This window comes from Solea senegalensis, linkage group LG7, assembly GCF_019176455.1.
Source record: "Solea senegalensis isolate Sse05_10M linkage group LG7, IFAPA_SoseM_1, whole genome shotgun sequence".
Taxonomy (NCBI): domain Eukaryota; kingdom Metazoa; phylum Chordata; class Actinopteri; order Pleuronectiformes; family Soleidae; genus Solea; species Solea senegalensis.
In genome coordinates this window covers 5820797-6109154 of record NC_058027.1, presented here as the reverse complement: position 1 = coordinate 6109154, position 288358 = coordinate 5820797, and the positions used below count along the sequence as shown (strand labels likewise).

The following is a 288358-nucleotide window of genomic DNA, read 5'->3' as shown; positions in this document are numbered from 1 at the left end:
TGGATGTGATTACGTTTAACAACATAAAGCAAGTAAGAACATGTTGGTTTCCATAGCACTTAGTGACCAGTGGTATTGGTCACTAAGTATTTTGTACTCTTATGTGGCTGTAATGCTTTAGTCCATCCTCCCCTTCATATCCTCTTAGGTGGTACCATTTTTACCACCTTCCGTAGGATGCAGCCCAAGTTTGAACCGCCAGCCTCCTACTCAGGGGGCAACCACTCTAACCACTTTGCCAGGTGGGTGGTTAAAATATATATATTTTTTGCAGTTACCTGATTCCTAAATGTCATCTGTGCTGAATCTGATTCTATTGTACTCACATCTTCTATCCATATGCCAACTTTCCCACCTCCCTAAAAAAGTGTATTATTATTATTATTATTATTGTTATTATTATTATTATTATTATTATTATTATTATTATTATTATCATTGTCATCATTATTATTTTTTTTATTATTATGTTTTATGTCCATATCAATACAAGCTGATGGAAACCAACCTAGTGTCATATTTATTTGTTTTACCTGTTTATTTTGGGTTAGACACATGACATACCGACAAAGCAAATGTTCAGTATCTTCACCATAACAAAGTGTTGTGTCTCTAAAATGACTATACACATCATTAGTGTCCTCTAGGTTATATTACAACATACTTGGGCGGAAAAAAAACCCAAAAATAATTCAGAATGTTTCAGACTTCATATATCCCCCTTAGATTATACTTCAGTATCTATTTGGAAGAATTTTTTATTCAGAATATTGGTTAGTATCATCACCAAAATATGGCGTAGGGTTCCATATCACTACAGACTTTACTGGTGTCCTAAGACTATACTACATAAAAAAAAACAAAAAAAAAACATACTTTTTCACTTTTTCATAATTTCAGAGCATTTGATTTCACAATATTAGATCAAATCATCACCATGATAGTGTAGTGCCTATAAAATCACTATAGATTTCACTTATCTCCTATGACTACCACGCCATCTATTTGGAATAAATAAAATAAAAATTATTTCATGAATACATTTTTTTTTGAAGTTGAAGTATAATCTAAAGTGTGTTTCTATTATAGAGACACAGAAATTGAACATTTGCTTTATAGGGAGGCGGACACTCTCTCTGTATTTAAAGTTAGAGCTGGCTCAGGGAAACCTGGACCATCTCTTAGTTATGCTGCTATAGACCTAGACTGCTGGGGGATTTTCCTGTGGTGCACTCACACTCACTCTCTCACACTCAGGGTATGAATATGACTTGTTATTTGTCATTAACCTTGTTCTTTCTCTCCCTAGTTTGTGTATTTCCATCCTTCTCTCTCTCTCTCTCTCTCTTTCTCTCTCTCTCGCTGTCTGTATCCTCATCTTGCAGGTCCAGATCCAGTTTTCGAGGCTATTACTATCATACATATCATCACCATTATTATTATGTTATAATTAAAAGTCGATATCAGTATAATTTCTATCAACACTCCCTGCTGCTGCTTATATAAATTACGTTGTATTGCTATAAAGATGTCATCATTGACTGTATAAACTTGTAACTTGATACAGTTGTGTATTTGCTGGTCCAAGTCTCTCTCTCTCTCTCTTTCGCGCTCTCTTGTCTTTACCTCATCTCCCTCTGGTTCCTTTCACCCCAACCGTTCGAGGCAGATGACCGCACATCTCTGAGCCTGGTTCTGTCAGAGATTTCTTCCTCTTAAGAGGGAGTTTTTTTTCTCTCCACTGATGCCTAGTGCTTGCTCATTGTGTGAACTGTTGGGTTTCTCTGCTCTCCATGATGTTGTCTATGTTGAATTGAATAGGTGTTCTGTTTTGTAGACAGTCCCTGCATGCTCATATCATGCAAGGTTGTGAGTGAATACGTGTGAACGGTTGAATAGCAAAACTGGCTTTGAGTGGTCATCAAGACGTGAAAAGCACTAGATGGATAGTGTGGATATGCAGCACTAGCGGATGCCACACAAATTCAGCAGAATTAAGCACTAGCGGGAGAGTAATTAGGAAAATAAAACATCCGGTATACTTTTCAGAATAAAACATCCCATGTTGACACCACATTGTATTTCACTTAAATACACCACAGAAAGAATCCTTGCAATTCTGTTTCTTTGGTCGGTAGAAATACTGCTCCGTTTCTTGTGTTTACAACACACAGTGCAGTTCTGTGCGAGAAGTACCGCAAGAAAGTCTCACAACTCAGGCTGTCCAGCCATGCGGAAGCAGGTGAATGTGAGACACAAGCAGTTTAAATTGGCGGAGCCATGTGCAGCGCATCTGTTCTGCCACCAGTGGAGTTTGGGGGTAACATGTTTACATGTACTATAAAGTCTACTTTTAGTTGGACAAACATAAAAATAAAACATTTTTTCTTACATCATGTATTCTAACTTAGTGTTTGACTGCCCTTTTCTTGACATGGTCTCACTCAAAAGTATAGCTCATTCCCAGAAATGGCTGGCTAACTGGCTAACTGGCTGCTTGGTTTCCTAAAAGACCTGGGTCTGTCTGATGTAGTTGTTTAATAATCTAAGCTATTATACAAGTGAATAATGTGAAGGAGATAAAGCACCTGCATTGCCATCAATACAAGACAGGAAATCACTTCACCAAGAGACTAGCAATGAAGCTGGAGCAGTGAACGCTCCATTCATCTTCGTATCTGGTGAAACCCAGACTTTATTCATGTCAAGACTGTGAAAAGGCTGCCTCATTCTCCTTTGACTGAGCTGTGATTAGTTTTTTTTTAATGTGTTTAGAAATTAATTTCAATCCACACTTTAAATTATAAAACATTAGTTTAACTTGAGTTGACTTAATAATAATACACTCGATAGCTTTTCAATTATAAAGATGTTATTTGTCTTTACAGAAAGAAACCATTAAAAATATCATAAACTGTGATGTTTTTTTTGTTTTTTTTTTGGGTTCATTTTAAGGTGTTGCTGCAGATCATTGTAACTGATAACAGGTGTGCATGTATGATCACTCCCTGCAATTGACGCTTCCCAAATGGCTTGGAGGATATAAATGTTCTGCTGCTAATTTGTGTGCCAGTGTGTTCACAACAATTTAAGATGTGTGCAAAAGCTAAGCAGTTTAAATTTTGGCTTTTTTTAGCACAGTATTTTTGGAATGATTACACCTGTTTCCTTTCACGCATGCATTCATACACAAACGCCCCATGCTTACTTACTAGCACAGATGGTAGGTTCCAGGTCAGGCGAGGCAGAGAAAATGAAATAGCAGTCATGTGAGAAGTGTAATGGAGAAGATGTTAGCAGTTAGCAATAAAAAAAAATCATGAGTGTTATTTGGTTGTTTAATGTAGGCATTAAGTTATTTGCGTCAAACTGGGTTTACTTTTTTACTACCACCAATATGAGGTTCTGGCACTGCAACAAGAAAGAATTCTTGTAAATTGGTGGATAGTTGTGAGGCTTGTTTTTGTGAATATGGTGGATCAGTGGCCCCGTTCACATGTACAGTAGGTGAGTATTTTAGGAATTGTAGATTTTTTTCTGTCTTTCATACTCTTAAATGGACATTTTCAGTGTAGATTTTCACAATCTCCTCCTTCACATTTGTTTACATGTGGCAGGTTGTGTTATACTGTAGCACAAAAAGTCAACCTGTCCTTCTACGTCTTCCTCTGGCTTACCCCTTTAGGGGTCCCCACCATGAATCAACTACTGCAACCTGTCTTCTCCCTTTAGTCCTCTTCTGTCACACTTCCTCCTGTATATTCCTCCAATATAATCACTATCCCTCTGCACGTGACCAAACCGTCTCAACCATGCCTCACTAACTTTATCTCTAAACCGTTCAACCTGAGCTGTCCCTAGAATATGCTCATTTCTAATCCTGTCCAATCAAAATCCCAGCATCTTCAGCGCTGCCACTTTTAGACAGTGCCACTGTCTTCAAGCCATACATCATAGCAGGTCTCACCTTCCCTTTCACTTTTGCTGCTGCTCCCTCTGTCACACATCACCCCTGACACTCGTCTCCACCCATTCCACTCTGCGTGCAATCTCTTCTTCACCTCTCTTTTGCACTGTCCATTGCTTTGGAAAGTTCACCTAAGGTATTGGGTACTGTTGGCCTATTTGCACGGGATTCGTATTTCCTGGGATAAAATTTCCGGACCTTTTTACTCAAGGTAAAAGTGGCTGTAACCTTTTGTAGTGATTACTGACATGGCACATTCATATCTGGTGATGATGATGAAGAAGATGGACTGATGCTGCATTAGGCACATTAGATTCAAAGACATGTTCTGGAGGCAGATAATGACCTATTCAGACACATCAGGTAAGCAGCTTGGTTTTATATAGCCCAATAGTGTAAATGGTAAATGGTTTATATTTATAGAGCGCTTTTCAAGTCTTGATGACCACTCAAAGCTGCAAAAAGCACTACAGCTTTTGCCATTCACTCCAATTCCTTCCCTCTTTTGCACAGCGCATCTTTCGTGCCCATTCAGACTTGCCCAAGGACACATTGGCATGTAGACTAGCAGAGCTGGGAAACAAACCCTCAACCTTTGAGTTGAAAGAAGGCTTGCTCTAGGGGGGACAGTAGCTCAGTGGTTCTGTTGCAACAGCGCTGTTGGTCGTACCAGTTTTTGGTTAACATGAATGGACTTTGTTAAAAATATCAATTTAGTTAAAAAAAAAAAATGAAACAGGCACTATCAAGTCAACATATCATAAATTGCACATCATGTGACTACAATGGAATAATGGACAAAGGAAATAAAAAGAAAGACATACCAAGAGGGGCACCTCTAAAAGATTGTTTCAGGAAATATTTTCGTCAGACTTTAGTTACTTTTTATTGGCAGTAGTTGGTAACACTGACAATCTCCAAGCACAAGACAATGAATGACAGTGCAAGAGAGAGCTGGTAATATGACGTCATCGTTTTTTAAAGTAGTGTATTCGCTGTCTATGCGAAAATGTGAGGCCAGAGTTTTGAGATTTTCCCACTCTGGTAGGTGTGAAAAAAATAATACCTTTCAGGTCCCCTAAAATGCCGTCTCTGTGTGGACGGAACGCCTCTTAGACAAAAAAAAGTATGCACTTCTACCTGTGTCCATGTGGATGGGACACACTAGGGACACACTAGATCAGGGGTGTCAAACTAATTTTTAGTTCCAGGGCCCGTTAAAATAAATTTTTTTTACAAAACATATTATGAACAACCTGAAATTGTCTGAGAAAATTAAGTGCAATGTTAACAATATTATGCCTAAGTTTACCATGTACTCACATGCATTACAAATTTACAGATCACAGTGGATCTACAAAGCATAAAATATTTAGTCACAGTTATGTGGAACTGAAAACTATAGCATTTCACAAATTCATCCTGCAGGCCGGATTGGACCATCTGGTGGACCGGTTCTAGCCCACAGGCCTTCTGTTTGACACCCCGCCACTAGATGGTCATTCATGGCATCTTAATTATGCTACACTAGGACACATTTTCATTTTCTTCACCATGTTTTCACATTTCTAATTGTTGTTTTGACAGTTAAACCTTGACCCTGAAGACCTCATATAATCCACCCAACTGGCTTAACTACGTAGTCCTGTTTACAGCTGAAAATAAACCCACTGCCCTCTTGTTCCATCTTCTCTGTACAGCACAGTGCCGTTAGTAGGCTTGACAACACATTATATCATCATGCTTTCGCTCTCTTTCTCCTTTGCACTCACACAGTTATGAAGGTTTCGCTCAGTGTTATCAACTACCAGAGTCTCTCACTGAAAAATTAAAATGCATGCGACAGTGCAAGGAGCGTTTTAACAAAAAAATTACTTTTTACAGAAAATGCCAGACCTGGTGGGAAATAAATACATGCAGCATGTTATTAAAAATGAAAGTCTTTCTTCCTCTCAATCAGATTGTTCCCTTTGACTTGGAATAGGAAACACTGAACAAAATGGAACATCTTTCATCATCCTTATGCAACATGTTCCCTGGTCTTTTCGCCTTTTGCTTTTCACTTCCACCACATACAATCATACAAGTGTAATTCCTACATCAAATGATTCTGAAAGGAGTTGAGAGTCTCTTTCCCCACTTCGCTTGTGCGCGAAAAGGGTCATTTCCTGCCTGGCGTTAACTTGGTTGCATGACATCTACTGGAGCTCTATCGGAGGAAACTGCCACAATTGCTGGAGCAACACAGAAACTGAGTGAATCATTTAATTTGCACAATATGAAACCCCTAAAATAAACACTTCTTCAAAGAGTTGCATTCCTTTCAATTTTCGACGAGATTACAGGTGCTTTTAGAAATCACCTTGGCTTGAAGAGCTCCCTGTAGGGAAGGGATCAACTTTTTTATGTTGGCAGTAAAAAAAAAAAGAGCAGTGTCTAATAATACCATATTAACCTCTCCATCTCGTCAAAAGGCAAACAGTCACAATAATCTGACTGTTGTTACAGACAGCAACTAAATGTGCAAGAATAACACACATTAAGGGCAGTTATCTCATGGGGAGTCTAAATGAAAACGAAAGTAAATAAAAACATGTAATTTTGAGCAGGTAGTGGTTTATGTTTTTAAGATAATTTAACGGCAGTGTGTACTGCATGTTGTTACTAAATATCCCTCATGTCTCCCTTACTTTGTGTATGTTGCGTTCACCTAGCATCAAAACTCAGAGGATACTAGTTTGTCCATTGTGGGCGACTGTAAAACCATTGTGATCCAAAATAGCGGCCTCCATAGAGCTGGACCAGCTCCTAATTAACAACAAGTGATACAATCAGGTAATTGTATGGTTTTTATAAAATGAAATATAATTATTTGAATCAATTTCTGCCAAATAAAAATAATTTCAACAAAATGTTACACACCGGATCACAGGAAGGGCAAAAAAACCCTGACGTTATGTGTATACCTGCAAGCAGATTGTCGCACATCCAGCTACAGAGCCACAGGAGGATTCATGTGGAGCTGTGGTACATCAGTCATCCACACACACACTTTCCACAACCTTGTCTCTCAAAAATGATGCTCCCACACAATTGCATTATTAATTGTGTTTTGTGGGGAACCCATTTTCTCCTTGATTAGATACATTTTTCTAAATATCACCTAAATAATCATGGATCAAAAGACTTTTTCAATTTAAAGTGAATTCCAGTGTCTTTTTACAGAGGATGATGATGCTATGTAGCCTTGGTGAATCCAGTAGTAAGGTGCTCTAAAAGCCAATTCTTTGTAATGAATGAAAAGAGCCAACTCCATTTTGATGGACACATGACAGCCAATGACAGACTAGGACAGACTAGGATCACACCATTATGTAAAATAAGGAAAGGTGGCAGATGCTCTGAAGACAGCCAGAGTAATGGTACAGGCCAAGTACACACAGAGCGACAGAGAGACGGGGGATCCCGATTTAAATACAAGCTTGTTGGGAAAAAAGATAAACATTTGAAATGTTCAGTCTATTTTGTTTTCTACGAAAAGAAAATATTCTATTCAGACATGATTCCTCAGAAATACTTCAACCAGTTTTCAAGAGCAAAATAAATTCAGCCTGTAGTGTCATTACATGTAATTTAAAAAGTCACATTGTCTATGATGTCATACCAGAGAAATGTTCGACTTTCCAAGCATCAGCCAATCAAATCATGTTTATCATTTAGTACAAACTTGACACAGCCCAGAACGGAGCTGTCAGACATGATCAATACAATGGTCTGCACTGTCACTGAATTTTAATCTTTTATATTTTACTAATTAAGTAATTTAATAGTCAATGTAGAGTTGGTGAGCACTGCAGCTCTTTCCCTGCAGTGAATGAGTTTCTTATCCTGCCTGAGCATAATGAAATAAACAACGCTTCCAAATAACATGCAGAGCTAAACCTTTCACATTGTGACCATAGCCTTCCAAGAACCATTCCTGAGCCACACTGCAGATGTGAGAGCAGGGAGCAGGTGACCTCCGTGATCTCTGTGTAATCACCGACTCTGCATACACAGCATTTCATCTGATCCCAGTCAACGAAAGAGCTTTTCCACTTTGACCCCTGTCAAAATGTTCCACTTCCACAGTTCTCTGTTTTGCACTGTTTGTTCTATAAAGTGTTTTAAAGTCACTTGCAGTACATAAAGAAGTTTAATAGCTCTCTGTAGATCAGTCACAGTGCAGTTTGGGTGCCTCAGCCTCAGCATCATTATTTAAATCTCTGATTTCATTTGTATACATAAACCCCTAAACAAAACACACCTTTTTAAAACTGCCTTTCCAGATACATCATCATTTCTAACCAAATGGTGACTCACAATTCAAAATGTACCATTCTTCCATGTCCGTTTTTACTTTTGATTGAATTCATTGTAAATGCATATTTTGCCAGTGTCACTGGGTGCTGCATGGAATGCACGTGGTCACAAGAAGTTAAATTAGGCCCTATCCACATGGAAACGAAACGTAAACAATCTTTTTTTTTAATTAAAAAACTATACATTACAATGTATACAATCGCAAAAACAGAGACAGATTGAAGAAAGGATAAATTTTATCATACAGCGAAAAGACCAAACAATCTCCAAGAAGAGCAAGACAACGACGAGAAGAGAAGCAACAGCGAATGTAAGCGCAAGAGATCAGAAGCAATTGCTCTGAGACAGCAAAGGAAGCTCAACAACTCCCAAAGAGGGAGATGTCGCAGAACTCCTCCTCTTCTGTTGAGAGATGGTTTCTCATTTCTGTCATCCTTCACCCCTCTTTCAAACCTTGAGTCTTCTCTGTCCAAAATGTGGACATTCCTGTCCTTAAAAGACCCCTTTCCTATGCCTTGTTTTAATGGCTGTTTTGTTTCTCCAATGTACAGGTCGGTGCATTCGTCCCTGCACTGCACTGTATGCTGTTCTCGGTGCTCTCACTCTAATGACCATTGTTAACAACCTGGAGTTCTCCAACGACTGTAATTGACTCTCAGTGGCAGTTTCTATCACACCGTGGAGCAGCCTTATGACTGTCGTTACAGCACAATGGAGTTAACGGTGAGCACTGCCCACTTTTTACAGAGGTTAAATTTCTTGGGTTTCACCACAAACCTGAACTGACTAAAGACTCTCAGATGAGAGGTGAATAAACTCAATTCCAGTTGCTGCTGAGTCTTTGTGTATTGGTTAACTATGACTTGGATGAATGAGACTCTACAGAGACATAGCTCTGCTGCTGTTGCTGCTGCTGCTAAATTAAGCGCAGCCTTCATCAATTGAATGAAGCATGGAGCAATACAATAATTGTTGATTCTTATCACACGTTTTCACGTCATGTCTTCATATTCTGCACGGAATCTTAGAGTTAAAAATCTATGGGCCTCATCCACAAACTCAATCTGGGCTTAAACTATGTGTCCAGAACTTTTGACACACAAATGTGGGTCAATATGTTCTTGAATTTGTTATGAACAATGCACAATGAAGGCTAGACAACAATCATTTTAAACTGATGCCCATTCATTGACTTAGTTTGCTTAGTTTACAATAAGTAGTAGGACAACACTAACATTGCCCCTGCATCATTTTGGCCTACAAATTATATATGTTTTTGCCTAATTAATTAATGTTAACAAGCAGCAAGCACCACTGCTATTTTAATTGTATTTGTTCTGAGGGAATTACTCTCTCATCATTACAAAATACACGAGTATTTGCAGATATCATCTTGACAATTTTGAAATAAATGCCTTCTGGGTGATGTTTCTTGTGGATGTCACCACTTTCCTCCTAATTCATTGAACAAATTTCACTTCATGATGACGGTCCGCTAACAGCTCCACCTTCTCATCCTGAGCTGTCAGATGTGCTGTTTCTTGTCCTCCTCCTGGTTTGTGATTGGTTTTTGGCATCAACTTTAATGTCAAATGATTGTTTTTTTCTGCTTGTGCAAAGCACTGGGGGCACAACGCAATCCCTCTGTCAGACACCCGTCCTGTCCAGCAACTCAGGCATGCAGTGTGTTTGACTAGATGCCTTGTGGTGTCAGACAGATGTGCTGTGCTCAGGAAGATTCTGTCATACTTGACCTGTTATTTACTTGCTTAATTTTTTTTTTTTTATCTGGCTGTGTGATGTGAGGCCCCCAGCCCGGGGGTTACACGGCGAAATGGAAAACAGAATTGAGAAGAGAAAGTGACAAAAAGAAAGCAAGCACCAAAGATATTGATGTTGTTACTGTCATACAGTGACAGTAACAACATCAATATTAATATAAACAGAAAAGACAACTTACACTTTAGAAACACCAATAATAACAGCAGGCATTTAAAATAGTCAGGCCTACATCAGCTATATCACTTTAAAGTAATTTTGTGTATGATCGCACACGTGTGTAGGCGTTGTCACTGGAGTGTGGGGATTGTGTCAGTGTCTGTCAGGACCAGGGGGCCCTAATAGAGTGTGGAAAAAAATAATTTTAATATATTGAAGAAATGTTGATATCTTTAAATATATTTATATAATAAATTGGTCCTTTCCAAAGTATTTGGCTTTATTTAGTAGTTGAATCTTACACATACTCCACAACTGCTTTACTTGTAGCGAATGCTGTTGTATTTAGTTAGTGTTCAGTTCAAGTTCAGCATCACCACACGTTGTGCTTCACCTAAAATATAGAGGAGCAAATTAATACTAGGCCACTTTTGTGATTTTACTGCCGTCCACCCATCCATCTTCTACCACTTTATCCTCCACAGGAGGGTCGAGGGGGGTGTTGTGCCAATCTCAGCAGACAAAGGGCAATTGCATACCCTCGACAGTTCGCCACTCCATCGCAGGGCCACATAGAGACAAACAACCACTGTTCCCTCTCACACCTATGGTCAATTTAAAGTGTTTCATGTTTTTCGACTGTGGGAGGAAGCCGGAGAACACCCACGCACACACAGGGAGAACATGCAAACTCCATGCAAACTCCATGCAGAAAGGCCCTTGTTCCAACTAGGCCTCAAACCCAGGTCTTCTTACTGCAAAGGCAAGAGTCACCTTAAAACAAAACAAAGAAAAAAAACACACAAGTATAATTTATGCAATTTATTACAATTTATAGGAGGGTTTGCCCAATTCAGATTCTCCTCAGGGTCCCATTAAGGCTTGGGCCAGCACTTTTTCAAACTATAGTAAAGACTCACATTCTGTAAGGCTCCTTTACTTCCCAGAGGCTAAATCTGTCATGTTGGCTGGATGTAGCTCACAAGCTTATAAAGTTGTGGTGGTGAGCTACTCATATAACTCAAAGAATCAAAGCCAACAATGCCGAACTGTAGATCAGTTAAAAAGACTTAAAAATCCTGAAAACGTGCATTAATCTCCAGCATATAGTAAGGAAATGTCTAAAATCTCAATATTTAACAGGTGAGTCTGGTGTATTTCGCAACAGCACTGCTGAAAGCCGGCAATCGTGAGCTGAATCACAACCCCTTCCATCGTATCTCAGTTCAGTGACCGTGTGTCTTTGCTCCAGTTATGCGGGACGTACTGAACAATTCTGTGAATAAAACTGGTCCTAATGACGCAGTACACCAAAAACAACTGCTTTACAAGTCATTAGTTTGTGTGTGACGCATATAAAATGGCGTCACGGCAGTTTGACGGCACCCACTTTATGGACTTGTACCGTAAAACGATACCAAACCTATCAAAACCAAACCACTATCTGACAGATGGAATTAGCTAGTTGTAAACAAGTGAAAAACAAACTGCTTGGCTTTTACATAACAATAACATGATGTCGACTACAACAACATGCACATTATTGATGCAACTGCACACACTTATACTGCATGAGTCACTGCATTAAATTGGACCGGACTAATTAGTGTCGAATAAAAAGGAAAGTTTGAGTGTGTGTGATGGTCAGGACTTTGTCTGAGTTTTCCCTTTCAGAGTGAGAATAATGGTGAAGTCTCTTTGAGACCATGCCATGCAACCTGCAGCTCTTACTCATCCTACACTACACTGAATTTGAAACAAAGCCTGGAGCTGCTCCTGAGGGCTTGGCTCAAAGCCAGTGCACACCATCATGCAACGGAATGACTGCAGTCTTTCTTTATTAAGGAAAGTGAAGACTTTATTTATTTATTCATCTTTTTTCCATCGCATACTTGTTTTTCGCTCGGCGGCGTGCAGAGAGTCACTGTGGCAGAAACTGACAGATCAGTCCGTAAATATAAGATGTTAAACAAGAATAATTTGACTTTTTAAAAACAGTATTTGAATTAATTTGTTAAATATTAGAGTTTGACTTAACTGCACTAAACTAGTCAAAACTTTTTTAGGGAGTTCTGTCCCTGTTAAAATAGTCGAGCCATTTGGAGATGAAAGGATGGATTAGCTTCTACTGGTCTGTGTGGGACATAAAACCTTTGATTGAACAAACCGTATTGACCCAACATCTACCTTACTATACAGTGTGTCCCCAGGTTTTAATGTTAAACTGAACAGAGCCTCCCACAGAGGTGACCCAGATGTTCCTGCTTTTAAAATTTCAAAAGCTATTGTCAAGACGTCTATGAGTGGGTGGGCCAGAGGGATGCAGATGGATGTAGAAAGATACAAGGAACGCTGCAGACCAGCTTTGTGCAGCCCGTGATGTCCTCACAGGAAAACATAAATCAATATAAAAGCCAGTATTATGAACCTAAAGTGTTTTATGTTGCCTTTAGCACACATCAGCTATACCAGGTAATGATTACACCAGACACAAGATAAGATGATGCTTACTGTTTGTAGAGCGCTACGTTAAAGCTGCAGGGGGTGACTTTTTTAAGTTTTTATTCTACTTTTGTTTGTTCTTCTTGAAAACGTTATTTGTGCTGCTTCCTTCATCTGAAAACAGGATCTACCAAGGAATACTATCACCAGAGTCACTTTCACATATGTTTTTCATCTATGACGAGCTAATAATCTGTATAGTCAGTGTTTGAAACAAACTGACAACGAAAAGTCTGTTTTCCTTTCCGTTTTTCACCTAACTATAAAAACAGAGCTGGTCCAGCAGCTTCCTCCCTCCTGCCCCTCCCTTGTACAAAAACTGTTCATATCAGCATTGCTTGGTTCAGAGTACAGTAGATTTCAGTTAGATAAGAGCCTGTGAACATATCTGAATCCCCTCGTGTTATTTCCTCTTGACACTTGTTATCTGACACTGCCTGGCAGTCCAGCAACTGTAACTCCCGCAGCGTGTGTCTTGTGTGACAGATGAGACAGAAATATGTGCAGTGGTCATTCAAACAAAGAGAACAGTAGAGATTACATTACAGTTTCTTTTCTCACAGCTGCACTGTGCTTAGGCTGAGCATTTTATATGCACTGATGTATTCATCATTGCTGATGCATTGTTGATATTTTGATACATATATTCTGGAAACTGTCTATAATGTACATACATTTTTAACTTTTTATAGTCTTATTGTTAAATATTTATATATTGCACTACTTGGAAATGCATGTTTATTATGTATTATCTCTGTCTTTACTGTCTTTGCTGCTGTGACAATGTAAATGTCCCCACTGCGGGACTAATAAAGGACTGTCTTATCTTATCTTATATTTTACTGTATAAAAAATACATTTAAAGTATAACTAAACTCGTGAGCTATTTTTTTCAGGGGAAAATCAGTGTATATGTGTATCTAGTAATGTTGTTAGGAGCAAATCTTCACACGACATCATATCTACTACCAATCTGGTCAAACAACATTCAAATGTTGACATTGGCTTTCTTGTGGCCTGTCAACAGTAAAAGGAAACTGTTTTAGGAGCCATGAAAAGCTATTTTTTGAAAACAGGTCCCAGAGTGGGAAAATCTCAAAATGCCCCCTTGTGTTTGCATGTAAAGATCCAGCATGACTGATGACAAAGTCCCACCTCTCTTGTGCGCTTGCATTTGCTGTTGCTTATCTTTGTTTTCGTTGTGTTTGGAGATTGTTTGTTCTCTTTATGATAACTTTTATTTTCTTTCCTTAGTGGCACTGGCTTTCTTCATTCCGTCTGTGTGATTGTATACATTGAAATGTAAACTTATTTGAATAAAGTTATATATATATATTTTTTTTTTAAGTTTTGACACGGCACACATGTATGTGCGTGCTCAACGCCTTCTAGTGTAGCAGCGCTACATTTAGAGCCGGGGTGTCAAACTCCAAAGACCGGGGGACCAATGTGCGTCTAGTTTGGTCCTGGTACAGAGAAAACAATAGAGAAAAACAACTGTTCAGTCGTGGGCGGACTAGTATAGATATTCATGATGATCAATAGATTTCAAAATAAAAGTGTTTGTTTTGAAATTGAAAGATGTGTACACAATAATAACATATTTATGATTACAAAAAAAAGACCACACTTGCTTCATAGGTTCACCCTCTTCTCCAATCAGCACCAGGCTCCTTGTCCCAGACTCCTCCCCTTTTATACAACCTGGAGCTGTCACTTTGTCATCTTTCTCGCTCCACCTCTTGAAGTGCAGTGTGAGCTATTGAGAGGCTCAGTGCTCCCCACCCTCTTTCCCTCCTCCTCTACCTCACTCAGCTCTCACCCCACTTCTTGGCATTTTTCACAATCAGTCATTGGGCATACTGAGCCTCAGAAGAGGGGCTTTAGTTGCCCTTGAAGATAAATAGAGTTTTAAAGATACTGGCATGAACAGAAGCGAAACAGATGAATATTTTATTAGGACATGTTTCATTGGGCATATGTGGTCTATGGAAGTGACTTCATTTCTTTGATTCATTAATTTTCATGCTAAATGGTGCCCGGCTTAAATTTCTTTAATAAAAGGAAAGTTATGTTATGGACAGTTATGTGGAGAAAATGGGCATTTTTAAAAGCTTTCCTGCAGAGGAAAGGATCGTTCATGTGATTTGAGTGACACTGAAGATAAAGTGCTTTCATTGTTTTATTGGTAATAATTTAGTAAAACGTCCTTAAGTTTAAAGATGTTATTCAGGTTTGTTGGTCAAACCTGCTTTCCCCTTATTCTCTGTTATTTAAAACAGTACAGAGACAAAGGCTTTTTCAAGGTCACCATTCAATAAACATACATATAAAAATACAAAAAATGATACATAATAAAACAAAACGGATAATATAAAACAGCATCTACAATCAGACTGCTCCATGATTTTCAGTTGAGAAAAGATGGTCAGCTTGTTTGAATTTTGCCTATTGCATTGTTGCAGATCATAATATTTAAAAGCAAGTTTTCCGTCATTGCTGATCCGTTTTGCGTTTCTATAATCCAGGCAAATCAATATATTTATTTATTTATTTATTCTTTATTTGCAAGATAACGTGATATTGTAAGGTAAACAAAAATCCCAGTACACATAACATATGATGTAACAGTCATGACAAAAGCTGAAAATTGTATCATGATATTCAAGGGCAATCTGTGGTGATTCTACTCATAATATTTCAAATAAATTTGAGCAAAATGAATATTTAGGAAAAACTGTGCTTTGATATGATTCAAAAGGGTCATGAGGAAAACAGGTTTGGTACATGGTAATCAGTCCAAACAAGGCAAGTAATCAAAGGAGGGCAGGAGGTGAAGACATGACAAGATGTGAGTTTCCAAATAAAATGGGAAATGCAAAACTAAATGTGTAAAATAAAAAAGAGAACTTAAATAAACAGGGATGTGGCAGATATGCAGTTCATAGTAATTAAAAAAAAGTAATCATTTAAGATGCAAAGTGAATCTATAAATAAAACAGAAACGCTGTGGTTCGGTGGAACATTTACATAGTTTCTGGGATTGTCCGGCATTACAGTGATATTGGTACGATATAAGACTCCAGATTGAAAAGGTAAACAGTGATGTTATTCCAATGGATCCTTTCGTATTTGTAGTTTAACTTGAGAGTGTTTCAGGACAATTGAGATATATACTGTACTTCAGATAATCTTACTGACTGCAAGAAAGCTTATAACTGTGAACTGGAGGAGGGCACCTCCACCAACACAGGAGCAGTAGATCAACAGACTTAACCAAGTTACACAATTGAAAATATGAAAGCAAATTACAACTGAATCTGGAGACTTTTCTTGTAAAATGAATTCCAGTTCAGCTCATACTAACTTATGACTTTTTTGTCACATTTTGGACGACATACTAAGGTATGACTTTGTAGTCACATTTTGGACAACATAATAAAATATGACTGTTTTGTTGTCACATTTTGGACGAAATACTAAAGTATGACTTTTTAGTCACATTTTGGACGAAATACTAACCTATGACTTTTTTGTCCCATTTTGGACGAAATACTAAAGTATGACTTTTTAGTCACATTTTGGACCACATACGAACCAATTACTTTTTAGTAACATTTTGGACGACATACTAAAGTATGACTTTTTTGTCACATTTTGTATGAAATACTAACCTATGACTTTTTTGTCACATTTTGTACGACACAGTAACCTATGACTTTTTAGTCACGTTTTGGACGACATACTAAAGTATGACTTTCTTTTCAAATGTTGGAGGGCATACTAACCTATGACTTTTTATTCACATTTTGGACGACATACTAACCTATGACTTTTTATTCACATTTTGCACGACATACTAACTATACTTTTTGTCTGTGACTTTTTATTCACATTTTGCGACATACTAACCCTATGATTTTTAGTCACAATTTGTGGGCATATACAACCTATGGCTTTAAACTTTTGGACCACATACTAACCCATGGCTTTTTTGTCACATTTTGGACCACTTACTAAGCTATGACTTTTTAGTAACATTTTGGACAACATACTAAAGTATGACTTTTTTTTTCAAATGTTGGAGGGCATACTAACCTATGACTTTTTATTCACATTTTGGACGACATACTAAACTATGATTTTTTGACACATTTTGGACGACATACTAAAATATGACTTTTTTGTCACATTTTGCACGACATGCTAACCTATGACTTTTTGTCACATTTTGGACGACATACTAGCTATTTTTTAGTAACATTTTGGGCATCTAAAGTGGACTTCTTTGTCAGGACGACATACTCACCTATGACTTTTTTGTCACATTTTGGAAAACGTATTACCCTATGTCTCTTATGTCACATTTTGAGACTATGACATTTTGGACATGCATAAAGTATGACTTTTACAATTTTGGGCGACATACTCACATACTTTTTGTCACATTTTAGATGACATACTACTACTATTTTTTGTCACATTTTGGATACTTAAGTATGGCTTTTGTATATTTTGGACATACTAACCTATGACTTTTATCACATTTGGGCGACATACTAACTATGACTTTTTGGTAAATTTTGGGCGATACTAACCTATGACTTTTAGTTTTGTATACTATGACTTTTGTCACATTTTGGACGGCATACTAAAGTAGACATTTTGTACTACATAACTATTTTACTACTACCTATGACTTTTTGTCACATTTTGGACGACATACTATACTATGACTTTTTGTCACATTTTGGACGACATACTATCCCTATGACTTTTTGTCACATTTTGGACGACATACTATATTTTACGATTTTTGGGCTACATTTTGACGACATACTACCTATGACTTTTTGTCACATTTTGGACTACTTACTAACCTATGACTTTTTTGTCACATTTTGGATGACATACTAACCTATGACTTTTGTCACATTTTGGACACATACCTATGACTATGACTTTTTGACTGTTTTGGACGGACACATACAAACCTATGACTTTTTGTCACATTTTGGACAACTAAACTATGACTTTTTGTCACATTTTGGGCGACATACTAACTGCTTTTTGTCAAATTTGGACGACACTAACGACTTTTTGTCACATTTTGGACATACTAACCTTTTCAAATTTTGGACATACTATGACTTTTGTCACATTTTGGACGACATACTAACTATGACTTTAGTCACGTTTTGGACTTACATTTTCTTTTTTCAAATGTTGGAGTGGCAACCTATGACTTTTTATTCACATTTCGACTGACATACTAACCTATGACTTTTTGTCACTTTTGCATTACATACCTATCTTTTTGCCATTTTGCGACATACTAACCTGTGACTTTTGTCTGAATTTGACGACATACTAACCTATGGCTTTTTAACATTTGGACCACATATGTGGCTTTTTTTTTTGTTACACATTTTGTAACATTTGGACATACTAACCTATGACTTTTTTTTCAAATTTTACTAACCTATGGAGCATGTACTGTAACCTATGGCTTTTTTATTCACTTTTGGGCGACATACTAAACTATGATTTTTGACACATTTTGGGCCACATACTAAAATATGACTTTTATCCAATTTTTACCGCGACACATACTAAAGTATGACTTTTTGTCACATTTTGGAACCTATGACTTTAACATTTGGTGACATCTAAGTATTTTTGGATCTTATACTCACCTATGACTTTTGTCACATTTTTGGACAAATTTTGCGTACTAAAATATACCACTATTACACTTTCTCTTATGTCACATTTTTGGGCGACATACAAACCTATGACTTTTTTTGTAACATTTTGGGCGACATACTAAAGTATGACTTCTTTGTCAAATTTTTGGGCGACTACTCACCTATGACTTTTTAGTCACATTTTGACACATACTATAGTATGACTTTTTGTCACATTTTGAATACTTAAGTATGGCTTTTTAGTATATTTTGACTGACATACTAACCTACTTGACTTTTTATCACATTTTGGGCGACATACTAACCTATGGCTTTTGGCAAATTTTGGACATACTAACCTATGACTTTTTAGTCACATTTTGGATAACATACTAGATGACTTTTGTTGATTTTTGGACGACATACTAAGTATGACTTTTTGTCAAATTTTGACATACTAAGACTTTTTGTCAAATTTTGGGCATTACTTGACTTTTTGTCACATTTTGGGGACATACTATAGACTTTTTTTGTCACATTTTGGACTACATACTATCCTATGACTTTTTGTCACATTTTACTACATACTAACCATGACTTTTTGTCACCTTTTAACTACTAAAGTATGGCTTTTTCTCACATTTTGGACTGGACCACCTATGACTTTTTGTCACATTTTGGAGTGACTTTTTGTCACATTTTGGACGACATACTAACCTATGACTTTTTTGTCATGTTTTGGACTACATACTAAGTTGATTTTTTCAAATGTTGGAGACATACTAACCAATGACTTTTTAGTCACATTTTTGGGCGACAATACAAACCTAAACTTTTTGTCACATTTTGGACGACAAACCACCTTGACTTTTTGTCAGAATTTTGGCTTAACTCCAATGACTTTTTGTCACATTTTGAATGACTAACCTATGGCTTTTGGTTTTGGACATACTTACCTATACATTTGTCACATTTATGACATACTAACCTATGACTTTTTGGTCACATTTTGGACGACATACTAAAGCATGACTTTTTTTTCAAATGTTGGAGGATATACTAACCTATGACTTTTTATTCACATTTTGGACATATACTAAGTATGACATTTTTTGTCATATTTTGGACGACATACTAACCAATGACTTTTTGTCACATTTTGGGCGTACATACTATCCTATGACTTTTTTGTAACATTTTGGATGACATACTAACCTATGACTTTTTCGTCACTTTTTGGACGACATGCTAAAGTATTGCTTTTTACTCACATTTTGGACGACATACTAATCCTATGGTTTTGTCAAATTTAGGGAGCTGACATACTAACCTATGATTTTTATCCTTTTGGATAGCTATGACTTTTTGTCACATTTTTGACGACATACTAACCTATGACTTTTTTTGTCACATTTTGGATGACATAATAACCTATGGCTTTTTGGTAAATTTTGGACGACATACTAAAGTATGGCTTTTTAGTCACATTTTGGACGACATACTCACCTATGACTTTTGGCAAATTTTTGAATGACATACTAAAGTATGGCTTTTTAGTCACATTTTGAAGACTGACCTCACCTATGACTTTTCCATGACTTTTGGATTATTATACCTATTTTGGACGACACAACTAACCTATGACATTTTGGATAGTCACATTATGGACAGCGATATTAAATGTTTGGATTTTTATATACTCACATATTTGGGCCAGCATGCACCTAAATTATGACTTTTTGTCAAATTTTGACGACATACTAACCCTATGACTTTTCACATTTTGGGTGACATACTATCCTATGACTTTTTGTCACATTTTGGACGACATTACTTTTCAAGTATGGCTTTTTACTCCTTTACATTTGGGCCCGACATCACCTATGACTTTTTGTCACATTTTGGATGACATACTCACCTATGACTTTTGTCATTTTGGACTTTTTTTCATTACAACCATACATGACTTTTTGTCATGACTTTGGATGACATACTTTTTGGAACCTGACTTTTTTTTTTTCGTCACATTTTGGACGACATACTAAAGTATGACTTTTCAAATGTTGGAGGACATGTAACCTATGACTTTTTAGTCACATTTTGGATTACCGTATGACATTTTGTCATATTTTGACTTACATAAACCAATGACTTTTGTCACATTTTGAACGACATAACTATCCTATGACTTTTTAATGTCAAATTGCATTTTTTAAAATCACATTTACCAGGCCGACACTAACCGAGCTTTTGCACATACTAACCTATGGCTTTTACATTTGGTGACATATACTCACCTATGACTTTTTTGATGCATTTTGGACCACTTACAACATGACTTTTTTCAAATGTTGGAGGACATACTGCAACCTGTGACTTTTTATTCACATTTTGGACGACATACTAAGGTATGACGGCACATCATATTTTGGACATACTAACCAATGACTTTGTTGTCACATTTTGAGCGACCATGCTATCCCCATGACTTTTTGTACCTATGACTTTTGGCAATTTTTACTCACCTACTGGAAATTTTTTGGGCTACTAAAGTACATACTACATACTCACCTATGACTTTTTAGCAGAATTTTGGGCATACTAAAATGTAGCTTTTTTAGTCACATTTTTTTGGACATACTCACCTATGACTTTTTGTCATATTTTGGGCTGACATACTTATATACTCTGACTTTCTTGACATATTTTGGACGACATACTAACCTATGACTTTTTTGTCATGTTTTGGACAACATACTAAAGTATGACTTTTTTTCAATTGTTGGAGGACATACTAACCTATGACTTTTTATTCACATTTTGGACGACATACTAAAGTTTGACATTTTAGTCATATTTTGGACGCATATAACCTATGACTTTTTGTCACATTTTGGACAACGCTGATTATTTTTGGACCCTATGATCTGGCTAGTCTATTTAGTCACATTTTGGACGACATACAAACCTATGACTTTTTTGTAACATTTTGGACGACATACTAAAAGTGACTTTTTGCGTCGTCATATTTTGGACTGCCTACTCAAAGTATGAAGTCACATTTTTAGACGACATACTAAAGCATGACTTTTATGTCACATTTTGGAAAACATACTCACCTATGACTTTTTTGTCATATTTTGGACGACTTATTAAAGTATGGCTTTTTAGTCACATTTTGGACGACATAATAACCTATGACTTTTTGTTCACATTTTGGACGACATACTAACCTATGACTTTTTTGTCACATTTTGGACGACATACTAACCTATGACTTTTTTACTAATCATCAACCTTTTTTTCACATTTTGGACCACATACTAACCTATGACTTTTTTGTCACATTTTTGACCACATAATAACGTATGACTTTTTGGTCAAATCTTAGACCACATACTTACCTATGACTTTTTTGTCACATTTTTGACCACATGACTTTTTGGTAAAATTTTAGACCACATACTAGCCTATGACTTTTTTGTCACATTTTTGACGACATACTAACCTATGACTTTTTGGTCATATTTTGGATGACATACTAAGCTATGACTTTTTTGTCAAATTTTGGACGACATACTGACCTATGACTTTTTGTCACATTTTTTGAACAACATGCTAACCTATAACTTTTTTTTGCTACATATTTTAAACATAGGAAAAGTAAAAAAAAAAAAAAAATGAAACAAGCTCGTGAATATTATACTCTGTTTAATGTACTTTAGTTTTTTTATAAACATTACTATATAGCACTAAGAAAATCTTCAACTGCACAAATGTCAAAGCTTCGAATTCCATTTTCCTATAAATACAAATGTCAGTATAGTGAATGTAATGTACGTATATATATAATGTACTCTTACAGTGTATTAAAGACCGTAACAGTAAATGACACCAGAGATTTAATGCAGGCAAACAGAATTCTTAAGATCCCTGTTGGGGAAAAAGGGATTGAGGTCTTCATGAAGACATGTGACCTACTTGGCGAACCTGCCTTTGTTCAACTTTGGTCCCAGAGCCAGCTGTGACACGTCTGCTGCTGTCAGCCAGAATCATGGGACGTAGGCAGACGGATGGAGAAGAGACAGTCTGCATATATGTGTCTGCTTCTCTAGCACCGTCCGCGTGGGCGATGATGGCAGCTTTAAGTGCTGCATGTCTACTCTCAGCCTGGCCGTGTGGGAACAGACCAACCATATGCACAGTAATGTTGGCAGACAAGCGGTGTTGACGGCAGGAGAAAGGCCACACAGGTCTGCTGTCTTGGCCTGGCTCGGCTCCTGCAGCACTTGGAGACAATAAGTACATATTGTACACATCATATATGCAGAGTGCAGCAAGGAAAATACATGGAGTTGAAAGAATTCTCATTTCACTCACGGAATACATTTTCCTCACAGGGGAATTAGTTATACAGGCTATGTGTAAGAAATCTGTTATGATGTGTCATCAGAGACTAATTAGACATTTTGAATTGAAATAGTAACTGATAACAATTTAAAGTTGACATATTATGCTTTTTCAGTATTTTGCTTTCATCTTCTGCATTAATATAGTTTTTTTTGTACATGTAAAATGTTTACAATGGGGATGAGCTGATAACACTTGATTTTTTTTTAAATGCTCCTGGTCTCGATTTCTCTCCTGTATCTTCTTTCCATTCTTCTTCACCCACCTCTCCTTCTCTAACTTTCTTTCCTTCCCCCTCTTCTCCTCTCTCCTACCGAACCGGTCGAGGTAGATATTTGCAGACTGTGTATGGTTCTGTTAGAGATTTCTTCCTGTTTTTTTTCTTCTCTCTCCAATGGTGCAGTGAAGTGCATGCTCGTTCCTCTTGGGTTTCTCTATAATAAGTGTAAGGTCTTGAGATAGTATATGTTATGAATTGGTGCTACAAATAAAATTGAATTGATTTGAAAGTAGCTGCAGATGTACAAGTGAGTTTTAGGTATTTTAGCCAAGTATTATTTGCTTACCCTTTTGGCAGATTATTCTTCTTTAAATCAATTAAAGTGAGTATTCGGCTTAATTCTACTAGGGCTGTTTTTGCAGTGTAACAGTTTGTATATATTCACGAACACAGTGTAATTGCAAGTGGGATGTTTGTAAGTGCAATATATATAAAATATCAGTTTTAAATTTGGATTACAGTAACCGTTTTAAGTACAGGTGACTGTTGTCCATGTTTTACATTTATCACCTTAAAAGTTGATCTTGTGTATATTTTGTTGTTCACTTGTGTCCATTAAAACACCATTGACACGGCTCCCTCTTGCGCAGTTTTAATATCAGACCTACAGACGTATTTGCTCATACTTCTCCGCTTCATCACTCCGAGTACACAAACACTTATGTCCCACATGACTAAGAAAACAGAGGCTTCAGCGGCCTGCATGGAAAAGCGGTGTAAGCTTAGAGCATTATGTTACTTGAGTCCTCTGTAAATTGCCTTTGTGCATTGAAAATATTAATCAGCTCTATTTCAGGAATTGTTTGTGCTGCCCCCCGAGTCTCTATCACTGGGTGGGTGTTAACGCTATGTTCTTTGTCTGTCTTTTTCCTTGATACTGGAAGTGCTACTCCAAATGAGCCTGGTTTCTTTTCTCTGGCAAGACAGAGCTCCCTGCTTTAATTAGAGCTCCTTGAACGGAGTAACGGCCAGTCAGTATGCCTTTATATTCATTATAGGCAACGTATGTGGGTTTTATTTAACAAAGAGCCTAATTTCCCCTCTCCTGGCCGTCAGCTCTAAATATTTAAGTAGGAGCTGCGGTAAAGCCACATGACAGAATGGCTGGCTTTAAAAAGCGACTGCAAACAAGAGCAATGGATCAGGCAAGTTTGCAAAGACTGAGGGAGCTTAGTTTAATTACTTTAAAAACATCACTTTTTCTACAGTCACACTAACAATATCGGAGTGTAAACCAAAATATAGATAAACAGAGCACATTATCTGGGAGAGAGTTAATGTCTTTCTGATTCTAATGAAATATGATGAAGGTCATTAGACAGATGATTATCCTAAAGACTGATCTTCATGCTTGTTTTGATGTTACCCCTGTTCTCCTTGGCCGAGTATATTCAAATAAAGTCCTTCAACTTCTCTCATCATAAACTCCAGGACCTTCTTCACTGGATTTGCTGTCAGGTTCCCTTCACAGTTAGCAAATGTCCAGGTAACATGTGCATTTCAAGCAGGACCTCAATACACAAAACCATGTCTACAAACCACATACAGTAGCCTATGTATACATATATATATATATATATATATATATATATAGCCTTTTATTCAAATATGATGACACTTTTTTATTTTTCAATATATTAAAAACAAAAAAAAACTACAAAAAAAATGTGTATACACATTGATTGAATCACTTGATTTATGAACGAGATGACTGCAAGAACACGCCCTGACACACAGTGAGCTCAAATGCTCTAAATATAGATGACAAGCAAACAATTTACACTTACTAGTCCAAAAGTAACAGGACTAGGTAATGGAGTTTTTATTTGAAGTTTGAAATCCTACAATTTGTCGCTGTAACGTCCTCCTCATACTTTCCGTGTCTCGTATGTTCTTTTTGATCACATATATGCTGGCGGTTGCATTTATACTAAAATGAGGGTCCATATTTGTTTGACGTTTCCGTGCATGTGTATCTGATTGCACATTTTATTACATTGTCCTTCCTGGAGCGTGCACAGTTGATGCGTGCAGTACAATCAGTTCAAATGAGACGGTTCAATCTCATGCTTGGTCAGAGAAAATAAATCACTGGTCACTTTTCACCATTGCAGTTTCTAACCTTGTTCATTATTGTTTTCCGGAACTACACAGCGGACACTTTGCTTGCTGTTTGCATTAGCAATAAGGTTCCAAATGTTTCCTAAACCGATAGTTGAACAGTCTAATAAACAATAGTCATGGTTTGAATTTCATACATTGTACATGAGCAGCACTTTAGTGAATCACAAACAAAAATAATAGCTTTATAAAACAAACAAGGAGGTTATTGTTTAAACATGCAGCCCATGTGATCGTGTTGTTGAGTCAGGCAGCAGAAAAAATCTCTCTCTCTCTCTGATGACACTGATGTTCTTGCATTACAACCTGGAAGAGTGTGGTACATTAGCTTTACACCAGTCAACATGGCTGAGAAAGTTTGTCCTTGAGGCTGTTTACTTTTGTTTCATTGTTGTTTCATTGCATGCACAGTGTGATTACTTCCTGTACAACAACAGCTGTGGATTGACAACTTAAACAGAAAATAACATTTATAAAAAGCTGTATTTTTATTTCATAGTTAACTATTAGAATGAAAGATATCAAAAAAACATTTATTTTATTTTATTTTATTTTATGAGAATAACAATTGTGAGCTATTTCTGTTACCAAGCATTATGACAAAAACGTTTACACAGGATGTAGTAAAAAGTTAGGGGCTCTTACTTTGAAAGCCAGGTTGAAAGGAAGTGGTGCCATATAAGAATTTTATCTGAACAAACCAAGTTTCGGACACAGTCTCTTCAGCGTCCTAATACTTATCACCACACCGTGTTTATGAGAGAATTTCCTTATTATTATAGCCGATTCTGAAGTACCACTTAATCGACGCGTCTGGAGAGGCAGCCATGGCCATCGACTATAGTACTTTGATATTTTCAATTTTTTTTGTTTTTTTGCCTGCTTTTTTCCCTTGTGCTGTTTTTTTTTTTTGGCTGGCCCTACTACTCCTTTATACAGATGAGAGGCTGCTACAACTGGCCACATATTTTAATTTTTTGTTGCTGTTCTTTGTCTGTGCCCCCTGCTGTTATAAGTCTTTAAACACTATACATGAGGTCCAAAGAAATGGCACACGAACAAAAATACACGTTGTGGGCTTATTGATGAATAAATTCTTTAAAAGCTTAACTGCATTTTTACTAACTGACACATATGGTCAACTTAAAGAACCTGGAGAAAACCTACACACAGTTTGCCGGTTTGCAAACCCGGGTCTTTTTGCTTCAAGGCAACAGCACTAACCACATACCACTGTTGTGTCTCCTATACTGTAGCACCTTCAATTCACTGAAATAATCCTTTTCCATTATGTTTGGCTGCAGGATCTACTACTTCACTGCAGGCCTTTCACCAGCCTATACCTAAGTGTGTTCCTGCCTTACTATAGCAAAATACTCCATGTGCAACATAATAATATATGTACATGACATCGACAGAGAGAGGCTTCTTTAATGACTTGGAATTTATAAATTTTTTGGAAACTGGTTGTATATATGTGACTTTTTTTTTAAATGCTGCTGAGTGAAAATTGATCACATTGATGGCGTTTGAGATATGAAATGAAATGCTCCAGTTGCGCTCTCGTATCTGAGTGCTGCAGATAAGGTCTCAGCCATCACTGCGCTGGAAGACGCCTGTGGTTGTTTGATTCTTCAGCCGGACTGTTCAGTTGCTGTGATTTCAAACGAGTGGGAGACTGGCTGCTCCCAGAGCAAAGCTGGAGCTGACTCAGACACTCTAACCCCTGCGCCCCAAATCACACAGCAGTGTTATCTGCCTGAGGATACAATCAAGGAAACATATCAAAGTTCAGTCTCTGGAGCTGCTCTGCTCACATGCATCCCTACAATTTAGTCACAAACACACACACACGCAAACATAATGGAATCTCTCACTAATTGCACCTGAATACTCTATAGCATGATTCAAGACAATTAGGTTTCGCCGTCACGGACTAGCCAGAGCCTTGGATTTTATGCAGTGATGCTGCCTTCAGCATCTGCAGTCTAACCACGTGTAGCTCTGGCTGACCTGACGGTCGGACCTCAGGGAGGATGAGTGGGCTTCCTGCCCACACCAATGTCAGTACCTTCTCCACGTTCTTTTTTGTCCAACCAGCCATTCATCTCCTCATTTACACCACAACCTTCCTGCACCTATTAGTTGTGTAGTCATGTGTAACATTGTTTTGGGTACATTCCCATGCCTGGGCCTGAGTCCAGAAGTGTATGTTTGTGTGCCTGTGTGTGTCTGGGGGGGGGTTAAATATTCCCTTCTCTCCTAAAACTGAAACTGCATTATCTTATATTTTCACAGGGAATGTGTTTTCTGAACCAGAATTACCTTTTTACTATTATTATTATTATTGTTATTATCAGTACTATTATTATTATTATTATCATTATTATTATTAATAATAATAATAATAATACTAATAATAATAGAAATGATAATAATAACAATAATAATAATAACAATAACAATAACAATAACAATAATAATAATTGCTGCTGTAGTGAATCACATTAAATTGTCACACTCTACACCATGATACAGAGCCGGCTGAAAATAAAAACTGAGAAGTTGCCGCACACAGCAGTGCTAATGAGAAGGAGGAGGAAGACACAATGTCCTTTAGCGCAGATGTACTTGAGTACATGAGATCAGGCTCAGAGTTAGAAGTCCTCAACCGTTTCCCCCCAAGTGCAAGCTGTGTTCATGAAATTCAACACTGCCACAGCATCCGGTGCACCGGTGGAGAGACTGTTCAGCCTGGGAGGTCTTGTGCTTACCCCCAGAAGAAACTGAAAGAAAACTCCCGTTGAGGTATAATCACACATTTTGTTATGTGGGCTTACAAATTCGAGCAACATAAAAGTAACATATAAGTAACAAGTCATGTACAAAGTTACTTTCCATAGAGGGTAACTAAGTAAAGTACTTTTTTTAAGAAGTAACGAGCAAACACTACTTTTTAAAAGTAACTTCCCCAACACTGGTCAATGGTCAAAACCACCGTAGTACCCTTAGGCCAAATCCACATGTGAACATCACAAAACGTTTTTCTATTTCATTTTGAAAAGTTTCCCTGTAAAACATTGCATTGATTCATGAAATGTCTCTGTTCACACAGAACCCCCCAAAACGACTCAAAACACTGTCGCACATAAGCCATTACAGATATTATAGAAACAGACACGGAATGAACCGAGCCAGGGGAAAGAAAGGGAAATAGAGAGAGAAAATAAAAGTTATCATAAAGCAAGCAGACCAAACAACAGTGAGTTTCTGGCATAAAACCAACTACTTTCTGAGAAGGAAATCATCAGTTCTGACGCACGAATAAGCTTCATCTCACTGTATTTACTTTGGGCAGAGAGTCAGCCTGACTATAGAAACACACAGAGAGAGAAACACTGTGACCACACAGTCACTGGCAATAACGAGCTGTGGATGTGCAGTGCAGCTGACCATGTGTGGAACAATTACTCATCTTTTCCTTCAAGGAAAAATAGTGTCTGTGAAAACAGGTTTTGCTTTCTCCTCCCTTTATTTTACACTGTTTCACTGTTAATCTTCAACATTTATTTTTTTCTTCACTACCGTGTCTAAAGTCACTGAGAACAAGGACGCATTCTACTGATATCTAGAGTCTTTTCAAGCTGACTTTGGTTACTTTCCATTATAGTAGTTTGTTACACTGACAAACAATCTCCAAGATTGTGTATGTATTATGTATGAGACACAAGAGGATGATGATGACAACCGTGACAAAGATAGAGACAGTTAATGTTGCTGTGAGGCACCAATGCTAGCCACTGATTCACTGTGTAGACATTTAGGGGGGTTCATAGGCATGAATTAAATATAAGTTTGTGTTTTATAACTGTATATTAAAAAAAGTTTTTGGAGCCAAATAATGAGCCTTTTCAGATACTATTTTAAAAGTTTAAAAATAGATGATCTCCTGGTAATGACAGGTGGAACTTGTATGGCATTACAAATTACATACAAAAAGCAAAACCCAGAGTTAAACTTAAGAGTTAAACAGGCTGTTAATTGCATAAAGAAGAAAAGCACTTCTTGTGCGAACTCACATTCATATTATTATGGGGCTGCTCCTCTGTTTCACTCACAGTTTGTGCAAACGACTGCAGTTTCCAGTCTTTAACAGTAATTGTCATTACTCACAGTAGTCTGGTAGTCTGCTGCAGGAGCAACGACTTGTGCTTGCTCAAGCATCTTTGTCTGCCGTGTGCTCGCTTCTTCACACAATAGTTCCTCTTAGTTCCTCTAGTTCTGAAATTTGCATGATTTCTCTCAGTGCATCTTCCCCTCCAATGATGATTTAGCCATGTTATTAGCAGTTAGCCCGGATATTAGCTTCTTGCTTACATCATTTCCATATTCCCCACACGACTAATGTACTCTTGTATACTAGGTTTGTCAGACAACTGTTCTGCCATGTTCTTGAACCAGGGTGGTTGTGGAGGTGCATAGTGTCTTTTTATTCTTAGAAGGTTGGGATGGCATCATGGAGCTACCACAGGAAGGATCAATTCCAATCAATCAATTACAAAAAAAAAAAAAAAGAGTATTTCGACAGCACTACTTGTCTACATGCATATCAACTAGAGATGGACATTTCTATTGAAAATACCATGCAGATATTCAACGTCTGTACTAGTTTCACAGCATCTTCAGATAATGGGAGCAGCTAATGAGATGCATTCAAAGACCCTAGTAAATTTAATCACCCCTGTGGAATCTATATTGTTGAGCTTATGGGCTTTTCCATGATGCAGCTGTAGCACTACTTGGCTCTATGCGCTTTTTCCATTAGGGATAATACCTGGTACCTGGTGCTTTTTTTTAGTTGCTGTTCTGGCAAGGTTCCAAGTGAGCTGAGCCGATACTAAAAAGTCTCGTCAACAGACCACAAATGCAGGACACCGAGCAAAGTGGGGATGAAAGAAACATCTTTAATCACTCCAAAAGATCTCAAGAGCTGAAGATGTTGCACTGTGTGAATTTCTTTTTCTAAGGGGTAAGTACAACAATTTCTCTACTTTCACATAAGAAAACAAACAGGTAAAGGGTATGTTTTTTAACCAAATTAAAAAAACATGACACGCTGGTATAAAATCAGCAAGAACTTTTAAATAACTCGAATGATATATTCCATGGTGCTCCAAATACAAGGTCCAAAAAAACATAAGCAGGTCATACACTAGGACAGGAGTCTGCAAGAAAATATGACCTAGGGCAAAAAGAATTCTAAGCAACTGAATACGGGGAAATAATTTTCCTTTCAATCAAAACTAGTCAATAGTGTACAAGAATCACTAATATAAAAAAGTTTAAAATATAAAATAATAATAATAATATCTTGCATTTGCCACAGACCTTTACTAGTATCTACAACTGAAGCAAATCATTTAAAAAGAATGTTTTCAAAATCTACCAGGCTTGATATTAATCCAGAGTAGTGGACCACTGCATTAGAAAGTAATCAGACACAGAATGCTGGCAAGTTTACTGACAACAGACAGGACAAACTGGACAAAATTGAAAGGTGAGCAGTGGCTAAATAGTGAGGAGAGCAATTGAACCCAGCTACTAAAAGGGGAGGAGCATGTTATCAAGGTGGTGGGAAAAATCTGTAATCATCTGAAATGAGAGAGAGTGTAAGTTAGTTAAATAAAACAGGAAATAGTAACAAAAACATGGTCTTACTGAAAGATGTTACACAAACTTTGTGTGGGAGTTGTGTTGCATTTAATCCGTGGTTATAATGTTGCATCCAAAAAAATATGTGAGATCAGTTCCTCCAAATCTTGGTGACATCGAACTGCAGGCGAGCTCGACACATGCATACATATTAATGGAGCCATGAAGTCATTTATCCCTCAGCTGATTTACATTGCAGAGCAGGGGGGCTCCTAAATCAAAGGGATTTCAAAACACTTTACACGATTTGAAAATTAGAGCTGACAAGCTGTTTATTTCTTGAGGATGTTGTAGCTTTTGGCCTGAAACTTTCACTTTAATCTTAATTCCTCCATTAGGCAAATATATACGACATGGATCTGAACTAATGTGATGTGCTGAACATGTCCATTAAAATGTTTGCATGTGAGTGCATGCATTATTTATAGCCTGAAACACACCAGCACTGTCATAAGCATATACGCACATAAACAATGCTGGATGTTGCTCCACAATATTAATCTGTCTCTTGGCTGTGACTCACTAAAATGTTATCTACTTGTCTGATTGTCTCAAGGGAGGAATATGCATGTGGCAGAGGCTGGTGGAGTAGAGTAGGTGGGACAGACTGAAGATTTGTATGCAACAGGAGGCACCTTTTTAGGAGGAGAGTCTGGTCTGTCTGACGCTCAGTGATTCTCGGGCGGGTATCGGGAGCAGCGGCTTGCTCAGTCGGAGGAAAAGACTTATGAGCTTTATTGATCACAGGCTTGTCTGGATGGTGGGATGGGGGGAGTGGGGGGTCTCCCTCTGCATAAAACAGAGCTTTTATTGACAGCAAGATGGCAACAGGTCAGGAAAGTGAAGAATTCATCAGCGTGAGAGAGTGAATTAAGAGGATATGGTCTGTGAGTGTTTTGTTAATGTTTTAAAAAGCTGTTTATACTCGTGTTGCTTAAGCACCGTTGCACACATTTGTCGTTGACGTCACCAAGAAAAAAAGAAACACATACATACTGTAGTCTGCCTTAAATGACATCTCCACTTTCACAGGTCACTTTGTTATTGGCTGAGTTCCATGTCACACTGTCCTGAATTTTTGATGTGAACAGTAATACGTTTTCCTAAAGTTATTTTAAAATGGTTGCTGTGTAAAGGGTCCGTTATTACAATTCATTTAGGGTTAGTGTGTAACTAAACCACTGTTTCCAGGTGTAAATATTTCAGTTTAGTGTAAAGCATTAAAATTAAACATGTTTAAAAGAATATTTATATATATATATATGTATATATATATATATATATATATATATATATATATATATATATACATAAATACATAAAATAACAATAATACTAATAATAATAATAATTAAAGCTGCAAGCAGCGTTGTACGGGACCTCACAGCTGCCGCCCTCTACCGGCATGCCATGTATAACGTGGGCTCTGGTCGGGTCACTTATCTTGCATGTGAAGTTTAGTGCAGATTGGTCAACGTATGGCAATGTTACGGGTCACTTCCTGTTTCAGAGGATCTACTTCCTGTGTGCAGATGATGTCTTGCAGATGTGTTCAGGGCGGGCCCATGGTCTCACATATCAAGTTTGGAGCCAATAGGTCAATAATGTGGGCAAGTTACAGGGCACTTCATGTTTAACGGCGAAACGCGCATTTCAAAATGGCCGACATCGTGTTGGGGTCAAGTTCGCATTCGTAGACGTGTTCAGGGGCGGGATCTTGTGTCACGTATGAAGTTTCGTGCAGATAGGCCAAAGTATGGCAGTTATAGCGCACTTCCTGTTTCATGGTGAGCCGTCGAAATTCGCCAAAATTCCGATGGCTGCCATGGCCACACCCTTTTGAATCTGCGAAAGTTTCCAATAACTTTTGATCTTGGATGGGTCTGGAACAATTTGACTCGTTTTCCGTGTTGCTACGATGAACACCCTCAGACAAGTTCGTTCAGTTACGAAACTTGTAAAACGCCATGGTGGACGCCAAATCCAAGATGGCCGACTTCCTGTTGAGTCGAGGTCATGGTATCAAGAGGATTTTTTCCTCGCCCCACCAAGTTTTGGGAAATTCGGTAAAACCGAATTTTTGCCTGTTCCATAGGCACGTGACCTGTGGGGGTGCTACTGAGCTATTTTGCATTGGTTTTTCGCAATTCCACATCTTATTGAATTTTTCGGCAGTTCTGATGTGCGTGCCAATTTTCGTCTGTTTTCACGCAGGTTCAGGGGGTCAAATTCAAGATCCCGTGGAGAGAAAGAAAATAATAATAATTCCTGGAATTACAATAGGTCCTCGCACACTGTGTGAGTGCTCGGTCCCTAATAACAATAAATCTTTGCACTGGTACAAGCTTTTGTCACCCTCTTGTTTAGCCAGAGGAAGGCTTGTTGTCCCAGACTGCCCCTTGTATAAACACTGGCGGTGTCACTTTGACGTGTTTCTCTCACACATTCCCCGCAACATTTTTGCTTTAGCGATACAAATAACCTCAATATGCTTTGTGAGAAAGCAATTTTCAAATAAATATATGAAATGTGCAATTATAACTATAATAGCTTCATTTTTTAAACAATAAACACATTTGGATAACAAAGAATACTTTACAAGTATCAATTATTTGCTGTGCAATAAATTTTTTTGTTTTAACAATACAAATACTGTCCCCTGCCAATGTTTTGAGACACAACATACACAGAGGTCTTTGGTGGCATTTTCTGGTCTTGGGTTTTGGTCGTCGTGAATCATTGTTCCGTTCGGGTGACGTTGGCTTGTTGTTAGTTGCACAGTTTTCTTTTTGCCCCTCAGAAACTTCTCTATTATCCAAACCTTGTCACCAGTGTAGGTTATGTTGCGGTACGTCACTTAAATGAGTCCAGCTTACAGCGAGACCAAAAGTTCTGCCTGCTAAACTTTAGTTAGGACTTAAAAAAAAAAACAGAACTTGCGCCCCCCCAGTTTGAAAAAGGCTGCATTATGTGGACAAAAGTATTTGGCCACACCTGTTAAATATTGAATTCAGGTTTTTCAATCAAGCTTTGGTGTAGGCCTCTTATCTCCAATGAAGGACAATCTTATCCCTTCAGCATATCAACATATTTTGGAACTTTCTGGCAACAGTTTGTGGAAGGCCTTTTTCTGTTCGAACACAACTGTCCCCCACTGCACAAAGCAAGGACTATAAAGAACTTGACTGCCCCACACAGAGACCGGACCTCAAACCCATCAAGCTCCTTGGGATTAACTGGAACAGAGATTGTTATCCAGGTCTTCTCGTCCAACATCAGTGCCTGACCTCTTACATGCTCTATGAATGAATGGGCACACATTGAAAACACTTCAACAATTTTGTCATGCTTATGTAAGAGGGTAATAGCAATAAGCAGCTAATGTTGTATACATATCCAGAAAGACTTCTGGATTCAGCGGATCTAAATGCAAGCATTGCAGTTGCCGGAATGTATAACATAGGCGACTAAATGTCCATTTATATTTTCGTCTGCTTTACGTCCATGGAATTTTCAATAATGTCCGCCATGACTTTTGACAACTTGCTTCGCACTAATTAAACATGCCATGTCAGCCAGTGACCTCTTACTGGCTGCAGGGATAAGTCAGTAAGCTCTAGCAGCCAGTTTTTAATAACCATATAGACTCTTCTTCGTCGTTTTCCTGACGGATTTGACTATTGATTCTATACTGCAGCCGCGATTTCCTGCGGTATTGCTGAGTTTCGTCCGTCATTGTAAGCTCTCCTGCGACGTGCAACGTCCCCGTCTTTCAATGTCGAGTATAAAAGGGCCGTATTAAGCGTTAACAGAGGTCTGTGCTCGCTACTGTTTCCCTTTGTTTTGTTTTTCTGTGAGCGGGTAGACAGGACATGGGAGTTAAGATTGTCTGTAGTGGCTTTTTAGCCTGAGCAGCTGCTCCACAGAAGCACTGTGTTCCCATCTCTTTGCCAACATCCTGTGCAAGGGTGCTCCAGGTGATTTGTACAGCCTGTGGCTTGCCTGGCTTGCATGCTCATCAACTCTGTGACAAAGTTCAATAAACCAGCCTCCCCCACACTGTTTCCCATGTCTTCCCGAGCTTCACCAGACAACAGTTACATCTCCTGCTGTCCACTGTTCCTATTAAAAAGAGACTTGACACAGAGCAGGTGCATGAGTGAGCACACAAGTAAATGCCAGCGCCTTAATTTGAAGCTACTTAGTTGTCTTATCTTCTTTGGGAGTCTGCTGCGGTGAGTAAATTGGGACTGAATGCTTGTTGTTAGACCAGTCCACATTTGTTGGCAGTTCACCACAGCGTTCGCTCTGGCTGTGGTCTGCACATGACGTCCAACCCCTTTGTTGTAGACACACGGATTGAGAAGTGCTTGTTTTGTAAAGCTGCAAAGATATGTCAGCACAAATGTATGTGAGTGGGGGAATTAATCCTCAGCAATTGGTCATTTATTATTACCAAGTGCCTCAGCTCATAGAAAAATAAAATACTGTGCATGATTGATGTACTTGGACACGAAGCCCTGACTGAGATGTAGTTTCAAGGCTGTGGTAGAAAAAAAAAAAAAGAAGAAAAAAAAGTTGTTCCATACAAGAAAAATGAGGATGTCAAGTAACAAGGACATCATTCAGCACAAAAAAGATTTGGTCTGTTATTTTTTTATTTCTAAAATCTGTTTTAGAGAGTAGGACCAACAGCTGCTTGAAAGCAGATCAGTATCTTTTTGAGACTCTTTTTGAGACTTTTGAAAATATGGATTCTCTACAGAATGATATATTTCGAGTGTATGTTCCCATGTTTGCTGTGGGCTGAACTAAATTAAGAAAGTTGCCAGCATATAACTTGGTGAATTTAGTTTGAATGAACTTATTCCTTTTGGGTGACAGTCATTCTTTTAAAGTCTTTCAAACATTTTCTTTTTACAGTGTAATTTAATACTGATTAATTCGCCTAATTGGCTACCCATGGTGTGCCCTCTAGAGGTAACCATAAGCAACACAGCGGGCTGTGAACAACAGGCAAGGATGGTACAGTTGAAATATGTGTGTGTGTTTTAAAAATGAGGGCATGTTGATTCGTTCATAACAAATATTTATGAATGTGCATATTCACGTGTCCTTAGGCAAGACACATGTGAGCGGGTATAATGACGTGTGATAGAAAAAGTGGTGCACATAGTTTGCTGTGTGAATGGGTGAAAGGTAGAGTAAAGCAGCTTTGAGTGATTCATCAAGATTCGACTTTAATTTACAATAAATATTGTGTTATTATTATTATTATTCGTTGTTAGTATTATTATTAAAATGGAATGAAGACTTGGAACAATTAAAAGTAAGAAGAACATGTTCTTTCCAAAGTGTCTTTTCTCTGGCACCAAGTGATCAAACTGAAGTGAATGATCACCATAGCTACTGTTTGCTTCAGTTATAAAATGACTGCAAATATTTACCCCCTAACTCTGTCAAATGAATACTAAACATCTTCCGGTGGTCTCACCATCAACAGGACGAGTCCATTGCAAAGTGGATTGGACAGCAGACAGGATCCTGATCCCCGGTTTCTTGTTCATAGATTGACAGGTGTCTGAGTCAAAGGCAAAGCTCTCAGCTCAATATGTTCCAATCCTCACCTATGGTCACAAACAGTGAGCAGTGACAGAAAAAAAAACCCGATCAAGGATACAAGTGGCTGAAATCAGTTTTCCCCGGAGAGTGTCAGGGCTCACCCTAAGAGACAGAGTGAAGAGCTTGGACATTCAGGAGCGGCTTGAAGTAGAGCCGCTGCTCCTCTTCATCGAGAGGAGGCAGCTGAGGTGGTTCGGGCATCTAGTGAGGATGCCTCCTGGATGTCTCCCCGTGGGAGGTGTTTAGGGCATATCCAACCAGAAGGAGACCCCAGGGCAGTAGTGATGAGTCGTTCATGAACGATTCGTTCAAAATGAACTAATCTTTTGTATGACTCGGGAGTAATGAGTCGTCTCAGTGAGTGATTCATTCATTTTCATGCAGTACCTTGGCAGGCAGGTGCATAAGCTCAGTCAGCAGGACAGGAAACAGAAACGATTAGTTCAGGATTCACTCAACTGAGCATCCGTCCTCAGGTCATGTGACAGCTACCTAGTCACCGTCGTACTGTTAAACAACAATGGCACTTTATTATGGTGTGTATTTGCTTTCCTAGGGTTTCATATGGGTTGAATAGCTTGTGGCATTTTGTTTATTATACTTTGTCAGCTGAAGCAAACCATGTTGCCTTCAGTGTTAAGTGCTTGAGAACCAAGGTCTTTTTTACAACGCCCACAAGAGGGCTGTTAAATGAACAAAATGAACGAAATGACTCAAAAAAAAATTAGTTCAATTTACTGTCCGAGCGTAAAAGATCCGAGTCAGTAAGAAGAGTCGAACTTCCCATCACTATGGCAGACCCGGGACACGCTGGACAGATTATCTTTCACGGCTGGTATGGGAACACCTCTGTGTCCCAATAGTCATGTGTCATTCATGAACGATTAGTTCAAAATGAACTAATCTTTTGTATGACTCGGGAGTAATGAGTCGTCTCAGTGAGTGATTCGTTCATTTTCATGCAGTACCTTCCTTCGCCACGTGATGGCAGGCAGCTGCATAAGCTCAGCAGGATAGGAAACAGAAATGATTAGTTCAGGAGTCACTAAACTGAGCGTCCGCCCTCAGGTCACATGACAGCTGTTAAACAACAATGGCAGGGAGGATAAAGGACACAAGTCACTTTATTGTGGTGTGTATTTGCTTTCCTAGGGTTTCATATGGGTTGAATAGCTTGTGGCATTTTGTTTATTATACTTTGTCAGCTGAAGCAAACCATGTTGCCTTCAGTGTTAAGTGCTTGAGAACCTCGGTCTTTTTTACAACGCCCACAAGAGGGCTACAGCGCCACCCGCTGTAAAAATGAAAGAAATGAACGAAAGGACTCAAAAAAAGATTAGTTCAATTTACTGTCCGAGAGTAAAAGATCCGAGTCAGTAAGAAGAGTCGAACTTCCCATCACTATGTCCCACCGGGGGAGCTGGTTGAGGTGGCTAGGTAGTGTTTGGGCCTCGCAGCTGAGACTGCCACCTCCAAAAACCCAGACCGAGAACGTTCTTGGCTGAGTCTTCCTAGACAAACGGAAAAATCAATACATCTTCCGAAACTGAGACATCAGCCATGTGGTGTTACCAGATCCCCCCCGTTCACTGCAGCATAATGAGACTGTGACAGCAACGTTGACTTCTCTCCCTGAAGCCGTCGCTGTTCTTTGGCTCACATGAAATGGGAGCAACTGAGCCAAGATGCCTTGGTGTTTGTGCGGCACAGCAGCCAAGCTGACACAGAGATCAGCAGTAAAATGCAAGAGGAGGTCACTCTCTCCTCGAGCCTTCCTGACCCGTTATTCAATTACGCTTGTGGGTGGCCACATTTCGCGAGGTTTAATTTTTCATCTAGTGAAGATTATTATTATGACTCACTCAGAGTTTGTACTTCGTCTTCTGTGGGCTGCTGTTTCAATTTAGAGGGCAGTATATACACACATGGGATTGCGTTACCATTGATTTGTATTTAAATCAACCATAAATTAGAACTGAAATGAGGAAGTTGTAGTAATGCTTTACTATTTATACTTATTTGCATCTCTTTTGTACTTTTACATTTTTAGACCTACATAATCACTGAGTGTAGGGCTGGGCAAATATGTCGATATTATATCATATCTATATTATAACATGTGAAGGCTGTTGCATTAAGAATCATCATATTCAATTTGATGAATTAAAATTGATATTTGAAAAAGTCACTTAATAACACAAAGCCTAATTATTTGTGTTATAGCAGAATTTGACCATTTCATTGTGTCTAACAAACATAAATATTCTTTAAAGTAATAATAATATTTTTAAGTCATGTAATACAGATCATAAACAGGAGATATTTTATTTAGTTTGCGGATTTATATCCACATATATCATGTATATAGCAGGATATTTGACATCAGCCTCAACAGAGGGTTGACCACAGGTTTCTGTTCTGTTCATCAAGGCCAGAGAACAGACAACACACTTGTCATTTGTGCTTAAAATATGAATAATTCCGTCAGTGCTGCGATCATTAATTACTTTCTTTTGAAGAAAACTCAAGGGCGGTAGATCCAGTATTTGACTCTTGTCACCGTTTCCTCAGTTTTCAGTGAAAAACAAGAAAACACGTATACAAGCATTTATTGTAACACGTGAGTTACAATAAATGCTAATTAAATGTTAATTAAGTTAATTTGTTTATGGGATGCTGCGGCACTGTAATTATGGATGAATTTGGAAATAATTATTCAATGTGGGGTTTATTTGCATCTGTGAAACACACCGTATCTGTTTTTACTCCCATCTTGCATAAGCTGCAGCATATAAGTGTGTGTGTGTGTGTGTGTGTCTGTGTGTACCTGTGCTGAGGTGCAACACCTTTTCTCTCATTAGTTTTACTAAACAGGATAATGATTCCCTTGGGAATACGTCTCCTTCGCTCCGCTCGCCCCGTCACTCTCCACGCCACCATCACCATGGTGATCAAACCCAGATGTGCTCGCCTCACACAATTGTACTGTTTATACAGTTGTCACTCTGCTCAGTGCCACAGCCCGCAGGGAATCTCCACATGTACTGCTCCAACACCAGACAAACTCAATTCTTCACAGACCGTCTCACGCGTTCTTCGATGGAAAATGGGAATTTTATAAGTGAAACTCGGCTATAATTGTTTCGCTTTGAGGCATTTCAAGCGAAGATTGTATTTTAAATAAAGGTAAAATAGTTTTTAGTCCCCCAGTCTTTCGTCATTGGAGAAAACTCTCAAATGACTTTCGAGTTCTGTGTTACACAGGATGCTTCAGCAGCTGAAGAGCACTTTGCCGGTTTCTCCGTCTAATCTCACTGAGAGAAAACCACTACACCACACACGCACCAGCACCTGTAATCAGTCTAGTATAAAGTACCTAGAAAGGATACTTGAGTAAAAATACAAGTATCTTAACATAAAATGACTTTGGTAGAAGTTGAACGACACCTTTTACGATATTACTTACGTAAAAGTCTTAAAGTAAATGACATTTACTGTTCTTCAGTCTCAAAATCAATTTCAACTTGAAGGTTGTGGGTTCGATTCCCAGCTCCGCTAGTCTACATGACAATGTGTCCTGAACTAAGAAACCTTTTTTCATTAAAACAACTGAACAGACGTGTCCCTTCGTGGTGTCTGCAGCTGGGTTCACTCGTTTTTGAGCACCTTAACATTTCTGGATATGTTCAGAACTTTTCATGTGTATTGCTATTACCGTCTTACATAAGAATAAAAAGAATTCCTCCTGATCTGTTAAGATATCGCAGAGATATGTTAAAATGTTAAATATGTTAAATTTAAATTGCTGCCAAATTTGGATCTGGTAATGAAACTTAGAGTTTGTTCCAGCATATACGCAACACATTTCATTAAAATCTGAGTTTTATATATAAAAATCTATAATTTTTACAGTTTTGCCCATTATAAGAGACTTCATCAGTGGGTAGATTCTTACCAAAATTTAATGGGAACATATTTGCCCTTCACAAAAAATTCAGATTGACAGGAAGTTGCTAACGGAAGGACAAACTTACAGATAAACCCACACTGATGAAAAACACAACCTTTGGCTGAGTGTTTTCTTTTTTTCTCATCAACTCTCTCTCTTTGTTTAAAATGCTATTTAGTTCATAATAAATATGATATTTCGGGCTCATGACTGGCTGAAGTTTGTGTTCACTCCTACCTAGAACTACCAAGAAACAAATCATTAAAGATCAGCCTCAGTAGACGACGACCGCAGTGAACCAGACCTCAGAAATCTGTTGCAACCACAGATGAATGAGCACCACAGGAAACCAAACAGCTGTTTGTAGAGAACAAAAAAAAAACAAATCAGTGCATAGCGACAGATAGAGAGACTCGACGGATGTGCGATGAGTTATTTTGCATGATTGCCAAATATGTTCTATTAGCTTGAAAAGTACAGAGGGATGAATTGTCCCTCTTTCATTCCTTTCAACAACAAAAACATAAACACACGTCTCTGCAAGACAGCACAACAAAGACAAAGAACTGAGAGAGGGCAAACATTTACACTGGTGTAATACAGCCGTGATCAAAGGAGAAAAGAGAAGACACAAAAACACACCTGCACTAGCAGATGGAGGACGCTCCAGCAAAGAAGAGAGAGGGCAACACAGTGCTGTCAGAGATGCAGGTAGACAGGAATCAAGGGGGGAATATTAAAGAGGAATCCACTGTTCATTTAGCTAAGTGTCCAACCGCAAACACTGCATGAGCAATTTTTCTCAGGCATGAATATGTTTTTTTTTGCACGATCCAGTCTGGCTTGATTTACAAAACAGGAAAGAACAGCGAGAGCCCGACACGTCCTTGGGTGATGCTATTAGCGTGTTGGTTTACCACCATAAGTGTCACCTCCTGGATCTGAGCCCAATAACAAGGTGACTCAGATTGAGCTGTACACTGATTACACAGTCTGTGCCACACAGTGAAGCTCTGTGATGCAGGCTCACAGTGAGCAGGAGAAAAGACGACAAAAAAAAAAAAAAAAAAATACAAGCTCTTTGGTTGTGAGAAATTTAAACGAGTATGAAAAAGGGTGTAAAAGAGAAAGTAGCAGCAAAAAAGGTGTTTGCATTGAGGAGGCGATTGTCAGGGATATGGAAAATTAAATGATGTTTTCCTTTGACTTCCTAGGGTGCAATCATACCTGTGAGACCACGCCGTTGGTTAGTAGCTCATGCAATTTAGAAACGTGCTTTTGTTTTTCAGCTTGGTTTGGTTCATGTTCACAAAAGCAAACCTCAACCGTTCAGAAATGTCTCTCATTTGTCTACTTTGGTGACGCGACAAATCAGCGCCGAGATTCTCCAGATGACTCAGAATGGAGCAACAATGATGATTTCCGTGTGTGGACACTAAAGGGCTCTACGATACAAGTTGCTTTATGTACCGGGACCGAAATGCAAATTTGCATTTGGTGTGAAATACAGTATTACAGACACACAAGGTATCCTTCTGTGTCTGAAAGAGAGCATAAAGATGCTCAGATCAGAATGTGAGCCAACAGTTGATATTTATTTTCAACAGATATTTATCCTCACCCTAACCTTAACCTAAGTCCTATCCTGGTCCCTAAACCTAACCTCAATCTCTGACTTAAATGTTCTCCCTTCTCCGCTCGGCGCCTCTAAATGCGACACCAGTGGCGTCAAACTTGGTGCGTCCCTTCCAGACGCGGTTGGACACCTTGTGTGTCTGTAAGGCAAATCTTTGACAGAGCGCGGCTGTATAAGGCGATTAGAACACGGTGGCTACACACGCTAGTGCTCCCCTCGTTCCTGCAGAAGGGAAGATTGGACCGCACCATTTCTTCAGCTCAGTTGACTCATTGGTTTCCCTTGCAATGATGCCAAGGATCAGCCACTGTTATCCAGCCAGCAGAGCACGTAACAGCCCGGTCACCGCCCGAGCTTAAACAGCCCAAGCCTGACCCAAAAGATGGACAAAACACATCCATCTCACTTCCTGAAGCAACCCAAGTACATGGGTTGGTTGCGTCTGGGCAGAGATGTTTTCTTTTTAGTTTATTTTATTGCTAATTTTAGTACCATGAAGCCGCATGTCACTATTGTTTGCTATGTTTGTGCTGGTCGTGCTACTGGCTTGCACCAGCTGTCGATCGCATGTAAAGCCGACTGATTGTCTTAAATCCGTGCAGAAACAGCCGACCGAGCATCCTGCCGCCTGCCTTGGGATCCAAGGGCAATCGGCACATCTTGCAGAGACTGCTATCTTGCCTTTGTGTTGGTGCTTTTCACTTTTTCTTTCCACTCACTCACCCACACGCACACATGACTCTCTCTCTCTCTCCCCCTCTCACACCGCCCAGTGAGTGAACAAGGGAAACTGAGACCTTGTAAGAATGCCAGAATTGCGCAGACAAATGGTTACCAGGCAGCCGCCATTACACACACTCTCCTGATCATTTCCGGCAACCATAACTTGTGCGTGACGTAGCCCTGCCTGTGCGTTATGTCCACCATCTTGCTCCTGTTCCTCTCTCAGTCTTGCACACACACACAACACATGTTCTCTATTATACTGCTTGCCTTGTGTAAGTGGTTGTAGATTAAATGATAAAGTCTTATTTGAAGAGGCGTCTGTTATTTGTTGATATTAGTTGTTTGATATTAGTTTCATCTCGTGACAAAAGCTGGTTGAGGGAGTCACTACTTGGAATCCCTCCTTCACTATTGTTTATTTGTGGTTACCGCTGGTATCAGTACCAGATTAAACACCCTTTTTGAGACTAATTGGGCAATTTGATTGTTTCCCCCCTCCCTCTGGGGTGGTGTCCCGGCTTGGCAAGTTAATTAACAATTAGCTTCCTTTTTTTCCTACAATTAAAAATGATTTTTAATAATTTATTAATCATTAATAACAATCAAATTACTCCGAAAATGTTGCTTCTCAACAGTAGGACATGAAATGATGCATTGGAGGCACACAATTTGTATCAAGCAGCTTGTATTCATTTCTTTATTCTTTTAAAACAGATTAGAGTAGAAAGTGAGTGCTAGATTTAGCTACGTAAGTGATTAAAAATGAATGTGCAGGCCCACAATGAAACATTTATATATAATCTCCATAAACTTGTCACAAATGCAAATTCTAGCTCTTCCTAAAACGTGATGAATGTTTTTTATGCTTCATGCAGGTTAGATTATTTGCTTAAGGTCAGGGAACGATTAGGATCTTAAACACTGGAAAAAGTCAACACCGACTTAAAGTGTGAGACAGGAAGCGCTGACCTTTTCGAATCTTACCAAAGCCATGATATTTTCCTGACCTTAGCCATGTGCGGCTTAAACAGAAATCACATGTGTGATAAGACGGAGGAAGGGAACATGCACCTTCTTCTTCTCTGACTCTTAATGTCTATCGACCCAGCAACATTTCCCAGCTATCAGTCTCACTTATGTTTGAAGATAATTAATAAATCATGTAGTAAATAACGCTCACTTATCCACAACCTGAAGTGTCTTTCTAGGATTTAAGTCCTTTTTTTTTTTCTGTCTTACACATCCTGCATTACTGCAGTGACAGTGTACCGGTGGGTGGCACAGTCATCACTGAAGTACCAAGCCTTTGCAGTGAGCGCAACAAAGCTGATGACTTGCTCATTTCATGGCAGGGCCTGTGTCAACACAGCGTAAAATCATCACACACAAAAAGAGGAAGCTCAGTGAAAACAGTTTTCAACTGAGTTTTGAAGTTTTCAGCTGTCACTGACACAATTACCTGAGCAAGGTACCCAAATCCCCATTGCCTGGGTAAATGGGAGGGTTGCATCAGGAAGGGCATCCGGCATAGTAATCTCTGCCAAATCAAATATGTGCAGCATTTGCTGTGGCGACCCCTAGAGAGGGAGAAGTAAATAGAGAAAAAATGGTGAAAATACTGGTGGTTTAGCCTGGCTAATGCATGCAGTCTGGAGAGGGTGTAATCACCTCCTAGTGGACGTAGAAGAATCGCTATGAAATTGGATAGACCTGCAACCAATCAGACCAATGATCCGGATCACGTGTGCAGAGTGTTCGAGAATGTGTCAACAACAAATGTGCTCGTTGTCGTTTCCTCGGATGGTGCCTAACGACTCTTGCCCGGGGGAACTCTGTGGAGCAGGTGGCTTAAAATGGAAGCAACAACCGAACCAAAAGACAGCTGCTCCTCAGTGGCCGCCATGTTGGATGTATACGAAAGCCGCTAGGTGTTGCGTCTCTGTCATCATCACATTAAACCCGCCTCTAATGCACCTGGGGTAAAAAAATTTTGATCAGTTCCCTTTTTTAGGAGACGGCAAAGGTGGCCAGAGTGAAATTAAATCACTGGCAGACTCGGCCGGGTTCATCCAGGATACTGGTGGCTATAAATACAGCAGCGCTCACTGTTTGACTCTTTGAAAGAGTGACAAATCTGTTGTGCTTTGTACCTCCCCCCTCCTCCACTGTACAAATCCTCAGACACATTTTTAACTTCATCTCCAATCGAAGAAGCCCAGATTGCAATCTGTTACACAATATGTTTTGCTCCACTTTATTAGGCCCATAGATAAACCTCATGGCTGGAACAGAGGACTGTGAGTAATGAAGGCTCCCTCAACATAACAAGATCCTGCCATCCTTATGCTCTCGTCCTCTCATTTTGTAGTGTCGATGAGTTTAGCTGGTCATTTTCCTGCTTTCCTTTCAAGGGAACAAGCATACACAGATGCTGCAACAAAATGTAATCATTTTCTTACATCCTGCGAGCATGCAAGCAATTACAGTGAACGCGTCGTCAATATGTCCGTACATCTTATGTGGAGAACGTGTATTCCAGCTAATGGTGTTATATAAACAATTAGAGTGTGCTCACCACACACACATAGGCTCCGTCTCAATTCAGACTCCACTTCATTTGAAGGTCAGAATGTTCCACAGTGCAGTGAAAAGGCCTGTCCCACTTTGAGGACCCTGCCTCCAAATGCAGCCTATTTTTACCCTGCTACAAACAGATGGAACCTCCACAGCCTCACATATCTGTTCGCTAACCATGTGATACGATCATGTGAGTAATAATAAAGGACAACGAGCCTCGTATTGGTTGGACAAAGGAGTGGACTAAGAAAGCCAATGGCAAAATTTGACTGCAGTAGCTAGTGTTTAACCAGGAAGGCAGTAGATACGAGACAGGAGGCAGAGCTGGGAGTGTCAGAGCTGAAGATGCTGAGATTTTCATTGGGAGTGACCAGGATGGACAGGATTAGAAATGAGCATATCCAAACGGTTTAGAGATAAAGGAGTCAAGGTTGAGATGGTTTGGTCATATGCATAGGAGGGATAGTGATTATATTGGACAAAGGATGTTGAAGATGGAGCTGCCGGGCAGGAGAAGAAGAGGAAGAGCACAGAGAAGGTTCATGGAAGGAGGACAGTTGGTGTAACGGAAGAGGACACAAGGGAGAGGACAAGATGAATTCATCAATAAAGAATGCTTTTCTTTTGGACTCCCAGTACTTTTGGACTACTTTCTAGACTCTCCCTTATTGTGAATTATGAATAGAATATCCCAAAATTCATTGCATTCCTGAATATCCATAGACACCATGGCACAGACTGTCCCATTTAACAATGTTGTGACTTCCACTCAGCTGCAGCCAAAGCCTATAATTGGGGGCAGGGATTTCTTAGATGACTTTTCCAAGGGTTTCTTTCTCCCTTGTAATCCTAACATAAATGATGTCAGCAGGCATTCAGTATGCTGCTGTTTGTACTCCCGAACATAAAAACAGACAAATCAAACAAAAGAAAACATCTCTGTTATGGTTTTTCTTGTCATTATCTCGGTTTAGCTCCCACACTCGACTGCAGAACTTTACAAGTGAACCTAATCACGTGTAAAACATTGTGGATGCAAGCTGCAAACTGGTCATTAGGTCACCCACAAGAATCTGGATGTCCAATTTGAAGCCTCCAGAACTGTGGTTTGGCCGGTGCAAAGACGACGTTAAGTGAAGTTCAGAGGTGTCTCCTACTGGACAAAACCAACTGTCAGTCGCTAATATGTGCTGCACTTAATTGTCTTTTTTCCTCAAAATGGGAACATCATTTTCAAAATTGACGACCTAAAACTACTGAAAAAGACATTAACTCCTTGTTAAGTGACGTTATTAAGCGAGTAGAAGCTCATTGTGTAATGGCAAGACTGTAAAACTAATTTCTTTTTGCAACAAGTCCTTTTTCCCCCTGGTGGCTACTCGATATATTTTTACTTCCACATTGGCATCATCAGGAGACCTTTACTTTTTCAAAAAGAGTCTTTGGTGAGTGCCTACAAATGCAGCATGCAGTGCATAGTAATTATCTTCAGGGTGTCATATGACGGGGATTTGAATGTACAGTAATGCACTATAGTTTTTATGACAATAATAACGTGAAGATTTACAAGCTGCGTGTCTTATTACAAGAGAGTTCCTGTATGCACATATACAGTATAAAGAAGTATGGTTCCATGGGTTTGTTCCTTCACATTCCACTCACATGTTCCTTCCTTCTTCTTCTTCCCATTCGCGAAAAGACTTCTCCTAATTGATTACGAGAAAATGAAATGCGAATACACTCTGGAATCCATTTATTCACACTTTCATAAATTCTTAATCCTTGCACTGTCCTGAATCATCACTTACTTGGGCCTGACTACCGACCACAGTATGTGCTCACACTCTACTCTCCTTCTCTCACACACGTCTGAGAATAAACGAACACAAAACCTTTTTACTATGACGTGCACAGACCAACATAAACCCAACAAACAGACCCAATATTAGCATCTATTTCACTTTCATCGCTCCTCATGGCTCTTAACAAACATCCGTATTAGTACCAAACCCTAAACCCTAACAAATCATACACCAGGACTTGAGGTTTGGTGGCCACAGGTGATGAGCTGTGGCTTTTTGAATTTTAAGAGAATCGTTAAAAACTCACAGATTTACCATCAATGATTGAAGTTTGATCACCTCCCTATTACTTACTTCTACAGCTCTTTTCTAGCCTGTCCTCCAACTCAAACAGCACTACTGGTTGTTTGCAGTGGCGGCAGCGGATTACAACCCTTAGTTATGTTTTTGAAATAGGCGCCCCGAGCCGTCGCATGAATAAAACCAGTGTTGTTATACGACCACAGATGGGACAACGGTGGATTGCTGGTCGGCTGTGCGTCATCTAGCTCCGCTAGGCTACGTGCTGACCATACTGTGCTGGCAGTGTGCAAATGAAAGATGTGTGCACATAGATGCACTGTGTGATAGTGATGGGAAGTTCGACTCTTCTTACTGACTCGGATCTTTTACTCTCGGACAGTAAATTGAACTAATCTTTTTTTGAGTCATTTCGTTCATTTTTACAGTGGATGGCACAGCTGTCACGTGACCTGAGGGCGGACGCTCAGTTTAGTGACTCCTGAACTAATCATTTCTGTTTCCTATCCTGCTGAGCTTATGCAGCTGCCTGCCATGTGGCGAAGGAAGGTACTGCATGAAAATGAACGAATCCCTCACTGAGACGACTCATTACTCCCGAGTCATACAAAAGATTAGTTCATTTTGAACTAATCATTCATGAATGACACATCACTACTGTGTGAATGTGAGTGTATGGGTGAATGGCAAAACTAGTAAATAACAATATTTACTATAATAATAGGGCCACACGGTGTGGTAGTGGTTAGCACTCTCGCCTTGCAGCGAGAAGACCCGGGTTCGAGCCCCGGTTGGAACAAGGGCCTTTCTGCATGGAGTTTATATGTTCTCCCCATGTGTGCGTGGGTTCTCTCCGGGTTCTCCGGCTTCCTCCCACAGTCCAAAAACATGCAATGTGGGGATTAGGTAAATTGGACACTCTAAATTGACCGTAGGAGTGAGTGTGAGTGTGAATGGTTGTTTGTCTCTAGTTGTGTGTGTGGCCCTGCGATGGACTGGCAAACTGTCCAGGGTGTACCCCGCCTATCGCCCGATGTAGCTGAGATTGGCACAGCACCCCCCGCGACCCTCTGGTGGAGGATAAAGCGGTTAGATGATGACTGACTGACTATAATAATACAATGAAATAAAACATATGTAGTGTAACATATAACGAATATAACGTAACTAACCCTGACAAAAGTAGAACATAATAGAAGATATTAGTGGTGCACAGAGAGAAATGTGAAGTTAGGACTGCCACATCTCTGTTGGGTGGAAGAACGGTTGATTTGTTCCACATAAAAGGAAGGATTTTGTAGGTAAAGGAGTACGTCATCGGCATAGAGGCTAATCTTGTGGGCGGTGTTTTGTTTGGATTCCTTTGAAGTTTATGTCCTTGCCCAGTGCCATTGTGCAAAGTGAAGCATTGTGATACTAGATCCATTACAGCTCAAATTTGTACAAAATAAAAGACATCTAATTAATCCAACCATATACAAATCTATTCTGCATTTAAAGAGACTATGGTTGTTGTTGTTGAGTTTGTAAAAGGTGTGCGAAGGATTAAATTGAGTTATCTTTGTAGGTTGTTAGGTGAGTGTCATTCTTTAATAAAACTATTTTGGTGATTCATTGCGCTAATGCTTTGCTAATGATTTTAGCGTCAGTGTTGATAATAGATAATGGATCGTAGCTTGATGGAGAGTCAGGTCTTTGTCAGGTTAAGTTGCTTTGCTACATCCACTGTCTACCGCTTTATCCTCACTGCTGTGAAAACTTAATGCTGAACCCAACAGCCGGTGTTCGCCGCTATAAATGTTACATGCTTTCTTAGCCAAATATGTATCTTGATGATGAAATATGAAACATAAACCATGAGTCCATGTGCATGCTGCCAATTGAATAGTGAATAAGCTACTTCTTTGGGTTCATATTCATGAATCTGTGTCTCACCAGCCATGAACCTCACCACACGTCACTGCCCTTCCCCTCTCACGGCCAATAGCAGCTGTGGAGCCATGTCCATGCCGGTCAGCATCTGTTTTGCACTTTGCATATTTTGTCCGATGTTTACTTGTTTGGCCCTCACTCAACCAGACAGCCATTCCCTCTTCCTCGCTTCCTCCGACAATGGTTTTTGCCTTGATCTTATCGCCGGTACCTGACTATAGATTCATATTTCTCAAGAGACCCTAGACTTTGCAAGACCACCTGATTCTGAGTAATCCAGGTCGACAGCCCTGATCTTGCAAGGCTGGTTTTCTGCTAACAGACAGCAGGGGGCAGTGGAGACAGCCACCAATCTCCCAACAACAGATTTAACCATCACGATGACTGTTACATTAGGGTAGGGTTTCTTTTACTTTGATTGGCAAGATGTATTCAAAATAATAGTTTTTTTTTTGTTCTTGCTAGCATTCCTCTTCATTTTCTTATGTATGGAGCATTTATTCATTCATCGCCTACCACTTTATCCAACCTGTCCTCCAACTGAAACGTACATATAGGTTGTTTTTTCCAACCCCGAAACGTAACTATGGGTCGTTTTCTGAAATGTAACTATGGGTCGTTTTTTTTCCAACCCCTTAATACGACGTAAAGGTACATTTTTACTAGTATTTTTCAACTCGAATAAGCACAGATGTTACTGAGGTTAGGGTTAGGGCAAAAAAGACAGGGTTAGGCAGTAAAAATTTAAAAAAAGATATTAAAAAGGTGGTATAGTTAGGAGTCGAACCCTTGTTGACCACATTTGGGCGCAGTGGACTGTCGGTGGCAAAATCAGCGAAGCTACTAGATACCACTTCCAAGTTGGCGCTAGTTTTGAAAACGTAGGTCGGAATTCCTGCATATGACCTGCATATGTACGTATTCATTGGAGGACAGTCTCACTTTATCCTCCACATGAGGGTCGCTGGGCTGCTGGTGCCAATCCCAGCTGACATAGGGCGAAAGGCGGGGTACACCCTGGACTGGTCACCAGTCCGTTGCAGGGCAAACACACAGTGACGAACAATTATTCACTTACTGTCATTTTTAGTGTACTCACTTAACCTCTGCATGTGCATGTGGGAGGAAACCTGAGCGAACACAAGGAGAACATGCAAACTCCAAACAGAAAGGAGCCGGACCGGGACACGAACCAGCAACCTTCCTGCTGTGAGGCACCGATGTAATTAGTGATGGTGAATAATTTATTTTTAGGAAGGAGGGCCACGCTCTCTCTCTTCATATAATTATGGAGTCAGGGTCATTGAGCAATGATGTATTAAATCACCATCTGTCGTGAGGCTTGCAGTTTTAGTTGCTCTGCAAGGTGAAAGAGACAGGATCGCTTATGGTGGTGTTTTGGTATGACTAAGGTGTCATAGGAGTAACCAAGTTACTAGTTAAAAATATGCTAATACCAGAGTTAGAGAGATGGATGACCAACATCCAAATCATCACTAATGAACTGTTTGTCTCTGGTGATTGGATGTTACAAGGATTTTAACTTGTGACTTAATTCATGTTTCAAAATGTCCCCCAGTGATTATTTTGGTGTTGGATACATTAGAGAGTGCAGAGCAGAATGTGTTAAAGAAAGATGAATCATCATGATTTGGATTGTAGATAAATGCAATAGAGACCGGACTGTCACGTACTATAATAATGATGATGATAAATCATCTCTCAAGGTCTGCGATGGCGTTATGACTAAATGAAATATTTGTATGTATTAAAATGGCGGCGCTCCTATTCGTCCATAATTAGAATGGGCCGAGAAGAGCTGATTGAACTGAGGTGATTTGAGTTTGTGATTCAGATGTGAGAGTATCCTGCAAAGGTTATGATGAATGAATGAATTTAGAACATTAAATTAAAAAGTAGGAGAAAAAAGAAAACAGAACAGTGTCTGAAAAGGAGTAAAACTTATATCAAATCAATCAGGTTTTTTTTAGTGTCAAATCACAATGTACATACTTTACAATACTTTACAGGAAAGGAAACACATCATACATCAATAATGATGAGACTACTACTAATAAAATCCTCTCAACTGGATTCATAGAAGTCACAGGACATGGCAGGGACTTGAACCAGTATCCTTTCAGGTAAGTCCAATTCTCCTCCGCTAAGCCACATGTGGCATCAGTACAAAAATTGACACGGAGAATGAATATAAGAGTTGCTTAGCTCTAATTTATAAACAATAATCCCAGATTTATTCGCAACCCAAAAATCCACCGTCTGTTACAATAAAAATAACAGTGAAGGCACAAAAGAGGATAAAAAAGCAACCCTTGTAAGCCCATCACCTAAGTCATGCCATAGTTTCACACCACAAAGTGAGATACACACTTCACATTGATTTTTGTTTGTTTTTTATATGTTTAAAGTGTGATTCTTTTTTACCTGAGCACCAGTTCCATAGAACTGTCCACACTACTCGCTACTACCATAGGCGTTGTGGCCATTTGACCTTAAATCCATTCTATTTGGTCGTTAGCAGAATACCCATACCCCTAAAAATCTACTCCAGGTTTTCTTTGTTACCTACCTACAAGTCACAGCACACATGCATAATGTATCACTGAAGTTACATCAGCCCCAGTGCCATCTCAAAATGTTCAGCTTTTGCTAAATCCTTATTCTTTTGTTACGCAGCCTCTATATTAGCCTTAGGTCACGCTAGATTAACGTTAAATTCAACTATACAATGAAAAAGGTATCCTGAAGGAGGCCCATTTTTGGAGGCTAATCTGAGCTCTAGTGCAGGAATAAGTAGTTTTGTCTCTTCTTGGCCCTAAAACAGTTCAGCTGAAGGTGTCGTAGGGAGTACAGTGAGGGAGAAATATGATTATATGGACAAAGAACGCACGTAACACAAGTTTTCTGGAAAGTAAAATGGGGGAAATTAACAGCGTATGGGGAGGGAGAATAGAAGAGAGGAAAACAGTGGAGGGAGATGGATGTTAGAAGTATGACGGGAAAGGAAGCCTTCAGCAAATCGAGCGGAAAGAAGACAAACACTAACGTAAAGAGGAAAGTAATGACGAATGAGATTAGGAGAACGAGATGGAAAGAAATAGATTATGAAGGAAAGGGGGATAACAGTTATGAAATGGTGAAAATGATGGCGTACCAAGGGAGGGAGTTGTTTGTTATAATAATCTGTAAATTGCACTCGCTCATGGAGTAAAGGTTATTTTCTTATGTCACCATCGCTTCACACAGTGTCATTTTGTGTTATGAAGGCTTTTTCATACAATGTCACTAAAGCCAAATAAAAATGAATAATAAATAATAAAAGTTAATTTCACTATTGGCCATGACAGTGGGTTTGAAAAAGACAGGCCGATGCGTATGGACGAGCTGAATGAGGACGACTTATCAAATCTGTCTCTGAATTAGTTCATGGATCAATTGTATTTAATTCTGTAGGTAAAAGTATGTGAAAAATACACCACAATGGCATCTGATTCATTAAACATTAACAGGCGTCGATGAACATGCCAATTGAATAGACCTACAACTAATTAGACCAATGACCCAGGTGACTATGAAGAGGGACGACAAACATGTCAACAAATGTGTGCTTGTTGTAATTTTCAAGGAACGATGCTAACTTGTAATGGAGTCTAACATCTTTCCACCTGGGGAACTCCGTGGAGCAAGTTGCTAAAAATGGAGTTAACAGCCGAATGAAAAGCTATGTTGGATGTATTCAAAAGCTGCTAGATGTCACTTCTCTGTCTCCGTCTCTAGTGCACCAGGGGTTTGTGGTTGGTTCCCCTTTTTTGGAGATTTTAAATTTGGCCCAAATGGCATCACAATGTCTGCAGACTGAAATCAAATCGATGTCAGACTCCACTGGGTTCACCCAGGCTGCAGTTTATCGGTTTACAGGTTTAAGGTGGGCGCCCAGGCTGCCAGTACACCTCCTTGCCATGAGCTCCTCACAACATCATCATCATCATGTCACATTCGTAACCATCGCACTAACCTACATGCCCGGAAAATTTCATCGAAATATGTCACTTTTTCAGTCCCGCTGCTCACAGTCAGACAAACATGACCTTACCTTGGAGAAGATGACAAACTCTTCTGAGGGAGAGGTTTTACAGCAAGCCTGACACGCTGCTCCCGACACCTTTGCAGAGAAGTATGAAAAAACCTAAAAGAAAATGGATTTGAATAGATTAAAATGAATTTAAATGGTTTGAATAGATTGTATTCTGCTCGGCAAAAGATGCCCTGCTAACAGCTAAAGCAAAATCAAGGCCACTGGAAGAACTTGGTTAACAACTCCTTTGCTCTCTCACATCATTTGGTGTGCATCACGAGGGAGATGTCGGTCTCCGGCTCTGCTCCACATGAACAAAGCCTTTCACCTGCTGACAGGATACAGACAGTAGAGCAGACCATGTCAGACAGCCGGTTAACTGGCAGATCATTCTTTTCCCTGCAGTTCTCTAATATGTCCACGTTCAGATCATAATTATACTTTTTCTAAATTCTAAATTCTTAAGTTATGCTTCAAAGGAGGCGTTTGTCCATTACAGAGACTTTTATTGTTTAGATTCATTTATAGTAGGCTCATAAAAGTATTGGTCTCAAAAGGATAGTCATGATAATAATGCACATGAAAGGACAGGGTTTCAAAAAAACCCAAAAACAATGTTCAATGTTTATAATAGTACATTTTTCTTTGTAACTCATAAGAAAGTCAAGCTCATCATGTACTGAACAACATCCAAGGACACTGCAGCCTCTTTACACAATTGTTCTTGTGTTAAGAGGGCAGTACATATTACAAAAGACTAGCAATCATATTAAAAGTAAAAAATAAAAGGTGGACAAGAAAAAAAAACCATTAAAGGTCATTCACAGGCAGGAAATTAAAAAAGTTTTCAGTGATTCCAGTGAAAATGTGTCTTAATCAGTCTTAACACAGCAACCATTTTTTATTCTCTTTTTTGGGGCCAATAACCTGCAAAGCGAGTCATTGCGCCACCTACTGGCAAAAGCAAGTACACTTTCAGTAACAAACATTGTTTCCTTTAAATCAGGCATGGTCAAAGTCCAGCCTTTGGTTTTATAATGTATTATTTATGGCCAGAAACTCACTGAAAATCATGTTATCGCCCACATTAGCTCAGCTGGTAATGAATTGTGCTATGAAACCAGATTCCTGGGTTTACATATGCATTCACCGATGACTTTATTACGATATCGGACTGCAGATGTGAAACAAAGGGGAATCTTCACATGATCAAATCTGGCCCTCCAAATTTTGCACACCCCTGCTTTAAATGAAGTGTTTTAGGGAGTGGTCTACATTTGCTATACTTTGAGTAGTGTACATACAGTTCATTACACTCCTTAAATTTATAGAAATCTGTATTGAAGGTAATAGACTAGTCATTGTCTATTAATGACATCATCCAATGTGTGGAGCTGCTGTAATGTCTCAAAGTGTTTGTCCTTGATAATTGCCATAAATAATTGGCTTTTAAACACTCTAAATGCTCCTCTGTAAACAATCAAATGCCAGCACACTTCAGCACAGAGCAGTTCCTGCAAGTATTTTACAATAAAAGCTCAGAATGGAAACAGAAACACTAGAATCCTCTTGTTCTCAAAGGCACTGAGAGTCGATGCAGCAGCAGTGGTCACAGGTGAAGTGGGGTGTATATACATTAGGGCTGTCAATAGATTTAAAAAACAAAACAAAACAACAACTAATTAATCTCACACCTGAGAGTGTCCTTAGAAACAGAAAAAAATGTGTTATCCATCCAGACAGATAAGTCAAACTGTTGTATTGCAGACACCATTGTTTACTGTCTTCTTTAACACTGAACGACACTTAGAACTATGTTCCATAGTGACAGTATACAGTATACCAGGTGGCCTATTATATAGCTTAAACAGACATGACATTAACATAAATAGGAAAACATTAACAGCAAAATCTCTGCTACTCTCTTCACTAAATTGGGCCTAATCATCCTTGACTTTCCACCAGTTGCTGAGACAGACAAGTCTATTCACATTTTCCCGAGCCAGTGCTGCTGACAGGTATTTCTGTGCTATTCTTGCAAGCTTATCGCGTGTGTGTGTGTGTGTGTTCCTTCCTGGCCACCAATTTAATGGACAGTCCCCCATCTGCATTTTTGGCTCTGCTCTGTAGCGGTCCAGAGCTTTGTCTATGGATTCCTCCTCTTCTTCATCTGAATCTGTATCAGAGGAGCCCAACCAGAAGAAAGACGTCCTTTGCTTCTTTGGGTCCTGTGTCTCTCTTCCCTCAGGTGCAGAACGCCTCCCACTTTGATAGGATCAAGTTGCGCAGTGAAGCCCACACCTCACCTCTTTCCTCTTTGTGGAGGCACTTCAGGTGCTTAAACCTGGGGTCACACAGTGTTGCAGTCTTCAGCCACGGGAGATTAGTGTTCTCTTTACGACTGCCAAGGTCTGCAGTAAAGGTGTCTTTGAATTCCACAAATGTAGATGGGATCATCACCGGACGACTCCATCAGTCTGGACAAGTGGCACGAGGCTGGTAAGACCACTGAACAGGAACCACACTGCTCTCCTCCCAGTAGTTCACTCACACATCTGCAATGAAAGGTACAGGTATAAATCAATCACTCACTCACACACACACACATAGTACAGGGGGAAACAGTAGACTAAAGAAAATATTAGCAGAGTGGAAGCACAATCACAGAGAGATGAGCGATGACACACACGCACAGGTAGAGAGAGAGAGAGAGGAGGGGTCACACATTTAGAAAACCCTGGAAAACGTCTGGGGAAAACCCCTACACAGCTAACACACATAAGAGTGGACTTGCCTGCATGGTTGAAGTAGCTTCTCCAGTTTAGCAAGCTCCGGTGCAGTCAACAAGGAGATGTCGGTATTGTGTTGAGCCAGGGTGGCAGTGAGCGGATCTGTTTGATCATCCCCAGAATTCCACCGGGTAGCAACATCCTGAACCAGCGCTTCTTCGTGTTGTCCGTGTGCAGTTTGCTGTGCTCTTAACTCTCGAGCATTTGATGGGCTGTGCATGAAGTGGCTGACAATCCTCCGACACCTTGCCAGGGGGGTTTTCAAAGCCACTGTCTTTTAGGGCAACAGTGATTGTGGCAGCATATTACGGGCACTGTCGGTGCCTAGAGTGGTTGGTTTGCCACTTACTTTGCACTTGTTGGCAATGTCGAGGCCATTAGGTCTTCGTCATCAGGTGATAACTCAGAGAGGATCAGTCACTTCATGAGGAACGGAGCTGAAGCTCATGATCCCACGAGCAGCAGAAATGACATAATTGTGTAAGATGGCCATAAGCGGTTAAAATTATATTAATACTGGTAAAGCTGAGATGCAGAGAGTATTGTTTAGAATTAAATCATAACAAACACAATTTCAAAAATGATGAAGTAATAATGAATGTTATCAATGTTGTCATCATCAGCAAGTCATGTGTATGCTAGAAGCTGTATTCATGAATTGAGAATAAAACAATAATCCCAATAATTTGTTTTGCTTTCTTGTTTGTTTCTTTTCTTCTTCTTTCTTTATCCTCATCACTGCTGTTTTTTACTGTTGTCTTTTGTCTCATACAGTTTGTTCTGTGTTTTGTATAAAAATGCCACTGTATATGTGTACACTAATTATAGTAATAATAATAATATCATTATTATTATCAATAATTATAATGCTTTGATTTTTTTTTTTTATTAACAAATCAATTAGCTTAGCATAAAGGAAAAAAAATAATAATAAGTGAATAAAATGTGAGCCAGTATTACAGAACTAGTCACACCTTTTTTAAAGGCCTAACTATAGCTATAATCTCTATGCATCAGCTGGAGTTCCTATCAAATAAAACATAAATAAACCAGCCAGAGAAAAATAAATGGTCATTCATATGAGCCAATTATTTTAAGGGTTAAAAAACAGACAACAACAATTTTATTTTATTTTTTATTATTATTGTAAATGTGGATAAAGAACAATTACCGAGTCGAAAAGAATGTAGAAGAAGAAAACACAGCATCACGTCTGTTTTGACTGTGACTGAATTCACGGTTTCCTTTGTGCCACATTTTGGACAATGATATGAAAAAAACAACATTTCTGTTCCTTTTCGCAGACTTTGTTCTTACTGTGTAGACATGTTATCACCAGCAGTGACACAGTGATAAAACAGTCCGACACAAGCAACTCATCTCTTTTTGCATATTTATTCAGTTTTATAGAATGCGGATAAAAATACAATTAGATCGATACGTTGAATATAAAAGACTCAAAGAATTAAATGTAGAAAAACAATTAAATTACTAAAAGTAATAAATGCAGACCACATACAGTCTTTTTGTTCATTATACATGACAAACTTCAGGAAAATAACACATCTATAACGACAAACTAAAAGGTAGAATCAGAAATGGGGATCAACAATAATCATATGAGTAACTACAGGACAAAATAAAGACATCATTTTAATTAAGACTATATATTTTTGGATTACAAAGAAAGTGCTGAGCAACATCCCGTGTCTTAGTTGCAGAAACAGATATAAAAGATTTGAGAATTGATCGCTAAACATGGCAGAGAACTAACTAATTGAGCAGCTTTCTGCGTATATCAGAATATCCCTTTATAAAATATCAGTTTTTAACACCCTAAAAAATCCTTTCTTGTTTCCCTAGATAATTGATTGTCCTGTTATTGATGCCTGTTAACGATCGTGTCCTCATAATCATAAATAGAACTTTCAAGGACAGCTCAAAGTCAAACGTTAAATTCCTGTTGGAGTTGAACATGAACAGCTCAGAAGTACAGCAGACTGTCTGAGGTAATTACAGCCCTCTGCTGTAATTACTTAGAAAAATGAGACGGGTTCGCTTTTGTTGTTTCGCTGTGAAAACAGAGGACCCGAGCTAATCTGTCCTCCTGTGTGGATAATCATGAAAATAAAGCATGTGAAAAGTGGTGTGCGGAAGTCGTTAGCTCCGCCCGAGTGAGATGACGGAGGAGTATTGTGAGTAATAATAAATAATGTCACGTCTGTGTGTGTGGGCGAAAATCTTCAAAGAAAAAGTGTGTCACGTAATATCTGTTTGAAAGGTTTGGCACCCCTTAAAACTACACCTTTTCTCATTTATTGCTAAAATACATTCAGTTACATTGAAAACATGTTTTAATATATGTATATATATATATATATATATATGTGTGTGTATACAAACTATACGCTGTAGATGGAACCTCATAAGGCCCTGAGTTTGGCCAGAAGAGCCTCTACGTCTGTGTCTCCATTGGTGCTGCAGCTGTTGACTGGAGCACCAGTGGAGGACGACTGAAAGACTGGACGCTCTGCCTCAACATCCCGCTGTTTCTCAGTCACTTTAACCGTCTCTCTCTCCACCACCCTCTCTCTTTCCACCCCATAGGTGTGACCCGGCATGTTCTTGTACCTGCGGCCGGGCTCTGTACTCGCCGCAGGCTTAGCTCTGGCTGCAGAAGGATGGCCCGCAGACTCGTCACGGACCTCCTTTGCAGGTGGAGCTTCCACCGCGGCCGAATTTGTATTCTGCTGAGCGCGAGACCTTTGCAAAGGCGCCTTGTTGTTCTCTGTGAGAGGAAGAAAAGGAGACAAAGAAATGAGCACAACTGTAGGAATGATAAGTGTGTGAGAGGTTGATGTGCTGCTCACTCTTAACAAATGAAGTTAATCAGATTACAGATTAAATTACATGCAATGCAGAAAGTAGGAGGAAGGGTAAAAAGCGAGGGAATAAATAGATGGATCAGTCATTTGGTGGCAAACATAATACAATGGAAAGTAAAAACAATACTTATTTTATTTACATTGCTCTTTAAACCTAAATTTTACAGCTTTTTTTTTATTTGTCCCTTTATTCAGATTTCATGACAGAACAACTCCTTCGACCCTCAAATTAGCAGCTCAATGTAATGAATCCATTTTGAATCGAAAATCGATTTTTTTAATCAAATCACATTTAAGGAAAGTACACAAAACCTGCCACCCTACCATGTACACGCACAAACAAATACACACTGCGTGACAAGGACATCATTTCTGCAGCTGAATGTGGCGTACGGCCTGCTCAATATGATGAAATGGATATGGCTGATCAAATATGTCGCCCTTTTCCAATCTCGCAGTCCTTTTCTCCCCCCAGTTCTCCTCTTAAATGACACCCTCCCCCACCCACCCCAACTCCGCCATCATCATCATCCATCCTCCTTCCCTCATCTCAGCTCTGTGTTCGTACAGAAGTCCTCTTCATCGTTCTCATGCCTCCTCCCCGCTCTCTTCAGACTCCCCGCCTTTCCCTGACTAAAAACGCACGTCCAGACCGACAGCAGAACAGAGCGACGGCCCCCCGATCAGACCCGCGTTCTGAATTATAATCCCTCTGAGTAGATCTTAGACTTCATCATCAGTATGTGTGCGCTGGAAGGAGAGGGTGAATCCATATTCATGTGACCTTGAGTGTGAGGCGGGGAGGAGTGGCGCGAGGAGAGAGACGCCGCCGCATTTAAAGTTTCCTGGGCCTGAAATGTCTGGCAAACAGGAGTCAAACACAGCGGAGCAGAACCGAGCGACCCGCTCTGTCAGCCAATCGGTAATGAGTTTGGAGCGTGGCCAGTCAGTCATGACAGTGTGTTTTATGGGCCACGCTGACGAATGACAAGGAACGTCCCTGAACACAACCTCTGACAAATAAATAGGGATAAAGGGTGGAAAGAGAGCAGACAGGACAGAAGCCACTTCACAATTAAGCACAGAAATCACACGCGCTCAAATTAGAGGCGGTGGGGAAAATTTTTAAAGGTTGAAATGAGGAGTGTGTTTCTTTGCTGCTGTGACTGAACACTTTCCACCGCTGAAAATCCAAGTCTCCTCTAATTATCTCACCCTTTCAGCTCTCGCTTCCTGTTGTTGCCGTCTCAATTGTTAAAGATGACAATTATTCCCCACTGTCGATCCGCCTGCTTCACACTCCCTTAACACGTCCTGTTCCTCACTCCTCCCCTTACAAACCTGTCACCCCCCCCCCACCCCCCCGCCTGCTTCTCTCAGCTCCATAGGGGCGATGGCTCCACATGAGCACACATCTGCAAATAACACACATTTGCAGATTCAGAGCTTAATGCTGGGAGGAATCATCAATCGCGGTGTCATCAATTTGCATTTTCAATATCATGTTTACACGTCTGCAGAAGTTTTAAACTGACGCCACTTCTATGAATGTCATCCACGGCAGATGAAAAGAGGGAGAGAGAGAGAGACGACAAGCTGGTGCCAGTTTTGACAAACACGTGCGACTGATAATAAAGGTTGGTGATAGTCATTTTAATGCATATCATTTGAACATAGTTTGTTGTGAATTGAACCGATTTTACTCTCACCGCAGAAAGAAATTAAAAGCACTGTGTCAATTCACACTTCAAAAAGATAAAAAAAAAAAAAACACTCTTCAAAAAGATCTCTTATCCAAAAACACATTCCTTTTTTTTTTCCCTTCCTAACATGGCTCTGCCCTTTAGTGGTGAGCATGATCAAAGTGTTGGCAGGTTCAGTTTCTTCTCTCTCTGCCCGCCCGTGACACCGAGCTGCCCCTTCCTTTGAAGCCTCGCTAGATTCCCAATGCACGCCTTAATCGGAGTTGTACAACACATCTTAGAGATGTAAGACACGTCTCCGACTCAACGGTGGGTCCTTTTCAACCAAACAACTGACACTGGTTTTCACCAGAGAACGAGTCAAGTGGAATTTCAATCAAAATGGCCTCTCTGGATTAAGATCAGGTGTTTGAAGGCGGCGCTGTTGTCCTTGGTTGAATACATGCCGTCACGGTGGAAGTGTGCATTTGCACCTATCGGGCGACCTGACACTGATGCAAATGTGTGAGAAAACAGTAGGTTGCAATTCAGCTTTGACTTTTTATAGTGTAAACTATAAATACACAGTAAACCAGTGTACATGTGTATCGAGTGATGTTATTTACGTATTGAAATGATAGAAACGGTCAAACACCAGCTACTGCGTTCACAATTTGCCGTTGGCTATTTTAGCCCACGCGTCTGTCACTAATTCACCCGCTCATTACTCTTGTCTAATCAGTGCGAGGCTCGTTGTCCGAGCCTTGACCTGGCTGACACCCCACAACTCCCCTGCCCGACGGACCTTTCAGCTGATGAGCCGGTCCGAGGTCGTTGTCGAATTCTAGGGTCAATGCGGTGCCCATTGCCTGATCTCAGGGCCAGGCAAATATCGCTCGGAGCTAATATCGATACTATCTGTGAGGAAAGATAATGAAATGGTAAATGTTCTGTATTTATACAGCACTTTTCTAGTGTTGATGATGAACCAAAGCTGCTTTACACTACAGTTTTACATTCATCCATTCACTCACACATTCATACAACACATCTATACCCATTCACATGGCTGTCGGCGGTTACGGAGCCGGTAATCAAACTCACAACCTTCCAGTTCAAAGACAATTCGCTCTACCCCAGACCACTGTGTCACACCGTCATTAACTATTCTAAAAAAAACCTATTTTGTATAATTTAATATATATTTTGTTAATGTTTTTATTAATTAAAGCTATGTTTTAATTTATTACATGGCCATTTCTTTCTTTTAACCCCCTTCACCTCACATTAAGACTTTAATTCCCCTTTCAAAAATCTTTTTGATTTATGAATTGTGTATTGTTTTTCTTTCAGTTCCTTTGTGTTTCAGTTTCCTTTGTTTTAAAATGCCTCTGTGCAGCACCTGAATGTTAAGTGCTTTATATATATAAACGCTAGCCTTGCTTTGAAAGAGTGTGTTACATTTTTGTGACAAATATTTATAAGGAATTCTTGAATAAAAAGGACATTTATTCATTCCATTTGCAAACAGCAGCAGGGAAGCTGTTCACATTTCCTCATGTGAAATCATTTGCTCCGTTTATATTCACTGCTTCAATGTAGATGAGCTTTTCCTTCCTGTCTCCTCCTCTCCTCTCCTCTGCTCTCTTGAAGTTGGGAGATGTTAGTAGGCAGGCAGCCTGGAGCACAGAGCCTCCACACACAGACACACACACACACTGAAGTCTAGACTACAGCAGTGCTTTGCTGTCGGTTTCCTGACTGTTCCACGTGCACCGCCTGCCACTGTTGTGGTGACAATGGACTCATCTACATGAAGAGCCGTTAAAGAGATTGCAGCAAAACAGTTGGCACATGAGAAAGCCCAGAGACTGGTGTTTCCCCCGAAGTCTGTAAAACATGAGCACAATGCGATTTTGCTAAACTAGCAGTCTATCACAGTTCTTGGTAAGCCGCTGTCCTTTACTTTGCTGGAAGGCAAAAGCAGAAAAGAAAAGAAAGGCACTTGAAAAACAACAATAAAAGAGCTGGCAGACTGAGTTGTATGTCTCCTCTTGCTCCGAGCTTTGCTGTGAAATTTGTCTCTAAACTGAAAATCACGCAGCCCACCAGCTACTGACTCAGGTTCTATTGAAGCAGAAAACACGTAGTAAAATCTCACATATAACTGCTCTGAATAGTGTGAGAATTAGAATTTTCCAAATGGGACCATGTCATGTTTAATAAATTTCTCCGCGGATGGCTTTAGTTTTTTTTGTTTTTTTTCCACATTTTTTTTAAAGCCTTGTCTAATACAGAAAACAGATCATGTACTTTTTTTTCTCCTGCTGCAAATAGCTGCAGAAAGGAATTCACATTTTCCTCTCGTCAGATCATTTGGCACTTTTCCATTTGCCACTTCAAATACAGATGCAGACGAGTCTTTCCTCTCATCTCTCACTCCCCCCCACTTCCTCTTTACTCTTGTGAAGTTTGCTCTATTTGATCACTTTAAGAAGAAGAGTCGTCATGCCGACTCGCAAAAATACTGACAGTGAAGTGACTTATTCTCTCCGTGCAGTGACTGACACAACAAGTTGGAAGTTAGATCAAAAACGCACTTTCTACAACCACATACATCACAACACAGCTACAGTAGCTGTGGGTTGGCACTTCACTGCATGTTCAGTCTAACGACGACTATTTGCCCTGTGCTTTGTATCAAGTGGAACAACAGTGACTAAACTATCTGTAGGGAATAACATGCTTTTTGTGCAAAATGTTGAATTTTAAACCATTGATTTATTAAAAATATGGATGAAACCATCAATTATCCTTATTAGACTATACTGGAAACAGACCTCTCCTCTTGGTCTTCAAACAGACAATGAAATGAAAAAAATACTGAGCTGTGTGTTTATTAGTTTATTAGGTTGTGTTATAAGGTAATGATGACAATTACGGCTTTTCTGTTAAAAAACGTTTCATTTCATTTCATAGATTTGTCAAATTGTCAAATTAATAGTTGATCATTGCAGCAATTAGACACATAAATGTAAGGCCTAATAAATGAATGATTGCGAATATAAAGTGAAGTCTCTCTGACACACCGATGGTCATAATTTGTAAAAAAAAAAAACACAACTTCCGAGACGAAGAGTTTCAGCCGTAAGAGTTTCAGTCAAATCATCTCAAGTTGAGAAGTAAGTTTACAAGACAGAAAGACAACGATTAGACATTGGCCAGGCACACATGGGCATGTTGAGTACAACTACAAGAACTCCAGGAAATAACAGTAACAGGGACTTCATTAAATTGATTAATAAGACAGTTCAGTGTGTCTTTTCATGGATTCAGTGGATCTGTGTGTCGTTTGAGGGGACTCAAATTATCCAGGCATATGAATTGTAAATATTACTGCCACAATATTGCATTAAATATCATCCCATGGACTTGGCTACCATGATATTATGTCACTGTAAGACACCGTTACCTCCCAATGCTATGCTAATTTCAAAATATTATCATATTGCAACTGTATGTCCTTTTAGCCACAACGACCCTGTCATGAAAATCTAACACACACATGCATTTATGCATTTGTGCATACATAAACAAGAAGAGGCAAAAGCCTCGTGGGAGTTGGAAAATGTATGGTGTCATAAATGTTAGTGATGTGTCAGTGTCCCAGAGTGAGTCTTTTAAAAAGATAAAAGCTAGCAGACAGCTTGTTAGTTTGCCTGGGTGCATTAAGCTGGCTGTAATTAAATATCATTACTTGGCAACACACCAGTCATTGAAGGTTTGTCCCTTGCTTGCTCATCATAGTTATCTGTCTGTGTGTGTGTGTGTGTGTGTGTATGTGTGCATGTGTAAAGCAGCACTGTCTGAAGACTGAACTGAAAACAGAGGCAAGATCAAGCAATGAAAGGAAGGAGGAGACCTGCATATTGAGGGAGACGATAACAAGATAGGAACAATAAACATCTTGAGATGATGTCAGGACTTTAAGGCAGTGATTAAGATTTGGTTTGGACTAAAACAGAGCACAGAAAGCAGTGTTTACACTGAAGCAGTGGTGGATCACTGCAAGATTTTTGCTGCAGATGCAATGTCATGAAGTTGCACATATGTGACGATGAAGGCAAGAGGGTGAGAGAGAGGACAGGGTAAAAATACGTGAGAACAAAGCCCATGCCCATGGCCATGGGTTAGAGTGAGAGTTAGAAATTGGGCTTATAACCAGAGGGTTGCTGATGAAAAGATAAAATATTTCCTTATTTGTGAAGAACTTATCTAAAGCATAACTTCACAAGATGCTCCACGTTCATCATCTGAAACCTGCAACAAGATGATAATCATCTGAGAATTCCTTTGAAAGTAAAATTACAACTTTATTCTCATGATATTGCAACTTTATTTTTGTAATATTCTGACTTTATTCTCATAATATTATGACTTAATATTGTAATTTTACAAAAAAATTTTTTCTTCAGTATGGCCCTCGTACTCTACTGTTTAAAGTGCACTAAACAATCACTGTCACTGTTACAGGGAATTACAGTCTATGTCTTTTTTTAAACTATGATTTTTATTTCTCCTCTTTTATTTAACAAATATTAACAAACCCCAAATAAACGCTTTGTTAATCAGAATTAGTGGAAAAACTATTTAATTTGTAAACTGCCTCAAAGCTACCTTGTTTCAAATGCCATTATTTTTTTTTTTTTTGTTTTTTTTTTTTATTTTCTGAGATTAATGACTATTATTTAAATAATCAAGTAATTTAATGAAAATATTTATTGTAGTAATTGGCAGCTATCCGGAGCGAGCGTTCAAACTTGTCAAGCATTTTTTTCATTATCTTAAAAAGAAAGAAGTAAACAGCCATATTCTGTGACAAACCATTAAGGGTGAAGGACAATACAAAAACAAGTCATTAATAAAAAGAGGTGTGCAGGTCATACAATTGGAGATACAATTTTGGCTAAAAAGGGAGGATGCTATTTCAAGTGTAAAAACTATGGGTTGAAAATAGGGCAAATATAAAGGTGACAAAAACATCCTAAGAGTTCATCCACTGACACGGTAAGTGAAGCCTAGACAATAACTCCACTATTTCAAAAGAAAAATGAGGGCAGTTCCTTGACATTTATAAGACTCCCTCTTTGACTCACCCACAAGGAAAACTATAGTAAACACTCTTGTAAATAATTGGACATGGCAGTGATCTTTGCACAAATGTGCACAGAGTGGACACTTTTATCAAGACATGTCGGCATATTTCATCCACAATTCATAAGCAGATGTGATTGAGTCATATTAACATCAAGTTAACATGAGAAGATGAGCAGGCGTGTTGTGGCGGTTTGTTGCTTAAAACCAAAAAAAGAACGACATAGAAAGAGCTGAGCTGGATGTCCCTCAAGTCTTCTGCCCCTCAGTGTGAACCCCAGCCACTGTGAGCTGCAGCCAAGCGTGACATTGCGTTAACACGCCTTGGTGAGTCGAACAATGCCTCAAAAGTGAGCCTGCTTCCCTGCCACAAGTACTGCTTCCCTGCATATACACACACTACGGACTCCCACGGCACAGGAAGACGCTATTGAGAATCAAATTTAAATAAACAAAGCTTATTTTTGGGGTGCACACCATTCACCAGTCCAGTATAACGTGCAACAGATGTGACATTTTCCAAAGCATCCCACAAAAACATCATTATTTTTGTGAGAAAATCGCTATAGTTCAAGGTTGACTGATATCACACTTTGTTTGCCAATTATTTTAACATTTATAGTTCATTTATGTTATAATGATGGGTTGATGATTCAACTAGTCCAAAACATATCCTAACCATAACAAATTGAAAAAGTATCTACCATCTTGTGTCAGTATATAGCAGACATGATTACACCACCAGACTGTGCTTTAAAAGAAAATGCACTAGAGGTAAATTAATATTGGTTGTGGACTTAGAAGTAGCCCCTTCCAGGAATAATGACCTTCTGTGCTTTTATTCACATTACAACAGGATAAAATAATAGGATACATTTTTTTAAATATAAATTATAAGTGGTATAAGTTAAAGCCTGCAAACTTTAAGGTAAATACATGAATCTCCTAAAAAACTGTCAAAAACATTTCTTTTGATTCGACTGTTTTAAGCGACTTGCTATTCGGAGCTCCCCCAAAGCAGAAGTTGTCAGACACCATTACTACCTAGTCATCACTCCTAGAAAACTACAAGTTTGTTGACACATTTCCCGTCGTTCTGCATATGTCATCTGGTCACGCCTCTTGAAAGGTGGAGGTGCATACACCCTTTCCAGACTCGTGTGACTAATGGAGGTTAAAATAGCAGCGTCTGACATGGGCAACTCAGTAGCAAGTGTTGTTAACGTTGCTGAAGTGAATGTGATTTGATGTCTGCCAGTGTTGACTGCTGATTAAAAAAAAAAACACAGCAACAGGGAGAACAATTGAGCTAAACACATAAATGTGATGTGATTGGCTAGCACTTTTGCTGGAATGTGTCTCCATTTAAAGTGAATGAGAAGCGCTGCGACTGTGCGAGTCAGCCATTTGTGCTCTGCCTTACACCTCCAAAGGAAAGCGGGTTGATGTGTGTACAATCTCCAATCGCAGAATACTTGTTTTGTAAATTACCCATTTCAAGCTTTTTACTTTTACTTGACTGCAGGTTTTTAAAATGCACTCACACACATAAGATTAACTTCAGACCACAGTCAACAAAATCATGAATATGCAAATGTAACATAGTGGGGGGCTAATTGTTCATGATACACACAGACCAGTGTGCCTGTATAACACAAAGGAAATACAGCAGGCAGATGGTTGTAGCAAACCGTGCTCTTACTCCTGCTTTATTCTCATTATAGCTACATGCAGGGTAATGGACTGAGAAAGTTTCCTCATACAGGGACAGCATCACTGCCTGCCGTCTCTCTCTCTCTCTCTCCCTCACTCACACACACACAAAAGCATACAGCAGACACAAACACTGCATGACAACCTGACAGACACACATCACTGAATCGAAGCAAACACAAACACAGACATCCATACAGTCCATTTTTAATAAGCAGCGGCTCGTTCACTGATACACGTGTACAACCAACATACTCTGCTGCATCCACCATGAATTAAACATGTCTTGGTTTCAGGCTCTGCTACCTGTTGTTTTTTGTGTGGTTACTTCTGGTAAATATCCCCAGCAGTCTTAGCCTAATGCATATGTATTTTCCCCTCAGTGGCTCCACACTAACTAAGGCTTTCTATCACTGCGCTCTCAAGTGGTGTACACCTGTCACACAGGCAGTGGAAAATATTGATCCCTCAGACGCCTCCAGACGCTAAGTTGAAATCGACTTGCAAATGTATGCACAGACAGATGGACGGACAAAAGCACACACTTTTTCTGTTTACTTCCAATCAGTCAGTCACGTGGATTAATGAACCGCTGGACCACAGAGAAGTTAATATGACAACAAAAAGAACTGACAGACTCCTGTGTGTTGTAGTGACTCTGTGGGATCAGAGAGAACAGATGTAATCCATATGTACTGTATGCATGAGACATTTTCAGTCCACAAGCATCTGATGAATTATTTCCCCACATCAAAACAGATTGTGCTCGACAGCAAACACATTTTGCAGAAAAAAAAGCAGAGCCAATAAAGGAAAAAAGGATAAGAACATTAACATAAATAGAATGCTGGTGGCTTTCCTTTGATGATGCCATAATCAACTGGTAATAGTAGGTAAAAGTACCTTTTTTCAATAATTGAATATGTACAAACAAATGATAGATTTAGGCGAATTGTGGAAAATAAGTGCAAATTAAAATGGACTGCAATTAAATTAAGGTTAATAAGAATGATCAGATTTGGATATTGTTTTCACGACTTCTGTGGTCATTGATATTTTGACTGGAATGATGTCACTGAAAGTAGGTTTTATATATAATATCAAATTGTCAACTCATACAACATGTTGGTGAGGTGTCGATACCAATGCCAGTATTGATGCTGCCCTCGCGTAGTCATATTTGTATTCATAAAACGGCTCCGATACTGGCGCGGCAATAAGCGAATGTGTCGCAATGTCAGCAGTTTGGAAATACTTTAAGATAAGCAGTGATGACAAAAGTAGAGCAGACTGTAACCTGTGCTATGCTGGACTGTCAAGAAGAGGAGGAGAAAAGTAGCTCCTTCAACCCAAGTCATTTGATAAAAAACATCGAGAGGACCAACATCACACAGAGCAGATTTGACACTAAATATTAGGTATTATTCATTTCAATGTAATTCAAGTCTATCTGTTCCTATGCTTTTGCTCTACTAAAAATATGGTGTCTACTCTATCTCCTCCAGTTGTTTAACATGTCTGGATTTACCTGGAAATAAAATCCCTAATATACATGTAATGCCCAAGCATGTGTTGAATAAACCTGGAGTAGTAGACCTTTCTCAGAGCAGATATCCCTTGACATGAAATAGTAGAGCAAACACAGGATTTACAAATAACATTAATTACGGTTACACTCCAGAGTCAGGGTCAAGTGTAAGAGAAGGTCACACTAAATACTTGACACTTTAACCTGTGGAAGCTGTTCTGTTTTCTGAAAAATGTGTTATTTCAAAACCGACTTTGTGTTTCCCATATTTGTTCCAATAAAACGACTGAGAAACAATTGCTAAAACAACTAAATCTATTGATGGAGTTTTGCACCATGTTGGTTTTCTGAATTCCACATGGCAGAAATGAGAACGACAACTGCCAGTCCGAGTCTGCCTTCACCGCTTGCATGCAGTGGAACGCCCACTTGAGCACAGTTGTCCTGAGTTGCTGGAAAACAATGTCAAGTTGGAAAAGAGAGAATAGAGAATGAGTAAGAGTGGAGCTGAGAGCAATTAAACTGGTGCTGAACATGAAAGTGAACTTGCATTATCCTCCCAAGCGAAGGTCATTGTTGATTAAAAAGAAAAAAATAAATAATGGAAAAGTGTTGAATGTAATTTAATATTCATGCCCATCCCTAATGCAGATATTGTTCCAAGTTTGGCACCCAGGCCTAGTCACCACATGATTTCTTACTGATTCATTAGAATTAATACCCATATCAGAGTATCTGATGTGACTTAAATATTCCATGTGATGCACTAAAGTAACACTAGTTATTGGCTCAAACACTATAAGTCACATTTCCTACATATATAAAGTCAGTAAGCTTAATTTACTGGTAAGATATCAAAGATAACAAAAGTTCATTAGGAAATTGCCATCACAGACATGAAACTAGGCATGAATATGTGTCTGTTGTTGTTGTTGTTGTTTTTTTATCTTATTGCCTATCATGAAGTTAATAATTAACAACTGAAACAATGAATCACCTGGCAGTTTCTTACAGGAATTTACAGCACCAGGTAAACATGAAAGGCTGCAGTCAAATATCTTCTACACGGTACTTCAATCACAGGCATCTGAATTTGTACAGTTAGGCACATATACTGAATATTTGGACAAAGACTTCTGTATACCATCACAATGAATTTGAAATGAAACAATCAGATGTGATTAAGTGTGGACCCATGGCTTTAATTTCAGGGATTGAACAAAAGAATTACATTAACTGTTGAGGAATTATAAGCATTGCTATACATTAATATCTATTTTCATGGGCTCCAAAATAATTTCAAATTTATAGTAGTGGCATACAAAGGCAACATGTGTGTCTTTGTCCAAATATATATGTACCTAACTATAAACAACTCACATATAGTTCAGGAACATTTTAATTAATACTAAAGCCCAGCCTTAGTATTCTGGAAATATGAGGCAAAATATGAGGCAAAATGCTAGAAATATGCTAATGCTATTTGTCAAAAAAAAAAAAAAAACAACCTTCAGTGCATGAGAGCAAAGTAATGCAGGGTTCACAAACGTGTTGAATGGGAGCAGCTAATGAGATGCATTCAATAAATCTTGCCAATTTCATCAAACCAAAATTTCAAGCAAACACACACAAATTAGAATAAATAAATGCTTGGTACCACTTCCACCAGTGATAATAGATGCAGCATTTTATAAAATGGTGCTCCTTTATATAAATCAACAAATAATCAAATACTCATGTCCATCCCTAGTAGACACTGGCAATACCCATTGTCATAAACTGTTGGAATATTTTGCAGCAGCATTTGGCATGCATTACCACACACACAAATAAAGAAATCAAAAGCAAATACAATCTCTTTATATTAGAGGATAATTAAAAAGCTGAATTTCAGACAGACCTATATTTATCTCCTGTACTCACTCTGTGGTGTTTCTTTCTGGCTATTGTTTCTACCACCAGCTGAGAGGCTGTGTTTAACACTCAGGCCGACTCTGACAGCTCTCAATATGCAGGGCCACTCCTGCCAAACAGACTTATGAATTCCAAACAGCCCGGAGTCATGCTCCATATTTCATTGAAGTTGAATATTTAAAAAGATCAACCCACTCAAAACCCTATAAAACCTATCGTTCTGGGGCCCTGTGTCCTAAAAATAAAATCGCATCTGCCATATTGCATTACAGACAGCCACATCAGCCTCCATCTCTTAACAACCCCATGTCCCCCCTCTCTCTGACAAAACCCATCTGGTAACCAGCCCGTCTCCATCAACATGAGGTTTTCTTTCTCTTTCTCAAACAACCACATTCTCCTTGCTGCCTCCTTTATCTCATCCACTTCCCTTTTCACTCTTACTGTCTAAAACTCACTATGACTCTCCTCCTTCTTCTTCACACCAACCACAAGGGATAAGGGTTAATTTTCCTTCTGAATGCAAAAAGGAACTGGTTCCATACTTCTCACTTCAGAAATTGAAGTTAAAAAAAGAACATTAGAATTGACAAAGAGCAGCACAATTAGTGTAGAAAGACTGCAATGCACCCTGCCTCTGACAGCTCAGACTCAGTCACATCAAAGTGCTCCAGACCCTCTAATTTAAAAAAAAAAAGTCAACATGGACCCATCAAAAGTGTAAGAAACAGACAGAGCAGAGAGTGTGTGTGTGTGTGTGTGTGTGAGTGAGATAATGAGCTTTACCCTCACAACACCATCAGCAGCCCTGGAGGCTTCACCGTACTATAAAATAAAAGTGACCTAATAAAGCATTAAACATCAATTTCTCTGCATATCTTTTTGAAGATATTCACAGCATATATTTGCCAATGAGTCAATCGTTCTATCTGACCATTTATCTACACTGTCATTGTATCTATTGACTTACTGTAACTAATTAAACCTCAACATAAACTTATGACCCTTTTCCACTATGTTCCACGGAACGACACGGCACAGGTTGGTTTCCCACTACAAAAACTGTACCTACTCAACGTGGGCGTAGTCATCACTGCACCGCTACATTAAACTTCGTTTTACATGCGACACACAAACGAGTGACTAGCGACTTGTAAACCAGTTGTTTTCAGTGTAACTGAATCATTAGAATCACTTCCTCCATGACCGGAGCACAGACTCCGTCTGACACAGTCACTGAACTGAAGCGACAGGGTTTGTGATGCCGCTTGCGATCAGCAGTGCTGTCACTAAATACACCAGACTCCTCTGTTAAATATTGATATTTTAGACATTTCCCTGGTCATTGTTAACCCACATTTTTTTGTATTGTTAAGTCGTTTTAACTGATCTACAGTTTGGCATTGTTTGGCTTGATTCTTGTGTAGTACTCAGCTCGCTCGGAACCTCGCCAGCGCAGGTACTAAAAAAAAGTACCTGGTACCAGGTACAATGCTAGTGGAAATGCAACTTAACCGTGCCGGGGCGAATTGAGCCGGTGGAAACACGGCAGTAGATTACCAGCTGTGGAGAGTTTCAATGAGACACTGAAGCAAAAATAAGGATTTCTAGTCACAAAATGTCATCCATCCACTTGATTTCAGATATTATGTTTGATGAATAAACTTAACACACATACTCAAAATCCTGTGGGCCAGAGAGTCTGTACTCATCAGTTGGCGGTGGGGAAAAAAATCAAATCAAATCACAGCATACTTGAATTATGACTAACAGAATGTGTTGAAATGCAGAGCAAAGGTGGCATTAAAAATTAAATATCCTTAAGCTAAGTTTTGTAGATTTCTGCCTTTTGCATAGGGTTATTAGTGGTAAGAGGCTGTTTATACAACCATAACATTTTAAACCTTTTAATTTCAAATCAGTCTGGGTCAAATTAGAGAAAAATAATCTAATATTTACAGAGGGAATAAAAATCTCTGGAAGCCAACTGAGGGCTTTCATTTTTTTTTAAATAATACCTAAAAACGCCCCATCAAGACAGTGGATATGCAGCTTCAGGAAATCAATGACGTCATTGTCTTATGTTACATTAAAAAACTACGGTCAAGGAAAATTAACTAAAGTCAGCCTGAGAAGATGCTAGATATCACTAGAACATGTATCGATTTCACAGACACGGGTGAAAAAAAATGCTGAATCGTGAAATAAAGAGAGGAGAAAACAGAACCAATTTTAACTTGAATAAAGAAAACAGATCAATGATTGTTCCACACACAGTCTGCTGCACTGAACATCCACAGCTTGTTTAGTCTGTGACTGTTTATGTGCACTGTGTGCGTGTCCACCGACATGGTCCGAAACATAAACAAAAAGACATAATTTCCCTTTCTTTCCCCTGGCTTGGTTCATTCTGTCTCCATTTCCATTATATCTGTAATGTGTAAAACGTCTTCTTCTGTTTTTGGTGTTATGTTACAGCGCAACTTGCAGTCTTGGCATATGTACTACAGTGTTTTGAGTTATTTCAGGGGGTTCCATGTGGACGGAGACATTTCCTGAATACTAGGTAATAATAGGACATCGTCTTTAAAGGGAACTTTTTTGAAAAGGCAAAGAAAAAGATTGTTGTTTCCATCTGGATTTGGCATGAGTAGCAGGAAACAGCTTCTGCAGCTGCCTCAAACTTAAGCACAGATGCTATGCCTGGTTCACACTGGATATGTGGGTCACTTCTAGCTTCTGCTATGATTCCCTCTCTCTCTACATCTCACTCATCTCTCCACACCACAAATATGATTATGACTTCAAGAGCTTTGTTTGGTTGGTGTAGTGCTTGATCATAAACATGACTGGTAGCACCTGTCCTGGAATATTTGCATATCATGATTGGATTTGACAGATTTGTTTTCCATAAAAACAGCATTAACAGCATAAAACGCTGTTTCCGTGTGGATAAAATGCCAGTTTGATAAAAACTTTAGCTGATTCAACTAGACTCAGATTCATTCTGAATAGGAAATCTGATGTAGCAGTGAGTAACAGGTGCTGTGCTTACACGCTAAGCTAAAGCAGTACCAATGCTATGTTAGCTTATCTTGTCAGTGGTAAAAATAAGCACTTTAACTGAACTGGTGACATGGATGAGTGATGCGAAGCACACAGCTTACACTTGAGCAACAAATTTTACTTAACTTCCCATAATTCCTCCTCCTATCATATTTCTGTCACTTGGAGCATGTCAACAAATATCGATACTATCTGTGATAAAAAATGATCATTAAATGGTAATGGACTGTATTTATATAGCACTTTGTCTGTCTTGACAACCCAAAGCTGCTTTACACTACAGTTTTGCCATTCACCCATTCACTCACATTTTCATACAGTGCATCTATGTGAAGGACATTCTCTATCACACATCTCTCATATCCATTCATACACCGCCGACACAGCTGTCAGGAGGACTGTTTATTGAGGAAAAAGTCAATAAACAGTCAAATAACCCTTACAAATAATAAAAAAGATACAAAATAATAATTTGGGAGGGTCCGACTTGGTAACTTTAGTCTGAATGAGTCATTTGGATTTAAGTTTACAACATTTTTTTCTAAATGTGCAGCATTTCAGTTGAAGTAGCTTCATGTGTGTGAGGCCATTAAGCAGCGGCACATTTGGATTTTCTGGCTTCACTAATAAGCGACGACAGTGGCAAGTGGTGAGTCCAAATTGAGACTTCTATAAAAGCCATTAGAAAATGATGGGTCACGTCACAGACACTTCATGCTTTTCTGCAGTTCATTGGCTGAACTTTGAGAGGTCACTCACGCACACACACTAGGTACCACTTAAGTATCATGCTGCCCAAGAGAAAATACAAAATTGGCAAAGTGTTTGGTGTGTCTTTCTTGTATTTCATCTCAGCTGCTTCACTCTATGAGTCATCAGTGAGAAGAACGCTAAATTGACATGGTACAAAAAGAGGGCTTTGGGGTAATGTTGCTATGCGCTCCTGCAACCACTGGAGCTCCCTGACACATCAGTGCAATTAGAATCATAGCTGTGTCCCAGTGAAGGTCAGCTAGCACCACTCAGACTAACACAGAGAAACACAGACACAGTAAGAGCGTAAAAGAGCAAGGCATGCAGTCAGAGAGGAAACAAATTAAATGACAGGGCACCAAGGCTGAGTTTAGCTCAGCCTCTGTTCAGATAACTCTCATACTGGCCTAGCAATTATAAATACACGCATCAGTGATCTCCGCGACTCTGTGAGGAACACATAAGAAAGCATTTACACAAGCTCCATGCAGCTAATCGACACAGTGTGAGCAGCCACATGCATCTATTTCATCTCTTATGCTCTTAGATGTGACATCTGGCCAGCCTTGTTCCAATTCACTGAACATCTAATCAATGCGGCGGACAAATGATGTGGCAAAAACAGAGGTTATAGACGTCATGGCCCAGGGGAAAACATTAACCCAATCACCTGGAAAAGGTATGGATCTGCTCAAAGAAAGCTGTAAGTTGATGCCATTCCCTGATTCCTCTGCAAGAGGGACGTCAGTTGGCCAAGGACAGTGGTGTTGATGAGATTGGACTATATTGATTCTAATCAATAGAGGGCTAAACACAAGAGTGTGCCCTCTCCAGATGAGGAAACACATTGAAATTATGAAACTGCATTGTGTAGCCGGTTATTAGCGAACGCCTACCAAGGGGATAACTTCCAAGCTGACTGGGACCTGTAACAGTGACCTCAGTGTGTGTATGTCTGTTGGGTGTAGGAAATAAATGATTCTTTTAAATTCCCAGTGTGAGCCCAGCACTGGTATAGCATACATGTGTGTAATAACTGTGTGCATGTATTGATGCTTTAGCACAAAGGCATCTTTAACAGATCTTGCCTGAGGGAGGGTGCAGTGCTTTACTGTAAGTGTGTCATCCATCTCATTCCTTTTGAGAGCTCCCATGGGGGCCATAGCAATCCATGCTCTCCTCAGACGTACCACTGTATGTCTCGACAATCCAGAGTTATCAGCGGTGTGTGGACAGTAGAATGGGTTCGGCTGGCAGAGGAACATACGTACTACCAAATAGGCTCCAACACGATTAAAGCATAGACTATGACAAATAGCAGCTTGAAATAAAATGCATGCATATCCGTATATAACTGCATCAGTTGTAACAATGACAAAGTGCACTTACATGAAGGTTTTGCTCATTCAGTGGTCATGTTAGCTTTGATGGACAGACATTAATTCAGAGCAGGTGTGGAACAGGAGTCATTTTCTCCTTTGTACATGGTCATGCTCAAAATCCACATTTACAGCCCTCTCGCAGGTGAAAACCTTGACCACAATCAAAGTAAACAACACTCACACGCACACAGAGTGACACAATTCACCAACTGGAATCAATGTACCAGGCTTAAAGTCTAAGATACAGCTGCATCGATTCAAACTGCATAAAACCGAGGCAAAGTTCAATCGATGCAGACATTTCTGCATCAGAAAAGCTTATGACAGGCATAGTTTTCTTTTTAAGCAGCTAATAATGGGAATTTTTAGCTAATGCTTACCATCTTTTGATGAGGAATATAAGATAGGACTGTCACTTGTTCCAAAAAATCAATTTCCAACAAATTAATCATGGCCCCTTATACAATTGAATACATTCAAAGAAACTCCCCTGTGCATGCACTGCTGTCACTGTTCCCCTGATACACCATAAAACAGTTTTCATTACTTTATTAACAATTTAAAAAGTGACTTCATGATATAGTAATAATTTACTTTATTAAGAGTGCTGCTAGTGTTAGAGTATTCATAACATACAGCACTCAGTAGAGTGGAGTAAAAATCACTGACAACAGGAGGAGGGTCCAACAGCTTTATCAGCTAAAATATAATTACGTTACGTAGTCAAGGCAAACCACATAATTTAATTTCTGATTTTATTTTCCAGAAACACAGCCTGTGGTATCAAGAGCATCGCTCTTTTTATTGACAATATTGCCCGTGGGATGAGAACACACATTGAAGAGTGCACAAATGTCCCTGGAATACACACAAATGTATGAGCTAGCTTATAGAGAGTATTAGGTAAGATTATTAAATATGTGGTTCACAACATAGCTGGGGGTACTGTTTGCAGAGAATGGAGAGCGCGCCCTGCTGGATTCTAATGAGTACTTACTTAAATAGTGCTGAGGAGATGCAGCCTGCATTTTAAGCACCTAATTACAGTTCGAACATGAACTTAACATCCCACGTTTGAAATAAGTGGTTTTAATTCAAATGTAAATCAGTGTATTTAGTCTGTCACAACATGCACGATAACTTTCCAGGTAATGTTACAAGCAGCACTAACATAAGCCATTTTAAGAGATGTCAACTCTACTACTACTATTGTTTTCCTTCAATTTTTAAATATCACTCCATCAATCAACTATGACATAGCTATGAGTGACTGAAACTGATGAATGCAGAAAAAAAGTAACATTAATTATAATTTAAGATAATTAAGATTAAAATCTCAAATTTAGGATTCATTGCACACCATACCTTTACGTGCTATAATAAGTGGATTAAATGAAAAGGCTTTTTCTTTTACCTGGAGCGAATCAAAGAGGACCTGAATCACTGCTAAAATAAATACAATTAAGTTAAATTACTTCTTTAAATTATACTTTGATCTGAACATTTATTGAATCACTGTGGGAACAAAAGATGTGCACAGAAGTGGCTTCCATTTAGCACAGTCAGATGTGCAAAACGAAATCTACATGTGTGTTTGTTTTCTTTAATCACCCAATGAAAGGAACAATGGCTCAGTGTGAGACATCAGAGTATACGGGAGCGCCTGCAGCACAATCCGACTTGTAATTATCACGACACCAATCAGGAAACACACACAAGACAAACACAGGAACAAAGATGAAATCTGAGTGGGGAAACAAACAAGTAAATAACTTCAGAATAAAATAGTGATAAAAACAAAACAAAACACCATGACAACGTATCAGCCTCCTCTGCCGGGGAAAAATCAGGGGATCTTTGGTGGTGTTGGTTGCATTGATAAGACGGGAGATTTTAAAACATGGTTCCTTGCTGCTCATTATAATTTAGCAGAGACATATAGCCTGGGCAGAAAATGTACTTAAATGTTCATTTAGGAGGTGTTATAGACAGAAACTGAATATAATACCATCATCCATCTATCCATCTATCCATTTTCTATCTCAGCTGACATAGGGCGACCATCCACTCTCTCACTCACACCTACGGTCAATTTAGAATGAACAATTAACCTAATCCCCATATTGCATGTTTTTTGGACTGTGGGAGGAAGCTGTGGGAGAACCTGGAGAAAACCACACACACAGGGAGAACACGCAAAGTCCATGCAGAAAGGCCCTTGTTCCAACTGTAAAAAACGTTTGTAGCCTTAGATAGAGTCTGTCCTTCAGACATATTTTGCTTATTACGGTTATAATAAATTAAATGACGTAATGTTTTCTTTCATATTTGCATTTTTTATAGTTACTCAGAAAATCTACTTTAAAGCAGTACTATGCAGGATTTTTGCCTGAATTTAACAGCTTCGGAGTCATTGTGATGGGCTGTCTCCACTCCCCCTACTGTCTTTTAGTGGAAAACCAGCCTTGCAAGATCAGGGCTGCCGACCCATAATCCTCAGACTCAGGAGGTCTCCTGAGAAACATAAATTGCTTCAAGGAACTACACACACATACATCCCCGTGCCACGTACCGGCTATAAGATCAAGACCTTGAAAATCTTTTTTGAGTAGCAACTTACCGGGGATTTATTGTCAATGTTATTGTTCTTACATATGGAGGTGATGAAGTGCATCAATTTGGCTGTTCACACATAATTAATATGTATCTCTCACATGCTTAGTATTCACTTCTACGGTATATCAGATATTCAACATACATTTAGACAATGAAAAGAACTCCATTGATGAAAAGGATTATTATGTAACATTCGATTTAAACCCATACAGTTGTCTATATTACTCTGATTCACTTGTAGCTCTTAATATATTTGACATAAGCTAAGTGAAAATCGCAGGCATGTTATGCCCCTCCAACAGGACTTTAACATGACAGAAATTGCTGAAAAATGTCTCTTAAACAGACATTTTACATTACTTCTGAAGGGCACATATTCTCTTCTGTTTAGGTTTGCAACCCTCTCTCTCCCTGTCAGAATCTTATCAGACCTCATGTTTATTAACTGCAGGCATGCACGCACGCACACCATAATCAACATCATCTCCATATTTTTTTATATAGGATTATTTTTGTGCTACATGCACTTGCGTGAAACTGCTCTTGATCTGTTCCTATAAAAAAAATCCTAGGTTACACTTTGGAGACTCTTAATAATCAGAGATGCAGTCTCCCATGTGGCACCCTGTTGCAGCAGGCCTTGCTGCTTTCTAGCATAACTGTACATTTCCTCACATAAACAGTAACTGAAAGTCATTATTCTCTTTTCGCATAGTCTGAAGTGACACGTCGAAGCACCATAGTTTAATGTCAAAATGTGTATCTGCTACGCAAAATGCATAGAGGTTGGCAGGTCTGCCTGAGTTTAGACGTTCATCATGGCAGAGCCGGCGAAAAAGAAGCAAAGAAAACGGTTGTCGGAGGAGGCAAGGACGAGGACACGACTGTCTGACAGATTGAGGGGCCACACACGAGTAAACAATGGACCGTTTTTTTTTCAAATGGCAAGAACAATGCTAATCGGATGACAACCAGCATGGACATGGCTTCACGGCTAGTGTTTGCCGGTTCCATTGAAAGCAAATGCACATGGCCAGGAGAAGGAAAGAATGGGGGGAGCAGTGAGTTTTTATGACAGTGAGGACAAAGCGGTACACATTGGATGTATGGGTGTTTACGGTGGTGATGTTTAAGTATGTACTCCGAAACTGTAGGGGGAGCTTTGCAGAGAAAAAAACAAAAAATGAGCAGACATGCAAAGTTCCGCTTTAATCCTCCATATCTGTTACCTTTTAGTTTGTATATTTTTATATCCACAGTATTTTTCATGTAATTAAAACTCTTTTAAAAACTGCATTCATTTCTTTTGTTATTTTATTGTTTTTTTTTCATTTTATATTTCTCTCTTTTAAGTATTGTTTTTTGTAAAATCCATTGTGGTCTTTAATATTCAAAGCAGTGATCTAATTGTTTGTTGTTTCTCTTTTATGATGTTCACCCACCAACAGAGGTGGTGAAAGTCATGTGCTTGGGGCAGTGAGAATGTTTTGCCTGCAAATTAATAGGGACAAATAATGAGGAGTGCAACTGTTATATGAGGATACTGGGCTGACAACGTGTTTATTACTGAAACACAAACCAAGTCTGAGAGTTTTGCCTTGGTTAAAAACAACAAATCACATGAATAAATGTAAAAAAAAGACCCTAGCAGGAGCAATTATGCAAAACTGCAAGGGAATTGGTTACCCTTCTACTTTCCGATGGAGGGAGAGAGTGCAAGAAAATGCGACAGGTGTTTGTATAAGAAAAGGGTCCAGTGTGAGTAAGGTCGTTTTCACACCTAATAGTCCGCAAGACTTGGTATGATTTGGGACTCGGTTCAATTGGGGGTTGCAACATTCAGCCGGTCCGAGTTTGCTTTCAAAAAGCACTTTAGTGAAACAAACCAAACTTCTTGAACAACATATTCCCCTCCTTGCCTGAGGCAGCGCTACATCAAGAATTACTGAAGGAGAAGACGAGACAACAATGAATAAGAAAACTTACTCATCTGTTGGTTAATGCAGGACAACTTCTGTTTACTCCACGTAAGAGCAACATGGGGTTGCATCAAATCCTATTGTTGATGAGAACATACAACACATCTATGCTGCAACATGGACTCAGTCATTTCTCCTGGCGATCATTCTACATGCGCGTATGTTTTGATTGTGTTTACCCACAATGCCCTGCGTTGTAGTCCGCTTCCTGTATTTGGTTCACTTGAAGCAAACCGATACCTACATTTTTAGGCGGACCAGAGTTTGTTTCTTTGGTGTGGATCAGAGTTCGGGCATTCCGAGCCAACAAACTAGGATTCGATTTAGAAGGGCTGGTGTGAATGCACCCTAAATGTGATCAGTCAAACATACTTACACTGTGGTTGTAATAACTACACAAAACCTAAATGCAGATTGTAAAAGGTGGAATTTAAATGCTTGCCAAGCTCAACAACAGACTGAATTTTTTTTTTCCCAATGCCATGACAAAAGCCGCAAGCCATGCAACTGGGGCATGAATAATATGTTTGTTCACCTGAAATAATGACTTAATTAAGACATTGTCAGTCAGTGTGTTTCACCACACAGTAAGTAGCTAGTCTTCACCATTTAAATTATCATGTGTCCCAATTTACAAAAGAAGTACTATATGTCTACCTCCACTACACTAGGTGGCGATATGCCCCCTTTCAGCTTGTTATTATTTGGTGTTTCCCAGTTGACCTATTACCTATTACAGTTAAAAAAGAACCTGTGTTCCATTTACATCAGAAGAACCTGGGAGTGAGTGAACCCACGAGTTCACTGCATTCCAGTTGAAAATTCGGAAATGCAAACGTATCTCAGGCTAGCCATTCTTTTCAGTACCGGCTAATAACAACGCTCTACATGGTACTTTGTGCACAAAAACAGCAAAGCAACATGCCTATGGACAAAGATTAAACAGTATTATGTGCACAACCGATTTACTGTGAAGCAAATACAACAGTGCTACGTAAAATATGCAGTGATTGCAGCCCTCCAGGAATCCTACCTCAGGGTACATGAGGTTGCTCCAAGTGTCTGAGTTGGAAATCCAAGGTGATTGTGTTTTCCTATGTAAGGATTGCCCCGATGACATTGGAAAATCCAAGTTCTGACTACAAAAGGAATACACCACTCACTGGCGGGTTATTGTTAGCATGTCGAGTACCATTCTGTGTCTTTTCACTGTACATCAAGTTCAAAATATAAGCTGACAAAGCATGAATCCAGTCTCCTCGCCAGCTCAAAAATGCAGTGGTCTGTATTTCTCATGTTTGTCTTGCTGTTGTCTTCTTTTGTGTATCATCTTCAATTATCAAGTCTCAGGGGCAAGAACTGTGGAGCGTGTACAAAGCACCTCGGCCAGCTCGAGTCTGATTGAACAATATGCAATAGTAATTTGAGTCCAGGACCCATCACCTCTGTGGGTTAGTCTGAATTTAAAATTCACTTTAGTAGGTTTTCAGACATGTGCGATGAAAATTCATAACCCTTGGTCAGTCTTTAGCTTTAGTTATTGAATAGTTGAAAGTTATTTTACTGACTGAGCTAGTTTTGAGGTTGATTCTAAGAGAAAGCTATTGTGGCAGAGCTCAGTGGTAGAATGAGTGTGGGAATGGGTATGAAAGATGTGTGATAGAAAATCACTAAACTGCTCATAGAAGCTCATAAATGTGCGCGTGAATGGGTGTGAAAGGGTGAATGGGAAAACTGCTGCGTCAAGCAGCTTTGAGTGGTCATCAAAACTAGAAAAGTGCTAAATAAATACGGAACATTTATTGTGTTCATTCCTTGCCAGTAAGAAGCCAATCGGATCCTGATGCAAAAGAAACACAGATAAGGTTGGAAGCGAGAACACATTATTCCAAAAAGAGTGGCATAGTGCCAGGCCGTATACATGTTGCCTCTGTTCTCATTGGCCAAGAGTATTCAAATAAGCTTCCTTCAACTTAACTCATTACAGACTCCAGGGCCATCTTCACTGTTCTCCAAAACCTTGACAGCAAAAAATTCCCCAACAACATCTACCTACCTTCCTTGCTAAAATTAGCCAGAGAAGCTATAATGCAAACCTACGAGAATAGTCTTCCTTCTAAGGATTTTTTTTTTATCTTCAGTATCAGTACATTCTCCTGACACCAGCAGACACCACTCATCACAGTCAAGAAATGGCAAGGGATCTTGCCCCTGGTGCCAGGATCCTTGCAATCAGCACTGTCTCCCACACATGCAAATGCAGTAAACAGAAAGTATGATGTGCAAAAGTTTAAGTGACAGAGATAAGATGTGGGGGAGAGAAAAACACAGAGAGAATCCGACCAAAGTATAGGTAAAATGTGGGCCCAAAACCTGGTCCATAATACATCCGCGTCTGCAGTTACAGTAGTCACTTCAGTGATGCTTGGCTGTAGCTCTGGGCATGCACAAAACAGATTTTCTTTGCACTGATTTCATATCTGCCAAACCACTTGGCGAGGAGGCCAAGCTTACATTGTTACTGGAATTGCTTGAGTCTGGACATAATCAGACATCTCTAAACTGAGAGAGAAGATAACAGGAGAAAAACAGCTCACATAGCCGGTTCAAATCCCAGTGTATTATCTTGGTGCGTAGTGTACACACATTAACTGCTAGACTGCAACAAAAATCCTGCTCAGCTTCTGTAGATGGATGAGGATGGAAGAGAGAGAAATCTTAATCACCCTTGTAATAACGCCAAATTTAACTGAATGGCAAAGTGGTTGAAACAAAAGTCTTAATTTTCAGAGGTGCAATTTTTTTTTTTGCTGCCAAGAAGCAATTTAACTATAGAGGAAAAAAAAATTACAGGCTACACAATGTTTTTTTTTCAAGCACACTGTCTTTAAAAGTGTGCCAGAAAGGCTGAGTATAGTGGAAGGTGCAGGATTAATTACCGTTTTAATGTAGTAACTTGTTAATACAATTAAGACATTGTGCATTGGGCCACAGAATGTTTCAATTAAGGGAAACATTTTGGGAGGTGGCTAATGATCTGAGGAAGATAGTTTGGCAAAGAGTGAAAAGTTAAATCCTGACTCATATATTGGTAGATTTCTTACATATACATGGAGTATATGTGTGTGAATACAGACACAAAACATACTATATACTGTATAACAAATATCATATGACAACTATATATAATTGTCGGGAATGTTCCTTTTTTTTTTATACATGTCATTGGCTAAAAATATCATGGTCTTGACCATCTTTCGAGGCTTGTACATGTTTGCCTCTCAGTGGAAATGAGATCCACTCACACGTGGTGACAGGAGATGCACCGAGGATGCATTTTACTGCCAGGTGTGAACAGTTGTACTTAGCACTGTGCACTTGTTGCAGATCTTGTGGGACAGATGTTCACACCAAAAACTCCCCTTCAGATTTCTTTCAGGCAAATAAAAGAAACCTGCATAGAAATGCAGGAAATTTGAAGGTAGAGTGGTGGTGAAAAGGTAAAAAAGTACATGAAAATGAAAACAGATTCAGCTGAAGATTAACATGCATGACATTTAGAAATCACATGACTGTCACTGCAGCAAAAGTGTGTGAGTGTGGGGAGATGAGCACCGTGTGGGTGGGATCATTGTCGTTGTGGTCTCAAACAATATACTCACTACAGTATTCATTATTCAGGCCCTCAGCGATATTTTATGTTTCTCATGTGGCCACTTGGGGGAAATAATTGCAAGCCCAGGCTCACACAAATCAATCAGTAGTATGTATACGACTGTATTACTGTGAAACAAATATGACTGAAGTGTTATTGATTGAAAAAGAAGCAGTTTTCTTACAGTGGCAGCCATCATGGAATCCTAATTTGGGGACATGAGGTTTCTTCGAGTTTGAAAATCGAGTTCAGGCAGTCCAAAAGGAACACACCATTAGCCGTTGGCTTATTGTTAGCATGCGGAGCACCATTCTGTATCTTTCTACTACATTAACTTCAAAAATATGCAATTCTATAAGCTGACAAAGCATACATTTTCCTCGCCAGCTCAAAAATGCACCAGTGTGTATTTCTGCATGTTTGTCTTGCTGTTTTATTATGTGTATCAAATTCAATTATCAACGTCCAGGGGCGAGAAACACACTTTCTGCTTATCCATTTGCTTTAAAGCAGTGGATAGAAACACAATTATGAGCACTTGTTTGAAAAATTGGCAAAAATGTCCCCTACATTTTCGTGAAAACCAGGTATATAAAATGATATACAGTAAGCACTGACACTATATAATACAGACATTTCTTACTTTCTTCTCTCTCTCATCATAGGACAAGCTAGAAATATCTACTATCTAAACTGAACCACCTACATTCACCAAGGTCTCACTTATATACTCAGCTCAGGTATACACATACATATAGGCAACACACAGCTTTACAGACAGATACACCTTGAATCAGAACCAGTGCAATCAGCACAAACTCCTACTGCAACGGTAGTGCTCCATGGTGACTACAAAAGCTTTATTGCCATAGGTGGGTTGAATGAGAGCGATGACCTTTGGAGATCTTATGGTTTCCACTCAGCATGTACACAGACACTGCTGTGAATGAAACAGAGAAAAACAAAGCCAAAGAAAACTTCTGTAGAGCCACTGTAAAAAAAATTTTTTCCTCCATGACCATCACAGACAATAGAGGAGGAGGAGGGAATGTGGCCAAGACTAATGCCAACTGAATGCACACGTAAATGTAAAGATGTGTTGATTTTCCATGGGTTCAAACACGTACCTTCTACTCCAGTAATCAGACTTTTCCGCTCACCATAGCAACAAGAACATGACCACTACTGCCGAGTACACAACAATAGCTTACTACTTATCCTTCTTACACAACTACCTGGATACTATAGTAATCAGATAAGTGGTTGAAAATAGCAGTACATGTGCAGTATGAGTTAAAAAGAAAAAGGCCCCAAGGCACATAGGCAGGCAAATACACAGGCACATGCGTCATGCTAATGTCTCCTCCTCTGTGGCTCTGATTTTAAAATGCTGGTGGCATTTTATACAGGGAGGACTGTGACGAATCCTGACAACATGTCCCCTGTTACTCCTCCTCCCCCCTCCCTTCTCTCCTCACCCCCCTCTCTGTCATAAAGAAAGCTTTTCTGTGGCAAACGGACAAAACACCTCTGTGGCAGGAGCCTTGGCATTTGTGTGCACTGGGAACAAGGAGCAGAACATTAATTTCTCATCCTCTGCCTAGTGGACCTCAAATGGGTGGATGGGAAGTACAAACGTGGTTTAAAGGCTCTACAATTGATCGGTAGATATCAAAATTGGGATCTGAGTTTTTATTTTCAAATCATGGGAGCCATGATTTTGATTATCGCCTACTTTATCTACAGAGCTTTACGGTGTGATTTCTGTCTACTTTAATCAGTCATACTGCTTAAAAGGTCCAGTGTGTAACATTTAGAGCATTTATGGGCAGAAATTGAATATATTACCTATAATTATGTTTGTATATGGGTATAATTGCTTTAAAATAAAAGTGTTTTGGTTAAGTAATTTAGAAAAGGGTTTTCTTTTAGGGAGACCACTAATCTGATTAGATTAGATGTCCCTAATTCTTATATAGTTGACCTTTAAATTGTGATAGTGGGGAGTGTATCTATGAGATATGAAAACATATAGCGAGGAATACATGTAAGAAGAAAAAAAACAAACTAAATAGATAAATAGAAAACAGTTTGCATAGATGATGGAGAGGGAAAAAAAGAAGTAAAAACCAGAAGAGGCACAGAAAAGGAGAGTGGGATTTATTTTCACCTGTCAGCAGCACTTAAGGCCATAAACGCATACAAAGCCTCTGCCTCCAGGGCATTGGGACAATATTGGTTTGTGAGGGTGTGTGTTTGTGTGTGATGGATGATTCTTCACATTTATGTAGTTTGTCATTGGGTTGTTGACATAACAGGAGCCGGGCTGAATCTAATTCTCATTGGGAAATCACAAACTCGTGGAAACCAGTATAGTGCCTGTCACTGTGGAACTGGTACAGCAGTAATAGGTTTTGGTGGAAGTGTGAGCAAAGCTCCCCATGAGCTGTGTCAGAGCACTGACATTTTTTAGCTGCTCTTTGAACAACCCGTTATCTATCAAACTTATCCTCCTGCGGGCCACATCTGCTATGCAATACAATTGTTTTCAGCCCAAAAGACAATATTGTTTGTCTTTCCTGCTTCCGCATTGACACACTTATTAGTGCCACATATCAAGTTACCTCGCCTGCAAAAGAAATAAACAAATTAAATATGAACTTTGAAAACACAGAGCCAGAACCAGCGGGGTGGCGTTACCTGGGGGCTAAGCCCCTTAATTGTATTTTGCGTCCTCTCTTTTAGCTTTATATATCTAGTAAAATTGATTGAGTACAGCAAATTATGAAACATGTGACTACAGCCCTGTACGTGCCATTCTACTGAAGTACAGCAGAGAAAATCAGGTAAGATTACTGCATAATGTTTACCACTCTTCTACAATTATGTTCTTTTGTGAGCACTCCAATTGAACTCTGAAATAGCCCAATGTTGATATTTAGCCCTTCAGAGGCTATTCCATGGGGAAATCTATTTATTTTAACTTGTAAAATAGTATCCATTGTGTTCTCTAATATACCGCAATATGACACAATTTCAAATTTGATCTCTGATTTGATTGTTTATTTAATTGTTACGTTTGCATTGGTCTGGATTTTATATTATTTGACCTCATCTGGCCCTCAAATTTGTATTTCTCAACATCTGGCACAGTTTTTCATTTTGGCCCCCCTCTGTAATTGAGTTTGACACCCACTCCCAACTGGGTGAGAGGCAGGGCCACAGGGCCAAACACAACCTATGCATATAACATCCATCTATGCACAGTATATGCAAGGAACATCTATCTGTCTGTTGATCACATATCATTTCGCTTGACAGGCGACTTACTAAAGGTCCCAGTGTGTGCAGTGACATCGTTTGGATAAGAAATATAAGAGATATCCATAGAAATGTGACAGATATATCACTGAAAAAGCTGCTTCCACTCCTATCTAACCCTCCCAAGCCATCTGTTTCATTTGTTTGTCTTTGTTTTGTATTTTATTTTTCAAATCCATGTTTTTAATTTGCTTTATATTTTATAAATAAATAAACATGTACATTTATATTTTCCAACAAATCCAACAATTTATAAAACCTTCAGACTAAAATTGAGCGTTGTTGTTGTTGAACTCCTAATGTTGACATCATAAGAAATAACATTACTTTATCACATTGTTGCAACACCTTTAATGGGAGAATAATGCAATTCTGACAGTGAATTAATGTGAAAGAGAACTGCAGGGATAAAAATGAACCTTTTTGATGAAAGCATTATACCTCTCAGTGTACTGCCTCCTGGAAATTATTATAATTTCTATTAGAAGAAGACAATGATGGCAACAAAGAAGAATGGGCACTGGATGTCACAATGGAGCAGGATCCAGCCCAAAGAACAAAAAAACAGTGTCTACTCGGGTTTGGCCATTGTCATAAAAGACAAAAAGTAAGAAAGAGAAAGAGTATGACAGAGTAACGTAGGAGTTTCCCTGGCTCCGGCATGGCAGTGGTGAAACATCATGGATGCAAGCTGCCATTGAGCTCCATAGAAGAAGAAAGGGTGAGAATGAGGAGAGTTCGGGATGAGAAGAGGATAAGAATTAGGAGACAGGAGGATGAGAATTAGGAGAGAAGAGGATGAGTCTCAGGAGAGGAGAGGATGAGAATGAGGGGAATAAATGATGAGAAGAGGATAGGGATTATGAGAGGAGAGGATGATAATTAGGAGAGTAGGGTACCAGGAGAGGATATGAATGAGGAGAGAAAATTACAAGAAGAGAACAGTATCACATATATATATGTATATATGAATGTATATATATATATATACATATATATACATATATATATACATATATACATATATATATATATAAACTCTGGGTCCTCCATTATTCTCTTGTACTTTATGTCCTGCATAAAAGCAGCATTACACACCTGTAATATAACCGATTACGGTTAGCACACACATACATACACAACCACAGGTAAAGTACATTTCTCATTACAGCTTTAAGCAGACCCTGCACTTGTGTTATGTCATGTATGCTAATCCATATTCAGTCTGCAGTTACTCTCCCTGACTAAACTGAAACCTGTTTTTAAAAAGTAGTTGGACAAAAAGGTTAAGAATAAATTAAGACTCTTAATCTACCACAGAAAATATTTTTTTCTTCCTCAAATAGCTACTTCAAAGGTAAAATATGTGTGGAGAAATTTACATGTGTGAATTGCTTTTTTATTAATTTGAAAAGACATTTTAATGCGTATCAAAAAGGAGAAGAAATAAAGCTTCCCCCTAGGGTTGAACAAGAAATCAAAATCACAATTTGAAAGAACCAAGTGGCAACCGCTCTTGAAGACTCATTATGTCACCCACAAGAATATGAGCTCCTGTTTTGAGGCTGGCACCATTAAATAAGCGCCACCTGCAACCAGGCTCCTATTGGATGATACCAGCAGTCAATCACAGTCCAGTCACATGAGCCACACTTTAACTATTTTCTTCTATACTGGAACATCATTTCCGACATTAACATCATCTATTGAAGACCTGAAACTAGAGATGGAGATCATTAACTCCTCACGAAAATGTTGTTACGTGAGAAGTAAAAGCTCATTTTCACAGACTTCCATTCAAATTGCATTATTTTTAGAAACCCAAAGGGTTGCACCCTGGTGGCCATTTAATATACTTTTAATTCCACATTTGCAGCTTCAGACCTGGAAAAATACATAATATTTTGACATACAAACAATGGAAACAAAGCAATTAGCAAATTGCAAAGACTGCCATTTAGGATATATTATCACATCTGACATTTTCTTACAGGGACTGGCAAACTGTCCAGGGTGTACCCCGGCTTTTACATACTGGGATTGGTACCCACAACCCTCATGTGGAGGTAAAAGTACACCAATGATGGTTGGATGACCACAGTCACAGTTTTTGATAAATGTTCCGTTTCTGATTGATCTTTGTTTATGCCAATCAAAACAAAATGTTGGAAGTAAGGATGGGCATGGGTATTTAACTATTGGTTACTGACGATTTGTAATATATTAAAAAGACACAAAACAAATATTTTGGCGATGACTGCCTTTAAGAAGTTAATTAGCTCTACTCCAATGCCTACCTTATTTGGATCTATTATCACAAGGTGGCAGCGGCAGCAAGTATTTAGTTAGTGGATTTCATGTGTGGATACAGAAGTGATAACATTTAGGTTACTTGATTGTATCTTGAAGCTGCTACTTTAACCTCAACATGCTAAAGATAACTACAGAGGTGATTACATTTACCAGAGTCTTTGAATGCATCTCATTTGCTGCAGCCGTTAGCTCAAGTGTGAAACCTGCAGTACCTTCATGAGCTGTCATGCTCTAGTTTGAAATATTCAAATACTTGATAATACCACTAAATATTTGAATCCAATTTTTGGTAGAAATGCACATCTCTGGATGGAAGCAATTCATATCCTCAAGTTCTCATTGAATTATCCTCAGAATTGAAGCGATAGAAGTCAATATTTATTTAATATATATAGTTTAACCTGACCTGGGTTTGACCTTTACAAACCAAAACCATACCATGATGGAACACGGCATAACGGACTAATATCAGTATCAGCGGATAGTTTTCAGGAAATGTCACATTTAGTCTAACTCCCAAATGCCTTATACCAACAACACAGACAGTGTACGACACTAATGTTGGCTCAAAAATGAAGTTGGCTTAAGTCAACAGATGACCAAAACACATGCAAGCACGAGCAACAAGATGCTGCTGACTGCAATTCCAATTAATACATCATTAATAACACATATTTTGTATGCACGGACCCTTTAATTAAAAAAAAAGAAAAGTTATGTGAATATACTGTAAATTGCTTGTTTTGAGTGACCATTAACCCAAAGCTTAAAGATATTTTAATATATAATGACATAAAAATGAAGCAGCAGATCCTTATACTTATGAACCAGAGAAAATTTGGCCTTCAACATTTGGCACTATATTCTCATAAAAACTGTGATTCTTTTATGGCCGTCACGCTGCTGATTTAATGTGGGTTAAATAATGCAGCATATCTAATGTAATGTATGTTCTGTAGAGCCACTGATAACTTCCGCTGTTCCAGTGAGCCTGTGTGTGGGCAGCTGCCTGTATGTCCAAATGATTAAGTGAGTGACTGAAACAGAGAGAGAAAGACGCGAAAGGGAGAGGGGGGGAGGAAGAAAAAACAAAAAAGGAGTGAGTGAGCAATGCCTCAGACGCATGCATATCCGTAGCATGCCAGTTTGGCTCTGGTGGACAGTGACCTTGTTTGCATGATTAGTAGAAGCACTGGGGCGTGATTGGCCCTGTTACATTATTTCTTTTTTCCATCGCTTTTCCCCTCTTCCTTCCTGTCACCTCTTATTTATTAGTCTTACTTTCCTTCAATCACCTCTTTGTCCTTATATCTATGTTGAGTGTTGGGCGGTATCACCAAAAATGTACTGTATATCATGCTATTTTGAAAAAGATTTTCTTTGTTTTCTTTATTTGGCTTCTCACTTTAGGGGTCGCCACAGCGATGCCTCAATCTTTTCCTATTCCTTGTGTCCTCTTCTGTTACACCAACTGTTCTCATGTCCTCAATCAAATGGTTCATCGTTCATAAAAATCTAAATATAACAGAAACAGTACAAAGTTAGGTCCTGCATTAGATTGTAGAGTGGTACAGTGTATGTGTAATGCTCAAATGTTGGGTGTAAACGCAGCTCCATATTTCCGTGTTGCGGAAACAGTGGCAATCTCGCCTAAAACTCCCTCACTCATTGTCAGCCACTTTATTGTTGACATGAGGGAAGCCAATCCCGCCTGACATAGGGTGAAAGGAGGGGTCACACCCTGGACAGGTCACTAGTCCATCACAGACCAAGTCTAAATGAGACAAACAACAACCTAAGGTCAATTTAGAGTGTCATGTTTTTGGACAATCGAAATTGAACCCGTAGAACCAGTCACTGATCCAGTGACGCCATGTAGCCCACCGCGCCTAATAATGTTTTGAATTTGGAATGCAGTAACCGTTTAAATGCTTAAATAAATCCCCTCTAAATACAATGAGAATACAATTAAATAAGCTGTTAGAAGAGTTGTCAAAATACCAATGGATTTTGAGGAAACATTTTAATCTTTCAAGAATCAAAACAAAGATTTTGAGATAGGAGTTTCTTCTTAAGAAAGAAGTTAATAATGTGAGGAGAAAACTGCAAAGAAACAACGAGATGCTTAAACTGCATGTTTGAGAGCAGTGGCTGGAAGCACAACTGTGCCAAAAAGCACAGAGCCAATAAAACACAAGTCATTGGTGTCAGAGAAAGGTCTAAGCAAACTGCTCACAAACACAGAGGAGAGCGAAGGAGAGAGACATGAGGCCGTTCTTCTCTTCCTCCATTCCACCATCTGACCATTAATGTGGAGACGTTTTTTGTTTTTTTTTCCCTGAGTCCAAGACTCTAGGGGCTTTTTGCCGAGACTAAACAACACAATATTTTCCAAATATTACAGCTTCATTCTGCACAAATACCAACTTCGTCTATGTTGCTGTCTAATTCCCATTGTCTTGAAATGCATAGTTTGAGGTTTTCTGTAAGCTAAAGGGAAAGGAAAGCCTTAATTTAAGGAAGTTTCCTGAATTTGTTTTTGCAGTTTTTCCTCAACGTTGTTTAGGATTAAGGACAAAGGATGTCACACATTGTTTAGCCCCATGAAGATGTGTGTGTTTATGAGCTACGAATAAAGAAAATGTGATTGATTAAACAGAGATGAGTCATTATATGCTGTGTTCTCTGTGCTCCAAAAAGCTGACAAATACACTGAAATTGAAATGGAAGAGCTGTGACCCTGAGGTAATGATTTGAAATGGGTTGACACAGACATAGATTCAGGTGAAGACATTTGAATGACAGGGGGGAATATGGCGCTTGGCGGCCAACGAGTGAGGGAGTGGTTTCAACTGTCATCTCTGTCAACATGGGGAATAAGAATGGTATAGAGGGAAACTGTATTTGTGGAAGAGAAATGAGTGGGTGGGCCACAATGTGTATACGATAGAGAGGAGACACAGGGGGATGTTTTATATGCTGATGATACGTGATTAAAAAAAACCTCACTGTGCATCATTATAATAAAAATGCTGTATATATTATATGTAATAAGTTTTAGCTGTATTACATAGACGTCAACATATATGTATATATATATATATATATACATATATATATATATATATATATATATATGTATATATATATATATATATATATATATATATATATATATATATATATATATATACATACACACAGTACTGTGCAGAAGTCATAGGCCAGCATTAGATTTGTTGTTTTAGCAATGCTATAACGACAATAGAGGATAATTATTTCTATTTCACTTTACTGGAACACATCCAGTAAATATGTATGCATTATTTTTTGGTTTAAAAAAAAACAAAAAAAAAACATCCTCTACAGGTGTACAATAACACATCTCTGTTAATACTGGAGTGGAACCTTAATTAGTGTTACTTGGTAAATCCTGTGTTTATCATACTATTTCATTTAAAGAAATATCTGCTGTGAAAAATGTCTACTACGCCAGGTTTATTCAAGACAAGCTTTACATGTTGCATGAGTTCAACTCATTGACAGCTCGTTATAAGACCAGCTTTAAATCGCATCACTTCATTCCAAATTCCAATGATCACAGAATTTGACAGACAGAAAAAACAGAGCTGGTGGTGCCTGAAACTTTTACACAGTACTGTGTATATATATTTGTATATGTATATATGTATATATATATATGTACATATATATATATATGTATGTACATATATATACTGTATATATGTATATATACATACATACATACATATAGTCAAATCATGCTTCACTATGCACAGACACAGGTGGAACGGTTCATTCAAAAAATCCGTCCTGTTCGGTATGCTTGTCACAGTTTGACTGCTACAGGTCAGTTGCAAAAATGTCGGAGTTGGAGGATGCCCAAGCAGCAGCATCTCCTGTCTGGGAGCATTTCGGATTTACTGTAACCAATGATGGCAGCGGTAAAAAGTTGACGGACAAAACAGTAACTACATGTAAGCACTGCAACACGTGTTACTAATGCTAGTGGCAGCACTTCAACTGTGCTACTGCATCTGCGGAGACATCACCTTAGTGTGACACTTGACAGCACACAGAAGAGAGAGTTGGGTAATAAAAAGCAACTTCTGCTCCCCGCAGCATTTAAACAGTAAAGCAATGGGTGTGTTTATAGCGAAAAATATTCAGCCTTATGCCGTGGTGGAGGATGCAGGATTTCAGCGTATGATTAAAGTACTTGAGCCGCGGAATAATATTCCATCCCGCCGTCACTTCAGCAACACAGTAATTCCTGAACTTTATAAAGAGACACTAAGACGAATTGTCAAATAATTGTGTGACACAGATTACGTGGCTCTTACTACAGATGGATGGACCTCCAGGGCCACTGAAAGTTTTTCTAACAGTGACTGCACATTACATTTATTCGGAGTAGAAGATTAAATGCTCCGTTTTGCAGACCCACCCATTTTGTGAAAGCCACACAAGTGAGCATCTTTCTGAAGCACTGACACAAGCAGTGACAGAATGGAATGGAAACTAGAATAAATATATAAACGTGTAAATGCAACAATGTCTCTCCTCTTACTGTTTCAAAAACTTTGGATTGTTACAATGATGTGCTTAACCCCTAATCAAGCTGCCTCATCATTTCAGTTTTTGCAAGATTAAGAAGATCTGACAAAAAAAAATCTAATTATTAGGCTATAGATATGATACATGGTATGAGTGTTTTAAAAAAATCTAACAAATGAACATTTACTGAACAACACTTCTGTTTCTACAATTTGGATTTTATGTCCACACTGCAGTGCACTGATATATATTCAGTGAAAATAATGTTCATACACAACATGAAATGAAAACTGAACTTATTCATATTCATTTTTGGATGAAAAAGTTTTTGGTGTTTAAATGTGTAGTAATCAGACAATTTATTAAGCAAATGGCAAATATCTGTACTATCTACTAGTATCGAAATTTTAAGACAATACAGTTGAGCCAGGTAACTTTCTCTCATTGACTTGAGCAGTGCCATCACATGGGGACAATAAAGAAGGGGGTGAAACTAGCAGCGGCTAGCCGCATTGATTATCGTATTACACGAGAAGGGGCGACAACATATTACCAAATCGTTATTTTGACCCTCCCCTACATTGCACAAAACTGAGCTGCTGCCTTTCACTGCTTTGTCATAGTAAATATAGAGCTGAACATTTAGAAGACAACTGTGTCATTTATCAGGGGGGGAAAGAGATGTTATACAAAAAGTGGTCTGAGTGGAGAAGCTTGAAATAAACACAAGTTGTCAGACTCTGAATTAAGCTGTGAACAGCACTAACAGACACTGTCTTACTCTTTTGATGATACCTGAGGTAGGAGAGTGTGGAAAGTGTGATTATTAACATTGACAAAGAGAGGGAAAAAAACACTCTGAGGCTCTCGGGTTGGTCACAAATACTATTGGAGTACAAACCAAAATGTGTCCCTAGCACAGAGTATCAAAAAATTGACAAGATCCCAGAAACTGGACCCATCAGGCCATCACAGGGCCAACATATACAAACAATCAAGCATTCACTGTCACATTAACACCTACGTTCAATGTAAAGTGTTTTAAGACTGTGGGAGGAAGCTGTCATGCCACGCACACACAGGGAGGACATGGAAACTCCATACAGAAAGGCCCTAGGTTGACCCATGATTTGAACCAGGGACATTCTTGCTGTGAGGCAACACTGCTGGCCACTGCTCTGCCGTGTGGTGTGGCCCAGATCTGATGAAAGCATATTCTTCCATCAAACTTTTGAAAGTCATACTTTCATATATTTTAGTCCGTAATTTATTCAGGCAAAGCTGTTACACAGAAGCAGTGGTTACATGAGAAGTTCTTTTGTTGAAATGAAAATAAAGATTTGACAGGAAGCTCTAAACAGACACAATGGAGAGTCTAGCAATGACAGAGGTGAATATTTCCCTTAGAAAGGCTACAGAAAAAGCCAGAAAAAAAAGAAAAAAGAAAGGCTACAGAAGAGAGAGAGTGACATCCCAACATTTTGTGGACTAAACAGCTAATTGATTAAATGAGAAAATAATTGTCAGATTAATCAATTGTGAAAATATATACAGATGTTGGAACTAGGGGTGGGCATTTCTAGCAAAAATGCTAATAATCAATACTCAAATATTGTAAACTGCATTCAAAGACCCTGGTAAGTGTAATCATTTTTGCTGGATCTACAGCGTGTTGAGATTAGAGGAGCAGCTTCAAGATGCATTCAAGAAACCTGGTAAATGGCATCACTCATCACTTTTGCAAACACACACATGCCCGCTGCTGCAGCATTTGTGCTGTTCACCTCATCTTTTCTGTTTCTCTCTGTTACTTTGGTCTTAAATGAAAAATTGAACTGCGTCCATCCCACAAAAGTTCATGTGTCAATGACTCCCACTATTTGAACAATAAAGCTTACTCACACCCTCTGGACTTTGGTGTCTCGCGATGATTTTTAACTCACAGCCTCCCAGTTATTACCCTACATCTCACAAATCAATTGGTATTGTTCAACCACTAGTTGTAATGCTATAGTCTTTCTCTCATACACCATCTCTGTCTAGCTCTCTCTAAAACACACACACACACACTGGTAGCCCTGTGTCCACACAGCGAGTCATGTGCCAAATGTTTAATGAACATTGGCTGGCAGAGTGAGAGCAAACTCTGGCCCTCACTACTGTTAGATGATTAGCTAAAACCCACAGGGATACACACAGACTTACACATACACATGCACAAACACACCATTTTTAATCAATGGCTATATAGAAACAAGACTGTGCATTCAGTGGAGGGCTAATAATGGGCAAAATTCCCACAACACACTGATGAGTACAAGACCTTTTTGTCCATTCCCATCTAATTTTCGCTCTATTCGTCCTTTCTTATATCCATTTCTCTTTTGTCGTCATTGTTGTCTGATTTCTTTTACACATCTTGTTTCTGCCTCGCGATTCCCACATTTTCAAGTTTTCTTTTCATTTTTCGTTTCACTCTTCTTCTGAAAACGACATCTGCCTTCCCACTGCTTTGTCATTATATTATTTTTTTGTGTGTGACAGACAGCCACTACTCAACTGTGACAGCCAAACTAAGAGGCTTTATTCTCCAGCAAAGAGAAAACAAGATCTATTTTGCAGTAAGGACTAAGAGGAAAAATGGGTCTCTCACAGTTTCACAAGGGTACATTTGTTGCTTAACTATCGTCTGAAGAAAGCTAGTGGTTTTCTGATGCTTCTCATATCTGCATGCTACCATGCTTTATTAGCCGCATGCTATTTGTTTACAATGTTCAGAATCCTATTTGGTAGCGAATTATCCAGTGTTGTTGAAACTATCCCCTCAGAAATACAAGTTTCATACTTGTGATCACTTAAGTTGTTCATTTCCTGAGCACCATGGACACATTTTATTGAGATTCATTCAATTGTAGCTACTGTATGTCCCCCTGAGCACGGAACCCAGTCCCCGATAGCTGCTTGTTAATTGGACACTGTATATTGACCTTATGCACTGAGGATAACATAATAATTGTGTAGTTTGGTGCATATAAAACATTATAAAACAAAGCACTGCAAATTACGGAAATTATACCGTAAAAAAATACATTCTACCAGCATGCCCTACATAAAACTGATAGCTCTCGATGTAGTTTTAGTGTCTAGGCTGAATCTGAATATATGAAAAACATAACTATTATATCTTTTAAACTATTTTAGCACTTATGCAGATTCTTTCTTTCTCGCCTCCCGTCTCAGTAAACACAAATCACGTGATGTTTTCTGTTGAAGACAAACCAGAAAGTGAAGTCCTTATGTCTGTGGTGTGGGGACACACATCCGGTGTGAACACACATACTGTATGTGAGCTAGAAGCAGCACAGAGATGCATCCCGTGTGACCCAGGTGTTAAATAAACCTTTGCTGCTTTGTTAACAACTCTCCACAAATACGCAAAAGTGGTTAACACTAAGGACAAAATATCCTCTCATTCTCACTGCTGCCTCAGAATGTATCCACATGGATTATTCAGTGAGTCATTCACTACAGTTTTGTCATTCACCGATTCACTTACACATTATTACAGCAAATCTTTTAGCATTGCTTATTTTGTCACACATCTGTCATACTATTCACACACTGGCGGCACGGCCATCAGGAGCAACTAGTCTTGCCCAGTCACATCGACATAGTGAAGCCAGCGATTGAACCAAAGGCTGCACTGTGGCTCTCTTATAATCGTGAATATTTGTCTTAACTGATTGACAAGTCATTAAATGTTCTTCCCGACAATAAACATCTAACCATACTTCATACTTCACAATAGCGCTCCAGTAGCTGACATCACACAACCAAGGTAACATCCTCTGGCAGGAAACAACGCCGTTTGTATACATATATACTAGACAACACATCAATATGTCAGACAATTTGTCTCTTTGTCGGCTATTTTCATTATATAAGTGAAAATGGGGGATAGATGTTCCAAAACAGTCGGGGTCAGGCTAACAGGGGAACATTTTGCTGGATACTGACAGATCCAGTGAGACAGTGGAGGTGAATCACTACTATGAAATGCGCTTAAATTGAGCAGAAAAAGGAGCAATGGAAACTAACAAGCAATGGATTTTGTGGTTAACGCTTGAAAAAATGCTCAAGTTATGATAACGTGACACTTACCATTCCAGTGACAACAATGTTACAACACATGCACAATGTGGTTTGGCAGAAAGGGCGAGGGTACACCCTGGACAGTTCGCCAGTCCATCGCAGGGCCACATAGACCATCAACTTTCACTCTCACACCTATGGTCAATTAAGAGCACATATGTCAGAGTCAAGGCCCGCAGGCCGGATCCGGCCCGTGAATGAGTTATCTCTGGCCCGCGGGATGATATTTAATTACTATTAAAACCGGCCCGCAGTATTATGTGCCCGCAGCACCATAATACTACAAATCCCAAGATGCACTGCGAGTGCATTGGTGCGCACCGAGTGCCCGCAAGCGGGCACGATCCCGCGTCTTCTCTTCATGAGCAGCAGCACAGTCACAGTGTCCGTGAGCGCTGCTGAGTTTGCGCGTTTCATCCCCGACACAATGCCTGAGCTGCGCACCCAAGTTGCTTGCACGCTGTCTATGTTTGGCAGCACATACCTGTGTGAACAACTGTTTTCATTGATGAAACTAAACAAAACATCACATAGGAGTCGTCTTACTGATGAACACCTGAACTCAATCCTGAGGATTTCCTCAGCTCAGAGCCTAACGCCAAATATTAATGAACTTGTACTCAAGATGAGACACCAAGTATCGAGCTCAACCTCAGACAAGTGAGCAGAAAGGACTTGCACTTGATATTTCTTTGAAGGGAATTATTATTATTTTTTTTAAATTAATTATTAAGTTTGCACTAACCTTTCTAATTTTATTATAAAAGGCAGACATTGGTGAGGATCAGAGCTGCACACTGATTTGTTTTTAATGCATGCTGTTTCATTTTTGCATTTATCTTGCCATTGCGCTTTGAAGGAAAATGACATTTTGCTGTTTACCTGTTAAAAAAAAGAAGAAAAAACGTTATCAATTTGTTACTCAAAGAGCCTTGAGAAAATATTGTAACTGATTTTATTTATGTTTTGCTTAATTTAATTTAATTTAATTTAATTTAATTTAATTTAATTTAATTTAATTTAATTTAATTTAATGATTAATGTTAAGTGCAATATAGGCTGTGTTATTGGTATTGGTTCGATATGTGCAATAATTGCGAGTTTTAATAAACATTGAACCAGCCCGGCCCTCCACTTGTACCATTTTTTTTATTTTGGCCCCCCGTGTATTTGACTTTGACATGACTGATTTAGAGTGTCCAATTTACCTAGTGTTTTTGGACTGTGGGAGGAAACAGAAGAACCCGGAGAAAACCCATGCACCCACGGGGAGAACATGCAAACTCCATGCAGAAAGGCCCTTGGCAAAGGCAAGAGTGTTAACCACTACACAGACCACGTGGCCCCCGATTGCAATCCTATCACAGAAAATGCATTTCATCGCCAAGTGTAAAGAAGGCCTGTGACACAAAGCCAGATTACGTCCATTTGTTTCCCTCCAGGCTCTTGTAAACTTTCAGCGACTCTCTGGTGTGAGATGAAGGGAAGTTAATCAAGAAGTTGAAGATGTCAGTATAGAGCAGGTCTAGAATAATGTCCTCTCCTGCAGTAAAAGCACACCAGTGGCAAAATAAGGATCAGATATATTCAATATGTCACGTTTTGTGATATATTGGTCGATCCCTGTGGGTTTAAAGTGGGCAGTGAACTCTGACAGGTTAAATCCAGCACCAGTCCTGTTCATTTTTGCTGCATCCTAGACTGCATCTTACATGGCTCTACATGAGGCTATATATGCACATGCACAAATACGCACACTTATAAATTGCATTCACTGAAGAAGCTAAAATAACCTTTAAACTAAATATGTATACCAGGGAAACCACGATTAATTAATGTTCCCATCATGCATTACTGTCAGTTACAGACACTTTGATGTGAAGTTATTGTTGAACAGTGCTCTGTGTGGATGATTTCCCTCTGGTTGAAAAATAAAGTAAGAAGGTGCAGCAAACAGCTCTGTGGTTGTGTTATATATAAAGCACATATAAGGAAATGATGAAATACACTGCAAAAATATCTTGAATGACAGCTCTTGATTTCCACTTGTGCTTGACTGTGACTTATTAAAACTGCAGCAAACCTCCCTGGTATTTCAGCACAGGCTTCTAGGGAAGAAACACGGTTAACAAATGGAGAAACAAAAGACTCGAGGTGGTTACCAGCTGGGAAGGACAGATATTGCACCAGATAGATAAGGTGGTAATAAGAAGAGATTAAGCGGTTCGACTCCGCCTGTGTCTGGTAAGTAAACTGTAGCAGCAGGATGCCCTTAGTTATCCAGCTTGAGCAGAGCACTGAGCTACTTGTGTCTTTGATTAATAGATTCATTTTAACCAGTGTTTTCATTAACAACAAAAAGCAGGGGCACAACAGATTTATCACACTTCATACGGCGGCAAAGCCGTAACTTAATTTGCCCTTTCTAATGCCTCCATTACTGACCATTATTTCCTGGCTTTATTTTCTTGTTACTTTTACTTAATTTTAATGTTCCTCGAGCCTCACTTTTGTCTCCAATGCACACACACACACACACACACACACACACACACACTTCAGCTCATTAAAATGTGAAAAAAAAAAAACGCCCTACAAGCTAAGCAATAATGACGAAGAATGATGAAGTTAAAGGGAAAGAAAGAAAACAAAGAAATGTTTCAGTGCAGGAGTTGAGTTGTGTGCATAAAACTACAATGGCATAGATACTGACATACATATACTATTGCTGCAGTCTTTTCAGTGACAAAGAATATAGAACAGTGCTTCTCACAGCACTTTGCCAAACGAATCGCATTTCTCCTGAGAGTTTAACACTTGAGAGTGGCTGTGAAGTAATAAGTGGTGTGACTGAGTAATTATAAAGTGTCTTACGGACTAAAAAAAAGGAAATGAGGTAAACATTTACCCATTAAAATTAGATAAAAATAAAAGGAACTGACCTAGATAAACAGATAAACATGTTCTCTGTGGCATACAAATGATATATGCTCCTTGGATAGATGCTGATATGTGAGGCGCTGTATGTTATTGTGAGACTCTGTGCATGCATACTGTACTTCTGTGGGATCATGCAACAAGATGGCAAAATCACAAAAACTCCAGTGCTGTTTGTGTTGTTGTGCAAGACAATATTGTTTCTTTTGGTATCTTGAAATCTTTGAAAATCTGTACATCATATCTTGTTTTCTTATGTTGTATTAAGAGTGAAAGGTTTTTGCAGAGGGGGATTTTGGCCGTCTCTTTTTATCACTCTATAAATCAGAATATACTGTCAACAGGCATAAAAAGAAAAATTAAATTGTGCCATGTTTTTAAGACTACACTGTTTCATAAATCAGACTATGAATGATTTATAAATAATCTTCCTTGTTAAGAAAAAAAACCCAACTCAGATTTAAACTGAAGTAAAAGTGGAAAGATTGTTGGAGGCAAGTGAAAGACGAAATCTTTGGTGTATTATATGTTTCAAAGAAATAGTAATTAAATAATTTACATGCAAACGGAGAAATTCACTCACTCATTTTCTACTGCTTTACATAGGGCAAAAGGCAGGGTCCACTCTGGACAGGTCGCCGGTCCATCACAGGGCGACATATAGAGACAAACAACCATTCACTGTCACACCAAATAGAGAAATTGTTGATGTAAAATAACAATATGCACTCAACTTTTAACATTTTCTCGACGCAAAACTGAGAGTTCACTAACATCTTGTGACAACAGTGCAGTAAAATGAGCACCAGAGACTACAAAGCAATTATATGGTGTTGCTTCCAGTAGACTATTCATAGATAGAGGTTAACAAGATAAATTGAGGCTACTAAGACATAGTATGTTCTTCATGAGCTATAGAAGAATGCACAATCAACCTTGACAAGTGTTCTTTTCCAAGAAACTCAGGAGGATCTTCAACAAACACCACGTCCCAGTACACTTCAAACCTGGCAACACTTTAGGACACAAACTCTGGTTTATCCTAAGGACAAAATCCCCCAGACACAAACAGAGCAATGTGGTCTATGCAGTGAGGAGTGTCCTGACCCTCTACATTGGTGAAACCAAAAAACCTCAGCATAAACACATGTCACAGCACAGAAGAGCCAGCTCATCTGGACAGGACTGTCCACCTACATCTGAAGGACAAGTGACACTCTTTTGAGGATGAGAATGTTCACATTCTGGCCAGGGTAGACAGATGGCTTGAAAGAGGAGTGTAGGAAGCCATCTATGTTAACCTGGTTTAAGTAGCGTTTCCACTAAAAATAGTACCTGGTACCAGGTACTATTTTTAGTACCTGCTCCGGCGAGGTTCCAAAAGCGAGTAGGTACTATGCGATGATTGGTCAGACTGCCGGGCTCTGACCAATCACAGGAAGAGACGTTACACACAACTCAAGCGGAACAGCACTGAACTGTAGATTAGTTAAAACTCCTTAACAACCCTAAAAACGTGGGTTAATCTCCAACAACTACCAGGGAAATCTCTATATTTAACAGAAGAGTCTGGTGCATTTAGGGACAGTACCGCCGATCGCGAGCGGCATTGCAGACCCTGCCGTTGTAGTATGTGGAGTAGGAGCCTGTTGTCCGTAGACGTGTGGACAGATATCAAGCCGAACAGTGCCAAATTGTAGATCAGTTAAAACTACTTAACAATCAAAAAACCCCCTGACGACCCGTTCACACACTGTCTCAGGTTAATCCAACAACTGAAACTAGGAGGGCTGAACGATCTGCATTCTCAGAGGTTCAACCTCAGAGGTTAAATACTTGGTTCTTCCCATGAGTTAGTCAGAAATGAAGAAGATTATGACATGGATGACTGAGAACCTACCTGTCACACTTAGTAAGACTTAGTTAGGGTTTCAGGATTAGAGCTAGGTTCACGGAAGACAAAATATCACGATGACCAAACTAATTATTATTTCTTCTCTCTTGCTTAAAGTTACTCGCTCTTTGTTCTACTTGGAATCTCACGTCAACAGCGGAGAGAGAGACGGTATCCTAACTACTGCAAGTAAATACGGCTTTCAATGACCCATGTCTATTTATGGCAATTTTAAAGGGTCTTGTTAAAAGAAACATCACAAACTTTCAAGGATTTCAAGGACCAGTGGGAATCCTGTCCTAGTTATTGAAAAGGTAAACTTGAATTGTATTTAGCGATTCTTTGCGTGATTATAAAGCTAGTCACCTTTGATTGAGTTAAGGAAACAAAAATCATGCTTATTACATGTACTTTTTTTTTTTATATATTTACTTAAACTTCTTAGCACACAACAGAATGAAACATTTGTTTTTCTTCCTCAAAATGCAGTTGAAAGCCTTTCATGGTTCAGGTAACTTACTGCCATTTACCCCTGAGTGAGCCTCGCTTTGGTGGCGAAGAGAAAAATGACACCAACCCTGCCTTTACTCTTTTCTATCTGACAAAACAGCCTAACAAATTAGCGATCGCGAGGCAAAGCCCTTTCAAATACAACTGTAATTAAGCAGCGAGATCTCATCATAAACTAACAATGGAGTATGAATTATTAAGGAAGGGGAAAAAAAAAACAAGTAAATTGTCGTCTCTAAATGCCATGTCAAGGGTTTGTAAATGATAGATAATTAGGTATGTTGCATCCTTGCAAATCTTCGCGTAATCAAAGCAGCTCAGTTACTGTGAATCCATGACTGTAGTAGAAAGAGTACAAAGGAAAAGAAGCCTGTATGAATGGTGAAATAGGCCACCTGTGAAATTTGTTTTTCTGTGAATTTGATATTTAGACGGGGCTCGGGGCTACCTGACATCGTGCTTCCGTCATTAGTTTTGCACAAATAGACTCCAGTAGACATGGGCAGAGATTAGGGATGGTTCATACCTCCTTTCCATGTCCTGCACCAATATCACAACCTTGAGGGGCTGTCCACAGGAAGATGAGTCTAGAGCAGTGGTTCTCAAAATTTTAATACCAAGTACCACCTGAGAACATATTGAGCTCTCAAAGTAACACCATTATCACTAATGTTAAAATACAGTGGTGTAAATAGGCCGAGCAAAGTCAGCTAGACTTTTCACAGGAGGCACTTTTATTCCCAATAAGATCATTTACCCTCTCATTAGCTTCCTTTTCCTCACATATACTTCACACACTGGTAGAGTGAAATTAGATTAAGAGGGCGTGAGAGATAAGGTGACTCTAATTATTATTATTATTTAAGGTTTTTTGTATTTGTTAAATTCACATAGCCTGGTACAGTAGAACAGTATATTCTACTATAAGAGTACCACCAGAGAAAGCTTGCGGTACACACGTACCACAGTTTGAGAACCATGGGTCTATGTGAGCCCCCTAAGGGTTTTTTTTTTTTTTAAATTTTTTATCGTATCTCTGTTTTATCCTCAAGGAAGTGGACAATCTCAAAACGGCTCCCTTGTGTTTTAATGAAGAAAGGCAATACGCTACTTTGGGAAACGATGATGTCATGACCCCACCTGTCATAGGCTTTCTTCATTCTGTCTCTGTTCCTGTGATTGTTTACAATATAACGTATACTTAATATAAATAATAAAAATAGGTTTGTACACAGCGCAGTATGTGCGCGCTAGACGGCTTCTTCTGTGGTTTTGGGGTAGCAGTAGACATAACCAGCCATAATGACAACCAATATTAAGAGCCTCTGGCATCCTCTGAGCCATCTGTTAATTTGATGAGGTACGTTCACATGCCTGGCGTTATATGTGGGAGTGCAGCTACACTTGGGGTCACTAAATGGCAAATTCCAGTCTGCCATTTAGTGATATATTTACTACCTAGACATAACCAGCCATTTCAATAAACATAAAGCTTCAAGTATGCAACAAATATTCTGCTCTCATAAATAACAAACAGGTCTTAAAATGCTGTTGCTGCTCTTTATTTACATTGACCTATGATAAGTGAAGCATTTACGTGAGATTGGACCGGATTTTAGCTTTTTCTTTTTCTGATACATTGAGTGTCATGGTGGCTCATGCCTATCTAAGATGAAGCAGAGTATCTTGAGTATAGGCGCCTGAAAAGAAAGCTTGTACATGAAACAGAAGGCTGCTATCAACAGTCTGATACCTTGACGGTTTTTGTGAGACTTTTCCTACTTGCTTCAGCTTTTGTGCTACCATATGGTACCATCTCCATGACAACCATGTTGGCCCTGGGTTTGGAAAGCTGGTGATCCAGTGAGCTTTGTACTTATAAATGGAGGTGGAAGAGAGGAGAGAGGCGTTGATTGATAAGCAAAGCTGCCTACCTCAGGCTCTACTTGGCTCTGACAGGGACAAAACAGCAGTCTGCTGCGCCTGCCACTGACATTTGTTATAAATCATTGGCAATTTCATCAGTCGGGAGAGAGACAGAGAAAGCCAGGTGGGGGTGGGGGGGGAAGAGTGACAAAAAAAAGAGAAATAGACACCTGTCTCTTAACATTGTTTACTCCATTCGTTTTTACTTTGAGCTCAGCGTCCCTATCTCTTCGCCTTTTCACTTTCGGTCTTGTTCCACCTGCTGGCTGCTGCGTAATACAGAGCCATATTGCAAAGCACGAGTTCAGAACATTTGTAATCAAGAGAACTGGGCTGTGACTCACCTTGAAGTGCACACGTCACCCAAAAATTGAATCAAAGACCACTTCACTCTAATCCAGTGGGATTTGAGATACCTCTTATATTCTTACTGCTGTAACAAAGCAATAAATAAGGACAACTCTGTGTGTAATTTGACCCTTTTTGATATTGTGGTAACAGGAAAACTGGTCCGGGTTGAGAAAACTGTGAACCTGTATCAGCAGAGAAAAAAGAAATGCAGGAGTGGCTTAGGGACAACGATGTTAGTGTCTGGAGTGACAGCCCAGTGTCTTGACCTTGAGCCATTTGAACTTCGTAGATAGAGCTGAAAATAACAGCCCTTTTTCCGCAAAAGTGTTACAACTCAGTTTAGTTCAGAATCATGTGCAATTATTTCGATTGTCAAGTTGTATAAAGATATCACAATAACTGATCTGTATTGTTCAACTTCAATTCTGGGCAATAGGAAAGGAATGGGAAAGATACAACTGGTCCATGTTTAAATATACCATATAGTATGACAGAGACAATTTGTGGTTTGTTTGTTATTTTACAATAATCTGCACACAGCATTTTATAACAGAAGAGGATTAGGGCCTCATGTGAATATTCTTTGGAAAACAAAATTAAAAAACTATATACTAGAAAAAAAAAAAAAAAGCTAGACTCTGGTTTATGTTGTTTACAAAAACAAAATCACATGTGGCCCTAATCCTTGTCCGTAGTTTCTACTGTGTTATGTCTTTGGTTTTATGATCAGAAATAATTGCACTAAAGATGGTGGAAACACACCTAAAGGTCCCAATCCAACCTGGCAGAGTCTACAGGGAAGAATGTTCTTCTTAAACCTTGTGACAGAGTTAAGTTCCTCTGATGTCCTGTTTACTCATGTTTACATATCTTTGTTTGGATATTCAAAGTAAATCATTTAAGCCTAGTGAAATGGATGTCAACTCCTTTAAAACTCCTTTACCCCCTTTCATCATCGAAGTACGAATCTCTCAGTCGCGAGAAGTGGGACAAAACAGAAGGTAATGACTTACATCTTATCTGACATCATAAGATCCAAACCAGTCAGAGCCATTGTGAACTGTCAATGTGTGAAGCTGAATTTGCACATGAAACGCGCAGCAGTTTAACATTAAATGTTTCATTATTTGATTCTGCTGCACTGCCAGGAGAAGATCAGAGAGGTTTTTTTTTCCTCGAATCTATTTTGGTACTCATCATTTTCTCCTCTCTAACACCTGAGACAGATAATTATCCATTAAAAATGAGGAAATACTACATTTTTGTAATTTTTCCCAAGCAAGACTTGTTTTTATGTGACAAAGCAGAATGACAAGCTGGAAGGCCAACAATCCAAGTACTTAGTTAAATCAGTTAGTACTTCTCTTACTGACTTTGAAGTCGAACCCTTCACGGTGCACAATATTCAGACTCCAACACACCCATAGTTCTTGGTACGTTTCTTAATGTGGCTATTTTTCACAGGCACTCATGGACTTCTCTTTGCATGTTTCATGAAATGATAACGGATCATCTTTTAGGTCTGCCCGTCTCTCTCATGTACCGTGGCGTCACGTAATCACTCACCTCCCTGATAAATCATGTCCCTCTGCTGAAGCCCATGCAGCGTCTATTGTCAGAGCTCTGGCTCGGCTTGCTGGAGAGGCTGATGGATGATTTACAGGGAAGCCAGCCTCAGCTCTCTCAGACCTTCCTAGGTGGATAAGTCTTGTTCATTAACCCTCTCACACTTCTGAGCTCATGCAGGCTAGCCAGTGTTGCCACTTTGTCTATGTCTATGTGGGAATAGGAGAGCAATAAGAACAGATGTTATCCAAGGGCTACTTTAAGTGTGTGTGTGTGTGTGTGCTCTAAGCCAGGTTATCTTCCTCTTGAGTTCATGAAAGAGCTCCCTGTGCTTTAATCCTTCTTTTAAACAAACAAGGTGGTACGCTTACCAAAAGACCTGCAACTGCTATCTTGAAATTAAACGATCTCATCACCAAACCCAAACTATAAAAAATTTGAGATACGACTAGAAATGTATGCTGACCAGAGATTTGTGTTCATATCTTTGTGTGACGCCTATGTGGACAACTGCACTCAGTGAAATACATTGAGAGGGCTTCTCTTCTCTTAGTCTGACACTGTAATTACTACTGAAACTAGCCAGGCTAATTATCTACCCATTTAGAAAGATAATCAGGTTTGAACACAAATTTAGACTAGCCACACTTTTTATTATGGCCTGAAAACCGACACAATAATAATCTGCTGAGCATGGTAATTTTGTTTTCCATTTAATCAAAACTTATAGTAAGATATATAGCATCCGTTATTCACTGCCTTTGTTTGGGGAGTTTATAAACCGCAAATTATTCATTATATTCCGTCAATCCACTAATGCTGAATTTATTAAATAAACTATTAATTTGAGGGCAATAAATATGGCTTGTTTGTTACAAAATGTGTTTAGTGTGCCCTATAATTTTTACTTCATTAGTAACACCCAGTGGAAATTAAGTAGAACAAAAAGACTATTTGTCACAGAAACCTTGAAATCAAAACAGGGTGGAACCTGAAGCAAGTTCAGGTTGTTTGCCTGACCTAGATTGTGAGATCATTCTGCTGTGATTTGCTTTTGGATTTAGTTTTATACAATGGTAAATTAAGCATTGAAAAAAGGAGAAATGACCTTAGCTCCAAGAGCAAGTAGAAGCACACACGGTAAAACACAAGACTGCCAGGAAAAGACATGAGGGTCTTTTTGAAGACACTCTTGACAAATTGTGAACAGACTGTGAGATGGGTACAGCACTTTTACAAAGTACTCAACTCCTCGGGGGCAGATGATGCTGCTAACCCTCCACAGCAGAGGAAGTCCTTGACACTGACACCCATCTCCAGAGACAGAGGTCATATATGCCATTAAAGTCATGAGAGGTTGGAACAGTGATGCCATAGATCAGTGTTTCCCATAATTTTTAAAGTGAGGATCCACTTTTTAAAGACGGCAAACTACCGTGACCCAAATCACAATATAAAATGTGGTATTTGCACATAATATAGCGACTGATTTCCTGCCACATTGTTGGGGAGATTTAGGTTACCAAGACTTTGGGATCAGTGATGGAATCTCTGGAGTCAGTGATGAGTTATGTTGGAAGACTTTACTAAAGACAGTTCAGCTCAGGAGAACAGAGACAATGCCAGACATGAACTGCAGGTCACCATCTCAGATTCTGACCAGCAACTTGCCAGGGTTGATACAAGCAGTCACACCAATCCTTGAGTGCACTGGGTCGAGATGCCCAGTGCCCCCATCTCTCGGTTTGTTGGTGGTGAAATACTCCCGTCGGTTTCTATGGAGCCAACCATGACATCAGAACATCAGAACATTTACAGAACATCAGGCCTTCTGTATGAAACTAAGTGTGTGACTTTGTAACTTATAGTTGGTTATATGAATGTACAAGTAGCTAAACTGAGAGAGGAGGCCGAAGATTTGAATTTTCCAAGTGATGTTTGGTAAATAAGCTAAATAAAATGTAAAATAATCAAGTTTGTCAGGTAAAGACTGGAACAAGGGCCTTCCTGGAAAAATACTATCCTTTCAGTAAGGGGTGCAACGGATCACAAAACTCACGCTTCGGATCGTGTCACAGATCGGATCTTTTTTTGGATCAAAAACAACACAAAAAGGCTCAGATAGCAAGGCAAATATACAGTGGTATGCAAAAGTTTGGGCACCCCTGTACATTTTCATGATTTTCCTTTATAAATCATTGCTTGTTTGGATAAGAAATTAGTTAAATATATCATATAGGAGACAAACACAGTGATATTTGAGAAGTGACAAAGTTTATATGATTACAGAAAGTGTGCAAGAATTATTTAAACAAAATTAGGCATGTACATAAATTTAGGCACCCTTGTCATTTTATTGATTTCAATACCTTTAGCACTAATTATTGGAACTCAAAATTGGTTTGGTAACCTCAGTGACCCTTGACCTCCATACATAGGTGAATCCAATCATGAGAAAGGGTATTTAAGGAGGCCAATTGTAAGTGTTTCTCATCTTTGCATCTTCTCTGAAGAGTGGCAACATGGGAGCCTCAAAACAACTCTCAAATGATGTTCAACATCATGGTTTAGGGGAAGGCTACAGAAAGCTATCTCAGAGATTTAAGCTCTCAGTTTCAACTGTAAGGAACATTGTGAGGAATTGGAAGACCACAGGCACAGTTCTAGTTAAGGCCCGAAGTGGCAGACCAAGAAAAAAAAATCATATTCAGATAAGCAGGGCAAAGGATGGTGACAACAGTCACAGTCAACCCTCAGACCAGCTCCAAGATTCCAGATTCTGGAGAACAATGTCCAGGAATCAGTGACAAAGTTGAAGTTGCGCCGGGGCTGGATCTTTACAACGACCCTAAACACTGCTCAAATCTACTAAGGCATTCATGCAGAGGAACAAATACAACGTTCTGGAATGGCCATCTCAGTCCCCAGATGTGTGATTTAAAGCGGGCTGTCCATGGTCGGAAACCATCAAACCTGACTGAACTGGAGATGTTTTGTAAAGAAGAATGGTCCAAAATACCTTCCGCCAGAATCCAGACTCTAATTAGAAGCTACAGGAAGCATTTAGAGGCTGTTATTTCTGCAAAAGGAGGATGCACAAAATATTGAGTTAATTCTTCTTTTGTGGTGCCTAAATTTATGCACATGCCTAATTTTGTTTAAATAATTCTTGCAATACTTTCTGTAAATCATATAAACTCAATAATCACTGTGTTTGTCTTCTATATGATATATTTAACTGAAATTTCCTAGCCAAACAACAAATGATTTATAAAGGAAAATCATTTTTTAAACATCATTATGGATGCTAAATTTATCACATGTGCAAAGCACCCTATCTGTGGCCCCAGTCCAGCTTCATTTACTGCATTATCTGTGGTGACCGGGATGTTGCTTTTGGGCCTCTCTAACTTCCACTTTGCTACTGCTCCTGTCAGTACCTGCGCCAGATTTGTGCCGGTGTGACTCTCATAGAGGGGCGTGTCTGCAGCACTAGACTCCTCATCTCCCACTCCACTGTGATGAAGTCACGTCACATAGTTTTCCGTGGCTCTGGAGGTCCACCCGTCTGTGGTGGGGGCGAGGATGCCTCCGATAATTCCTCGACAATTTGTTTCTTTTCTTTTGCATAAATGTCTGGTACGATCTTCATAGTGAAGTGGGTGCGCGAGGGTATTTCGTACCATGGTTCAAGCACAAAACTGACAGACTGAACAACATGAATACTTTTAAATATTAAATATTAAATATTAACGTGGCCTGCATCCATGAGCTTTGCTCAGCAGATGACAACACTCACATTACATTATTTTACAGTGACAATGGAGGACAAACAAATGTATCTTTTCTCCTCGTGTGTGATGGCAAAGTAATGAACAAATCTGTGGACCCAGCTGAAAAGAAGAAAAGAAACCGATACCATCGTGGTGGTAAATTATGACAGCTGGCTTAAAGGAGATGGGTCTAATATGGAGCCAGACAGCAGGCAGCAGACGACGGGTCATCACCAAAGCCTCATGTCCAACCAGGGATGGAGAGGATAAGGGAAAGAAAATCTTGTTTTAACAGCAACAGTATAAAAATGTCACAAACGCTCAAACAAAATCAATGCCAAATTTATGGCGAGTCCACTTTACAACCTCTGGGTCAGCCATGAAACAGTCAAGCTAGCAGTGTTGCACAAGAGATAATCAAATATGAAGTAGACAAAAAAATGATTTTGGCATATGCAGTATTTGATCTCAAGACAAAGTGAATGCCTTTATGCTGCTTTAAATGCATAAAACGTTTCCCTGAATTGTAATTTTACATCTAACCTGTCCTCTCAGTTGTTGATGTAAAGTCAACGCTCTATCCATTAATGGAGATTCAAAGTAATGCAAGCAGATATCTTATAGCCAGAAATGCAGAAGAGAACTTGAAAAAAGGCTGACTATAAAAGCACTGAGTGACCAATGGCAGGCTTTTTAAATAATCTATTTGTTCATGCCCTTTGCCAGCTAGCAGCCATTTCCTTTGCCTCTCCTCAGCCCTGTATCTACTTTATTGTAATGCTAAGTAGTGAGTTTTGACATTCAGAGGGGCCCTGCCAAAGGACAAGCCAGTGGACGCAGTAGAGAAAAGAGGGTCTTAATGGGTTCAACTGGAATGGAAAGCATTCGGTAGTCTCCAAAGGCTGGAGGAGAGGGAAATGTCAAGTATGGCTATTATAGAGAAAGGAGCCGCTCCAGGAATTTTCGCCTGAACAATAATAATAATAATAATAATGATGATAATAAAAAAAAAAAGTCTTGAACAAAGGACACACACCAGCTACCTCTCCACATATTAATGCACTTACTGCGGTAATCACACTCATACGTTCTAGACTAATGTGACACGTTCATAAGCACATGTGAAACAAATGCATAAATAGCTACGTTACGGCAGTACGCAGGCCATTTAATCACAATACTGCAACGTGCTCCTTGTAGTTACACATGAACACTCACGTGGGTTTCATAATACAAAATGTTGATAATGAAAATCCATGTCAACTGTTTATAATCAGTGTTGTCGATTATGTTAACGTGCCATTGCCGCTTTAGTCAAGATGAACTGATGCTAATAATAGAGACAGTTTGACTCGCCCTTGAGACATCCATGAGAAGAGTATACTCGCGAAATAGATAAGGTCAAACTCCCATTTTCTCGATGGCATCAAACATCACATGCTTGTCATAACAACTGCAGAAAGTCTCCCAGTGAGTGCTACTATGAAGGATCACTTGAGTTTGCTTGCTAATTTGCACCCTCGAGGATGCTAATCAAAGCTAACTTCAGACCAAAGAAGCTCTTTAGCCCAGAGGGCAGAGACACATACAGTGCATGGCCCTGTGCCTCAAGGCTGAGCCTCTACAAGGGGATAAGCGCGTAAAAGGCTGAAGGGAACGCATGTGGCTGTACAATCAAATGTGTAAATGAATGTGTGCATGTGCATGAAGGGGAGGCATAACAGCTGATCAGCTTAGACTGAATCCCACTCTCCAAGGGGAGTCTAGCATCACACAGATCCTGCTGCCTAAAGGCTGGACTTACAGCTCGGTCGGCATGGAAACTCTTGTTGCTGCACTTAGAGCTTCTGGATCAGTGTGGAGACGTGTAGCAGGTGGAGTGAGTCCCTCTTCTCTCTGCCGCAAGAAAGATGCGGCAGAGAGATGAGGCAGTTTGGGAGAATGGGATCATTTCAGATCACTACAGACTAAAGTGGTTCTGGGAATTGTCCACAACAGGTGCATTGGTGTTCTTATTTCTGTATGAGTACCAGAGAAAGAGAGTAGGCTGGGGATTGTTTGTCTACAGATTGCTTATTGCTGGAGGATGAGTGGGATTTTAAAATCACACATTATCACCCTTCATCACTCCTACCTAAATTGCCCTTTTTATTTCAGAGTCAGGACAGCTGGACGTCAACCATAGCAACACACGCAAACATGAGAAGATGTGGCTCTTTCTGCCTCGGCCCAAAGAAAGGCCAGTCACAAATTTTACTTTCTGCTGAGAAGACACACAAATGACTGAATTACCTACATGTTTGACTAGATGGAAGCAGATATATGAGACGACTGGGGGTTGGGGTGGTGGTTTTTGCTGTGCCAAAGGTATTATCACAGAGACAGAACTTGAGTACCTCCCTTTGTAGAGGGCATAGATATAAAGGGGAGATAGCACTTAGTTCCCTCCCATAACAACAGGCGTTCATACAATCATCTCCCTTGCTCTTTCTCTCCCTGACGGCTATGTGATATGGATGCTAGTGTTAGTAAATGTGGGAGGACTAGGAATGTGTGTGGCTGGGCGATAAGGCTGCTGTAAAATTTAATTAGCACAAAAGCTAGGGTGAAAATGACTTAATTTCTCACTGCATTAGTAACTAGAGTCCTATGTAAGCGCTCAGTCCTAATCAATGTACATTAACAGGTTCATGAGGAAAAAAGGGATGGCGGAAGGGAAATACTTTGAGATAGGCATTTAAAATATCTCAAAGTATGAATTGGCTATTCTGGCAGTAGAAGAGGGAGCACACATGTTAAAAGAAAAGCCAGGGTGGATTTTTAAAGTGGGCTGAACAGTTTCACCTGCTTTGGGGGCCTGAGCCAGTGTGAACAGTGTGATTAGGGTGCTTGGCTCGACATGCTGAACACCATTTCCTATTTCACGATCCACAGCCTTTATTACAGTCCAGCTTCCTTATAATCCAGCTAAAAGTGGATATCTGAGGAGACTGATCGGCTTAAGATGTACATATGATGTACAGCAGCATGACATGGAGCAGAGTGCAGAGGTTTTCACTTTATCATCTGTTTTGTATTCATGAGTGAGTAGGTACAGTTGAGAACTGTGTGAACATTAGTGTTTTTGTGTGTGTGTGTGTCCAGTCTACTCTCATCCATTACAGTGACCTCTCCGTCCAGTCAAGTGAATATACAACACAACATTTTACTTCCTCACCTGCTTGCATTTTGGAAAGGACATGGATTACAAAGCTTAAACCTTTATGAAAAAGGGTCAATTTGCAGGCTGCTTTAAGCTTGTCCTCAAAAGCTTAAGCTCAGAGAGTCACCACTAAACACAATTCGATATGCACGCGCATCAAAATTCAACCTTAATTTTAATTTAAAAAGGTCCATAAATATTCAGGAAAGACGACAGCATCACAACAGCACTATTAAGCCATTAAAGGCCATTTTTCACTTACAATGTCCTCATCTTTAATGCAACAAATCAAATGAACAGCATTGACAAATTGAATATTGCACTACGCATGACGGCTGTTAGTTTTTTGAATATCTGTTTGATCTTGGGGGAAAAATGTCAAAACTTGAACCGTAAAAAGCTATTTGTAGAGGGTGTTCCATGTTCATCTCGTCACCGTGTTAATATCGTCATGAAAAAAAAGGGCGTCAACGTAATAATTTTGTCATCGCTGACGAAAACAACACTGAAATGTATAAGCCTTTACTGGGCAAACAACTATATTTGGTAACTTCCGCAGACACCCGAAACTGCGTTACCACAAGATCTTATAAACATGTGGATTTCACCTTGCCAATCAGCAGAGATCCAGCTACATCACAGAAAGTGGTATTGTCAGGCCTGCAACGCTTGAAACTTAAGTGCAGTTCCGGAAGGCTCCATCTTCTCCTGCATCTATGGTAATATCTCAAAAACTAATGATGGTACGTTGATGAAATCAATCAGGTGTGTTGTATCAGGGAAACATCTAAAACACGCAGGACAGGGGACCAAGGACCGTGACTGGGAAACACTGTTCTATAATGTTATGAAATAATGTCAATTTCACTTTATTTGTGTTTTTCTTGTATATTCTTATACGTTTTTTGGGTGATTTGTTTTTGACCGCGGACAGGCAAGGAACCATGGTACCTTCATTTACCCTGAATGGTGTGTTTCTGCTGTGTGTGTGGGTTCTCCTGTTTCCTCCCACAGTCCAAAAACATGCAAACAGGCAAATTGACTAAATTGACCATAGGACTGTGTGAGAGATGGATGGCTGTTTGTCTCTATGTGGTCCTGTGATGGACTGGCAACCTATTCAGGGTGTACATTGCCTTTCGCCCCAAGGTCAGCTAGAATTGGCACCAGTGCCGCCCGCAAACCCTCATGTGGAAGATAAAGCGATAGAAGATGGATGGATGGGTAACAAAAGGATACAAGTCTTTTCTCCAATAACACTAGAGTTGAAATGTTTAATTTTCAAGTATTTCAATGACTGCCCTGTAAAGAGTGAAGGAAGAGAGATCAGTCTTTGCAGCTAAACCTGAATAAAAGTTTAAAAAGAGAATGTTGCACTGCTTTCCACAATCCTCAATTACTATTCCACAAGTCTGCACAGGCTGGACGGAATTACACTAGCCACTTAGCTAAGGTGCCCTCTTGCTCCATCTGTTCAATGCTTACTTGCAAAGGCTAAAACATGTGGGTTCACACACACACACACACACACACACACACACAAAAGGGCAGCACATCAGACAGACAAAGACAGGTCAAGGTGCAGTTTCCCATCTGGATATGCCTTTTGTCTAAGAGCCGTTAAACATCCAAACCACCACTCAATGCGGCGATAAGAGAGACATTATGACCAGATGATTATAGACATGAATACAGAGAGCGGTACACCTGTCCAAGTCCTAGACATGACTACTGCCTCACCCCCAGGTGTGACCCATGACCTTGTGCCAGCACATCATTAGAACACAGGGTTTTAGGCTAATGATTTCTATGCTTGTATGCATAAATGTGCAAAGAAATGGGAGAGTGAACACTGTGTTCAGGAGCGAATGCCGTAATCTGTCACTTTAATGAAAAGCACACAGGCTGTACGTGATGTGTGGATGATGCATTGTGATCAAAAGCAGATAAATCAGCAACTTCTACAGGTACACCTTTAGAACACTGACGTGTCACATCAATTCAAATGGATCTAGGTAGGAGAGTGTTTTCCGTGCTCCTCTTTTGTTTTCAATGATTTAATAAACTCTTGTTTTTCTGCTTATGTCATGTCTGCAAGAACGCAGCAATGCCAAGGAAGGAGATAGCAGAGACAAAACAAAGTCAAAAAGTAAAGAGAGGATTGAGGAACTCTGAGAGGATAAGACAGCCTCTCACCATAGCTGAGGTTGATATGAAAAGACAGATGTGTGGAAGGGGAATGAAAACACACACACAATCTACAGGATATAGTAGCCTACAGTGGGATCCACATATCACAGTCTGTAAGAGGTCCAATCAAAAAAAGGCAAGTATCTAACAGCAAGTCTCCCAGCCTTAGGAAGCTGCACTGACCGACTCTCACTGCTAGTGTCTTGCACATGAGCAAACACAACAGATCACACAGTTGGAAGCAAACAAAATTCTCCATCTTAATTTTCTTTTAACTTTAATGACTTTCCACAGCACAGCCTCTGAAACACATGGATTGAGTCTCAAATTTAACCTCCTAATCTCCTAGCACTATTCCAACCTTTGCTCAAGCTGTATGACTCCACGGAAAAGGAGCTTGGGGGGGAAACAGATTATTGAAGCCCAGTCCAAAAGTATGCAGATTTTTTTTCTTAGCATTTTAGCCTTTCATACTGTAGGTTAGTTTGAGCCTGGCTAATACCAGCCTGTGTCTTCATCTCATTTGAGATCCTGGAAAAGATGTAGTCCCTTCCCACTTTCCGTATGCAATTGGCTGGAACTACAACGAATCACACCAATTCTTTGAATGACATAGAGAGATGGAAAATGTGTCAACAAATGTGCTGGTTGTAGTTTTCTCGGAGTGATGACTATCTAATAATGACATCTAGCGACTTTTGCTCGAGGGGAGCTCTGGGGAGCTCTGTGGAGCAAGTCGCTTAAAAATGGAAGCAACAGCTGAATCGAACAGCTGCTCTTCGGTGGGCGCCTTGTTGGATGTATACGAAAACTGCAAGACGTTGCATTTCCGTTGTCAACATGTAGAGCCTGCCTCCAGCGTGCCAGGGGTTTCTGTCCCGTTGTTTTAGGAGAAACAAGTTGACCAAAGTGGTGTCCTTGCCAGACCAGATGTCTGCAGAGCCGAATCAAATCACTCTGCTAGAACCCAGTACTACTTACAGTAGTGATGTTTCCCACACCTTGGTTAAGATCAAATTAAAGGACTTTTCAAGGACATTACAGGACCAATTTCCTCAAATTCAAGGACCAAATGTGCTGACAGCTTAAGATGGGAGGGCAACTTGTAAGAGCCGCTTCGCCCATGGCGTCCACTTTTATTGATTCGCAGCGCGCTCTGCATCTGGACAAGTGATTGTCCTTGAGATCTTGGGCAAGATCTCACATCAACGGTGGAGAGAGACCGTGTACAGTGCCCACAACACTGCTAGTATTGCAGGACAAATGAAACATTTACCTAAATATCAACTTCACATTTCTCTTGCACAAAATGTAAGCACTTTCAATGACCCAAATCTATTTAGGGACATTTTCAAGAAACTTTCAAGGACCTTTCTTTAACTTCACACACTTTCAAGGACCTGTGGGTAACCCTGGGAAATATAAGCAATGCTTTTTGGACTTTAACATGCTTACAGATACACGTTCTTGTTTGCGCTCTTCTGACTGGCCAGTAAGGTTTTACAGCTACGGTTATATTGCCACCTGGTGACCTGGCATGCTTTTGGCTGCAAACAATGGTGGGTTTTGTGTTTTCATGACGATGTTTTTGACAACTTGGCATGTGTGGGGAGGATTATTTTTAAAACTGGAGTGGAGACCACCAACTTTGCTGTGACATTTACATCGATTTTAAGGACTAGCTCAGAGCTAAAGTATATCACTTGTGATAATTATAGGGCAGAGTGTGACTAAAGACACAGGCATTCTCCTTCATAGATCCGTTCATCACCTCCACTTTCCCTATCTGGACGAAGCATTAGAGCACACACATACACCCTTAATGCACCTCTGGCTTGTGTTGTCTTACACTTGGAGGCTCTTGCTCTCTGTCAAACACAATGATTAAGAGGAAAAAGTGGTTATGTGACTGCCCTGAACATGTACGTGCACACGCCAGCAGGGTTTTGATGAGGGCTTGCAAAAGAAAAAAAAAGTCTGAAATGACAAGACAGTGCCTGGAGAGATGTTTTCAGAAGGACACAGTTAAAAAGCTATGGCTGCTTTATAGATTCAATAAGTCTCTTACACCTGTGTGGCTAACCACCATCGATCCATCATTCTGTGGAGCCCAATCCAATTTAGAGTGTCGAGGAGCCCCAGAGCCTCAGAGCCCCTCAGGCTTATCCTAACCCAGACCACAGCCCCCACAAAGCCTGCTTACCTTCATCCCCAGAAGTCTGTGGGTGTGTCTCTGCACTGCATGTGTATGTGTGCTGAGGGAGACTGCAGACCACGTGAAACCCCTTAGCTGCTGGCTCAAGTTAAACTGTGCTGAGCCAATTTAGGGGCAGGAGAGGAAAGCAGATGAGAGACAGAGCGAGGAAGAGAGCTGAGAAAAAATGCTGGAAACTGAGGTCTAACTCAAACCAAACAGTGCAAAGGAAGGGGAGTATGGAAGGAAGAGAGGGTGAAAATAAAGAAATGATGTGCTGCAAACCGAGGAACAGACTGAGAGCTATCTTGTTAATCCTGTTTTCTATCACAAGGCATTCACATTTCATCAAGACAGCAGAGTACTTTAACCATAATCAAAGTACTCCATGGTTTCATCAAAGTCTTGAAATGAGGAGCTCATCTATCAGCCATCTGATTTGTTTCAGCAGACAACAGACAGGGGCACTTCAGTACAAAACTTAATGGAACCACACGAGTTCAGATTGGCCATTCAAACATGTCCCCCTCTCCACTAATTACAGTATCTTCAGGTGCAGATGTTTCTCTTTTCTAATTCTCTTTGCTGCTCCACTGGAGTGAATCAACACCCCTGAGATCAATTATTAAAGGGTATTTAAGTCTCTGGGAAAAGGAGGATACAGAAGTGAAAACAGCTGTTTAAGTGTTTGTGTTGCAGACTAAACTTCATCACCTCTCAACTAAACTGAGAGCATCCTGTGGAATTCACTGACTCTGGCGATTAAACCCTGGGTAATTAGGCCCGAGTCTTCTCATGAGGGGGGAAAAAAGAGAAAAAAAAAGAAAATGGGTGAGAAGAGGTGAGGCAGGAGAGGCGGAGAGACTCCACACCAATATAAGGCAATTATGTTAGGGGAGGGCCATTGTCAGACCATGAGAGTACAGGAGAAGACAGCGGGGATATGGAATGGTAGGGAAATGAGGAGGAGTGTTATTTAGGAGGCAGATGGCAGAGAGGGGGAAATTAAGATGAATGGGCACTGAGAGGGCTGAGCTGGTGCTGCATGGGCTGAGAAAAGTAATTAGCTGTGTTTGCTCTGGGAGGCTGGCAGTGAGTATGATGCCTGCAGTGACAGGCTAAAGCCCAGAGTGTTATTAGCCAACAAGGCCAATGTCCGAAGCTGCCAGTAGAGGGTCAGCTGGGCCAGAAAGCTTTCAGGACCTTCGTACCTGTACAACACTGGGCAGCAGCTTTGTTACACAAGGTAGTTTGTTTTTGACTGTAATCCCCTTTTAAATACAAGCAGAGTTCTGACTTCTCTCCCTCAGTCTCTCACACACACACTAGTCATGGAACATTTCCTGTCACTGTTATCCAACAAAATAATTGGCAACATGGCCATTTTGGACCACCATGCTTTACAGTAGCACCACAATGGATAAGTTAAATATCTTTCGCCTTTTGAGGCAACACACTTGGAAGGACAGGGTGGATATTCAGCTGCAACATGCAACTTCAGCAATTGCATGCACATTTTTATCTTCAATAATGGTTGGTTTGTATATCAAAATTATAGCTTAACTAACCCCCTTCACTGCAGCTAACTCCTGCCAGTGCCTAATTTTTAAAAAATAGTAGAGTAGGGTCAGTCTGTTTTTTTTTTTAGTGACAAGAAAACCTATTCTTTTAAGATTTGACAGAACAGATAGTGTATAATCTTATCTAAAAAGGCAAATAGTTGTTAAACTTTTTTAGCCAAATAAATGAAAAGCAAGTTTCAATGCGGCAGTGTCTCCCCTCTTAAGAAATGAACTGTTCCACCCTCGTCAAATAATCAACCTGAACACTGGACTAACTGCAAAGTGTTGAAGGTACTTCAAAATAAAACTTTGAGGACTGTATGTTGCGGAGCTAAAGAGCATTTTCAAGTCACTGGTGTGAACTATTAACATTTTTCTCCATTCACAACTATCGTGATAATGGAAATTCAAGTGTTTTTTTTGTTTTTAATGTCATATAATCATATAGTGTCCCATTCCTGACACAAACATACATGGATGCAACAGCAAACAAACAGCACCAAAGTCTCTTATTCCTTATTTTCACCATTCCCAACTGACTATCTTTCATCATCCTCACACCATTTCTTTCCATTTCTAATGTTTTGGCCACCTCTATCTGTCTCTTTCCTCCCACCCTCTATCTCTGCCTCCCCCTCGCCCCTTTCCAATCTCATTTCAGATAAGTTGTAGCAGAACAACAGAGCAAGGCCCTTTATCATTGCCATCAATGATGTGGGTGGATTGAGCAGGAATAATTTTATTCATGTGTGCCTGTACCCAGCCCACTGAGATTCAAATTACAAGCAATAAGAGGTAATATGGTTATGGCGTAATTTTTTTTAAGTGCCTCAGTAATGATTGTCGAAAACCTTTGACAAGAGGTGGGGGAAAAAGCTGTTGTTTATCTTAGCGAGAGCTAAAAGTTTAATATGTGTTCACAACTATGAATAATAGAAGACAATTTCATTTGGTATGATTAGTATCCCATCCAATCTTCATCCTTAGGAAGTTGTACTCATATTGTTGGCCCTTTTTACATTAATGTATTAACCTGCAGGCTTCAAATGACACTGAACAACTTCATTGCTACAACACACAGGGTGCTCCACTCTAATTACAGCTGCTAGGCAGGTTATGTTTTTACCTGTGCTGTGTTTGTTTGTTTGTTTATGTTTGTGTCAGCCAGATTACTCAAAAATCACTGCAACCATAAACAAGCATTTATAGTCCGTGCAAAGGTGCCAAACTCACGGCCCGTGGGCATTATATATATATATATATGTGTGTGTGATAAGGTTTCCTCTCTTCTTCAGCTGTTCATCACTTTTAACTGACTTAAGGCAATTGTTTCTAGTTTATATAATTTACCCACCCAATTGTGTCACACTCGGTGTGAAATGTGAGAGTGCGTCAAAATCCACAAATTAATTATTCATATTACACATCTGGTGTGCCATGGTCTTCAGGCTCGATATATGCAACAAGAGAAATCTGAATAAGCTCAGGAAAATTTTAAATTTGAGACAAAAACAAAGTTTTCCTTCACAAAAACTGCATTGAAATGCATACAACAGGGATGAACTCAAATTGCAGCAGGTATTGAACAATTCAGCAGTCTTATCAAAGGGAGATGACATAACAGCCCACACGCTGCTTTCAAAGAATCTCAACTCTGCCTCTCTCTGAGAAAAAGCCAGAGGCAATGCCTTAAACTGTTTGAACAGTTTTCGCACTTTCAGAAAGCACAAGGTAAGACAAGACGCAAGGTCCACAAAAAAAGTAAAAGGCACGACTGAAAAGGTCAGTGCAGACACAGTAAGCAGGACACATGACCCCGCTGAGAGGCGTTTGCGTTGCATGCAAGAGATGTTTAAAGCGGATTTGAAATCGCGAACATCAGACAGAGCTGGGCCATGCGAGGATTTAGCTTTTTTTTTTTGTTTTACCGTAGTTAACAGGCCTGAGAACCTGGCGGAAGGAGCTGGGGCTGATCATCTGCTGGTTATCTGTAAGAAGGGCATTGGACAAACAATGCTAACATATACAGTACTGAGCGGGAAAGTTAATGAGACATTCACCAGCTGACAAAAAAACAGCTGTGAGTTTCATGAACAAGAAATACTGTGCATGGGCACAGCTGTCAAGTGCCACTAAAGTTTAATGGACAATCCATTGAGTACATTTACACATCCCATCTTGGACACACAGCATGTGTTTGTTGATTCAATTTCCGGATGTGGGCTTAATAATAAACAAAAGAAAAAAAAAAAAGATTTAGAAAAGAAAACATGTACTGCCTTTCAGTAAGATTCAATCATGACACATGCAGTGATGTTGGCAGGCGGTGGATTCTCCAGCAGTATGCTGCTGGGAAGCATGTGTACAAACAACGACGCAGTTTTGAATGTGACTGAAAATAACAAGGCACACAAATCCAAAAATGCACTGAATTCATTAAAAATAAGAAAAAGAATATGCATCAGTTTGGCAGGTTGGGACCAGAATTCATTATGATTTTTGAACACTGTGTCCATTATGGGTGGGAATCTATAGGTACCTCACGATTTAACTACAATTCTAAAGCGATTATATAATTTAAACAGTGTATTTAAAGATTCATCATTAAATACTGTGTTGTATTTATTTTCAATGGCATTTACTAATGCAAAATGAAACAACATATTCCAGAGGAAACCAAGTAAAGAAAGGAAAATGTGATGCACTTCAAAATTTGTCATCATTTGCTACATTTTCCAGTGCTGATGTGACATGTCGTTGTACATGTTGCCAAAGTATTTTAGTTTGGTTTTACATAGCGTAAACATCGTGTGGCTTTTGTCCAGCTCGCTCCTCACCCCGTACTTCATAGAAGGTAACACGTCAGTTATTAATCACTTTCTATTGACACTTTAACAATAGCTCTTGCACAGCCATATTTGGTAAAGCTTACGAGGCACGCATTTAGGCTGCGTCATTATTGTTGAAGGCGTATTGAATGTAACGACGCAATGACACATACATACATTCAACCGAGCACATTGTTAACACTAGTACTGTCAATCGATTAAAAGAAATGTAATCACAAAAATAGCGATTGATGAACCATTGGGAATGGGAAGATTCCTCGATGTAACGACACGTCGATAACGTGAGTCGATGCGTCGCATTGAAGTAAAACTCCCGGCCAAAGGATGGATGGATAACGAGAAAAAAAACTTGCTCGCGATCATCTAAACTGTGGGAGTAATTTAGACAGAGACCCGACAATCTGGTGGTTTGTGAGCTCTGCAAATTGGACATGGCTTATTACAGCAGTACAACTTAAAAAAAAAAAAAAAACAGCTCGCATCTGCCAAACTAAATATGTTACATCTTGATACACAAACCACATTTTAAAATAAATGATAATAAGAATTTCAATAGGATAGGCCGAGGTACCGCTGCTCTGTGCCTGGAACTGTGAGCACTGAGCGCCTACTTAAGTGGAGCTCTTCACCTCAGACAACTACATCTTGACACACATACTTGAACTGTGTTTTAATTTTATTTTGGAGAGTATTATGTTGGACTGTAAAATGAAGATTACCAGTTAAGACTATTAGACAGAATAATGCCCTGCAGTGCATACTTTGCTTCATCTAGTTGTTCTTATTCTTATTTGTAAGAGAAGATGATTGAATAAAATATTTTAATATTAATGAGACAAGACTTTTGATATTTATTTTGGGTAAATGAATTGTTATATTAATTTTAATATGTTATTATAAAGAATAGTCATTACATTAATCAACTAATCAAAGTCAATAATCGTTAGGTGCAGCCGTAGAGATAAACCGCATGTGTGGTGTTTGAATAGAAAAATGCATGACAAATTGAATAGAGGAATATGTTCTCCTAACTTTATTAAAACATGCGATGTCAGCTTAGTTTTAGTTATACCTGCATTAGAATTCTAATCTTAATTTGCTGACAGAGTCTCAGGGAGTGTTTGGTTTTGAACATAACATCCATATTAAAATGCAGACCTAATTTGCATGTATAACTTGAAGGATATGTGTATGATCTAGATCCATTGTTCTCAAACTGTGGTACATGTGCCACCAGTGGTACGTGAGCTTCCTCTGGTGGTACTGAAATACTGTTCAACTGTGTATACCAGGGTATGTGGTCGGAGTGGAGCTGAGGAATTTTGACCGGTGTGCGTAGAATAAGAAATAAATAAACAAATTAAATAATAATAATTAATCACTTTATCACTCGCTCCATCTAAATCTAATTTGGCTGTATCAGTGAAGTATATGCGAGCAAGAGGAGGATGATGAGAGAGTAAATTATTTGATTGGGAATAAATCTGCCTCCTGTGAAAAGTCCTAAGCGGACTTAACTAGACCTATTTGCACCACTGTATTTTAACCTTGGTGATTATGATGTAACTTCACAGGCTCAATATTTGCTCAGGTGGTACTAAAAAGTTTGAGAACCACCGGACTAGATAAGGTCTTGAAAGCACCTGGTCTTCTATAGTATTGGTGGTTCTGCAGTCTACAGCAATCCATTTAGCAACAGCATCAGTTAGCTTAGCTGTTGTTGCTATGTTGCACTCTGCCAGTGTTGTTTGATGATCCCATCTCACTGCTAGCATCTTTGCTGAAGGGAGCTTTGCCCATAGACGGTATTTTAGACGTGTTGTACTTCAATGGAAAGACAGTTCATTATGACAATACGAGTACAAAATGTTGGTTTTGTCACACCAGGGGATGTCTCTTCATCGTGTTATCTACATCTGTCAGATCTTAAGGCCTTGTTGGTTACGAGGAGGATGCTCAAACTTACTGATGCGATTAATTAAAAACAGGTTACTGTTGCCTGAGTAATCACAAACCTTAACGCATTAACGTTGACAGCCCGAGTTGAAATGTTATAGTTTTCCAATTATGGCTTTTTGTTTGCATAGAAAAGTATATGAGACTCACCTCTGGGTCTTGGTGCTCTCTTCCTGCGGTCTCTGAATGCAGCTCCTGACTGTAGGGCTTCCAGCAAACTATCCATCACACCTGTCTCATCGTTCTCTACAAAAAAAAAAAAAACAGGAAGAAAAAGAGAGGGGGTGTTAGGAGACAGATGAGAGAGTTTTTTTTTTGTGGTGGTGAGGTTTTCCATATTGATTGTAACAATTTGGCTCTCCTAATGGCAGACAACAATAGAACCACAAAACATGTAATCAGAGTTGTTTCAGGAAATTTTGACTCTTTCAAATCATGTCGTCTTTTTTTAGGTGCAGTTTTATAACCATAACCAATAATTGGATTTCAGTCTGTTATCTGGTAGTTATCAGACTAGAGCAAACAACTCCTCTCACATCCCCTCTCGCACACACCATGTCCGCCAAAAAGCAGCAGAGAGACGACAATGTTTTAATGCAAAACTGCTTCACTCGTTGTTTTTTAATTAATTTTTAATTAAGTTAGGCTACCAGCCAGTAACCCTTTTCTACCTTCTTGTTCCTGCCAACAAGCATCTGAGAAACAGATATTTTGCATTAATCTAATTCATTCTGTGTTTTTGCCAGATGTAATTATTAGGTCTATGTTTTTTTTTTTGAGAGCAAAGCTCTGGAGAAAATTTGGCTCCTGGTAAAGACTGGAAAGCTTGTGGCACATCAAACTAAATCACTAACGACTGCATGTTGGCTAGCTCAACAGCAGAGCTGAACATTTAATGATTTTTAAATCTAAATCACAATTTAAAACAATGCAATTAGCAAATCGCAAAGGCTACAATATATTTCTTCAGTTGAATTGCGCGACTATTTTGCATTTCATGCCACTTTAAAAACTGTAATACATACATCTTAAGTTGTCATCATCGAGTAAATTGATTGTGTTGGTGGTTTATCCATTACACAGTGAATTTGACCAGACTTTTAAATAAAATTTTGATCACCAATCAAATAGCAATATGATTGGTGATCAAAATTTGATATTTTCCTTGGATGGTTCAGCATATCGCCCTATGTATTTGTATTTCATAATTATAAGTCATTCTCTATGAATGACGCTGAATGGATGCATATACTGTATCAACAACTGGACATTTACGTAACGGCTTTATGGTGCTGTTAAAAAGCACACTGTTGCACTAACTATTTATATGAAGAAAAAAACAATAGAAGTAAATACAGTAATTATCTAATTAGGGATAATTACATTAGGGCTCCAACTAACGATTAACTTTATAACCACTTAAACTGTTGTACATTTACACCATTGTTTCATAAAAATGTCAGGAAATTTTGAAATTGAAAAAAATTGTTTAATTGCCAAACCCAAAATTATTCGTTTTTAATGATTTCTTTGTTGTATGAAGCAAAGAACCCAGACAGTATTCACATTTAAGAAGCTGAAAAATCAGCAAACTCATTTTAGTCATTAAATAAAACACTCTAATAGTTGGCGAGTAATTTATTCATCAATTAATCGTTGCAGCCCTATATTACTGACAAAGTATTCATAATCACTTAATAATGAAATTGTGAGGTACCTTGAAACTCCCAACCCCGAGGACATAATGGTAGAAAAGTCTCTTAAACTCCACTGGGTTCACATCAACTTTATAAAGGTTCTGTGTGTTTTTCTCACAAAACTAGGACTTTGAATGCAACCTGTTCCCCAGCTAGGGTTGAAACTTGGACTGCAACCTCATGATATGATACATATGACAATATGTCCCCACAATACAATTGTGATGAAAATGTATTTAGAATAATTATAACGTTCTACCTAGAATTGCCCCATGCCTTTTGACATTTGCTGCCGCCCACTTGCTTCAATCCACACTGCACCTGAGGTGAAAACTACCATCGTAGCTTTTGCTGTCATAATGATTCAGGAATATATGTGTTGATACACATCTGCAAGACAATATTCTGTCAAAAAAAATGTTGTTGTTTGTCTTTTATATTTTCTTTATTTTGTATTCGCTCTTATTGTTTGCAGTTAATTGGGTCATTCTTTTGGATTGATCTTCATTGATGAGCTTCAATTTTCCTCTTATTTTGTTGTGTCTCTTTTTTATTTTTTAGGTGGAGTGGGGGATAAGCACACAATGGGAAAACGGTCTATCTTTATCTGTTATGCCTTTCACAATAACAATACAAGAGAATCCAGATCACTGAGTCGCTGCAGTTAAAGAAAAAAAGACACCTTATTCCTGCTGTGTTCATTTGATATAATAATGTCTTTTCCCTTCCCTTCTGGGGAAAAGCGAGACAAAGGAGGACGTGATGCGAACGAGAAGTTTGTTCCAACAAAATACATTACACAACTGTAATTAAAGTAAAATGATTGCAATTCAGTTAGGGTCAGTACTGTGCAAAGGTCTTGTTTTGTAATATAAGCCTGGCTAGCACCACCCGTTTTGCTTTTTATATTTCTCAAATTCTCTGATCAAAGTCATTTGGATTGGAATGATGTGACTGAATGTTGGTTAGCAAACTCATACAACATGTTTATGTAACATTCAAGGCATGCCTTTTCACGGCAGGTACTTGTCGACATGATTTTTTTCACCAGTAACATTCATTTGGGTTCAACTGCAGGTTTAAGAGAGTTTGGGTCATGCTATTGTTCAAGTGGAAGGATAGAGGTCACACTTAATACTTGACACTTTAACCCGTAGAAGCTGTTTAAGTGTTCCAGAGTTCCAGGCTGCTCTTAGACACTGACTTTCAAGTTGATTAGCTAATGCAGTCTGTGACAACTATGCAATGAATCAGTCCTTCACTTTTTGGTGATGGATAGTGTAAAACAGGGAGATGAGAGAGAGATATTTGCAACAAATAAATAAAATAATATCAAGTGTGACCAGAAAAAAACATTTTGAGGACTTCTTTTTTCCTGTTCACTTCGAGCACAGGCAATATTGATAGTGGATTCCCAAGGTGTCTAGTTCAACTTCAAATTGTAAGCTTTCTATATCATGGAAACAATACCTACAGTAAATGTTTCCATGCTGCCCAAAGGAGGAAAATTAAGATATTCACTCATTTATAATTTAAAATTGAAATAATATCAGTGGAAGTCAGCTGATATGCATACAGTGACTGCTACAGTGAAGTGAGGAAGTCTCTTGTGTTCTACAATTATGTGCATACAAGTACAAATTATTTATGTAAGAATAATGTGGCATGAGGAAAACACGCATCAGCTAAATTATTCTTCCCAACACATGGTGACTGATTTCATCTGCTGCTCTGACAAGACTGGCAGCATCACAGTTTGTGACTAAATAAGCAATTACAATTGGTTTATTACTAAAATAACACATTAAAAGTGATATAAGTGTGATGGATTCTCTGATAAAAGACATGATTCAGGTTTTTTTCAAGTCAACATGAACATAATGATTCCAATTGTCAATTAGCATCAACTCAGATGCTCATTCCTGCAATTAAAAGCAGAATTTTTGATTGTTTTGTTTGCTTTATGTGTAGATTGCATTGATGTAATTCAAAAGCCAATAATGTGAACCGAGTGTTAGCCTCTGACAGGTGCCTAAAAGCTCTTTTTGTCTCTTTTAATCTGAGATGTTTTCATGAGTCATTAATTGCAGCTGTAGTCACACTGGAATATGAGGAAAGCAAAGTGAAATGTTTACAGTTTAAGTTCACCGATGCAGCACTGGGTGAGGTTTGGAATGTAAATGGACCGTAGTGTGTAGCATTTTGAGCTTTTTGCCTTGCAGTTATTGCCAAAAAAAAGTCTAGAATGATGATGAAGAGAAAATTAACTTACGAAATTATTATTACGGACATATTGGCTCACAATAATCATGTAGAAATACTGATAAAACTACTTTTATTGGACACTACAACCCATTAAGAGAAATCTTATTAACCAGCTGGCAGAACTATTCTTAAGTGGGCAAAGTGCCTGTTCTAAATTGAGGCAGATGATGAAGACAAGACTAACGATGCTATCATAAGCCATTCGATAGTTATAAGACATCAAACATTAGTTTCAGTCAGTTTCATTTGCTAATGGACTAGAGAAACTCTTAATTTAACAAGTGGGCTTATGTTCAACAGGAGCCAGCAAGGTAGTGTTAAATCAGGAAAGTTTGTAGGAATGATCATTATGAGCTTCAGGACAAGATAATTGTGTGTGTCCGTGTGTCTCTTCCTTTGTGTGCATGTGTGTGTGAATATCACATTAGAGCAAGTTGTTCAATGAAGGTTATTATTGTTCTAATGTGTTTGATTGCTTGTTTTTGAGACTGTCATTTGAGATTGAGTAGGAGTCTATAAAGGGTGCAGTCACCTCCCACTTTCAGGCGTGACAAAAGGCCATAGATGAAAATTGATGGATTGAAATTGATAAACCTACTGTACAACCAATCAGACCGTGTCACCAAGATGACAGTGCTCACTCCCACAGAGCGGCGGTTTATCAAACTCAAACTAAAAACCCTTAGATCAATCTTTTAATACATGCTATTTCCAGTATCCTCAGTGCAAATCGTACGGGACTATTTTGTTTTGTGTGAATGCAAGCTGACAGCTAAGGCAGAACCAGAAATACTTCAACAAGTCACTTTTCAGATGCTTTGGTAACATGTTTGTCCACTAAAGAGGACAGTTTATTTTATTTGTCCTCCATTGTCACAGCAAAACAATTTAACATTGCTATTGTCCTGATAGATGCAGGCCAAGCTGCGCTCACAGGGTCTGTTATGCTTCTACGCTGTATATGTTGAACTCAAACAGGCTTTTAAGGTTCGAGTATAAATTATCACTTACACCAGTACTGCAGAGTTGTACTGTGGGTAATATTAAATAAGTGCATTCAGGTAACTACAACCTACCAAAGTTTATACAATTTGCAGCTCTGTGTTCTGTGAAAATCTTTCATAAATAAAAAGAAGCCTGAAAATGTAAAAATCTCTGAATGAAATCGAGTTGGATATGTAATCAAATGGGACTTGGAATTGGAATCAGTTCAGATAATTACATACTAATATATGGCTTAGTGTCTACCACACGAGCCTGTGGGGGCAGTGCTATGATCAAGGGATGCTTGAGTTTGTCAAGTTTAAGTTTAGTAATGTTATGCGCCCCAAAAATGAGGTCAGTTGGCTTTTTGAGGCATATTCCCACATGAAAATGCCAGGAAGCCAAGACCTCTCGAGAGCATGATGTCATCCACTATAGATGTCAGATGTGAAAAACGTATAAGACAGTGAATAATCTTGAAAAGTTTGCGAACATTTTGTAACTTGAATGGCGTGTCGATGTGACAAGTATGAAGGAGTGGAAGGAGTTAAAGTTTTGAACATTTCTTCATTCATTTTGAGGGGCATAATTGCCAGAAAATGTTGAGTATTTCGGAAAATACTGATACAAACGTAGGATAATGCCCTGATTGAGCTGAATGTTTTGAAGTTACAATCATTTGAATATTGAGAAAAATGAGGAAAAAAAAGAATGTTTAAGAAAATTGCAACAATCCCATTAAAACAAAGCTAAAAGTGATTTGTGACTTTTTTTTTGGACCTGGAAGTGTATATCAAGTACAAGTTCCTCGCCTACCTGCTTCATGTGTACAGTTACTTCTTTTGTAACAGTTGCACTGGCTGATATGTACATATTTCTTCATCATTACACAGAGCGGAGAGGAAACATGAATTTCTGAGCAAAACCGACACTCCTCGACTTCGAGACTTGTCTCGACTGCTGTGGCAATTCATCACCTTCAGCAAGCTTACACTCTCGGCAACGCGCATCGACACATATTCAGATAGAACAACAGACAAACAAGAGAAAAAAAAAAGGAGCAGATCAGTCTACTGCAACCTGCAGTGTGTGCCTCCATGTGTACTTTGTTTGACTCCAACCCACAAGAACATGAAACACTTTGTGTGCCTTGGGAAGGAAAGAAAAAGAGAAAAAAGAAAAAACTAAATCCACTCAGATCTCCTGCCTCAGGAATATATCGGAGCAAAAACAGTCCAATTTTACACATCAGTCAAGCAGCAACTCAGTCAGTCCGAGACAGAAAACTGCTTTATAGAACACAGACAAGACGTGATTTAAGACAGCCCAACACTGGAAATCATAACACATATTTATATATTCTCACCCATATGCTCACAGACACAGAGAGGAAGAGAGATCACAGACATGTGGTGGGGATAGCAATGACGGAGGAACGCACGGCAGAGGAATATTAGTCAAGCTAGTAGCTGTGAAATGGGTTTGAAACAGTCAGAGGAGGTGCTGAGGAGGACGTGGCGAGAGAACAAAGACGAGACGAGGGAGAGGAATGGGACACTGAAGAGTGGTATCCCAGCACTGGCAGTGGAGCTGCTGATTGTTGCTTTGATGTGCATGATGTGCCTGCCTTTCCCCATTTCCATGCATCTGGGATCAGAACGCTTATGACAGGTGTGCTATATGTGTATGTATATATATATATATATATATATATATATATATATATATATATATATATATATATATATATATATATATATATGTATATATAGACATATATATATATATAGACATATATATAGACATATATATAGACATATATATAGACTTTTTTTCATAAATTTTCAGAAAATAAAGACATGAGCCTATTTAAAAAAGAAAAAAAAAACAGTGCTAGCATTACAACAATGAGCCAATATGAATTGATAATTGGTTGTATAGTCAAATAATTTAATGTTGTGAATCGATTTGATGAAGCTTCAAAGACACTAAGGGTGCGACGGTAGCTCAGTGGCAGAGTTGTCTTTCAACTCGAAGGTTGTGGGTTGGATTCCCGGCTCCGCTAGTCTACATGCCAGTGTGTCCTTGGGCAAGACACTTAACCCCACATTGCTCCTGACGGCTGTGCTGGCAGCGTGTGAGTGGGTATGAAAGATGGTCGATAGAAAATGCACTGCACGTAGATGCACTTTTTGTAAGTGTGAGTGAATGGGTGTGGTCCTCAAGACTAGAAAAGTGCTATATAAAATACAAACTAAACCATTACCCTCGTTCAGCTTCTCCCTTAAGGGGTTGCCACCCTTCTTGCTGTCACTGAGCAACTCCACACTGCCAGTGTGCCACTCTCTTTCCTCTGTGCTCATCCTCTTGGACCTTGCTGCAGCGTTTGACACAGCTAACTAACAGATCCTTGCTTCCTCCCTTCAGGAACTAGGTGTCTCAGGCTCTGCACTTGCCCTACTCTCATCCTATATTCGAAACCGAACATACAGAGTAACCTGAAGAGGATCTGTGTCGTAACCTTGGCCTCTAACTACTGGGGTCCCTCAAGGTTCTGTCCTGGGCCCTCCCCTCTCCTCTCTGTACACCAACTCTCGTGGTTCTGTTATTCACTCTCTTGGTTCTTCCTATCACAGCTACACTGACGATACCTAACTCATTCTCTCCTTTCCCCAGTCCGAAACACATGTAGCAGAACGGATCTCTGCTTGTCTGACTGACATCTCTCAGTGGATGTATGATTATCACTTGAAACTCAATCTTGACAAGACCGCGTTTCTTTTTCTTCCAGGAAAGGGCTCTCCCACAGAGCTTATCATCACCCTTGACAACTCTGCGGTAGCTCCCGCAAGGAACCTGGGTGTCACTGGACGACCATCTCCCCCTCACCGCCAACATTGCTGCAACAGCTCGATCTTGCAGATACATGCTGCACAACATCAGGAGGATATGGCCTCTCCTAACCCAGAGGGCAGCACAGGCTCTTGTCATCTCACGCTTGAATAATTGCAGCTCCTACCTGGACGGTCTCCCTGTGTGTGCCATACGACCTCTGCAGCTCATCCAAAATGCAGCAAACTAAACTGGTCTTCAACCTACCAAAGTTCTCTCACGCTACACCGCTCCTCCGCTCCCTTCACTGGCTTCCTGTAGCTGCTCGCATCTGCTTCAAGACTCTACTGCTTGCATTCCATGCTACAAACGGATCCGGCCCAGCCTACATCCAGGACATGATCAAACCCTACACCCCAGCCCACCTACTCCGCTCTGCATTGGCAAACTGGCTTGCTGCCCCCTCACTGAGAGGATCGCTGAGTAATTCGCCCAACTCACGACTGTTCGCTGTCCTGGCTTACAAATGGTGGAACGAGCTCCCCATCGAGATCTGGACAGCAGAAAGCCTCCACATCTTCCGCTGCCGACTAAAAACCCATCTCTTTGGACTCTACCTCGACTAAAACGACAACGACAAAAACGCCATAACAAAAGCGCACTTACTTATACACCACACTTATGAGTAGTACTTTATAGTTTGGCATACTTGAAGCACTTACTTACTTCTAGCTCTTGTTTGTACCCAAATGTTGAAATGCCCTTATTGTAAGTCACTTTGGATAAAAGTGTCTGCTAAATGACATGTTATGTAATATGCCTCCATCTTGTCCTCTGCCTTATGTCCTCTTCTGTGACACCAACTGTCCTCTATCACAACACCCATGAACCTTCTCTGTGGTCTTCCTCTTTTCCTGCTGCCCGGCAGCTCTATCTTCAACATCCTTTGATCCAATATAATCACTGTCCCTCCTCTGCACGTGACAAAACCATCTCAACCTTGACTCACTTACTTTATCTCCCAAACTATTCAATCTGATCTGTCCCTTGAATATCCTGATTTCTAATGCTGTCTATCCTGATCACTCCCAGTGAAAATCTCAGCTTGCAAGACACAATGGTTAATCTTTGTACTGTCATGTTGCCTTACTTTTCAAGTTAAAATGATTTGGCTGAAGGTCAAAAATGTATGTCTCTGAAATGCTGTTTCATTTTGATGTTACATCACCTACATTACCTCAATAATACCTCAGTATTTTTCTATTTTCTACTTTTAAACTTTCTTTTGCAACGGTAATCGAGATTTGGTCAGTGTCATGTTGACATTTTGTGAGCACAAGTTCAAAGATCACCTGCAACCAGGCTCCTTGGTATTCTGATAATTGATTTGATCAGTTTGAGTGTTTTGTAAATAATTAAAATGAGCTCTTCAGCTAGCTTAAATGTAAATACTACCTGATGTCTTTGCTCCATATAACAGATAAATAATTAAAACTGATTATCTTGTTTTGTTCACAAAGCAAGACTTCTGAGAACATCATCATTTCGAGGTTTGGGAAACACTGTTCAACATTCTGACTTGTACACCACAAAAGTACTCAATTAATTGAGGAAGTAATTGACAGATTACACGATTCAGTATCTTCTCCAAATTGTTCATACTGTAGCTTATGTATGTAGATATAAGGTAGATATGTTCACTGCTACTTCCCTTGTGATCACACCTTCATGATTGCAGCAACAGTAAGCTCAAAGTCCCACATTTTGGCCGTAAAAGAAATAGAACCGTTCGTTTTGTTGGGAGAAAATAAACTGTAGAGGTAACATGTCTCTGGTCAGATCAACAAGATAAAAGTGTTTATTAGAAAGGTAAAGAATAAACTCTGGAAGGTGGAAGAGAGACCAAATGAAACCTCCACCCCCAGAAAAAAAGGCTGTATGTAGTTGGCGAAACTTCAGTCACCATCTATTTGATCACAGCCTGTTCAGATGCCGCTTTCAATTGCCTGGACACACAGCCTGTCTGTGTCTCAATGTCAACCGTCTATTCAGACATGAACTGGTGCCTTCTGCCACTTCACTCGACAGGATGTGGCACTTACCATCAGGGCAATAACCCGGTTGTAGCAGTGTGTAGCAGAGGTGGACCACAGAATGGCAAGAAATACGGTCAATTGGTGCAGGATGGAAAAGCGAAGGACAGAAAATGGAACGTCTGAGCTCAATGAATCCCGGGAATTGAACGCGCGACCCTCCGGTTACAACCCCAAATCCCTTCCACTTGGCAGCCCAAAACAATTACCCAATACAAATTGATAATTGCCAATAAAGTCAAAGATACAAATACACTAATATGCAGACCACAGTATTGATCTAAATGTGCTTTGAACCAAGTGATATTTTAAAAGTTGTGAATCAATTTCATGAAGCTTCCAAGTCACACAAGATCTAAATTTATATTATATTGAAAAATAAAGTTTGTTCATACATCAGGCTTGAGGGTTCATGTCCATGTTACACAAAACTAATTCAAAGTATGTGTGATCATTTGTGAATAAATCTAAGTGAAGGTAAGATTTGGTTTAATTTAATATATTAATGAAAATTGATTAAACACGTAGAAAGACACTCAAATGGTGCATTAAGGTCAGTTCAGCTCGATCCTCTCGTCAGCTACCAAACACACAAATGTCTGCACCTCGTCCACGGACCACGGTGTAATTTTGTGGACAGCAGCCATGTATGCTCGCTGTAACGCTCATGCCGGTTTTTAAAAAATGGCGGGTTTGATTCTTGTGTCAGACGTCGCACTTAAGACACTTCACTAGAGCAGGTGCCAAAAAAGCACCAGGTACCAGGTACTATCCCTAAAGGAAAAGAAAAAAAAGTAGAGTCGACTCGAATATATGTATAACGGAAAAGCCCAATGATGGTAAAAGCATCTGGAACTGAACACAGTAGCATATGAATGCATGGTAAATGAGGCAATATTGTGCCTGTAATATATAAGAAATGGCTCATGAGAATATAAAGCATGTCATATGAGTTCTAACTTCATATACAGATTTTTCTCACTCCCCGTTTCAGAGCCTTTTTTTTTTGCATCTTTGCATGCAGGATTGCATCTCTCGCCATTCTCCTGTTTGACGTCTTAATAGTTCATCGCTTGTAGCCATGTGGAGGAATGTTAAATAACGCTCTGATGTATAATTTGTCGCTCCACAAACATTCCCGCTCCCGGTCTACCCTGGGACTTAATGCAACAGATTTGTCAAACACAAACCAGGCACAGCTAAAGGAAACGGGGGAAGAAAATATAGATATACACCTATTCAATCTGAATTTCAATCTCTATAGGGCTGTATGTAAATGGGTGTAAGCCGACGCTCGCAGAATGCCAGACTTCAGCATTGACAGCAACACCAGGCTGCCTATTTGGAAGTCTGGTCTGGCAGGTAAAACAAACAAAAAAAACAAAACTAAACAAATTTATGTTTAAATAAATAAAAAAAAAGAGGGAGAACCGCACATTTCTGGAATATATAAACAGATAAAGCTAGAACCAAACCAAGTGTACCTGTAGCAGGTAAAGAAGCTCAATTCAATCACTATTTCCTATTTCCTCCAGGAGCCCTCCCTTGTTTTTTTTTTTTTTTCCTTCCTTTCTTTCGTTTCTCTCATTGCTGTGCCCTTCAGCATAATGTGGATGTGCAGCATCTCTGGGGCTTTTTAGGGAATTGATGGATAATCAGATGATTACACAGAAAATCTCCATTGAGGACAATCCTCCCTGACAAACAAAAAGAAAGCTCTTTAGTTAATAAACAGGCTGAGAAATGGAGAGACAGACAGACAGAGAGAGAGAGAGAGAGAGAGAGAATGTTAATCCCATCCTGGGTTGGCAGCACAATGCCAATCATATATTTATCCCCCCCACAGTCTCTCTCTCTCGCTCTCTCTCCCTCTCTCTGCGTGTGTGCATGTGTGTGTGTTTGACATCGTCCCGTCACAGAGTTTCCCTTTAGCTTTATCTTAATCTGAGCGTATCTAAATAAAATTTCAAGCTCAAGGCATATTTGTATAAACCTTTCTGACAAAAATTTGGCTGCAGTTTATTCTGAACTACTACTCAAAATGGAAAAAGTTTGAAATGATACACACAAGCGACGGGAGAAAAGAACCCCCCCCCCAGCTGCTGATATTAGTTTCGAACTAAACACGCACAAATTCATACAAGGGTATCAAATATACAGTCAAATTCTCTGTCACTGATAAAATGAAAACAAACGGAGCTCATCATAGTCTTGAGCAAAATAGGTAATAAGTAGGGCAGAAAAGATTTGGGTAAAACATCTACTGATTTGTGTTAGCCATCACTGACGGATGATGACATACATTTGCATAAAGCAAGCATACTTACTACCAGTTCTAATCAGTGTTTGGAATAACGCCGTTTAAAACAGGTAACGGCGTTATTTTTTCAGTAACGGGGTAATGTAACTAATTACTTTTCCCGTCGTTACAGCGCCGTTAACGTTACTGGACGTAAAATGCGGTGCGTTACTATGCATTGATTGAATAAACGGTGTAATCCCAACGCACCCCTGGCCCACAGCTAGTGAGGAGGCGGGTTAATAACGAGGTAAGCGATTATGATTGACCAAGGCAGAGTCACGTTTCACGCATTCCAGCATACGCGCCACACACACAACAGCTAAACAGAGAATCGATGAAGCAGCAGAGACGGCGAGTCAGGACTCCGATTTTCATTGTTTGTGGCGAAAACTTCTTCAAGTTCATTGTGATCAAAGGCAAGAACGTACATGTAATGTTTACATTATGTCCCGAAGCAAAAACTCCGTCTAATTTAATGAAGCATCTCACAATGGCACACACATCTACAAAGTTAGTTGCCAAAAACACCGATTATTGAGAGTTTGATTTATTTAATTAAGAATAAGACTACAGAGCTAAACACACTTTTTGGTTGTTTAAAAGTTTACTTTTGTTGTCTCTGGTTGAGAGAGTTTGATTTAATTTGCTTGAGTTAAATGCACTTTATATGGTGTAACTGTTTACTTTTCTTACAAAGATAATACTTGAAGTGCAGGATAAACATCTTGCCGTCTGTCGACGTGCAATAAATATATAAAGTTAAGTTATGTACATCTGTCTGTTCTACTCATTTCAACTGACTTGTGAAAACTACACTAAAAAATCCAAATTCTTTGACATATAGCAACTTTTTTTTAACAGTAATGCAAATAGTTACTTTCCCTGGTAAGGAGTTACTTTTATTATAGTAATTCAGTATAGAGTAATTCAGTTACTAACTCAGTTACTTTTTGGAAGAAGTAGTGAGTAACTATAACTAATTACTTTTTTAAAGTAACGTTCCCAACACTGGTTATAATACGGATTCATTTGTTGATTATTTTCAAAAAGTGTAAATCAACGATCAAAATCAAGTCTCATCCACAAAATGCAGAAAATGTTGTAAGGTTATTCAGTTATAATACGGATTCATTTGTTGATTATTTTCTTTTTAAATCAACGATCAAAATCAAGTTTCATCCACAAAATGCAGAAAATGTTGTAAGGTTATTCAGTTTGCCACCATACAAGAGCAAATAAACCACAACATATTGCACATTTAAGTATCTAAAATCAAATAACGTGTTATTATCTTAATAAAAAAAAACAATAAACATGTAAATAATTTGCTGATTATCAAAGTAACTGAGAAGTAATGTAGTTGTTAATGAATCAAATGGTTTTTTGGTCAATTTTTGCAGCCCTGAAAATGAAATAATCATAACAATAATAAAATAGCATGATTAAGTAGTAGGCTTTGAGGTTTGCTCTTTTTCTTTCTTGTTTTCAAATTTGGATTTGGATTTGAAAACCTCAATTTAATTGTTGATTCCAGTATGTGTCGCGCTTGGCTGACAGCAAACTGTTGTGTAAATTGTTTTGTAAGTTGACCAAAAAGCAAGTCTCATCAGAACAGAACAGAATACAGAATATATCTAAACATTTACACAGACTACATACTGTATCTCTCCCTCTGTTTCATTTAAACACTCAACACTGCATTTTATTCTACATTTATCTAAGCAGAAATAAAACTTTTTCTGTTTTGATTGTTTTGTCTCGTTTAAAATATTTTGTCGTCTAAGACTGGCCTATATTTGTGCTTAATTTCTGGCTTTAAATCCATTGCTGGTATTTTCACATAACCACAGCATAACAGAGGGTGAGATATGGTGCAATTAGTGGACTAACACAGAGACAGCACATAAGCCATCCAACCAGAATCCTGTTCATTACTTTCAAACTTTGGATGAGCACAGCACTATGTGAAACTTCTCGCCCTCTATGGGGAATAGTGACAATTTAGGGGAATTCAAAGCAGAGCAAAAGGAAAAGAGGGGACAGGTTTGAATAATGTTTGAGCCAAGAGTGAACTTGGTTAGAGTGTAGATGGTGAGCCCACAGACAGCAGTTACTGGAAAAGAACATGTTGGTTTACTCTGCTTGTCTCTCATGTCTACAGGAGTGTTACAGTGGCTGGCACAGTCACGTCAGATGCTGGTGCAGAGGTGAAGCTGCCAAACCTAAACTGCTCTGCCAGCATCAGTTTTTGGCATGATGTGGGTCTGGAGGCTGTGCAATGTTGAACAAGTTTATGGCATCAGTGGCGCTCAAAAGGGAATGGGGCAAAAAAAAAAAAAAGAGAGAGAGAGAGAGTTGGAACCAGATGCTCTGGCGTGAGGTAAACATTTGCTTTTTTCATGTCTAAAGCCATGGAACCTGTTAAGTGAATATTCAAGGAACACAATCCCCGAGGGCAACTACAATGGACAAGGCTTAAAAAAAAACAATAAATCCTCCAAAACATCTACTGTTTGTGTGGCAATAAAATTGTATTTTATGTGCAATGGGAAAAAAACAAGGACAAAAGGGAAGGAGCACGATGGAGGCAGATGCTGAGGCGACCCCTACAGGCAGAAGCCAAAAAAGAAGTGGATGCAAAGGGGAAAAAAGCAGTATTTTTCAAATTGATTATTATTTTCTCATCTCTATAGCGACAATAGCTTAAAAACAGTGCGGGGTAATTGGAGGGACAGACAGAATCAATCATCCTTGTTTTGTTTCACTTGAGTCGATGTGTTTGAGGCTTTAAATTGGCCCAAAACATCAATGAGACTTCTTAGACTTTTGTGTTATCGTCTGAGAAATAACGTCTTTAATTGGAAAATAATCAATCTTCTAATAAAGAGTGCATTCTCAAAAAAAGTCAATGATTAGAGTGTAATTATTTGCACAAACAAGGTGACTGTAACATTTTAATGTTTGGCAAAACCTTTGTTTGCAAAAGTGTACGGACATAAAATTGCATATAATTTCATTTTACCAATACCACCGTTGCCACAGGTATAATGGGATAATCAGTTGACCTGGGTATAAGGTCATCATACATGTATACTTGTAAAAATACTGACCAGTTTGTTCACTTGTGTGGTGGTAAAATGTCAAAAAAATAAGTTATATTATTACCTAGAACCACTATGTATGAATTAAGTGCTATTTTGGACTAACCAACTTGTAATTTTAGGTAGCGATGCGCCGAAGATTCCCGCTTAGAATCTGCCCAAGATCAGTTTGGAACACCAATAAAGTGGTTCCAACAAGATTTAAGGACACAATGGAACAGTACCTATTAAATGCTGGAGAGTATCTTTGCACAAAAGCGAAATCTGGCTGCATACAGCGCAGATTATGAACTCCCCACGACATTCACTGTGTTTCTTAATGGAGAACATTCTCTCTCTTCTTGCCCCCTTTTGAGCAGTTAACTAAAGAGATCAGCTCATCTGATGCATCTGTGGCAGACGTTATTCCATTAATTGCAGCACTAAAGTGTCTTCTACACAAAGAATTTGAGACGGACCACGGAGTGAAAACAATGAAAAGTGCACTCAGCCACCCAGCACTCAGTCTGTCAGCCCGTTTTACTAAGATCTCTGATCCCCTGCACTTCATCCTGACTGATCTGACCTCATCATAAAGATCATTAGTTGGATGTGGGGATAAAGCAGCGTGCAGAGAAATGATAATCATTTTTCAGCCAAGTGGTTCCTGATTTTCAGTTTTTTGGTTTCATTTCGGTGCAACCCTAATTTTAGAAAATCTAAAGCTTGACAAAAGCTGACAAAACAAAACTCCTCAAATTCAAAATGTAAAGACCTGCTGGCATGTGGATGAAAAGACTGGAAGTGAAATTTTTAAGAATTAGGTCTCATCTGTCTTTATATATGGATATATCTTCTCAAAGCTTACATTCTCTGGATACCATGGAGCTCTGAGATTCATCACTAACTATAAAGAGCAGACACGTCTCTCCGTGTTGTCTGTGAGTGTTGAATGGTCTGGATTGTCCCCCTGCAGATCCAAACACCAGCATATTTAAATTCTTAAATCTTCGATACCAGGACTTAAACTTATTGTCTTATACTTATTAAATATTTGGCTCCCTCCTCCTGGAACAAGCTTTGTTTGTATTGTTGGATTGGACATTTGAAGTTTTTTTTTAAATTACTTGGAGACAGGTTGTAGTTGTTTTGCCGAAGTGCACTTTAATTGATATTATTGTGTATTTTAAGTAGATTATTAGTTACGTTTTATGATATTTACTTTGAGTCGGATGTATCTGTGCCTTTATTAACTTTTAATCTCAATGCGTTTTATTTCTGGTTATATAAAGGTTAGAGAGATTTTTTTGGATGTACGTTCTAATTTTTCCAGATCAATACTGCTTTGTGAGAAAATGTGTGTCTTTCAATCCACTGACAGTGGACAGTTTTTCTTTTTTTTTTTCTTAATTAAATTAAGAGGTCATTGTCTTTGAATGATCTCTTGCACCGTTTAACTGTAGATTGATTTAGCACACAGCTTCCTGTAAAGGGCTTAACAACGCAAGAGGTTGACAGGGAAAGCGGATTGAGCGGCCTCTACCTGCATTGACTTCCAGCAGCCTCCTCTTCTTCTGCTGCCTCTCTTGCTTTTCACGCTCAGCCTTCTCCTTCGCCGCTCGTGCTCGCCTCTGTTTCTCCTCTGCCTCCCTCTGCCTCAGGTTCTCCTTTAGCGCTTGCTGTGAGGGAGAATGAGGGATGTAAAAAGAGATACACATATATAAATATATACATATATATATGGAGAGAGAGAGACAGAGAGGGAGAGAGAGAGAGAAATAACTTAAGTGGGGTTAATTACAGTAGTGTGGAGCTTGTCGAAGGCAGGGGGAGCTGTCAAACCTAACAAACATCTTTATCACATTCAATTAGTCAAAAAAAAAAGTCATATGAAGCAGTGTTTCCCAAACTTTCTTTGTGAGGACCCACTTTTTTAAGATGCCAAACTAATACGGATGTCACTTTTTGTTCGAAATGGGATTCAAATTTGGCGTTTGAAGTGTTACTATGTGTTTGAACGTGATGTATGTCGCATGTATGGTTTCCTACCATATCAAATGACAATGACAACATGTAAGCCTAGTGTACATGTACTCGGCTCTCTCTGCAGATACAGTACATAGTGCCCACTGCTTCTGTGGAGAGACTTTAGTTTTGACACATTTACAGCCATATCTTTCTATGCATTTCATGCACGTTAACATAGACACAACAATGTTGAGTAAACGCTCTGGAATATTCTGGGGAACCTCAATAAAACAAAAAAAAAACAACAACTTCACACCAGATTTGAAATAATATATTTCCTGGGACAGTGACAACTTTATGAGTTGAGAAGTGCTAGCAAAGAGGTCGGAAATGTCAAACAAAAAACTTTGACGGACACACAAGCGAACGGAACAGATATAGTGGAAATATATATATATTCAGCAGAAGTGATAGTGAAGTCATAGGCATTATACAAATAAAGTGCTTCATGCTAAGAAGGTATAACATATGAATGTGTTAAAAACAGATTCAACAAATACAGCAGACATGACTGAAATGTCACAGCTGAGAAACACTGAGGAAAAACAAGACAATGGAGAGGAAAAATATGTGGACTGATGGAAGCAGAAATTATATATCAACTGTTACTTGTGCTTTTTATTTATGGCATCCAGTTGCACCTTTTAACCCAATATCATATTACAGTGAATACATAACAATGCCACTGACCTTCCTATAATACAGTCATTATAGATTTCCATTTTTGGAAACTATTAAACCTGCAGTGTTGTGCTACAAAGTCAGGAGCAGAATGTCCACACACCAGCAGCAGTGTTTCACAGCTGGTTTTCATTTAAAATGAGTTCATTTTTTTGTTTTTGAGAAATATTTAACACATAACTTTTACTTCGCTTGTGAAGTGTGTGTGTGTGTGTGTGTGTGTGTGTGTGCGCGGGAATAGAGGAGAGGAGAGAAAGGACAGATAAACACACGCCATACAAGCACACACTGAACTGAAATAAATGAATAGCAAAAGAAAACAATGAGCCTGTTTATGTAAATTATTGTGAGAACATTGCACGGCTGTGTGTGTGTGTGTGTGTGTGTGTGTGTGTGTGTGTGTGTGTGTTGGGGATGGGGGTGGCAGCAACTATGAATAATCCTCAGATAAAACCCGTCAACAGTTGCCTGAAATGCTCATCCCTAGAAGGCCGCTACTGAAGGGCATGAATATACTATTGCTTGTTTGAATATAAAAAGAGACAATTATCAAAAGTGACTTTTTGTAATTATTTTAAAACAAGATACTACACTGGAAAATGTTTCATTATGATTGCATTAAGACAAAAGGTATCGCACAGTAGCGGCAGACATATTATTTGTGGATTCCATGTATGTTTACATGCATGAATGCATCTTGTTAGCTGCTCCTCTAAGCTCAACATGCTATGAACCCTGCATTACTTTCACTAGCGACCACGCACTGGGGATTAACATCTTTGAATACTTGATTAATAATCTTGTTGAATATTCATAAAGTGTTTCTGCTTAAAAGCCCCGTAGCCACTCTAATCTGTCAACTACAGGTGAGTTATAATAACTGCAATTTAATTCAATAGAACACAGTTTACAGGTGCTGCTTTTGTGTGGGTAAAGGTTTTATATTTACTTCACTATCCACCAAGAGTAGCTGGAAACATACGTATAACTAAACTAAGACACAAGCTCTTGGCATTAACAAAACAATATAACAAAATAAACATGAAAGACTTGGAGATAGAGCATGTGCTTGAGGTTACACAAAACTGCCCATGTTGTCAAAATTACGTTTCGGTTTTTACTTTTATTTTTATGGCAAAATGTATTTGGACTATATGATAATCAACAAAGTCTATATATGTGTTCATATTAATTCAATAGTTAATTTAGAGGCATAGGTTACAGATCGCAATCAACTGAATATCCTTCTAGTGACACTTCTTTCTCAGACTGCAGGAGGATCTACCGTTGGCCTTCAGGGAACATAAATGGCAAAGGCCATCTCCATTGCCACTGTATGGTTTGTTAATTCTGAATCCTAGTTTCATGGGTTCCAAATGCAAGTTTTATGAGTTCAATGATATTTCTGAGTCAGGGAATAGTGTCTGCCCTCATAAGTGATGCTTTTCAATTCTTATGTACTTTTAACTATTACAGTGGAAAATTCAAATTGATTGACTCAGGCTGCAAGGAGCAGTAAATGGGCCCTCACACCATCCATGCATGTCGATGGCCATCGTGTGGCACTAGAGAGGCCACCAATTATTTGTCGCATCAGTGTAGAGCTAATGTAGAACACATTCTGAAAGCTTTATGTAAATTAAACATCTATTACCGATGGTGTACTTCCTGTTGCCAGTAGGTGGCGCAATGACTGGCTTTGCATGTTATCAATGTGGACCGATTCGCACTAAATTAAAGATGAAAAAGACAAGAGCAAACAAACTGTTGGCCACTACCATGATTGCCATGGTAACCAAGATACAGATACGTCTGTCTGCTGCGTGACACCAGGAAACACAAAATATAGTATTATGTTTTTAGCTATAATTCCCGCAAAACTCATCAAGTCAGATCTCCATTTTCTCAATTCCTGGTGTTGGCACGAAGGTTGATGAGTTTTCGAACATGGCAAGGCCCTCAAAGCGCATATGCTATGTGAAAAAAAAAGGCGATGATGATGATAAAAAAATATCAATGTGAATACAGAACAGCCTTCGCACAAGTTGGACCCTAAATATGCAATTTACTAATCAACTGCTACCTTTAAAAGCGACATAGACCGGAAGCTTCAATTAACGCTGTGTGTGCGTGTATCTGCGTCATTACCTCGTTTAAGAAACCCTAAAGTTTCAGAACAAACAGTTCAGCCACTGCTGAGAAAATAGGGTTTTATTGTTTTCCTCGGCTCTGCAAAGCAGATCGGCACTTCCATAGGTTGATGTTGTCATCAGTATACCTCACCACTCCTCTCACCACCGTAGCGCCTCCTGGTGCGGGCACATCCTGTTGCGTACATTCAACCGCAGAAGAAGAAGGGCTACTCTCGTTGTAGCTGCTGAGATGCAGAGCATCCACCGTGCCAGAGGAGGAGCTGTGTATCTGAGAGCTGGCCTATCAATTACGTCACTTCCAGGTACCTGGCCAATCACAGGACAGTGGAAAAGCTCTTGTTGACTGGCCAATCACACCACAGTCCACGTTCTGGGGGTGTGGTTTTGGTCTGAAACAGCGCGGCTGACGAGAGAGTCAGTGAAGAGATATTTTGATCGGCTCGTTAAAAATATCAGCGACTAGGAGGTTTTTGACCACGAAAACAAGTTAATATATGTAAGTAGACCTCTATAACTAACATATATGTGCGATACAAGCATTCGATGTCACCTTTAAGGTGCTACAAGTTATGAAACAATATTCAGTGTAACTTTAACGCTAACAACAATATGGCGTTTTAGGACTAGGCCTGTGTGTTGGCAAGAATCTGGCAATATGACATATCCCACTACAATATATTGGGATACTATAAGGTCACACACATTGTAAAAATAACACATGCATGAACAATATTAACTTTTCTTTGTCTAGTGAGGGGAGTAGAAGGAGGGTGAGAGAGTCAGATGGCTAACTATTGGTTGGTTGCTTAAATACAACACAAAACCACTGTCAGAAACATTTTGAAGAATATTTCCATATCTCAGCTTACAGCTTAGCAGACATAGGCGAAATTGCAGGGCAAACATATGGAGAAACACACTCACATCTACAGTCAGTTTTGAAGGTCCAATTAACCCCTCACCTACGGTCGCGTTAACTGAGATTTCTTTTTTCTTCTACCATGACAAAATCTGAAGGCTGTCCACCATTTTGACAGGTGCTGACAGCACAGTGTGATCGCTTTGCTTGGAGAAATGTTCCGTGACTTTAAAACTGGTGATTCCAGTCCGTATGGCCAGTATGGCAGCAGAGCGTGGTTTCAGCCTTCAGAACAACATTAAAACTGCCATGAGAAGTCGTCTGTCTGAGACAAAGTCACAGAACCTAATGGCAATCGCAATCGAAGTGAGCACCAAGTCCTTGCAGAGCAGGAGGAAGGTTTGAGTTCATTCAGGACAGGCTAAAGAAGGTCAGTTTCATTTCTTGTAAATAGTTTGCTCACATTTTAATTGTGGTTGTCTAATTATGTATCTTTGCATCATTTATATTTGCAGAGACATTGCGCTGTGGTGTTTTAGTGGCCTCCCTCAGCTGTCACAGTGGAAAAAATTAAAGCACTAAATAAAATTCTGTGCCTGACAACTTAAAGTGCCATAAATGTTATTGTAGCCGGGTTTCACAACCCGGTCCATCATAATGACCGACAGCTAAAAAGTCAAGTGCGACTGCTGCTCTGCATACTTTTGGACTGTGGAAGGAAACTGGAAAATCTGAAAAAAACCCACGCAAACTCCGCACAGAAAGGCTCGTTGTCAGACCAGGTCACGAACCAGGGTGCGAGCCACTACAGCGCCACGTGGCCCCATATTGATACAATACTTCAAAAAGAATCGATGCAGTATCACGCCATGAAATACTGCGACATTTTAGAGTATCATTATTTTCTTACAACCCAACTTAGGGCAGGTGTGTAGTTTATTGTCAAAAAAACGATCTAATTAAATTCTGCCTGTCTGTTAAGACAGATTAAATCGATCGGTACGGCATCCACTGCGGGGACATGTTCTGTGATCCCTGAGGTAAGGTTGTTAAAACTCAAACGATGGTGTCAACAGCTCAACAATTCAGAGCCAAGAGACAGACAGCGCATGATTGAAATCTTCCTCTTCCTCATCTCCCCTCTCATGTGTTATTCACACAGCCCCGTTTAGCAGGGGAGTGCAGTGTATGAATTCTAATGTTGAAGGAAAGTTAACTTATGTCCTTTTATTGAGTCTACTGACTGTACAAGTGATCAGGGATGGCAAAATATCACTTTTTCACGTCCGATACCAACACCAATATCATCGTATTAAGACCTTTTAAACTATGAAGCTGTTGACACATTTGTGATAACCTTTTAAGTTATTTCAAAGACATAATTCTCTAATTGTGTAACAAATATTCTGCTCGCATAAAGACGAAATAAACAGCAACAACATGGTTCAGCTGATTGCTTGATTTACATGTTTACAGTGTGTGCATACTGTAGCATGTGATATATAGGACGTGATGTATGGATGATGTGATGTATAGATTTTAAATGTTAGTGATTTTGACCAGTATCGGACCGATACTAAGTATCGCATAAGCTGAAAAGGTGATTTTCAACTTGAAAAAAAAAATCTGAAGTGTCACAGTAACACCAAACTATACTTAAAGGGCAACTTAAAAGTACAGAATGCAGGTGAATTTACCCTCACCACACCCTTTCCTTCCAAGCATGTAGGAGTATGGATTAAAACCATAGTTGTCCAACATAGCGGCTGAGAAGACCCACCCCTGATGTAAAGACAAAAGGCTCATTCTAGGGTAATGAAAACAACAATTCATGAGGTGATGTGTGTGTAAAAACATTAAGAAATTATTTCTGCTAAATGGAAATTATTTCACCTAAATTTTACACACTGTGCCTTTAAGAAAACATTATAATCTTTGAATATTGTGGAATAATTGTGAATTGGGTGTGTATGTCATTCATTTGTTTTGAACTAAGAAAGAAAGACAAAAAAAAAAACACTTTCATGATCATGGACTTCATGAAAGGTCACGCTCCAGTTTGAAAGGCACTGCACGGGTTTATACAAGACATGGAAAGACAATGGTGCGAAATGATACTGATAAGTACCACTTAGCAGGTTTGGAGTAAAATCAGGAGGAGAGCTCTAAAGTAGGGTGGCAGGAGGAGATGAATACCAAATGAGACTGAAGCAAGCTGTTCAGAGACCTACTTTTAAAGGAAACCACCTCATTCACCGATATTATTTTTGATTTGGTCGTGTGACTACCCGTTGTTCATGGCAACCACTAATTTACTAATGACTGCGGACTTAATAGGTATCCATTTAGGCAAACTGTGGGTAAAGATAATGAAGGGAAAAGGAGAGAACGCAGGAAGTGACACATGATACGTTTAAAAAAAAGGGATAAATTAAGTAGTGCAAGGTAAAAAATAGATCGTTAGGATGATACAAATGTCAAATTTGTCAACACTCTGACACGTCCTCCCCTTTTTGCACATCATATTAAAGTGTCAAGCTCAATTACTAAAACAACGTACTTGTACAATGAGACTAAACCACAGACAATTTCGCATCTACTCAGTGGAGAAATATGACAGCTTCACGGATCAGACTGCTAATTACGTTTGACAACGTATTTTAAAACCAAAGGACTACATAGAAATGATTAGTTTGACTTTTGTAAATAAATAACCAGATCAAACCAGATGCCCTCTTACGCCAGTGATGCAAATGTGGGCCAATTACTATACAGCTCATCCAGGTTTGATGCTAAGTTTTGATTCATTAAATCATACCCTACAGCAACATCGTCAGCTTTGAGACACAACAGCGCTAACGGTTTCATAAAACTACCAGCGTATTCAAAATGGTGATGATGGTAATGATTACTATATTGCTTAACAATCCTAGTAGTGTGTATGCATGCTTTTATTTGCTTTTCACCACAGGACGAAAGTTAAGGCAGGTACACAGTCAATATCCTCAATGTATGAATCATGGAACTTGGATGTTTGTACTAAATTAAACACTAATGGCAATGAAATGAAATGAAAAAGGTCATTTAAATTTAAGAATCATGAGGGACAAAAGTTGAACACTACTGAATTCCTTGCCGGCTCTTACACGTTGGTTGATCAAATTCAAGGACTTTTTAAGGACCAATGCCCTCAAATTCGAGGACCAAATGTGCTGGCACACCTGAAGATGGGAGGACAACTTGTAAGAGCCGCTTCACCCATGGCATCCACTTTTATTGATTTGCAGGACACTCTGCATCTGGACAAGTGATTGTCCTTGGGATCTTGGGCGAGTCAGTCTTTGGTTTTTTTTTTTCAGTGAGCCAGAGATCTTGGAATTTGCATTTCCCAGGCATCACGTAATTTAAAGGTGACATCGAATGCTTGTATCACACATACATGTTAGTTATGGAGGTCTACTTACATATATTAACTTGTTTTCATGGTTAAAAACCTCTTAATCGCCGCAAACGAGCCGATCGAAATATCTCCTCACTGACGCTCTCATCAGCCGCGCTGTTTCAGACCAAAATCACACCCCCAGAACGTGGACTGTGTTGTGATTGGCCAGCCAACAGGAGCTTTCCCACTGTCCTGTAATTGGCCAGGTACCTGGAAGTGACGTAATTGGTAGGCTAGCTCTCAGATACACATCTCCCCCTCTGGCACAGTGGATGTTCTGCATCTCAGCAGCTACAACTAGAGTAGTTCTTCTTCTTCTGCGGTTGAATGTACGCAACCGGATGTGCCCGGACTAGTGCCCGCACCAGGAGGCGCTACGGTGGTGAGAGGAGTGGTGAGGTTTTCTGATGACATCATCAATCTACGGAAGTACCGATCCGCTTCGCAGAGCCCAGGAAAACAATAAAACCCTAATTTCTCAGCAGTGGCTGAACTGTTTGTTCTGAAACTTTAGGGTTTCATAAACGAGGTAATGACGCAGATACACACGGTCTATGTCACCTTTAACATAACTCTCTTCTAATGTTACACAACAGCAGAGAGACAGTGGCCAGTGTTCACAACACCACTAGTAATTACGATTTGACGACCCATGGGAACCCTGTTAGGGCCCCTTTACACCTGTCATTAAAATGGATTACAATTAGATGGTGCCTGACCACTTGTGAGTACAGATATATAACTGAGGATGAATTGTTATCCAATCTGCTTGTCAAAGACTACTTTTTCCCCTGCTTGGAAAAGTAAAGAGGAGTCCATACAATAGTGCAACTTCACATACGGCTAACAATGTTGTTGTCGTTATGGCAGTGCACAAGGGGGAGGTGAAATGAGAGGGTATGACACATGGTAATCGGACTGTGATGTGGACACCGAAGGCGCATGTTAATACGAGGTGTAAATGCATGTGGTGAAGCTTTACCCGATTGCAAGATAGAAGCATAACAGACATTTGGAATTTGTTAGATAAAAACACAAGAATATCACAGTAAAAATCAAGTTAAGTGAAGGGTAACAAGAACCTGTCACCTATGCGAAACTCTACTGTAAACTTGAACAGTACATGCAAGCTAACCACAGCTGTATAGCATTAGCGGTTGTGCTACAGCTTTAGGTAACTTTTACCTTGGCAAAAGCTGACACTGCTAAAGAAATTAACAAGCTTGTAGAAGGGCCACATGGTAGTGGGTGTGCTACTATTGTCAACTATCCATGAGATTATCAATAAAATCCCTATGACATTTAACAAGAGAGGAACTGTCCCCGTGAAAAAAAACGCCAAACATTTCCTACCTACAGAGAGGCAAAGCTTATCCAGATATGGAGAAAGAACTGAAAAGGATGTCTGAGTGTTCGAGATATATTTGGACAGTCAACAATAGGAGCTTTATGTGGATGACGGCACACTGGATCCATTTTTCTTGAAAGCTGCCGTGAGTGAGAGCAAGGCCCAGTGTGACACAGCTGCCAGTGAGATTGAGCAGATACATGCATTATAAGGGGTTTCATTAAATGTCATTGTTTCACATTTTTGGTAAAGTAAAAGTACTTTAAAAAGTTACTCTTCTCAGAGGGAAATTCTGTAATGTAGCATAATTGTTTTTTAATTGCATTCATTTTGAAAGACATTTAGTTAAATGTCACATTCCCAACACTGTTGAAAAATAAATTAAGCCCGCACTTTGTGAGGAGCACTGCACAAATACTGGCTACTTCTTCCTTTGGCTCAGAATTCAGCATCAATTCTTTATGGCAATTAGTCCACAAGATGTTGGAACCCTTCCTCTGAGATTGTGCTCCATGTCGAAATGACTGCATCGTATAATTCCTGCAGTAGATTTGTCAGATGGACGCTCATGCTGTGAATCTGCAAATGTCCTGTTGGATTCAGACACGGTGTTTGCCAAGGCCAACAAACTCATTGTCATGTTCATGACAGCAATTTTGACGATGTTTGCTTTTGTGGCATGAAGCACCATCATGCTGTAACTAGCGATTACAGGAGATTGGTAAATTACGGCTATAAAGGGACGCACATAAACAGCTACAGTACTCAGAGTGGTATTAGCATTCAAATGATGACTGACTGGTATTAAATGGTCACAAAATCTGCCAAGAAAACATTTGCTACACCATCAACACCAGCCTGGATTGTCTGACACAAGTCATGTTGGGTAGATTCATGTAACTGATGCCAAATTTTGATCCAAACCTCAGCGTGCCACAGCAAAAACTGAGACTGAGCAGATCAACCTCTCTATGTTATACAGTTTTGACTGCAGCCTCATATTTCTGCTCATGTCTTTCTTTTCTTGCTCCTCCACCTCAAGCTGTATTCCAAAATGGTTTTCTACTGAGGACAAGAACAGATATCCAACCTTTCATAGTCTTTCTGTCAACTTGAACCAGCCGGCCCTTTCCCCCCACCTTGTTCATCCACAAGGTAGGAAATACTGCTCAGTGAATCTGAAAAAGTTCACTTTTTGACTCTTCTAAAGGCAAAATTACTGGCAATACCTTTTCCTCCACTGAGATATTTATTCTGAATGTTAATGTACGTTTCTGACCTGGATCTGCATAATTGTATGCATACATATTTGTAGGAAATGTCACAACAATCTTTTTTTTGTAATGATTATTATTTAAATGCAGATTTAAGGGGTAGACTGAGTGACAAACCAGCCAGAGGCAAACATAAACAAAGACTACAAATCTGTAGAGATAAAAAATAATGGATCTAAAACGGGTATATATCACAATATAAATCAAATCAATATTGCTGTAAGGCTGGGTGATATGGCTTATAAATAATATCCCGATATATGAGATATATCGGGATATAAATCCGCATAAAGGTTGTTTCTCTGGACTCATAAAAATTTTATTTCAAGATTTTTGTGACAATACACTATGAATACACTCTAAAATAAAATATCTATTGTTTTTTTTTAGAAAATAACGTTATCTTTCATTTCAGATAATACCTGATTTATTTCTTTGTGTTTTTAATGTTCAATAAAGGATATGTGTTTGTTTGAAAACAATGAAATTGACTCTTCTATAAACACAAACAATATTAAACTAAATATTAAAAAGTGTTAAGTGACTCTTTATATTACAATAATAAAATAAAAATGTATATAATTTTTTTCTACTCCATGTATTTGTTTCTCAATATATATATAGGTACATTTTAATTTTTAATATTTAATACATTTCACAAATGTATGCAGATGATTATCAATCATCATATTATATATATCAAAATATAGATTAAATATATATATAACAACTCAAAACTATTAACAAACATAATAGAGCAGTATTCAAATAAACTGTTCAGGACCAGCACAGAAAGGCCATGCTATCTGCTAACAGATTAGCAATAAAAAATAAAAAATAAAAAAAAAACATGTGACCGCTGAAACCGCCTGACTGATCTAAACACTGAAAAACTTTGAAAACTAAACTGAAGCGGAATTGATTTCGAGAAATAACGAAGAAGAGATGGACAATATGAAGAGTCATGTATTTCTTTCTTTGCTCTCTGACAAAGCATTATTTTTTTCTAACTGTAATGTTGAAATGAGAGAGTGGAAAGAGAGAGAGAAGCAGCTCTCTAAGGAAATTGCCCTCCGCTCTCCTTCATCACTGCAGGTCTGCTCCCCACCCCCGCCTCTCCTGGATGTCCGCCATTAGACACGCTCAATTGGATTCCTGTCAGACGTACGGCCTCGCCCTGGGTCTCCTTCCTATGGGTGACTGAGCATGCTGTATGTGTGTGTGCATGTGTGGACAAAAAATAAAACCTAAGCAGCTTCCCCTATAAAGTGAAATAATAATAAAAAAAAACTCAACAGAAAATGACGTTCTTACACACACACACACACAAACATTATTTGAGCAACATATACCTACACAGTTCAAGGCTTAGCTGACTTCAGGCAGTGGTTGAAAAACAGTGCACACCTATTAGCACGGGCCATGGCACGGCAGGGTAAATGCTGACACAGATTTAACTGAGAGGTTACGGTGCTGAGATTTACTATAAGCCTATGTTCATTGACCTGGCCTTGGCTTCTCCTAAGACATGTCTGCATGATGTGACAATTTGACCAAATTGCTAAGAGTGTAAAGCTGCTTATACCTTGACCTATCAAGGGGGAATAAATGGCTCCCTTGAGGGTTTTGGCCATTTCAGGCTAGTCTTTATAACACTTGACTTGTTCACCCCTCAGTGGCAGAGTCATTAAACTGTTTTTGTTTGGTCTGAACACAAAGACTTCTCCGAGGCCAGAGATTGAACCATGGAGCAAATTTGAAAAGAGATGACAACAGCATGAACTGGCACGCCACCATGCCATTAGCATGTCATATATACGGTACACTGCTATGCAAAAGTCTCAGGGCAACACCAGTTATGTCAAATTCTGTAGTCATTGGCATTAAGACTGGAATGATGTGACTGAAAGTTGGTTTTAAATATTTGCCATTAGGGACAGTATCTGGTATCTGGTGCTTTTTTGGTACCTGCTCTGGCAAGATTCTAAGTGAGCTGAGCTGATGCTAAAATGTTTTATTTTCATTTTTTTAACCCGTCCTGTCCAGTACCTTAGGCATGCAGTGTGGTTGTCTGCATGCCTCGTGGCCTTGAACAGATTTGCACAGGAAGAGACAGTTATACTCGCCCGGTTATTTATTTATGTTGGTTTTTTTTCATTCTTATTTGTTTATTTATTTTTTGTGGTGGGGAGTGGACAGACAAGGGGAAGGGAAGATGAAGGAATGAGCGAGAAATATCACGCGAGGGAGAAAGAAAGTGAGAAAGTGAGAGACAAAGAGTATAGTAACTACAGTAGTTGTTAACAACCACATAGAGAAAAGTCTACAACAGCTGTACTAGTTTGAATTGTGAAAAGTGGAATGTGTGTATGTCTGTGAATGCACGTTTTAGTGGATATGTGAGGGGGTAAGGATCCAGGCATAGCCACGCACCCACCTCACAGGAGACCAGGCACAGGGGTGCGAGGCAGGAGTTTTCGAGACGGAAATCCGAGTTCCGACAACAAATGGAACGCAACATTAGCAAGACGTCAATGAGTTTTACTCATACAACACGTGTATGTAATGCTCATGCATGTCTTTTAAAACTGCAGCTGTGTGTGTGTGTGTAATCTTCAGATAACGTGGACTGGCCTTGGCCCTATTGTGCTTTCCTGTCCGTCTCCACTGTTACTGTCTCCATCAATAAAGGCAAAAAGGCCAAAACAATAAATCTTTAAAAAATAATAAAGAAAATAAAATAACGCATGGAGCAGAGGTTTGTATCGTTTGCTCTGGGTCAGATTCACATATCAACAAAGGTTGTGCTGGACTGGGTTGCAGCTATTACGGTGAGGCAAGGATCAGAGCACAGAGGTTTGAGGATCAATAGCTGAGTTTAAAAAAAGTAGAAGAAAAGAATAGCCAGGTTAAAAGCAATGCAACTGGGAACATTTTTTTTTTCTTCTGACTGTCTGTGAATTTCCTCGAGCCCCTGAAGACCGTAGAGAAACTGCAGGTACTTCAGTCTCAGCTTTGCAGACATAGAGAAGACAGCATAATAAGCAGGGGTGAAGGCAGGACTAAAGAAACACTTTGGCTAAAGGTTAAATGTCTTCAAGAAATTGCAGGTACTAATATGGAAGCAGGACTATGCTGAAAAGATTTCACACTGATGAATCATGGCATAAATATGGATCCCACATACTGTACATCGACCAAATTTGCTCCAAGTGGTTAAAAACAAGCAATTGCAAACACCAGGACTCTAACAAAGACAGTGCTTACAAACTCAAGTGGTTTTTCTGCACACATAATGAGGCTCTCTCATGCACTGCACGCTTTAAACTCCAGGGTGCTGTCGCTGCTGCGGCTGGCACTGTCATATGATATGGTAGGAAAATGTGGGTGCTACTTCAATAGGCACTAGTGAGATGGCAGCATGCATTTTATGGGAACCATAGTGATTATTTGAGAATTTTGAATAAAAAGTGACAGCTCTACTGAGCTGAACGTCAATGTTTGTATTTCGGATGAGCCGTTACAAGACATCGGAAAGGGAAAAATGCTAAATCCAACACAATCCGATACAATCCAAGCATCCAATATCACATGCTTCACTATGCACAGACTGTACGTCACAAACGCAACACTTTCTGTATCCACTCCAAAGTGCATTCTAGTTTTGAGTACAGAGAGTCATTTAGAGCATTTTCAAAGCCAAACCCTACGTGAAACATAGCAGCAGGTACACTCACTGTGTGAACAATGGTGCAAGAGATGCTACGCATGATTAAGGTGATTTAAGAAAAAAAATTAAAATAAAAATTGCATCATGTTTGGCCCTTAATTAATTGCGATTACCACATTAATGATGACTGAGCTGAGAAAGAACTGCGTTCAACTGTAGTTTTTCGATCTCCATTTCTACTTTATTTAGCTTTAGTTTGTGTGATTAGTAAAATTGCAATACTCCATTCTTTCCTTATTGTTAGAGAGGCTTTGCAAAGTTAATACAATTCTATGTTTGGCTACTGGTGTTAATTTACCAAATAATGCCATTTCATTTCATAATAACCAAACTTAAGCATGATGGCATTTGAGCTGAAAATAACCTTGCATTGCAGGCAAGGTACTTGACGACACTAATACAATTCTGCGTGTTAGATGTAAAGCAGGAATATGAGCACTCCACCAGCACTCTCAAAGAAAAATCATTGGCGTACAAGCAAATCTAAAGCAGAAATAATGACTGTGCAGAGGGGAAAAAAGACAAAGAGGCATGGAAATCCATTTGTGTGGTGGATGTTAAGTTGGGGGCAGGACAGAAACTTGGGCAGGCTAATTAGCTACTATTATCTATTGCACCCAGTGGTCTGTGCCACTAATCCTGCTGATTAGACACAGTGCTTCTCCACAGCTCCACAGTAGAAGCAGACTGATAAGGCCACAGAGTCAGTCTTGACATAAACATCTGGGCAGGACTAGACTACACAGGACTAGCACTGCTCTGCTTTACATTTAACCACAAAGAATAAAACATTGGCAAGAGCTCTTTTCAAATTCAAAACATACATTAGATATTACTTTACCTACTAACAAAGCAGAGGTCTCAAACTTGTGGCGCGTGGGCCACATGAGGCCCCCCGAGTAATGTCATGTTTTAATTAAACCATTATGAACGCTGCCTTGCAAACACCGTGCCTGTAGCCAAGACACAGCTGCCAGTGAGATGATATAATATAGAGAGATTACAATTAATACATAAAAGATAATACATTTGATTGTATTTATCACAGTATTAAATATATTTCAATCATCATAACATTAATCTATAAAAGTCTTCTACTACAGGGAACAGTGCTATATAATAACTAAATCACTGTGTCCCATTAATTATCTAGACTCTGGCAGCCTGCCATAGTTTCATAATGACCCAAAAAAACATGTAGTCTGTTGCTCTGTTAATGTAGTGCCATTTGCCATGTGCTCACTCATGCTATTGTTTACCTGCAGTCGGACATCGCAGTTTTAGCTGTAAAAGACATGCAAATCACTTCGGTTTCTCATGAGAGGTTCTATTGCACCTGAGAGTGAACTATGTCCCGTGTCAGCCTCATTTGCCAAGTTTTTTTTAAAAGCTAAATCAGTATATAAATGACACCAAACACATACATGGATAATACAAACCATATAACTCAAGATTCTCTGTTTAGTATGTATAGCCACTTGCTGGGTAATTGCTACCTCAAAGCATTCTTAACAAAACCAACATATTACCACATTTATAGTAAACTGTGACATGTGACAACCACTAGATAATAATACTGTGATATTGAATATCACATTTGAAGAAATGTGTTAAAGCTCGAGTCATTTGTTTTCAATAAGGACGCATGATATTGGACTTTGGTTACCACTACCAATAGGTTTGTCCTTGTGCCCAACTGTAGAGGTGTCTTTTAGTATCTCTTGTAGTGAAATTAACATACTATTCTGCATACTCAAGTCACAGCAGATGTAGATAAAAATCATTGTCATTGTGCAAAATATAAACATTTAAAAATAGAGGAGAGGGCAAGAGGATGCAAGCTTAGAAGGTGTAGGTAGGCAGGTAGCAGCCTATTCAGTCTACTGCTTTATTCATCAGTCATATCGGGGGATCTTGACATGTTTACCAATATCTGATAATACATTTTAAAACCTGGAGTAGCTTTTTTTTTATCTAATTTGTTTAAAATCCTCTTCACAGCCTGATATAGCATTAAATAATTAAAGAAAAAAAATCCCAGAAAAACATTCCACTGTAGCTTCACAATACTGTAATAAATGTGATGGTTATGTCATTCACACAAAAAAAGAGTAATTGGATGTTAATGCTTTGTTTTCTTGCAGGTGATTTGGACATGATGTAGTCAGTGTCATTGAAGCTCTCTCAATGTGTGGGATACATCAGTTGCAGATTTTCCAGAATTGCTCTACACTGGGTTTCCCCCCTGGACAACTTTATTTATTGATGATTAACCAGACGGGAAGAGAATTTCAACAAATAACCTATAATTTACAGACTCGGAGCTCTAATTAATTGTTCACTTCACGCATGAGAGGCGCAGAAATCTATGTATTCATGGGTCAATGTACAGCACAGCGTACTCACAGTGAACATGGAACGGAAGTTGCTGAGATCAGTGAACAGCTCCTCCACAGAGGTCTTCTTGGGGTCAATTGCAAAGTACTCCAGCACATTCTGATACAGCGTCTCCATGTTGCTGTGCATGATTTTCAGCTTGCCGTACTGCTCCCGCGCGACCTTGCTGAAGCTGTGAGGATGTGGTCAAGGTCATAAACACAGCCGTCACACAATAAGTATACATTAAATGGAAGATACTAAGCAGCGTAACTCATTTTTAAGAGAGGGAAAGATGCAGCAAACATCTTCAAAAAAATCTGTGCTATATCCTGATTCAAAATTGACTAGTTTGGATGATGGAAATCTAGAGCAGTGAATAGACCCCGTCTGTCCTCCCTAGAGGTTGCAGAGCTCATAGCTGTTGTTGTGGTTCTCTTCTTCACCTCTGACAGTAAACTACTATTCTACTGCTGCTTCAGCTCAGAAACGAAATAAACTGGATCTCAGACGCTCGTTCCATCACTGTGTGTCATGTTTTATTGAACACAGCACTTAATGTGTATCATAGCCCAAACATCATGGGAGACCTTATCAACTTCTGGCACTTCTGCAAACCGGTTTTGAACACATTGCTGAGTTTGGCACATTTCTGGAGGAGTTTCTTAAGCTTTTTCTTTTAACCACACTCTCTTCAGCTTATTATCGTTGTTTCTCCTTTTTCTCACACAGGCCCTTGTGGCTCATCAACTAGCCAGGCCAACTGGGAATAGATCAACAAAAACTGAAAGAAAAAAAAAAAAAAAAAACATTTTAAACCATCACAAAAATAAAGCATGCATTGATTTTTAACTAATTTGAATGCATTTGAATTAAAGCTGAATGCAGCATTGACCAGGGCTTCACACTCCCATATGCTGGATGGTGTGCTGCTGCTAACTCAAGAAACTGGACAAGGAAACATTTACCTCCTCGACTGCCAAATAGTAACCATAAAAATGTGAAATGTGGGCAAAGTTTGATGAGTTTAAATGAGTGTCTCATTGGAAAGGTACATTTTTGCTGTGGCTAAATTCAAAAAAAGAAAGAAAAGAAAGCTGAGTGTCGCAAGGGAAAGAGCATCAATGATTGATGTCAGAGTATAGCAAACGTAGGCCACATTTGAATTTGTTCCCACGAGATGGCGCTTTCTCAAACCCATAATACAGACAGACATCTCCTGCATTTCTTATCCAAACAAAGTCAATTTTAACAAAGACAATTCACGAAGTATGACGATTTGGTGTAGGCAGAAGTGGTGTGGAAAGTTGTGGGACCACAAAACATTTTTTTTAACTATCCCTCCTACAAAATTCATTGGATCGCTCTGAAAGTTTTCTCAGATCCTGGGGTGTGCACACCTAGTTTGGTGAGTTTATAGCAAAGTTCTAAAAATAATGCTCAAAAAGTAAGTAAAAGAAAGAAAAGGGATGATGGGGGGAAAAAAATAAATAATAGTCAGAGCGGATACAATCGGGGCCTTTGCACCAAAAGACGTGCTGCTGACGAGAAAGCTTGTTAATGACCACGACATCCTTGTCTCGAGGCAGATAAGCAGCCTGAGTGGGCAGCCACTCTGGCTCCTATTGAGCTCCTTCATTATGGCTCAATTGATAGACCCATTGGAAGTCTGGTCTCAGTTGAATCTGGCTGGGCATTAGACTACCTATTCACAGCTGGGTGAATGTGGTTCAGGAGACACTGTTCACAGATTGACTTGTCTGTAATATCTTTCAAAGCCAAGATATGGGGGGAGAGGAGACATAAGGATGGGGCTGAGCAGGTGATGGAAAGTAAGACGTAGAGAAATGAAGACAAAGCTGAGAGCCACGGATGATCAGTATCTTGGGGTGCAAAAAAATCTCTCCTCCTCAAGTTTGCCCTCTCCTGACTTCTTTACTATTCTGAAGACAGTTGTGGTCCACTGCTGCTCATTATCAAGAGTTCTTGTTCATTCTTTCTTCACCCACCGCCTTTCTCCTCTACATTATTTATTTCTTCCATTCTTCATTTGCTTGTTATCCCTCTGTTTTTCCTGTCCTAATTTACCACCCTCACTGAGCTCAGTGCAACACTTAACCAATAACACTTCAACTCCAAACTCAATTGGAGCATAAAGTCCAAGTGGAATTTTCACAGATACCAGAGTGACACCTGTGAGTTCTCATGTGCTGCTGGTGCCTGGACGAGCTCTTTGACACCAATTGACACCAACACCACTGACAAGCATTGTGTAAAGAAATCAAAGGGATCTGTTTCAAAAAAGCCGAAAAGCATAATAAAAGAGGAAAAGTCTATTGCGTATCCTTGGACTTGATGTCTGAAAAGCTGCTGCGTTTGGTTTACATCAAATCTCGGAAGTCAGGAATGGGAGTGATGTCACCACTGAGTTCATGGCGTTCCAGTTAAGAAGTCAGAAACATAAATGTATCTTAGGTTAGCCATTGTTAGCCACTCAATAATGACGCTCTACATGGTATTTTGCACACGGCGTAGGACATAAGTGTATTTACTGTGAAACTAATATGAAAAAAAGTGCTATTAATGGGAAAAAGTAGCAGTGTTTGTATGGTAGCAGACATCTTGGAGTCCTGAACTCTGGGTATGCAAGATTGCTAAAAATCAAGTTAAAAATTCAAAGTTCCAAGTTCCCTACAAATAAGAATGCCACTTGGGGACATAATAAAATAATGCATGACTCTAAACTTGTGTGTAATATCTTATACAAACCTGGCTTGCCAATTTTAATTCAAAACCACATTGAGAGTTTTGATAAATGCAGAAATCAAGGTTACTGTTGAAGGAAAAAAAGAAACTAATATTAATATAAACTCACAGATATCACATATTTATGACTCCTCACAGGAATGAGAGTAACATGAATAAAGATTACTGGGTGAAAAAGAAGTTGACAGTGGGATGATGGTGGACTGTGGTGAAAAGGATGCATTTTTGTTCACTGTAATTGAATTGAATTTAATATCATGATTATTGTTAAACTGTGTTTTTCTGTGGGTGGGATTTATGCCATGATACCCAGGAATTTTAATCAGTCCAGCTATAATAAGACAAGCACCTGGAGTTGGAAAGCAAAGCAGTGAAAGACAGTCAAATTCATTCTCAGCTTTTTTTGTGTGTGTTCCACTCGAGTTCTCTGCTAACTACTAACAGCACAATCCATCAGTGGCCCCAACCCCGAGGCTACTGATCAAAACTACATGAAGGAGGTTCAGTTCAGGGTGCATTATTGAACACATAGTTACACACCTGATCTGAGACATACCCTGACAGCTGTCAGCACTGGATGTCGACATCCAAAGAGGACAGTGACAAGATGCCAACACTAAAGAGACATTGCATGATTCATGTTCCTTTTAATTGGTGATTTAAACTGAAATTCCCATCTCACAATAGACTTGCTTGAGCCATGATGGAGATTAATAAAAGAAAAAGACAGCAACAGAAAAACAACGGGAAGCTTCGTCCAAATTCTCCCTCTCCAACCTTCTCCCTAGGTTATCCCTATCAAACCTGTTCAAGAAACGTGTAGAGAAGCAACATTCACATTCACCTGCTTTGGTCTCCATGGAAGAGTGTTTTTGTGTGTGTGTCCACTGGAGAAGCTCTGGTTTAATCACTACACCACATACACATCTGTCTATACACACACACACACACACAAATACACAAACAGTAAATACTTCAGTGGGGACTAAAGCAGGTGAAGATTCTTACCGCTCCTTAGTGTTTGTACAGAATATTAACATAAACCACCGCTACAGTCCTTCTCTCAATTCAATTCAATATGCACTAGCTTATAGAGAGATACAGCGCCACCTATAGAGGCGGAGTCAGACATACACGGCCAATAAATCTCTTTCCTTCTCTGCATGTATACGCGAACTTGGCAAGTTGTCCAATTCCCTGTCTTAGTCAGACTACGGCCTTGGCTCGATTAAACAGTTCAGCCACAGTTCTATAACATATAATGTGTGAAGAGGAGAAACACTGCATTTGCTTCCCCTTAAACAAACATACAGTCTTGTATGTCAACCCTGTTCTACTGCCAGAGTGTAGCAACACAGTGACGAATGTACAAATATTGCATTTGATGAAGTAAACTCACAGAGCAAAGTCACGGCCTGAATGGATATATGATGAGCGCTGTTATAATTATAAAAGGATATTGCCATTTTTGTGAAGAACATGTCACTGGGGTCATCGGGGGAGGAGAAAGTCTCCAGGTCTCTCTCCAGCTGCAGCAGCTGCTTCTCCATCTGCCTCAGGCTCTTTTCCAGATTCTCTGCAGACACTGACACACACACACACACACACACACACACACACACACTTGTTAAGGCACCCTCAAACACACCCAAATGTGAAGGAACAAGCAGAGAGCGGACAACTCAATTACAGGTACAATCAATGTGTTATTATTCTGATGTTTTGAAAGAGTCGGAGAAAAACAACATTAAAAAGAAAGAAAACACGCACACAAAAAGCAAGATAGAAGCCAGTTCAATTGCATGCTTATTATAGGCTCACACGCTGCAAAAACACCATGGGAATAAACAATGAATAGGGGAAGAAAAATAAATAAATAAACATCAAGTGAAAGTACATTCACTGTTTACCTCTCATATGCTTTCATGTGTGTTGTAAACATGTCAATTGTCGTAAGAGTACAGTGGCAAACACAAAGCGGTGAAAGTGAACACTGTGTATGTGGCTTTTCAGTAACAGGAAAGGAATAAATCAGATTAAAACAGAACTGCTGCCTCCTTTTTCTTCAGTCATACCAACAGGTTCATGGATCACACAGGTGATGGAGCAGGAGAGCACAGAGCCATCATTTCTGTTAAGTTGGTCATGGCTGACACTTTAAGCTAGTCACTGAATACAGCATGTGGCTTAAATTACCCTGATTAGACTCTGCTTGACAAAAAAAAAGAAAAAAAAAAAGCTTAAGCTGCTTATTTTTAAGTGGTTTTCAAATTTCCCTTGATCATCACAGAAGAGAGAGAGAACTTCAATGCAGCTAAACTTCTTACTGCGCTTCAATCATAAACCCCATACGGATGGAGAGATACATACACGCACACACACCCACACACACACACACACACACACACACACACACACACACACACACACACACACACACACACACACACACACACACTTTTTCAGTCAAACATCTTTACTTGGAAATGTTCTGAAAGTGTGCTGTAGTTAAAGATGCTGTCCTTGAAACCTTAAGTTTAATGAAGTGCAAATAGTTTTACTCTCTTTACTCGATATTAGGGGTGGGCGATATGATATTAGATCGTAAAGGACTAGTGTCAAAGCAGAGAGATCATAGTATCATTGATAGCAGTGGTTCCCAACCTTTTTCCCTTGAAATGCAAACATTTTTGACATTTAAAAATGTCTAATCATCATTAACTTAACAGTGCATATGAACATCAGTGTACACAATCAGTGTATTTTTTCATCCTGAAGGACAAAAAAAACATACAATGATAACTCAGCTCAACTCTGCCTGCTGTTTTGTTTTTGTTTTTTTTCCTGCACACATTGGTGCGGTGATTTCTTACCAAAATAAAATCAGCCTTAACAGCTGGTCAGTGCAGAGCAGTTGCTCTGTGAATACAGCTCTGATTGAGACATCAGTAGATGCAATACACTCTCTGACAAGCTTTTTAATGGAAGGGTGCGCTTTGGCATTTTCAGTGCCTCAACCGAGTTAACTGTGTCAGTGAAGTTGAGCAGGAAAAAAAGACCATGATGATAGAGAAATTACTCAGATTAAAAATGGTCAGAGAAGAATGCGTAGGTATAAAAGGTGAATTACAGGGCGGACGTTTGCGAGGTAAAAGGTAACCACTTACTTCTTTTCACCACCAGCTAGTAATCATACCGATGTCTTTATCTAATACCTGTGTTAGAGTGGTTTGTTTGGTTCTGCACAAGAGTATAAAACAGCAATGGATAGAATGTATCCTATAGAGCAGGGTTGTCCAAACCTTTTTTTTTTTTTAATGAGGGCCAATTTGACAATGTCAATCTTTCCGGGAGCCAATGGACCCTTCAGACCTTTTTAAACAGTAAAAGGTTTTATAATAATTTCATTTTCATTGTCACAATTATCATTTTTAAATGGCAACATAACCAAATCTAAGCCATGAAGGAGTGAGAAAATGCCTTTCTTCTTTCAGATAACAGATAACATAATATCACAATAGAAATTAGTATATGTCGGTCATGGCTAGGTTGCAAAACCAGGACTCTGGTTTCAAAGCGCAGCTCCTTACTCTGTCCCGAGGTCATAAATAATGCCTAATAAAACCAAAGCTGCTTGCCATACAGAATCTGACTGAGGGCTGTGATTGGCCCATGGGTCAGACTTTGGACATGCCTGATATAGAGCCATGGTTGTGAGGTTATTAAAGTTAGATTTGTGCATATTACATTTCGAAAATCCCAATCACACACCCTATTAGATCAGTATTTGGTATTACACAAACCTTTACATTTATTCAGCTATTTATTACAAACATCTCTGTGACCTCTGATCTTCTGTGGCATTACTGTGTAAGCAAGTCTCACCAGGTCAGTGAAACTCCCCAAGTTGTGTAATGGTGTAATTGTGATGGTGTTGTAGACCCACAAACAACAGCAGTTTCTTTCCTGCAGAGGTTTCTCCTCCATTATGAGCAGAATTTTTTTCCACCTAAGTTGAACATCTTCAACTTGAGCATTGGAGCGACAATGGCACAAATCGCACAGCGGGAGCCACATGAAATTCATGTCAGTACAGTGAATTTGTATGTGATTAAGCTTAAAATGCTGTAGATCCTGCAGAAGTGACGACATTTACCAGGGTCTTTGAATGCATCTCATGAGCTGCTCCCGTTAGCTCAACACTGTGAACACTGCATTACTTCCTCAAGTACTAGAGTTTAGAATATTTAACAAAAATAGTATTTTCGAAAGACATGCTCATCCTTAATAATGAGGTCACTTTCATTACTCACAAGATGAATTAAAAGATTAGTTCATCAAGTGACAGGATTGTGTGCTAGGCTAAAATCAGACTTCAACTCCTACAGCAGCACTAGCACAATTATATATAACACACACAAATATATATAATTATAGTGAATGAACATCTTTGCTCCTGAAAAATAAACAAACTACAAATGTCATGTTAAGACAGAGAAAGCAAAAAAGAAAAATCTCTGTACTGTACTGCCTATTAGACTCTAAAACAAAACACTGTTTTCTTTGGAATATAAATAATAATCATGTTTGATTAGCCATCAGAAAGTGGGGCTTTACCTGCTCTATCATTTTCCTTTTTTTTAAATATTTATACTTAAAGCCTTAATATACTTAAAGCCTTTTAACCAAGAAAACAAGCTGGGCTGAAGGAGGTGTGGGCAGGATGTGTACATGAAAGGAAGCGAGGCAGTCTGTCTGTTGATGGAAACGAAATCCTAGTGATGATGCATTGACTAAGAAAAGAGCAACACATTAGTTTTAGATTCAGCCAAAGACACACATGCGTCACATGAGACAACGGGAATGACACAACATTGGTTTTCTGTGTCAAATAGAGGTAAGACCAATTAATTCATTTTTTTAAATCATCAGAGACCGATTATAGGTACCAGATTGGCCATTTATCATTTTGACTTTAATGTAAGATTACCTTTTTGTTCACAGAAACTTAAAAATCACTGCAACTCTATTTTTTTCAACCAAAAGTTGAACATACTTTTATTACTTATACCATACATTTTATTATTTAGGCTATTATTTTTATATAAAATATATAAGTATGCATTGCAGTATGATACATATATATTTAGTTCATTTTGTATATTATTTGTTTTTATTAACCTAAAAAAAAAAAAGTAAATCAGCATCAAATACCTGTGTTTCCTAAACTTTCTATATGAGGACCCACTTTTTAAAGATTGCTAACTATCATGACCAAAATTGCAATATAAATTGGGCCAGAGCAAATTTTTGCATAAAGTTGCAACTAATTTTCAGCCATATCTGTAACTCCTGATATCACCGCTGTTGTCTGTTGTGTCGCGTTTCAATGTCGTTGTTTGTTGTCTGGTAAGGCATCATGCAGCTCACACCTCGCTATCCATGTAAAAATACTGTTCTCAATTGAAACGCAAGCTTGACCCAGGGCTTTACCATTCCAAGCTGTACCGTACTGTACCAAACCAAACTGTACCATGATGGAAACACAGCATAATACTCATACTGTGTTTTAAAATGGCACGATCCTATTCCCTGTTATATACAGCAAAACAATGGGTGGTATAGTGACATGTAGAGCAGCCATTAAAACATATAACACTTTTCCATTATGCAGTTCTAGCACCTCTGAGCTCTTCTTTTTTTTACTTTACATAATACCTGGTGCTCTGTGATTTTATTTTTTTGGGGTACCTGCTCTGGTGAAGTTCAAAGTGAGATGAGCTGATAATAAAATGTGACGTCAAAAGACTCAAGACTCAACTTACATGTCATGTGTGGTGTCCTCCATGAACACAGATATATTATTGATATTGCTAGTAGCAGTACTTTTGAGTGATCTTTATGATCCTCAATGCTTATGTGGTCCAGAGAGGTTTCAGATCAATATAGGGATGTTTTAGCAGAATGATTGGAATATTTGCCGAGGTCAAATCCCCCATTGACATCCTTTTATTAATCTTCAATCCCACGGTGCTATAAGCACAGGTCCACAAAACAGCCCCGCTTTGCACACGCATGCACAGATCCCCTATAGATCATCCTTTGATTTATGGAAATCAAGAGAGTGAAAAACGCAGACATGCCTGACAGACATGTGTGACTAAAAAGATGCTGCCATTGGCTACAAACGATATTGTAATTCAGAAACACTACACTCAATGTGCTTCTAGGCAAAAACAAGGTAGGGTTAGACTGTTATATGATATTATCGTAAACCATTGTACATTATAAATATCTTCAAGAAGGAAAAGAAAACTGCAATCCAATGTGTGTTTTCTTTAATATAAAATATAACTTATTTAAAAGATGTAATATGTAACATTCATATGTTAAAATATCAAGTAGATTTTAAAAATATATGTATTCTCTGTATTAATTCCCTGGTTAAGTGTCTCTACAATGCATGGAGGTTTCCATGATTTACACACTAATTTATTCTGTCTTCATTTTTGGCAGCAATATTTGAAGTTCCTTCAAATAATTTGGAATCAAGATGCAGTACAGGAAAGACAGTGTTTTTCCCATCATATGAGACAAAGAGGAGACTGGTGGTGGTGTTGTCATCTTTTTGACTTGACTTGTTTCTGGCACGTTGTGGCATCACAATTCACGCACAGTCATTTTCAGTGGTCAGCTGTAGGCAACTGGACTTGCTTGAGTACATTTTAAAGATCTTTGCACCGCTCATCCAAGATGCAAACATCTTTCATCCAAACGTCTTGGATCAACCCTCTGCCACGCTATTATTTTGGTCAAAACCGACAACAAACAGTGGGTAACTTTGGAAACCTGTTTGCGGTTATGCAAGGAAGTCCATCAGTACCTACATACATGTATACATTCAATACATTCAACACTCACAGAATAGATTCATACATACTCTACTGCTTTATCCACCACATGAGGGTCACAGGGACCTAGGGTCATCGCAGGGCAAACACACAAAGATGAACAACCATTCACTCACACTCTCATTCAAACATAAGTGTCCAGTTAACTTCTGCATGTTTTTGGACTGTGGGAGGAAGCCAAAGAACCGGAGAGTAGCTATGCGCACATGGGGAGAAAATGCAAACTCCAAGTAGAGTCAAACCGGGGTTTAAACCAGTGGCCATGCTGTGAGGCAAAAGTGCAAGCCACTACCCCAACTTCACGCCGGACTCAAAGAATACAAGGAAGTAATAATAATGTCGGCTTCCTGGTGCGATATTGCTGCTACTAGAATGGAATAAGAGATCAAGTACTCAGGTTTGGAAGGCTTGAGGCATGTATGGACATGCAGAAATTTGAAGTGGCTCTCTCAAAAGATGCCGTACGCAATAAGTATAACCCAGCACTTATGTATCCATGCGTGTCATATTTCAAACAACCTCAAACCCCAAGACCAACAGAGCAAACCTGGGTGATTGCCAGAACCTGCCTTCTGTTTATTGTTTGGAAAGAGGGACAAAAGGAAAAAGAAATAAGATAGAAAAGGGACAGAGAGCTTGGTTGGTAAATCAGAATACACAGAGAAATAGATACAAGACAGACACAAAAGAGACAGACAGCGACAGGCAAATAGATGTATTGAATATGACAGAGGAAAGCAGCAAGCAAGAACTGCCTCTCCATGTCAGGAGGAATAATGATTGTAATGTTGAAAAGGAAAAGAGAGGAGCAGAAATGAGGTGACAGACACATGGGAAGCCTGAAATAAGCTGCAGTTATGCTTCCATAACAAACAGGATTGGTCGTGGGGGAGGGGGAATCAAGGCTACGTTGCATACAGTCAAAAGACAGAATGACATACAGTCAAAAGAGAGAATCACAAATCATTATTGGTACCTCGATGCAACCTTGTTTTCATGCTCGTGTAAGCTCTTGGGTGAGTGTCTATGAATGTAATGCAGCCTTTTAGTGTCTTCAGGCCTCCCAAATGGTTGTCAGAATTGATGAAAAGGAAGCTCTCAGGAGAAAGGTTCCACAAAGACAAAATGGGATTTGTGTGTCTGAACACAAGATGTGTGGAGATGAGACATTTATGTATGCATCTCTTAATGGTACAAAAACACAGAGTAAGATGACGGGAAAGAAAGAGGCCCACATCTATACAGATGCAAATACGCACTCAGCTTAAGGGTCCATGAAGAGGTGTGTGAGGATTCTACTTTCCGTTCATCACACATCTGTACCTACGAGCTCTGCCCAAAGACACAAAATGTGTCTCCATGACTCGATGACATGACGACAACAAACAACATCGAAGGCAACACAGCAGACAACAACACAACAGACAAGACGGCACTTATTTGACTAAACGACGGTTGGTGCAAGTTATTTTGGTATTATTTCTTATGGAAACTGCACACAGAAAGTAGACCATGACAACATTATTGCACATTTACACGTGAATATCCCTTAATGTGTACTGTCCAAAAAAAATAATTAATTAACTAAATAAACACATGTGTCTTAAATTACATATACACATAAAAATGCAACTTTCAATTGAACACAAAAACTAAATTGTTATTTAAACCTGTAGACTAGAGTTGCAGGATATGGTCAAAAAATCATATTGTTATTATTTGAGAAAATTTAGTCATTTTCATGCAAAAAAATATCTAAATCATACTGACTTTTGACATAACAGTCTTTCAACAAACAAAGCATATTTTATCTGGGCTCAAGAATTCCTGCAGTACTGCAGACTTTCATCGTAACGCTGTGTTGTCACACACTTTATCTTTATCAAATAATTGCAGTGTCTTTCAATTCAATATTCCACTGGGTTGTTATGCAATTTTGAATAAATACTGGATAAAAAAGTACAACTTTTACATCTGTGCTGAAGAAGAAAATGGAGCATCAGAGCAGAGTCTGTACCATAGATCAAACACCACACAGCTGAAATACTGTAGACCGCATGTTTACAGAACAACAAAGGTAAAATGGTAAGAGTGAAGCTCAAAGTAAAAAATAGAAATAAGAAAAAGAATAAGGAGGAAAAATGCTATTATTCTTGGTTGAACATTCTGTTACACTAACCTTTCCAACCGACACTCTTTCATGAGTGGATGAATGCTTATATTGATTATGTAGTCCTTATTTGTAAAAACTAATGTCATGTTTTTAATACAAAGGAAAGTGAATTTGCTTTTTTTAAATGCTGGACATGAACATTATGTTCTTCTGCGTGGTGATCTTTTTTCATGAGTTCATGAAAAACAAATTCTGTTTTACGGACATGAGTGTATTAAACATGAGTGACGTGAAATGACACGGTGTTAAAACGTGATTAAGTTTGTGATAGTGTTGGTTGTTATGGTTGGGTAAACTAAAGGGCTCATAATCCTTTCATGAGGCTCACCTTTCCAATCATCTACCTCTGCCACTGATGAAACCATTACTATTGTTTATGTCGGGCCATAACGCTTAATGGCTACCATCAAACAAGAGGCCAAAGTGTTCTTTCTGAAATATTATTCCGTTTTTAGTTTTAGCAGTACGCCCCTTAGTTGACTAAACAACATGTTGAAAGGAAGATAACGCACCAAAAAAGGCTTTTCTCATTTGATTCAAAGCTTAACTCAAAGTCACATTAAGTGAGGGGGAAAAAAAACCATTGTTTTGCTTTTTTCATGTCCTTTCTTTCCTTCTTTTTTGTTAAAGTAGTCCAGTAACTATTTTATTACTAGTTTAGCATTCGTGAGACCAGTTGGCAAAACCCTGTTGGTAAATACTGCCAGGGGTGTTGATTTGACAGGCAGTGGATAAAACTCATTGTGTAAGGGGAAAGCTAAAGAATTTGAGTTGACACCAGCAGGAAACCAAAATAACAGCAATAATCACACTGAGCTATCGGCTCAGAGAGTGGGAGGTAGACACAGTATTAAAATTATCAAACAGCAATGTGCATAGTGATTCCTGCATGAGAAAAAAAGATGCACAGTGCTTTGGTGCAGGCAAACAAAATTATCTTTTTCTTTCTGTTTTTAAGAACTTCTACTAAACTTAAGTATTTAAGTTCAGGATGTCTTTTGTACCCACCGATGTTATCATTGTTCTTTTATTGACCTTTTGGAGTGTAACTTCTGAGGCTAACTCGATTTGCACCTGGATCAGCAAATAACATGAGGGGTTTTGGGGTTTAGTAACACTTTAGCGACAGTACCTGGTCCCTTGTACTTTTTTTGAGCAAGACGTCTGACACAAGAATCAAACCGAACAGTTAAAAAGGCTTAATAATCCTAAAAAGGAGTCACAGAGGAGTCTGGTGTACTTTGCCACAGCACTGCTGATCATGACCAGCGAGCCGCATCACAAACCCTGCTGCTATATTTCAGTTCAGTGACTGTGTCAGACGGAGTCTGGGCTCCGGTCATGGAGGAACTACTGAACAAACATTTTTAATTAACTGGTTCTAATGATTCAGTTACACTGAAAGCAACTGCTTTACAAGTCACTAGTCACTTGTTTGTGTAAAACGAAGTCACAGCAGTGACACTGTGCCGTGCTGAGGCGAGGCAAGTCGAGGCGAGCTGGAAATGGGGCTTAATAGCCTGTTTTATTACTTTTAACGGGGTGGTACTGGTTTTATTTATTAATTTAATTAGCTCTTTTAGGTAAACCAATTAATTGTTTTTTAAGACCGCAGTGATTAATTGATTAATGTCATCAATTACTAAATCAATCTTCAACTATTTTGAAAATAATAGATTCATCAGTTTTGGTTTTGATAGTTAAAACAAGGCCCATGGTTTTCTTTGTTCCATAAAATAAATAAATCACCAAAACAGAATCATTTTGGTTTGTAGACAAAACAAGACATGATTGAGAACATGATCATTTTGAGGTCTGGGAAACGCGGATCAACAGTTTTATCAACAAGACATTTTATGTAAATTCATTTTTAGTTGCAGCCCTAATTGCTTTAGCCTTTTTATTGGCTTCAAAGGGACATTTTACAACCTATCGGCAGACACTGACTCTGATGGTGCCCAAAGGTTGAGCTGCCTCTGTCTGTTACAGAGAGCGGCAGATCACAGCTCGAGATGGAAGCTCTACAGACATGACAGCATGTAACAAACTCTGAATTGTGACATTGGGGTCTAATGAATACAGTGAAACGGTCTCAAGTAGCCATGAATATGTATGATAATGTAGTTACCTCTGCTGGCTCGGTCCACATGTTCAAGGTCGTCAATAAACTTGATCACATCTGGAAACTCCACCTCACACACTTGTGCCAGGAAGTGAAGCAATGTGGTCTTTTGGTCTGCTGACTTTGTGTCCTTCAGCTGTGGGAAAACACAAATACAACAAGATGATAAGATTGATCCCAAGCAAGTTAACAGACTTGTGTTTCCGGCAAATAATATCAGAAATGATGTTGGGTCCATTGTTTTAACCATTGTAACATTATAACATTCTGGTAAAAATCTGTTGGAGCTTCCTCCTGTTGTCAGTGAGTGTTTATTCGATCCTACTCTACTGAGCATCGTATATGTTATGAATACTATACTAATACAATTCCGTTCCATGAGTAGGTAGCTTTTATATTTGGAAAAAGGTAAACAAGAGCAAATGTTCTACATTTATTTAAGCTGAACTTGTAACGTGGGTATAACCTGAAAAAAGTTATGCGAGTGTATGAGATACCTTGGTTCAATTGTAAAAACAAAGCCTTCATTTTCCATTATGCTGTAAGGCCGCAGGTTTTTGGAAATTAAACAGGCTGTGCCAATCAATACTGAAGCAGCGTTTTTTGAGAAAAAGAATTGACAGCCGTCACTCCTGTAAACCCAGTTGCTGACACTCTAATGTGAGTGTTGACTTTGCTTACAAGGATTTCATGTATTGCAGCAGAAGCACATTCACAATGTGACAACCTTTTGTGCACTTCTTCTCCCGACAAGAGTAACACATGTTTTTTTTTTGTTTTTTCTTTCTCTGATGAATTTCCATCATCGCTCTTTTACAGTCTAATTCCAGCATTCCCGCCAAACATCCCCCCTGTGGAGAGCATTGCTGTTTATCGCTCTAGGTGATCTATTGGTAGACAGCAGTGTACTCGGCCCCGCTGGGTCTAATCATGTTTGTATTATCTCCTCTAATCAAACATTCTCATCTCTTATTTCAATTCTGTTTCCTCATATTTTCTTTCTTTTTTATTTTTTCAAAAGCTTAAAGCGCTGCCTGACAAAAGGTTCCTCTCATTGAATTTAGATGGATAGTAATCATAGTTGACAATGTAAACATTTTGCCGTTTCCAATTGGGTTGGCTGCAATTTTCTTGGGCTGTGGAGTGTGCCATGGAATTAAGCTGTCAAACTCTGGTGAAGACATGATGGCTGATGTCCTCCTCTATATATCCTGCCTTTGACGTCGAGTCACACTTTGGTCTTGTAATATACAAGTAGGAAAAAAATAAAAAAAGAAATAATAAAAGATACATCTGTACAGCAATAGCACAAATGTGCTGAAAAGAAAAGTTATTCCTTCGTGGACTTTTACTAACGATTATATTATTGCAATGTTAATGCAGCTAATCCATCATATATGTATGTATGAGGCCAGTGTTTGCGTTCGCACGTACACCGGTGATCATATGAACATAAGCACCCAAGTCTAACAGGGCAGAGGGTTGGCAGTGATGAATGGCTGCTGCTGTCGTTACTGTGGAAACTGCAATGAGTGTGCCACCAGCTGTAAGGTAACCACTGGAGGAGTCTCCTGCACACACTCTGCTCTCTGTCACCACCACTATATCATACGGGGGGAAAAAAAATAATGTTCTGTCAAAATGCCATATAAAATCCACAGGTATAAGCATTCGCTATGTCTGTGCCCAGCAAAGCTTGGTAAGTCCTGCAGAGTGAGTGAACTTTCAAAGGGATGTTGTGGCCACAGCCTCAGTTATCTTTTCTGAGCAGGAGAATGGGAATAAAGTATTCCTTGAGTTTGGCTGTGTTGATGGATGCGAGCAGATAGAATGGGGGGGGACGACGACGACGACGACTCAACACAGTCTCATCAGAGCAGCCACTTCAGATGAGTTCACTGATAGGCCCCAACACAGACACCTCAAAGACACACTCACTCAAGAGAGGCTGCTACTACTAAGAAATGCAGCCACAAAGATGTAGATATTCATACAATCTGGAAACTCAATCTGTCCTTTCTAAATAGTGTTAGTTAGTACAAGAGAATATAATTTTACTAAGACAGCAATGATTCATTCATTAATAATCGAATGCTAAATTAATTGTCAACTATTTTGAATCTAGTCTTTTTATATATATGTATATATTTATCATTTATCAAGCTTCCTGAGTTTCTTAAATGTGAATATTTCCTGGTTTCTTTACTCCATATATCAAAAAAATCATTAAAACTGAATAATTTTGGTTTACGAGCACAACAAGACATTTGAGAACATTGTAATGTCGAGGCATGTTTTATTAATTGATTATGAAAGTAAAAAAATGTAAATATTTGTATTCAATTATTACGCATATGAGGTTTTAATATTTTAATTTTAGTATTATAAAAGATTTGAATTGAAGGGCTAGTTCAGGTGTGGTAGGTGTGAAGTATTAACGCCACCTGAAAATGAAAACAATTGTTAAATAAAATATGTGTCCTCTTAAAATGAGATCTTAAGAATATACTTGCTCACACAGGAAATGTACACTTGTAAAACCCCTCACTCTCCTGTACCAATGTCCATAAAGAAAACCTCAGGTTTTTGCTTTTGGGGATACTGGACCTGCTGGTCTACTGCTGCGTCATTTGGTTACTTTGTGCACCTTAGGTAAATCAAAAAGAAGAATCTCAATCACTGAAGTCACAAGATAGCCTATTTAGACTCACTGATGGAAGCAGCAGTGGATTAACTCCTGTATTTTGTGATGTAAAATCCCTGATTTTCTGTATGGACTTTGTGTGGGAAAGTTAGCAGGTTAAAAACATCAGTTTCCACATATCATTCACTCTGATTGTGGATTATAGAGGTCTACATACTGAATATTAACAGACAGTCTGCATGTTAACCCTCACCTTGCAAAGGGAGCTGAGGTCAAACCCAAAAGACTGGGCATTTCGAGAGCCTGCATTCATGTAATTCCCCAGCAGCAGCACCAGCTCCAGCAAGCGGCCAAAGGAGCGACTATTCTTGACCTCATCACAGGCAGCGTTTACAGCCAAGATATCTGGACGCATGTTGTTCACCTGCTCCTCAAACTGCAGTCGGAACAGGATGTGGCTCAGGCGTGGACTCAGCCGCTTCACACTGCTCATCTGCAATAGGACGGAAGAAACGCGGAAACATGAAGAAGGTGCCGGGATTATATGAAAAGGAAAGATGGAAAAGGCAAAATAGGAGAGGAGACAAGCAAAAAGAAGTATGACCAAACAGTGGGAAACAAGCAGCATTGTCAAACTTAAAGTGAACGCAATCACACTTTTCACAAACTCAGATTAAGCCAATCTAATTTGAAAGGGTATTTATGCAACCAACGTGCTGGAAAGTGTTGCTAGGCAGTAGTAATAGATGCTGGCAGTGATTTGATTTGGGACCCAGGTCTGTTAAGTTAATTGTGGAGTTCGCGTCCATATAGGGCAGACAGCAGTGGGGGTGGAATGGAATATACAATAGGCTGCCTTGGATTACCACTCTCACACAATTAGAGAAAATTGGAAAATATTGCATTGGGCCCAGGGCCTGGCCACAACATTGACTGTGTACGTGTGTGTGTGGGGTGGAGTTAGGGGGAGGGTGTGGGTTCGAATAGTCTGTTTCACACAACAGCTGGCTGTGCGCTTTGATGTACTCCATCAAGGGTTTAATTATAGCTACTGTAATGTTATCAAATGACTATTTCAGTGAGTGAGTGTGTTTGTATGAGAGTAAAAGCAGAGAGGAAACAGGGGGAGAGAGGAATATGAGGATATGAATGATAAATAAAAGGAAAAATAGAGTAAAGTAAAAGAACCATGGGGGGCTGGAGATATGAACCAAATGTATCGGGGTGCCAACAGTCAATTTTTGCATCTGTTGATTACAAAAATACACTTTAAAGAACAAGCTATGCAAATTGCAGTTTCAAGGTCCAGTGTGTAACATTAGGAGGGTTTATTGGCAGAAACTTAATATAAAACCCATAATTATGTTTGTAGTTGTGTATAATTGCTTCAACATAAAAAAATGTCTTGGTTTTTGTAGCCTTAGAATAAGCGTTTGATCTGTACTTGAGGCAAAGTTTGCCCTCTTGTGCTGCCATGTTTCTACAGAAACTCAAAAGGACAAACTAGCTTACAATGGACAGAAGAAAGCCTTTGCCCACATTAGGGATGCAACAATTAGTCGATTACGTCATTGCACATCTCTTTCACACTGTGGTAGTGAACGCCTGTACATTATTTTTGACGGAGTAAGTCATCTCATTTTTTATCCATCCCTGCTGAGGCTGACAAACATGACAACCGATGTTTCAGATGCCTCCATGTCGTTTATTTTGTTTGTAAAACGGTGTGGATGTAGGCCAAACCCTTACAGCACACTCTTAGTTACTTCAAACTTCAGTTTTTGAATATTCTAGATATGGAAAATAATAAAAAGTAATAAAAAGTATGCATGCTGAATCCTGTCACCGATGGTAACAGGAGGGTTAATGTACCTTTGACACCCTGTAGATATACCCATTTTTTACCGAGAGTGTGAACAGTCTCACACAGACTAAAACAACTTAATGAGAGTAAATATGTTTTGCCCTCTCATAGTAAATGTCTCCATGGAGTGTCAACAACCATTAAAAACCCAGATGAAATACTTAAATTCAAAGAAATGCCAGTCATAGAGATGCTGAATACAGCCGAGCCCAGAGGATCCAAACACTGGTAAACAATCAATCAACTGATGTGCAGCAATAAAAACAACTGTACGGTATTACATTGAGTAGTTTTTAAAACTAGAATATGCTTTATTTTTATATTAGGTTGTAAAAAAAATTACTTTGCTGATATTTGTATTTTTGCCTTTTTAGTTGCAGTTGGAGCTGCATAATCATTGGGTCTAAAGCTCTGCATGGTCTACGCAACTAGGTTTATGCTTTTCATTACAAAACTAACAGGTGCTCACTATTTTATTTTTTTACATGATTGAACCTGCAAAAAAAGCCTCTGATTTCATTTCAACTGCCCACAAATCCTTCTTGCTCAGCATAACACATTATAGTAGTTACTTAAAAGAAAATAGGAGCGGGTTTGGGTGGATTGATCAAAAGACGGCAACATTGAAAATAAATTCTGACTCGTCCATTGTCTGTAGTTTCCACAACCTCTATCTCCCGCCATTCCTCTTTTCCCACTCACACACTATTCCTAAATGGGGCATTCACAGCTTTTGTTTAGATACACCACTGGTCCACATACTCCCTCATCCCCATGGTGACCAGAGTGGTGCTGTGTCTTCCAACAACCAGTGTGTGAAAAGAGCAATATCAGCGGCCAGAACAGCACTCAGAGTAAGACTTCCTGATAATGGTAGTTCCATAATAAGATAAATAAAGGATTGCTAAACGTGTGGGTCATCCATCAGCTTAGGGTCTTAATTGACATGTACATTTGTATCTTAGAGTATCTTCAGCTCTCCTTGAGGTAGCAGAGCTAAAGACACTGATATTTTTGTTGAAAGTAACCAGGATGGACAGGAAAGAGATAGAAATGAGCATATTTGAGGGAAAGATCAGGTTGAACTTTTTGGGCATAAAGGAAGAGATGGTCAAGGTTTTGAGATGGTTTGGTCATGTGCAAAGGAGAAAAAGTGATTATCGACAATGGATGTTGAAGATGGAGCTGCTGGGTAGTAGGAAAAAACAGGACAGTTGGTGTAATAGAAGAGAACACAAGGGATAGGACAAGTTGGAGGCTGATGAGGCGAAGGGAGAAGTGGAAAAAGGTAGAACAAGAAGAAGTTTGGATGTGGGTAACAAAACCCCAGCCCCAACCCATCACTCATCACTAGAAGTTACACCTTTGATTGTATTGCTTATTTTAAATTTCCTTGAACAGTGCACATCATACTGTCACGCTAGAAAAGGCACACACGAAAACATACGAGTATTCATGTTGCAACTGCTGATAAGAGAGAAAAAAGGAAGAAAACAAAAAAAAAAATACATATATTTCAGTCATTCTATGCTGGAGTGTCCATTTACATCACATGCATAAGACATATTTCAACATGTTTGTTGACCGCTAGAAAAAGGATGTGACAGCTACACACAAGGCACAATTTAACTCCGGTGTGAGTGCAGTAAATATTGAAAAAGAAAAAAAGATAAAATGCATGTGTTTGAACAATGGCACATTAAGAATTCCCTTTGAACCTGTGCTTTTCCGATAGGTGAAGGGATCTGTTCAGGCTCACACAGTCAAAGCAGCGAGGGAAGCAATATTATAGACTGTAAGTACGCTCTTCTTTGTTCTATCTCTCCCTGATGAGCTATAGACAACAGCTGAGCACGCTGTATCCCCCGATTCATCCACTCAGTCACTCCATTTTCATTCAGTTCTAAGACTCTCTTCTGTGAGTGATTACAAATAGTAATATTGTGTTTGTCAGTAACCAGGTTGCTGGGCAGATATACAACATACACCTGCAGTGCTACACCTTTTATGCATAATTCTGAATAAACATCCTTTAAAAGGCTTTGAGAGAAAGATGTGGACGTAATTAGACAGTAACTGCTGCTCTATAATATGCGTACATGAACACATTAGTTCATAGGTGCTCTGTCTTTCCTCTTACGGCTTAGGCAAGATAGAATGTTAAAGAGCTATGGATTACGATAAGTGTGTCAAAAAGAGAGGCATTTAAAAAAAGTATGATGCAAAAGGGGAATCTTTATTTTCCCTAATACAGCACACGCATGTGGTGTGACCACTGCCTTAGAGTTAACATGTCGTGAATATCAAAGTGCACATTTAAATTAAACCATGTGCTCATTACAACCCCATTTGATTGCAGCATTATGTGTACAAGGGTGGGCTGAAAAGTTCATAGACTGACCATGATGCAATGGTTAAATTTGACTAAATTTAGCTTTATTTTTCAACATAGTTTCCCCCTGCTGTCTACATACGTCTTCCATTGGAATTGCAGTGCATGGATGCCCTTGGTATAGAATATCTCACATCAAGCGGTGAACCCAACACTTCTGGGCTTGGAAACATTCAAGAAAACCAGCTGGATCTGCTTCAAAATGTGCCAAGTTCATCTCACAAACCCCCTACCATCCATCACATCACACCCGTACTACAGCAGCTCTACTGGCTCCCCATCACACAACGCATCAGTTACAAAATACTGCTCCTCACTTTCGAATCCATCCAAAACCTTGCACCTCCATAAATTTCAGATCTCCTCCACATTTCCACTCCTGTCCGCACCCTTAGCTCCTTCTCGTCCATCCACCTCCTGACTCACAATGACTCCCTCTCACACTTAAAATCCAAATTCTATTCTATTCTAAACTCACCTGTTTAGAACAGCATACTCGATTCAATTTTTTTTTGGTTATTATATTTTATTGTATTTTTATGTCTGAATGTGTATGTAAGGTGTCAGAAAGGCACCAACAAATAAAAAGTATTATTATTATAAAGTTCTCCTGCAACATGACCAGCCTGATGTGGCACCCATAAAGCAGAAACCATAAACATGTCAGGTCTGTTGTGTAGAATGTTCTCTCCTCCTTCACAGGAGATGTTTACAGCATTGGCTATCTGACTAACAGTCAAATGGCTTACATCCATCACAAAGTGGTGAACATGATGAATGTTTTCTTGACATCTGGACCTTGGGTCATCTTCAAGACGAACCCTCGTGAGTTCACCTGCCCACTATTGCACAGCTGAAAAAGGTGGAACGTCACCCCTTAATGTAGCAACCATGAATTAATGAATGTCCTTGGGGGCAAACACCCTTTTTATGCAGATGTTTGGTAAAGCCACTGTGACACATTTTGTGGCACAATCGTAATCATACAACTGAAGCCTTTGCTTTCTACTAGTCTCTGTAGCCTCTAGCAGTGTTGCCGACTTAGCAATTTTGTCGCTAAGTTGCTATTTAGTGAGAATTCAGAGCCCTGTAGCGACTCCTTTTGAAAAAATGACCGATAAAAATACTGATTTTATTGGAGACTTTTGGAGACTCTAAAGCTTGTATCGTTTTCCTCCCCCATTTCAAAGTAGTCAGAGCAGCACATCCAGACTGCAAATTAATCGGGCATGCACAAAGCGTCCACTGGCTGACCCGTAAAATTAAAATAAATGCACTAAAAAACTAAATAAATGAAAATAATTGTAAAATTAACTCCACTAGAGTGCCTCCTTTGGGTCACTTTTGCTGGCCTCATGCCAGAATAATGGAGAAGGTTTGGAAATGTGATATTAAGAAAAAAAATAAAAAAATCGACAGAAGAAAGCTCCTTTGTAGTTCGAAATATAGTTATTATCACTTTTTTGTCTATTCCCCTCTCTTACAGTATCCAATTATGCAAAGTAGGTGCCGACATCATTTAGCTAATTTTAGGACAGTCAATAGCTACTTTCCTTACTGAAGAGTTGACATCATTGGTTAGGTCTAGTTAGGTCTAGGTCTTTAGTTAATTAATTAGCTGTCAAATGTGATTTATCTGGAAGGAAACAATAGAGTTAGTATCAGGTTGGATTTAATGCATAAGCCCCACCCTTGTATACAGGGTCAAGTGGCTCTGACAGGTCCTCAAACACAAAAGTAAGACCAGCGACCAAAACAGAGGCTTGATAACCACATACAGAGAAGAAGAGCGACATCACATCAGTACTCTACTAAAGTATTTGCATAGGAAACATTTGTTTCCTGACATCTTGTGAGGCTGACTGTTGCATGAAAATAACATCCAACATAAATACCACAGCATAAAGAATTTGTGTTTTGTGTGTGTGGGTTTATATACTCACCACAATCCCAAACTGCTCAGGCTCTGACAGATTTGCATACTCGTTTTTATACTTGGCCAAGGCATTCAGCTGCTCCTGCTCAGGCAGATGCTTTACAAGGTTCTACACAGAAAAGAGAGAGAGAGAGAGGAAGATGGAGAGAGTGAGAAGTAGCATGAAAGAAAGCAGAGAGTCGAATAAGAACCGGTGTACACTTATTCAAAAAAATACCCTTACAGTGATTATGTTGTGATGCTTATTTGCACTTGGTAATATATTTTATCTTTCTCGTTTACATTTAGTCGTTATGCAGATGCAAAGCAACTTACAGTTTCTTTACCTTGTAAAATTTAAGGAATGCAAAATTCTATGTGTGGGTTTGAGCAGCATGAACTTAACCAGTCCTTTTCTGAGGAGAAATGGATGTAGAATTAGCCCTTGGACTTACTTTTCTTTGGTCTGTGCTTGTAAAGAAATCTAAACAACTGCTGTTCTGTCTGTGTCCTGGTAAAGATCTGTAACTGCAATGAAATGTAATAACAAACACAGGACCATATCCTCAAGGCTATGCATATGTCTGCATATAGACAATTTAAAGTTAAACTCTGATTGTTTTTTTAAAGACAGCCAAAAGGAATAAATGTTAAATTATTTAAGCCAGACTGATTACATTCTTATTTGAATGTAACAGCTATTTTAACAAATACATTAATCTAACGCTTTAAAATTGGGTTGAAAATCTGTTTTTGATGCCTGGAGTCAGGACACATATTGCCACTTCCATTACTTGAGTTTTTATTGATGCACTTTAATGGAATTTGCCTTGATGACTATGTTTGCGTCAAGTAATTAACAATTATTGATCAAATTAATTCTTTAAAACGTGCATCCGTAGCTCATTTGTTTCACTTCAGCTTGCTAAAAACCACACAGGTCATCAATCTAAAGCCCTGAAATGCACATCCTCAATGTCTGATGCACAAAATTGTTTGGTATATGTATATATTATTTACATTTTTTGGGGGATGTCTGTGTATGTAGTAAAACAGCTCCCAGTCATTCATAATTGATTTAAAGTTTGCTTGCTTGTTTGCCCCATCCTACACTGTCGAATTCTCTGTCCTTATCGTCTTGCTGGTTACCAAAGGTTTACTGACCATTTAGTGGTCCCTGGGCCAAGATGGACACAGAGGGTATATTAGGACATTTGCTGTGGTTCAAAGCCTCTGGGTAAGAAGAGCCTTGGTCAGGCAGGTGACCACAAGCCCAAGACTCAGATATTACATTTCTATTAAAATGTAAACGCAAATATGAACAGAAATACAGAAGTACTTGGTTAAAGAAAATGTGCATTTATGTGTTTTCATCTGCTTCTCTTGAGCAAATATTGGTTTGTTTACCAAGATAAGCAGCAAGTGGCGCAAAAGTGGAGGTCACCACTGACAGATAAGAACGTTAAAATAAATAAATAAGTGTTTGAGGTTGTTAATACTAGGGATGGGAATTTCCACCATGGTCAATCTCCTCACTTCTGTTGCATCAAGAGTGCGTTGAGCTGAGAGGAGCACCTTCAAGATGCATTCAAGAAATCTCTTAAATTTCATCACATATGCAAACACACATGAAGCCCGTTAACTCAATGATTGCTGCTGCCGCCACCTTCTGGTAAAAGTTGCAGCACAAAATAAGTTTTTATTATTTTAATATATTACAAATTGTCAAAGTAACTGATTGACTTTTTTTAAATTAAGTGAATTATTATGCACATACCTATAATACAAGGTGGTGTATGTTGCTGCCTCCATGTATTATTGTAGTAATACAGCTTCCTTTCTCTAAATTGAGAAATGTTGTGCTTTCCTTATGAGTGCACACAATCACATTCCTCTAACCCATCATTTCTGCAGATTTTTCAACCAGTGGGATGTTTCAGTCACAAGATTTCTAAATGTCATCCCTTAATCACTGAATCTATTTCCGTTGCATTTGCCGTTTGCCTTTTATCGATAGCAAGAAATTTTATGCGTAAGACTGTTTTCTAGTCGTTTGTGTTTCCATCCAGGATTTTTTGATGTGCAAATGAAAAATGTGCATACAAATAAGCTGATGGAAACCCCCCTAAAGACAGCTTCTGCAGGACTCCTTCAATCAGGTCTTCATGCCGGCGTGGCATGAAGACCTGATTTGCCTTTCACACTCTGAGTGAAAGGCAAATGAAAGCCCACTTAGCCATACCAAATTGAAAAGATTGTGATGACACATTTGAGATACTCTGGTTTTGGAAGAAGAAGTAGAAGTCCAAAAAATGTTTTGTTCAAGAAACAATCAGATGCTGCTCATAACATGGATAATACAATGACAAATTATTGTGACAGCATTAAGCTGTGAGGAGCAGCAGAGACAGGGAGACTGGACACACTTGTGCTGCGTTCCATTTACATTGGAACTCAAAATGACCCAAGTTCCCCGCATTCCAGCTGAGAAGTCAGAAATGTGAACGTATCTCGGGCTAACTGTTATTGCTAGGCACTGTTGAGTTGAGCAGTAAGAGTCAATAACAACACTCTGCGTGGAGTTTTGCAACATGACTACTGTTAATAAATTAAACATTACTATCTATATGAGTGATTTACTGAGAAAGAAATACAAAAGAAGTGTTATTAACAGTAACTGTAGCAGTGTTTGTATCTCGACAGCCATCTTGGAATCCAATCTTGGGGTCGGTGGGGTTGATCCGAGATCAGGGGGTGTTCCGTATGACGTCAGAAATTCCGAGTACAAATGGAACACAGCATTAACGGAGGGACAAATCCAGCTGTATAGAGAGCATGCATGTGCGCTGGGGCTGGCTATCAGCATGACAATGACCTGAAATGTAATGCTGGAGTGACTGTGGGACAAATTTCTGGCGATCCAACAAAAGAGCAGACTTAAACCCCATTCAAAATCTTTTGAGAGACCTGGAGATGGCAGTTCACGGACACTTACCATCCAGTCTGACAGAGCTAGAGAGGAACTGTCAGGAATAATGGTATAAAACTGTCCACGTCCAGGTCTACAAAGCTTGCAGAAGTAAATGTGAAGATTCAAAGCTATAATTGCTCCCGATGCGGATTCTACAAAGTATCAAATTAAGGGTGTGTATCCTTTTGTAAATAAGACTTCACAAGTTTTGACTTTTTATTAAATTAAAAAAAAGTTTCTTGAAGTGTCACTGAAGTTTTCATCTGAGTGTCGACAAAAATGGCAACTTCATCCTCCATCGTCGTCAAAGTTCCTGATAAAGCCAGTAAATAATGATGTCCCTTGTGTTGTTACTTCACCCCACGGTGTGGGGTGTATGTCTGTCACTCTGTCTGTCACCGCACTTGCCAATATGACCAACAGAGGCCGACAGAGGCTTGCTGCATGAATGGGGTGAAGTCCGCCATCTCCGATTGCCTTGTTTGTCATTGTTTGTCTTTTTGTGGTGCATGGTGGCTCTGTGGGAGCCCCCCTTACTTCCATTGTACCAGTACAATGACAATAAATCTATTCTCTATACAGACACTATTAATGTTAGGCGTGGTGATCTATGTCCCCCTACCCCTCCTTGATCGGTTACTGGAGCTGAAAACGTGTTCACATACCTGGATCATAGATTCAGTGAGCTGCTCCTCATCCATCTCCAAAACCATGCGACGGATTTCCTGATAGGGCATACGAAAGGAACCCAGGAAGATAGCTGCACAAACAGAAAGAAAACACAACAAATTATGCATTAAATACTGTTTACAAAGTGGGAGCCTTGTATAAATAATCATATGTATTAATATATACATTTAAAATATATACACATTTAGGACAACTGGTTTATTATTATTATTATTATTATATAATAATGATAACCGCATATTACATTTTAAATATTCCACTAGTTGTGAACGCATGAAATCTTCAAGCACATAATACCACCAGGGACAGAAAGGCAAATGCCTTGTTGGGTCTATTAGATTAAAGTCGATCGATCGGGAAAAAACCTGACATTTAAAGGATGTGTGAGTAAGCTCGGAGCCAGTTGGTGCAGAGTTTGTTGTTGCAGAAATTGTTGGTAAGAGTTGAGATTTAAGGTAAAAACTCTGGTGGTTTATGTGTCATTTAAGGTCGTTGCTCCTGAGTGTCTCCAAAACTAATCAGCTCTGAGGTATGATTTGCTTTGTACCTGCGCTGCGGCAAGTAGATTTTAACTCAACACAACTCATTATATTGAATAAATTTGCCCTGAATCAGCCTCGATTAAGCAACAAAAGTAAAAAGCTGCACATTCATTCTCAATCAAAGCTGAGGCTCTTTACCTCTTATGGTGGAATACAAACTGCCAACTCTCTATTTTGCCTGCACTATAATTTCCGCTGCATGATTTATCACTGTTACTGGGCTGATTAGTCTCATTTGCTTTTAATACATGAAACAAAGGTCACCGCTCTTTGTAATATAAGCCAATGAGGTACTAAGATCTGGGAGGTTTTTTGTATTTCTTTTAAGCCATCAGCTGGTTGCTCATTAAAACGGTCATTTAAAGAATGACCATGTGTCAAACAAGCGTTTGTGTGTTTAAAAATAGGGGGAGAAAAGACAGACAGCTTTATGTGATCATACTTAGAAGCCTTTCCCCTTCTATTTCTTCCTTATTGGATGCCTAAAGTTGTTAATTAGTTCAGCATGTGTGTGTGTGTGTGTGTAGACATGAGTCACAGGTAGCTGTCGCCAAGTTCACAGTAACCGTTGTATTGCTTAAATTGCTATGGCAACAAGGAGAGGTGTAACTCCATGCATGCTAACCTCTTTTAGGCCACTTAATAACATGCAAAAAGCAAATAAGGGAGATTTGAAGTGACTTAAGTGAGATAAAGGGCAAAATTATGGGTAGAAGTAGCAGGTCCAACACTCTCTTCTCTCTGTTTCTCTCCCTAGTGCTCGAGAAGAGGAACGTAGTGAGGGAAAAAAAAATACTTACACAAATTCTGTGCAATCTTGGGATCAAGCACTTTGAGCTCTTTAATTCTCTTCTTTATGGATTTCTTATCCTCTGAATCCTCCTCTTGTTTTTTGGCTGATGAAGACAGAAACATTGATTTGTATTATCAACGGCTTACACAAATGTGTGCAGGTATAGGTGTACTGTTGACACATGTATGATAATAGGATTCAGATACGGACAGATAATGAGATTTTTCAGTGCAAGCACAAAGCAAATGAAAAGCAATGTACTGTACATACTGTCCAGTTGAATCCTACACATTTATTTAGAGCTGTTTCACTGTATTTTAAAGATGCAATCATGTTTAGGATTTAAACACAAATATGTGGGTCATGGTTGAAAGATTGCCATGCTGTTAGAAAAACACAGTGTGGGAGAGTAAGGTATGTGACAATATGGCTTATACTGTAAATAATATCTAAATATTTTTAAGGAAATTTCCCTCAAAACATACAGTTATTTCAGTAATCTTGATTACAAATTTGCTTTTAAATGACATCTTAAATGTTATGGTTAACGGAGGATATCAACATGGAAGAAGAAACAATACATTTGCTCATAAATATGGTAAATTCTGCTGTTACACAAATAACTGGACTTGAAGAAGGATATAAGGATATGATAAATATCATAATAGACTAAATGTGTCAATACCAGCACTGCAACAGCCTTTAAAACCAGGAAAAGGCATCACAGGAGCCACATCACAATGTGAAGATGTCTTATACCAAAGGATTGAAGGGATGCAATGCAACCAGTCACATTTACTCCAACTAAATTATAACCACGCCCAATATCGCAGTGTCATTCCCCATCCCTTCCTTATTCAGCACTCTCATGTTCATGTGGCTTTACACACGGAGCGGCTGCACGGAGTGATGCAGAGACGAAAGTGGAGTGAGAGCCATTTGAGTAAACGGGAAACTCCATCAGTTACTTGCAACAATTTGACCCATCTGAGCTGTCAGAGAGGAAAGAATCCTTCTGGCACTTATAACACAGCTTTAGGTAAAGTTTGGTGTACAAGTAACGCCCTGGGACTGTCCTGTCATTAAGGGCTACTGGAGAGGGATACATAATGCTCTACAGGACATCTTTACCTGAGAAATACCCCTCGAGAGTAAGGCTATGTTTTTTGGACACATACCTGAGGAATGGCTGAAAGGGGATAAACATCTACTAAATATCTTGCTGGTGGCCTGCAAAAAGGGTATAACCAGGAAATGGTTGTCACAGGAAAGCCCAACTTTAAATTTATGGATGGACATTACAATGGACATCTATAAAATGGAGAGGATAACTGCATTTGTTAACCATCAATTGGAGAAATTTGATTCATACTGGGGGAACTGGGTCAAATATGTCACACTCCATAGACCTGATTTTATTTTTACAAACCAATGACTGTACTATACGAAAAGGATCACTCCCTAACTTGTACATAGTTGCTAATGTGTGTTTTTCCTTTTTTCATTGTTTGTTTTTTTTTGTCTAGGCATTTAGAGCAGACAACAGATGTGAGATGTAGGCATGTATGTCTTGCCGGATGTGAATGTCTGTTTCTGAATGTCAATAAAAAATAAATTATAAAAAAAAAAGAAAAGTAATTACTACAGTACATTACTTTATATTAGAGCTGTCTTGATTAAATTGATTAGTTTTTGCAGCCCTTTATTATGTCATAGTGTTTGAATTACAGTTGTTGCATTAATGAATGTAATTTTACTTGTATTTACTTACGCTTTTGTTTGTATTTATAGAATAGTCGTAATGTAAATATTCACACGCAGGCTTAAAAAATTATCAGTACATGTAATACATCACTATGGTACTGTGATGGTGGCATTTGTAGACAGGAGATCAGGCATCATGAGATTTACAGTCACAAACAGCAAAACAAGAAACACACATTCATACACAGCCTTCTTGAGCCAAGCTCACAAAGAAAAAGGAGCTCATGGTTGGTTTTAATTATTTAAAACACCAGATTAAGAGAACAAATGTGCATCCCAGGAGTATTCTGGGTAATTGTCTGGTGCTGTAATTATGTGAGGGGAAGAGGAGAGGACAGTGAGGGTTAATCCAACGGATAGGTATTTCTACATTTCCACATGAGGCTGTAATTGTCAAGAAGTTTACTGGGAGCTTCCACAGAAAAAGACAGCTAACATCGTTCACAAACATGGACACCTATGATACAACCACCATGTAACAGAATAAACACACATGGCAACACTGACGATTTCCATGCACTTACGTGGCTCAACTGCTGGTACATTGTCGTCACAGTCTTTCAGTTTGTAAGAGAGGTGCATTTTGCAATAGACAAGGAAGACAATTGAAAATGCATAACATTGAAAAGGGAAGAGTGAGTGAGAGAGAGAGAGAGAGAGAGAGAGAGAGAGAGAGAGAGAGAGAGAGAGAGAGAGAGAGAGAGAGAGAGGAAAAACAAGATAAAACGTGAGACTAAATCCTGTCCACTGCTGCATGAAATGTGAAAGAAATCCAAGACAGGTAAGCACACATACACACACAATGAAAATTAAAGAAAAATGGCTGATTATATAAAGAACATAACAAAAGAAAAGTGTGTGTTTGGGGGGACTCTGGTAATGGTGCTATTAAGTATACTCTTTGGTTCGTGGACCCAAATGTAAGCCTTTCTTCAATTAAACAATCACACTGATTTGTGGTTGAGGAGAGAAAAAATAACCCACTCATGAAAAAAAATGCTTTTAGCATTTTATGCCTTTATGAAACCTGGTGAAATAAAAATACTGGACACGAGGCAAGGCGGGGTTTGCTTGTAAAGAGAAAAAATGTTAATATAATATTCATCTATGCATATATATAGCTAAATGATAGATGCCTTCCAATGTAAATAGAAAACCAATCTAAAGGGAACCTACAGTCACTGCCAGTACAATGTAAGTCTATTGTCTACCACCTTATGTGTGGTATATGTTGAAAAAATAATAATGCAAAGCTCCTCTCTTTGGATTGTGTCAGTGAATATATTCCTTTATTCAAAAGGCCTAAAAAGAAATAAAGTAAAAAAAATACAACAACACACGAGTTATTAGACAGAAATGAAATCAATAAAATGTAAAGCCATCAATATTTACCTTTACCAGCATGGATATATATTTGTATAGGTTTTTCAATTTTTAATTTGATGTTATTGGACATTTGAATGCAATATAAGGAGCGTTCAAAAGCCTCCAGCTCACTGCATTAAGATGTTATATTGATCTACCCATCATAACATATAGCCTCATACACACACACACACACAAACAAACACAGAGAGAGTACCAGAGTATTACCAACTTGTTTCACTGCATATTAATATACTTGGCTGGAGTATATAATCTGAAATTCACCCCCACATAAATTGTCAGGTATTCTTCTTAGGATACTGCATTAACTTCCATTCACTTAAACAGTCTAAACAAATTGTTATTCCTATTACCTTAACCATAACGAGTTAATGTCTAACCCTCACCTTAACCTAACCACAATGCAAACATTAGCCTTAACCTTAACCTGTTCCTCAGAAATTTGGTTCTGCCTCATTAAGAGCTTTTGGTCTCCATGAGGACTACTGGTCCTGACAAGGTCAGTGTTTATGCCAGAAAAGGTCCTAAAAAAGGTAGCAAATACAAGAACACACACACGTACAGAGACACACACTAAGCTGCCTTAGGTGTTATCAGTTAAATCAGCTAATTAGATAGCCCCCTTAGAGCATCCCTGTTCCATCCTTTCTGGACTTAAAACATCTCCTCTTTGGGGTGAGCTTGCTCATTATACATCAGCCAATTAAAATGTCCCGCAGGGTGTTAAAGGTCACTGGTAAATCAATCACATGGTGCGGCGACCGCTGTAGTTATCAGATCATGCTATCACCCAGGAAGTGGGCATGATAAGGATACACTTGTGAGCGCAGAGCCGCAGGGAGCCTGCTTCACATCACACATCAAGCGAAAAGTAAGGGGGGAGCAAAGGACACAGCAGCTTAGTTACTGTAACTGCAACTACTGCTGCCTTCAGATGAGGTCGTGTTTACAGAGTTCATGAGAAGTCTATTTGAACTCCCTCCCACTGAAGTGGACATTTTGTAAAAGCTCAGAGTTGACGTGTTATAATATATTTGCTAATATACTTGCCCAGAATAAGGCGACCACCAACAGCTATTTTGAAAGTCATTATTTTGAAAGTATACTATCTAGAGTTGGAACTGAGTATATGCATGGTCTCTTCATGGTTTACAATAAACCAGCCCAACTATTTCCGGTCTGTCAATTCACTTCAGCAGAAGTGTTTAGTGTTTAGTGATAAATTATAGAATTTAGTTGAGGTTGTGCACAGAGGAATGCAGCAGTACTCCACTTTTGTCCCCTCATGACACTTACATTTAAATTTAAATTTAAATTGAATCCCTCAGGGCTAACTAGTAAAACAACGACTTGAAGGCAATGTAAACATTATGAATCCATTTCAGATATTTCAATTTCTAACATAAAAAGCTTTCCATTAGTGTCAGCTGGGCGGAAGTAACAGAGCTGTCTTATATTTCAGCTAAAGTTGTAAGTGACACACCTAACAAAAAGTAAATTATGCTATGACTTTATTTAGTTACCAGTTATAAGATTTAGCTTGAGGTTGTTTTAGGTATTTTCTAACTTACTAACAAATCAAGTCCAAAATATACAACCAAGAATTGCATTAGACTGTTTGAGAGGGCACTATTGGCGCATTTCCACCAGCTCTACTCGCCTTGCCTCACCTTGGCACGGCACGGCACGGCACGGCACGGCTAGGTTGCATCTCCACTACAAAAAAGTACCTACTTAACGTGGGCGGAGTCATCACTGCACGGCTGAGTGAAACTGCGGTGATTTGTTTTATACGCGACACACACACACACACAAGTGACTAGTGACTTTACACCAGACTTGGAGATTTTTTAGTTGGACGTTTTTAGGATTGTTTAGTAGTTTTAACTTATCTTCAGCTCGGCACTGTTCGGCTTGATTTCTGTCCACATGTCCCCGGAGCACAGCCTCCTACTCCACAGACTGCAGCGGCAGGTCGCGATCGCCGGCGCTGTCCCTATATACCACTCCACTTTAAAAGACTCCGGTTAAGTATAGAGGTTTCTCTGGTAGTTGTTGGAGATTATCCCACATTTTTAGGATTATTAAATAGTTTTAAGTGATCTACAGTTCGTCGCGGTTCGGTTTGATTTGTGAGTGGGACGTCTCTTCCTGTGAAGGGCCAGTCAGCGGCCGGCAGTCTGACCAATGATCGCATAGTACCTACTACTAGCATGCTTGGAACCTCACTGGAGCAGGTAAAAATAGTACCTGGTACCAGGTACTATGCTAGTGGAAACGCTACTTAAACCGCGGCGAGGTGAAGTGAGGCGAGTACAGCTGGTGGAAATGTGCCATAAGAGTGCAGCTTGGCCTTCATCCATGCCCTCTTTGTTGAAACACTAATGTTACGTTGTCATGCTGTGACAAAGGATGACAGAAAGAAAAGTAAACTGTGCCATTGAGCAAACAATCAAATGGAAACTAAAGCATGTGGTTCTACACCATATATCGCAAAGAAGCAAGCAAATCTGCGGGCAAACAGAGGAGAACTTATCCTATGCAATAGTACAGGCTCAGCAGAGACAGGTAAATGGTCCCACTCAAAGCTGCTTACACAAAGGTTTGCCATTCACTCACACAATCATAAAGTGCATCTATGCGCAGCACATTCTCCATCTCACATCTACCCATTCACACGCTGTCAACACAACATGAGGTTAAGTGTCTTGCCCAAGGACACATTGGCATGTAGACTCGTGGAGACAGGAATCAAACCCATAACTTTCCAGTTGAAAGATGACTTGCTCTACCATTAAATCAGCATCAAGATAGAAGGCAAGATGACTGATTTGATCAATTGTACATTTTTAATTGGTGGGGAGTTCAAATTAAGGATGTTAACGATTAACCATTGGATTTCAATGGCAACCGACTAACTGCCATTTACAAATTAAGCCATTAAGAAATTATTACTGACAACGTCCAACACAAGAATCAAACCGAACAATGCCGAACTGTAGATCAGTTAAAAGGACTTAAAAATACAGAAACATTATTCTCCAACATATAGCGAGGACATTTCTAAAATCTCAATATTTAAGAGGAGTCTGGCGTATTTAGCGACAGCACTGCCGAAAGCCAAAGAATGGCTCGTCACTAGTTTGCGTCCAGTATAAAACAACATCACGGCAGTTTTGTGCAGCTGTGCTATGATGACACCGCCCACGTTGAGGAGGTATTATAAAGTAATAGAAAACGACGTGACTGATACCCAACCAATTAGAGCTAGAACTGTATCCTGGAGAAGCACCATAAAGTTAAGAGAAAAAAAACTTTCTCCAGGACAAACTCTCTCCTCTGGATGTAAATGGTGTTGACTCGTGGATGGCAAAAGCACAATGTTTTCCTTGTTAGTCATCTATGTCATCAGACATCTGTGTTTCTTTGCAGCCTGAAAAATTATTTCCATAATCGATTCATCTGTTGATTATTTTTATCGGTTGGTCCTAAAAAATGCGAGAAAATTGGTTTGTTTTGTCCACAAACCAAGATGAATGCATTTGAATGATTTCTTTGTTATAGGAAACAAAGAAACCAGAAAATATGCACTTTTAAGAAGCTGGAAAAAAAAATCAAAGAAGTGGTTTAAATGATTAAACAAAAACATCCACAACAATTAATTGATAAGAAAATTAATTGACTATTCCAGCCCTAAAGAAGATCACTAGTGGCAACTTCAAGCAAGAGCCTTATTGTTTTACTAGTTTGACAAAACTTATTTTGCTGCTAATGTACAATGGTTACAATGGAATTGCATTAACCAACTATCATCACTGAACCCATTCAACTATCATCTGAGGGAAAATGCACAAAATGTGCAACCCAAGTTAATATACTGTCATGTTTTCTTATGGATCTGAAAAAGAAGTTGTTATTTCCATCTGTCATTATGCCGTTGCTTTTCCTGTATTTCATTCTCTGCTCACCAGCTTGCTAAATTGTTTTTTCAAGAAGAATAGCGAGAGAATCAAGCATAGCAGTGAGCGTCCAGAAGTAAAAATCCCTTTCATTTTCTGCATGGGGATTTTGATTATCAGCCATAATATTATGGTTGTTAATCAAAATAAGACTGCACAATTATGCTATATGCTTCTATAGAAGCCAGAAATTTGCTCTAAGAATAAAATGTTTTATTCACAATGTTAGGAAGAAATACTCAAAGAGTTTGTACTCAAGTGTTATATAGCTTCCTATAGTCTTGACTGGTGGAGCTCACTCTTATCTGTCAGATCATTGACAGACCAACCATTATTTCCATTTCTAACATGCTGAAAACACTATTTACATATATACAAGACACAACCAACAATACACCACAACAAATCTTAAAACAAGGCTGAAGGGGCTCTGTGGAGCAAGATGCCACATGCATTCTCATGAAATAAATGGAAAATAATAATAAAAAAAAAAATGTCTGGACATTAGGGCTGCAACGATTAATTAATTATTGACTGATGAAATGAATCGTTAATGAATTGTATATGTTAATGTTGGGAGATTTTTTGTAATTTTTCAAGTTTTCCGTTTTTTTAGCTTCTTAAATGTTAATAATTTCTGGTTTATTTGCTCCATATAACAAAGAAATCATTAAAACTGAATCATTTTGTGGCCAAAAGAAGAAATTTGACATTTTCTTTAATTTTAAGGACCAAAAAATTACTCAATAACCTAGAAAATAATTAACAGATTAATCCACCCATCCATCATTCCATCCAAAGGGCGAAAAACAGATTAAACGATTATAAAAATAATCTTGAGTTGCAGCCCAAATTGTCACCAATAGGTTATAGGGTTGCAAATTTTCAGGATTTTCCAATTTTGGAAACTTCCAATGGGAATTAACAGGGATTAAGGAAATAAACTGGAAATATTTAAAATTGAAGGTTAGGAAATTAAATGTAGTTGGTAAATAATATATGTAGCATGATATTTGGCTATAACAATCAAATTTGATACAAATTTAACAGAAAATCAATGTTATTCCTCAATCACAGGCACTTATCACACTACTTCCTGCGAGTCCCTCATCCCTCCCTCGTAATGTACGAGGCCACACCCCGTACATGCAAAAAAATATATTTGTATGTGACACAGTTTCTTTAAATTATCAAACATTTCCAGTTAATTCTCATTTAATTTGTGTACCAGCTACAGTTCTCATGCCTTAGTTATGAGCTCACCAGTTTCAATTTAAGGCAGAATTTGGAACAAGCTTTATTTTTTCCCTTAAATGACACACTGATCAAAAAATAATTGGACCTCTTTAGAGACAGAGTGAGAGAAAAGAAAAAAGCAAAGTTTCAGTTGGAGCCACTGAAAGAAACCAGTTAACATCAGAAGTTGAGATCAGACGATGCAGAGAGGTAAATTAAGAACTCCATCACAAGACAGGAGACAGCAGTGAATTAGAGACAGACAGTAACAGTGGGGAAACAGCATGAGCTGAAAGGCCCGGCGCTGCCCCTGACAGACTATGTGAACACTTTCAAGTAAAGGTCTCTTAATGGAGGCCTGTGAGAAATGTCAACCTGATGGCAGTGGAAGAAGGTAGGAGGAAAAGGTGAATATGAAAAATTGAGGGGAAAAAACGGCTGTCACTCAGTTTTTCTTCACCCATGGTGTGGTATAATTTGGAGGAAAATGCATTTTTAAATATTATTATTATCTTTAATTATCATATCGATGATGTGTTCAGTTAATGAGAAAGGAAAAGTTTGATACTTTCGTGGAGAAAAGAAAAACAATGTTTAGTTTAAGCATTGGCATGTATTTCCAATATTTGATTATTTCATTGATTTGGAAAAGTCAATGTGACTATTCATGATTCCATTAAAAGGAAAAGGAAATTCACAAATGAGTACCCAAGTTGTAGTGCATCTATTATCACAAGGGGGCAGCAACAGCAAGCATTTAGTTAGTGGCCTGTATGTGTGTTTGCAGAAGTGATGGAATTTACCAGGTTTCTTGAATGCATCTCATGGCTGTTCCTCTAATCTCAGCACACTGGAACCTGCGTTGCTAACACAAGCTCTCATGCACTTGATTTGTGTGTGTGTATGTTGGACATGCAAAGAAAGACAGACAATCCTTGAATAAAGTTGACATTGCACACATTGGTGCCCTGAGGGGAAGCAGCTAATTTAGTCATTTAGACATATTGGTGGCATTTCGACTAACTTTCAGAATCTCACAATTCAATACAATTCTGATTCCTTGGGCACAATTCAATTAAAAATGTATGTATGTATGTAGAATAGCGAAGCCGGGACTAGCGAACCCACAACCTTCAAGCTGAAAGACAACTTGCTCTACCACTGAGCTACCGGCACCCCTGCTGTTTAGTGGAAAGAAAAGTTCTGTCTTCCTATATTCAGGATTTTGCAAGATTAGGAAGTTTCTTTATTTGGAAAAACGCAACATAAACACAAGCAAATACATGGAAGCAGTTTACGTTTAAGCTAAACTTGTACAAGAAACCTGAAAAGGTTAAGTGAGGGTATGACATACTGTGGCTCAACTGTAAGAAAGGTCAACAAAAGGTGAGGGCAGCGTCGGTCTACATTCATTTCACTATGTCAGACAGTGGCTCGTTTAATGATACATCTGTTGCATTTCTACTGATATGTCTTGTATTTCTTGTCCAAACACCAACTTCGCCAACTGGTGCCCTCACTAAGTCACCTGCCAAGTTTGAAGTTTGTCAAGTGAACTGTTAGACAGTTATGCGTTTAAGAGATGGACAGACAGACAGACACTCCTTGAATTAATGGACAGAAATAAAATCAACATAACCATCCCCAGTTTAGTTGTGAGCGTTTGAAAAGGGGTCACATCAGAAATATTACAACCTAATCAACCCCTCTCCCTCTTAATAACTCTCTTAGTTTTGTTCCACACGCTGCCACAGCTTAAAGGCACCTGACAAAAAATATGTCAATGTGCAACACTGCGTGCGTGCACACACATGCTCCCCAAACTGTTGCAACTTCCCACAAGGCAGTAACAGTGGATTGTGCCATCAAAGCACTAAAGGTAATGGTGGATGAAATAAAACTGCCGTGAAAGAGCATGACGGATGGTGTACATGACAGACAGGCCTCAGAGACAAGCAAGTAACACCCGCCCCTCCTTGACGCACACAAGCACACATCAAAATCTCCTCCCTCCTCCTTCTTCTACCCTGCCCTCTCCTCTCACTCCTGCAAATCATTTCATCAGGATGGATTTTCAAACTTCTTTACACACACACAAAACCCTCACACTCATGTCAACCTAAAACATATACAGTCATTAAAACAACATCTAAAGGCAATATGGGGGAAACAGTGCTTGTGTGTGCATCATCTAATCCAATATTTATCCAACGATCTGACTTACTGGGGAGATGTCACACCCGGGTGTTGATATTTCATTTGATGAGGCTTCATTATTTATGGGACATTACAGTGATGTGATCACCTCACCCTGGGAAAGCAGATACATACAAGCAGCACGCAGTGAGGGAGGGGAAAGTTGAGAGGGCAGCAGTCTTCAAAGGGTAATTAAATCACTGGCCAATCAGGGCAGTCATGCAGGTAAAGTTTAAATCACTGCTATTAGGGGAGTTTCTGTAGCAGGGATAATTTTAAAGCCCCCGCAATTCAATGAGCAAACACCCCACACACACACACATGCACACACAATAGCTTGAGGCACAATTCACTATGAGACATCTGATGCACAGGAGGGGGGTTGTCTGGTGCAAGTGAAAAAAATCCAGCACTTCGACACATCTGTCAACTCAACAATGAACAGAGGGGAGATGAACAGTCAAACCGGCCGTATATACTTTGACTGTTGACTCACTGTATGTATGGTTCTGATCCGGCCAAGTCCTGAACTTGAGTCTGCCTGACAGAAACCACAAGAGACGGCCGGGTCCGTCCATCCATCGGAGTAGCTACACGGAAAAAATCTGTGCCTCTGCCCTTCACCTTTCCCTCTGCTCCATCAACTCTCAGACTCCATCGTCATGACTAACGCTGACATGACAGCTCCACTGGTTTGTTTGCTCACCGACTTATTCCCCTGATCCAGAGTTGTGGAAGTGCGAGTACCAGTCAGAAAAAGAAATGAAAAAAAATAAAAAAAACTGAGAGGGAGAAGGGGAGATCAGAGTAATGAAGTGAGGTGCTGTGTTGTGAGTGAGCTAATCAAAGTGAACCATGCAGGGCCACCTCTCCCTGTGATTCAGACTCGATGACCCAGGGCCATAATTAGTCTAAGACTTTCATTCGGATAGCAGCAAATTAATAGACTTCATTAGGCTTTTTTCCTCTCCTCCTCTGTTCCTTCTATACTGAGATTACTTCCAAGTACAAACCACCAAAATTGCTCCTGCGTAAGCAGCAGCAGCATCTTTAAGTCAGCTGCACTCCACATGTTCCCTCTGTGGTCTGTGTGAGTACACAGCATTTAAAAATAAATTCACAAATCTGCACTAAATTTAATGATGCTGCATCAAAAATATCATAATTATTTAGAGGCCTGTGTTAATCAGTGTGTACTATGGCCAGTGGGGATGAATTACTCCAGTACCTCTATTCTCAGTGGAATAGTGCCCTCTAAAGGCCACTTTAAGGCATACAGAAGATTTGTATGTCTGTTTATTGTGTGAAACTCTATTTTTTTTCCCTGACAACTCTGTCACATCAGGTATATGAGACATTACTATCTACATTTCATGCGCTTATATGACAGCACCAGACTGATCGGAAACAATTGTTGAGCCAACCCGAACATTTCCCAAGTCATTTAATGATTGATGACAACCTAAATCATTAACTTCTGTAGACAAGTGCAGTTCTGTTGCAAACACTCAGCCTGTCACCACTCCCCCTGCCCCACATATGCAAAAACATACGTGTGGATGAAAAATAACTGCAGGAAAATAAAGTTGCACAAGCAAATATGTTTTTAACGAGCCAGCCCATTACTTGGGTAATATGAGAAGATAAAAACACAAATTGAGAATAAATTGAGATGCTGATCCTGGAGAAATTGAGGCAGAAGGAGAGAGGAAAAAAAAAGAAGAGGGGGAAACTAAACAGAAAACAAAGGAAGGAGTTTATCCATGCACACACACAAAAGTAAAGCAAAGAGCCAGAGCTAACAAAACCTGCAAAAACAAAAGTCATTCATTCACTGTGTATTACATGATCATCAGGCCCTCCCTCTTTTAACAACGACGAAGAGAGCCTTTTAATGATCATGCATTTGATGAGATGTCTCACGTTGGCACAAAATTTCTGCAGCCAGATGAAAAGTCATTACAGAGCTAATGGTGTTCTCGAAAATGTCACGGCAAAAGCAGAAAGAGAGAAAGAGAGCGGGGAGGGAAAACAACCAAGGGGGAGGCGGAGGGAGAGAGTGAAGGAGAGAGAGGGAGAGGGTCCATTTGATGTGAACAGATGTATTCCAGTGGCGAGCAGCACTGACTACTAGACAGCATGAGATGGACGTCCTGGAGCTAAACTCAGATACTGCCTGTGGTTCAAATCAAATGCTACTGAAAGATCTTGTCTTGGAGTCATTTTCATGACAAATTCTCCTAGAAAATGTCTTGCCCTCAATGAAACACAAGGTAACCCATACATTATACATGCATTTCTCTTTTTCCAACATAAACAGTTGGTGAGGGCGCAAGCATGCAATTCAAAGAGGTATCAGTCTATTCAGCCTACTGCTTCAGTCATTAGTTTTGGGAAAGCTGAAAGTCAAACTCCAACATGTTTGCAGTTTTCTGACTTTACTTGCACAATGATGCCGTTGCCTTTGTCTGTCTTGACAAATCAAATCACTAGCAGTGCAACACAGCATCTTAACCACCACTACACTAAGAAAGACTGTGGAGCTGAAAAGGCCTTAGTAACAAACATTTACAAAACACACACACTGCAGTTTGAAATCTGAGCTCAAAACAACTCAAATTATGAATAAAAATAAAATATTTGATTTGAGCTTTTTAACTTTTTAACCTTCTTCAGGCATTTCATTTAAAAACAGACTACCTTCAATGCTTTCTTTTTATCTTTTCATTTCCACCTTCTCCAACTCTCAACCTCTCCATAATTCCTGGATGATGGTTTCCACCAACCTCTCTCAGCTTCTTTTGTCTGACTGTAATATGAAAGCCAACCCAGTTCTTTGAAAAGCAGACAAAAGTTAGTGTTGTTCCAAAGAAATACACCCACCTTACATTTAAGAGAGAGTGGGAGTGGCCAATTTAAAGTTTCCAATTGACAATGAGCAATGGGGATTGGGTAACTTGCTTAAGGGTAACCCAGCCCTTGACCTGGCAGGGACTCTACAACACTGCAATTACAAGACAAGTTCCCTTTGCACATGGCCATGGCCTGGTTGAAAAAAATAAACAAACAAAAAACCTACATATATACACGTACACACACACACATACTGTATATACACATGTGCCCAAGCACACCCAAAATGCATCCCTGATATCTGTACTGGACAGTGTTAAAATGTTATTTAACCTGCAATGTATAACATTCTGTTGATTCTATTGGAATGGAATCATGACTTCTGAGTCATTGATGAAGTTCATGATGACTGGGCCCCTCCAATTAAGAGCCCTGCTTAATTGGAGGGGCCACAAACATGATGAAGTCAAGAAGAAGTAATGCTGTCATTAAGACTAGAAATTTGCCAATACAATCATCATGGACATCATTAATAACTCAGTAAGTCATGATGCTTCCGATCCCTTAGTTAATGCATTAATGAATGTCATGTGCCATCATGAAGTCAGGCATGAAAAACCATTATTAGATGTGAATTACCAATAGTTCACTGGGTAATTCATCAATGAATGAATGATTTTACATACATCAATTCATGATAATCTATGCACCCTAACTGTTAAGTGTTACTAGACATTTGAAGTGTTAATAAATCTTTAAAATGCTGATCAATAGTCAGCTGATGGCCTTAAATCACTATTGGTTGGGGAACCACATCAGTCTGAGTTGCCAGCACAGAGGAGCCTTCATTGGATCTATGGACAAGCTTTACCCTTCCCACACACATAACCACCATTTCCACCAAGTGCCCCCTACTCCAGATATGCCTGCACAAACTGTCAAAACCCACACAAACACACTTTCTTCCCAGGCCATTAATATAATAACATGGAAATGGGCTGTCTAATTATCTGCAGCAGAGGGATGAGATCTTGTCTTCCCTCAACTTTCACTTTAACAGGCTACATTGATCTGGAGAGTCTGACCTCCACTGAGAACACGGCTTCAATGCTGCAGCAAGACACAAAAGAAGGGGGACACTTAACTTGTGAAGCAGCCTGCTCAAGTTTGGAATACCCATGTGCTCGTTTCTAACAATCTAGTCATTAAAAGTGAACGTATCGTCTGTGGAGCCTTTATGCTGAACTACAGAGGACCACACTGCATAGTTTTACAAAATGACTAATGGCTGTCTGTGATAACAAACACAGAGTCACACTAAATGCGCTACCACTATTTGGTTATCAAAGTAGGACACTTAATAACTAACCTAATTTTAATAAGTTGTAACCTTCTACTACAGTGGTCAGTAACTAGCTCGCCCATATCAGTATTTGGCCTGGCAGATGATTTCAAAATTGAACTATTTCCTTATTTCATACAGAATGCAAATGTGGGTTTTTTTCTCTGACCGAAGAAGTTTTAAGACACTCACAACTAGGGATGCACGATATATCGGCATTAATATTGTTATCGGCCGATGTTCGTCATTTTTTAACATATCGGCATCGGTTCAATGAGTAAAACTATGCCGATTTTAACAACCGATGTTTTGCAATTGAATAAATATCTGGTTGCCATGAATACTGGCAAGTTTGATAAAGTATTTTAACATGTTTTTTTTTATTATGGCAGCTCTTAGTAGAGCTTGTCAGGTATTGTTTCTCATATTTGTTGTGTAGTTTTATTGTGAAGGGAAGTGGCGCGGTTGTTGTTGCCGGAAGGAAGGGTTGTTGACTTTATTTACGTACCCAGTATAGACGCCCTTATCTCGGTTACAGTAACTTTGGCAGGGTATTATTTTTATTTATGTTCATGTTTGTAATTTATGATCCAAACTTCGATATCGGTAGATATCGGTTATCGGCCATAGCAGCAATATTAATATCGGATATCGGTATCGGCGGAAATAGTCATATCGGTGCATCCCTACTCACAACTGTTATTTCTTAAATGATACACTTCTTAAATTTGTCCAAGATTGGATAAAAACAGGGAAAAAATCTGGATTTGCCTGATGAAGATACGATGTTTTGGCTCAATATTCAATTAGAAAAATGTATTATGATCTGCAGTGTATCTATTTTAACTGATTTCATACAAATTATGCAATAACCATTTCCTCACAGTGTTTATATCACTCACCACCACATGACATCATTTTCCTTGGCTGCTTTATTACGTGATTCCCCAGCTCTACATGTACACACAGGTAATGGAGATTCCATTACAGCTGTCGATTACCCACAGTGTTGCTCTCTGTAGACACATGTTTTCAGTTAAAGCTCTACAGCATCCATTAAAATAAGCCCAAATATGTATTTGCAATGAAACAATTTAATTGGAACCAATGTCCTAAAATGCAATATTGTTCCGGCTGGTTAGCATGGCTGTTTTTTTTATTAAAAACATATTATAAGATAATATTAAGATAGTACAGATATTGTTTTACTTTAATTGTTACATTGTTCATTCACTTTTACCAAGGTCAAATTCAAGCAATCTTCAGCTTATTTGTCATGCTTTTCGAGCACCATGCAGCTGTGGTAAATTAATATGAATATATACATGCTCAAAATGATTATTTTACTCTTCTTATTAAAATATAAGGTGTAATTTTCTATAACTGCCAAAATCGAGGTCCAGGCCCAGTTTTCATTTAGACTCTTTGACAATAGGCTATTTTTGCAAAGGAAATGCAATCACTATTTCAAGCAATTTTAGCACTTTATCCAAAATTCAAGCACCTTTCAAACCTTGAAGACACAACATTAAAATCCAAGCATTTCTCAAGGATTTCAGGCACCCATACAAACTATTTCCTTAGCATTTGCAGTTGCAGTCAAGGTGGATTAGCAGATGCCTGTATCCAAGGGACAAATGCCAAAATGGATTTGAGATCTGTGAGGCCTTCATCTAATTGGATGTTACTTATTGGCCGAAAAGGGCAACTCTCTTCATGCCGTTGCTCATTTTCCCCAGTACTATGGTGATGAACAGAGCAAGATGGAAGAAAATCACTGGCTTGCTCTATACAGTAGATGTCAATTAAGATACTAGTATCTCAATTTCAACCATGAGTGTGTATGAAAAAATGTATCCATACATGAACAAGCACAGTAAATATTACACTTGCAGTCATACCCACACATGAAGAAAACAATAACAACAAGGAGCTTTTCCTCATCCAAATGCCATTTAAGGTCAAAGAAGTAAATCTGATTTGACTGCACTTACATGAGGACAGTGGTAGTAAAGTTACAACACTGGACAAATAAGAGGATGAACTATAAATTCCTTGTGAAAACAATAAAGCAGGCTTCCATGATTTAAAAAAATAGTTGAACAAAGGTAAGTCCCTGTCTTTCTTTAGAGGCACGTCTTATCTTTGTCATTTGAAAGCCACACACTTGCCCGCTCATATACCCAATACATTTGATATTGGATCAAGCCATCCCCAAATAAAACACTTTTCCAGAGCATTCACCTAATCCCAAACCATTTCCAGGCCTGGAAGTAAAGATGTTGTTGTTGTTGTGTTAATGAAGAATTAAAGGCATTTCTGGCACTCCTGGAGTACAGGTATTGAATTAAGTTAGTTAAACTAGTGGTTTAATTACTAATTAAACAACTGGTTGGATGCAGTTTAAACTGGCAATATCAACAAAGACATTATGTTATGACAAATATCTATCAATATGGGAAAATGCTTATGCTGCAACGATTAATCTATTATCAATCAATTCATAAATCGTCAACCTATTTGATTTTTCAGCTTCAATAATTTCCTGGTTTCTTTGCTCCATATCACAAATAAATCATTAAAATTGAATAAATTTGATTTCTGGACGAAACAAGACATTCGAGATAATCATCATTGCCTGGTTTGTGAAACACCAATCAACATTTTTTTTTAACATTTTCTGACATAAAGACAAAGACAATAAATTTTTTATAAACTAATAAGAAAATAATCATTGGTTGCAGCACATGTACGTCTTTTTTTGCCATACTGCCGAGCCTTACTACAACATATTACGTACTATTCCATTATGATGGTGGCTTGCTTAAATAAAACTGAATCGCCAATAAAATGTTCCTGGTACGTATTGTGTTTGCAGACATTCATCATGTTTGACAAAAAATACAATTATTTTATTTAAAATAATAAAATTTGAATTAAGTTAGAATAGCAAAATGGCTCTTTAATGGTTTTATTCCACTGGTGTGCCTTCATGTTAAATTAAAGAGGTGATCTCACTGCTGTTGGTGGAACTGAAAAAAAAACATGAGACGGGATGAGGAGCATAGTGGGAAAAAAAGGGATCAGAATTCCACATATCCCCTCAATTCCCACCTGCCAGTCGTCTCCAAAACTTGCTGTGATTTTCACCCTCTCTTTGTGCCTGCCCTGCACACAGAGGAAAGCGCTGCTATACATGTTTTATCTCTCTCTATTGACACTGATGATCTCAAAGAGCTTCTCCAGAGGCCATGTGTGAAATCACAGCAACTGCGTCAAGTTCTGAGAGCTGTCAGCACTGTCTCGGGCCGTCCACTCACTACATGTACTTGTTTGTTTCTCCTCTTTTTTTTCTGTTCCACTAAAAGAACTGTGTTTAAAAAAAAAAAACTAAAAAACATAGACTTCAAATGGTGTGTTCCATTTGAAGCCCGGAACTCGGAAATTCCAAGCCTTCAACAGGAACGCCCTGTGGACATGGATTTCCAACTCCATCATACAGTTCTAGCACTCCTGGGCTCTACTTGGCTGGACTCTACCCGGTTTGGTATCAGGCACATCTTTCCATTACTTCAGAACTTCCTCAATGTGGGTGGGGTCATCATAGCACAGCTGCGTGAAACTGTGGCGACGTTATTTTAGACGCGATACAAACACACAAACTAGTGACTGGCAAAGCAATTGTTTTTGGTGTACTGAATCATTAGAGTCACTTCAAAAAGGTGAATTCAAAAAGATTCACCAATTCACTGAATTGTTCCTTACTTAGAACAGTACTCGGTACTCTAATACGGTTGAACAAGTTGTACTTCTGTACTTCTTTGATGCCTTTCAGCAGTGCTGTCGCTAAATAAACCAGATTCCTCTGTTAAATATTGAGGTTTTAAAAATGTCTTTGCTAAATGTGGGAAACCTTTCAGGGGTACAGGACTGAGAGCTTCAAGTCTTTTTAAATGGTCTACATTTCGACATTGTTCGGTTTGGTTCTTTGTAGGACAGCGCGCTCATGACTCTTCCGATGACGACACTCTCTGACCAATCAGTGACCGGCAGTGTGTTGACATCACATTAGCTCAGCACCATAAAAGCACCAGGTACCAAGTTCTATTTCTAATGGTAAAGGTGAAATATAAGGTGATCTCACTCTCTTAATGGACTTTATATTTATCTGACTAGCTTTTACTTGATAAGCCTTTTAGAACCCTCAGGTCTTCTGGTTGTGGCCTTTTAAATCATCCTAGAGTAAAAAGTAAAACTCACTGGGGGCAACTTTTCATTGCAATGGCCCACTTTGTGGAAAAGCCTCCCCGAAGACCTGAAGGCAGCACAGAATACCCATGTTTTTAAAAGTAACCTCAAGATATAGTATTATTCTTTTTTTTATAATACTATTCATAATTTTGTTTTTATCTAATTCTACTTTTCTTGCTCTTATTCTAGATTGTCTTTTAGCGCTCCTTGCCATTCTTATTCTTTTTTTTTTCACTGTGTGTTTCTTGAATACTTTATTTCTCTATCTATTTTAAGCTACTTTAGTATCTGCTTTATTTCAATTTCAATTCCTATTTTAATACCATACCTTTTAGTTGTGATATGTTATTAAACCTAAGCATTTCCCCAATGATGATGATGTGTCCTGACAGATTTGTCTCTATTAATGTCTTTTGGAGGGGGTTGGGTTTATTAAATTATGTAAAGCACTTTGTGCTACAATGTATACCTGAGTGACTGATTGTCACTTGCAGCTACCACATTCGATGTGAATGGAATGCACCATTTCCCCTAAATTTGATTAGTATGATCTTTATTTTTGTTGATAGTACCTTTACTTGTTTTGTTCTTTATTCTCTCATTTTAATATTTATAAAAAAATATCATGATTATTCTAATGAGAGATCAACTTAGTAGCAAATTTGCACATTGTCATATATGACATTAATTAGAGGAGAATATATTATCTAAATTTGAGGACATAAAAGAAGCAGTGTCCATTGCTTCACTTGTGTTCAAATGCTACTGAGTAAAAATAAATAAGTGGTATGACATTATAAATACTTTATCAAAGTGCCACAGCGACCATTACAAAAACACTTTAAATTCAAAGCTGCATGTTTTCATAAAGCATTAAAATGTGTATGCATCGCAAATAGGGTATTAAATCAGAAAAGGAACAGTCACAATACTCAATTCATTTATAGATTAATAAGTAGCCAGCCCTGTGGCTTTCATTGAATAACCCCTTTGAAAAACATATGAGCCAATCAGCATGAAAATGATAAAACAGCAAGAAATCAAATCAAGAGTCATAATAATATTTCTGAGAGCTTACAGCAAGGCCACCAACACAATCGCCTATGTAATCAAACGTTCACAAATCTGAACACACACCACACTCGGATTATTTAAGGGGGGGGAAAAGGCAATTTATGGTCAGATATGAAAGCAATGAAGCTTAGTTGGAACTGCTGGAAGAAACGCTGCAGTCTCATATCGCAATCTAATATTCCTGTTCAGGTCCATGTGAAAACACAGTGAAAGTTAACACACTGCACCACGAACAAAATTAAGTGGGAGATGAACTAAATCAATGTGCTTTGTGGTTAAGGAACTTTACCCCAGTCTGGTAGTTCAGCTGGGTCAGGATGAAGCTACATTTGTCTTCACAAAGCCTTTTCCATCCCAGCACTTACCAAAGATGAATGAGGACTTTTTTCCCCAAAAAATGTTCCCTTAAGTAAGCTACTTTTGCTTTCTTACAATATTCACTTAAAATCTGAAATATGTGTTCATTTTTACCAAGATTGATGAGATGGTTCTGACTCTGATGGTTCACTCAGGGACAGATGTCGTTAGACTGAAAATCATAACATTTCTTTAAATTTAAACAAGATTTAGAAAGAAGAAGGATTGCACTGAAATCCCATCAGTCACCGTCAGGATATTTTCTTAAATCATTTCAGAGAAAAACATTTAAAAAATGGGTTATCCATCACTATGGCTCTACGTTACTTTGGGGCTGACTCATCTTCAGGTTATAATCAGAGATCATACTTTTCAGGTCTGATTCGATTGTAACGTAGCACCATGGTGATGGCAGTAGTGTGTTCAGGGCCAGACTTTTCTCTCAGTCCTGTACCACAAACAGACCCAAAAAACTCCTTTGTCCCAGTGGCCATAATACTGAACTTACCAGTGAACAATGTGTATAGTGTAATATATAAATCAGTGTTTATTTTGCATCTTAAAGCGGCCATAGCATGGTCTTATCTCGCTTATATGTGAGATACGGAGGTGTACTTACAAACATGAAGTCGTTTTTCTGGTTAAAAACATCCGATTCGCTACAAACAAGCCGATGTAGATGTATCACTGACGCTCTCGTCAGCCGTGCTGTTTCAGACCAAAACCACACCCGTAGAACACGGATTGCCTTGTGATTGTTCTGATTGTTATGGACTTTTAGGGCTTCATAAACAAGGTAATGACGCAGATACATACAAAAATGCAGCGTTAATTGGCACTTCCGGGCTATGGGATCTTTAACTTATCACAGTATTTGTTAGTGTTTAGTACTTTTGCTCCAATACAGCTGTGACTGGATAACTGAATTTTGTGCAGGATTAATAAAGTATCTATATATCCATCCATTCATAATCTATAACCTATCTATCCAGCAGCATTTAACAATACATGAGCAAAACCTGCATATCATTATTCCATATTTATCATTTTAAAAAAATTTTTATCTATGAATATTGACTCCAATTTTGGATCACTCTGCAGATCAGTGACATCCATCTATTTAATAAAATGATTCAGTCCATATTGGCACCACAAATTAATGTTAGATCAGACTGAGCACTCATTACAATCCCAGAAAGAACTAGGATTGGATAGGATTCACATTTGAATGGATACTAGTGTTTCAATGGATACCAGTATCGTTGGGTATACCAGTACAGGAACTTTTATTTGAACTTTATATTTCAACTAATACCATTGAATATTGAAATAACATTTTGCTACAAAAAAAAATTTGGAAGTCCATGTGAAAATAAGCTTCTCTTTCTCACTTGATTTAATAGTAAGTGAAAAACTCTCAGTAAATACTACTGACAATTTACTGAGAGTTTCAGACCTTCAATAGAACACAATGACAATTCTGGAAATTACGTTCCCATTTAGTGGTTTGCTTCATTAAATGTCAGAAACTATTGAACAATGTTGATCAGTGTTTCCCAAACCTGAGAATGAATATTGACATTTAAAAAGCTGAAAAACTAAAAAATTTGTTTTAACTATATAAAAAAAACACTCAAACTGATCAATTATCAATAGAGATGCTGATTAATAAGATAATAATAATAATAATAGATTAATAATCAATTCATTGATTAGTCATAGCAGCCCAAGTTGCAAAATGTAGTTCAATTTGTGGAAAATTAGTCCACCCTTCTCAATTTCAAAACTGAGAGCATTTGTTCGAGCCACCATAATAACCCTCTTCACTTAAATTAACCGAATGTTGATTAGTAACATTAAAAGCAAGTAAGTTCAGTACCCAACATATGTTTTGGCACTTTTCTACTACACAGTCCTGGTACGCCTTGCATCGGCTCAGCTTTGTTTTACATGCGACACACACAAACTAGTGACTAGTCTTATAAAGATTTAAAGATAAAGATTTGCTCACAGAATCGTTCAGTACTTCCTGCATGACCGGAGCACAGACTCCGTCTGACAGTCACTGAGCCGAAATACAGCGGCAATGGTTGTGATCCCGCTTTTGCTAAATGCGCCAGTTCAATGTTGAGATTTTAGACATTTTCTTGCTAAATGTTGGAGATTAACGCACTTTTTCAGGATTTTTAAGTCTTTTTAACCGATCTACAGTTCGGCATTGTTAGGTTGGATTCTTGTGTTGGACGTATGGTATCGGATCAACTCGCTTGGAACCTTGCAAGAGCAGATACTAAAAAAGTACATGGTACTATCACTAATGGAAAATCAAAAACTGAAAAACAATGCATAGAAAAGCAATGAAACAGTGAAATTAATTATATATAAAATAAAAAATAATATATATACTAACCTTTAGTTTCTGTTCCAGAACAATCATGAAGCCAGATCATGCAGCCAAGCAGAAGTTGCAATAAAAAAGAAAAGAATATAGCAAAAGCAAGAGCAGAGAGGAAGAGAGCAAAGAGAAAGAAGAAAAGCTGATTAGTCAGGTATGAAGAAAGCAATATTTCAGACATTTTGTTGGCAACAGAGAAACAAAAAAATGCATTGCAATGAATATAAAGCAAAGTTACAGCACAGAGAGAGATTTTGCAAACATCAGCTGAAGGGAGTGGTCATTGCTGTGAAGTTGGACGACTATGGATGAATCTACATTTCTGACTATAATGGACTTGTCAATTGTAGAAATTGAGCAGGGTGACTATTTCTCACAATCACTTAAAATTAGATACTATATCGCCCTGTCAATTCCTGGAATGGTGTAATGTTCTCGCAGTGAAGCAATGGTTTTAGTCTCTGGTCAGACAAGCTTTTATCACGTTCAATCAATGCATGTGAATGTGTCTGATTAGTTCAAACAATCAAGATTAAAAATATTTTTTTAAAAATAACCGAGAGATTAATTGATTATGAAAATAATCGTTCAGTTTTAGTCAAAGTTACAAGTGAATTTCACTTATTTTTGTGTAGGAAAGGGTTTAAAACATAAAATGCAGAGGCTTCAACTGCAAGTTCTCCCCCAGCTTCAAAAGGATAAACTATTTTCTCAGTCCATGTGTTCTCCGACAAAAATACAGCCACAAAACAAGAGCTCGAGTTGCAGGGAAACTACAGATTTCTACAGTCACTTCACTATCACAAAGGTCAACAGACAATATGTTCCAAAGACACGCAATAATACTAAAGCTGAGCTGATATACTACTCGATTTCTTTCTCTTCTGATGTTCCCTGATGAAGCTCCTTATGGAGATGAGAGAAGGACGCCTCTCCAGTGTGACGAGGTTCGCCCTCATCATAAGAGACGGTAACCACAATTAAAGTCCTCAGATGTCATGGGAACAGCTTAAAGCTCAGGGTTCAGAGAGAGAGACAGTCTAGCATCATTAGTGATGCTTAATTTATAATCTGTGATGATTAATAACAATGAGATAACCCTCACTCATGGATCTACAGTAATGATTAACTTTAGTGAACCCCCTACTGTTTGTGTTTAACCTGAACACGCACGAGGACGACTTCTGTCATGCAGCACCTCCTCTTCCTTCTCAAAGCATATAATCAGCATTCAAGGAACAAGGCACGACGTTTACACAACCTTTGTGAAATAAAGGAAGCTGACGTGTGAGCAGTTCAGAATATGTTAGCATGTGTGAGAGCCCACAGAGCATTTCACAAAGAATTAAGAATCAAGTCAATAGCTAGGTCAGCTCGTTTTATATATTTTAAACCTGTAAATAAAATATTTGTGCTAATGCATTTACCACCTATAGCTATAAACAGCTATTTCAAAAACATAATGCTCCAAGTGTGAAACAAATAAACAGCACATAACACCTGTCTGTTTTTTTACACTCTGTGCTTAGTGTATGCAAGTATGCAAGTACTCCTGTGTTTTGTTCTTCAGTGTATAGGATTACATGTTTTTTGTCCTTTTTCCTGATAACAGATCCAGTGATTTTGGCCAAATACTGAGGATCATATCAACTCATCCCTAGAAAAATATGGTGACAAGTCCGAAGAGTCCTAGAGCTTTGTCATGATACACTATCTAAAACCTATTTTTTTAGTCTCATTGTTATCAAATGTTATTACACAAGCTAATGTGTATTATTTTTGTTTAACACATCATCTTTATTTTATTTATGGTTTTTCATGATTGCCAACTACACTGCAACAATAAATCGATTATGAATCGATTACTAAATTAATCGTAAACTATTTTGATGATCGATTTATCTGTTTGAGTGTTATTTTAAATCATCAAAATTAGCTTTCTGCTTTAGCTAGTTAAATGTGAATATTTGATAGCTTCTTCTGCTCCAAATAAGAAATCATTAAAACTGATTCATTTTGGTTAAGAACAATTATTTTGAGGTTTGAAAAACAAACATTTTACGGATAAAACACGCAATCAATCAATGGAGAAAATAGTTGACCGATTAATAGATTATGAAAATAACGGTTAATTGCAGCCCTTGAATGTAAACAGTATGTACATTCAAAAAGAGAATAGCTGCTTTGTAAAAGATTTAACTAATGACTGCTTTTCATCTTCACATAAACTCTATGTATGGAGGCTGATAGCACTACAATAAGTCCTTGGACAAGAAAAATGCATGGTCCACACTCTGTCAGCAGCATCGGAGATGATGTTAAAGCATCATACAAGCTCTATATACATTTATAAAATATGCATCATGTATGGTGTTGAGTAAAGGGTAGGAGACATCAGGCCTCTGGGCCATACTCCACCTGTGAGACTATTTGATCTGGCCTGCAAGATGATTCATAAATACTTAAAAATGAACTCCAGCCACCCATCCATCATCAACTCAGACAAAAAGACAGACATGTGGGAGAACGTGCAAAACTGGGATTAGGAATTGAGCCTTCTTGCTATGAGGCACCACTGTGCTACCTACCTCAGGATTCTGATAACAGCCAGCAAGTGTTTTTTATGCAGTAAAAGAGAAAAAAATGACTAGGAAATGACTATGTCCTTCAGTGTGGTCAGGGTGAACAAAACACAAATTGTTAATGCTATTTGAAACGATGCATGTAAGTTTTGTTTAAGTGAGCAAGTGGCTTAAGAAAGTGAAACTTCACTCAGGAGGAGAATTTGTAAAAGAGCCATTGTTGTCAGAGTGGAGCTGCTCGAGAGCAGACAAATTGCAAAAGTGCCGGTTTGTCACAGAACTGCAGACTTGGTTACTGATATGGCCAAAGATATTCAACGGACACTGAAGGACGCCGCAAAAAGTTTTTCTCTCCAGCCTGCAGACATGACAAATACCACAAGACTGAACATTTATTCATGTGGGATCACTATGAGTTTCATGATGTGGGAGGAACAATTGTTTTTGCAAGCCATGCATGGAAATACCAAAGGTATAGAGATTTGTCTGAGCTGGATGTTCTGTCGAAAACTTTAACATCATTTGTTTGGCAATGTTTTTTCACTACCATTCATTCATTCATTCATTCATTCATTCATTCATTCATTCATTCATTCATTGTCTATCGCTTAATCCTCCACATGAGGGTTTAGGGGGAAGCTGATGCTAATCCCACCTGACATAGGGTGAAAGGCAGGGTACACCCTGGACAGGTTGCCAGTCCATCGCAAGGCCCACATCTCGAGGGTAACAGCCATTCACTCTCACATTCTCAGCTACAGTCAATAAAGATTGCCCAATTGACCTCTGCATGTTTTTGACCATGAGAGCTGGAGAAAACCCACGCACACATAGGGAGAGCATGCAAGGTCCTCCATGACTACCAACCAGAGGATATTTGTGCTCATACTTTTCATAGATAAGCTTCATGTCAGTCAACTTGACAGTAATAGAGCAAAAAAGTTGTATTGGTGTGTTGCATACACAGCTAAAAACAGGCTAAAGCTGGGGATAGCTTAGAATGGCCACACTACATTTCAACTATTTTCTTGAGTTACATGATGACAAATTAAATCCCTTCCCAGCCGATTGGTTTGCCTGAAAAAAACTGACAAGAATGATGACACCAGTGCCTCCCTGAAATTCACTGATTTGTTTTTAGAAGAGCTTGGATTGGCCAAACAAAAAAAATGTAGGGAGCTTTAAAGATGACAGTGGGAGAAGTGCTGTTCTCTAGTCTGCACTACATAATGCAACTGGAGACTGTAAATAATTAACTGTTATTCAATTAATTTGTTTTGGATATAATACGAAAAGTATGTGAGCAGTTTAAAAGCAGTTTTGTTTAAAAATGTTATCTCCATGAAACTAATTTCAGATTAAAAGGGTTAAAAAAGATGCACTACTTGAGGAAATGGGAAGAATTGTACTCATATGTTTTGGTACATGTCGGTAAAGAAATTAAACAAACAATAATGCATAAATATAGAAATAAACAGATAAGTGTGCACATTATCTATGCTTATGAGACAATTGCCACAGAAATGATTTTAGATTTAATCTCTATAAAATATAAAACAAATATAACTTTGCAGTTATGAAATTTGGGAGGATGATAATATCTCAAGAAGCCAGGGGGGGAAATATTGGACTGCGTGCCTTGAGTTGCAATGGTATGAAGTGACCAGACTATCGCAGACAAAAGAAGAAAAAAGGGTTGAAGCACATTAAAAAGAACTGGTGTAAGGGACAAAACATAAGGAAATATTATAAGACTGAAAGCATGTATCATTCTCTCCACATATATTATATTATATATTTAATACAAGAAATTGTAGCAGAGATGTCTCTGATCATTTGACCAGATTTCTCCACCTTAATACATATCAGATTCTTTGTGTGATTACTCCCTGACAACAGTCTGTTACACTTAACAAAGATCTGTTATACACTTTTGACCAATTACAATCTAGTATTCAACCAAACCGTGCAATAAGTTATGTATGCCAATGTGTCAAGTCAAGTGCAGTGAAATACAGGAGAAACTTGTTTTTGGTTGCCGTCAATAACATTACTAGAATTCAGAATACACATAAATAATGTGACTAATAACAAATTTAAAAAAAAATTTAAAAAATCGGACCAAAATAATCATTAGTTACAGCCTTATGTTAAACTGAAACTGATGAAAATGTTGCTTCTCCAAGTTTTCTAAACTGGTTTGTGTGTATGAGTGTGCGCTGCAGCCGCAACACACCAAGCAGAGAGGGCAGACCAGAGTGGATCAAAACAAGGTGTCATATTAAAATATGATCAATTGCATCAACTACAAGTAAAATGTTATTTAGTTTACTGAGTCTGAACCAAAGCACCACATGAAGGACCTGCTCACTAAAGTAGACAAGAGCCAGCTCATGTTGGAAACTCTGTAGCTGGAGTAAAAGATTGGGGAGATTAGTTAAAAACTGCACAGATCTGCTCCAATCCAATATTTGAGATTGGGATCGTTACAGTTTTGTTTATCTTAAAAAATTCAATCCCACATAAAAAAGGTTGGACTAAACTCGCCCTAGGAAAAGATCTGTACAAGAAGTCAAAGCAGGAATAGCACTGTCAGTGGCTCTGTTAGAGCAACCTCATGCGTTTCCCTCAGGAATTTAAACCTCTCACTGTCTCTCAAGAAATATTTTTTTAAACTATTCTTTGCAGTTACCTGAAATGTCTCACCTGAAAAGCCTGCCATTTGAAACAGTGTGGGGCTAGCTGAGTTTGACATTCCCCCTACAATACACAGAGCCACTCCACAAACACTCCTTTCCCATGTTTTGAAAAGTTGATGGGAACTTTTATTATTTGGTGAACAGAAGCAGAAACAGACACCAGTCTACAGCCTTTTTTGTGTCACACAAAGCAAGCTGTCCCCTTGCTTTCACTCTCACAGAGCAGCAGCTGTGTTGTAAAAGCACACAGACACAGGGAGAAGTAGAAAAGAACAGCGAGGATGGAAGCTGGCTTCCTGGTCTTAGCTTTTAAAATATAGATTCAATCTTGGGGTCAGGTGTGGCCTTTCTGTTCCATTACATAAAATAGCATTTGAAAAGAAATTGTGGGCAGTAGAGTTTGCACTGCTTAGAAACATGGAAAATACATTTTAAACAAAATTAAATTCAGTTTGGCAATTATATCAACAGAAGCTTGTTATTTGACATTTAAAACCAGAGATAAATGTGGTTTTGTACATGCAAGGAGGCATTAATGAAAATAGCCCAGACAACCTGGTTGTGCACAGGATGGGTGTCATAATTAACTACACAGGAAGAGAGCCTTTCCTTTTATTGAGTGAGGAAAATGGGAAATCAACAACCTTCTTTTCCTGCAACACGATCCTATCTGACCACCACCATTGATCTGCTGTAGCAGGGTGCAATTAAATGTGATATATATTAGGCATTTTGCTTCTGTAGTGTTTCCTCTAGCAGCATGAATACTAAACCAGTTATGTTTGTGTATTTGTCGAGTTTGTATAGTTGATGTATTTGTACATCTATAGAGCTCCTGTAGCTGACGTCAAACAACCAAGGTATTGCCCTCTTTTTATCAAAGTGAAGATGGTAGATGATGTTGTACCAAAACAGACGCAGACGGGCTAATGTAAGAGCATTTAACCGGACCCCCACAAATCCAGAGAGACAGCGGAAATGAACTCCTGCTATAAAACATGCTCACATCGAGCAAAAGACGACCAAGCGATGGGAACAAACCTAAGCAATGGACTAGTAAATCATGAACTAAGACTAGATTTACCAAGAGCTAGACTGCACAGCAATAATAACAAATCAATTATTTACATTTACACTGCCCATTGCTAATGCCATGGTTCATACATGTTTTCCAAGGTCAAATTCAAGCATTTTTAAGGTTATATTCAATGATGAGGTGGAATTTTGCTATAAACAACAAAAACTGGGTTTTATAATAGTGACTGTCACACAAAAAAGTGAGGTCCAGGTCCAGTATTTATTTACTACTTGGCCAATAAAGCTATTTTTGTGGAAGAAAAGCAGTCAGTATTTTTTAGCACTTCATCGTGAACCCAAGCACATTTCAAATCCTGAAAACAACATTAAAATCCAAGCATTTTCATGGTTTTTAATCACCCATACGAACTGTAATGCTAACGTTGTGCCACGTGATGCTAAAGCAACACTCACGCTTCCAGTAACAACAATGCTATCTTGAGCTGGTAGACTGCAGAGTTGAATGTTTGTCAAAAAGCCAATATTGCATCCATCTGTTTGCCTCCAGGTTGACAGGTTGTCAGGAAACCGCAGGTTTGGAATCATGTCCTGTTCGATTGTTTCCAAACTTGTGAAAAGCACACCGGGGGCATTGTAAGGATCAGTCTCTTAAGTTTTGCAATTTATCGGTCGATAAATTAAATCATTTAAATCATTTAAAGTGTAAAAAATGACAGGTTGAACACCAGTGTTGTTAATTTTTGCTGCATCTTAATATGTGTTTCGACCAAGTGGAATGATTTGGTTTGGTTTGGTACAGTACGTGTATTTTTGCATTTCCAAGGAATAGCAAGGAATAGTACCAAAATAACCAGCCCCAAGTGCATCATTTTTAGGCACCCTTCACTTGGGGTACCAGAGTAAAATGGTACGATAAGGTGGAGCTAAACCAGCTCCACCCACAACAGTCAGCTGATTGGGCAGCAGAATAAAACACAACATCTTTTTCAGGTGTCTTTCTCTTTGACACTTGGATTTTATACTCATACAAAACCTGATGTTTTCTTGATACAAACAGCCACAAACCAAATGAGGAAAAAAAAAGAGCTGCAGGATCCCCTCCATTGTTGTCTGCTGTGTTGCGTTCAATGTCATTCATTGTCAACACACCAGTATGACGTCACACCAGGCCAGGCAGAGCCATCTGGCACCTGCTACCCACCACCACCAAGGAAAGGTCGAAACACAAGCTTGACCAAGAGCTGTACCCTTCCAAACTGTACCATGCAGTACCAAACCCAACCGTACCATGAGGGAAATACAATATTAGGCTGCCATGATGGCGTTTCACATGACATCCGGAGCTCATTATGTCAGGATGTGATATTTTGACTCCACAGTTACTTGCAGTTTGAATCATATAAATTATCTAGTTCCATTAATCACAATGTAATTGTACATTGTGTGTATTAAACTGCTCGATAAAACTCAAGCTCTCTTGCTTCTATCAAAGTGCAGTTGCCTTTGTAGTTTCCAAGATTAACTGGCATCGATGACAACTTGCTGCAGAAGTCCACAAAATTCCACTATCTCCGGCATCCCCCCGCTAACACAATCCATTTCACTGACGCTAATTAGTTCTTAATTGAATACTAAGTGAAATGTGAGCTGCATACAAATGTATTTTCTTTGTTGCTTAGTAGGAGAGTGATTTGAATTTTAATAGTTAAAAGAGCGAAGAGTGAAATCAGATACCAAATGTGCAACCATCTGCTGTAATATTTCTGGCACTATTCAACATTAATTTGCCAATTATCTTCGCAATGTGTGGTCAGGTTGAAAAACATATTTGTTTTACACCATACCATCTTTCCAAGTTATCCTTTTTTTCTTTGTTTAGCAGCATAGCATGTCTGTTTGTTTATTTGTTGTGTGTGCTGATGTTTTCAACATAGGTGACATTCACCTCCAGGATAATTAGCAGGTTTTCTTAATTGGATGTAGAGGTTTGATACTTCTTAACTGTGAGCCTTAGATGTGTGCAGCTATGCGAATGGAATGCGAACAAGCACAAAGAGAACGCTTCCACCTATTACTTAAATCCCAATGGATGTAACCATTCAAATGTTTACCAGATAAATCAGCATAAATAAGCAAACACCCAATTTGTATTCATTTCTATTCACCACCATGCACCTGTGTTAATGTTACTCTGCTATTGCTCAATTGCAACTGAAGACATAACCTAACAAACACAACAAAATGGTGTCTCCTCACTCTTCTGCCCTTAATTGAAAGCCTTCATTATTTTTTATCATTGTTTTATTTCTTCTTTTGGGAGAGGACGTGCATGTCAGACATTTACAGCTAATGAACACAGATTTGAGAAATGAGCCACGATATCAACTCACATTATTCAGTAGTCTCACTCTGACCTATTCCCTAACGTGAAGAAACAGCCATTAATCGCAATTTGTTCACCGGGGAGAATTGTTAAAGTAGCACTGACCCTTTGCCAAGCATCACACTCTCTATATCCATGCTCTTAGACAAACAGAGGAGCTAAAGAAGATATTGAAAATGTGAATATAATTATAAATAATTCTTCAAAATAAAGTAATATAAACAATGGTGAAATATGAAAAGTTTGAGTCTTTTCTTACCACAATAAAAAAAAAAGAATATTCACAGTCACTTTGAGCTAGACAAATATGGATATTATATCAATATTGTGACATACAAGATATCTTTGTCATATCATTATTAGGCATCTGTGTTAACCTTACCTGGTTTTAAAGCCTGTTGCATTGATTATATATATGTGTATTCTATTAAATAAATTTGTGAAACACACTAAAAATCATGAATTAAATATTATATATTGATTAATAGAATCGTCATCAAAAAGTCACTTCATAACAGTTAATTTTAAGATCATGTAAATTAGATCATGAACAGTAGATATTTTATTTTAGATTGTATTTACAGGGTATTTTCTAGAGAAACAACCTGTGTGCATCCCCATATAGATCGTATATCGAGATATAGACTAAAAATATCCAGATTTGTATTATTTATAAGCCATATTGCCCTGCCCGACAGTCACTGTATTTTTATACACTTGATTAACTTGTGGGCTGCAAAAAATATAGAGATGGTCTGAAAACAAACAGTTCTCCAACCACATTCAGCAGTTTGTGTACAGAATGGCAGGGATTTTCTACTGTGAAAAGCACAAACATTTCCAAACAATAGGGGAGTCTAAAGGGACAAAAATTAAAATTGAATGAGGAAAAACTGAGTGAATACTGTTTCGCCCTGTGTCCTTTTTTAATGTTTAATGCTGATCCAGATGCTGCTGCTCTTAAGTGAGATGAAACATGATGCTACATGGCTGTGTTAATAAGACAACAGGCCCATGTGCACATACTGTACACGGACACTCGACGACACACAGCAGCAGCAGCAGTCGCACCAGTGTGTTTGTGTGTGTGAGACAGCTGAGCCCAGCAGCTATGCTGTTCCTACAACCTCCACAGGGAGTCAGGACAGGAAGAGAGGAAGTAAAACAACACTGGGAACAATGTCAAAGGTTTGAAACTGGTCAAATGCCATATCTAAAATGCATCACTCATGACGAGTAAGAAAACCAGACAGATGGCATACTGGAAAAAGCAACACAATTGGTTTGCTTGTCTCCTCATACAATGATAATTACGGTTACTTTAAATTAGTACACAATGTGTGCATGTGTAGAAGCTCCAGGTCATTACCCTAACACAGTTTCACAACCGTTTCCAACGTCCACTGAGGGGTAAATAAAGCTTCACGGAGGGGTCGCACAGCATTTTGAATTTTGTGGGTGCAATGATTTTTAAATGTAAGATAATAGGGATGGGTCAAAATGTATCAAGTCGGTGATATATCGGCAAACTTCCACATGCAATAAGAGAATTGATACGGGCTGGGGAAGAAAAAAAACAATATTTTAAATCAACAAATTAAGGTGCTCTAAGGTAAACAGTCCCTGCCAGTTTCACTCGCCGCTACTTGATGTCCCCTTACGGCAGTGTTGCTCAAATTAATAATGAATAACAGGGCGGAAGTTACCTGGCTTAAGTAGACGACTATGGTAAGAGATGCCCCATCCACATTCCAATACATAGACTTTATTCACTTTTTTCTCTATGTTGTGAATAAATCCTGCACTTTTCAGACATTCATTTTGTTTTCTTCAGTTAGATATTGTGATGTTTCAGAATCATCGTATTGCGATTATATCGTGGACCATGTATTGCGTATTGTATCGTGAGGTACCCAGTGTATTCTTTTTTCTTTCTTTTTTTTTTAGAAAAAAAATTACGTATATATTATATACTAAACAATTTTTTTTACAAATGTTTGTGACAATGAGGGCATGTGCAGACATGAACAGTATGGAGTCGAGCTAACAAAGCAAGCTGACTGAATTACTGTGTCTTATATCACAGAGGTGAGAAGCACAACAAGGAAAACTGGACTTGTGAAAAGCAAGAAGCAGTGAAAAGTAAGAAATCTGCTCCAAAGTGAAAATTATCTGATATTTTGCAACATCCATTGAGAGTAATCTTAAATAAAAAGTGAATTAAAAGCTTTATTTAAAATAGTTCATTTTATAAAATTCCTGTAGATATTAAGGTGCTCCTGGTGCTGCTATTGTTGCTCCACGTAATACGCCGTAATTACTTACTTTTAATGATTGTTAATTTATTTATTTAATAGTGCTGCTAGCATTAGAGTTTTCACTCGGTAGATTAGGATAGAATAAACAAAATCAATGTTTTTTCAGACTATGTTCAAATATAGAGCCACAGTTCCGGCAAACGCCCCATATTTATTTCTAATATTATTTGCCAGAAACACAAGTCTTTCAACCTGATTGGGATTGAATGTGTGTCTCTCTCTCTTTATTTATTATATTACCCATAGATATGAACAAGCTCTCAGAGTGCACAGATGTCCCCAACACATACAGATATTTGAGCCAACTTTTGAGAGTTGCTGGTATTTGGTGCAGCCCACGTCTCTCCACCAGAGCTTGTTATTTACAGAGAGGAGAGACTCTTTCGTGTCTTGTATCCCCAAGGGGCTGTCGCTGCTGCTGCTTTTGCCAAAGTCACTGTTTTTACAAGTCCCCAAAAGGTAGGACATATTGCGAGTGTCCTCTGCTGGATCCTAAGTGAAAGCACTATTATAGTTTTGCAATAAAAACTTAATTAGTTTATAATTATATCTTAAATGTAGTAGGTTCTTTCCTCTTTTGTCAGTATGAGGTAGGGGGCAGTCCTCATACAAAGAGTATGAAACAACTGCCCTCACAGATAGACAGGGTATCGGCACCAAGGTCCAAATTTTGATTGTGACTCAATTAGTCTCAAATCAGTTTGATTTGTGATTGAATATCATTTCAGTTACTTTATTTATAGTTTTGCTTAGATACGACAGATTCCCAGCAAACTAAAAGCTTTAAAACTATGCTCAGTCTTTGTAGCTGCTTGGCTATGCCTTCAGTCGAGGAGCCGTTCTGCCATGTTTTCAAGTTCACTTTAATCATCTCTCTTGACTAGCAGGATGACTAATGGAAAAGGAATTCATTCAAAGATATTGCAATTGTATGCATCAATATCAGATCATTGGAATAAAAATGCTTTTTTTCCGTATTAAAAAGGAGGGAATCTATTAACAAATAGCCTGCTGTTGGGGTATCATTCCATTCGCCATTTAGATCTTAACGGTGGAGAACAAGGGAAAACTGGTATGTAGGGGGGTCTCATGCACCCCGAGAGGAGTAGCATTGAGTAGTGACAGGTAGATAACTGGATGAATAATTCAAATTGTCGTAAGCTGGCTGACTCAGTGACAAGACGTGAAAGAAAAAAAAATAGATGTGAATAAATCATCAGAGAAGGGACTAATAGTCCAAGCACAGGAGAGGACAAGACTGATAACATCTCTTGCAGCCTCTCGCTGTATCTTTAATCACTCTAACAACCTTGTACATGAATATTCCTGATCTTGCCAACCATACTAATGTGCATGCATACATCTGCAGCATTACCATCAGGAGCAGTATGTACAGCTCACCAAAATCTAAAACAGCACAACGACCTCAGAGACTCTGACTCAGCAAGGACTGCAGAGTGACTGGTTAGAGACTGTTAAGATGTGAAATGTTTAACAGTATCTGTTCAGATGGAGATGGGCTTTTTGTTTATCATTTCTAGAGGTGTCAATCAATTCCGATTCCTTGGGTCATGATTCGATAAAAAAGCGATTTTCGTTTCAAAACAATTTCCTATTCAATACATAGAGCTGATAATTTGAGGGTCTACTTTACTGTTGTGTGCTAAGTAAAGTTCTGATCATGAAATCAGAGCAAAGTGTTTGGAAGATAAGGAAGCTTTTATATTTGGTAAAAGGCAACGTAAACACAAGTTAATCCAAGAAAATAAATGACATTTACTTATGTTGAACTTGCACAAGTATCCAGGGTATAACCTGAAAAGGCTATGTAAGGGTTTGAAATACCTTGGCTCACTTGTAATCATAAAACTGAAGCCTTTGTTTTCTACGATTCTGTAATGTCCACAGGGCTTTGGAAATGAAACAAGCTATGCCTATCATAAATGAAGCAATGTTATGTTCCAATGTTTTTGGAAGTTTTGAAGCAATTTCAAATCAGAGGATAAGAATCCTAATTTTTACATGAATAGTTTTTTTTTGACAATTCTAATCATTTCTTCATGTAAATGATGACAAAATATATTGACAAAATGTAAAAACAAGGGTGTTTTCTACAAATCCATGCTACAATACTTGATAGAGAATAAACAGTTATTCAGAAGTTACGACAGCTGCTTTATTAACCTTTAACAGCAACTGCAATGGACTTGTTTGACGTGTCATCTCAAGTGATACACGTACCAGCAAGGTTTACCTCACCATATTCTGCCAAATCCCCCTTTTTTTTTAGCGCAACCCTGTTTATAAACATTATCTTCACAACTGACTGTATGTACAGTATATATGTATTATATACATATATACACACAGAAATATATGTATATAGATTTATAAAATATATCTATATACACATATGTATATAAAGTATAAGCCACAGTCAGAAGAGACAGAATAAGAAGTAATGTGGAGAAAGAAGAGTAGGTGCAGATTAATAACGGACTATCTTATAAAAAATCACTGAAGATTAATGGTCAATGACACAAGAAATACCTTATGAAATCATAAATTACATTATGCTGCTAATGCTGAGATGTAAGGTGTCTCTGCGCTGTCGTCTGCATAATTCTTTAAGGTCCAGTGTGTAGGAATTAGTGACACCTAATGGTGAGACTGCAGACTGCAATAAATTGAGGGCTCCGCTGCTCACGCCTTTTTCCCAAACACATCAGGGAACTATGGTGGCCTTCAAATTCAAAACCCATAGCAAACCTATGGCAACACAAGATTGCGGCCTGTGTTAAAGCATGGCTTTTGCTTTAAGAACATTTAAAAAAGCATTGAAGCAATTACACACCTTTAGACATACTTATGAGTAGTATATTCAATTTGGGCAAACAAACAGTGTTAAACGCTGGACCTTTAAGAGTATGAATCTTGAGGAATATTGTGTAGCTATAAGGTACATAGCCAGAACACAGAAAGAGGTGAAAAAGCTCATTTTAAAATTACAATGTTCGGGTGAGGTTCTTTCATGCTGACTGGGATTTCTATCTTGTGTTTCAAGAGTCATTTAAACTTCATATGCCCGTGATGGGAAAATGAGCAGTGACTATATAACATTATGCAGGATGAACAGTTTGACAAATCTGTGCATTAAGAAAGAAAGAAAATAGCGTGACAGCCCTAAATAAAAGAGAACAGAATAGTACAGCCAGATGGATGTAAAAGCAAAAAAACTGACCTGTTCTTTGTGAACCAAAAGTGAGAGCAACTCTGCTCAGCAAGTCTGGTTTCGCATACTGGTTGTCATCAGCCAGCACCCAGAAGCAGCTCTCTGACATTTCCTGAGGACAGATCTGAAAACACAGCCACAGTACAGCACTTATAGTAAACACTTTATGCATTATAGCTGCCACAAAGGGAAATGAGAAAAACAGGACAGTCACAAATTAAGGTCTCCAACGAATATATATATACAAGCAACATGTTGTAAATTGCAGATATTGAAGATTAATTTGAAAAATGATGTTGAAAATATCCACAGTAGTGTCACTAAATGTAAAAATAAAAGCGAAAGGTGATACAATTAAATAAAATAATTAATAGTTCACCACATTGAACACAATAATGTTATAAATGGCTGTGTGAGCATGCTACACAATCCTCTTACCTCTATTTACAGTGTATTGTTTTAACAAGTTGCTCATTTCACTGTACAGATTTCCTTGCATTTTATTCCTTCTTTCATTTCCCCCGGAAAAGAGAGACCATTTTGCCAACAAAACAAACTGCAGCACAAGTTCTATCATTGTGAGAAACTAAGTCTATGTAAGGAAAAAGAATGTTGAGGACTAAAGGTATTGTTAATTATACAATATTGCAATAACAGAAGTGTTTCCATACTGTTGCAGATTTGTACGGATCTGTACTAATGTGTGAGAGACTTTGCTGGATATTTACGTTCTTTGCATGGGAAGAAGACACAGGAGTTCGGCAGCAGATGACATTTGAATGAACTATGTGTCTGCAGTTGCTGTAACCAGCACTCCCAGCTAGTGCAAATGTAACATGGTGCTTGGCAGGTGGACCCTCTGCATCTGTGGAAACTATATGCTGTTGTGAGGACATGATGGACTGAAGTTAGATTGAAAAGTTTAGGATTATTGGCCTTCTACATTCCACTGAGGTCAGGGAAAATGTGCCTGCAGCCCATGTGACCAAATGACCACTTACTTACACAGTCATAACAATACAGTCCCGCATCAATATTATTACTTGTTAAACCTAAGCTACTGCTAGGTTGTCAGGAGGTCATCCTGTCTGTCAAAACACGTTTACTTAGCTTACTCTTCAAAATTAACTGAAGCACTCTAGTAAAAGTTTCACAACAGCTTTTCCTACAATATGACCATATGTGAGGGTCTCAAACAGCTGTGCCAGAAGACAGGTCCTCCTCATGTCCTGCTAAAAGGCTAATGTCAAATTTCAAGCATATGTTTTACTTTGCTAAACATCTGTACCAGTGTACACCTGACATTAAATTATTAATCAAACCCGCAAACTGATTACTTGTGTTGTGAACCAATATTGCTCTACAGGGAATAACATCTGTAGAGGTAGCACTGAGGCTACTCTGATTACAGCACATGATCATCTGCTATCTTCAGTTATTACTGGCTTGGCACAAAATGAGGAAGTTGTTTGTAATTCTTTGAAAAACATCTGCAGTGTTCAAGTGCTGCCGGTGAACATCAGGAACAAAGTTAAGAGCTGAGGAAAAAAGGCCCCTATAAATTCATGGCATACATTTTAATTTTATTGTGCAAAACTTTTTGTTAACCCTTTAGAGTTCTGGGCTGTTGTGACAGCATTTTAAAGCGGTCCTTTTTTTGCCTTTTTACCACCAGGGGTCTGAATCTCAAAGTGTCTCACGACTGGCGTTAGAAATGGCACAATGTGTTAGATGCTGATATCTGTCTGCTACAGTCATTTTAAACCTTTTTAAACTATGATGCTGTTAATAACACATTTGTGTTAGCCATATCAAGCTCCAACTTTGTCACAAATATTCTTCTCCTATCGAGAAGACTTAGCTAAAATGCTGTTACTGATTTTTATTTAATTTTTTTACAGTCTGTGCATAGTGAAACATTCAATACATAGGACTGTTGGATTGTATTGGAATTGGCATTTGTATCTGTCCGATGTAGTATCGGCTCATCCGTAATTGGTTTAGATTACCATTCCTACTGCTATGATAATTTTAAAGCTTTGATTATAGCATGACTATATTTCACAATGACTGCTCCATGTTTTCAAAGAAAAATTGTAATGCATCGTCAATGATCCATAATTGAATAATTTACATAATAATAATCTATATTATACAGATACATTTAAAATGTATTTATCATTCCTGCTAGTTATGTTCTTTAATTAACATGCATTTAATTTTAAAGCAACACATGTAGTGTTTGCTCTTGGAAGTTGGAAAATGGTGAAAAATTAATTGACAAAACAACAATACTGTGAACACCGAAGCAGGACTACTAAAGTGCAAACAGCCATGTCTTTAGACCAAGTACAGTAGCCTATGTTAGTATTAGTAAGACATAGAAAACATATTTGTCAACTACTGACAAATGTACACATGTGTTTAGGCTATAATTTGTGTGTCCAGTGAGATAATCTTTGTGTGATTTATATCTATGTGATTTAATTATAACCTACATTTTTGTAGTTGTAGCTTCCATAATATTAATGATATTTATGATTCAGCCTAGATACTAAAACTACAGCGAAAGTTGCTGCTACAATGTCAATATCATGATCAACAGATTAAGTTAACTTTATACTTTACATTTCCGAACGTGTAAATTTAAATATTTTGCGTGCCAATAACTGCCTGCAGTGGAATGCTAATCTGCATTTGTTTTCTTTGGTCCATTGTGCTATGTTAGAAAGAAACAAATAAACAAACAAACAGTAAAAAAAAAAATTGTATGCAGTGTGAACTCTGTAATCTGTAATCAGAATGAACAAAAGCAGCGACGCACAGAAATTGGCCTCTACCAGATGTCAGTTAGAAAGTACATGCCTAAATTGTACTATGATCAAATGTAGTGACAAAGTAGCAAATTCATTTTTTTTCCTTACTTTAAGCATTAAATTTTGCTCACTTTGACAAACAACTTGATAGAAATATTTTTGATGCCTTTGATGAAGTCATGAAATGAAATGGAATTAAATTAAATAAAATTTTAAAAAACACATCATTGTGTCTTACCTTGGACCAGTTCAGGCGCTTCATGGAAGTCTCAGGTTTGAACTCCTTCTTTGGCCTGAGGCCGTAAGGCAGCGCGTGGTGGGGAGGAAACCCAAAAAGAGGGGGTGGAGGAGGGGCACCAAATGGAGGAGGCACTCCAGGTGGAGGAGGTGGGGCAGGACAACCAGGTAAAGGAGGCGGAGGAGGAGGTGGAGGAGGAGGTGCAGGCAACCCAGGTACTGGAGTGTGAGTGGACGCCCCGGATGGTAGCGTTGAGGATTGAACGTGGGCAGAGGGCAGGCTCACAGGTACAGCTCCAAACTGATTAGATAGGTAGTAAAAAGAGACACATGTAGGTTCATACACATAACATACAGCAACTCATGGATCAAAAATGTAACTTTTGGCCGAAAATAAAAGAGGCTTTGTAATTTACAACACTGTCATCACACACCCTGGGTTAGGAAACATACCGTTGTTGTTGATGTTAATTTACTTTAATTTCACAGTATTCACATTAAGAAGCAGTAATCTGAAAACGTATTTCATAATTGATTAATTGACTTTTGCATACGTCATGAAATACATTTTAATTCTAGTTAACAATGATGAATGCCTGGTGTAAGTGACCTTCACAGCAGATATTTGTTGACATGAAAAAGTAGGACAAACATAGATTTTAGTAACATTAATAAAAAAAAAGTAACATTAATTAAAGTTACTACATACATGTTTCCCAAATTTTTGGGATGTGCTCAAATAAAGTGACTTAATAGTCACTAGAGAACCACTAAAACTAATCTAGTGGCAGAATAGAGAGTATGGGAAAATGTTTCTTTAGACATTGCTCATACAGTACTAACTGCAAACTCACATTTCAAGGAATAAAAAAGAAATACAACTGAATGTGGGGAGGTAAAAAAACAGAGGGAAACAAACTCCTGTATCTGTCAAAGTATGTCAGAGTCTGTTTTTCCTGGCTAACAGAGGCGTGTTCTTTCAACCACCCAAGCACAGGTCAAACCAAACACTCATAAATGGTCCAAATTCTGCCCAGAACAAATCCACAATGATTTGGGTTTTTTTTTTTCTTTCCAAGGCTAAAAAAAGTGTTATAACAGGGACCACAAAGGTTCGTAAATTGTATGATACAGAGCAAATGGTTTATTGATCCATGCACCAGTTTTAGATTAAAGACGCACACTAAAGGTCAGCCCTGGGCCCTTACTCTGCCACTGCCTCCAGAGAGAGGAGGATCTTTGCTGAATTAACAAGTGTACATTTGTATGTGTGTGTGTGTGTGTGTGTGTGTGTGTGTGTGTGTGTGTGTGTGTGTGTGAGGGAGAATTCCAATGACACAAGCACGGACAGAAAAAAAGGCAGCAAGACAAAGCTGCATTGGCTAAACATAGAACCATCATTGAACCCGAGGTGCTATTTGAGTATTCGTTCTGTGTTTGCTCTCTCAAATTGAAAACTTATCAGCAAAATAAAAAGGAAGTTCCTCCTCTCCCCTTCTCTGAGTGTGCAGTTATCTTGCAGTGCCAGGGCGTAGGAGCAACTCTCTGGAGCACCAGGGGGAGGGTGGGAAGGAGGGGGTGATGTTAAAGTGAGGCCCAGTCGTGGGGCTGAAGAGGGTTGTCAGAATAAATTGCTTTTTAGAACAATTTCCTCTTATGGGATAGAGATCAGAGAATTAGAAATGGCCAACATGCAGGACTGGTCAGTGTTCTCATTAGACTTGGTGTCAACCAGCCAGAGGAGGCAGTCTCCATGTCAGAAACCAAACTGCAGGCTCCACTGGATTAAACTGCCCCCATTCCCAAATATCACCCAAAATAATAAGAACATCTCATAAAAAAGAGTAACTGTAGAGTTGATGTACTGCTCTATTCTTGAATTATATATTTTATGTGTATATATATATACAAAAAAGCAATTTATTCTATATATATGTATACATATATATACACATATATATACATATATACATATTTTTATTCACATTTTAAATCACCTAAAGACAAAATTTCACAAATTTCTGCACTATTGCACAAACATTTAATCGATTCATAAATAAATAGTCAAATATTTTGATCATTGATTAATCGGTTTGTGTAATTTTTTAATAATTTTAATTAATGTTTTTCATTATTTCTAGGTTTGAGAAACACCACTAAACATTTTTCAATATTTTCTGTCTTTTTACGGACCAAATTGAGATAATAATCGACAGATTGATCAATTGATTTTGAAATATGAAAATAACAGTGAGTTTCTATTTTATACTGAAAACAAAAGCATATCGGTCATGTACCTGAGACTTGAAGGCTTGTAGCTCAGCTTGGAGTAAAGTGACTTTTTCTTCACACTTAACCAGTGACACTTGCGCCTCCTGTCTCCTCTCGAACTCTTCCTCAAACTAGAAAGAGAACACAAGCAAACATAGAATTCACATAAGTAGTATTCAATAACATCTTGATTTATATAATTCACACTCATTTGACCTTGATTACCTTTTGACAAACCATTCACTGGTAAAAACTAGGGATGGCATAATACCACGTTTTGTGTCCAATACCGATATCACAATCTCGAGTATCTGCTGATACTGTTATCAGTCCGACAAAGTCATTTTAGCCATTTCGATCCAGGGGTCGGCAAGTAAGTTTGGCCTGCCTAGGGCCAATTTTTTTTAAGCAATCGAATCTGGCCAAAACATCATATCTTCATCAGGCAAAGCCAGATTCATTCATTTTTGTGAACTGCTTCATCTTTGAGCCAGACATATGCTAATAGTTATTAACTTGGCTATCCATAATAACAATATTATTTTTAACTTTAAGACCAAACATACTGTATGTCATTTTTTTCAGCATAAAGGCTCAGAATTCTCAGAAAGGTTTTTGTGAAGAAAAATCTGATTTTTGTAAATCATCTGCTGGACCAAATACTGATGCAAATATAGTTGCTTACCACTGTTTTAAAGCCATCTACAACCCATCTGTGCTATCCATTTCTAGCTACCTCAAAGACACAATTCCCCAACTATGTAACAAATATTCTTCTCCCATAAAGAAGAAATGAACAGCCCCACAACATGATAAAATGCTGTTACTGATTTGTATTGACATTTTTACAGTCTGTGCATAGAGAAGAATACAATATATAGGATGTTATCACTTTTATCTGTCTGATATGTGATCCAGGGATTTTGACAATACCGATAATGAAAATCGTATCAGCTTATGCCTAATTAAAAAAAAGAAGAAGAAGACACATCAGCAGTGAGCCTGTGTCTCTAATCAAGAGCTAAAGTCTGCTGCTGTCTGACATTTAGTGATCACAGTTAGACATTGCATATTTCATATGTGTGTTGCACTAAGATGATAAACAATTCAGCTTATTTCACAACTTCAAAACATGCTGTTAAATATGAGCTTTATATCAAAAAGGTAGGCAATTGATATATTTTATAATGGAACATTTATTCCATTCTGTACACAATCACCATTCTCACAATGAAAAACCTGGGGCATATGTTTGATAACAAATAATCTTTCCTTTTCATTAGAAAATAATGTTTATTTGCTTGTAACACAAAGTTATTCATTATTCTAAACCATTTTAAATCAATTTCATTTCCTCGGTTATTTCAATAATTAAGGCCTCCAGGGATTGATAAAGTACTGTTTGCTCAATAATGATAATGTTTCATTATGTAAACAAATGATAATACATGGAACAAATTAGAGTGAATCAAAATGCATTGAGGGGGCTGTGTGTAAGTTTATTCATGCATTAAGTTTCTTTTTAATGTCAATACATTAACAGATCATAATGTGACTTACACAATTTGAACCTCTACAACCTCCTCTGCTGCCTGCAGACTAGGGAGGGCTCAATACCACTTTTCTGATACTGGCATCACAACCTACAGATATCAGTCTGATACAGTCACTTGAACTACAAAGCTGTGCTGATGAATTTATCACCTACAGCCATTTCAAGCAATTTCAAAGACCAAAAGAGGAAATAAACAGCACACAACACGACTCAGCTAAAAATGCTGTTGCTGATTTTTATTTACATTTTTACTGTCTGTGCAAAGTGAAACATGCGATGCATCAGATTTTTGGATTGTATCGGATTTTACATTTTTCTCTTTCTGATATCCGATCCAGTGATTCTGACCAGTCTCAGAAAGACACCAAGAATCATATCGGCTCATCTCTATTATAGTCTATGAAATGGAGTTGGCTTGGATTTTAACTTGGATATAAAGCTCCCAAATCTATCACTAAAGTGTAAAATCTAACCAGCACAATCTGGATTAAAAGCTGACATGGGGAAAAATGTTGGCTTTCATGAAGTACTGGGGAAGAAGCAAGCTGGACAACCACACAATATGTAGCACTGTGTGAAACCAAACGAAAATACTTTGGCACTATGGATGGGTTGATTCATAAATGTAATCGACGTAATCAATTTAGAAATGCGTCAATTTGCATGAAATGCGTCAATTTGCATGACATGTGTTGACGCATCGCACTGAAGTAAGACGCCAACTCCCGGTCAAAGGATGAACGGAGAACAAGCTAAAGTTAAAACACAAGTTCTTAGCTCACACTCATCTAAACTGTTGGAGTATTTCAGACGGAGACCTTCAGCAGACATGTTTAGCTTGTCGCTTCCAAACTATAAATATGTCATATCTTGATACACAAACCACATTTTCGGATAATTTCAAAAGCTCAGGACAAGGGAACTCTGCTCTGTGCCTGGAACTGTAAGCACTGAGTGTCCGATTAAATGGAGCTCTTCACCTCCGACAACATTCACTGCCAAACTACATTATGTCATATCTTGACACACATAATAATAACTGAATCGTTAGGTGAAGCTCTATTTGGCACCACAACCAACATATGCAACAACTGCCTCCTTTACTTCTGGCAGTAAAATGTATTTTCTGTGATATGTGGAGGCAGAATGGAGCAGGGTCTGCAAGGAGGGAGAGGGAGAGGTTCAGAGTAGAACCGCTGCTTCGCCACGTCAAGAGGGGCCAGTTAAGGTCGTTCAGGCATTTGTTTAGAATGCCTCCTTTGTTTTGGGTGCGTCGTTTCACCCAGGACACACAGGAGGATTATATATCTCGGCTAGCCTGGGAACACTTTGGGATCACCCCAGAGGAGCGAAAAATTTAGCGAGTGATGACGAATCTTCAAACTCAAAAATGGATTTACACTTGGTTACACTTGGCTTGGTTTCCAGTGAAATATGTTGTTCCTTTTTGTTTGAATAAATGTCAATGGAAGTAAATTGAGTTGAGTATTTAATGATGGATCTTTAAATACACTGTTTTTAAAAGATTCGCACCCCTACTACCAACATCAACAATGAACTGACTCCCAGCTCAACACAGCCAATCAAAGTTTTATCGAGCGAAGACCATCGGGCTTAAAAGAAAAGTGGCCGATCCCAAGCGAAGACTACAGTGTTGCTTTAGTTAACCTCATTAGTGTGTATCTTATCTATTAGTAAAATACTGCAGTCTCCTGTATCACCACTCTCAATGGCTGTCCTGAAGCTCTGGCAAGCATAAGCATCGTGATGAGGCTGCAGTTCAGTTACTGCCACACAAGTCTAACTGTTTCTGGAACTTACATTAAGCACCTTTAATGGCCGATTTAGCCCCTTTAATGGGTGATCTGTAGTAGAATAAAAACAAGTAGCACTTGCCTTCTGTGCCAGTTCGGAAGCTCTTTGTTCATACTCATCAGTTCGAGCCTTATCCACACATACCTCTGAAAACACAAAAAAATTGTTTAATTAAATTTGTGATTTAAAAACTAGAAATAGTGATATGAAAATCATGCAATGTTTAGTAGATGGTCATAAGTGTGTGACTTGCCTAAGAGGTGGCTGAAGTCCACATCAAGGCGCTTGCGGTAACTGAAGTCTGGGTCAGTGCCGCTGCGGTGGAGAACAATCTGAGACACACACTCCTCAATGATCTTAAAGTACTGGGGCCTGAGAGTGACAGGAGGGAAAAGACGTAATTACAGAAAGAGACATCACTTTATTTCATTTAATCCCATGTTTCTGATCTGATGGGTGTATGTATTTGTAGAGTAGCAGCTTCAGGTGTGAGAGAAAGTGGTCTGTCTAAAATAAAAGCAGAACAAGAGAGAGGATATAAAGGAAATGTTGAATAATCAAAATCAACAAAGATTCTTAACATACCATGAAAATACAAGTTAGGGCTGCTGCTGATGATGATGATGATGTGAACAGAGGACTTCTACACCTCTACAAGTCAATTTGTTTCATTTATTATTTAGGAGGGAACTGCTGACAGAAAATGTATACAATGTTTGAAATTATGATTTCATCTATTTATTATCACCTGAAAAACAACTGCTGTGTTTGTCACTTTAGAATCAGACCTTCATATTACATAGGAGTGGATTCTCATTCCTGGAGTCTGTTATGTTTTTCCGCCATAGGGACAGAATTGGGTTGGTTGCAATATGCAACTACCAACCATGGATGGCACTAAGGCTGAACACTGATGATAATCTGTTGATTACTTTCTAAATTAATTGATTCATCGTATGGTTCATCAAATGTCAGAAATTGTCCACAAATCAAAATTATTCCGTTTTAATGATATATTTGTTATATGGAGAAAGGAGGAAGAAGAATCAGAAAATGTTCACATTTAAGAAGATGAACAATCACAGAGCTTGTTTTAATTATTTAAAAAAACAGAAAAAACGATTAATCAATTACCAAAACCGTTGACAATTAATTAAATAATTGATTAATAGCCCTAAATGTAGTGCCATCAAGAGATTAAAAAAATTGAGAGATTAAATAATTATGATCAGTAATTAATTGATCTAATTAATCTCTTTTTTAATCTTGCCTAAAAATTACAAAAAAAAGTGGCTTTATAAAGTAATTTATTGTTTTAACAAACTTGAACAGATGCAGCCATTTACATTCCGCTGTGTTCTTTTGTCAAACTCCAAATAATTAGAAAATACAAATTAAAGATAAAACATCGGGTCCATATGAAGTAGCCTGTCAGTCGCAGACTTACTCATACGTGGGGTGTTACTCCTTCAGTTTAGTTTGGCGAAGAGCTTTGCTATGGCTCGCTAAATTGCTAACGTCTTCGCTGCGGCTGCACTCGCGACTAAGGGCTTTTGCATTGACTGATGATTGAAAACATAACAATTGTGTAATTTTTTTTAATTGTGTAACTATAGTTCAGCCAGCATGAGGCACAAGTTGAGGATTTTACTTTCTTCACAGCTAATAAAACACCCATTTGCTCTATAGACCAGTAATGCCAATATACGCACTGTTTTTTATGATCGTGGACCATGGAGAATGCACACCAACCTATTAGCCAATGCTGAGTAATTCCAGTTGAATCATTTCAAGTGCCTCTGTTGAATACACTGATCACACAATAACCCGGGACATGCAACAAGGAAAATATTATGATGCAATCATAGACAACATATGAGACAGGGAGTCACTGTGCCTCTACAAGTTAAAGAGAAAGAGTCTAATCTACTCATGATCTTGCAACAATGCCACTGAGAGTGCTAATCCCTACTCTGAGATTTATGAGCATCGATTACGAAAGGGAAACTGCCTTCTATATATATCCTCTTAAAATAATGACAATGGCAATGGCACGTCTATATTTTGAGGATGCTGTTCATCCTCAAAAGAAGAAAGAAGAGTCTTGGTCTGAAAGAAGACAAAAGACTTAAAAATCCAAGAGAATAAGGCATGAACACTCTGAGTTTTAAAGCCCTGTACAAGAATGGACAACAGGTTGTATTACTACTAATACACTAAGAATAAAAAGCAAGATGTAGCTTTAAATATAAACAAATGTTGTTACTTTCAAAATCATGGTCAAATGAGTTTAGGCAATACTGATTAAGTCTACACAAGTGTAATTAAGTGACATTTCCTAAATATTATTTTGTCAATTCCATGTACTTTTTAATCAATTTATATAACATATTCGCACACAGTTATTCAATATAATAAACATGGCTATTACCAATGTGTCAGCCTATAAAACCAGGACATTATCACAAATACCTTATCACGATATGACGATAACTGACATCTAAGACCATATCTTGAGCTTGATTTATCCCTATTAGGGTGTGTGCATTTCTTTCTATATACACAAAAACTGATATTAATGCTTTCACAGAAGAGGGTGTAAGTCATGCTAAAAAACACAAATATTAACATTTCAGTAGTTTTCTAATTAGTAAACAGAGAACCCTGAGGTGCCTGAGTGAGAGAGAAAACTGCAGGTGATGAATTTCATATGCCCTCTGTTTGGAGCTCCGTCTTTTGATCAAGCCAAACTTTAACCCGCACCCAGCTGTGAGCGAACCAATATGAAATAAGTCTTTGAAAAGTACGACTAGTAGGAGATGAGAAATACTCTGGAGCCGTGGATGTTGTAAGATGGCTTGGAGATAAAAGAGACGGCATTCTCTTTGTTAGCCGGTGTCATTGGAAGGGCTGAACTCAGAAAGAGTGAGACCATCGACAAAACACAAGCTTCTTTGCTTGTACGCGGACGCAAGGTCTCATATATTATATGTCTTCCATCATCATCACACAGAGCAAGACACAGATGTATGTGGAGAGCAAACAAGGGAGAGGCATAATGTCACTGTCACTTTTTATCCAAAATTCAGATATTCATTCAATTTAACACTTGCTACAACATGCTAAACGCTATAGAAATGAACATAAGTAAAGTTAAGTGAAGTATTTCTGGTTCTACACTGTAGATAACAAAGTAACAGATCTGCGAACTCAGCTGTTAGCATAAAAACTGCTTTACACTACAGTTTTTGCCATTCACTGTTTTACACCTATTCACTCACACATTCATACAGCGCATCTATGTGTAGCACACTTTCAATCACACATTTTTCATACCCAGCCACAGGCCAAACGTCAGGAGCAACATGGGGTTAGGTGTCTTGTTCAAGGACACATCAGCATGTCGACTAGCAGAGCAGGAAACCAAACCCACAACCTTCAAGTTGATAGACAACTTGCTCTACCACTGAACCACTGTAATCGTAAATAATATCTGAATATCTTTGAAGAAGTAGCATGTCATGTCATTATCATTCAAATTTGAATTTAGGAAAAGGTGACAGCTCTAGAAAATAAAATAGAAAAACTAGAAGGAAAGAAATGTTCCAAAAAAAAAAGATGAATGCTGTGTGTGTTTGTGTGTGTACTGCAGTTTTTACCTGACCAAGTAGTCATTGCGTATAAGCATCAGGTGCTGCAGTATAGAGAGAAAATAGGGCTCTGCGCTGCTGTCCTTCAGTGTGCTCTGCACAATATTGAATACATCCCCCACATCAGTGCAAAGAGTCAAGGACTCGTACATGAATGGAAGTTGCATTTCCAAAGCCAAAGGAATTGAAATTCATAAAAAGATACATGGATGCTACTTTAATTTTACACTTTTTGCTATGTAGCATCTACTCAAAAACAACTGACCTCAGCTTAACACCTTTTTTTAAATGTGTATGAAAAAACTTTTTTAGGAGTTTTATGCTACTGCCATGAATATAACAAGGATATTCCACTTCACTCCTGATGTCTTCCAGCCGATGAGAGAACTCCATCAAGTCCTCTTCTTTGTGCTCCATAAATACCTTCAGCTGAATGTCAAGAGCCTCGTTCCTGATGGATGTTAGTTGCTATAAATGAAGTTGGGGGGGGTCAAATAATAAGAGAGAATGTGACATTAAATATATCACAGAGAAAGTAATACTATGATACAAGCAAAAAAGTGGGGGGACGCATCAAGATTAAGTCAAGACAGAGAGCTCATTCTACATGCAGTTACTTATCAGGATATACAGGTTCAGCTTCTCATTTAGATTTTTTTATTTATGTCCTTTTTTTGGCAGCATAGAAGCATTTTCTGTCTCTCAAATAGAAAATGTGTGTCAGGGCTAGGGCTGAACAATCTATTAAAAATTTAAAAGTTTGAAACAATACAATTAGCAACAAGCAAAGGCTACTAATTAATTGTTCATATTTAAATCATTCATGTTTTATCAGAATCAGAAATACGTTATTAATCCCTAGGCGGGGCACAACCTGTAAGTATACGTAGAGTACACAAGATAAGAATTATATACAATAGTAATAGAAATATCTATCTGTATCACAATATCCAAGACTGAATGAATGGAATAGTAATACACAGTATATAGACAATACATAAACAGCAACAGAATAGGATAGAATGTCAGTCAAAAATAAGTGAATTAAAATAAGTGAACCATGTTTAACCAACTATTAGGGCTGGGCAATATATAGATATTAGAGTTCTTAACGGGTTCGGTCCAAAAAAATCTGCTAATGAGGCGGGTCGGGCATCGGGTTTAATTTTTTCTGCTCATAAAACACATTTCTTGCAGTTAGTAAATTATATGTTGTTTGTTATGAATCATCGCTGTTCATGTGTGGTGAAGAGCAAATCTGGCTCCCCGCTTGATGGAGAGGGCAGACCTGACGCCGCTGCATGCGTAACTCCTGACAATTTTGGCATGTTAGTGTCAAAATTTGACCATATTTATAGTTAATTTCCTCATTTCTAACACACGTAAATATCCTTCATTTAATGTTAAAAACCCAAATAAATAAACCAGATACTATCTGAAAGTTAATACCTGTATTTTAAGATCATGTAATACAGAGCAACTTTTAATGTGTCCAGAGAAACAACCTGTGTGCAGCTTTATACCCACATATATCCTGTATATCTGGCTATAGCGTAAAAATATTGATATTTATAAGCCATATCCCCAAGCCTTATACCTACTATTTACATAATTAAGTTTTGGAATATGCTACAACATGAATAGAATGTAAATTTTAGTACATGACTGTGTAACACTGTTACACACTGCATAAATCTATATTGCACAGTGGTTATTTCACAGAATTAATAGTCTTGGACTTTCTTTTTTAAGCTAGAAAAGTTTTTTTTTTGTCAAGCCTTTATGCGAATTGAAAAAATACAACATTTTTGAAATGATGAAGTTTGAAATGATTCATACCTTTGAGTTCACATCCTTGCATAAGAGATAAGACATTAATGTATTTATTGTATCTCATTAAATAATGCTCGAGGTAGTTTTAAATCTATAAAGGTTCATATTAAACTGAGCCTTGACTAGACTTGACAAAATCAAATTGCAATTCAAATCACAATCACATTGAGATAATTTTACCTAAATTGTTCAGCCATAGCCAGGACACATAACATGTGCACAGTATAATTGCTGGCTGGGATAGTGCTTGAACTCCAACATGGCCGTTCATGGCACTGACTGGAAATGACAATGTCAAAATGTGACTCCAAATTGATTTCCTGCCTGGATATCTGCCATCTGCTTTGCCCTTGTGTCATTCAACACAGAAATTACAAAGCTGTTGTGCTGTTGACATGTCCTTCATCCACAGCTGCAATTTTCAGAAGTTTGAAAATATAGTTTCTGGTCCCACCCCCTCCTACTTCATACAGCCAAGATGGCGGACACTGGGGGTGAGAAGTGTCCATCATTTTACAGACATTTCTGAGTCTTAGTGTAAAACTAAATTTACTTAAGTGACACAACATCATGTGCAACATGTCACGTTAAAAATCTGGATATTTTATTATATCCCGATATACGAGCTACAATATATGGGGACATAGTGTGGAGATTGTTTTTCTGGACTTTCTTTATTTGGGTTTTTAACATTAAATGAAGGATATTTACATGTGTCAGAAACAATGAAATTCCCTACAAATGTGGTAAATTTCCACAAATAAGTAGACTTAAAATGAACAAATTGTTATTAAATGAAATGTGATGATAATCAATGCAACAGCCTTTAAAACCAGGAAAATTCATCACAGATGATATGACATCTAAGACAATATCTTGTCTCAAGTCATGCTAAAATATCAATATACTGCCCAGCCATAGTTTCCAATGAAATATGTAATTCCATTTTGTAATGATAAATGGCAATGGAAGTAAATACAGTTAAGAATGTAATAATGGAACTTTCAATACATTGTTTTTCCAAAAAAAAGCATGCATTAACATGCAATTGTACAATTGCATTAGAATCTTAACCTTAAGATTCATACCCCTATTATTAGATATATGGTTTAAGAACCAGGGGGATACATATTAGCCCATGCAGGCACTGAAAACTGAATATTGGCATGAACACAGACAAATGGACAAAAACTCTCCTCTGTGTTTAATAAATTATTTGCAGGAGAAAATCTACAATATTTAACTGAAGTGGACCACTCATTTAAATATTAATACATGGTGAGTGTGAGTTTATATCATGTGTCTATGTGTGTGTGGTTTTGCTGCGCTTACCGGCAATATCTCTTTCAGGCCACACCGCATAAATTCATTTCTGATGTGTAGCCTGAAGTCCAGCTCATCAGGAGATGTTACTAGTGCATTGATGAGCTGCATGCACGCCACCTGCAACATGAAGAGAAGATGGAGTAAAGGGAGAAAAAGTAGGAGGGGGGGAGAGGAGAGGGAGAGAGCGAGAGAGAGAGAGAAAAAAAGAGTGAAAATCAGAGGAGAAAAAAGGCGACAGACTTTTTCCAGAAGTTGATGAAAAGCATGCTGGGATGCATTCTTAATGAGTTATGTCCCTTGGAAGCAGAGGACCATAACTAATGCATGTCTATTTTCTCCAGTCACTAACTGAGGGGGGCTGATTTTAATATTAATGTAACAACTGCAGACCCATACACACAAAATTAACCAACAGTCAATTTAAGGGCAAACTCGCTCTTTTGGAAGCTGTTTTTCATTCCCGCCCGAGTTTGGCTCAGTACGTGGGGACTCCTCCATCCTGTGACTCTTCAACAGCGCGGGCAAACACAGACAGAAAAATCTATTATTGATCAGCAAAGCAGTGCACTCATGTGTGAAAAGAGGGTATGACAATGCTACAGCTCAGGGAGGATATTCAGATGCTTTAAGGTTCATTATCAGTCTGACAGCGCACGCTTGTTTTTGTCGTTGCAGCCGAGTCGAGTAATTTCCTCTCTCTGGAGTAATATTTTAACATTGTAATGCAGGTAGGTGACATTACAAAGTGTCACAAAATGTCTGTCTAGACATTCCACTGCCTCAACAATCCAGTGCTACAGATATATTAAAAGACTGTGGCAATCATTTGAATTATTATCTGGCATCTACATATTCTGTGGCTTTTAGTATCTACTTATGTATTTTGTATATAATGCATATAGTGTATATGTACACAGATATATATATATATACATACATATACATATATATATGTATGTATATATATATATATATATAAAAAATCAATATGAGACCGTGTTTAATCAATAAAAATGTAACCTACAGTACATACTTTAGAGAATTGTCCAAGATTAGTAGAGTACAAGTCAAGATTTTGAGTTTATGTATGAATTAGGGTTGTCAACAGGGGTGCAAGTTAAGATTATTTTCATAATTTTTCTTATTTTCCCAAATATTTAATTAAGTGTCTGGTACATAAAATGTCAGAAAATGTTGACCAAACCTCAAAAGGATGATATTCTCAAATGTCTTGTTTTGTCTAAACTATTCAGTCTCAATTATTCCTTTGTCAAATTGAGCAAAGAAAGTGAAAACATTACATTTAAGGCGCTGAAATTTTTTAGTGTTATTTAACTTTTGTCCCCTCATGATTACATCCTTGTTTCCGCTTAATGACAACCTCAAGTAAAGGAGTTGGCTTATATTTTAGCAGACGTCGTCAATGACGCTGCATGTCTATAGCCAAAAGTCAAAGCAAATTGCTTGACTTATTTTCTGATATTATTTGACAGTCTGTCAACCTGACACAGTCATATGATACGGTAGTAGGTATTAGTAGGTTTTGTTTACATCTTTCTTGAGTATTATTTATACATTGTAATTTTTATAGTGTTGCATCTCCAACCAAATTATTGTTGCCTTGTTTTTTTTTTTCTCTGTCTTTCAAATGACCAACTCTGGAAGATTTGCACAAATTTTCCTTTCCCAAATGGTCAATAAACATCTTGAATCCACCTTCTACTGGATTCTAAGGATTAACTACTTCAATAGGCGCTTATGCATTTTGAGCAGGTCATTACAATTTGAACGTAAACTTAACATCCCATGTACAAAATAGTATTGAATTTTGAGAATAAAATTGACAGCCCTAGGGCTTATTATTGCCAAAGTATATTACAAATGCCTGAAGAAGGAAAGAGTTTCAGTGAAAACACAAACATCTTTGAATTGGGTCCCACATGTGTCTGTTTACACTTTATTTTCCCAGAGAGTGGAAATGCAGCCAGAGGGAACTATGTGTATAAATGTAGTCAAGTAGAACAGAAAGCCTTTGGCCAAACTTTACCAGTGCTATGGTTCGGATATAAAACAATATTTTTGCTTAAATAATACATTGGATTTAAAGGGATCTCTGCTGTGTATTAGGTGGGAGGAAATAAAGCATGAGAAAAAAAAAACACAACACAACTAAGGCTTTATAAACCCTCCAGTATACGAGGCTATGGTGTTGTAGTCACAGATGTGGATTATATGCCCCAGCTTCCAGTGCAACCCTAAATCCTGTTTTTTCTTTTTGTCTTTTTTCAGGGTCTCATATTAACATCTTTATCCCCCTCAATATTGTCCCCTGCAGTTCCCTTCTTCTTACCGCCCCTGTACACATTTGCACCTGTCAAGGTAGTTAAAGCAAACTGAATGCAAATGGCAGAGATAATACTACAGGGGGCAAAAAGCAATGATTTCATCTTTTAATTGAGTTCAGCATCGGTCATTGCAAGGGAATACAAAACAACCAACACAACTGATAGCTGTATCTACTAGTTTTATGTCCACAATGTATGGATATATACTGAATTAATGAGTAGTATTTTTTTTCTAAATCCCAAAGCTTTCTATTCAAATGCACAACATACTTCAATCAAAAACTGGATCATTGCAACAGCAACTGATGCTGTCTCAGTTTAAAACAGCCCATAGTACAATACCTCAAATATAAAGCAAGTACTACTGTTTGTTTAATTGTCTTCTCTTCTTACACAAAGTATCTCACTGCAGCTGTTTATTTAAATTGTACTGAAAAAAGTTTTGCTGGATATACAGTAGAGATAATTATGTTCATTACTGCAAATAAAGAAAAATTGGATTAAGAAACTGTATTAGCAGGGCTTGTTACATTACAGGTGTTTGTTCCAACAGCTATGTTGTAGAGAGAGTGAGTACGTGGACTTACCTGCAACTGAACTGAGCGATCACCAAGTCCTTTCACAATGGGACTGAATCTCTCAATGGCTCGCCATTCCCCTGCTGTGGTAATGGCTTCAAGGACCTTCTCCAGACTAAAAGAGAACATAGAAAGTGTGAGTGAAAAAAAATACTTAATTGACTACAAACTAGATTCATTGTATGGAAGGTCAATGTGAGCGAAGTGGGTCAGTTTTTCCTCTTCAAGATCTGAAGAGAAATTTGATTCAAACTTAATAATGAATAAAAATAAAAACAAACCAGTAATGTTCTTCAAAAATACATATTATGTTATCTTTACAAATTATCCATCCACTTTCTACTGCTTTATCCTCCACATAAGGGTCCCGGAGGGATCAATCTCCATTCCCAAACATTCTATATGGTGACCCAAGGTAGCAAAGTATCATGACCCAAATCACAACAAAAACCATGACAACAGCAAAGTTGTGCACAACATAGCGACTAATTTACAGTCCTTGCTATAAAACCGAATATCATTTTGAATTGGTAATCTGTTGACACAGTACTGAATACCTGTATATTAGTAGTAGAGAGTCAACAATGGACTACAGTATCAAAATACAGTGATACATCATAATGCTATGAAAAACATAAACAATGGGACAAAGTTTTTCAGCATTAGAAAAGCCATAATATATGAACATCTGGATAGAAGAAATTAAGCCAGTGCGTACGTGTTCTCCTCGCCCACAATGCATATGGCTGACAGCAGCTTCACCACATCCGTCATCATGGCAGACTGGGTGGGATCAATGGCTCTTGCAAGTAGAGCAAGACTTTTCTCTTCCCCCAGGATTCGATCCAAGCCATACTGCAAAGAACACAAAACAAAACATGTTGACCCAAATATGTGCTAATTAACATCAAGAGCACAATGTCTCATAGACTTAAAAGCAGAGGCGCAACATATTTACATGCACTTCAATGACTCAAAGATAAAAGTGATTTAATTAATCTGTGAAACAGTATATGCAGTGTCACTCAGACACTGGCCGAGGATTATTTATTTATTTATCATTGTACAAGTGAAAATGGCAATTAGAACATTTATGATATTAAAAGATTTATTAAATAGATTGCAAATAATTGCACAGCATGACTTTTGCCACATGGTCGGAATCACTACAAACAAAAAGGAAAAAACCAAAACATATTTGCAGTTGCCAGTACAATAGCATGTGGTAACAACAGTATACAAAGAGGAGCAATGAAGCCAAGTTGAGCAACATTCAAAACTGCATTATCTTGTTTTCATTTACAGAAAAGAATATTCAGTGCCTGTACAAATGTATTAATAAATAGTTTTCCTTTATTTTGTCATTTGATTTAAAAAAAAAAAAAGCCAATACAAAAAGGTGATGTATTCAGATTTTGGAATTTAATTTGGACAGTTAAATAAATAGCTATATTTTATGCTTATTTTTGCTATTTTGTATAGTTTAGGACTTTAGGACAACGATTCATCAAATATTCAATTTTTATCATTGACTGGTTTTTAATAACTAAACAAGCTCTCTGATTTTTCAGCTTCATACTTTTTTTCTGGTGTCGGTTTGTGGACAAAATAGTTCACTTGAGTGCATCGGCATTTGGAGATTTGAGAAACACAATATTTTTTGGACCAAAACAATTACTCAATTTATTAAAATAATAAGACATAATTAATTGGACTTTCTGGATTATTTGCCACAGCAGATGACGTGTCTTGGTCTTGATCTTGGTGCACATCACTCTTGGACATGCAAGGCTTGATTCTGGCAGTTTGAGTCCATAATTATCATCAAGTTACACACTACAAGGTCAAAGGTGCAGGGAAGTGGAGGTGGCAGCATTCTCCCTATTAAATGATTATTCATTTTCTTATGATTTTAAGCTTTAAACAAGTTGCATAGTGTTGCTATAATACACTGTTTAAGGCTACCATCACAATGTTGCAACTGTTAATACCACATTACTATGTTGTTTCAAGTGTGTGATTTGATGCAAGTAGGCAGAAGAAAGAGACTGCACCGACAGCTGGCAGACAACACCTGCCTTCTTGGCATTGTGGGTACATTCCATCCCAAGATGCATCTCCAGCCAGGGAAAGGTCTGGGCTAACAGAGAGGCCTACGGGTAAATGATGGTGTCTGGCGTCTATTGAGACAAAGGATTACATGAGACCTTGCAGCACACTTTGTGCCAGAGCGCTTGTATACGTGTGTCTCCGCTGGGTTTTAGCTCCATCTGGCGAGATCCTTTTTTTTCCTCCTCCTATGCAGCATCTTTGATGTAACAGCACGAAAGAAAGAAAGGCTATGCGACTGAAGCACAAAGCTACTTCAGCAAAACTCATTTAATGCCCGAGTGGGCAATAATTCAATATAACTGTCTTTCACCTCTAAGTGGAATAATCTTATCACAATACAATCTTATTATTTTTTAGTTTAATTCCGGGGCTTAATTAAAAATAAATCTACAAACAAACTAATTCAATTATCAGTCACTTAATTGGAAAGTGTTGAAAATGTGAAATTAAAAAACTTTCCTGTTAATTAACTTAATAATTAAATGTAAATTTGGGTATATTTTAAAATACTGACGATAAAATGGAGGATGGTTATCTCAAATATACCAAACCTAAGGGCTGGGCAAAATGGCTTAAAAATAAGATCTCAAAAATTATCACACCACAGTCAATTTACTTTGTAAGAATTTTTTGTTTTAAAAACAAACTACAAATGGCAAAGACTTTTTTTCTTTTCAGATGTTTGTGCTTCTCAAAGGAGAGTGACAATACACTGTAAAGCCACCTTAAAATAATATATCTAGTGTTTATGATCCAGTTTATTTCTTTTTAATGTTAAATGAAGGATACTTTTTGTGTGTTAGGAACAATGAAATTGCCTATAAATGTGGTAAAATCTTGCTATAACAAATAGTGTCTTAAAATTAAGAACTATATCAAATATAATTGTGATGATTTCAAGTATTTTTATGAATATATAACATTTAATTTAAAATATGTATTGTATTTCTCTAATGTCAGTCATCATCTAACCGCTTTATCCTCCACCAGAGGGTCGCGGGGGGTGCTGTGCCAATCTCAGCTACATCGGGCGATAGGCGGGGTACACCCTGGACAGTTCGCCAGTCCATCGCAGGGCCACACACAACTAGAGACAAACAACCATTCACTCTCACACTCACTCCTACGGTCAATTTAGAGTGTCCAATTCACCTAATCCCCACACTGCATGTTTTTGGACTGTGGGAGGAAGCCGGAGTACCCGGAGAGAACCCACGCACACACGGGGAGAACATCCAAACTCCATGCAGAAAGGCCCTTGTTCCAACCGGGGCTCGAACCCGGGTCTTCTCGCTGCAAGGCGAGAGTGCTAACCACTACACCACCGTGTGGCCCTATTTCTCTAATGTATTCAAGATAATAAATATGATTATTATTTATGCAACAGCCTTTAAAACCAGGAAAAATAATCACAGACACCTTATCACAATATGACTATATCCAAAATCCAAGACCATATACAGCCTCATGTCACACTATAGATATAATATCAGCCCTAAAATAATGTTGAATCATTTCTGTTCTCAAAGACCAGAGGCAGAATTATAACATCAACAAAGTTAGACACTGTAGCTAGTAAACTAATTTTCCTCATTTGCATGCTGATATTCACACACACACTCTCTCATAGTTCCTGAGTCATAAAAAAACACTAAATCCAGAATGGTGCCTGTTTGTAGACTGAGAACCCTGTAATTTGGCCATTAAATGGAAAACACCAGAAGACGATGTTGATGGGATTAAACCCTGAGAGATCAGACTCAAAATACATTACAGTTATTTCTTAATATTATTATTGTTCACCAAATAATGGAGAAAATTATCATAATTTGTGAAAAATTTTGTTTTACAACAAATAAATACTTTAACTGAAATGTGACGTTGGGGATTCCATGTAAAAGCGCCATCCCACCTCCATCAAAGGCTCGTCAAAATGCAAACACTTCTAATTAAAGTTAATGTGGGGGCGATTATGCTATTAGACACATGTCTCAAGACAACAATCAGAAGAGTTAATCAGTTTATTACATTGGTTTAGTGATTTTATGAATTTGTTTTTGATCAGTTATGGTTAATTTCCAAAAGAAAAAAAAACAGAGTTTTTTCATTTACCTTATTGTTCATGAAGGCCTTGAGACACTGGACAACTTTATGTTGGTTTTTCTTGTCAATCTTCTCTTGCCTTAGGACACAAGAGAATAATTACGGGGGAAGTTGGTCTCTAATGTACAGTATGAAGAAAATGAGTCGACACTGGATTTCCCCCGCAATATGAAAGGTGCCGATAGCTGAAGGGAAAGAGTGTCAGGCTGGTGAGAGTTGATTATTGTGAACATGCTAGGGTTACATTCTCATGCACATCTGAATGACAGCTAACACAGACAGGGCAGGTGGTATGCCGAGCTCCGTCTGCCTGCTGAGAACTGTAGGGCTGCATTGGGAGTAAGCACAGAAAAAGCAAGAAGCTAACCTAGCGCTATGCCAACTTTATGCCTGCCTGTGGAAGACAGAATTGATTTTTTTTGACAGTGCACTGGCCAAACTGCAAAGTGGGAGTGCTCCCAGTGCTGCCCAAGGCCAGTCCAACTGACAAACGAGTCAATGTGTCAGTGAGAGAAAGAGAGAAAGAATAAGGGAAATGTCTTATTTCAACAGTTATTTGCACATAGGAAAAAGTGCAATATACCTAAACCATACACATGTATTTAAGTTATTTGTGAATACTAGTTATTTACAGTCAGATAGGTTCAAGTGAGCATGTCTACATGAAAGAACGCATTAACTTACTCCTTCTTGAACAGCAACTTCTCCAAAATGTCCAGCAGGTATCCAAGGCCTTCATGGCCGAAACTCTGCACCCAGCTGAAATAAAAAAACATTGAAATCAATATCACGAAGGTGTAAGACTGACAACAAGCAACAATACTTTCATCCTTCCTCGTCAATCACCGCAAACCCTGTAGATACAGTAAGGGGGGGCACATGTAGACTTCAAGCACTTTGTGCTGAGGTAATAGGCAGCAGAGATAAGCATAGAATTGCATGCCTTTTATAAACAGAGATACAGACAGGAGAAAAAAAATTATTTGGAAATACCTGTACTGCTATTTTTGTGGAGCTGAATTACATTCTCATGGAAGTTATACCTGTGTGTAGCAGGTGACATTTATATGCTGTGGCTCACCAAAGGAGGTTAAGAAAGTTCAGTGTTCAATCAAACGTTCCATAAAAGAATTGAATTTTTCGCACTGCTCCTGATGTTAAAGTTGGTTTTTCGACAAGTTTTATCCAGAGGGTGCCGGTAATTGATCTCAAATGCTGCCGCCTGTGATTAAAGTTGTAATACCAAAACTTTGGTTCAGCTAATGAAATTGATTTTGTTTCCTTTCAAAAGGGCACATTACAAGTAGATATACGAGCAATTGTTGTATTGGCAATGAAGAAGAAGCAGTTTGTTTACTTAAGCTCAGCATCTGGGACCAAATATTGACCTCATGACTGTTAAGGAGGGTGCACACGGTGAGATTTATTGATCATCAAAATACAAGAATTATAATATATGATGTGAAAACTGTTAAAATGCAGACAATGTTTCATTCATTTACATAAACTAAACTTCCTCCTTACTTTACAATTCTCACTTCTTCCCGAGTAAAATGATGAATAAACTTTCACATCAAGATTAAGGAACAAGTAATAACATTGTGTGACAGTGGTGCAAAGCAATACAGAAGCATAATGAAAGCAATTCCAACTTTGAGATGTCAAACTGTGTGGTAGAGTTTTCCTTCTGAGAGTAAATGGTCTGTAGAAGAGTCTCTGTTCTAGTCTCAACTACCAGTCAAAGCACTTTACAATTTAGTTTTGCCATTCTCCCATTAACATGCACCTAGAAGTTTTGAAAATTATTGTATCTGATGCACTGCAATGCTGAGATGGATAATTCTGCATTGACGGCACATATTAGAACTATTCTGGGACAGCAATGATTATTAACCAATAACTAAATGAATAGTCGTATAGTGATATAAATAGCAATATTTTATAACCAATTAATCATTTTAATAATTAAAACAAGCTCTTTGTTCCATGTATCAAAGAAATCATTAAAAGTGATTCATTTCGGTGTGTTGAGAACAGTTGAGAACATAATTTCTCAGTCTGGGAATCAATAATTAACATTTTTCAACATTGTCAGACATTTTAAGGGCCAAACAATTCACCAAGAAAATGATCACCAGATGAATCGGTTATGAAAATAATTACTAGCTGCAGCCCAATTGTGTTCGTCGACAAAAAGTCATTGCTATTCGCATTAATATAGAAAACTGCATGTACTGCATCGTGAAGGATTCCGATGCATAGTGGAATCGAACTGAATTGTAGACGTGAAAACCACATGGAATCTTAACACCACTGACTATACACAGCCCTGATATGTTGGATGAGAGGGCCTGGTTTTCCAATCTGTTCCAGTTCATCCCAAAGGTGCTAGGTATATTGTTACAGGCCTAATAGACACCTTTTTTTTTGCTTTGTTTTTGCCGATACCACCCTTAATGAAGAAGACCCGGGTTCGAGCCCCGGTTGGAAAAAAGTTTGCATGTTCTCCCCGTGTGTGCGTGGGTTCTCTCCGGGTTCTCCGGCTTCCTCCCACAGTCCAAAAACATGCAATGTGGGGATTAGGTGAATTGGACACTCTAAATTGACCATAGGAGTGAGTGTGAGAGTGAATGGTTGTTTGTCTCTAGTTGTGTGTGGCCCTGCGATGGACTGGCGAACTGTCCAGGGTGTACCCCGCCTATCGCCCGATGTAGCTGAGATTGGCACAGCACCCCCCGTGACCCTCTGGTGGAGGATAAAGCGGTTAGATGATGACTGACTGACCCTTAACGATCAGTGACTTACTGCCACAATACACCAAATTTCTGGTTAGTGAATATCTAGTGACCTGCTATACATCTGTACTGCGTATTTGCCCAGTGATGTTAGGGAATGGGACAAAGCGCACGTAATGACTTTAAAAGCACAGATGTGAGCCGATTCATTTTAAGAGAACCATCAGGAACAAACGGTATATTGCAAGGATAAGTGAAAATCTTTAGGTGTGCAGGAAACAGACAAAGACAGGGTGAGTGAAATTATGACTTCCCTCCTGATTGAAACTGAATCACATCTCTGAACATTAGCATTCACTGTCTGTGCTGTTCTAATCAACAAGCCGCATGCCTCCCATCATTAAATCTACAGAAATTCTCAAGGTGACAACATAAAATGGAAAGCTGTTATCTGAAATTAATTTTTGTGGAATAGGAGTATGGAGTTGGATTTAAAACTGTGCCTGTGTGCTTGTTTGTTTGATGTGGCACTGTTGTGTCTGATAAAGGAAAGTGACAAATAACATTTTTGTATTTTGTACATTGAACATCTTCATTGCAGGTGACATACTTTACTTTGACATTAAGTTCAAAAGGACAGTGGCTCAATATTTACAGTCAGTGATGCTGCTGAAACAAGGAAAGGTATTTTAGGTGCAACTAAACCCGCTTTTCAGATGTTAACCAGTGTATATGGGTATCTAGAAATATTATTTACTGATCCAGGGGCAAACCATCACAGCTTAGTATTGAAATTGTACATTTTGTGATAAACATCGGTATATCTACTGTCCTCTCTGGTCTAACACAGCTACTCTATCACTACTTCATACTGCAAAACGTACACCAAATGTACAGTACACTCATGGCTCATTTAAGAAAGCACCAAACAACCAACATTAGAATTGTTAGTCTTTTCTTGTAGAAGACAATTCAATAAAAATGAAGGCATACGTTGAGTGCCTCCATTAATTTAATCTAAAATGAATTAAATGATTGAATATTTTTTTTAATACAGTCCTATGTCTTCTACAGATATTAGATTTATTTTTACAGATTTATTTAGGTTTATTAATCACTGTCATGACGTAGAGGATTTTAACAGACAAAATGTTCTGCCCACTGTTTTTTAGATTTTTAAGTAATGTCATGCTCCCTTTTTTATGATCTCATATTCTTGGTTAAAGACCTAAGTTAACAGACATGTGGACTACAAGAGGCTCATCTTGCAAACCCGGTTTTGGTTGGTTTCACACTGGATGCATGTTCAGCGCATAATAGCTCTGGAAGACAAGTTTTTCATTTTGGCACACGTGTCAAATAATGAGACCGTTCACAATGGTTGTGTCATCATTTTGAGTACACACCTCAAAAACTAAACCTTCTGTCGCATATGTCATATGTCACCAACACAACATGTCCTGTTCCTCTTTCAAAGTAAAAGCATGCTAGTTTCAGTTTCGTTTCTGGTCCCTGATTCATTCATGCACAGACAGATGTTCTGCTTCCTACTGAAGAATCCTGGTATTAAATTACAGTAAAGTACAGAGAAGGATTTAGAATATTTAAAAGTATTTTTTTGATTTTCAAAGGTAAACTCTATATAAAAAAAAAAAAAGCTATACAGAAGCCATGTGGCAGCTGAGCAGGAGACTATTCACTCAGTGTAATTGACCGCAGTCATCCAGTGTCCATCCAAGAAGGTTTGTTCTGAAGAACTGAGCCCCTGGTTGAACAAAAACATGACCATTGGAAGAAAAAGAAAACTAAACAATGTCCTCCAAAGGATTAGACAAAATAAAAGTATGCAAAATGTAAATGGAAAGTACTTCATTTCTCAAATGGAAATACTTTTAAAGAAAAAAATGAAACTATTATTTTTTTAAAGCAGTATTTGACCCTTTAACACCATCATACGTCATCCCAGGCCTCAGCTGGCTCCAATCACCACCCAGCTTGGCATTGTATGCACTTCTGTAACATCCTGCACAAAGCATTATTCTCACCTGCCTTCAACTTTGACAAGAGGACAAAATGTAGTATAATAATGCAAGTCTTCACCAAAGAACACGTGTGTGTGTGTGTGTGTGTGTAGGGTGCTACCAAGGTATCAAAGGAATGACTATTCTGCTTGAGAGAAAAGAAAAAATCAGTTTAGCCTGCACTTCACACTGGGCCATGGCCGACACCATTCTGGTTATAGAGTGGGGGTCTTGACAAAAGCTTCATTGAAATGCATGGAGTCACTCAGCGGCAACTGCATGGTAGTTTTTCATCTTTAGTAGGTGAAGCAGCCAGCAAAAGAAAAATAATCACTTGATCTAGAGCAGGAATCACTGCACAGGAAAAAAACAACAGGCCTGCACTATCACTGTCTGATGTGAGATACTGTATCTGCCTTGAAACACATGAGTGAAAAGTGGCATATGTCACATTTCAAAGGCTCTTACAAAACGGATCAGTCGTATTTATAAGATCGCAGAGGAAAGGAGGAAAAGGACAATCTGATACCTTTCTGGCACATCTGGAGAAAATTTCCATGGGCAAGAACAATCAAGCTGTGGCAATAAAATATCAAATGGGTGTGTTTTCCTTTCAAGTCAAGGTCAGTTGACTTTTGAATGAAGCAGATGACAAGGTCCAGTGGAGGTGCTTACTGCATGAGGTTTGGGAATGATACAAGCTTGTGTGGCTAAACAATTCATCACTTTCAAATCAGAATCACAACTGACTCTATCCATGGCATGTCACTTACAACATCCGCAAAGACATAAATCTGCATTTAAATCTCATTTGAGAATAAGATGGAAAGGCTGAAGTCACCTCCCACTTCCAGGAGGTGTAACCAACAGACGTAGATGAAAATGCCTCTGTACACAACTGGATAGCTCTACAACCAATCAGACCAACGATCTGAATGACGTTTGCACAGCAACGGATAACGTGTCAACAAAAACTTGCTCGTTGTAGTTTTCTAGGAGCGATGGCTAAATGACGTACAGTGACTTCTGCCTAGCAGCTCTTCAGTGGCCGCCATGTTGGATGTAGACGTCACTTTGTCATCATCATGTTATGATTGTTTCCCTTTTTCCTTATTTAGGAGATTCTCAGGCTCATTCATCAACAAGTCTCACCAAGGACGTAAACACTGTCACCCTGAGCACACTGTACTACCAACATAGATAGATCAGTATTTTATTATAGAATAAGATATCTGAGTGTATGAAACTATTGTAAATTCTAAGGTTGCTAGCATTTATTCTGAATAAACAGAAATAATCGAGAGTAATCAACTAATCAAAAAAATAATCAAGTGATTAGTCGACTACCAAAATGATCATTAGTTGCAGCCCTGACATTTATAACGATAAATCAATCAGAAGAAATCACAAGGCCATATTGCCTAGTACGTGCATGTTTCCCTTACTTGCTTGCTTTTACCATGAACAATAAAATGTTAAAACACTGTAGTCTCAGGTCTTATTTTTCACTTTTTAGCCTTTCATGTTTTATATATTTTTAAACTGCTCAATCACATATGCCTATGGGATGGTTTTAAATTATGTCAAGGGTAGCACTTTTGTTGTTCTTTTTTTAGCCGTTTAATTCGAAATACTTTCCCCAAGGGGAAATTCAAGGCAAGCAGGGGGACAAACAAAGTGGTTACAATTCTTCCACACACATAAAAGGTAAGACTAAAAATCCTGATAAGTCAAAAAATAATAATATTACAAACAGAAATACATATGCTGCATTCCATTTGTAGTTGTCCTTGACCTTGGAACTCAGAACAACCTCACATACCCCAAGTTTAGATTCCAAGATGGCTACCACCATACAAACACAGCTATGTTTATTGTTAATAGCACTTCTGTGATATTTGGTCACAGTAAATCAGTCATACATATAGTACTGTTTATCTTTTTATCAGTTAACATTATACAATTAATTAACTAATAATTGTCAACTGGAAATCTGTAATCGAGTGCAAGTTTTCTCCAGTTTTCAGCTTCTTAAATATGAATATTTTCTTTGCTATTTTCTTTGATTCTTTGCTCCATATAACAAAGTCATTAAAAAAGAATCATTTTGGTTTGTGGACAAAGCAAATAAACATTTTTTTCAACATTCTTTGGTATTTTATGGAGCATTAAGTACTCAATTAATCGATTATGAAAATAAATAACTTGCACCCCTACGAGACATTTTGCTATGGTGCTTAGGGACTTTTTCTAAACCAGGTGACAGGGTGACTCTTACTTTTCTTACACGCCCCCACTACGTGCAATCCTGCTTAAGACGAGTGCCGTTCATGTGCGCAAAATAGAGCATTGTCATCGATTGGTATAGCTAATAATGGCTAGCCCAAGATGTGTTTACTTTTCAACTGCAAAATAATTCCAATTCAAATGCAAATTAAACACAGTTTAAACGTATTTAAAAATAACAACCTGATTTGTGTGCCTTATGATTTTATCTAAAATTCTTTACGTACTTAAGAATTTATCCCATGTTTGTGGTCAATTGTCCAAAATGTGGATGAGACACTGTAGTCACACCTCACCATCAAGCAGCATAGCAACGTTTGACACTGAGCTACGGTTTCAGACAGACATGAAGAATCACCAAAGGAGAGAGAGTATAAAAAAATAAGAGAAAAAAAATTATCATCGTATTCCCTGGAAACAAAAACAGTCATAAATCAAAAAGAAAAATGAGGTGCCTTATCTGGCTAACTTCACAGCTGAGGTAGCTTGACTTGTAACAGAGTCTCAGGAGAATGCCTGCAAGGTTCTCTGGCAGTGCAGCACAGTGTCACACTCCACTAAAGCGGTTATGAACCAGAAATAAAAAATTAATTTTAAAAATGTTGTCCTGAGCATAGTAAGTTAACCGACTGCAGGAAGCCTCTCTGGAGACAGGAAGAAGGACGAGGCTGAAATAGCAAAGTGGGACATGTAAAATAAAAGAGGAGGAAGTCATTTCAGTGAGACCTAAATGATGCAACTGTAGCAGACTGTTACTAAGAACAATTACACTATAAAAGCTAAGGAGCAAGCATAAACAAAATAAATAATTTTTTTTTAAAAATATAGTAAAAATACATAGTTAAAATATAAGCTTTCTAAGAAACATTAAGGTGATTGCACGGTTGCAACTTGTCATTTTCTTTTTCACCTCAAGTTAAACATCGAAAGCGTATAAAAAATACACATAAAATACAAACACAAAGAAAAAATTACACTCCGAGTGTTCCCCTTACATTCATTCAGAAGTGGCGCAGTACTGTGACTAGATTAATGAGTGCCGGGGCCAAACTGTAACACCATCATTAATATCAACGGCCTCAGTGTTTCCCCGACCATTCATTTGGTGCTGCGCTTGTTTTATGTTTTGTTTGGTGTGTGCGTGCGTGTGTGTGTGTGTCTGTGGTACGTTTCACTGTCCTTTCTATCACCCGCCTCCCTTAATCACTCCACTGTGCAGCTGCTGGAAGCAACACACACATGAGAAAGAGCAAGAGTAGAGGAGCAGTGTTACATGGAATAAATGGTTAACAAAACAAAACATGGACAAACATCAACCCTATGGGTACGATTTGGAGTAAAAATAAACAAAAATGTAGACCAGCTGTTTTATTTATCTTCAGAGTTCATTTAGACTGAATGCAAAGCATTAACATGTTTGTTACTAGTGCTGGCTGGTATGCCGGTTCATACCGAAAACAGTTATTTCCTTTTTTCCTGATATGAATTTTTCTAATACGTCAAGACCTGTATATGAAAAACAGAACAGAGCGCAGCAAAACACTGATTCATGGGGGACCATTTTGACCCTTAGTTGGACCCTTAGCTTAAGAAGTAAATATGGTAGTAATAGCAGGAATGACCAATTTACTTCACTTTTTAATTATACCAATTAAAAAAGGTTCACAGTGTTTTCAGCTTCTTGAATGTAATTTTATTTTTGTTTCTTCGCTCCACAAAACAAAGACATGATTATAATTGAATAATTAGGAAAAACCCATCAACTAAAATTAAACTTTTATGAACCAAAACAATTAATTGAGAAAATAATAAGATGAATCAATTATTAAATGCACAATTAGTTGCAGCCCTACAACAGAGCAGAATGTATGCCACAATTATATGCCCGCCTTCCTCAGAGTTTGAAATGGAAAAGTGTTTTGCAAATACAAAATCATATCAAATCATATTGATAGAATGTTGTAGCAAACAATAAGTAAACACTGCGATTGCATTTATTGGTGGCCTGGCCAAAAAGTATTTTCCTAATAGGAAAAAAGAAGTGTATTTATGATAATACTGTCATAATACTGGGTGGCAAAAGCATACAGAGTTTAATAAATATTTTAGGGTGAGGAGGAACACTCAACTATAACCTACTGTTTAGCTAAACTGAATAAAATAAATTCAGGCCCTTAAACCTGAAGGTCACTTTCTATAATATCCAAAACCAATTTCCACTTGTTTGTCAGATCCATTTATCAAATCCATTTAATACAATTACATCCTGTAGCCTTGCTGCTCCTGTGGGCTATAGTATCATGGCCTCCTCACAGAAAAAAAGGGAGACGGAGCTAGAATAGCTGAGGTGGGTGAAGTACACAGGGATCAGAAGCAAGCACCATGGGGCAGCACTGCAGGAAGTATCAAATTACCTCCAAGTCTGTCTGCTCTGCCAGAAGGAACCTGATGAGGGAGCATATAAGTCTGTCATCCTGTACAAGCATTTACCTGATATTCAGAGGGAGGAAAAGAGTAAGAGTTTTTCCTACAAAAGTGCAAGGAAAGTCATTGTGATCAGCATCAAAAAAAAGAGTGGGAGACAGAAGGCCTTTACTGCCATATCCTGTCCAAAAACTCATGACTTGAATGATGCAATTAGATTGCAAAAGGTTGATTCTGCTAAACCACAGCTGCCACTAGTTGTTTAATGATATCTAAACCTAGAGACCATGATCAAGCAGTAGGACAGACTGTGGCGCATGCGCATCGAGAACACATGCCGTATCGACGCTTCACAACAACAAACCAAGCTAACGTAGCTGCATGTATGGCTGAAGTTAAACATGAGTGAACAAACAGCACCAGGAGACAAAACACAATCTCTACCAGCCTCGGAATTGACGTTGTTAGATTTAATAGCTAAACGTGGATCATCCTCACTCGCATGGAGGGGGTTTGGCTTCGAAAACACTGATGTCAAAGACAGCTCGACAGCGAATTTGTTTCACCATCTGTGAATTAACCACCGCACAGAATATGAAGAATATGAAGTTTCGGCAGTTAGCGCGTCCAGCCAGCTAAGGTACCGACAAGAAATGGTAATGCCTTGTAGTTATGATAAGTATGATAAGTATTGTTTACATTAGGGGAAGTGTCAGTCTAAAATGCTCTCATGATAGTTTTTGTTGGTCGTTGTGCAATATTTTATGAAGTAAGTTAAGATAAGTTTTTCTTGAACAAGTTGTTTTTTGTCAATATTATCATTAACATCTAATATACTATTAACAAGAGCAAGCCGGTACAACAGGCCTTCGATACAACATTTTTGAGGATTGCAAAATATTGCCAATTATCGTTATCAGCAAAATCCCAAAAAATATCAGAATATTGATTTTCATCAATTTCGCACACTCCTAACTAAACCCCTTCTCCATTTTGAAAGATCCCAAGTGGGCTGAATGCTGAATGAGGGAGAGTGGGGAGCAGTGCAGAGGTTATAATAAATGGTGCAAATTATTAGTACCATTTATTATATTTAAGTTGTAGACACAACAATGCTATAATCTGTTGTGTATTTTGTATGCTCATCTAAGAATGAGTAACTAATGAATTATCTATACGTACGAGATTTAATAATAGGTCAGAATTTAAACCACTATACTCTGAATGGAGTTCATCTTTGAAAGTGGCACCTCAACTGAAAGCTACAGACTGACCTGCAGAAACCAAACAGCCCACAGAAAAGATCAGGGGTGAACTAGAAGGCGAGAGTCCACGACATGATGTAAGACTGGAGTCATCCTCACTCCACCGTTAAGAAATGGACAGAACTCGAAAGGCATTGTGTGCAAGTGCAGATAGGCACTGGATCTCATTATGCACAAACTATGTATCCACTGAGCCCAGAATTCTGACTACCTTTAAAGTGGCTCTGGCAGAGTAAAAGATAATGTAAAATGAAATGACTAATCCCCAACCTCAGAGAGAAACAGCCCAAAGCAACAATTTAAATCTAAGAGAGGGAGACGACCAAAACAGGACTGCCATGGAGCTGCCTGTCAGTGTGCTGTAGACAGCACCAAAGGAACATCACATTCCCCCACTCAGATTCACTTTGTATTAATTATAACTATACATTTACTATGATCGACGATTGTGGCCATTATTTAAATTAGGGATGCACAATATTATCAGCACGATATTGGTATGGGCCAATACTGGCTTTAAAATGTATTACCGTACATATATATAAATTTGTGCAGTGGCTAGTATTGTTGCCTCATCTTTTGGTGTGGTTCCTCCCACGACCCTCATCGTTAAAAGTCCAGTTTTACACTACGACAATAACGTCATATAAACTTGTTAGTCTGACTAATCGAGCTAGTCTTAGTTGGACTACGGCCTGGCTGAACAATTCATATCAAAATTTTATCAAAATCGCAATATGGCCTACTACAATTTTCAAAACACAGGTAGAATAATATGTGTATAGGTCAAGACAATAATTAAGCCGAAATTATATAGGTTTTTTTTTAAACAAATTTTGGCTTTAACAAATATTGCGCTTCCTGCGTTTTGAAAATTGTAGTAGGCCATATTGCGATTTCGATAAAATTTCGATATGAAAATTTCGATATGAACTAATGCAACTGTCTCTCTCTCAAGTTCTTATGTGGGTTTATTGAAAATGAAAATTAGTTCAAGCTGAAACAAGGGAACATCTTTGTTTCTCACAGATCTGCACATCTTTTGGTGCTGGAATTTTGACTTACCAACAACCAGTATTTTAATTTGTGTAGGATTTGTGAGAAGTCAGTCTTTAAAATCATGTCTGTCTATAACCAAGTTAGATTGTAAAATATCAGCTATTGTTGGTATTCAGTTGTTTCAGCTTTAACTATTTTTCATTTTCAATAAACCCACATAAGAACTTGAGAGGGAGACAGTTGAATCAGTGTTTTTTTGCCACTGAATATTCATTTTCAATATTAAATATTTTTACTAAAAGAGTAGAGTATCAAATTCATCAATCAAAGTTTATCAAATCAAAGCAGCATATTATAAAGCATCAATAAAAATTTGAGTGAACCTGGACCTGCAGATACTGTAGGTGTAGAATCCTGAATGTGTGCTCAAAAAGTGCTCAGCAATAACAAACAGTGAATAGTTATTAAAACCTGCCAAAACATGAGAAACATCGAGATGAATAAAATAAATAAAAACATGCTCCTATAATTAAACTGCATTACAGAGAAATGCACATGATATGGTTAAAAACAATAGTGTTTGGGCTATTGGATTTATCAAATTAAACCACATAGGAGCTAGGGACAATGTGCACAGACCCACTGTGCAATATTTTAAATTACTAGACAGTAAAATATAGGGGAGAAATTATAGGGGCATCCAGAGTTGTGAAAGTCTCATCCATTTTTCTCACAGACAACTAAGGTTGCTGACAGAAAGAGAACCTCTTAAGGCTTTAATGTGCTTTACACTCACTACAAAATAGCCAGTCAAAATAATGAGAAACAACGCTAGTAAAAAAAAAACAAAAAAACTGTGTTATTATTAAAACGGAAACACACAGGACTATAAATTAAGTGTACTAAAATTCCCAAAAGACACCGCAGTAAGTAGTAACTCATCAACAACCTTAAAAGCCTGTGCTGCTTATGGTAGCCTGAAGTAAAAAATGGGCTTTATAGAAGTCCATATATTTAATAGTTTAAACACATGCACTGTTTTGTTCCTGATGATGCATTTTATATGAGCTACAACCACGACACACACCTTTACCTGCAAATGTCAGCCTCCAAGGTTTATGATACGTGAGATGAAGGCTCTGTTTGTTTTACTTTCTTCATGTCATGTTCAAATCCTTTCAGTACTAGAGAGAGACTAGAGAGAGACCCAAATCAGCACCACTCAGAGCTGAAAGTGTCTCTACCTCCATCTCTTCGAGTTTGTATTTCATTGAAATATTTCCTACTTTTTCCATACCAAGTGTCGTGAAAGACGCCATACAAGTTCACAAAACCAAACCTGGTCCATTAGAGGCGTGCACACCACAATTACCACAGAGAAGCAACTTCTACCAGCTTTTGTATACATCCAACATAGCTGCCACTGAAGAGCAGCTGTCTTTCGATTTGGCTGTTGCTTCCATTTTAAACGACTTGCCCAAAAGAGCTCCCCCAGGCAAAAGTCATTAGACGGCATTATTAGATAGTCATCGCTCCTAGAAAAGTACAACAAGCACATTTGTCGACACATTTTTCGTTGCTTTGCATATGTCATCCGGATCATTGGTTTGACTCAATATAAGTCTATCTAATTGTTTACAAAAAGCATTTAGATCTCTTGAAAGTGGGAGGTGACAACACTCTTTCCAGTCTCATACTCATTCTCAAATGAGATTGAGATGCAGCCTGGCATTAGCCCCAGATCAGGATCAAGGGCCAAAAAACCTGATTGGGACACCACTGTAAGAAACAATTACAAGAACACAGCTGGTATTTTATTTCATCAAAAGTGTGCACTGTACCTAACGGGGTTGCTGGTGAGGGACACACGCAATGAGTCCAGACAGGCAAACAAGCGTTCATCCATCACCCCAGACTTCAGCTCTCCAAGAAATTCCTGGAAAGATATCTGATGACGGCTTCTCAAGGTACTCTTGAAGAGAGAAGAAAAAAACATGATCAAATCAACATGCAGTAAGATCAACAATCAAAACATTGAATACCCTGACAGACGGAGGAAATTATCATAAGCTGGACAAAGTAAGCATCACTTGGCCAAATAAGTAAAACTGAGACTACGGCTGTGAGTGCTGTGTTGATTTGCCATGAAGTTTAATACTGGTTTGAGAAACAAAATTGTTCAACATTTTCTGACATCTTATGGGCCAAACTAATCGCTTTTTATGTTTTTTAAGTTTAAGTTTTTCCATTGTATATGCAAGACAAAATGTACCCCTTTTACAAGTAAAAGTTTCTTTATCTTCTCTTCCTAACTAAAAAGTTTAGTTATGTCATCTAATATGTACATTGTGAATGATTCTGAATTTAGAACGAGTCCAGTCTGTCTGTCTTAATGATTTATTTGTTATATAGAGCAAAGAAACCAGAAAATATTCACTTTTAAGAAATTGCTAAAAAAAAAATCAGAGAATGCATTTCAACTATAAAAACTACAAAAAAAAAAACATTCGCACCAATTAATCGATTATTAGAATTATATTGTGTAATGATAGAGAAAGACTTGTTCAACAACCTGCAATAAATCCTACCCTTGTAATTTTCAGTGTAGTCATTGTCCATGTCATACAAATGCCGATCATACTCTCCTATGATTGTTTTGCTAACCAAAGACAGACAAAAATATAAAACTTTAGCCTCACTCCGCAGACACTCACATTTAGTCATATTCTCATGGATAAGTTAACATCATTTGGCCCTGGCCTCACTCTCACCTCAAAGCTTAAAAGACTCGGGAAGACCTGATACAGACACATAAGGGTATGCCTTACTAAATCTTGTGCAGGAATTTAACTTTAGCCCAGTTGGACTAAAATCAATAAAGAGCACTGGCTGCCAAACTTTTTTCCAGGGCCATGCTTTAGCCATTTTCCAATGAAGGACACAGCATCCAAATAACATCCACCAAATAATGTTTTTAAACAGTTTATAGATGTATAATGACAGAGTGTGTGTATGCACGTTTGTGTGTATAAGAGAGTGAGAAGGTACTTACTGACTGATTTATGATTTGCAAACTATTTTCATAATCCATTTATATGTGAATTATTTTCTTGAATTTCTTGTTTTGTCCACAAATAGAAATCATTCAGTTTTAATGAATTCCTTGATATTTGGACCAAAGAATCGAGAAAATATATATATATATATATATATATATATATACACACACATATGTTTATATATATATACATATATATATTGAACTGTTTATAAAACACTCAAACCGATAAATCAATTATCAAAATTGTGAAATGATAAATTTGATAATCGATTAATCAAGTAATTGTTTCAGCAATTATTATTTGTGCATGTTTTTAATTGACAATTAAGGTATATTATTTTGTTGAATTCTTGAGGACACAGACGTTACAGACAGAATGGCAAAAAAAAAAACACACAAAACACGATTAATTGATTGGTTTGGTCCATAAAATGATAGAAAATGTTGAAAAATATTGATCAGTGTTTCTCAAAACTGGAAATGGTGATGCTCTTAAATGTCATATTTTGTATACAAACAAAAATGATTACATTTTAACGACTTCTTTGTTATATGGAGCAAAGAAATCTGACATAATTAAATATTTATATTTAGGGAGCCAAAAAACTCAAGAAGCTTGTTTTAATTTAAAAAATATAAGGATTATACATGTGATTTTACCATCATGCTAAAACAAAATAAAATCAAAAAAACAGAATTTCTGAACATAAGATAACATCATCCAACTGCACTTCATTAAAGGATGAAGCATTTTTATGAGTTACATCAAGGTCAGAATATAGACATAAAACCACAACGTTTATTCTGCCTCTGCTTTCTTACATTTAACTATTATTTCCGTCTAGAAGCAGAAGCAAGGGATTTTCTTCTGCCAAAATAGATCTATTAGTGTGTCAGGGAAATTAATGACCAGCCCATGGGTCAAAGGGATATAAGACCAATGGGATTAAGTAAGACCTTCATTCTTTATTCTAGTGTTCATTGTACTCCAAAGGGACTTATTCTGATTAATATTTGACTATAACTTCTCTCAGAGGAGGAAACATGGAAGGATTTAAATTAACAATTTAGTGTTAAACCTTCCTTACAATGTGGAACCGCACTCAAATGTCATACACACAAAATATTTTTCTCTTTAATGGCATAGTTAAGGTTTTTGTTGTGTGGTTGTATTAGGTATTGACCTGTTACCAAATGTTTTGCAACTTTCTCTTGCTGTTAATATGTTCGTAAACCAGCGATTTTTCATCCAAGCACACAGGAGTTGTTTATCCACTGCTGCTTGCCTCACAAAATAAACAAAATGTTCAAAATCCTTTATTTTTGATTACCCCAAGTGGTAAAGACTTAATGAATGAGGTGGCAGCAGACCAGATCCTATAACCCTGCAAAGTAAAATCCCTGATATTCTCCATGGACTTTGGTCTGGGACAATTTGCATATGCTAAGACTGCAGATGCACTAGTGAAAGGGAGCAGAGGAGATTGATAAAAAGTGTTGTTTTTTTTCAATGAGTCAAGTTTTTGTCAATAGCCCAACCTGTAGGCTGATCTCCTCTATTTTTCTCTAAGCCAACCAGTCATTGCACATTTTTTAGATAGTTTTGTGTTGGTTTTTACCAACGTTAATCCACTGAAAATTAAATCGGTGTCAGTATTCGTCTGATATTGGACAAAATCACTTGACTGATTATTGAAACAGAAGCATCCAATAAGCTCATATAATATCTCAACAATATGAGATCAATGCTTCAGTAAACACAGGCAACATGCAATTAAAAAGAGATGTCCACCAACACTGTCATATGATAAGGTGAATGTGGACAGCATATTTCTGCCACACAGATGGAGCATTTTTAATTTTGAAATAAATAGGTGATAAATGCATCAGCACATTATTTTAAACAGCTAAGTTGAATGAGGTAAATTATTATATCGGTATAAATACCAGGCATCCATGCCCCATGACTGGGTTGATGTCAAGATGACAGTTTATAAATCTATAAAACAATACACAACTATAAATACTTACTACTTCCTATTATTACCCAACCCAGTACTTTGCTAATTTTACAGCCTGTTCTATTAGCCTGCTCCATGTTCACATGAATACTGTGCATCACTTATTAATAATGGGTTACCCTTTATCCTGTGTTGGTAAGATACCAATTTAATTTGGACTTAGTTAAGGCCTGCATGCTCCCTTTAAAATTGTGAACAGAGACACATTGAAATGGAAACCACGGCGTCTCCTAAAGGACAGATCAATTTTACTGTTTAAATTTGCTCCAAAAGAAGCTGCCGACCGCTTCAATTCTTCCATAAAGCTTGAAACCGACAACAAGAAACCCTTAACTTCAGTAGAGAGAATGGTAGGTGAGAAAGTCAAATATTACTTCAAGCTAGTACAAATCTTTGCTCATCACTGTCCTCTCACCACATCTCTAACGACCATGTGGAGAGAGGTCCCATCTCTTTATTCACAGTGATTTCCACTTATTTCTCAAATAACTGTGCCTTGGAAAATGATGGTAATGGAGCAGTTTTTGCCTCCATCTCACTCAGTCAGTCTTTTCACCAAGATATCTGTGTTTTTCTCTTCACAACAGGACAGGGAAAATGGAGCAGGGCCACAACGCTTCGATACCTCTTTTTCTAACTGTGCACTCAAGCTCAGAGCATGTACCCAAGCTCTGACTCTCCCACCCCCTCCTCCACTGAGACAGGACAAAAAAGGAGAGGTAAAATACACAAATAATGACAATAATAAGTGACACATGCATAATTCAAAACAGCAACATCTGCTAGGAGGTGAGAAGATTGGTGTGATGCAATACGTTTCTCAATATTAAAGAAGCAATGTGTTATATACCAGTATTTTTAAAAAGACTCAATGAGTAAAATGAAGAATAAAATGCAGTGTACATACACAATGTACATATTAGGGATGAACATTTCTGGCAAAAATTGTTCGTTGAATATTCTAATCTGCAGCACTTGAGAATCAGTTAAAGCAGTGATCTCAAACTCGCGGCCTGTCAACCAATTTCATTTTTCTTTACATTCATACATTCATTTTGCATCATAAATACATGATTTATTGTTAATCATGAATCAATCTATATCAAAACAAACACTTTTATTTTGAAATTATATGAAATATCATTACAAATATCATTATTGCTAAATAGTATGTTGGACTTCAAAACCAGAGGTGATCGAGCCTTTTTTGGTGGCTCCTCCCAGTCTATGGAATAGTTTATTATGTACATCTAAGTTATCATGCAAGAGCAGCCCAGACTGAGCCAAGGAACATTTCAGTCCCTAATTAAAACACATTTCTCCTTGGCGTTCACTTCAGGATGAGTAAGACAACTTTTGTTGTGGCTTCTTCCTTATTTTATTAAATTATACATTTCTATATCTATTTTGTAATTTGCTTTTTGTTTTGCCTGTATCTGCCATGTATTTGTGGTGCCTGTGCAGCACTTAGGCCTTCTTGTGTCAAACCAAGTACGAGTCAGGTTAACTGAATTTTCTTATATATTTGCCCCAAAAAAACAAAGTCTGGAAGATACCCAATTGACTGGTGAATTGTGATGTCAAAGGTCTAAAAATTCTTTGAAGGTGTTTCAAAAGCAGAAAAAAAAAAATACTAAAACACACGTCACGACACAGATGAAGTGAGTGCAGACAAATCAACAGTGGGGGTCTCTGAGAAGTAAAAATTGTTATTTCAAGGCAACTACTGCCACACAATGCCCTGGCAAAGGTCAGCAATTATTTTTTGGAACAAACTGCATGACAGTTGTTTCTCCACAAGGCAGGCTTTCCAGTTCACAAGCTAGAAACAAGGCTTGATTATGTCAACAAGAGACATACATCAGTTGAGGACATAATATTAAAGGTTAATTGGCAAAACAGACTTCTGGGCTGAGGGTTGTGTCAAAGGAAAATAGGTTGAGCTTTTTGGTGGAAAGGAAACCTTACCTGATGCAAGAAAAAGAAATAAAGAAAAATATGTAATCATGTCACACTTGCATAAATTTGAATGCTCAAGGACCTGATATTGATTTTATGTGGTAAAATATTACTTGAGACCCTAACATGTATTTTAAAATAATACCCATGATTTCAATGTGTCATTGTGTCGAGTTATTAAAGACTTAAAAACATTTAAATTTGTTTAGATAGTGGCTTCAATCTTTTTCATACAAGTAAACAAATGCAGGGCTGGTGGTCCCCATGGTAACTAGTTATAGAAAGCCTAAGGCTATTTTGGAGAGATGTCTGACTAAAGGATAATTATTCTACAGTAAATATAACAAAAAAATACTCTTTTGCAAGAGAAAAAATGATCCTTTCCAAGAATTTGAGTCTCTCCCTCTCTAACTGAATATAATCCCTCCTCCCGTGTCTGTCAGACCAGATACCAGGTGAAACATAATGTTCATGAAAAATACAATACTATATCTATATAATATCACCTCAGAGTACAGTTTAACATACTAAACATTCAAAAACTCACAGCTTTAGAGGCAGCAAACATATACTGGATGACCATCTCCTTCTTTTTGTTGAGATCCTTTTCCCTCAAAGGAGTCTTTTTCTCCTCATTCAAGTTCATGTCCTCCTGGGGAAAAAGAAAACATAAAGAGACAATGTAATTTGAATCTGCAATATTCTTGTTAATGTCGATTTTTTAAATCAAATTTTCTGTAAATCTCTGTATTCAACGCAGACTGGATCATTCCTCTAGGCCAGTGTTTCTCAAACTTTTTCAGACCAAGGACCACTTAACCCATAAAAAAAACACTCACGGACCACTAAACTCAAAATAGCCCCAAAAGAATATGCCAACTTCAACAGTTCCCAAATGACAACCTCCTAAAATGAACTAGTTGATTTGACATTGGACACATATGTTGCAGGGAGTTTGAGACACACTTTTAAAAAGACAAATTTTAAAACATGATATGTTTGTCTGCTTGTCACCTTGTGGATCACTAGGGGTCGCTCACAGACCACCAGTGGTTGGGGTACCAGAAAGGCTACACACAGCTTTATCCCCACATGTAAATAATGATCATAATGAGGATTGAGTACAGTCGCGATGAAGTGCAGGGGATTCGTGTTGACACACTCTTAAGAGAGCACCTTTCATTGTTTTCACGCCGTGGTCCGTCTCAACCTTTGTGTAGAAGACACTTTAGTTCTGCGATTAAGGGAATAACAGATGTAAAGTGAATGTTGTGGGGAGTTCATAATCTGCTGTATGCAAGTTTTGCTTTTGCGCACTTTCCGGCATTCAATTGGTGCTGTTCCACCACTGACATTTTTAGTGTCAGTGCCTATTTTTCTTTAAGAACTGTTGCAGGGTGAGTTATTACTATGGCAAAATAGAACACTGAAGACATTTGGCCCAAACCAGGACAGACATAACAAATCTAAAACCACCAAACCAGTCTTTTTGTGCATGGAAAGGACAGCAAAACTGTAGGGAAAAAAAAACAGTGTGTTTAAAAAATTTAAGTTGGGGGGAGAGAGACAGAGGCAGAGTTAGAGAAGGCATCCTAAATGTATCAGTGTCACAAAAAAACTGATATGTAGTATTATAACCTATTATTGTATTGTATATATTATTTTGTATCATACAAAATTATCCAATTTTACTACAATCATGTTGCCCTAATATCTCCATAAATAGCTTATCAAATAATATTCTGTGCTTAAGCATTTGTGGTGAAGATGTGAAGGTTTTAGGAGTTAAGTTGTTTTATTGTATTGTTTTGGGGGGGATTTCAAAGAAAATGTAGGAAATATTGTTTGATGACAACTCAACATACCATCATCTTTTCAAACAAGGCCAAGATCTCTTTTTCTGAGGTTATCTTTGCGGACAGCTCCTCAAACTGATGTGAGGTGGATGACGAAGAAGTAGACCAGTCGCTGCTGTTGTGTTTGGCGTGTGATAAAGGCGGCCGCTCCTTCTTACTACCCGGAATCCGAATACTGGCAAATCTGTCCAGCTGAGGAAACAGAGAAAATGCAGTCACAATAGGAAAAAAACACTGTTTCCTGCAACAAGTTAATATACATAAAAGTTGTGAAATATTATGAGTGCATTTAAATGGTAATGTCAATTTTCAGAACAGAGTAAAAGAAAATATTGTCTACTAAAGAGTTAGTGTGATTTGTCAACAAAGCACAACATAAAACAAATAGCATGAAGAGCCAGACAGGACATTATTGGGTGAGAAAAGCACGGCTCCGTAAAAACAAAGGAGGGCCAGTTCAGACATGGTATTTACATCCTTCCTGAGAAATAAGAGTTGACTACCTACCACCCTCTACACTGTGTGTAAATGAACGTGAACATGCAAGCCAAATGCGTGTCACCTCACAATGTATTGTAGAGGGAGACTGATCATGCCGCCATTTGTTTTTCTGATTATTAATTTAATTAATTAATCAGCTGACAATTATTTTACAAATTTTGAACTCAAAAATAGGCATGGGACAATAAAAATGTCCTGCCACAATTATCCTGACCAAAATAATTGCGATTCACAGTATTGTTGTGATGACTGTTGATTGCAAAAATGTTTTAATATAATTTTTTCCAAGTTAACTAAAACAGTTGTAGCCTTCTCTCTGCACTGGTCATTAGGATCGCAGATAGTATGCATATTTGTTTTTAAGGTAGGATTTTCAAGTCACTCGGGTGAAATAATGTGAATTAATGTTCATCTCCATTCATGAGTAATGAGTATCACAATAACAGAAATTCACTATTATTAGCTTATTGTAAGTGCTTCTTATCACTTTATTGTGCCATCAATAATCAGAAATGTCATGTATCCTACCAAGAGCATTAACACTTTTCTTGTTCACTTGTCTTTAGATTACCTAGGACAGTTAATGCCAGGTCTGAACAGGGTCTAAAATGAGTGTTAGATGTTGCAGAAAAAGACAAACAAAATGTAAAAAAATACAAGGCACAGTCTGAAATCTTACCACATCATCTGTGATGTTTCTAAAGGGCAAATGCTACAGGTGGGGAACAGAACAAAACAAAACAAATCAGGATATTTATAGCATTTAAAAATCACAAAAACCAAAGAAAGCAAAGAAACCAGAAAATATTCACGTTTAAGGAGCTGAAAAATCTGATGACTTGTTTTAATTATGAAAAAAATCAAATAAAATGAATTATCAAACAGTTGTTGTACCAATCGATAGGGCTGAACAATTAATCGAAATTTATATCGAAATCACTAGGGCTGTAATCAACCAAAGAAATTCATGGTCGACTGAAGCCCTGAAATTTCAAAAAAATCCCATTTCCTCTGATACAGTATCTCGAATCATATCGCAATTTGTGTCAAAAAAATGGCTTATTCGAAATCGTTCAGCCCTAGCAATCGATTGATAATCGACAAATCGTTGCAGCCCTACAATAAACTCTGCAACACGATGACAAGTATAGGGGACAATGCCGCATAAAAAAACAGTATCATTTCAGTGTAAGTAACAAATAAAAAGTCAATACCAAAGAGTCACTGCTACTATAGGGCTTATCACGATATTCTTTTTTATATCATTCAATTTCCATATATACCAGGAATCACATTATAAATCAAATCAATATTTCTGATTTGCTGGGATATATGGCTTATTTTTAGTCTATATCCTGATATACGAAATGTATGTGGATATGAAGCTGCACACAGGTTGTTTTTCTGGACTCATGAAAAGTGTTGCGCTTCTGTGAGTGAGAGTGAAATAAAATATATACTGTTTATCATCTGTATGATCTTAAAAGACACTTATTACCTTTAATTTTAGATAACACCTGGTTTATTTCTTTAGCTTTTTAATGTTAAATGTCTGGTATAATACAAATAATTAGGCTAAAAATAAAAAAGATAAAATATTTCATAATTTTGTCAAATCTATGTATTTAACAGAATTATATATATTTGATTTATTGTACTTGGTGTATTTCAAATGTATTCAACATAATGCATGTGATGATTATCAATGCAACAGCTTTTAAAACCAGGAAGAGATCACAGCTACTTTATCATGATATGAAGATATCCAAAATATAAGAAAATATCACGTCTCATGTCACAATATAGATATCATATGATGCAATATGTAATATTACTATATGATTGCAGCACAGGGCAACTCAACAACAGCACTCAACAACACTGCAAAACAGATGCACTAAAAAAGGCAACAAAAACCATATTGATGACAGCCTTAACGTCTCTGCTAGACATACATAATTTTAAAAAGGTCTGTAATCTTTATGATACACAAATTACAATATGTGAAGCAGTTATGGGAATTCTTTAGAGTCAATATTGTTTAAATCAATAATCGCGTGAATGCCCAGGAGTGAAGATGGGACACTTGTTGATTCATCAATAAGTTGTTCTTCACCTTTTTCCTGACATTTTGTCACAAAATGGCAGATCAATATTGAAAAATCCTGAGCTGCAGACTGAGCAGGAGAAACTGATTTTTTTTTTTATTCTATAAATAAGGAAGCAACAATTAAAGCATTGTTCTTTTTTCCATCTCACTATTGCAAATCTACCATTTTAACAAACAACATAACAGTAATTTGTAACTGCCAGTGAATACATTTTATTTCACGCTATCAACCTTTAATTAAATTAAACTGTGAAAAGAAAATCTTTTTCAATTAACTGAGACAACCTACAGCTAGTAGACAAAACAGCATTTAGAAGAACACTACACACTTGCAATCTACTACAGAGAAGATAAGGGACAACAAAAGGGGGATTCTTGGAGGTCAAGGAAAGAAAAAAATGAAGCTAAAACAAAGACATCAGGTTTTCAAAGATTTATCTCTGTTTTATGTCAATGAAATCGACTGACGGCTAGTTTTAAGCACTACTACCTATGCAGGGTGAAAAACAAATAATTAATTTGAAGGCAACATTGGCCTAATTTCAAATTTTCACTGTATTTTTTAAAGGTTTATGATGAATAAAGTAAATGGCGCGTCTCTTTCACTTATGCTCATTCCCATTTGCTGATTTTGAGCATGAAAAATCCAGTCATATTACCCATTAACACTAAAATCCCCCTCTAAAAATTTGTGACATAGAACAAAAATATTCAATGCCCATTACATTAATGAGACCATAAAACCGCCTCTGAGATCACCAAGACGGACAAGCGCAACCGATTTTTGAATGTGACAAAGAAAGAAGGGACAAAAATAGCCTCTGAAAATGAACATGAACACACTGCATGAAGAGGTCCTCTCTTCTTTGAACAGGTTCATAATATTCTGCCTGATAAAACACCAACCACATGTTAAAATAGCCTCTGGTAAATAACTTTCCAGTAATTTTAGTAAAAAGACGAGGATATTATTTGAGTGCCACCTATTGAGGTAAAATTGAGAGTAAAATAAATAAATACTGCTTACAGTGAAAGAATATTCACAATTATTTGTTAATATGAAAGTCATACAAAGAGATTGGGACTCAAATAGCAATAATAAACTGCAATATCCCAGGAAATACACAACAGTATGTGTGTTAGTGTGTGTGTGCGTGTGTGTGTGGGGTTTAGTTGTGCATTTCCATCAGTTGAACACAACAGCATGGTCTCTGTGTGCATAGCTGCATTTTAACAAAAACTGAAGGTGCAAAACAGGTGCAAGACTGGAGTTCCACTCAGATAATGATGCTTTGCACTTTTTTGACAGGAGACTGCTCCTTTTTACTCCTGGTAAAAAAAACAAAAATGTTTGTATTTAAAATGTTTTCACCACAAACCCAACACTTCTTATGCTTTTACAGTGAGTTTTTTTTTTTTTTTTAGTTTTTACGGTCCAAGCTTTTTCAAGTGCTACTTTGAATTAAAATCAGCAGATAAGAAGTGTTTGTCTATTTTTTACTTATTTTTTAATGTTTTAATTCAAAACTAGGACTGCAACTAACAGTTTTCATAAACACAAAACAATTCATCAATTATTAGTTTTGACTAATTATTAAGTAGTTGACTATAGCGCTGGGCAATGTATCAATATTATATTTATATTGTGACATGAGACATGATTAGAGCTGAAACGATTAATCGATGAATCTGTAATTAATCGATGATTCGATAATTATCGATTTCTAAATTAATCGACAACTATTTTGATAATCGAATAATCGGTTTGAAGCTTTTTTCATGATTAAAACAAGATCTCCGATTGTTTAAGCTTCTTAAATGTGAATATTTTCTTAATTTCTTTGCTATGGATAATGAAATCATTAAAAGTCAATTATTTTGGTTTGTGGATGAAACAAGACATTTGAGAACATCATCATTTCCAGGTTTGACGAACACCGATCAACATTTTTTAAGGTTTTCTGATATTCTGAACACCAAGCGATTAATCGATTAATCAAGAAAATAATCAACAGATTAATCGATTATGAAAATAATCGTTAGTTGCAGCTCTAGACATGATATGGTCTGACATTTTGGATATCGTAATATCGTAATAAGGTATCTGTGACTGCATTTTCCTGATTTTAAAAGCTGTTGGATTGGTAATCATCATATTTAGGGCCGAGCACGAAAGCTAGGGACCAGAGACACACAATGCAAGGAATCTATTGTTTTCCTTCAGATTATTATATCAGTGGTTTTCCGGTCATTTTTGACACTTGACACTCTGGAAACTTGGCATGGAGGTAAGCAGACATGTTATAGCCCAAGACAAGCAAAAAACCATGAACCATGGAAGGAAGTGGGCCATTTTGAATTTGGCGTCCATTTTGGCAACTTACACTCTTCGTAAATGAACAAAATAGTCTGAGCTATCATAAGTTTTTGTGGATTCAAAAGGGTTTGGCCACGGCAACCATCGGAGGTTTGGGGAATTTCAATCATTCGCCATAACACTTTAATTTTAATCCTAATTATTTGTGTTAAGCAGATCCATTGATTCTTCTAATACATCATACAGAGTGCATTTACAGTGTATTGTCACTCTTCTTCATCCAGCCTTAGTTGACAATTGAATTAGTAATGGATTAACAATCAATTACTCGTTGCAGTCCTAATTCAAACTAACTAGAGTCGTCTGTGATGTGCCGTGCAGTATCAAAAATGAATTAGGTCCAGAGTAAGTAAGAAGTTAAATGCCATCTAAACTACACTTACTACATTTTTAGGGATTTTAGCTAAAGCTCACAGTCAGCATCAACAGATCGAGTTCACCCAGTTTTCATGGAGGCAGCTCCGTTGTCCTTGTATTTAAAGAGATAAACGGAGGTGTCATCTGGACTGGAGGTCTAATGGTTACCACATAAATTCAAAGTCCAATTCCTGGACAGGCGGCCATTTGAAATGTGATCATATAAGGGGTGTTCAAGGTAAGTATGCTCGTGTGAATGGCCACCATCTTCACCGCAAACCCCCCGTCCCTGAAGACGACATGGGTTATGATCTCCCCAACATAAAACTACCCGAGATGAAGTTTAATACTCAGGTCACATGAAAACAGCTGAGGAATATCCATTACAACTGCACTATCTCTTTCATTCCCCACCATAATTTACAAGTGGAGACTACACAAAAGTTGTAAGTGACCCTGAAATTAAAAATTATTTAGCTGAATTATATTTCCCAGAAAGAACCTGACCACATGGAGTCCGAGGGCCCATACACACGAGAAGGGGTTTCACACCTTAGCAATATGGAAATAGACTTTTCCCTATAGAAACTTTTTCTTTGTCATTTTAAAAAAAAAAAAGGTTTCCTGTTAAAACGACATCATTTCGGGAAATGATGTAATGTAATAAGTAGCAAAAAAAAAAACACTTATGTGGAGCTGTAGTGCTGAGCAAATCTCAAAACTACACCCTAACATTTTCATGAATACCAAAAATACACTACTTTGGGGAAAAAAATATGTCATAGCCCCACTTCTCTTGCTTTTCCGCTGTTGTTATCTACAATGTCGTTTAGAGATTGTTTGCTCTATTTATGACTAGTTCTTTGTATGTTTGCAAATAGTCGATACCAATATCATAGAGCTGACCGATTATCACAATTATTTGGGTCAAAATTGAAATCACGATTATTTCATTATTTCATATTTAATCCCCAGCAAGTAAAAGTAGCTAAAAGTCACTAGAATTTGCGTAATTGGCCATGTGTATGTAATTGTAATGGACTCTGCAGGAGAGAGGAAAACTGTCATGGAACCGACAAAAAGTGAGTTAAAAAACACCCTTATAAAAATTAACTCTTAATTTATTGGTATCTTCGCATCGTGCTTGATGTGCATGGGAGGGTGTTTTATAAATTGCATCTGAATTATTTGTACTTACGTCCTGTCTGGTGTGCAAAGACCTTGAGAACGATATGCGCTTTGACGTCAGAGTCCCCAAAAGTCACTAGTCGCTAGAGGAAGCTGAATACTTGCTGTATATAGCGGAAAAAGTTGTTAAAATTGTCAGAATAAAAGCCCCCATTTTATTAAATAATATAGTAATAATCAATTTGCTTCGATTATTGTGTTTTTGTAATGTTTGGGACCATAATTATTAATTGAAACACAAGTTTTTATTAATTGCACAGCAATTATCCCTACGATATTCATAATACTGATAATATTGTGCATCCCTAACTCAAACTGATTCATAGATTATCAAACTAGTTGACGCTAAATTTAGTAATCTAATAATCAATTTATTATTTCAGCCCTATTGCAGTGATGCAGCGGGTCAAACAATGGTTTTACCCTTCAGCATGACAGCCCTGAACACTGATCCAAGCCCTTTGACAGGCAATTGTATTGAATGCTAGAAATCTGTTGTAAATCTATCATAAGTGTGAGTGAAGAAAAAAACATTGTGTATATAAAGAAAAGCATTCCAGCTCAGATCTTTGCTACAACTGTTGATAGGAATGTGAATGGGGAGGCAAGGGGGAATTAACCTATGGTTGCACTGTGAGGTCAAAAGCGGGTTGAGCGTGCATTAAGTCGATCCGTCATGTCTGAAGGAGGGTACTATACATTCTGTTTGTTGTTGTCAATAGAAGACTGCTGCCCTAATTAAAGACCACAATAAAAGCATTGTTCTGCACCTTCCAGAACAAACAACTATCACAGTCAGAATGAGAATCAGGTTGTTGTTGTTGTAGTAGTGGGAAGCACATGGATTAGAGTACGAGCTAAACCCTGTGCTAATTTTAACCCACTGATGCAAAGCAGAATCAACAGTCAAGGTCGTTGATCACAGATCTGCTGCAGTTAACACACAAAAATCTAAGATGTTCTACTGCACTTCTTTCAAAAGTAGAGCAGCAACTAACAATTATTTTCATAATCGATTAATCTGACGATTACTTTCTCGATCAATCGATTGATCGCTTATATTGCTCTTGTATTGTGTACAATGACCAATGAAGATTGGGCACCTTGATCAGCAGTACCCCAGCCCTTGACCTGGTGGAGATTAGAGGTGTCCACCCTCCGGTAAGAAGCCCAATTCCAATTATAAAAATAACTTTGTGTACATAGCACATTTTAAAAACAGCATTGACAAGATGCTTTCACAGACCAGGATACTGATATCCAAACAAATTAGAGGATGAAAATAGAAGAGAGAGAGATAATACAACAAGTATGTTACAATAAAAATAAAGTAGGAGGAAAGGGGGAGAACAAGGGAAAGGGGAAAATGAACCAACAGCAAAAGAACAAAACAATACCAACATTAAAAAACCTACAAGAGACTAAGCCTCCACAATAAAACCCAAAGGAGTGAGAGGGCAGAGACAGAGGACGGAGACCAGGGTTTATAGCAGGAGTATATAGCTGAACCGTTTCAGGTCAGTTTGGTACAGTACAGTGTATTTTTTGCATTTCAATTAGAAAAGGTACCAAAATAACTGTCCCCAACTGTTTAATTCTTTGGCACCGTTGAGGTACCAGAGTAAAATGGTAAGGTACCGACGTGGCCATTAGGCACAGTACACACCCTGCCTACAATACCATACTGTACAAAACTGAACCTTACCACAATGTAAACATGGCTTATGAGAGAGAGGACGAAATCATATAAAAAAAGTAAATTAGAACATATAGCCATGGGTCTGGGCAGCTCTCACATGTAAAGGAAGGCTGTTCCACAGCTTAGGAGCTGCGACAGAAAAGGTTCCATCTCCCCCCTGTTTTATAGCCATGATCTAGGCACATGTAAGAGCAGCTGATCAGTTGACCTCAGAGCTCTACCTGGAGTGTGTGGCTTCAAGAGCTCTTTCAGGTACACTGCATTTGACCACGGCGCAATGCATAAATGCACTGACTTGCTGTATCAGCTGATCAGTTATTTGGGCAAGCAGCTCAGCAGGTGTACCTAATAAAGTGGCCTGTGAGTGTACATTAATACAAACACCAAAACACAGTATTATTGCCATGTTGTCCCTACACATCCCGGTGTTTATCGTCCTCTTATCTAGTAATGTGGATAAGTAAATATTAAACAGATGTATTCACTTAGTAAACCGTACTTACAAACTTTTGCTTGCGGTCTCCCTCATCATGAGTCGATGTGCTGTAGTGAGAGGTACCCTTCTTCTTTTGAGCTTTACTGTCTCGTCCAGAGTCAAACCGCTGACTGTAACTGTCCATGTTGTGAGCCAAATGTATTTTAAAACGGACTGGTAAATGTATACGATGCTAACCTTGGAGGCAAATGTTTGTGACGTACGCACAGAGTGACACGGTGAAGGGCTACACACACCGAAGTGTCTACAAAGTTAACATTCGTGTCTTGAGCTATAACACTAACGCATACGAGCTAATGCTAAGAGTGTGTGTCTGAAGTCCATACACACATTTTCCTTAGTACACTGAAACTGTCAGTTTAGCCAGTTAGCTAGAATGCTAAACTAACATTCACCGGTGGCTTTACTTAGCGTTAATCCAATTTAAGGACTCTCACGTGCTGCTTGAATTTCCGACAACGGGTGGAAAGCAACGTTCAACCCAACGGTTTTCTTCGTCCGTCAAAAAGTATCCCACTATTAACTGAAATACTGAATGAAAGCAGAAGATTAGGCGTCAGCCGGATACATTTATGAGGTACATATTTTTGACAGACCCGCGCAGTGACGCAGTAAGCTCCGCGTGTTCAATTCAACCAATAACATTTGCGGTGACGCGCATAGTCAATAGTCTTTGGTTCGTTCGACTCTGTTTATGATAGCAGCGGCGTATCATTGGCCAATTTCGGCTGTCAATCAATGGCCCCTCTTGTTGGGGCTGTTCGTTTTAGCAACCTGGATGTTCCGCAGTACATGTCATGGCGGTTCGAATGACAGAATGAACAATGGGGGTTGACATAAGAACGACACACAACAGAAAACAACAGTGACAGGCTCACACCTGTACATTTCAACAAGCGGTTAAAAACAGAAAACCACAAACTGCCTCAAATCTTGTGTTATATTCAACAAACATACAAAGAAAGACAATGAAAAACAAAAATAAAGTAAAATATAAAAATATAAAAGGAAGCTCTGAAGGAAAATATGTATAAAAAAAAATTGGAAACAAACACAATGTTACCAAACAGTAGTCTGTGTGTGTCATTTTCTAGTATGGGGATTATCAATCTTTTCAGGGCAGATATAAACAAGCATCCATGCAAATGTTGCCAAGAAACCACATTATTAAAGTAGATAGTGCAGTCTTATATACTGAAAGTCTGAATGTACTTTATACTCTTGGCAGTCAGTTTTGTTATTGCGATTTAAAAGTGAGCCTAGGGCTACAGTAAAATCTCAAATACCTTGTCAGATGCAACAAACAGGAACTTGTGTGTGATGCGCTCCTACTCATATATATTCACACTCATTCTCTCACATCATTCACTCCACACACTAAAGCTGTCAGGAGGAAGGTTTCGTGTCTATGTCCATGTAGACTAGTGGAGCAGGGAATTAAACCCTCAACCTCACAAGAAAACCAAAATTCGAAATGCCCATGGAGCCAATGAACATTGCAGTGGCCAGTCTTGGGAAAAAGGGTGTGGGTGGGGGAAACACTGAATATTAAAACAACAATGTGGGTTTAACTTTGGCAATTGTATTAGGATAGTAGAGAGGACAAAAGGGAAAGCGATCAGAACAGCATCACAATAATCTGCCATTGCATTGCACCCCCTTCCACACCCCAAACTCTGACTATGGGCTGCCTTTGGCCGCAGGTTGCTATTTGCTATTTCGCCTGGTGCGCAGTAGATGCCCTTTTAATTTTTGCCCCTGCCCCTCCGTCTGTGCACAGTACTACCCACACTCCATCTGAAATCTCCTCTGTATCCTTAATCTGTGCATCTTTAATGTGAACAGATGATGCTGTCAATGGAAAAAGAAATAAACTGAAATCTTTTGATGTAGGACATCTTGTCATCCACGGGCCCTTGACACCGCTGTTATATTTGTATAGTTGTCTAAATATTGTCTGTATTTGACAAATAGACAACTAAATTCATGTTATTGGCTTGTGCTGTTTATTGAGCATCATTGTGGAGCAGCAAATCAGTGTAATTGTCTACTAATGGGATGTATTGTGAGGAAAACTGACATGGTGGTAGACATGGTTTGTGTGGGAATGGCTGAAAACAGATTTGCTGTGAACATTTGATTTGAAAATCACTGTGAAAAGGAAATTTGAATTTCTTTCAATTCAACCTTTTCAAATCGTGTTATCTTTCAAAAAAAGAACAACCTTTAATTCCGGTTTCCTCAAAGGCTTCCACATGGATGCTTGCATGGCATTAGCACTCTTTATCTCATTGAACACAAGCCTTGTTGTGTCAGTTGTGTGTTAATCCTCTAAGACAGCTCTACCCATCCAAAATGGTCAAATAATTGTCATAAAGATTGATGTACAGGAGGATCAAATGCCACACAATGGCAATTTAAAGTGTCTTGCACTGATAATGACACTGATCTCTGCTGTATAAAGACACCAGAAAACCCATTTTGTGAGTGTATTTTCTGCTTGACTTGAGAATGAGTTATTACGACGACTATCTCCAGTCATCATTGCCGCGACATAAAATATTAATACACCAACACTTCACAGAAATTGGTGAGTGATGGTTGTTAAAATGACATAAAACACAGAGTCTTAAAGTGACTCTATTCATAGACAAGGGCAGGAGGTTTAAATGTTTATGTTTTATACATTGTTTTGAAGAAGTGAATCAAGCAGGGACATTTCATGTAGATTTATAATCTGTTGCATCAGAACATAAAAGTCCCTGTGACAGGGACTGCACATTTCAACCTCATAACAAAGTCTTGCATTGTTATGTGACACAATAATGTATTGGTGCTATTCATTTGATACTAATGTAGATTTAATGCAGAAAATGTCGATTTGAGACATAAGGGCCAGAAAGAGAGAAATGTCATCCTCACACAGAAGACTGAACAATGGACTGGTCCATCTCTATTGGTGAAGCTTCTCAACAAGAGCTTCCATAAATCTTGATAAACACGTGGGAGAGAGAAAATGCTTTTCTACATTTCAGTGTGCATATACTGCCATCTTGTGGTATCAATGAAAATCACTATCCTTGTGTGTGACGCCAACCCTCTCCTTCACTGTCTCGGTCTCTCTCTCTCTCTCCCTTTTGGGGGTTTTTATGATAAAAAAATGCACTAATCATTTTCTGGCTCAGATCCTACACTATTATACAATTCAAGCACTACTCATTTTGTTTTGGTTTTCTATTAGGGATAGTATCTGGTACATGTTGCTTTTTTTGGTACCTGCTCTGACGTAGTTCCAAGCGAGCTGAGCTCATACTAAAATGAGACGACAATAGACGGCCACTGGTTGGCAGAGAGTGTCGTCACTGGAAGACCCATGAGCGTGACGTCCGACACAAGAATCAAATGGAACAATGCCGGACTGTAGATCAGTTAAAAAGACTTAAAAATCCTGAACACATGTGTTAATCTCCAACATTTAGCAAGTCCTCTAAGGTTAAGACACAGTGTGGACTGTGGAGTAAATAACACAGTTATGATTAATGCAATTTATAGTGTTGCATTTGTATCAATAATACTGGGACACAGACTACTCCAAGGTGGTGGAGTGGGGCCCCAAATACATTTCTGCTTAGGGCCCCATAATGACATGTGCTGGCCCTGAAATTGCCCCTTGTGAATACAGATATGAATACATATAGTTGACTGATTTTTTCAAGATGCAGCATTTTTGTACATATATGTGTATATATATTATGTTTTTTAACCTAACTATTTATTATCCACAGTTTTGCACACTGTTTGGTGTACACTGTTTTAATGACAACAATAATGTCTTAGTCTTTTCCACTGCTATGCCGATGATACTCAACTCTATCTCAGCACATCTCCACCCACTCAGCTCCCTCCACAATCACTTATCAACTGTCTACTGGAAATAAAATCTTGGTTGACCTCTAACCTGCTCCAACTAAACAGCTGGAAGACAGAGTTGATGATGGTTGCTCAACAAGGTTGGAGATCTGGTCCTCTCTGTCGACGACATCACCACTTCACTGTCAGAGGTGCACAACCTGGGTGTCAATATGGACTCAACTCTATCATTTAACACGCACATCAAATCTGTCACAAAATCCGCCTCCCATCTAAAAAATATCTCCTGACTCCGGCCATTGTGCCCTGATTCTGTCGCAGAGATCCTCATCCATGCCTTAATTATTTCTCACCTGGACTCCGTGCTGTTTGTGGTCCCCAAGAAAAGCCTGGATAGGCTCCAACACGTCTGAAACTTTACTTCTAGTGTTCTCACTCGGACCAGACCTTGGCAACACATAACCCTACGCTGAAACAACTACACTGGTTCCTGATCACCTTCAAGCTTCTCCTCCTTTACTACAAGTCTCTCCATTTACTTGCTCCCCATTATCTACCTCCTTTATTATTACCATTACATGTCATTTAGCAGACGCTTTTATCCAAAGAGACTTACAATGGAATCGAGTACAATCAGCCAGGGGTGGAATCGAACTTGCGACCATGATGTCTTTCGCACACAGGGTACCGGTCTTAACCACCTTAACCACAAACACAAACTAAGTCATGAGAAGTTATAAATCAAGTCAAACTTGAATTTCATAATAGAGAATAAAACACATACAGTGCAAATGGTTGTTGGTGTAGATACATCAGTGTAGCAGCATGGTGAGTGGAATATTCAGAAGACGAATAAAAAAAGCGAGCTGCAATTTAAAAGCTCACATTTAATGTAAGGGGTGACACCCTTGATCTAAAATGTCACAATACAAGGCTCCACTGTGAGGTCACCTTTCTGACGTGTGTTCCGCTCTCATCGCTCTCCTCTCACGGAATAGTTAAGCGTTTTGACCCTCTCCGCTCCCCGTACTCATAAAACGCGTCTACTTCTACGTCATTACGCAGGGTCGTTCGGTTCTCACACTAGCGAGCCTTACCGATGACAGCAGAGGAATATGCACGACAGAATCATATAGTCGTTATTTACATGTGATCGGTACAAACCCCCGGTGTCTGTTTCCTCCCACATATACGATTTAGGAGAAAATGACCGATTTGACAGATTCCTTGACGAAAGAGGGCTGGTAGGTAGCATTGGAGCTAATGTCAGTGAGCTAGCTAACACCCTGTTCGGCAGATTTGTTTTGCCGAATAATATATGATTATTATTAATAGTATGTATTGGCATAGTTTATCCCAAGTGCACGTGGTCAGGTAAAATCGTATTCATTCTTGCAAGGCCGTTAGTCTTGTTTAAGCGAAAGAAATGTTCGCTAACTAAGTAGCTAGCGATATAAACATCGTTAGCAAGCTAATGCACACTTAGCTTTCCACTACTTAACGTGTGTCGCTCCGGTTTGTGTTAAGTGTTAATCAGTATCAGTATTAAATGTTAAATGAGTTGGACAAAGATACCAGCCGAGTTCGGGTAAATCTAAAACTCGCAGTTTATTTTGATAGTGAGAACTTGTCAACGTATTTTACTCACTAGCTCAGCTTTGCCCACTTAACACGTATATGTTATTATTTACCCCTTTCAGTTTTTAGTTAATGGTATTCTCTCTCCTGCTGTGTATTTTACGTGTTTTTTCCGAGGCTAAACAGTGAAAAACTATAAGTAAAGTTAAATGTGTTTGAATCAACAAATAGTATAACATACTTTAGTCTTGGTAGGGGGAAAACATGCCTTGTACCAGATTTGGTTACGGGTTTCAGCATTTTCACTGAATTGAAATATAACTGAATGGTGTGTGTGAGACAAAAGAAGTTTCTTTCAGCGTGATATTTATTTTAGAAATGCTGTGCGCAAATTATCTGCTTAAAGTGAACGCCTAGTGTTTAGACCTCTGCTGACCTCATCACCTTCCCTCTCCACCCTGTGTGTCATTTCACAGGTACCTCAGCGATGAAGGCGTAGCTGAACTGAAAGGGTCTGCGGAGAAAGTGACACACAGTGACATTATTCGAATTGCACTTGATGTAAGTTTTTTCAGCTCTCGTGATGGATTATTGCCTATTTTGAACACAACACATGACATACAATAATACAAACATGATGCACACTTACATCTTTAACTTTTATATTAAATAAACACATTGTAGGGTATGTAAAAAAACATGTTCCTTATATTAAGCAATTCCAAATCTTGCCATCACACTGTATTGCGGTACAAGATTCAGTAGAACTTTCCTTCAATGATTTTGAAGATCTTTCTTATTTTTTTTCCAGCTCTAGGTGCATCAATTACATACACTTGATGTAAGGTTTAATCTTGTTTAGGGCTGCAACCATTATTCAATTAATCGATTGCTAAATTAATGGTAAACATAAATATTTTGATAATCATTTTTATTTTATTTAAAAGACGTGAGCCAGTGATTCAATTCCTTGTGCAAGTTTATTGGGAAAACATTGCAGCATCATAAACATTGTGGTATGAAGAAAATATGCACACAATAAAGGAGTACAATCCCGTGAGATTGTTATACAACTGTTAAATATTTAGCAAGGGTCAGTTTAAATTGAATACAATCAATATGCCAATGCTTAACCATAATACATTATAAGGCTGCATTGATTACTTAATTTATTGTCAGTTATTTTGATAAAGTTCTCAAGATTTTCTTAGTTTCTAAAATATGAATATTTTCTGCATTCTTTAATCCATATGACAAAGAGATTTTCCAAACTGACCAATTTTGGTTTATGGACGAAACAAGACATTTGAGAACATCATAATTGCGAGGTTTGGAAAACACCAATTGACATTTTAATAATTTATAGACCAAACAACTAATCTGTCGATTATGAAAATAATCATTAGTTGCAGCCTTAATTCTTTACGTTAACATTTTTATACATACTTCTTATGCACTGCAAGTCCTATACTGACAGCATGTGAAAGAGAAAAGGAACATTAGACAGATTATTATGAAGATCAATACTGTGTATTCAAACCTATTTTTTTTAAATTCCATTATAAGTCATGTCTTTTAAACTAAGCTATATTTCCCTTGCAGAGTGATCTTAGATCTATTGGGAGAAAATTCCTTCCGGCTGACATCAACAGCGGACGAACAGAGTCGGTGAGTGGTAGAGAACATCTTCTATGGCTGTTTCAGGGCTGTATTTATGAAACTTAGCTCCAGTCCAACTTTTTTAAAGCACTTTAGAACAACCACAGTGGACCAAAGTGCTATAGACAATAATGAATAAAAGACATAAAAGCTCACACGAGGCAGCAATGAAATATATATAAAAAAACAAATGCTATGAATTAAGACCTAAAACATGGGTAAAAATAACAGTCATTCAATGGAAGAAACACTAAAATGTATTAAAATGAAGCATGTCAATGACTGGCCAAGGAGAAGAGATTTAGAAAGTTTTAGCTGAATGCCACAGGACTATAGGCTTAAGTGAACATTTTGAAGTGCAGTTATTTTAATTGCCACTAGATGGCCCTAATAGACTGACAAACATGGATCTCAGGACTGAGAAAGTGGAGCTTTCAAATGGAGAGAATACATGTTCCAACAATATTGTCAGTGGATTAAAACATCTAATTAAAACTTGTGAACTTAGCCTGGCTCTCCTTCAGACCTCGAATTAAGTGGACAAACTTGTGACATCCTGGTCGTACACTGATAATCTCACACAGTTAATATTATGAATGAAATAATTAATCGTGTTTGAGCTTTTAAAGTTGCTTTACACAGCAGATATTGTAATGTAGATTGCCTGTCCATATTTTACACTTTCACTGAATGTAAAACAGGTCTGACAATTGCTTTTTTAAATAGAACAGTTACTGACACTAAATGGGGAATTTTATTTTTAATCAAACCTCAGTTCATGTTCATATTTCACAGTGCTTTCCACATGCTGCTGTTTTTTTTCCTTCTACGCCATAACTCATCTATTGTCTCTTGCACATGGACAGTTGGTGGGTCCATGTGTTCTGCAGGTGCAGAAAGTGAGGAACATCTCAGCTCCTAAAGACCATGAGGAGTCCCAGGGTGCGCCACGAATGCTGCGCCTGCAAATGACAGATGGGCAAACCACCTGTGTCGGACTAGAATTCAAACACCTGTCTAAGATCAGGTATCTCATTTAGAAATATATTGGGTTCAGTGCAAATAAGTGGATGTGGTGCCTTTTGAATAGTTTAGGAAGTTAAGATCACTGATAATTGTAAAGATAAAAACTAAACAAAAAGACACAATGCAGCAATAGCTCATTGGAGAAGAACATTATTATTCTCAGACATAGGCCTGATGCAGTGAAACTCATTATCCCTGCTTATTCCTGCTTTTAAGTGATAACTCCAAGGTCCAGTGCTTCTCTGCACAGTTGTCTGCAGCATCTGAGGAAAAATATTTTTTTGGATTCTGAGATTAAAGTCAAAATTATGACTTTAAATCTCTTAATTCTGGGAAAAAATAATTTCCTGGAATTAAAGTTAGGATTCCACATTTAATCTCAGTTTCAGGTCAGATGGCAGTTTGATTGAAGCATTTTTGTGACATTTTTTAAAAATGTTTTAGCCTCGTTTGTGTGTATTATCAGTTTTTAATTTTAATTGTCCAGAAAATGTTGATAAGTGTTTTCCCAAACCTAGAATGGATAATGTCTTGTTTTGTCTACAGTCTAAGAATGTATGTATTTTTAACCATTTTTTGTCATTTGTAGCAAAGAAACCAGAAAATTCACATATAAGAAGTCAAAGTCATATAACTTGTTTTAATTATTAAAAACACTCAAATCGATTAATAGATAATCGAAATAGTCGTTTAATAATAGATTATGTGGTGTTGCCCTAGGTTGCAACATAACAAAAAGGCACGTGTCTTAAAAACAACTACTCAATTTATGAGGATAACCCCTCCCCATAAGGCAAGTGCTAGATACATCAAAAGGAGAAATGCACATTGCAAATCTACAGAGACTTTGCTAAATCCATGAAGGCTTTCCATCATCTTCACTGGTGTTCATCCCTGATGCGTTGAAACCCTTTTCGGGACACCACCAGAGAATGTTTTTCTGGTTGCTACATGAATGCAAAGCAGGTGTCATGTAGCCAGTTGTGCCTCATTTATTCAAAGCAAAAATGTGTAAGATTCTGCTCATATCCCTCTCCTTCACCTCTCTGTCAACACTCTCACCCCACCACATGCCTCTGTTTTTCCCCTTTATCTGCATTTTCCACGTGGTGGCAGCTGATCTAACAATCCCCACCCGTTAATTGCATCTCCATCCCAGCAACGGTGGCCTTGGCGACTGCTGCCATGGTGACTAGCCAAGTCTGTACAGGTGGAGTGGCCAGAGTGTGGGCCTTGACTTCCTGATGGGAAGAGAGGAGAAAACAGAACAAATCCCTTCTTTATGAAGCACTCACACACACACTGGCCACCAACAGTGGTGGTCAGTGTTTCCTAATGTGTGGCTGAGGCCGTGAGCGATGGGTCTGATAACAGGACTGTTCAGTGTGTGTGAGACTGTCAGACAGGGATGACAATGAGGAATTAAGCAGAACCATTGATCTGAGGTTGAATAATGTGTTTGTAGAATTTGATGCACATGATTGGATGGAGGATAGAGGATGCCTCATTTGTGCATTTGCTGCTGTCATGAGGCTGCGAGCGTCCATCCCAGAGGTTTGGAGTGAAATCCCCGATAGTTGTTTGGCATCCGGCGTCAGTAGCTGGAAATCCTTCTAAGTCCCAGTGCTTTCCTAATGAGAGAGGCAGAGGCCTTATCAGGCCTGATGAGATAGAGGGGCTTTTAATTTACCATGAGGATGGGGTGAGCAGCTGGGATTATTAATAGGCCCTCGAAGTCTGGCCACCCATCTCCTGGCACTCAGCCATGTCATTTATAAAGTGGAATGGGCAGGGCGATAGGGTGTGGGCGAGTATATACAATTACAGTGTGTGAAGCCCTTGAATAGGTTTAAGTGTTATACAAACAAAAATGTACTTTTCTTCAATTAGAGATGCAGGATGTTATCGGCATGATATCGTATCATCATTTTACACAATAAAGAAAACTGGTGCGAAATGAGAATGATAAACATTTCACAACAGAAAAGACTAAATGACCTCTGCAGTTGGGTACAGGGAAATCTTTCTCCCTCTCTCTCTCTATATATATATATATATATATGTGTATATATATATATATGTTGAGTTGGGATGGGTGATCTATTACTGTGACTGTTTGTTCTGTTTGGTACTGTGACTAATTTTCCATGGGTTAGGGTTAGGGTTAGGGTATTATCTAATATAGGGTATTTCTATTATCACAAGGTGGCAGCACATGTGTGTTTGCAGAAGAGATGACATTTACTAGGTTTCCTGAATGCATCTTGAAGTTCCTATAAATTGAATATGCTGTAGATCCCGCAGAAGTGAAATTTACCTGGGTCTTTGACTCCATATGGTTTGGCTGCTCCCGAAACTGTTAGTTTCATTAGCTCTCCTGTGCTGGAGTATATTCGACAAATAAAAACATTGAATATTTAAATAATATGAGAAGCCTAAAGAAGATGATTTTTGCTAGAAATTTTCATCTTTAGCTCTGGTTCGGGTTGAGCATGATAAAAATCAGCCAATTTCATTTCTTAAAGCTTTCTTTCATAAGTAATGTTTTATTGTTGTTGTTTTTCAGTCTTAATACCCCCCCTGGAATAAAGGTGAAGCTCCTTGGTACAGTCCAGGTTAAAAATGGTCTTTTGCTGCTTGATGACTCAAAAATATCTGTACTTGGAGGAGAGGTCGACCACATGGTGGAGAAATGGGAACTGCAAAGGGTGAGGGTTACTTTTATTGTGATTGCTTGGTTGGATTCATATATTTCATATTTGTTAATAATAATAGTAATAATAATAATAATAATAATAATTTGAAATCTGTATTAAATACCACAGTCTGCCTGCCTTAATTCTTTCTGGGATTCATTTTTAATTATATTCTTTCTTTATTATTACACATGCAGAGTCTGGCAAAACACAGCAGGAGTAATATCGGAGCTGAAGGTGGACCTCCTCCCTTTGTGCCATTTGGTCAGGTGAGGGAAATTATTCTCTTTTTCAAAATAAACGTGGCAAATTGCTTCCCGTCTGTGAACACCAAAAGAGAAACAAAACACAAATATAAAATGCAATCAGTATTAATGTTAATGAAAAAGAGTTCTAAGTGGTGATTTAATAGATGTCATGGGGTCTGTTGAATAATGATCTCTCAGATCTTACTGAGATCTTCATGAATCTTTAAAATGCCAGACTGATGTTGCTCACAGTTATGTGTTTGTCGGTTTTTCCCCTTTCAAGCCACACATGGTGGGAATTATGTAATTTGTAGAGAAGGTGAGAAGAGATGAAACATTTTAAAGATAAACAGGCCTCAAGTGCACTATTAAAAATAATACTTCATCACGCTGTCAAACATTTCTGTCTCTTTCTACAATTAGATTTGTAAGGTGTCAGAAATTAATAAACCACCTTTCATTTTCCTTTTTTTTCACATTGCCATGTTGAAATAAACAACACTAACAAAACATTGAACACATTGTTTCTCATTTAAAACATACTTAATGTGAGTCAGTACTCTTATGCAAGAATCATAGAGCAGGAAACATTTGTATCTGCATGCTATTGGGTTTTTGGATTCTTACTACTATTACTAAATGATGTAATATTCTCTAGATTTTCGGATTGCACTACATTTCTAATACTTGGTCTTCGAACCAGGAGATTGGGGTTTACCAATTTTCTACACAAAAATGTATTAAACCATGCAAAGTAAGCTTTTTGACCTGGCAGTGGAAATCTCTGTGGTGGGGAATTCCAAACAAGATTCAAAATACTGATGACAGGAGGAAAACAGATAACGTGTTTTTGTGATATTAACTATCCTCTTAACACTTGATACATTTGGCTTGGTTTTTTTTATATATATTAGATTGCCCACATTCTCTCTCTTCGGATAAATCACCTCTGGCTTTTTAATCTGGCTGGCTATCACTTTATTGTGCTGAGATTGCCAACGCAATAGAAAGAAGGTGGTGAACCTGCTCGCAAGTAAAGGTCGTTGCTCCATTCAGTTGCCGACTTCACTGATTGAATCATCCCCCTCTAGTACAGTCATGAAAGAAAGCTGCAGAAAGTGTTGACTTTCTATCTCATTCCTGCAAAGTCGCTGTTGATATATTTGAAACTCGGTTCGGCGTTGAAAATTAGGAGGCAGCTTTGAGATCTTGATTGCTGTTGTTTGAAATCTTGGCGTTTATGTTAACCACTGACAGTAACTTCAGTACAACTCTATGAATTGA

The 288358-nt window shown here is 38.4% G+C and overlaps 2 protein-coding genes across 5 annotated transcripts in view; one reads left to right on the top strand and one right to left on the bottom strand.

Annotated features, from left to right (window-relative positions):
• Positions 1–58773: 58773 nt before the first annotated feature.
• Positions 58774–276603, bottom strand: LOC122772492 (protein diaphanous homolog 3-like). 3 transcript variants are annotated; one of them, XM_044030596.1, is made up of 30 exons: positions 276005–276603; positions 268450–268482; positions 267279–267461; positions 265961–266065; positions 260214–260344; positions 247327–247401; positions 246652–246721; positions 243146–243282; positions 242437–242542; positions 239511–239621; positions 236695–236813; positions 236355–236471; positions 232949–233067; positions 232777–232841; positions 229352–229456; positions 227056–227355; positions 224011–224125; positions 209765–209773; positions 189225–189257; positions 186944–187039; positions 185577–185671; positions 181969–182070; positions 176023–176262; positions 173132–173261; positions 163380–163504; positions 159184–159348; positions 142806–142941; positions 126160–126255; positions 123133–123192; positions 58774–59196 (listed from the first exon to the last, which is right to left on the bottom strand). In XM_044030596.1, the coding sequence occupies exons 1-30, from the start codon at positions 276119–276121 to the stop codon at positions 58832–58834; spliced, it is 3660 nt and encodes a 1219-aa protein (XP_043886531.1). In that variant the 5' UTR covers positions 276122–276603; the 3' UTR covers positions 58774–58831. The 3 variants fall into 3 exon arrangements, with proteins under 3 accessions (XP_043886531.1, XP_043886532.1, XP_043886534.1); XM_044030597.1 differs by lacking the exon at positions 189225–189257; XM_044030599.1 differs by lacking the exons at positions 189225–189257; positions 209765–209773.
• Positions 276604–280914: 4311 nt separating this feature from the next.
• Positions 280915–288358, top strand: part of tdrd3 (tudor domain containing 3) — a 15262-nt gene continuing 7818 nt past the window's right edge. For both annotated transcript variants that reach the window (XM_044031107.1, XM_044031106.1), the window contains exons 1-6: positions 280915–281111; positions 281922–282006; positions 283048–283113; positions 283971–284131; positions 286697–286838; positions 287024–287095. In XM_044031107.1, coding sequence (XP_043887042.1) covers positions 281074–281111; positions 281922–282006; positions 283048–283113; positions 283971–284131; positions 286697–286838; positions 287024–287095 — 564 coding nt within the window. In that variant the 5' untranslated portion in view covers positions 280915–281073. The remainder of the gene's footprint in view (positions 281112–281921; positions 282007–283047; positions 283114–283970; positions 284132–286696; positions 286839–287023; positions 287096–288358) is intronic.

Coding starts and splice junctions, on each gene's coding strand:
- LOC122772492 (XM_044030596.1), bottom strand. CDS start 276,121: ATGGACAGTTACAGTCAGCGGTTTGACTCTGGACGAGACAGTAAAGCT. Junction 242,543..243,145: donor ATTGTGGGCGAGGAGAACAC/GTACGCACTGGC, acceptor GTTCTCTTTTAG/TCTGGAGAAGGTCCTTGAAG. Junction 185,672..186,943: donor CAAGATTGCACAGAATTTGT/GTAAGTATTTTT, acceptor CTGTTTGTGCAG/CTATCTTCCTGGGTTCCTTT.